This window comes from Urocitellus parryii, chromosome 11, assembly GCF_045843805.1.
Source record: "Urocitellus parryii isolate mUroPar1 chromosome 11, mUroPar1.hap1, whole genome shotgun sequence".
NCBI classification, from domain to species: domain Eukaryota; kingdom Metazoa; phylum Chordata; class Mammalia; order Rodentia; family Sciuridae; genus Urocitellus; species Urocitellus parryii.
The window spans coordinates 32,107,704-32,371,133 of NC_135541.1; the positions used below are offsets into that span (position 1 = coordinate 32,107,704).

The 263,430-nt window shown below is 37.6% G+C and overlaps 2 protein-coding genes across 2 annotated transcripts; one reads left to right on the forward strand and one right to left on the reverse strand.

The window, feature by feature from the left end:
- Positions 1 to 54,137: 54,137 nt before the first annotated feature.
- Slc5a9 (solute carrier family 5 member 9) lies at positions 54,138 to 76,884 on the forward strand. Its single transcript, XM_026410670.2, has 14 exons — positions 54,138 to 54,287; positions 56,052 to 56,123; positions 59,554 to 59,658; positions 59,967 to 60,131; positions 61,254 to 61,359; positions 62,167 to 62,247; positions 62,630 to 62,835; positions 63,036 to 63,171; positions 63,661 to 63,768; positions 65,601 to 65,751; positions 67,860 to 68,028; positions 69,643 to 69,858; positions 73,108 to 73,279; positions 76,676 to 76,884. Exons 1-14 carry the CDS (start codon positions 54,147 to 54,149, stop codon positions 76,882 to 76,884), a joined length of 2,037 nt encoding a protein of 678 aa, XP_026266455.2. The 5' UTR covers positions 54,138 to 54,146.
- Positions 76,885 to 103,287: 26,403 nt separating this feature from the next.
- Positions 103,288 to 224,669, reverse strand: Spata6 (spermatogenesis associated 6). Its single transcript, XM_077791295.1, has 13 exons — positions 224,448 to 224,669; positions 203,994 to 204,131; positions 202,473 to 202,521; positions 177,830 to 177,871; positions 176,289 to 176,413; positions 166,856 to 166,936; positions 162,172 to 162,465; positions 158,856 to 158,943; positions 151,204 to 151,244; positions 138,407 to 138,591; positions 129,469 to 129,520; positions 111,788 to 111,879; positions 103,288 to 103,557 (listed from the first exon to the last, which is right to left on the reverse strand). Exons 1-13 carry the CDS (start codon positions 224,496 to 224,498, stop codon positions 103,377 to 103,379), a joined length of 1,419 nt encoding a protein of 472 aa, XP_077647421.1. The 5' UTR covers positions 224,499 to 224,669; the 3' UTR covers positions 103,288 to 103,376.
- Between the last annotated feature and the right edge of the window lie 38,761 nt (positions 224,670 to 263,430).

A 263,430-nucleotide genomic window follows, 5' to 3' on the forward strand; every position in this document is an offset into this window, starting at 1 on the left:
TGCAAATTGGTGACTTTTCTCAACTCATAAGAGAAGTAATGTTAAGGGCAAATGCTTAATGTGAAATTGGGAAAGACTGCAAGATAAAACACAACTTAAGATTTGCTAACTTTGGAAAGAGTCTGAAGGATGTCACATAAACCCACAATAAGATTTACTTACAACCTTTAAACAAATTGCTAGAGTTTGAATGTATGCTAATGTATGAGTATTAGAAACTTTGGGGGGAGCAAATATAAGTGTTCTTTTGCAGTTCTTTACTTCAGGAATTCAGCTACGAAAATTCTGACCAACTTTTCTCCTGTTGCTGATTGGAGGGGAAAAAATTAAGAATATATTGTTACTAGTTTCATAACTAGATACAAAGTATTATTTAAAATCCACCCTATATACATTCATCTTCCCCAAAACTGAAAGCTTAACATGACAGGAAAGATCAACAAAAATTTAGCCTCTGGGCACTTGTGTAAACCCACTGAAACTGGTAGAGAGGAACAGGGATAAAACCTTCTAGTTTTGAAGGGTTTCTTAAAACATTTAAGTTGCTATAACAAAATGCCTGAGGTTGGGCTATTTATAAAAAGAAAAGGAGATTTGTTTATCTAACAGTTCTGTAGGCCCAAGAATCACCAGCATCTTTTCAGCTCCCTGGAGAAACTTGTGGTCGAGAGCATCACATGGTGGGAGTCTGTGCAAAAGACATATGTTCCCCAAGAGGGAAACTAGTTAAATGAAGGAGGGATACATTCTCAAATTTAAAAAGAAGAGAGGTTTTCTTTTCCTTATCAGTTTATTAATAGGTAAGAAATATTTAATGTTTGAACAGAATAACCTATAGAGATGAGGAAGGTGCAGCTACACTAAAAAAAAAGAATAAAAAGAAGAGCATCTTTAGCAGAATAAATTAAGATAAAATCTGGATTGTTTCTTGTTTTAATTGCTCCAAAAGATAACTAATTGTCTAATGCAAAGATAGTAAAAATATAATGAGATTTATAGCTTCTGTGAAAGCAAACTAATTGAGGATTAAAGGCACAAGGGATAGGGAAAAATTAGGAATATATTGTTACCAGTTTCCTAACTAGATACAAATTATTAAAGTACTTTATTAAGATGGATTCAGATAATTCAAAAATGTATATTCTAAACCCTAGGACAAAAACCACTGAAATACTTTTTTGGGGGGAAGGGACTCAGGAGATTGAATTTAGGGGCATCAACCACTGAGCCACATCCCCAGCCCAATTTGTATTTTTTTTAAATTTAGAGACAGGGTCTTGCTGAGTTGCATAGCACCTCACTTTGCTAAGGCTGGCTTTGAAATCTCAATCCTCCTGTTTTAAAAGGTAAAAAATAAATCAATAAAGGAAATAAAGTGAACTATTAAAATTTCTCAATTAAATCCCATAAAGGGTGAAATGCAAAAATAAAGAAACAAATAAAAAATGTACAAATATAAACAGGGATCAGAGTGGGTTTCAATCCAACTCTGTCAACAAACATTTAAAATGGAAATGATCTAAAAAGACAAGTTAAAAGTACAGATTATCAAATTGAATAAAGCAAGACCAATTTGATGCTGGCTTCAAGAAAACCAATTAAATATACACACACAGAGGGATTAAAAGAAAAGAATCGAGAAAGATATGCCATGAAAACTCCAAAGAAAAAGAAAACTGGAGTCCTTATATTAGTTCCAGATGAAGTCGTTTTGGGAACAGGAAAGATGATTAGAGACAGAGACATCACATAATGATAAAGGGTCCAGTAGTCCAGGAACAATCATAAATGCATATGTTCAAGACAACAGAGCTTCAACAATATGTAAGGTAAGTAATGACAGATCCAAAAGGGGAACTAGTCATATTGACAATCAGTACTGATGACTTTAACACTCTATTTTGGTAACTGATAGAACAAATAGGCAGAATATCAGTAAGAAAGGAGGTAATGTATATCAATTAAATTAACCTAATTGAAAGATGTGGAATACACTCCAACCCATAGGGGAATATACATTCTTCACAAGCATATATAAAATGTAAACCAAGGTGAATTAAATTCTAAACTATAAAACAAAACAATCCTTAAATCATTTCAAATATTTGAAATCATTAAAAGTATGGTCTTAAACCATATGGTGCTCAGCTAGAAATCAGAGCAGAAAGATATCTGGATAATCCCCCAATATTTGGAATTACACAGCATATGTCCTAAAGACAAAACAAAATAATTTTTTTAAAAATGAAGCAGAATTAATAAAGTTGACAATAGGGAAAGCAATAGAAAAAAATGAAATGAAATTCTCTCTTAAAAGAGCAGTTAAAATTGATAAGCCTCAAGCCATGCTAAAGCAAATTAGATGATACAAATCAACTATTTCAGAAATGAAAGCGAGGATATCATTACTAATTCCACATAAACTAGGGGAAATGATAAAACAACTCTATGAATATAAGATAGGCAACTTATGAATTGAACCAATTGTTTTCATGAATAAACTACCAAATCTCCATCAAGAAGAAAAAGACATCCTGAGCAGCCCTACATGTATTGAGGAAATTTGTAGCTGATAATGTGAGGGAAAAAAGTCTCCAGGCCCAGAGTAGTTATACACATGGACTGAAAAAAAAAATTGCAGATGAATTGAAACTAACTCTACAGAATATTTACAGGATAAATGAAATATAGGGAAGATTTCACAGATCACTTTATTCGATCTAAATTACCCTGATATTAACACACAATGATAATTTAAAAGAAAAATAAGGCAACAGAGTGATATCCCCCGTAAAGATAGATGTAAAAACTAAATATTGCCAAATTAACTCTAGCAATATATCGAAATAATACTATATTGTGAAAAAGTGAATTCAGGCTGGTTCAACATGGTTGTCAATGTAGAACATCCCAGTGGACACACAAAAAAAATCTCTTAGAACTAATTAGTGAGCCACCAAGGTTGAAATTTATAGGTCAATATTCAAAGGCCAATTTCCTTCTCTTTATAAACCATGACCATCTGGAGTTTGAAAATTTTTAAATGCTATTTATAATGAATGAAGCAATGAGATAAAAATTTAACAAAACATATGCCAGTTCGATATGTTGGAAACTACAAAACTGTGTTGAAAGAAAATAAAGCCTAAGTTGGAGAGCCAAATCTTGTTCCCAGTTGCTATGATATGAATGTTTGTGGTCGCCCAAATTCTTGAAATTTAATTTCTATTGTAACAATGTTAAGAGGGACCTTAAAATTGTGATTAGACCTTGAGGGCTCTACTGTCATGAATTCATGCCATTATTATTGGAGTGGGTTTATTATCATGGGCGTGAATTTCTTATAAAAGGACAAAATTGGCCTGTTTTGGCATCTGTCACTTGCTTTCTGCCAGGGGATCATACGACACAAGCTCTTGACAGATGTTGATCTTGGACTTTACAGCTTCCAGAAACAAATTTTGGTTGTTTATAAATTACTCAGACTGTTTATTGTGTTACAGTAGCACAGGATGGTCCAAGACCACAGAACAGCTTTTGGTCAATATCAAGTTTTTTGGGCTGGGGATGTGGCTCAAGCTGTAGCGTGCTCGCTTGGCATGCACGGGGCCCTGGGTTCGATCCTCAGCACCACATAAAAATAAAATAAAGATGTGTCCACCGAAAACTAAAAAATAATATTAAAAAATTGAAGGAGAGCACATGGCGGCGGGTGTGGAGGGATCAATCCTGTGACCTCCTCAGCCGCGCCGGCAAAGAGAGACTTCAGTCCGACTGAATGCTGTCTGCTCAGGAACATCTGGCAATGCTGGGCTGAAGTGGATCTGGGGCGGGCAGTTTGAGCTTCACAGCGGCCCCAGCGAGCTCCGTGCGGGTGAATTCAGGCTGCCCCGCGCAGAGTTACTGACTGATTGGCTTCCCACTGCCAAACCGCCACAACTCGGGGCTACAGAGACCCTCGGGCAGAATAGAGAAACCAATCTTCATTTCTCTTGTGGATCTTTTGAGGTGGTGCCAACCAAGCCTCCATGGGCCAGCGGGCCGAGAGCCGAGGTGGGACCTGGGAGAGACAGACGGGATCCACCCTTCCCACCTGACACGGTAGAGAGAAGGGGGTCCACCTGGCAGAGAACTGATGTCACCAGAGTTCTGTGGATGGGATGCTCCACATCGAGACCAGCGACTGCAGGTGTGTGACCCTCGACCCGCCCCTCTCCACACAGCTGGGAAATCTCAAGGGCCCCCTCCCCAGCTCTCCATGGGAGTGATTGTTGGACAGAGGGAGTCAGGAGGGACATCTGATCCCCGGCTATGGCTCCCACCAGCACTGACAACCCAGGCCTCTTTCCCCAGCTCCCGGGCGTGGCTACCGGAGGGAATCAGGCAAAATAAGCTGAGGACCCCAGCCTTGCGCATCACAACCTTGGGGTCTGGGTGAATGGCAAACAGAGAAAGTGCCCAGTCGTTCAAGAAAATAGGGCATCCAGGGGGCTGCAGGCCCGGCGTGTAGCTAGTTCTGTGGAGAACACCACCGGTCAGTGGGGCCTGGCTGGAGGAGAAGCAGGGAGGTGGCTGGAGACCAGGAAAGGCCCTGGGCGATCAGGATTGGAGAGCCACCCAGTGGGGGAGGAGGAGCCACCTCACAGGGATCGGTTCCTGGGTATTGAGAGGAGAAGCTTGGCCCAGTGGGCACAGCTCCACCTACTGGAAGAGAAGTTAATGGAACTTTAAGACTGCATTTATCTCTTTTTTTTTTCATTTCTTTTCAATTTTTCCCCTTTTCTTGTATTCTACCTATTTCCTCATTTCTCTCATTCTTTTTAGTGACTTCTTCCTTCCCCTTCTCCTACCTTTCCCCCCAAGCATTACAACTCTGTTCAGATGTAATTTATTAAATGCATATAGGTAAAAGTTCTGAAGCAATCTATAGTGCTCCCAAGTCCCTAGCTACCCCCAAATACTCCGGTCCATTCTCCTGTTAATATCCCCCTTCAGTAGAGCAATCTTCCAAGGTTACCAAAATATACCAACCCCTAAACCATCACATCACCGGACCTAAACATAAAGTCCCTAGACCAAACCACAGATCGCTATATGCCATCAGAATCCGTTCGCATTTTATAAAACGAGTGAATCTGCTTTAAAGTACAAGAAAACTCAACCTCTCTAGACATAGTCTCCCATCACAAAGGAGAGATCCTGGAGATATACAAAACCAAATAAATTTATAGGAGTAAACAGTAATACAGCAAACAGAGCCAGAATTAACGTGAGTGTCATGAAAAAAACAAAGAAGAAAAGGAGTACAAACAATGCAGAACAGCCTAAATCTACAGGAGAACCCAGAGGCATTAGAAAAATGGTCAGATAAAGAACTCAAGGAATACCTGACTCAGATGGAATGGAATCTTTTTTTTTTTTTCATAGCTCATTGATTATTTATTCACATTTCACATTCACCAGGGTGTCTTCTTCTGTGGTTAATAAAGTTTTATTTTTTATTAAAATTTTTGCCACAATATTCTTATTTGTAGGGCCATTCTCCAGTGTGAGTTCTTCTATGGTGAATAAGGCCTATTTTATTGCTAAAAGCTTTCCCACATTCTTTACATTTGTAGGGCTTCTCTCGAGTGTGAGTTCTGCTGTGGCAAATAAGGTGTTATTTTCGACTGAAAACTTTGCCACAATCTTTACATTTGTAGGGCTTCTCTCCAGTATAAATTCTCTGGTGGTGAACAAGGCCGGATTTTTTTATATGATTTCTGGTGTTCACTCTCACTTGTAGTTTTCCATATTTTGTTTTGTGGTAAATAGTCAAGATCACAACTTCTATAGTTCCCACTTATCTCTTTCTGAAATATATGTTTTATGCCCTTCTCTGGTGAATCTTCTTGGGTATTATGAGAAGTCATGGCCAGGAAGGCAAAGTTTCTATAGTTCTCTAACATCACATCTTTATATAAGTTTTTCTGAGCAGGCTGAAGGCATTCCCTCTCTTCTTCAGTAAAATCAATGGCTATATCCCTGAATGTTAACAGTACCTCGAAAAGCTCTAAGAGAAGATTTTATTATTATTTTTGTATTTTCTCACATCTAATGGCTTCTGGTATTCCTTGTTTGTGACCATAAATGCTTCTCTTCTGTGTTCATGGGGCATTTCCTGGCTTTCAGGGTTCTCAGCGTTCTCCCTGTGATTTTTTTTTTTTACAGATTCTGCATAGCACAGACACCTGGGCTCCGGATCAGGGACAGAGATCAAAAAGATTGAAAAAATGGGAATGGAATCTTAAAGAGGTCATTAGGCAGCAAATACAAACAATGAAAGAACACATTGAAAACGAATTACATAAACAGATTCAAGAAGCAAAAAAATCAACTCTACCAGGAGATAGAGATTATTTTAAAAATCAAACAATAACCCTAGAAATGAAGGACATTATAAAACAAATTAAAAACTCAAACAAGAGTATCACTAGTAGAGTAGATCAAGTAGAATTCAGAACGTCAGACAATGAATACAAAATATATCATCTCGAAAAGAGTCTAGTCAACTCAGAAAGGCTGGTAAGAAACCACGAGCAAAACTTCCAAGAGATATGGGATAATATAAAAAAACAAACTTAAGAGTCATTTGGATAGAGGAAGGTATAGAGGTCCAAACCAAAGGAATGAGCATTCTGTTGAATGAAATAATTTTAGAAAACTTTCCAGACATGAAGAATGAAACAGATGTCCAAATCCTGGAAGCATACAGGACGCCGAGCATACAAAACCACAGTAGACCAACTCCAAGACACACTGTTATGAAGATATCCAATATACAGAACAAAGAGAGAATATTAAAAGCTATAAGAGAAAGGAGGCAGATTACATTCAGGGGTAAACCAATTAGGTTAACAGCTGATTTTTCATCACAGACGCTAAAAGCAAAAAGATCCAGGAACAACATATATCAAACACTGAAAGATAATGGGTGCCAACCAAGATTATTGTATCCAGCAAAATTAAGCTTCAGGTTCAACAACGAAATAAAAATCTTTCATGATAAACAAAAGTTAAAAGAATTCGCAGCCAGAAAACCGGCACTGCAAAGCATGTTGGGCAAAACTCTACATGAAGAGGAAATGAAAAAACAACAACCAAAACCAACAGTGGGAAGTGCCTCAGTAAAGCAAGGGGGAAAAAAACTAATAAAAGAGGAAAAAACAAACCAAATTAAAAATAAATAAATAAATAAACAAACAAACATGACTGGAAGTACAAACCATATATCAATAGTAACCCTAAACGTTAATGGCTTAAACTCACCAATAAAGCGACATAGGCTAGTAACCTGGATTAAAAAAACAGATCTAACAATATGCTGCCTTCAGGAGACTCATCTGATTGGAAAAGACATACATAGGCTGAAGGTGAAAGGTTGGGAAATGTCATACCACGCACACGGTCCTCGTAAGCAAGCGGGGGGGGGGGGCAAACTCATATCGAATAAAATTGACTTCAACCCTAAGTTAATCAAAAGGGATAAGGAAGGACACTATATACTGTTAAAGGGAACCATTCATCAACAAGACATAACCATTATCAATATTTATGCACCAAACAATGGTGCTGCTACATTCATAAAACAAACTCTCTTCAAGTTCAAGAGTCAAATAGACCACAACGCAATAATTATGGGTGACTTCAACACACCTCTCTCACCATTGGACAGATCCTCCAAACAAAAGTTGAATAAAGAAACTATAGAACTCAATACCACAATTAATAACCTAGACTTAACTGACATATATAGAATATATCAACCATCATCAAGTGGATATACTTTTTTCTCAGCAGCACATGGATCCTTCTCAAAAATAGACCATATATTATGCCATAGGGCAACCCTTAGAAATTATAAAGGAGTAGAGAAAATATCATGCATCTTATCTGATCATAATGGAATGAAACTGGAAATCAACAATAAAAGAAGGAAGGAAAAATCCTGCATCACTTGGAAAATGAACAATATGTTACTGAATGATCAGTGGGTTACAGAAGACATCAAGGAGGAAATCAAAAAATTCTTAGAGATAAATGAAAACACAGACAGAACATATCTGAATCTATGGGACACAATGAAAGCAGTTTTAAGAGGGAAATTCATTGCCTGGAGTTCATTCCTCAAAAAAAAAAAGAAAAACCCAACAAATAAATGATCTCACACTTCATCTCAAAACCCTAGAAAAGAAGAGCAAAACAACAGCAAAGGTAGCAGAAGGCAAGAAATAATTAATATCAGAGCTGAAATCAATGAAATCAAAACAAAAGAAACAATTGAAAAAGTTGACAAAACTAGAAGTTGGTTCTTTGAAAAAATAAATAAGATCAACAGACCTTTAGCCATGTTAATGAAGAGAAGAAGAGAGAGAACTCAAATTACTTGCATAAAGGATGAAAAAGGCAACATCACAACAGACACTACATAAATACAGAAGATAATTAGACATTATTTTGAAACCCTATATTCCAATAAAATGGAAGATAGTGAAGACATCGATAAATTTCTTAAGTCATATGATTTGCCCACATTGAGTCAGGAGGATATACACAACTTAAACAGACCAATATCAAGGGAGGAAATAGAAGAAGCCATCAAAAGACTACCAACCAAGAAAAGCCCAGGACCAGATGGGTTTACAGCAGAGTTTTACAAAACCTTTAAAGAAGAACTAATACCAATACTTTTCAAGTTATTTCAGGAAATAGAAAAAGAGGGAGCTCTTCCAAATTCATTCTACGTGGCCAACATCACCCTGATTCCAAAATCAGACAAGGCACTTCAAAGAAAGAAAACTACAGACCAATATCTCTAATGAACTTAGATGCAAAAATCCTCAATAAAATTCTGGCAAATTGGATACAAAAATATATCAAAAAAAATTGTGCACCATGATCAAGTAGGATTCATCCCTGGGATGCAAGGCTGGTTAAATATACAGAAATCAATAAATGTTATTCACCACATCAATGGACTTAAAGATAAGAACCATATGATCATCTCGATAGGTGCAGAAAAAGCATTCAACAAAGTACAGCATCCCTTTATGTTCAAAACACTAGAAAAACTAGGAATAACAGGAACTTACCTCAACATTGTAAAAGCTATCTATGCTAAGCCTCAGGCTAGCATCATTCTAAATGGAGAAAAATTGAAGGCACTCCCTCTAAAATCTGGAACAAGACAGGAATGCCCTCTCTCACCACTTCTATTCAACATAGTTCTTGAAACACTGGCCAGAGCAATTATATGAAAAAAATTAAAGGCATAAAGACAGGAAAATAAGAACTTAAATTGGCACTATTTGCGGATGACATGATCCTATACCTAGAAGACCCAAAAGGTTCTACAAAGAAACTTCTAGAGCTAGTAAATGAATTCAGCAAAGTGGCAGGATATAAAATCAACATGCATAAATCAAAGGCATTCCTGTATATCAGTGACAAATCCTCTGAAATGGAAATGAGGACAACCACCCCATTCACAATATCCTCAAAAAAAAAAAATACTTGGGAATCAACCTAACAAAAGAGGTGAAAGATTTATACAATGAAAACTACAGAACCCTAAAGAGAGAAATAGAAAAAGATCTTAGAAGATGGAAAGATATACCCTGTTCTTGGATAGGCAGAACTAACATCATCAAAATGGCAATATTACAAAAAGTACTCTATAGGTTTAATGAATGTCAATCAAAATCCCAATGGCATTTCTTGTAGAAATAGATAAAGCAATCATGAAATTCATCTGGAAAAATAAAAGACCCAGAATAGCAAAAGCAATTCTAAGCAGGAAGACTGAAACAGGTGGTATAGCGATACCAGACTTTACACTATACTACAGAGCAATAGTAACAAAAAAACCCAGCATGGTACTGGTACCAAAACAGGTGGGTGGACCAATGGTACAGAATAGAGGGCACAGAGACCAATCCACAAAAGGTGCTAAAAGCATGCAATGGAGAAAGGATAGCATCTTCAACAAATGGTGCTGGGAAAACTGGAAATCCATATGCAACAAAATGAAACTGAATCCCTTTCTCTCACCATGCACAAAAGTTAACTCAAAATGGATCAAGGAGCTAGGGATCAAACCAGAAACTCTGCGTCTGATAGAAGAAAAAGTTGGCTCTAATCTCCATCTCCTGGGGTCGGGCTCCAAATTCCTTAATAGGACACCTATAGCACAAGAGTTAAAATCAAGAATCAACAGATGGGACATACTCAAAATAAAAAGTTTTTTTCTCAGCAAGAGAAAAAATAAGAGAGGTAAATAGGGAGCCTACATCCTGGGAACAAATTTTTACTCCTCACACTTCAGATAGAGCCCTAATATCCAGAGTATACAAGAACTCAAAAAAATAAACAATAAGAAAACAAATAACCCAATCAACAAATGGGCCAAGGACCTGAACAGACACTTCTCAGAGAAGGATATAAAATTAATCAACAAATACACGAAAAACTGCTCACCATCAGAGAAATGCAAATTAAAACCACTCTAAGATACCATCTCACTCCAGTAAGAATGGCAGCCATTATGAAGTCAAACAACAACAAGTGCTGGTGAGGATGTGGGGAAAAGGGTACACTTATACATTCCTGGTTGGACTGCAAATTGGTGAAGCCAATCTGGAAAGCAGTATGGAGGTTCCTTGGAAATCTGAGAATGGAATCACCATTCGACCCAGCTATTCCCCTTCTCAGACTATTCCCCAAAGACCTAAAAAGTGCATACTATTGGGATACAGCTACATCAATGTTCATAGCAGCATAATTCACAATAGCTAGAATGTGGAACCAACCTCGATGCCCTTCAATAGATGAATGGATTAAAAAGATGTGGCATTTATACACAATGGAATATTACTCTGCACTAAAAAATAACAAAATCATGGCATTTGCAGGGAAATGGATGGCATTAGAGCAGATTATGCTAAGTGAAGCTAGCCAATCCCTAAAAAACAAATGCTGAATGTCTTCTTTGATATAAGGAGGGCAACTCAAAACAGAGCAGGGAGGAAGAGCATGAGAAGATTACCATTAAACAGGGACAAGAGGTAGGAGGGAAAGGGAGAGAGAAGGGGAATTGCATGGAAATGGAAGGAGACCCTCATTGTTATACAAAATTACATGTAAGAGGATGTGAGGGGAAAGGGAAAAACATAAAGAGAGAAATTAATTACAGTAGATGGGGTAGAGAGAGGTGATGGGAGGGGAGGGGAGGGGAGGGGGAATATGAAGGGGATAGGAAAGGCATCAGAATACAACAGACACTAGTATGGCAGTATGTATAATCGTGGATGTTGTAACCAATTTGATCCTGAAATCTGTACATGTGGTAAAAATGGGAGTTCCTAACCCACTTGAATCAAATGTATGAAATATGATATGTCAAGAGCATTGTAATGTTTTGAGCAACCAATAAAAATTCTCTCTCTCTCAAAAAAAAATCAAGTTTTTTAAAAAAAAATATGTATGTAAAAACAAGACTAGAATAGCCAGAACAATTCTGAAAAAGCAGAATGAAGTCAGAGGAAATCTAAAACCCAATTTCAAGACTTACATTAATCAAGATAATATGAAATTGGCAGAAGAATAGATAAATAACTAAATGGTACAGAATAAGAACAGAGAAATGGATCCACATGGACCAAGATAGCTTATTTTTGTTTATTGCAGAAGGAATTCAATGTGAAGACGACAATCTTTTGAAAATATGATACTGGAAAAATTTAAGCATTCATATGCAATAAGGGAATAATATAAGTTTTGCAACTTATAACAAAAAACATCTTAAAATGAATCATAGATTCTGTAGATATTTTATAGATACCTATAAAATTTCAGGATGAAAACAAGAAAATCATCATAACCTTGTAAGGCAAAAAGTTCTTAGACATTAACACTAAAAGAATAACCCATAACATTTTGAAAAAATGGATCTCATAAATTACTCATTGTTTATTCAAAATCCAAATTTAACTGGGCATCCTATATTTTGCCTAGTAACTATGTTAAAGTCAGAAACACATGATTTGGTTCACAGGGTCTGTAAGTCAAATAAACCCACTAACACACACAACCACCAAAGTGTTTCAAACAATACATATCTTAAAGGGAAATGTCGGGCTTTATGTATTTAAATCATAACTATGTGTGCTAGAAAAAAATGAGTCAAGATCTGAAGAAAGAAATTCCTGTGGTCCTGGACACTAACAAAATCTCTCTACTATTGAATAAAAATGATAGGCCTACTTGGCACTTATACAGTCAAAATGAAAATATTTAAAGAAATGGTCATTTGTATATTATTACTTTACATATCTAACAAATATAAGAAACAAGTAGCAGCAATACTTCCCCACTAGAGGATTCACATGGGTGTAGATAAGTTGGCATACCACCTAGAAAAGCAGGTCAAATTTTCACAAGAGAGATAATCTCTAAATGATTGATAGGTATTCTGGTATCTCCCTCCATTGACACATATATTATTCAGAATCTGTAACCCAAATCTTGAATCTATGAAAGATATTCATTTTTGAAAACAAACTTTAAGAATGATAAAAGTACAAGAAGTCTTACACATATATATTCACAGTAGCCTTATTTGTAAAAGACAAAATAGTTGGAAATAATTCAGAATTTCATCGACAGGTGAATGGATGAACAAGTTGTGATCATCCATACAATCTAATATGTATAGCAATAAAAAGGGCTGCACTATTTTTATACATAGCACACATGAATCTCAACAGAATTATACTAAATTAAAGGAGTCAGACAAATAATAGTATGATGCACATGGTATGGTATCACATATATACAATTCTAGAAAATACAAATAATCTTTCTGAAAGCAAATCAATGGTTGCCTGGGGACAGGAGGAAGGAAAGAAAAGAGAATTTACAAAAGTACATGATGACATTTTTGGGAGTCATGGATGTGTGAATTATACTGACTACAGGGGTAATTTCATGGGTGCATACATACATAAAATCTAACAAATTATTCTTAAATATAATGCAGTTTGCTGTATTTAAATCATGCCTCAATTAGCTTTTTAAGTCTACTTTTAAAAATACCATTTAAAATGTTAGTAATAACTTTTAGTGGATATTTACATTTAATAACTGAACCATCTACATTTCAGGAGAGAATTCTTAGTAATTAGGACTTCTGCCATGCTGACTATCAAGTCTAAAACATTGATTCCACTCTTCTTTTTTTTTTTTTTGAGATCTTAAAAAAAGAGACTGGGTAAGTGGAATAATTTCTGGAATTCAGGGAAGGAGAGAACATTTTCAGCAATCTGAATAATGAAATTTGGAAGCAGATCCTCTCCCTTGAAACAGTTCATTGCCGGTTAGCTTTCTAAGTCCCCAGATATCATTATCCTGTGATAATTGTTGAGATCTTACAGAGTTAGAACTAAAGAAGGTCCTAAGTTAGACTTAAGGATGAAGGAAATATCCTTGTCCTCAACCACCATCTGTAAGCTAATCACTTACTTGAGCTCCAGAGAACAGAGAAAATTTTTTTCCAGGTCTTTAACTCGTTGCCTCAGTGCCTGTAAGTAGTTCAGCAATGCTGCTGTACCAGCAATAGACACCTCCTCTAAAGTACAAGCTTGCACTTTATTTACCAGAGCTTACACCTATTATGTGCCGGCTGAACATTCCTTCCTACCAATCCAAAATCAATAGCTTTTCACAGAGAAAACAACAAACCTTCAGCTTTATGCACTATAAAATCTCATATGCTCAAATATATATGCAGCTTACCTTTGCATCACTTGGAAGATCTCTGTGTTCTGTGTGCAGCAGACCTGCTCCTACATGACATTCCCCGAACTGAGGTGATACCTGAGCCAAGGTATGTTATATATATTTTCCCTTGTAACTTTCCCTGACATCATGCTACAGCTGGGGAAGATTTAGGGGAATTACTTTTCTTATTAATAGTCATGCCCTGCAAATTACCCACATAAATATCATTTAGAATTTTCTTTTTTTCATTCCCAACCCTATTGAATATCATCTTTTTAAATTCCCAATATCAGTACTGTTTTCTTCCTGAAATTTACACTATATTCAACTTTTAAAAAAGTACAGGGAAGGCACTTGGAAACAATTTTTTTTATTATTATTTTTTTATTGGTTGTTCACAACATTACAAAGCTCATGACATATCATATTTCATACATTAGATTGAAGTGGGTTATGAACTCCTAATTTTACCCCAAATGCAGATTGCAGAATCACGTCGGTTACACATCCACAATTTTACATAATGCCCAATTAGTAATTGTTGTATTCTGCTACTTTTCCTATCCCCTACTATCCCCCCTCCCCTCCCCTCCCATCTTCTCTCTCTACCCCATCTATTGTAATTCATTTCTCTCCTTGTTAATTTTCCCATTCCCCTCACAACCTCTTATATGTAATATTGTATAGCAATGAGGGTCTCCCTTCATTTCCATGCAATTTCCCTTTTCTCTCCCTTTCCCTCCCATCTCATGTCTCTGTTTAATGTTAATCTTTTCTTCCTGCTCTTCCTCCCTGCTCTGTTCATAGTTGCTCTCATTATATCAAAGAAGACATTTGGTATTTGTTTTTTAGGGATTGACTAGCTTCACTAAGCATAATCTGCTCTAGTGCCATCCATTTCCCTGCAAATTCTATGATTTTGTCATTTTTTATTGCTGCATAGTACTCCATTGTGTATAGATGCCACATTTTTTTTATCCATTCATCTATTGAAGGGCATCTGGGTTGGTTCCACAGTCTAGCTATTGTGAATTGTGCTGCTATGAACATCGATGTGGCAGCATCCCTGTAGCATGCTCTTTTAAGGTCTTCAGGGAATAGTCCGAGAAGGGCAATAGCAGGGTCAAATGGTGGTTCCATTCCCAGCTTTCCCAGGAATCTCCAAACTGCTTTCCAAATTGGCCGCACCAATTTGCAGTCCCACCAGCAATGTACAAGAGTACCCTTTTCTCCACATCCTCGCCAGCACTTGTTGTTGTGGAAACAATTTAAATAATAAAAATTTTAATAATTTTTAAGACTTACTTTTAACTAGATAATAATTTTTTAATTAGAGGAAACTAGTCAAAGCTTAGGCACCATATTTTGGAAATTGTTTATCTATATGAAATTTTTAAAGAATGTATTCTAAAAGAGGCATGGAGAGAGGCCATAACTACCAGAAAATGCAGATATAAAATGCAGGTCAAAATGTATAAGCTAAGAAGAAGAGGACCACAGACAAATTCTTGAACTCTCCTTATCTCATAGAAAGCTGAGCTTAGTCCAGACACAGCTGGGCTGTTCACTGTGGTCAGTGTTCTGTAGAGAGGGTCCCCTGCTACTCTAATGCCCTGTGTATTTAGGGGATCAAAAGAAACACTTATGTGACTAAAACAAAGATAACTCCGCTATTGATTGTAGCCTGTTCTGTTGAGCTAACTCAGACCTATTGAGCCATCTCTGCTAAACTAAATGAAAGGAGCTAGAAAACAGAGCCACACCTACCTTTTCTTTATGAAAACTGGCACTTGAGGGATTGACACATTTTTCTTTCCATTGCTGGTCACTTCCTGGGGAAAAAATGAAATATTATTTGGGGCAAGTATCCATGTTTGTGACAAGAGAAAGAATTCCTTACTCCATGTCTCAAGGCCCTACCTACATTCAAGGATGGGACCATTTAACGTTGACGGAGTTCCATCACTCCCCCTTGGAATTTAGCAGGACTAAATTATTCTGGGATCAGTATAATTTGCTTCCACAGATAACCAAAGTTGATATCCTTTCATTCACATAAACTTTTGAGCTACTTAATGGTTTCCAGCTAAGTAAACTTGCTAGAATTTTTATTGAACCAAAACTAATATATTGAGACTTCAGCCCACAATCCTAAGTGTTGCTCAACTTATTTAACTTGTCTTTAATTTACGTGATTCCTAGCAAGGATAATAAGTTCTTGTTAGACATTAGGGATTTCCCTTTCTGAATATCACATGGTAAACATTTGTCTTAGTTGAGGCATCTGGGAAACTGACTCCAAGTTGTAGAATTGTGTGTAGGGTTAGTTTGTTGGGGGCATTTCCTCAGGATTAACATCAATGGTCAAGTGAAAGAAGTAGGATTTAGCAGGAAGAATTCTTGAATTGTAATGGAGTCACAACAAAGGTTAATCCTGCAAGAAGCTAGAATTGTCCGCCAGGGTTGTTGGGCCTTAAGGCAAGGGTGCCAGGCCTTTATTCTACCGCAATAACCAGTCATTGGTATAAGCTGCCTTTGTGCATGAAGAGGGTACGAGAATAATGATGAGGGAGCTTGCCTTGGCTGAAGACAATTTCCAGAGAGACACTTGGCTGAGAAATTGGAACTTCCAATTCTCCCAGCAACATAGGGGATGGGTGTCTCAGAACTAAAAGGATAGTTGGGTAGCTCACGAGAGCATCTACTATACCACTCAGTACATTGTTTTTGTTTTTGTTAAAGTTTTTGGTAATGAATTATAATTTTAAATATAGTTTTAAATAATAATGGGCTTCAGGCTGAGGTTGTAGTAGTAGAGCATTTGCCTAGCACGTGTGAGGAACTGGGTTTAATCCTCAGCATCACATAAAAATAAATAATTAAAGTTATTGTGTCTACCTACAACTAAAAAAAATTAAAAATAATAATGGGCTTAATTTTGACATTTTCATATATGAAGGTAATATTTGCTCCATTTCAGTCTCCAATAATTCCACTTTCCCTCCCCTCCTTCCCACCTCTGCTCCCTTTCCTTTATTCTAGTGGTCTTCCTTCAGCTTATTCATTGTTTTGTAATTGGTGCTTTGAAACTTTTCTTAAAAGTTTAATTCATTATGATATATTCAGTCCTTCACATTGATGACCTTCGTCTCCTCCACTGTCCTCCCTTCTATTTTCATGGAATGCCTCCCTTTTGAAAATTATTTCTCTCTAGATTCTGCACATGAGCGAAAACTCTGGACCATTAACTTTCTGAGTCTGGCTTCTTTCATGTACCATGATTTTCTCCAGCTGATCTATTTACCATCAAATGGCATGATTTCATCTTATGACTGAGTAAAACTCCCTTATCATATATGGTACATTGTCTTTATCATTTCATCTCTGTTGATGGACACCTGGTCTGGTTCCATAATTTAATTATTGTGAATTGTGCTGTTATGAACATTAATATGAATGTATCATTATAAGATGCTTATTTTATTTATTTTGGATACCAAGGAGAGGAAAAATTGGTCATATATTTGTTGCATTCCTAGTCTTTTTTTTTTGGGGGGGGGGATGGGCAGTACCAGGGATTGAACTCACGGGTACTTTTTCTTTTATATGAAATATTTCACTAAGCATTCTCTGTAGCACTGGCTTAGTGTTTGTGAATTCATTCAGTTTCTGCTCATCTGTGAAGATTTTTATTTTATTCTCAATTCTCGGGAATAACTTTCCTGAATATGACAATCTTGGTTGGCAACCACTGTGTTTCATGGTTTAGTATATATTCCAAGTCCTCCTGACTTTTAGAGACTGAACTGAGAGATCAATGTGACATGCCATTTTTCTCTTTCAGCTTTTAAAATTCTATACTTACTCTGTATATCTGAAATTTTAAATATAATGTGTCTTGGAGAGGTTCTTTTTTTGCTCTTACCTTTTCTATTTGGGTTTCCATCACATTTCTAGAGTTTGGAATTTTTGTGATATTTTTGCCCAGAAAAGTTTGTGTAGTCTTTTAGTTTCTACCTTGGTGGCTGCTTCTATGCCAATGATTCTTATGTTTGGTCTCAATATTATCCCAGATTTCTTTTATATTTTGATTGTGGTCTCTTACCATCTTTTCTTTATTGCTGACTTTGTTTTCAATATTATAGACTTTGTGTGTTTCTTTGAGGCCTGAATAAAATCTGTATTATATGTGATCTAATCCATTGTTGATACTTTCAACTGAATCTTTAATGTATTGAGTCATTTATTTCCAATATTTCTGATGGATTCTTTTTCAGAATTTCTATCTCTTTATTGAAATGTTCTTCTACTTACTAAATTTTCTCTCTTATTTCATTCCTTAGATCTTTTTTTTTAGTTCATTGAGCATTTTAACTACCAACTATCTGTATCAGTGACTGGGGTCAATAACTCTGAAGATAAACATACAATCTAAGCCAGATGAGGTTACACAATGTTACAAATATTACAAATATGTATGTATGTATATGTATATATGTATGTGTGTGTGTGTGTGTATATATATATATATATATATATATCCCTTCCTCCCTGGCTCTGCTTCCCTGCAACCATGAACTGAGCAGCTTACCTCCACAAGCGCTTTTTCCATATTGTTCCAATTCAGCCCCAGAGCACGGGAGTCCTTTGACAATGAACTGAACCTCTGACACTATAAGCCAAAATGAGCTTTTCCTCCTTTAAGTTGTTCCTGTTGAATATTCTGGTCACAGCAATGAAAAGTTGACTCTTATGATTTAGATTAGGTGTCCCTCAAAAGCTCAATGAGACAATGGGAGACAGTTTAGTGATGAAATGATTGGGTTATAAAAAATTTGACCTAATCAGTGCATTAATCTCCTGAAAGGGATTAACTCAGTAGTAACTATAGGCAGGTGAGGTGCAGATAGAGGAGGTGGGTCATTGGGAACATGGCTTTGGAGTTTATATTTTGTTCTTGTTGAGCAGAGCTCTCTCCTCTCTCTCTCTCTCTCTCTCTCTCTCTCTCTCTCTCTCTCTCTCTCTCTCATTTTCCCAGCTGCTTTCTTCAGCCATATCTTTCTGCCATGAAGTTCTGCCTCACTTCACATCCCAAGGAATGGAACCAACTCTCCATTGACTGAGACCCTTGAAGCTGTGGGCCCACAATCAAATTTTTTTCTCCTCTAAATTTGTTCTGCTTTGGCCACAGCAGTGAAAAATCTAACTAAAGCACTGACAAACACAAATGGTATAGCCACCCTGGAAAATAGTAGAGCAGTCCCTCAAAAATTAAAAATAGAATAACTATCTGATATAGCAATCCCACTTCTGGGAATATATCAAGTAGAATTGAAAGCATGGTCTCAAAAAGAGATTTTATCCATGTTCATAGTTATATTATTTATAGAATCTAATACCATGGAAACAACATATGTAGCCATCAATAGATGAATGGGTAAGCAAAATGTGATATAAACAGAGAATGGAATATCACTCCATCTTAAAAAGGAAGGAAATTCAGACATGCTGCAACATGGTTGAATTGTAAGGACACTGTGCAAAATGAAATGAGTCATTTGCACAAAGATAAATATTGCATAATTCCATTTATATGTGGTTTCTAGAGTACTCAAATTCATGGAGACAGAAAGCATAATGGTAGTTTCCAGGAGCTTGTAGGAAAAAGAAATGGGAAATTATTTTATGGGTGAAACGTTTCATGTTTGGAAGATGAAGCTATTTAGATGGTTGGTGGTGATATTTGCACAATAATGTGAATATAACTGATACTACTAAGATACAGAGTTTAAAATGGTAAAGACAGTACAATTTGTATTATGTGTATTTTACCAAAAGAAGAGGAAGAAGAAGGGGGAGGGAGGAAGAGCAAGAAAAGGAGAAGAAGAAGAGGAGGAGGAGGAGGAGGAGGATTTAGGAAGAGGAGAGGTCAGACTTTAGTGTGGCCTAGGTTAACATATGAAAATTGGCTTTGATTTTCAAAGAAAATTTAAATTCTCATTGAGTAAATAAAACTATGAAGATAACTCTAACAACAGAAAGTGATGCTCACATTAATGTCATCTCCCCATTCCTTTTATCATTTTCATCTGCTCTGACCAACCTCAATAGATAAACTCATTAGTCTCTTGCTTGTCATTCATTCCATAGATTCTGATAGTCAAAATACATACATCATAGTGTACAGGATTCCATGGTAGACCCATTTTATAAGTATTTCATATGGTCTTTGAGAGAATAAACATCACAATACACAACAAATACTTTCTGCTTCCTTAATTCCAAGGTTACACAACAGTGAAATCAGTATTCAAATCCAAGATCTGAGTGACTCTCTATCATATGCTATTTCCACAGTGCTTCACTTCCTTTGATAAGATCGTGCTTAAGATTCTCTTCTAGATTTTCCCATAAATTCTATATTTTTATACTTGAGAAACATGGCCTTTATATCTTTTGTCTTTTGAAAAATCAGTAGATGAATGGTGTGCTTGTGCACACACACGCGCGCGCACACACACACACACACACACACACAGATTATCCAGCACACATTTTCTTATTTTGTATGTGTAATTTTTGTGTAGTAATTTTCTTCAAAATGAAGACATTACACTATTTATATATTGAGGGAAAGAAAGATTTATTCTTAATTTTAACGAGCCAACGCAGCACCTGAAAAAATACAATCTACTAAACAGACTATAAACCTACATTTGCAAAACCAATCAGCACAAAATTGTACAATTATTGTTATCTATGAATGGCATTAGCAAACATGCCTGAAGAAAACCCAAAAATCTATGTAAAATGAGAGAAAGAGTAGGACTTAGAGTCTAAAATTTGTTTTGGAAATTTCACCACATGATCAGAAACAAATTAATCTTTGAGTCTGTTTCCTTACCTCTGTGATGGGGGTGTAGCTACATAATATACAGTCATACCTCTGTATGCATGAATGAAAAAATCCCCAGGTTATTTTCTGGACCTGCTAAACAGGAATCTCAGAAAATGATAATGAACAAAAGTCAAATAATTTCTAAGGAAGCTGGGATGCCCTAGAACAATGGATAAAACAATTCCTAAGAATGGGAAAATATGATACTGTAGGAAGATGATTACACAATGCTTCACCCACACTATCCAATTAAAAACTTAATAGTCAATTACAAGAGTTCTTTCTCCAAAGTTGTTGGCAGAAGTGTTGTTTGTGTCTTGATACCAATGACTTAAATTCATTGGTTTAAATTCAATTGTTTAAATTCACTGGCACATGTTCATGGAATTCACTGGTCTTACTATATTCCCATCATCCTAAAGCAGCTGGCTTGATAGACATGCAGAGGCCTTTCAAAGACTGAGTTATGCCATCTGGTTATGTCATAACTTCCAGGGCTGCACAAGAGACTGCATTTGTTCAGAATTAGCATCCAATGTATGGTACTTCTTTTCAAATAACCACAGTTCATGTCCAGGGATCAAGGAGTGGCATAGCTGAGTGACACTACTCATAGTGACACCACTCATCATTACTCCTAGTTACCCACCTGTACATTTTATGCTTCCTTGTTTCCCTACCTTGATGCTCAGCAGATCTGGAGGTCTTAGTTCAAGAGGAAGGGACTCTACCAGAGGCACAACAATGATTTCACTAACCTGTAATTTAAGACTGCCACCCAACCACTTCACGTTTCTAATGGGCAAAGAAGGGTATTATGATGTTTTCTGGGGTGATTGATCTGAATTACCAAGAGAACACAGAATCACTACTGGAGATAAAGAAAAGATCATATGGTATAGAAGAGATTCCTTAGGCATCTTTTAATAATTCCCCATAATTATTGTCAATGGAAAACTAAACCAACCATGGAGGGTGGGGCAGGAGGGTAGAATGCAATGGAACTCTGTGGGGAGCAGCTCAGTCAGCTGGAGTCTGCAAAGGTGAGAACATGGGGCCCTTGACATAAAAACTGTGGAGTGTTTAAGGTGGCTGCGGCAGTTGTTGCCTTCACCTATAGAAAATATAATTAAGGTCCTCTGCAAAGGAAGCTACTGGGGACCATGTGGCACCTACCTCATAGCAGGTACTGACAGCCCACATTTCTTCTTGGTTCACATTCTTCAGTTCTCAGCTATGCCAATCTCCCCAGTGATGTGGGTGGATGAAACCAAAACAGGTCCTTGAGGCAGTGCCCCAACAAGCTGTGGAAACTGGTTGCTCATCCTGCTCTCCTTCTTCCTGTAAACAGAATTTGCAGGCCAGGGAATTCCCTCTCAGTACTGGGTAGTGCTAGCATAGAGGATGGGTTTCTGCAAGCAAAATGAAACTGTCCCTTCTATCCTCGCTGCACAGTCATTCCTGGGACTTTTTATCCATTGTGCTGCAGCATCTTCTTAACTGAACTCATGAACTCTTTCAGAGCTATTTTCATTCATGGATAGCTGTCTACTAGGTTCTCCTCCTCTGCCATCTTGCTGACGTAACTTGGTGTTAGTTTCAAATACCTGAAACTCTCTGACAATTGTACTGAAACATAGAATGAGTTACTATATAACAGACAGATATTAATCTGATTGTTATATAGTAAGACTTTCTTATTGAGGAACAGGCTTTACCGGGAGCATATGTATGATTTATCACAATTGTAGTGAGCTAGTTTTGTGACTCTTGAGGTAGGTAAACTCTTGGTTAGACGTAAAGGTTCCTTGAAGGCATGCTGTAGCATCTTTTATGACAACAAAGTGACAATCAGAGTTAAGATTGCTGCAATAATTAATGCTCATTCTTGAATGCTTAGATCATGCTGATGGGAGTGTCATGACTTCACATAATAAGCATCTGGTGATGTGAAGACAAAGTCAAATTTTTACAAAACTGGGACTCACACTAGTGATGAGAGGAATAACTAGGCATCAAAAAAGGCCCATAAGAAGAACACATCTGGGAGAAGGGAAGACTGGATTAGAGGAAGGGTGCACTCCCCAGCAGTTCTTCAGCTCAAGATTTGCACACAGGAAGACTGGTCCTCTGAGATCAGTGACTAAGGGAATTCATTGAAATTCAGCATTGGACAACTAAATAATCATAGAGACACAGGAAGTCTGAAAATCTGAACATAAAATGACAAACAATACAGTGGTGAGGCACCGGCTTGGCTGGGAGTGGCCACATGAATGTTGCCAGCCCACTCCAGAGGGGAGGGGGAAGCACAGGCAGAAAGAGGAAAGTGTGGGAAGTAAAATGGGCTTAGGGAAATCTGTGGAATAGAGAGGGAGGCTGATCTTAACTGATACGGAGGTGGTAAGGAAAGTTGCTGAGTACAATGTGATCAAATTTGTTTGGGCAAATATTTTTTCACCTTTGCAGACTCCAGGCTCAAAGTCCGGCAGGAACCAGAGAGTTACAGCTGGGGGAGTCATTTTCAAGTGGCTGCCCAACAGTGAGCAGAAGTAGAAGACTGGAAATTAATAAAGGAAGTTACCAGCTTGACCCAGCAGTCAACTATGTGGCATCCAGAATGTGCCTGGACCAGTGTAATTAAAACATGCAGAGAGGGTTGTGCTTAGAACAATCCAGGCTGGGGACACCAAGGAGAGGAAAGTCCCTTTAATTGCTGGTGTCCTATATAAGCAACTGGTAGCTGGAACATGCTCGGAGATGATCAGCCAGGTGTGCTACACTGCAGATTTGATCCTGGGTAATTCACATCTGTTGTAGTGGAATATGGAAGGAGGGTAGATGTTTAGGACCACACCTTAAAAGTTGGATTTTTCTGGAAGCCCCTGAGACCCAGATGTTCAGCAAAGATCAGCATCTGTCCAGCAACAGGGGGGTGTGGATCAATCTCAACTACGCACATACAGAATCCCCAAAGAGAGGCAAGACTAAACCCTAACTGCTGGAACTTCCAATTTAGAATTCTGCACCAGTCCTGCTAGGGGAGGACATTATTTATCAGCATTACCTGGTCCCTCCCATACTAGACTGTGAAAGGGAAAGCTGAGAGCCACTACAACCAGGTGTGGCTCCTGACCACATAACTGGCACATCAATGAAGAACAAAGAAGTAGGACTTAAGAACCCCTAGACTTTGACTCAGTTTACAGATCTCATAAGTAAATGTTTAAAAAAGCACAATAGCATAAACAATGAACACCCATTCTTGCCAAAAGTTTTGACCACATCAGTGGAAACAAGCCTTTTATTTTTCATTAAGAATTTTTTTCTATTCCCCCTTTTACTTTTTTCTAATATTATTTTATTTATTTATACATGTATTAAAACATCATGATATCCCATAAATAAATGCAATTTTATGTGTCAACTCCCCCCATTTTTTTTAAATTCTAATGATTTATGTGAATACTCTGTACTCAAGAAGGTGGAGATTGACTTCATACTCTTAACTACAGGCTGCTTGTAACAATTTTTCTGCAAAGTATAGTATGAACAGAGGAACGAAGAGTAAATTTGCAATGGAGAAACCTGAAAAACACCATCACAGCCAGCTGATCAAAATTTACATCAACAGTGATATCACAGTGACACTGTAAACCCTTGATAGGATATAATGAGAATGGCACATAACCTTGGTGATTGTCCTAAACACAAACAAACATCAAGACCCTATTACCCTGGCCTAATCATGAGAAAAGAGTAAAATTTCAACTAAGGGACATACTACAAACTGCCTGACTTGTGCCTTCCAAAATCTAGGAGAGTCTGAGAAACTGTTAATTAAGAGGAGTCAAAATGACAGGAACATTAGATGTACTGTGGATTCTTAAATGGGATCTTGGAACAGAAAAAAAAATACATCTTCTGTAAATGTACAGGTATTATAAAAAGTTTATGAAAAAAATAAATGATCAAGTTTCAACCTATAAAAGAGGAATAAACTACCAGAACATACCATACCATGAATGACTACATATTATCTGATTCCACTTATATAAATTTGTAGGAAAGGAAAACCTGTAAGGAGAGAAAGTAAGCTAGTTGGTATCAAGGTTGAACATGGGGATGGACTTCAAATAGGTGCAAGAGAATTTGGGGGGGGTATAAAATGTGTTTAAACTGTATGATTATTTTTATTGCACAAATCTATAGGTATGCTAAAGTAATTGAAATGTGCCTTTTTAATGGGTCCTTTTTGTGGTATGGAACTTATACCTGAACAGAGATGTAACTCACACCACAACAAACCAGTGAGGCATAAACATAACAAAAACAATGTAACCAGCAAGGGGGCAAATGGGAGATTAACTTTCTGAAAAATGTTGTAAAGGCAAAATATTACTTATTTATTACTTTTGTAAAACAAATCAGAACTAAATATAACCATGAAGAGACATGAAACCAACCCATATTGAAAGACATTCTACAACATGAGCAACCTATGCTTCTAAAAACTATGTGAAGAAAGACAAAGGAAAGCTGAGGGACTAACTTTCAGATAGAAACGAGATTTAAAAACACCACCAACAAAATGTAATGTGTATTCTTAAAGAAAATCTCGAATAAGAGAAATAAATTTGAAACATTTAAAAGATATTATTGGGGCAACTGACAAAACTGAAATGTGAAATAGACACCATAGTACTGGATCACGGTTTGAAATTCTAAATTTGATAACTGTCCCATGATCAAATATATGAGAATGCCCTTTTCTTTTTAAGAAGTTGGTACTAAAGTATGTAGGGTAAGGAAATAGTATGTCTGCAATTTGTCATCAAATGTCATTTAAATACTAGCTTTATTGCACATGAAAGCAATTGCATTTTTGCAAATTGAAGATTTGTGGCCACTCTATGGGGAGTATGTCTATCAGGGCCATTTTCCCAATAGCTCAGATAATCATTAGCATGTTTTCAGCGGCAAAGTATTTTTTACATTGAGGCATATACATTATTAGACATAATTCTATTGCACACATAATAAATTTCAATATTGTATAAATGTAGCTTTTATTTGTACTGAGAAACTATACATTTACTATATACCGGAAACAATAGTATATTCATTTTGATGAAAATGACTTTATGACTAGTACTGATTGAGAAAACCTACTTTATCTGATATTAATATAGCTACAACAATTTTCTTATGATTATTGTGGCAAGCAGAATATTACCCATGGACAAAGATGTTTGCATCTTAGTTCTAAAATCTCAGTGTTACATTTTATTGTAAAAGGGACTTTGCAGATGGATACATAGGGAGAGAAAGAGTCAAAGAGCATACAAATGCTGTTTGACTTGCAATGGAAAGATATCCTAATAAATCCGTCAGTTATTGAAAACATCATAAGTTAAAATATATTTAATATGCCTAACCTACCAAACATGATGGTTTGCAACACAGCATACTGTGGAGGATCAGTTGCTTACTCATGATTACATGGCTGACTTGGGAGTTCCTGCTACTGCTTAGCACCACAAGAGAACATTGACCCATGTGTCACTAGCTCACGAAAAGGTTAAAATTCAAAATTCAATGCTATAGTCTCTAGCAGATTAAAAGTAAATACGAAAGACATTTATGATGGATATAACAATTGTTTTAGTTTCTTGTTGATGTTGTAACAAAGTACCACAAACTGGGTTGGAAAAAAATGACATGATTTGTTATTTTAGAATCCTGATGGCAGAAGTCTGAGGAGGGTCTTTCGGGGCTAAAATCAAGGTGCAGGTAGGTCTGTATTTTTTTCCAGAGGCTCTAGGGGAGACTATACATTGGCTTTTCCAAATTCTAGAGGCACTGCTCATGGCTGTATGGATCTTGGCTTCTGTTCTCGCTTTTTCTCTGACTTTGACCCTCTTATCACTCTCTTTTTAAGAATCTTTTTTTCCTTTTTCTTTCTTTTTTTTTCCAGTACTAGGGATTGAACCCAGAGGTGCATAACAACTGAGAAGTACAAAAGACTCCAAATAGCCAAAACAATTTCATGCAAAAAGTTCAAGCTGTAGGTATCACATTATCTAGCTTCAAAATATAATATTTAGAGACAGATTCTTACTAACTTCCTTAGGGCCTGGATAAGACACTGAGCCTAGCTTTGAGCTTGCTATCCTCTTGCCTCAGCCTTCCAAGTCCCTCGAATTAGAGGCATGTGCCACCATTCCCAGCTTTGATAATCTAGCTGTAATCTCATCTAGATAACCCAGGAAAAGATCCTTGTATCAAATTTTGCAATAAAAAGTAACATTAACAGATTTCAGAGATTAGTATGTAGACATCTCTGCCATGAACAACATTCTGCCTATCACAGTACTAAAAAAAAAATGTGTCTACATTAATATCAAAATAGACTTTATCAATATATACCACTGGCATAAAGAAGGATATTTCATGATAATAAAAGGCAATTTCATCAAAAGACATAAAACTTTTGTCTAGCATGGTAGTGCATGCCTCTAATCCCAGCAACTTGGGGGACTGAGGCAGAAGCATCACAAATTTGAGGCTAGCCTCAGGAACTTAGCAAGGCCCTAAGCAACTTAGTGAGACCCTGTTTCAAAACAAAAATAGAAAGGGCTGGGGATATAGATCAGTGGTAAAGTGCCCCTGGGTTTAATCCCAAGTACTGAAAAAAAAAAAAGACATAGCTCTCCTAAGTGCCTAAATGTGTATCAATGAAATAATAGAACATCAAGCCACATAAGAAAAGACTGACAGGGTTCCAAGCAGAAAAAATAAAGATTTTATTTCCTTAGTTATTATTAGAACAAATAGGTAGATCATGTAAAATACAGAAGATATACCTACGCCAAGGGTTAGCAAATTTCTGGAATGTTCTGATAGTAAATATTTCAGGCTTGCAGGCCAGTCACTGTCACAATCACCCAACTCTGATTCTGTCATGTGAAAAAAGGTAGAGATAATACTTAAATTAATGGGCCTGGTGGTCCATGAAAACTTCATTCACATAAAGCAACTGGCCAGCAGGCCCTGGTTTGCTCAGCTCTGAACTTCATTATTAATTAAACTAATATAATTTGAAATTTATAAAACACATTATTTTAGAATTCATGTTCTATATTCAACAAGGTGAACAATATTCTGGGTCATAGAATGAGTCAATAAATTTCACAGAAGTGAAATCATGCAGAACATGTTGTTGGATCCCAGCAGAATTAAATGCAAAATCAATAAGAAAAACTTGCAGACAATCCCAGAATGTGTGAAAGTTATGTAAAATATGTTAAAAGTAGCTCATAGATTAAAATTAAAATCTCCAGGGTAATTAGAAAAGATTCGAACTGAATAATAATACAAATGCATCATAAAATATTTGTGAGATGAAACCAAAATAGAGCTAGTGGAGAAATTTATAACTCTAAAGACTTATATTTTAAAATAAAGTGGCGAAGAATGTCAAATTATCTAAATCCACAACTTGAAAAGTTAGCAAAGAAGAAAAATTAAAATGAAACATGACAGAAGGATGGAAGCTTAATGTGGGAATTAATGAAATGGAACAAAACATACAGTTAAGGAAAAAAAGCCCAAAAATCTGTTCTTTAGAAAAATAAGATATATAAACCTAGAAAGAAAAAAAATCCCACAATTTACCAGGATTCAGAAAGAAGTATTGGGACTTAGGATGTAGCTCAGTGGTAGAACACTTGCCTAGCATGTGTGAGACCCTAGCCTTATCTCCAGCCCAGGCAAAGGAAAAGAGGAGATATCACTATAATTCATAAATATTGACAGGATATAATGAGAAATTTTATGCCAAACAATTGACAAATAAATATGAAACAAATTCTTTAAAACAAAAATTACAAAAGAAGCAATAATATCTGGAGTATCCTATACTTGTTTTTTTTTTTTAATTGAATTCAAAACCAAACTTTTGAACAAATAAAATGCTAGTCTTGATGTTTTTAATTTGTGAATTTTATCAAATATTTAACACAGAAATAGTACCAATCCTTTCAGAAAATGATGATGAAAAGGTAACATTCTCCAATATAGTCCATGATGACATTTTTAACCCTGACACCAACAAGCTGACAATGACACTACGTAAACGTAAAAAACCTGCAGGACTAGAGAAATGTCTGAAGAGAGGTGCATAGCTCTCACCTGCCGCTACAAAAAGAAGATCCAGAACAAGAAATAGCTGCACTTTGAGGTGAGTGGCACTGGAACTCCTCAAGGCAGAGATGGGATCCCTGTAAGAGGTGACAACCTGGGGAAGTGTAGGCCTGATTCCCCAGAGGAGGGGACTCACCCTTGCAGGGGAAAAGATGAACCAGAGAATCCCAGTGGGATCCACTGCTATAAAGGCCAACAAGCCTAGTGACAGGAAAGCTCCACAGTCATCACAGTCTTTAGCCCAGTTAGGGGAGCGACCTGGAGACGTCCCAGTAGTTATGATTCAAAGAGGGAACTTGCCTTCTCTCCTTTCCAATGCCCAGAGCCCAGCTGCTACAGAGGGTGACATGGGGAGCAGAGCTTCGCTGCCAGCCTGTCATAAGTCCTGCGTGACACCGGGCCTGAGAGCAACATGTTAATGCTGCGCGCTCCCCAGAGCCACCATCTGCCACCATTAGTCCACAGCTGGCCCAAGTCACCACTGGGCCTGACGGTGACCATTGCATGTACACACACACACACACACACACACACACACACACACACACCCCGCTCTCACTAATGAGGAAATACTCCATTCTATGACCCTGAGCCACGACTCCCATTATTAGAACGGCCACCCAGTTGATGTGCCATCCCTATGGCTGCGTGCACCACACTGACCTCAGCTTCTAGACAAGCCCTCGCCATCATGGTCTCTGCAAGTCAGAAGGGCTCTCTGACCCTGCCACAGTACATACTGTGCCCAAAATCTTTTAATTAGTTTTGAAGAAGTTATAGGAGCAACTACACTGCAGAACTCAACTGGAATCAAAGATAATGTAACCTAACAAACACACACCATAAGACACATCTTTAGGAGAAATACATGCCCCACAAAAGTGACCTCATAAATTGGTGGAGACAACTGACACCCTAGATGCATAAATCTCAATGTAGGGACACAAGAAGTGTGAAGGAAAGAAAGTACCTTGATGCCTCTCAAGGAGCACATTAACTCTCTAGCAAAGGATACCCATGAAATGCCTGACAAAATATTCAAGAGAATGAGTATAGAGAAACTGGGATTCAAAAGAACACAGAAAGATAATTCAGTAAGATTAGGAAGATCATTTGTGCTATGAACTAGAAATGCAGTGAAAAGATTGAGATATTAAAAAAGAATCCAAGAGAAATTTTCAAAAAGAACAAATAAATCAATAAGTTTTTAAAAATACAGTTGAAAACCTCAACAACATGCAAGATCAAGCAGGGGAAATAATTTGAACTTGAAGACAGGTCTTTTTGTCTTTTGAAATATAATAACCACAGCATATTATAATCAAACTGTAAAACATGCTAAAATAGCAAGAAAAAAAATCACCAACTCACATTTAATGAAAATCCCATTAAACTAACAATATTTTTCTCATCAGAAGTCTTACAGGTCAGGAGTAAATGGAATGATATACTACAAGAAAAACACCACCAACCAAGAACAATTTACCCAGCAAAGCATCCTTCAGAAATGAAGAAGTAATAAATATTTTCCAAAATAAACAAAAACTGAACAAATTCATCACTACCAGACTGGCTTTACAAAAGCTGTTTAGGAAGTCTTATACTCAGAAACAGAGAAAGACTAGTACCATCATGAAACAAGTGAATACAAAACTCACCAGAACAGAAGATCCACAAAAAGAGAAATAGAAATAAATCTAACTTCATGAAAACATTAAAAGACCAAACAATAAATATGAACAAGAGGGAGAGAAAAGACAATCAAAGCAAACAGGAGAAGATTGACACAATAACCAGAGCAAATCATAGCTCACCAATAACGTTTACTGAAAGTGAATTAATTTACCCAACTAAATGATACAGATTGGCTAACTAAAAGAACAACTTGGCACACAGCTGCAATCCCAGCTATTCAGGAACCTGAGGCAGAAGGATCACAAGTTCAAGGCCAGCCTCAGTGATTTAGTGAGACCCAAACTCAAAAAAAAGAAAAAGAAAAAAAAAAAGCTTGAGATGTAGCTCAGTGGTAAGAGACAAAAACAAAGCAAGCAAACAAAAATAAATGAACAAGAAAGACCCAATAGTAAGGGACTCACTTCATGAGTAAGGGCACACACTGAAAGGATGGGAAAATATATTCCTTGTGCCTAATCCCAAGGCATTTGATAAAATTCAGCATCCTTCATGATAAACAACGCTGAAAAAATTAGGTACCACAACGTAACAAAGGTAACATATAACAAATCCAAAGCCAACTTCATACTGAGTGGCAGTGAGCTGAAAACATTTCCTCTAAGATCTGGAACAAGACAGGATGACCATTCTCACTGCCCTTATTCAATAGGGTAATGGAAGTTTTAGCCAGAGCAATTAAGCAAGAGGAAAAATAAAAGTCAGGCAAATAAGATGGGAAGAAATCAAGTTATTCTTGTTTGCAGATGATAGTATTCTGTATAGGAAAAAAAACCAAGAATCCAACAAAATAAATATACAAAAATCCAGTACCATTTTTATATTCCTATAATGAACTTGCTAAGAAAGAAATCATAAAAGTGATCCCATTCACAATACCTACCAAAAAATAAACTAGGAGTAAATTTAATCAAGGAAGCCCTCTATGATGAAAATTACAAACAATTGATGAATAAAATTGAAAAACACACAAAAACAATGGAAATGCCCAGAATTGAAAGAATTAATTTTATTAAGATGTCCATATTTGTGCTTTAGGAGCCTTTTTAAGGAAGAAGAGGCCTAATTCAACATGATGAAGATTTGGACCTACTTTTTCTTCTATTAGGCACAGAGTCTCTGGTTTAATTCCTAGGTCCTTGGTCCACTTTGAGTTGAGTTTTGTGCATAGTGTGAGAGAGAGGTTTAATTTCATTTTGCTACATAATGGATTTTCAGTTTTCCCAGCATCATTTGTTGAAGAGGCTATCTTTTCTCCAATATATGTTCTTGGCACCTTTGTCTAGTATGAGATAACTGTATTTAAGTGGATTTGTCTCTGTGTCCTCTATTCTGTACCTTGGTCTACAAGTCTATTTTGGTGCCAATACCAAGTATATTTTCTTACTATTGCTCTGTAGTATAGTTTAAAGTCTGGTATTGTGATGCCACCTACTTTACTCTTCTTGCTAAGGGTTGCTTTGGCTATTCTGTGTCTCTTATTTTTCCAAATGGTTTCATGGTTGCTTTTTCTATTTCTATGAGGAATGTCTTTGGGATTTTGATTGGAATTGCGTTAAATCTGTATAGTGCTTCGGTAGTATGGTCATTTTGACAATATTAATTCTGCCTATCAAGAACAAGGGAGAGCTTTCCATCTTCTAAGATCTTCTTTAATTTCTTTAGTATTCTGTAGTTTTCATTACATTTCTAGTGGGACTGCAACTTTGTGCAACTAATCTAGAAAGCAGTATGGAGATTCCTTAGAAAACTTGGAATGGAACCACCATTTGACCCAGCCATCTCACTCCTTGGTTTATACCCAAAAGACTAAAAAAAAAAAAAAAAAACAATATACTAACAATGATGCAGCCTTTCAATGTTTATAGCAACACAATTCACAATAGCTAATTTATGGAACCAACCTAGATGTCCTTTAATAGATGAATGGATAAAGAAACTGTGGTATATATAAAAAATGGAATATTACTCAGAATTAAAAGAGAATAAAATCATGGAATTTGCAGGTAAATGGATGGAATTAGAGAATATCATGCTAAGTGAAGTAAGCCAATCCCCAAAATCCAAAGGCCAAATGTTTTCTCTGATAAGTGGATGCTGATTAATAATGGAGGTAGGAGGGGGAGAATTGGAGGAATGGAGAGACTTTGGATAGGGGAAAGGGGAGGAAGAGGAAGGGAGAAAGAACGGGGACAGGAAAGATGGTGGAATGAGATGGACATCATTACCCTAGGTACATATATGAAGTCACAAATGGTGTGACTCTACTTTGTGTACAACCAGGGAAATGAAAAATTGTGCTCCATTTGTGTACTATGAACTGAAATGCATTCTGCTGTTATATATAACAAATTAGAACAAATTAATTAATTAATTTTTTAAAAAGATGTCCATACTATTCAAAATGACAGATTCAAAGTAATTCCCATTAAAATAACCAGGCCAGTCTTCACAGAAGTAGGAAAAAAAATCTTGTGGAAGTGCAAAAGACTCCAAATAGCCAAAACAATTTCATGCAAAAAGTTCAAAGCTGTAGGTATCACATTATCTAGCTTCAAAATAAAATACAAAGCCATAGTTACCAAAAGATCGTGGTGATAGCATTAAAACACATAGATAATGAAACAAAATAAAGATCCAAAAGGAACCTACACATCTTCAGCCAGCTGGTTACTGACAAAAATGCCAAAACACATAAATTAAAGGAAAGGTAGCCTCTTCAACAGATGTTGCAGTGAAATCCACAAATCCATAAACAGAAGAAATTAGGTTCCTATCTCTCATCCTGTTCAAAAATCAATTCAAAATACATCAATGACCTGAAGGGAAGAGCTGAAACCATGAAACTGCTTGAAGAAAACATGGAAAACACCTCAAGACACTGGGAGGCAACGGTATTCTTAGAAATGACCCCAAAAGTACAAGGAACAAAATAAAAACTAGGCAAATGGGATTATGTTATCTAGTTAAGATGCTTCAGAGTAGCAAAGGAACCAATCAAAAGAGTGAAGAGACAACAGGTGAAACAGGAGAAAATATTTACAAACTATTTATCTGACAGGGGATTCATATGCAGAATGTATAAGGAACCCAAAAAGCTGAACAAGAAGGTATAAACAATCCAACTAAAAGATGAGCAAATGATGCGATTAAATATTTCTCAAAAGAAGAAATGAAAGTGGCCAAAAATATATTGTTTACATTATTATTATTATTATTATTATTATTATTATTATTATTTTGGTATCAATGATTGAACTCAGGAGCTAAGTTGCTGAGGCTGGCTTTGAACTCACAATTCTCCTGACCCAGCCTTGAAAGCTGCTGGGATTACAGGCATGCACCAAGAGCATAGGACAAGAAATGTTCTTAAAACTGTTGAATATCATTAGCCATCTGGCAAATTGAAACCACCATGAAATATAATATCACCTTAGAATGGTATCATTAAAAAGACAAAAAAAAACAAATTAAGGATGTGGATAAAAAGGAACTCATACAATTTTGGTGAGAATGTAAATTAGTAAAACCACTATGGACAAAAACATGGAGGTTACTCAAGAATCTTAAAATAGATCTGCCATATGACCCAGGTATCCCACTATTTGACATATTCAAAGGAAATCAAATCAGTATAGCAAAGACATGACTGCACTCCCATGCTTATTGAAGCAGTATCCACATCTTCAGCAGCCAATATATAAAATCAAATTAGATGCCCATCAATGGATGAATGGACAAAAAAAAAAGTGTGAGAGATATATATCACAGTGGAATATTATTCAGGCATAAAAAGAATGAAATCTTGTCATTTTCATTAAAATGGATATAAGTGGATTATGTTACATTGTTAAGGAAAGAAAAAGACAAGCCAGGTGTGGTAGCACATGCCTGTAATCCCAGCAGGTCAGGAGGCTGAGACAGGAAGACTGGGAGTTCAAAGCTAGCCTCAGCAAAAACGAGGCACTAAGCAACTCAGTGAGACCCTGTCTCTAAATAAAATACAAAATAAGGCTGGGGATGTGGCTCAGTGGTCCAGTGCCCCTGAATTCAATCCCCAGTACCCACCTCCAAAAAAGACAAATACCACATGTTTTCTCACTCATAGAAATAGTCAATGTGAATGTGGATTAAGGATTACTGGAAGTCGGGAATGATGGGGAGGGTTATAGAGGAGATAAGAGGCACCAAAACATGGTTAGATAGGAAGAATAAGTTCTGGTGTCAACAGCACAATTGGTGACTACAGTTCACATTTCACGATAACCTATTATATATTACATGAAGAAATATGAGAAAGGAGAGTTAAAAATCAATCACCAAGAAATTTGATAAGGGGCTGGGAGTATAGCTCAGTTGGTAGAGTGCTTGCCTTGCCTCAAATGCACAAGGTCCTGGGTTCAATCCCCAGCACCAAAAAAAAAAAAAAAAAAAAAAGACAAAGAAATTTGATAAGATGGATACATTAATTATCCTTATTCAATCTGTACCTGCTCTGTTTTCGTCGACATATCACACTGCACCCTACAAATATATACAGTTGATACAAGGCATAAAAGGAAATGTAGAACATTATCTCTCATGAGCACAATAACTGTTCACAAACTATTAGCAAATCTTATCCAATAAATTTTTTAAAGGGTGATGAAAACATCAAGAGTTTTTATGGTTTAGTAAAGAAGTGAGAGATTTGTTTAACATTGGAAAAATAATTTATGTTAGAAAAATAAAGGAGAAAAAAATCACAAGATCATTTCAAAAAAACACAGAAAAATATTTGACAAAATTAAAAATGAATTACTAATGGAGCTGGGGTTGTGGTTCAGTGGTAGAGCACTTACCTAGCATGTGTGAGGTACTGGATTTGAGTCTCAGCACTGCATATAAATATAAATAAATAAATAAATAAATAAATAAATAAATAAATATGCATTGGCAATTTAAAAAAATTTAAAAAATGAATTACAGGGCTGGGGATGTGGTTCAAGTGGTAGCGCTCTTGTCTAGCATGCGTAAAAAACAACAACAAAAAAAAAGATGTTGTGTCCACCTTAAAAAAATAAATATTTTTTAAAAATGAATTACTAAGGAAAACTCTCAGTAAACCAGAAATAGGAATGAACCTGTTTAATCTGATAAAGGGCAACTCTGATGAACCTATAGATAATATCCTGCTCAGTGATGAAATATTATGCTCTTCTCCTAAAGCTGAGAACAAGCAAAGATGTCACTTCTCACCATTTCTATTCACCTTTGTATTAAAGGATCTAAGGCAATACTAGAAGATAGGAAAAGCAAATAAAAGGAATACAGATTGGAAAGAAAAAACTCTGTCATTATTCAAGCAGAACATGACTGTATCCACATGAAAAAAAAAAAAGCTTACAGAGTTTATTTTAAAACTACAAGAACTAAAAGAATTTAGCAAAGTCACAGAATAAAAGAGTTAACGCAAGACTTCTTCCATTCCTGGTTCCATTTACATTCCTTTCTATAAAATAGAAAGCAAAGGACAATGATTATCAAGAGCAGCACAGGCAGAACCACCCCTGGAGTCACTGTGAAGACTCAGTTAGACAGGTGCCAAGAACCAAGAACCAGAAGACAAGAAAACCGGAAAGTACTCAGTGTGTTTGGGGCATGGAGAAGGGACAGGTGGAAAGCATTACCAGAAAAACAGGAGGTGCTGACCAACGGACTCCACCGCTGCACGCACTCTGGGGCTAAATCTGGGCATCTGGATCACAGACAGGGAATGGAGCTGGTGCTGATGGAATTACACAAATCTGCATCTGGAGGAGTGTCCAGAAAGGGGTGGCCGTGGTGTTCTTTCCAGAAGTGACTGAGACTGGAATTTTGGGTTCTCTTGGGATTATTTATTTGTCTCTACACTGACTATTGCCAAAGCCAACTCCTGAGCTGTGAGTGAGAAAGATGCAGAGGGAAAAGGGCAAAAATACTGTCTTAGGACAATCTTGGTTTTATTTTTGAATTGTTCCAGGAACAACAGTAAAACACCCCAGGCAGGTGTGTGAACTGGTAAGGCTTAGAGCACTCCAGAAACGCCAGACCTTCCAAGGGACCTGGAAAGATAAGGTGGTTGAAGATTCAGTAATGTGGCCAACAGACAGTCTAAGAGAAGATATCTTCCAGAGCTTAACTCAAATAACCATTCATGAAGCATTCATACAGTGTCATTAGGTGGCCAGGCACATTCACGCACAGTGCTGTTCCACAGAAATGTGAAGTGCCTCACAAAGATAAGAGCAAAGTCAATGAAAAAAAAAAAACTAAAAATGTTTCTTTAGAAAGGTCAATAAAAGTAATAAATCTGTACTTGGACTGATGAAGAAATGGGGTTGGAAAAGCACAAATAAAACCATGAAATGAAAATATCCTTACAGTCCCTCTGTTCTGTCCAATTGCTCCAGTGCTACTGCAGTGTGACTTAATGAGCCTCTTATGTTCTAGGCCTCAATAGAGATATTTCTAAATGAGAAACACTGTCAAAGCTGCTACCTCTGCTTTTATCTTGGCCCTGGAATAGAGCAGTGGGGTGGGAGTTACTTTTCTGAACATCCATATAACACATGGACTTTATTTAGTAAATCATTCTTTTTTGTAGTGGAATAATATTCCATTGTATGCTTCTACCACATTTGATTTATCACCTTTAATTTTGAAGTAGTTTTTCCTCTGGAAATGTAATTCTGGTTGAAAGCTTCTTTTTTTAAATGTTTTAAATAATTTTTTAAAAAATAAATGACAGCGGAATGCATTACAATTCTTATTATATGTATACAGCACAATTTTTCATATCTCTAGTCGTATATAAAGTATGTTGACACCAATTCGTGTCTTTATACGTGGACTTTGGATGATGATGTCTATCACATTCCACCATCCTTGCTAATCCCCAGTCCCCTCCCTTTTTCTCCCTCTCCTCTTTTGCTGTTTAGAAAATGATGTTCTGACTTAGTTTTCAGGGAGAAATCTACATCTATTCTGATCTTTTTCATCTGTATGTAATGTATATTCTTGATCTTTCACTCTGTGGTCCCAGCAAGACTGTAGGATACAAAAGTCAATCACTGAATTCTATCTTTGCTATTTCCTGTGAATATGCCATCATTTAAAAGTTAAAAATTCTTACTTACTTCTTCTCATAAACCACAAATAACTATAGTCTTGCTCGGGCTTGATAAATAAATGCTCATCATTCATTGAATGACATCAAGAATTGCAACTCTATCCTTTGATATGTATCGATGGGACATAAGCCAAGAATCCACAAAAAACACCTGAGATATGGAATAATTTAACATTAATTTATACTGTAACACACACACAAACACACACACACACAAGCATAGCCCCACCTCCCAATGAAAATTATTTTTTTAAGAGAGAGAGAGAGAGAGAGAGAGAAGAGAGAGAGAGAATTTCTTAATATTTATTTTTCAGTTTTCGGTGGACACAACATCTTTATTTTATTATGTGGTGCTGAGGATCGAACCCAGTACCCCGCACATGCCAGGTGAGCACGTTACCGCTTGAGCCACATCCCCAGCCCATGAAAATTAATCTTAGCATTGTGGTATATTTTCATCCAGTATTGTGTGTATGCTAAAAATGGATGATTGTAAACCTATAGCCTGTATGAGATTACCACTAGGCCATGCTAAACACAAGTTATAATTCAGTTTCTTCTCCTTTGGAACTAGGTGGAGATCAAGTATTTGCATTTCTAAAAAGGTCCCAGGTTGTTCCCAGGTAGTTTTGACACTACTGACATGGGAACCATGCTTGAGAATGACTAATAAACACCATAATTTCGTCCTTGTTTGTTAGTACTTCATAATGTATTATAAAGTTTTTCCACTACTAGTGTGGAAAAACTTTATAATATACAATGTAATTTTAATAGGTTTATTTATTTTCAATGTATCTGGGTTCCATATTTATTTATTTTACTTCATCCCTTTGAAAGTGATAGATGAGCCAACAAGTATTCACTGATGAGTTATAATTACACATAATGGGCTCATTGTGCTATATTCATACATGTACAATCCGGTCTGTTTAATTTCCTAGTCCTTCCCCCTCCACCTCCTCTCCCTCCCCATGACTGGCTTCTTCTACTTTACTTGTCTCCCTTCTATTTTTGTGCAATCCCTGTTTTTCCTGTCTTCTCTCTAGCTTTCATATATGACAGAAAACACGGGACCCTGGTCATTCTGAGACTGGCTGATTTCCACTTCACATGAATTTCCATAATTCATTTTTTAAAATTTCCATATTTTGTTTCAGCTCAAAAGGAGCTCTGCCAACTCCCCTTTCTCTTTCAGTCAAAAATTCTTAATTAATTGATAAAATAAAACCAAGTAGTAAGAAGGAGAACAAAATATTACCTTTGTAAAGAAAAAACAAAACTGGAAGGTGCACCTGACATCTATGGACAAGTGAGCTTCTGAAGTGTAAATACAGGAATCCGGCAGGAGGAGCCATCCCCTCACCTCAGATCCTACGTAACCAGACCCCCGCCATGAGAACTGGCCGAGGGCATTGAGGGCACATGCTGTTTGCAGGCTGCCCCACTCCCAAGAAAGGGATCTGTGGCTCTGTCCATCAGGACAGGAAGGAAGCAGACTTTCAGGACAGTTCTGTTCCCACCATCATGACGCTGCTTAGCCCCATAGTGCTGAGCACTTAAGTCACTTCTAGTGCTCCTTTGGTATAAATGAGTTATAACAGATATCCATATACATCATGGTGTGGCTGTACCTCTGATTCTTTGGCTAAAAATACTTCCCACAGGTGGCAATTGTGGGCTAACACCTTAAGGCTGTTCATGCATATTGTCCAGCTGTCCTCAGAAAGGACAGGCATTTAATAAAATCACTGTGTTAAGCCTCACCGTGAGCAAGAAACAAGCCCAATGAAGCTCAGCCGATGGGACAAGGGCAGTGTTCAGGGCTGGACCAGCTTTATTTCACCGTAAGCTCAACTGCAATCCAACGCAGGCGCTCTCACCACTTACAGAGGCAAAAACTGAGGCTTAACCAGGTTAAGGCACTTGCTTGAAGCCACGTGGCTGATGACTAGTTCAGACATTCAAATGGAGGTTTCTCTGGCCTCCTCTGTCATGCTCTGGATTCCAGGTGTTTGAAAAGAGATTTACAGGGATTACATCATGGTTCAAGTCAGATGAAATCAACAGGTAAAGAAGGCAAAGATGTGTCACCCAAAAATGTCATCCTGGCATGGGATGATTTGGAGCTGAGGCGCATGATTATTTTGAGTGGAGAAACAGCAGATGCGCCACCTCCACTTTTACTACCTAGGACTAGGCCAGAAAATTTCCCATGAAAAATGTATCCTCCCTGTACCGTGAGGAGAGCACCCTCATCACGGAGGCTGGGAAGTGATGCCAAAATGAACCCTTGAGAACTCGCTCACTCCAACCCCATAGATTCCTTACTAACTGCCCCACAATTTACTGCCCCTGGTCCAAACCCCTTTGTCTTAGCTCTTTGTGAATGCATGATTTCTTTTCTAAAAAGCAAAAAAAAAAAAAAAAAAAAAAAAAAAAAGTTTTCTCTAGTCACTCCTTTGGGTCTTCGTTCTCTTTCAAAACCCCCCATATGCATGTAAAGACTAATATAAATGCTGTTCTCCTGTTCATCAATGTTATGTCAGTCTAATCATCAGTCCCAGCGGGAGGCCTTAAAAGATTAGAGAGTTTGAAGGAGAATCCTGCTTCTCAAACTGGAGTCTCGGCTCCTTCATGGCTCTCTGCCTGGAAGTGTTGTCTATTTATCATTTATTTACTAAGATTAAATGCTTGGAACCCAGAGTGGGGCTGGCAAGAAGGAACATAGCCATCGACAAACAGGTGGCACTCAGGGACAGACTGGGAAAATCCCTTCCTCCCCGGGTTGTTACCCACCAAAACCTTCCCTCTTCTCCCCACCTGCTTAGTGGAGTTTCCCCAGTCCCAAGGACTTCCCAGTTAAGATTTCATCTCACCCACCACAGAAGCTAAGAGGAAAGGACTGTGAAAATGGATACGATACATTTTCCTAAAAATGAACTCTCATGGACAGTGAGAAAGTCTTGCACTCCTAGAAAGAAAATCCAGTTATTCTTTCAAGGTTGGTGATTTATGACTTGCCTGGCACTGTGCCGGGGATAACCCAGGGAGCAAGATCAGGCCCGTCCCTGCTCTCTGGAGTTATTGGAAGAACACAAATCTCTGAGAGCTAATGGTGGGTGCAGGAGAGAGCTCACTGAACAAAGGCAACAGCATGTGTGAGGGTCCTGGGGTGGGAAAGAGCCTGGTGTAGTGTCAGGGAAATACCACCGTGGGTGGGGCCCAGAGAACAAAGAGGAGGGAGATTTGAGGTGAAATGAGACTGTAGGGGTAGACCCCAAGGGGACTAGAAAACTGCTTTCAGGAGTTTTTAGGTTTTCCTTGTACAAGGAAACCTCTGAAAGGTTTTGATCAGAGTGTAGGATCTGGAAGTGACAGGCACAGATAGACTTTTGAGAAGGCCTTTGTTTTTTGTTTTTTTGGTTTTTTTTGTTTTTTTTTCCAGGAGAAGGGTTGGAGATGGGCAGGGCTTAGGGAAGCTGCACCTGGTGAGCAAAGCTCCCCAGGAGGGCAGGGGCTCACTTGCAGGCAGCTGGCTGCCTTGCCTTGTCCACTATTGTCCCTGCCCAGTGCTGCCTGGGGGAGCCCTCCCTCTGTCTTCTTTTTATTCCACCAGGGCTGAACCTGCTTGAGAAACCCTGGCTTTCTCCTGGGGGTCTGCACATAGAGGGAAAAACACACACCAAGGCCCTCCTTCCCTAGTTTTAAACTTTTTAATTTAAAAAGTCTAAACCAATGTTTCAAAGAAAAGTTCTCTTTTTTCTTTTTTTTTTATTTTTATTTTTTTTTATTGTTGGTTGTTCAAAACATTACATAGTTCTTGATATATCATATTTCACACTTTGATTCAAGTGGGTTATGAACTCCCATTTTTACCCCGTATAAGCCAGATGCTCGGTGGGTTTTTCACAGCCAGGCCTCCACCCTTCACACTGTGACTCAAGTCCCTAGGGTGTTGGCCGTCTCCACTTAAGGGACAAGTGTAAAAGCTATCCCAGGCCCTGTGGTGGGAGGACGGTAAGACCCCTGAGGACAGGACTTGATTCTTTGCAAAACCTCCACAGCCAGAGCTAAAAAAAGAAACATCCGCTGAGGCTGATGCTTCCAATCAGACATTCCTCCCCTCTTAAATATGGTTTTGCTGAGAGTAAATGCCAAAATTTATAGCATTGTAATTACATAGGATTTTTCAAACATTCATTTTTTAGTGGTAGTTGGACACAATACCTTTATTTCATTTATTTATTTTTATGTAGTGCTGCAGATTGATCCCAGAGCCTCACATGTGCTAGGCAAGCGCTCTACCGCTGAGCCACAACCCCAGCCCCAGATAGGATTTTGATAGAGTCAGATCAATTATAGCAGATAACCTCTTGGGTCTTGATTCTCTGAGGTACAGAATAGTTCTCTTTGCCATTAGCCAGAGTTTTTAATCCATCTGTTAAGAACATCTAGCCAAAAATAGAATTAAGTGGTCACATCTCTGGAGACCTGATTCTGGGTTGTCATGGTAACATAAACTAGTACAAGTTCATAAACAAACAACTCCCCAGGCTTCCCCGAGAGATTTTAGATAATGTATTTTTGAAACACTGATTTGAAAAACTTCATCTACAGGATCTGCGACATAATTGGTGCCAAATAACTAATATATTGATTGATGGATAAATTGTCTTAGTCTGTTGATCAGTTTAAACCTGAAATACAGGCAAAGCTGGAGTCTAACAAACATGACTTGATGACTTGATGGTAACCTGCTGTCTCCTGCCTCTCCCCACTTCTCTCTCCAGGCATTCAAAGCTCAGCCTTTACTAAGCTGTGAGTCCCCTTTGACATCTACGGGAACAGATGTGTGTGTGTGTGTGTATGTACACTTCATTTATTTACCTACTTTGAAGGAGCCCCCTCATGCCTGCCCTTTCCCCTGAGCCCTGCAGCCCTCCAGCCCTGGTGGGAGCACAGAAGTCTCCCTCCCAGACCAGGGATGGAGAGGATCCTCCTCCATGGTCCAGGCCCAGTCTATTTTTTGTCCAAGTAGATTTCCTCTCCTCAAGAACCAGTCCCCTCTTCTTGGACCTAGCCAAACATGTTATAAAGGTGAGTGATGTTATTCTTGAAATTCTGATTAATTGCCATCTTCATGGGTTCAACAGGTTCCCAGCACTTCCTGCACATTGGCTTTGTACTATCCCTCTGCCCAAACCCTGTCTTCCCACATTTTTAAACAAAACCTTACTTGTTCTTCTTGTCCAGCTCAAATCTAACCTTCTTTTGCAAACTTTCTATTATGGTTCCACTTGATGTGATGTATTCCTCCTCGAAGTCTTGCATCAGTATGTTTGGAATGAATGGCCCATCTGCACGAGCAACTGAATTTCCCACACAAATGGCAAGCCATTCGATCCTGCCACACCTTGCTTTCTTCATCTGCAAATTTTCATAGAAACGCCATGAGGATTAGATCACATTAGAAAGTGCTTTGCACCTGGTGTGTGTTCACAAATAAAGACAGCTATCAGTATTATTTATATCTCTTACTAAAACTAGCTAGGCTCACCTGTCATGTTGTTTATGGATTTTTCTTTGCTTCTTCCATCACTTCCTACCACTCCTCTATTGTGAGAAACTTGGGAGACAAACTGACAATCCATCAACAGAAGCACAACCTCAAAAGGGGACTAGGATTGAAAGTGCTAATTTAGAAATTGGAAGTTTTCTAGAGTTCTAGAATCCAGAAGTTACTGTATGTGGTTGTCTATATTTAAAATTAAAATTGAACTAAGTTAAAAATTAAGTTTCTCAATCATACTAACCACATTTCAAGTGCTAACTAGCCACATGTGGTTAATGGCTAACATTTTGGACAGCACAGGTTTGCAACATTTTCATCTCTGCAGAAAGTCTTATTGCACTAGAGTGGTCTAAATGTAAGATATGATGACATTCCATCCAGTGGTGGGACAGACTTCCAGCTGCCCCCCAAACAAAGTGTGGTGCAGGAGGAAGCTGCACCAGAAGTCAGAAGACCAGGGTCAGGACTTCCTGTCACTCACTGCCATCTGACCTGGGACAAGGAACTCAACTCTGAGCCTCAGTTTCCTATCCTGAAAAATGGGGAGGAAAAGAGAAACAACTTTTTTCTGATTACAAAGTTTTCGATATTAGTGGTGCCACAATACCACACCAGATTTAAATAGTAGTGTCTTTATTTTAAGGTCTTGAACTCAGCCCAAATTCTCTACCCTCATCTCCTGCCCCAGAGGGAATACAGGAGTTGGAAGGAAGTTAAAACTGTACCATGCTCACCTTGACTGTCCCATGGGATCAGAGAGCTGACTGTGCTTGCAACTGTAGCACCTGCTGTAAGAGTTTATTCAAGGATGGGCCACCTCCTCAGACAGACCATGAGATCCATGAGAGATGTTAAGTCCTGTTTCTGAGTTCCCACCATGCACACAGTGGGCACCCACTGAATGCTTGTTGAGGGGATGGTGAGGAAGGAGCCCAACCTTCCCCCATCCCCATGAAACTCAGGTACGGGATGATGAAGGAAGAGCACTAACCTTGTAGCTGGGAGCCTTGGTGGTTCTCAGTCCTGCCACAATGTCACCCACTGGGAACCTGGAGAAATTTCTGGCAGAATCTCCTGTTTCTTTTGCTGCACAGTGAGGGTCCTGGCCCTTCTCCTAAGAACCGCACAGATCTCATGAGTGATGTCAGTGAAGGAATGATGTGCTGTTTAGACTATAAACAGTGGCATGACTGTGGCTCCTGGGATCCTCTAGTATCTAATCCTCTCCATTCATGAGTGTTTTTTTTTTTTAATTCAGATTATTGACAAGATACCCAAAATCTTGAAATGAGATAGGACCACACAATTGAGTTCTGAGCAGCAGCTATTAGTGGGAGTATTATTTGTAGTTTCTAGGAAGTATACACTGGAGTATGGGTAGAAGTGACAGCTGGAGTTGAGCAGCCGTGTTAAATAGGGAGCTGGGTGAGAGTGTAGCAGCAAGGTAAAATGAGACCAGTACCTTAAATATTTGTGAATCAGGGGCTGTGGCTGTGGCTCAGTGGTAGAGCTCTTGCCTGGCATGTGTGAGGCACTGGGTTTCATTCTCAGCACCACATATAAATAAATTAAATAAAGGTCCATCAACAACTAAAAACATTTTTTAAAAAAATTTATGAATCTCCCTACAAGTTCTGTTCCATCCATCTCCAGACTTTGACCTGAAAATATTCTTGCTTAGTTTACTTTTTAAATTTTATTTATTTATATTGACTCTTTTAATATCATTAGAACACATTTCAACATAATCTCAAAAGCATGGAATATAATTTGCTTTAATTCAGCCCCCAGAACTTCCCCCTCCCGATGCCCTTTCCCTGTTCCCCTCCCTCTACTTTACTGATATTTCTGCAATTTATTTGTAGTTTTTATTAATTATTGTCTTGTGGACATACTTGATGCTGGGATTCACAGTGCTGTATTCTTGTGGGTACATAGGAAAGTTCAGCTAGATTCATTCCACTGGTCTTCCCTTTTCCCAGCTTCCTCCCCGTCTACTACTGATCTTTCCTCTATTTTGATGAAATTCCCATTTTTATTCTTTTCTCTCTCTTTCTCCCCACTCACTTGCCCTTGTTTTGGATCAGCCTCCACATATCACAGAAAACATTTAACCTTTGACTTCTGAATCTGACTTGTTTCACTGAGCATGATAGTCGGCAGTTGCACCCATTTACCACCAAATGTCATAATTTCATTCTCCTTTATGGCTGAGAATCACTCCTTTGTGTATAGATACCATACACTCTTTATCCATTCATCTGTTGAAGGGCACTTAGGCTGGTTCCATAGCTTGGCTGTTCTGAATTGAGCTGCTATTAACATTGATGTGGCTGTGTCACTGTAGTAAGCTGTTGAAGTTACTTATAAAGTAGGCAAGTATTACAGCCAACCTGAATCCCAGCTGATATATGTGGTTTTGCTGATGACAGTTTACTTGGTTTATAGCTTTGTACTTATGAAAAGCTTTCAAGGCAATGGTGGGAATCCATGTGATATTCACTCTTTTATATAATAAGAAATAATGAGCAGCACGTCACTAAATGCCAGGCCTGTGCCAGGTACAAGGGTCAGAAAGGAATCTGATAAAGCCCCTGCCTTCCAGGAGTCCCCCACTAGCAAGGGAAAGAGACAAGCAGTTACAACACAATAGCACAATGGAAAGGGGTTACAATGGGGGAAGCCCAAGCAAGGATGAGTGTCACATAACACAAAATCTGAGAGAGGGCATGGTGTGGGGTGGGATGGGAATGGGGGCAGAGCAGGGAACTCCACATCCCTGTCTCTGCCTCTGGGCGTAATCCCTGCCTCCTCTGAACCTCCTTTGGTAATTTCCTCCTGAGAGGCAGCTGGGAACTTGTCCCCTGTTTATTATTTTTAATGGATTTTATTGGTGCATTGTAATTATACATAATAGTGAGATTCATGGTGACACATCTGTCCATGAATGTAACATAATTTGGTCAGTTTCATTGCACAGTACTCACCATTTCCCTGCCTGATCCTCATTCACTCCACTGTTCTCCCTTCTATTTTCATGGATTCCCCTTTTTAAATTTCTTTTAATTTTTACTTTTTTATTATTATTCCTTTTTTTCTGTCTACCTTCCACATATGAGAGAAAACATTAGACCTTTAACTTTCTGAATCTGACTTATTTCACTTAGCAGAGTTCTCAAGTTTTATCCATTTGCCAACAAATGCCATAATTTCATCCTTCCTTAAAGAAAATGTAGTATATGCACACAAGGGAGCTCTACTTAGCTATGTCTATTTGTCCATTGACAGACACCTATTCAATTTCCATAAATTGACTATTGTGAATCATGCTGCTATCAACATTGGTAAGCATATATTGCTGTAGTATGCTGATTTTAGTTCTTTTAGATAAATACCAGGGAGTGGAACAGCTGGGTCATATGGTGCTTACATTCTTAGGCTTCTGAGGAATCTCCATACTGATTTCCAAAGTGATTGTATTAATTTGCAGCCCCACCAACAATGTTTATATGTCTATTTTCTTCACAGTGAGGGTTGGATAATCCTTGGAGAGCTCTCCAGAGCCTTGTTGGGGAGGCAGCAGTTTCTGCTCTCCAAAGGGCTGGTGACAAAGTTGGGTGGTAGAGACTCAGGCATGAAGCCACCTCCCAACATGAGTTGAGGCCTCTTGGGTCTATGAGATTTGTTGGGGTCAAGTGGCTTCATTGTCAGGGAAAACTGTGGCACAGAGCTATGTGGAGCTGTCTCACCCACCTATAGGAGCAAGGAGAAAAGTAGGAGCTTTTGGGTGGGGTACTCCTGAGCAACCCCCTGGTCTGCACCGCACACTGTTTATACACCTCTAGGTGACCCTGTCAGGTAGGCCATGCTGTCCCCTCTTCGCATACAGAGAAACTGAGGCTGAGGAGTGAAAGTCAGCAGCGCAGCTCACACCCTAATTCATGCAGGGGCTGGGCATGGGTCCAGGGAAACTGCCTTTAAAGCCCATGGACTTGAGCTTTCGTGCCTCTTCCTGCTGTGTCCTAACTCCTGCATGAGCCTCTGCGCCCAAAGAACAAAGGGTCCTTGAGGATAACTTAGTCTGCTGCACTCTAGAGCTCCAGGTCACTAGAAACAGCTGAGAACACCTCATTTCACAGAAGAGGAAATGGATCCACAAAGGCATGGAGACTTGTCCATCATCACTAATGTGCCAGTGGCAGAAATGAGGCTCAATCCCTACCTCTTGGGATCCTGGGTCAGATCAGTTTTTCCCTGCACCTCTACTGCCTTCTTCCCCCTGGGCTCAGCTGTTCCCACCTGGAATGAGCTCTGCTTTCTCACAGAAATGATGTCTGCAGTGAAGACATCTGATGTCCGGCACTCGCCACCCTTCCATCTCTCCCTGCTCTGTGTCCTCAAGGAGCCTCCAGCTCAATGGATCTCAGGTCACAGGGACCCAGCAGAGACACTGCTGCCTGGAAGAGCTCAGTGTAGAGTGGGTACAGACTGGACCAGTGATGTCAGTGCTGAGATGGGAGCCCAGGACCCATGAGCAATCAGGTGGCTCACTCCTGGGCTTCAGGGAGGGCAGCCAACAGCAGCCAGAGGAGGCAGGAGGCAGGAAGGACAGAAACCCTCTGCCAGTCAGAGGACACTGGGGTCCTGGGTAGAGAGGATAAGGGAGTGCCACAGTCTGGCTGGGCACAAATCACGAGCCACTGAAGCAGGAACAAATTTTATTTCTGAACTCCACCAGCACACTCCACACAGGCTCCTGGGAACTCCTCCCGAAAGCCACGCGGCTCCTCCAGGAACCAGCAGCCAGAAATATCCTCCGGAAATCCCTCCTCCTGCACTTCCCCAACCAATGGGAACTCTGAGAACTCCAAAGTAGCGTGAGAACTGCAAAGTAGCTGCCAAGGCGGATAGTAATGCCTCACCTGTCAATCAATACTATTGGCAAAATGCCAGGGGCCATTCCGACTCAGCTGTGGCTCTCAGCATGGGAGAGCAAAGGGGGATGCCGGGGCCTTTCATCCCCTTGGCCCCGTGCTCAGAGCAGGGGTCCATCTTGAGACTTTGCTCCAGACTCTGCCTGGCCTTCCAGCCTCCATCCTGTGGGAGTCAGTCCCCCTTTTCAGAATGACCCCAGGCTAGAGCCTCTTCCCCCTATAAATCACTAGGTCGTGGGACACATAAAAAGCTCTGCCATATCCCCTCAAATCTCTTCTCCCTTGACTTGATATGAGGGTGAAAGAGCCCACCTCCTCCCCAGACAGAGGGGGAAAGGGAAGGTTTGCCACCTGTCCCCAACAGCTCTTCCCAATGTAGCAGCCTCCCTCAGACTCCCAAATGGCTACATTAAAGGTTAGAGGACAGGGATGCCAACAAAACAGCTCCTCTGCGAAGCTGTGGCCGAGGATCTCTTGCAGACCTGGGGGTGGGGGGGAGTGGCTGAAAAATAGCTGGAATGACTGAGGAAATGGAGGGGAGGGGGGAGCATTGGGTAGGAAGTCTCAGATTCCAGCTCTGTTCTAAGGAAGTCTCAGCCAAGCCAGCCAAGAGTCCTGCAGCCAAGCATAGGTCACCTGTCACACAGGTCAGTCACTCTCAGTCACTGGCTGGAGCAGCTGGGGAAGGTGTGGCTTCAGGAAGAATGCAGTGTTCAGTCCTGAGGGAAGGTGGCCAGAACAGCAGATCACCTGGGTTGAGTGCGTCTCCATGGCCACCACAGCACAGGCCCCTGGGCTTCTGTGTTATCTCCAGAATCCCATGAATAGGCACCTCTGATATTATTTTCAACCTTCAGCCCTCAGCCAAAAGCAAGACATTTTAACACCAGTTCCATGCATATGGTCTCATTGAATGTTCCCAGCTGATCAAGGTTCCTGTTATCATGTCATTTTACAGATGAAGAACTTTGGCTCCGTAGATAAACACTCTTCCCAGTCATGTGGGAGTCACGTTCAGTTGCTTCACTGAGCTGCCAGGCCAGGCCAGGCCGTGCCAGGGGTGTCGTGCTCCATCCCCAAACCCTGCCAGGAGCCCAGGAAGCAGCCTTTCCTCCCAGTGTAAGTGGCATGACCTTTTTTCAGCCACCCTTATGTCATCCTCCGTCATCCTATGAGATAGCTTCCATCTGCATTTTACAGGAGAGAGGAAGTGGAGAGAGAAATGTGAAGTGCCTTGTCTCTGCCACCTGCTGGAGAATAAAGGGGCCTCAAGGCACCTGGGCTTGTCTGACTGTAAACTCTGTTCTCACCATTAGGCCACAGCTTCCCCAGACAAGCTCCCAAGACAGACTGCTGCCCTTTCCATGTCTCACACACAGGTACGTGCAAATCCGTGTGTGTGTGCGAGAGAGAGAGAGAGAGAGTGAGCCCATCATGCTTGTGCAGGAGCTGTAACCCAGTTCAGCACCAGGTCCCTGATCTGTCAGTAGCTCAGTTCTTCCACAGCCTCTGAAATTCAGTGTTCACTTCCGGATTCTGTAAGTTGAGGCCACACCCCCTATCAAGGTAGCCTGCTGGACAGAATCTAAAAAGATCCCCCACCATCCTTTTTATTCATGTGATCCAAAATAAGTATCACACATGTGTCAGGTGGATGTGCACATGTGTGTGTGTGTGTATGCATGCGTGTGTGTATGTGAGCCCATCACATCTGTGCATGAACTGTAGCCTAATGCCAAGCTCTCCTTCCCAATCCCCAAACTCCCTAAGCTTCTGTGTGTCTACCACCAGACACCACCTCCTTCTGTCTTTGTGTGTGTTATTTCATTTTACTTTTTCCCAGCTTCATTAGTGCATATTTAATAATGAAAATCAAATACTTTAATATGTGATGATTTGATACACAGATCATGCACTGTCAAGTGATTATATCAATCAACACGCTATCCCTGCCCCGTTACCCTGCTGTGTGTGGTGAGAGCACTCAAGCTCTGCTTTCTTGGCTGATTTCTAGTATACAATATGGCATTATTAAGCACAGTTGCCATTGTACATTAGAGCTCCAGAATTTTTTCATCTTGCAGTTGAACGTCTGTGCCCTCCTTCTGTCTTGAGAAACCTGTTTGCCCAGGTGTATGGGAGTGAGGTTGCCAGTGGCAGCAGGTACAGCACCTCATTCTGAGCCTTGTCTCCTTTCTCATCGGACCCCTGGGGCCTGGGTAACGCTGACCCCAGAGCAAGCCCTCTTTCCTCCAGGACCATACTTTGCAGAGGAATAGATACTGTCCCTCAGAACCCAAGGCCCAGTGGACTGGAGTGAGATTTCAGGGCTTTCCCCTCTCCTCTCACCTGGGGGAGGAGCCAGGGCTCATCTGGGCCTTACCTGAGCTGTCAGGGCAGCTGTGGGAGGTCAGGCCAAAGCTGCATAATCCTTGGAGCTGAGACTGAGAAGTTTGGTACAGTTCTGGTTATGCTGACAGGGGTCAGTAAGGTCTGGCAGGGGTAAGTGTTCTGAGAGCAGAGACTAGAAAGCTCCCTTATTTTCTTCTCTTTTTTCCACCCCTGGATCTGAGTTGCCTTCTTTCTCTGTTTTACCCCTCCTTCCCTCCCAGAATCAAGCACCCAGCCTGACCACACAGGGGCCTCTTTGGTCTTGCTTCTCAGCCAAACCCGAGAGGGAGAGAGAGAGAGAGAGAGAGAGAGAGAGAGAGAGAGAGAGAGAGAGAGAGAGAGAGGAGAGAGAGAGCGCGCACAGGCACTGCCTTATCAATGCCAGGGTGTCACTGGAATTGTGTTCTTGGAACATGATGCCCTTGGAGTTGTGGAGTGGTGTGGACTGACACATTAGAATTTCATGGAGCGGTGTTTGGATTTGAACTGAGCTGAACACAGGTTTGTGAAAAGAACAGCTTCCCAGGTCAGGGAAGGAGGGGTGAGTGAGGCTAGGGTGGTAGGACAGGGGCTAGCAAGGTCTCTAGAACTGGGGCCCAGAAACAGAGGGACTCTTGTCCCCAGCCCAGCCACCTCTGCAACCTGCTCAGAGCTCCCATCTGAAGAGGGAACACAGAGCTGATTCCTACACCACCAGGTGAGACGCCCCTTCCAGACTCTCGCTCCCTAGAGGAAGGCCGGGAGGGAACGGACAGTGGTGTGGAGAAGCTTTTAGAGTCAGGCAAATTTGAATTCAAAACCCAAACCAACCATGGACACCTGCCAGGGCGGAGGCCAGTCAGAGGTACAGTCAGAAGGACTGCACAAGATTCTTCTTGGGGAGAAGAGCATTGGCAGGAAACCAGGAGCATGCAGGCAGCATCAAGAAAGAGGCCCTTCAGGTCTCTCTGACTCGGGAAAAGGAGATATTGCTGGCCTGCTGTTTTCCATTTACCTCCTCTGCTCTTGTGAAGCCCAACTTCTGACCTCTAGGAGCTGCAGTGTGAGGAAGAGGGAGAGGTTTTAGGGAGCAAGAAAGTTTTGACTGGAGTAGGACTCTTCTGAAAAGACTCTGGCTCATGGACTGGAGGAGGGAGAAGGTTGACTCTTTCCTGAGAACACTCCTGGGAGTACCCAGGATCCCTCAGCCTGGAGAACTCTCCAGCGTACCCCAGGCAAAGCACCAAGTTCAGTTCTTCCACAGCCTCTGGAATTCAGTGTTCACTTTCAGATTGTGTAGGCTGAGGCCCTACCCCATCACGGTGGCCTATGGACAGGTTCTAAGAAGATCCCTCAGTCTTTTTCATCCATCTAGTCATCACGCACACATACACACACACACACACACGCACTCACAATTCTTACACAATCTTTGTCCACCCCTGTTTGCAGGACAATCCCAAACCAGCACCTCCCAGCCACACCACAGCTGAAGCTCCTGCCATTTCCATGTCTCAGGTTGGAGTCAGACCCTGGTCCTCATAACTGAGGGCGATGCTCTCAAACTCTCCAAGTTTCCCTGCCACAGCTCCTGTGTGCCCAAATCTGCTGGTTTAGAATTAGGCAAAATGTGCGGGGACGGAGGCTCAGCCTCAAGAACCCATGAGGTGGTGGGGGACAGAGGCATGTAGGCAGCAGTGCAGTCCTTGGGGTCAAGGTGAGCCCTTCCTGGTGAGGAAGGCAGGAGGAAGTGCAGACTCAGCAGGATTCTGCTGTTCTCCTCTTCCCTTCTCTTCCCTTCTTTCTTTCTGGGAGCCTTCACTGTGGCACCTTCAGTGACCTGAGCTCAGTCCTGTCTTTCTCCCCTCCCGGATTAACACCCAAGCTTCTTCCAGCCTCATCTCCCTCTGCTCCTCCACTCAGCTCACCGCCAGGGGCTGTCTGACCAACCCTCTATGACATCTGGCCCTTCACATTTTCCTGATGTTGCTAACTCTTCTGTTCCCCTTGCTCCTCTCATTTATCTGATAAACTCTTATTCATCATCAGATGTGAAAGACATTTACTCTGCAAACACTTTGAGTTACCCTTCTGGCATCTAATGCTAATGGTTCTGAATTCTTCTGACCCTGTCCCAGCTATGAACTAACCTAACCTTCTTCCTAGATCAATGCCCCGCTTCTTAAAGTACGGTGTGGCCTATGCCTAAAGTTCTGGTCGGGGGGGGGGGGGGGGGCGGGGCTGGGAAGAGAATGTTTAGAACCCTACCTCTCACTTTCCTTATCTCAGAAAAGGAAAGGGCTCCTACACCCAGCCCTGGGATTCTCATGGGATGCTGGGGGTGCCATAGGTTCAGGGCCAGCAGGGATCCTTTACCTGCTCCAACCTGAGCCCCTGGCCTGTGTATGTAGCAGGTGCATATAAGAGGATACTAGACTGAAGTGTCCCAAATGCAGCTGTTTTGGAAGGACCAGGTAAAGGAGCATGCCTCGTGCCAGGGCTCTGGCCTCCTTAGTTTCTTCATATTAACCCAAAGAGCAGGCAGTAGCTCATGTTTACAGAGGGTCTCAGAAGCGCATCCTAACCTCATTGGCATTGCAAGGCAGGCAAGGCACAGTCCCATTATGAGGACACTCAGGCTGGAGACGGTCAGCAATTTGCCCAACGTGATTTGCATTTGGTGAGAGGTGCAGCTGGGACTAGAAGGCGGGCTCCCTGAGTACTCAAAGCTGGTCTTCGCTGGGCCCGGGGAATTCTATGTCCTCTTCAGGGAAGACCCACCCATTCCATCTGTCACAGCACAGGAGAAGGGTGTGGACCTGGCATCAGAAGATGTGAACTCTGGTCCTGCCTTGCCCAGAAGGTCCTGCTCTGTTCCATAGAATAACTCTTGTCTCTTCCTGGGGCTCAGTGTCCTATAGAGTAGGAAAGGGAACATGACATCCCCACCTGAGCCCCTGGCCTGTGTATGTAGCAGGTGGGAGTTCATGAGTGGTGGCTGCCTTGCAAGGGTCCTGGTGGTGGCTTCCTTTCTCTTCCCTCATCTCTTTCCCACTGGGTGAAGGCAACTCGCATCAGATGATTTAGAAAGCTGGATTCCAGTCCCAGCTCTGGCTTTACCTCCCTAGGCCTCAGTTTCCCCTCCACAGAGCGGGAGCTTGAACACCTTGATTTCTGAAGTCCCTTCAAGCTCTTGGGATCTGTGACTCTGCTCCTTTCCCCTCCTGCTCCTGCTCCTGCCCCTCTGAGGGTAATGAGGGTGCATGTGCATGTGTGTGTGTACCTGTGTGTGCATCTGCAGGGGCAACAGGGAAAGGGAAGGAGGGCAGGAGTCCTACAGGGATGCGGGGCAGTTGGGAGTAATTTATGTGCCAGCTTCAGAGCTTTCTCCAAGGCTAATGGAGCCTGGGGCTGATTAATTATTAAAGGAAAGGAATTAATCCAGGAGCGCCTCAAAGTCCAGCCAGCTGGGGACTGACTGTGGCAGACGAGCAAGAGCTGGCAGCAATGGGGCCCCGAGCTTCAGGGAACCTGCTCAGGATGGAGAGAGCTCCGCGCTCAGCACTGGGCCCTGAAGTTAGCCTGCATGCCTACGACATTGGGGTGGTGGTCACCTACTTTGTCTTTGTCACTGCTGTGGGGATCTGGGTAAGTGGGGCCTGAGGCCAGGGCCTGGGAAGGGAGGTGGGAGCTGGAGGCAGAGGTGGGCAGAAGGAAGCGGATCACAGAGCCAGAGGAAACTGAGATGGAACTGACTTCAGAAATCGCCCTCCCCCACCTAACCTTCCATAGGAGGGAACTGAGGCCCAGAGAGCACTGTGGCCTGCCAGAAGTCACTCAGTGAGCCAGAGGCTGGCCAGGCCTGGAGCCCCTGTGACCATCTCCCTATCTGTATGCATCTGACACTTTTGGTCCTAACATCCCTGACCACTCTGAGCCTCACTCCTGCCTTCCCCAACCCAAAGACGTTCAATGTGGAGAAAATCTGACTGCCAGCCCTCTCTCAGTCCTGTTAATATCTGGGTCAAAGAGCTGGAGCTCATGTATTCTAAAGGGCTCCAAACATATTCCAAGTCCCTCTGTTCTCCATTGATCCCAGGAGTTGTGGCCCTGGACAGGACCTGGCTTTGATGTCAGGGATCCCTGAGCTCAAGTCCCAACTCCAGCAATCAGAGTCACATGACCCTGGGAATCTAGAAGCCGCTGTGATCTTCGGTTGTCTAATGTGAACATGGAAAGTAAGATCAATGCTGTAGAAAGTTGTGATCATTCAGTGACAGGACACATCTAAGCACTTGGCATGGTGCCTGGCTGCTAACGTCACCATAACATCTTAAGACAGCTGCCAGGCAGACTCTGATCCAAGTCCCATTTAATCACTGCTTGGCCTGTATCGAGGTCAGGAACACTTTCTGAGCTTCAGTCCCCTTCCCTGTAAGGGGAGGTGACAGTCCCTGCCTCCCAGAGCTGGTGCAAGAAGAAGTAAGCAGGCAGGTGCTCAGTGGCTTGTGGGAGGTGGCCAGAGGGAGAAGTGCCAATCCTACTATGGGCTGGACAAGCTGTTTCCTGCCCGGCGCTGCTTTTTCTCATCTGTGAAATGAATTTGTGTCCCTCCTATGGCCTCCAGGAAGATCAGAAGTGAATGTCCAAGCAAAAGCTTAACAAGTACAAGGCCCTCTAGTCACTAATTTCTTTTCCCTTTTCCTCCTTACCTTCAAGGATTTCTCGAATCTCAGACCTAGTCAGAGAACTGCTGCCCTCTGCATTGGAGTACATGCTTTGAGTTCACCCTTCTCTGCCTGCTGCATTGGCCTGGGGTCCCCAGAGAACAGGCTTGCACTCCTCACTCCCCTTCATTCTTCAGAGCATGGCTCCAAACAGGCTAGCCACCTACTGGTTCCCACCATGGTCCCGATGGACTTCAGGCCAGGCCAAGGGAATCCCCCAAACAGAGCCCATCATCCTGACGAAAGCCCAGAATCCCAGTCAGACTGGGTGGAATGGCTGCCCCCTCTCTGGTGTGGGAGACCAGTGGGAGGAGAGGAGAGGCAGTCACTATGCACCAGAGGCTGAGATTCCAAACCATGTCCTAAAGGAAGACACTGGGGGGAGGGAAGGAAGGGGACACTGATTACCAATGGGCACACCTGCACAGCATTGACCATTCATGAAGACCTTGGACACCCTTTACCTCCTCTGCTCTTCACACCAGATCTGGGGGAAGGTACCAAGGTTCACAGAGAGGAAGCAGCTCTCCTCAAAATGCACAACTTAAAATGGCAAAATCTGCCAGCACTCAGGCAGCTCTGCCCTGCCTCACGTCTCACCCTCCACATCCCCTCAGTGCCTGGGTGGATGACAGAGGCTGGGAGAAGTGCAGGAAGTCTTTGTCTCTTGCTGTTTCCTTTCCAGTCGTCCATCCGTGCAAGCCGAGGGACCATTGGGGGCTATTTCCTGGCGGGAAGATCCATGAGCTGGTGGCCGGTGAGTGGACCTTTCTCCCTTCCCTCTCCATGTGGAGGCTCAACTTCCCTCCTCCTCCCACCAACCACAAACTCTTCTCTGCCTCTCTCCCTGGACCAAGGGAACAGCTTCCCACTCCAATCCATCCAGCAAACAAGTGACCTTGCTACCCAGGACAAGTGTCCCGTGGATACCTCCTAGATTTGGCACCAGGGCTTTCAAGAGCTCAGAGGAAGCCCTGAGCTGCAGGCAGTGGCATGGACTAGAGGGAGAAGTAGGAAAAAAACTGGGGGAGGGGGAGGTGACACATCAGCTTATAGCAAAGAACAGGCAAATGAGGAGAATCAGCAGAAATCCCAGCCACCTCAAGAAATCAATCTCGAAACCATCACAAAATCCCCAATCTCTCCCATCAACCCACCAGCATTTCCACCTGTCCTCAGAACTAACTTCCTCCTCCAAGAATGGGAAGGAGGGAGGTCAGTCCTGCCCCAGAAATCTAACAGGAGAGTCATCAGCTGGGTGGACACAGAAGCCGTCTACACACCCAGGCATGTCCCACTCACACCCTCACACTCATACCCTCACACTCACATACTGACAATCACACACTCAGTCACACTCTCACACATGCACTTCTATCCCTGCTCACACATTCACACTCTCCCAACACCACACTCAGACTCACACACACAGCCCCAGCCACCTTCCCACCTGTCTGGGTTCTCACCACTTTCCCTGCCCACCACTAGGCACTGAGAGTGGAGGAAACCCATCAGGGTGCAGGGCTCTCTGGTAGGCTTGGGTATCTGAGGCAGGAAGAACCAGAGGCAGGGACTTCTCAAGCTGTCTAGACTCCCCAGGCGGTGGGGGTGTTGAGGGCCTGGAAGCTCACAGGGACAGGAACAGGTCTCTGGAGCTGCCAGCCACACCCACATTAGAAGAAAGAAAAGCCCTTGGAGTGGTTCTGCTCAGTCAGTGTCCCCTAATCACAGCCCTGGAAAGAATTCAGGCCAAGACGAAAGCAGGACAGCAGGCTCCTCTGACAGGGTCAGGAGAGGGCCTAGGAACCCAGGCTGACTGCCCATTTGCTTGCAGAGTACAGAGCTCTGGGTCCTTCTGTGGACATGAGGAAACCCCAGGCTCCGAGTAGCAGGGTCCCTGTATGCCCCCCACACTGTGTGGGACCCATGGGGAAAAGAGGATGTGCTGCCCAGGGCTATGAACTATGCCTCATGCACCAGAGACCTGGGTTCAGCTTGAGGATGGGCTCACAGGCACCCCTCAGACTAGGAAGGCCTGTCTACTACTGCTGGAGCTATGTGTCTGGCTGTCCACCGGGTCCTGAGACTGTGCTCCAGGAGTGGCAGATGGCTAGAAAGCTAGGAGCTGAAGGAGCAGCAGCCATCCTTCCTCTAGAGACTCAAATGCCCTCCTTCCTTTGCCTTCCCCATGACCTTGCCCAGGTCTCCAGAGTGGGGTGAGGTGGACAAGCCTCACCACTCAAGGGAGACACTCTTCCTCTAAAGCAGGGGGCCCAGTGCTCTCTGCTCTGGTTAGTGGTCCAGCCCCGCCCTGTCAGCACCCCTGGGCCACCTGAGAGTGAGAATGAGTATGTCTGAGTGCATGTCTATGCATGTGTGCGGGCATGTTTGTATGTGTGTGTGAGTGCATGAGTTATGCACATGTGTGTGCATGAGGGTGAGTGACTGTGTGAAAATACATGTGAGTACATCATGTGTGTGGAAGTGAAGTGTATATGTAAGTGTGCATGTAAGAATGAGGACATATGTCTATAAGGTGTGTGCATGTGTGAGCCTGAATATATTCATGTGTGTGTGCACATGTTTGTAGTATATATGTGTGTGCACATATGTAGTGGGTTTGAGTGTGCGTTTGTGAGCGTATGAATACAAGTGTGTGCACATGTGTGTTTGTGCATCTCTGTGTGTGTGTGACTGCATGCACACATATTGGGGTGGAGGCAGCTCAGGGGCCTCAGCAACATAGGGCCACACGTCTGTCTCCATGCCTTTACCCTGCTCTGCCACCTCATCTCTGAATTTCTCAATCCTTTTCCTTTCCTAGCACCTCTGGGAACGAGTGTTGGAAAGAGGTGAGTGTCCAGATTTTATAGCTGAAGAAGACAAGGTTTTATGAAAGAAAGTAATTTTGTTAAGGTGACATGGGGTATAAAACTGGAGCCTAGCTCTTCCCTCCAGCTCCCAGTCCTGTCCCCAGTGTCTCCTCAGTCCTCCTCTCAGGCCTCAGAGGCCCTCCCTCTGCCCCCAACCCCTCCCAGTCCTGGATCCCATCCAGTAATAAGACATAACATTGAGCAAATGTTTATTAGGTGTCAAGCACCATTTGTCTAATGGTTACAGGAGCCAGAAAGCCAGGATTTGAATTTTCATTTGGTCATGTACTATTAGTTCTGGGACTTGAGCAACTTACCTATCTGTGCTTCAGTTCCCTCATAGTAAAATGGGGGTAATAACTGTGTTAATTAGTTGTGGGTTATTGTAACAAATACTAGAAGTAAATAACTTATCAAAAAAATGTTTATTATTTCCCACCTTATGACCAGGGAGCAAAAGAGAAAGAAGAGGAGACTAGGGTCCCATAATTCCCTTCAAGGGCATGTTCCCAGTGACCAAAGACCCCTTACTGAGCCAGCCTTCTTAAAGATTCCACCACTGTCAAATAGTGCCCCATGCTAGGGACACATGAACCTCTGGGGGATATTTATTTGAACCCCAGTAACAATAGTAACCATGTTACTGTGTTGTCATGAGGATTAAATGAGTGACAGTATACATAGAAGCACCAACAAGCACCAACTGCTCTGACGATTGGCATCATCAGTATCATTATTATTATGGCTTCTGTTGCCTTAGAGGAACTGGCTGTCCTCCTGGAGAAAGAGGAACTCAGCCCAGAGGCTGGCCTGGCCTGTGCTCAGTATCTCGCCCCTCTGTCTGCCTGGCCTGGCCTGTGCTCAGTATCTCGCCCCTCTGTCTGCCTGGCCTGGCCCTGGAGTTGGCAGGAGCTAAGGGTGTGGCAGGGCCTCCCAACCTCCTGGGGGGGATTCCGTGGCCTTTGCAGCCTCCTTCTCCCTGGACATCCTTAGGCTGGTGGCCCCAGGGCAGAGCATTGCCCTTCCTGTATGGGCCTACTTCCCTGGCTTCCCTTCTTCCTACTTTGCCACATATTCACTGGGCAACCTGGAGCCAGTGACTTCATTTTTCCTGACTTAGTTCTTTCTTCTGTGAATTGGGAAGATTAAAACCCTCCCTCCAGGTAACTGTGGAGATAACTGTATAGGGACATGAGAGGTGTCCAGTGTGGTGCCCAACAAATATAGCTTTGCACCTCCTCCTCTCTGCTCATGGTCCTGATGCCAGATTGTTTTGAATTGACCCTGACCCTTGAATGCATCTGTGCCTTGCAGATCGGAGCATCTCTGATGTCCAGCAATGTGGGAAGCGGCTTGTTCATCGGTCTGGCCGGGACAGGGGCTGCTGGAGGCCTTGCTGTGGGAGGCTTTGAGTGGAATGTAAGAAGCTGACCTGGATGGTCCAGGATAATGAGGGTCTGAAACCTCCTCCATCCCTGGCCTTAGGGCTGAGAGAAACCTTAGAGGTGCTTAGAAGTTTGCATGGTAAATTGAGAACCCGTTTTATAGATGAGGAAATCAAGGCCTGGAAGAGGCAGAGGGACTCAACTGAGGTCTGGGAGGGCTGGGTTTGGGCCCCAGGTCCTCTCCCTCCCTGCTCAGGGCTCTCCCACTGCACACGCTGTCTCTGGGTAGGAGGCTGCCCTCCACCTTCCTTCACCATCTGGACCTTCTCCCCACTCTCCCAGGCAACCTGCCTGCTCCTGGCCCTCGGCTGGGTCTTTGTCCCCGTGTACATCGCAGCCGGTGTGGTCACGATGCCTCAGTACCTGAAGAAAAGGTTCGGGGGCCAGAGGATCCAGATTTACATGTCCGTCTTGTCTCTCATCCTCTACATCTTCACCAAGATATCGGTGGGTACCACTCAGGAGCCCAGCCTGACCTTGAAACTGCTGGTTGAGGGACTTCTGAATGCAGTGCGGTGGACTTGATGCAGAGAGGGAACCGACCATCACAGACTGGATGGAAGGAAGGGAGGGATGGGAGGAAGAAAGGAAAGAATGACAATGGAGAGACAGAAGGAAGGAAGGACCCCTGTAACCTATGTGCTCCCCCAGATAAAGAGAGGAGTGATAAAGGTTTGCAGTGAATGGCAGCCCCAACCATCAAAGAACTCACAGTCTAGGGTTTATCCATTCATTTATCCTTTCATTAACTGATTCTTCATTCAGAAATTAACTCTTCATTAATTGCCTAGAATGCGAACTCAGGAAACAAACCAGACAGGTCAAATGATGAACCCAAGTTCACACAGAAGGCCAGTCATCCTGGAAGTGGAACTAAAGTTTGAGTCCCATGACCCAGTCCAGGTCCTTCTACTCTGCCATGGTGTAGACCTATGGTGCACTCATAAGGCATGGGATGTAGTCACCTGGACTAATAGCAATCAATCATTTAGTCCAGGTCCAGGGCTGAAAACTCCTTAAGGCCCCTCTTCCACCAATCCTGCCAGCTTAGGCACAGCTGCCCCCCTCAAGTCCCCCAGTAAACCCAAGCATGGAGGTTTTCCAGAACTCAGGACCACCAGCACTAGGGCTCCTGCCACACTGAGTCACCTGCGGGTTCATCCAGCAGCCACGAGCACCTCTGTTCTATCAGGGAGCATCAGCAACCTGCTAAGTTCCTACTCTCTCCTCCTAAATATCCTCTTCTTCTCCTTCCCTAGCTCCCACCCTCACTTCCTCAATTTCCACTTCATTCCTTACCATTCCCTTCATGGCCAACAGATCCGTCTATCAGCCAATTAAATTTTTCTTAGTTGCAAAGCTTTACGCAGAACTCCTTTGCTTTAAAGTCTCCACAGTTCCCAGTATCCACAAGATCAAGCCATACTCCTTGATGTGAGCTTCAGACTCACCTTCATTGTGCAGAGAAGGTTGAGGGTGCCCCATGTGCTGAACTGGTAGGTGACATACACACAGCAGCCATAACAAGGGCCTCAGGTGGCTTTGACTTGTGGTCCTGGTTCTCTACAGACTGACATCTTCTCCGGAGCCCTCTTCATCCAGATAGCCATGGGTTGGAACCTCTATCTCTCCACGGTGATTCTGCTGGTGGTGACAGCTGTCTACACCATTGCAGGTAAGGCAGAGAGGTCCTATGAGTGTGCAGAGACTGAGAGACACAGAGAGAAAGAGAGAGGCTCAGAGGACACAGAAAATCGATCCTGAGAGAATGAAAAAGAGGAAGAGACAGAGACAAAAAGGGGCTGAGACAGAGATGTGGGATAAGAGGAAAACCCAGAGGAACAGACTGAGTCACACAGTGGGATACAGGGAGAGGGGCTAAAAGGGAAAGAAATAGGGAAACAGAGCCAGGCAGATGGCGCAGGAGAGATGATAGGACTGAAAAGACCGCCTATGTCAGGAAGCAGGGTACAGACGAAGGAACTCTTGCTGGACCAGAGTCACCATGAACCGCCCCACCCCCTCTCCTGTTTCCCCCAAAGCATCTCACACGTGGCTGTGCACCCTGGGACACTGCATAGGACAAACTGACTTACGGCTAAGTTTGCCTTGAAAGACAGGAGGCATTGGGATGGGAGTTGGGAGGGAAAGGAGAACGCATTCCTGGAAGAGCTAACAGCACCAGGAGGAATGGAAGGAATAGTAACAGCAATAGTAAAGGAAGCTATGGCATCCTGGCCACAGTCAGACACCGCCAGGTGCAGCAAAACTCCACATAAACACATGGGCCTGTGACCAGCCTCCATCATCCCAGGGTGGGATGGAGGGGAGCTTTAGGTGCAGGGAAAGGCAGGTGGCCAGAGTCCACTGTCCACAGGGTCTGTGTCTTCTTGGGTCTCCCTGCATGGCCAAGCACAGGCAAGGCACCTAGAGAAGATCCCCCTGTTGGTGCTGACTAATGAGGCTTCTCCTTGGTCCCCAGGGGGCCTCACAGCAGTGATCTACACGGATGCTCTGCAGACAGTGATCATGGTTGGGGGAGCCCTGGCCCTTATGTTTCTGGGTAAGGAAGAGGTCCCAATACATCCTATCTTCACCCTTATATTTTTCTCTGATCTGTCTTTGTCATTAGCACACCTTGCTTAGAACTTTCCAGAGCATGGACCCATGTCCTCTTGCTAATCCAGAGCTCTCAAAAAAGCAGGATTCCTCTCTACTCCAAACCAGGGATCTTGAGCCTGAAATCCCATCTCCCTTCCTGCTTCCAATCCTCATGTTAGTTCCAACCCAGGCTCATCTTCATTGTGCAATGAAGGTTGAGGGTGTGCTGAACTGGTAGGTGGCATACCCACAGCAGCCTTAAGGTATGTTATAGATCTGGGAGCTGCGAGCACAAGCTTAGTGGGGGCTCAGGACTATTTCTCCCACTGTGTCTCTCCCCACAGGTTTTCAGGAGGTGGGCTGGTACCCAGGCCTACAGCAGCGGTACATGGAGGCCATCCCCAATGTCACAGTTCCCAATACCACCTGTCACCTCCCACGGCCTGATGCTTTCCACATGCTTCGGGACCCTGTGAGTGGAGACATCCCATGGCCAGGTCTCATTTTTGGGCTCACAGTGCTGGCCACCTGGTGTTGGTGCACAGACCAGGTAAGGGTCCCCACAGGGCTTGGCCTGGCCCATCAGGGATTGGGATGGATTCCTGCAGAAAAACCAGGTGCCTGGATGCATAGAGATCTGGACCTCATTCTGGGGCTGAGTCAGGGCAGTGATCAGTGTCAGGGCTCAACTGTGGCTAAGCTGAGCCCCTCCCCATTGTGAGCAACCCACCCCCATTGCTGCCATTTCAGGTCATTGTGCAGAGGTCTCTATCTGCCAAGAATCTGTCCCATGCCAAGGGAGGCTCGGTGCTGGGGGGCTACCTGAAGATCCTCCCCATGTTCTTCATTGTCATGCCTGGCATGATCAGCCGGGCCCTGTACCCAGGTAAGAGCTAGTGCTGCTTTTGGGGCTTTGGGATACAATTTGCAAGGGGTTTTCAGAGAAGGTGCTCCTAGGTAAGGTGGGGCCAGTGCAAGAATTAGAAAGCATTTTCTACTCAGATTGCAGAGCAAGCATTTTAGATTTTGTGGGCCAAACATGTAATAAGTACTTCAGCAGATGAAATTTGTATCTGAATGCCATTTTTATATCCTGTTTTCCCTTTTTATGGGAATTAAAACCAATTAAGGTATTCTTAGCCCCTTCCAAGGATATTTGCCTTCATCAATATGTAAGACCTAAAATACAAAGGATTGCAATGTTGTACCTGGGCAAAAAATTTTCAAGAAACCAGACATCACTTGCCCCTTACCTTCTAGACAAGGTCTAGAAGTTTCCAGTGAATACTTTCTTATAGTGTCATGAAGCAAACAGTGGGCTGACCTTGTGAGGCACAAGACCCCACAACTCCAACTGCCATCCCTTCTTCTTCAGATGAGGTGGGCTGCGTGGACCCTGACATCTGCCAAAGAGTCTGTGGGGCCCGAGTGGGATGTTCCAATATCGCCTACCCCAAGCTGGTTATGGGTCTCATGCCCATTGGTGAGTCCTGTCTCCCTGCTCTCCATCCCAACCTGTGAGCCTACTCCAATCTCTACTGCCTAGGAGGAATTGCCCTTCAAATGGATGGGAAGAGGGAAAAGAAGATCCACCTCTGCACCCCATTCTCTAATACACACACACACACACACACACACACACACACACACACTTCCACAAATATCTGTAACACACCTGCCCTGTGCCCTGGTGTTGGAATGCAGAGATAAAAGAAAGGCAGGCCTCTGCTCTCAGGCTTTATGCAGTCTCCAGGTTACTTGGACTCACCAGGGTACAGTACAAGGTCACCAGTGTGGCAACCCAGTGGGACAAAGGGAACCCTAAGGGGCCATAGACCCAGCCTTGGGGGAGTGTCAGGAAGGACTACCCAGGGAAGAAAATGGAGCTGAACTCCAAGGACTACCTCAGGCAAAGGTGGGGAGATGTGACAAATGTTGTAGGGAGAAGAGATTGCTCATGCAAATGCCCAGCGGGAGGATACAGAGCGTGGTCTGAAACAAAAGTAGCCCAGCGTGGATTCGCCAGGGAGAAATGTCATGGCCAGGTGAGCTCTGCAGCCTGTCCTTTTCTCTGAAGGCAACGGAGGGGACTGTAGACCAGAGTATGGATGGCTGGATTTGTGCTTTAGAAGGTCCACTCTCTGTGGAGGATTCAGTATGGAGACAGGCTCTGGGGAGGCAGGGAGATGTCAGTGAGGTGTCTTCGGTGATCCAGGTAAGTAATCACCAATTACTTAACCAAAGCAGAGGTTTTGGAGGTAGAGAGAAGCCATTTAAAGACATTGGTGAGATAGAATCGGCAGGACTTGATGTATTTCAGGAACAAGAAAGACAGAGGAAATCAAAGATGACTCCCAGGTCTTGTCTTTAGAAAGTGGATTAATAATGACAGCGCGACCTGGAAGGCAATGATGTGTAGTTATTCCCTCCCTCCGGTAAAATGAGAAGCAAAGAAGTAGCAGAGGTGGTGGGAGGCCCAGCTAGGTCATCAGCCAAGGAGGGACTGATGGATGGAGAGGGGCAAACGGAGCAGAGGTGTCTCGTGGGAGAACTCTTATTGCCCAAGAGGAGAGCAGAAGCCCAGAGTTTGGAACCTTGAGTCAAAGGCACCTGTGAATCTTACAGAACGTGATTAAATACATGGACTTTGGGGTAAAGAGTCCTGAGGTGGGACCAGGGCTGGGAATTCATTTCCTCAAGAGATAAGCAGTCCAGAAGCTTATCAGAGGGTCAGTAGGTGACCCTCTCTTTGTTCAAGTGGGAAAAAAAAAGTAAAGGGCCCCCAAAAAGTGAGGGAGTAGTCCAAAGAGCATCCATTTAGTTGGTTACTTGTGGAGTTAGGAAACAAACCCAGGCTTCTACTTCGCAGGCTGTGAGTTAGCCCACCACCACAATATGGTCACAGAAAACACTTTTTTAAAAAAGTAAAAACACTATAAACAAACAAATAATTATAAACATCCACCTTCCCCGCCCCCACTCACAGGAACCCGATAGCTGTTTACAGCTGTGAAACCCAGACTGAGACATCGAAGCTACAGAGAACCTTAAAGATCACCAAGTCTTACACACACCTCATAAGGAGACCAAGGCTCAGGGAGGGCAGATGAGTCACCTGCAGAAGCAGAGCCTGGCCAGAACCAGGACTCTGGCATCATGGGCCTCCTGATTCCATATCTGTGCTAGATGGGAACATCACCAATGGCTTTCCTATCACATCCCCACCCCAGACTCCTGGCTCTGACACTGCTGCAGCCTCCATGATCGACAGAGCCCTTACCGGCCAGCTATCCACTCCCGCTCATCTCTTCGCAGGTATGCGGGGCCTGATGATTGCCGTGATCATGGCGGCCCTCATGAGCTCGCTCACCTCCATCTTCAACAGCAGCAGCACCCTGTTCACCATCGACGTGTGGCAGCGCTTCCGTAGGAAGGCAACTGAGCAGGAGCTGATGGTGGTGGGCAGGTGCGCGGGTCCTTCCTTCCATCCTCCCAGAGCACCCCCTTTCTGTAGGAGATTGTCTGGGTCTGGGCCCTGGACAGGCGGCCAGAGCACTAGGTTCTAGGGCTGACTTTCTATGGGACCTCAGGTAAGTCCCCCTCCATCTCTGGACCACTCCTCCCCTTCCAGAATAATGAAGACTTTTGCATTTAGACTTTCTCTTGGAATGGATCAACAGGGTAATTGAGAGAGGATGACAGAGCACTTTCGAAAGGAAAAACAAACTGTGTAAGTGGGAGGAAGTTCAGCAAGCAGCTCACCCTCTGGGGTCTTTCAGACCAACTCTGGCTCTCATCTCCAGGTAACTGGAATGCTGTGAATCTAATCATCAGTCTCACCCCGAACACCGCCAGGTGTCATACTCACACTAGGATGAGTCATGTGGCCCTGGCTTCAGGGTGCCCACAGTTTAATGAGAAGGACAGAAACACAGATAACAGAGTGAGATACCTGCATCCAGGGAAAGTTGTTCATAGGAAAGTTGTCTTCATGTGATGCAGAGCCTTGAATAGCATGCCAGAGAATTTGAACTTATCTTGTTGGAATCAGTTTGTGCTTTTAAAGGCATAACTTGATGGATGATTTTGTCTAGTTCTTAATAGGATGGGGATTTATAGTTTGTATAAAGTTAAGGGTCCTTTTTTGAAATCTCTGCTTCAAAATTTAAGGTTCCCCAACCAGGACTTCTGGAGTAAAGGGTGTTCCCCTCTTTGGTGGGTAGGCACATAGGTACTTGAGCTTCAACATCTTGCTCCTGCCTTTGACTCCCTGTTCTTTCCACCTGGATGCCTTCTGTCCAATGGAGTTCTGGCCCTAGCACAGGAAGTAATCATTGCCCCATCTGAGGGTAGGGCAGAGGAAGGGCATAAGCAACAGGGAGGCCACTCTGGTAGCCATTGCTCTAGTACGGCCTGAGAGAGGGAAAATGGGAGGAAGCTCAGAGACCTTCCACAAGTGTCCCTTTATCTTTTGCCCACCAACTGCCTAGTTTTGCTGAAATTTATTTAATTCATCAGTGGAATGTGGGCACCATCTCCTGGTCATGTGTATTATTGCATCCAGGACATCCAAAAAAATGTTTTTTCAACTTGTTTGCACATCTACAAAATTATTCATCAAGAATGCTTTGGGGCCAAGCACAGTGGCACACGCCTGTAATCCCAGCTTATCAGGAGGGTGAGGCAGGAGGGTCAAGAGTTCAAAGCCAGCCTCAGCAAAATCGAGGTGCTAAGCAACTCAGTGAGACCCTGTCTCTAAATAAAATACAAAATAGGGCTGGGGATGTGGCTCAGTGGTTGACTGTCCCTGAGTTCAATCCTGGTACTGCCCTCCACAAAAAAGAATGCTTTGGGGACTTAGGACTGAGTGAGAATTAATCAAGGGGGAGTCAGGAGAAAAAGAAAAAGGTGGAGTTCTTGCCTTAATCTTAGTGCCAATGTAAAGGAGAGAGTGAGGTTAGAGTTGAAGAAGTTCTTGGAGGCTGAAGTCATCCTGGAGAAAGGAGCTATTCTGCACAGGGGCTGGAATGCAAAGAGCAGGAAAGGTGTGCTAAACAGAGCCAAGAGGCCTTTGACTGGGGTAGGTGGTGGGTAGAAGGCACGAAGTATTCCTTAAACAGTGGGTGAATGACATGACCTAAAAGGCATCAAGCCAGGCACCAATGGCACATGCCTGTAGTCCTCATGACTCAGGAGGCTGAGGGAGGAGGATTGCAAGTTCAAGCTCAGCCTCAGCAACTTATCGAGACCATGTCTCAAAACAAAAAATGGTTGGGGATACACCTTAGTGGAAAAGTGCCCCAGGGTTCAATCCCAAGTGTCAAAAATAAATTTAAAAACAAAAGACATCCAATATGCAAGCGCTGAGATTTTACAAATCTGAGTCTCTTGGTTTCTGAAACTCTGATTTAAGGAATTTTCAGTCTAAATTCCTGCGACTTAGTATTTGAGACCCTGACCTAACCTCCTCTGATCCCCTCTCTTCGCCCGTCCTGGTGTCTGTGCATCACCTTCACCTGCTGCAGGTCACACCCACCCGAGTGTGCCTCACAGCACCCTGTGCTCTCCCTGCAGGCTGTTTGTGGTGTTCCTGGTTGTCATCAGCATCCTCTGGATCCCCATCATCCAGAGCTCCAACAGTGGGCAGCTCTTTGACTACATCCAGGCTGTCACCAGCTACCTGGCTCCACCCATCACTGCTCTCTTCCTGCTGGCCATCTTCTGCAAGAGGGTCACAGAGCCTGTGAGTGCAGTCCTCCTCTCTCTCCCTGTACAGCAGAGGGTCTAGAGTCCTGTCTGTCAATCTGCTGGTTTCTGGGACCTTGGACAAACACATGGGCCTTCTAGGTTTCCATGTCTCTGAACATATCTCCAGGTCTAGATTCATTTGTCCACTCCACAGTTATCAAGCTGGTTATGACAGTTCCAGAGATGTCGTGGTTTACAAGGTTCATAGAGGTCTGTCCTCACGGGGCCAATTCACAGAGGTTATAGAGATTAATGTCCACAAGAGGAAAAGATGCCACCACAAACTGCTACTATATAAAGACAAAGCACAGAAGGACCAGAATCCATGGGAGGATCCACACACAGAAGGGGAGGCAGCCTCCACCAGGATCAGGGCAGGGTGCACTGACACCGTCACTATGAGTTGGACTGAAAGGAGTAGAGATTTTTTGAATGGTCAACAAACAAGTACATGAGAACAGAGAGAACTTTCCAATTCAGAACTCAACTCAAGGTGGCAGGAGGCCAGCTGTAGGATGTACATAAGCAAACATAATAAAGCACAATGACTGTTGGGAGACAGAAGTGCATAAGCTCTTAACCAATGGGACTCCTGGGAGGAGGGTAGGGAAGACTTCCTGGAGGAGGTGACAGAGTTGAGACCTGAAGGATGAATGGGAGGGGATGAGCATTCTGGACATGCCTGCACATCACATGTGTGACTGCACTAAAATCTGATAGTGGCTGAGGGAAGCTAGAGGTATTGGAATTAGAACCTTGAGTACTCCCTGGGGTAGCCTAGAAGAGTCAGGCCCAACTCTGCTGGCTGTGCCACGGGACATCATGGACATGACTCCACAAGACCAACGTGAGAGCTGAAGTTCACCGCGAAGGAGACCATAGAGACCCCTCCCCAGGTGGCCTGTGTAAACAAGGCGTCTGCTGTCTGCAAAGGTCTCACCTTGCTGACAACCGTGGTGCACAGCAGGACCAGTTGAAATTCTGGGTGTGTCTGTTCATTCCAGAGTTTTCAAGTCAGGATTAATGTCTCATTTTAAAAACATACATCATCTGACTCTTTCATACTTGGAACAGGTACAGGTTAAGGAGAAATGGAATTATAATAAATGAGTGGTACCAGAGTTTTTCTTGGAAAAAAAAAAGAGAGAAAAAGAGGGAGGAAATCTCTCTTCTGATTTCTGATTTGTCATATTGTCAGTTGGGAAGGGGTTACTAGTGTTCCTGGCCTATTACAAAAGCGCAGCCTAATCTATTTGATGACTGGCCATCTATTACTTAGAACCTACCAATTTCTCTTTTCATAGAGCACAGAGGAACACTCCAAGCCAGCAAGGTGGAGGCATTGGTTCAGAGCCATTCAACATGGAGCCCCAGTTGACATCGTAGTCCAGCTTTGAAGGCCCTAGCCTGTTCCGTACACTGCTCTGCCTGCCTTTTAAGTCAGGACAAAGTCTCAGCATTAATTGGGAGCTCGCTAAGACAGACTTGCCCGACACTCTAATAAGCCAGTGGGAGACAGATTTAGAAACACAGCAGCTTTTAGGTTCCGAGGTCCCCCTCTCTTGTTTCTCCAATGTCACCCCTGCCCCTGTCTGCCCCCTCTCCACAGGGAGCCTTCTGGGGCCTCATGTTTGGCCTGGGAGTGGGGCTTCTGCGCATGATCCTGGAGTTCTCATATCCAGCCCCAGGCTGCGGTGAGGTGGACAGGAGGCCAGCCGTGCTGAAGGACTTCCACTACCTGTACTTTGCCCTCCTTCTCTGTGGACTCACTGCCATCGTTATTGTCACCATCAGCCTCTGTACAACCCCCATCCCTGAGGAAAAGGCAAGTGTTGTGCTTATACTGAGCCCGCCCCCCCCCCCCCGCCCCAGAAATGCTTCCCTGTTTCCTATCACCTGAAATGTGCTGGTTTTCACCTTGATAGGTTATGGTCTCCCCGGCTGCCATATAGATGTCCTTGGGAGCCGGGAACTCATAGGGTTGTGAATTTCCAAGAGAAAAGTAACTCATCTGATTCAAAAATTACTCAGTGAATACACTCTATGTGCCAGGCACTGTGCTGGGGTTATAGAGATTAATGTTCCCTGTTAGCAATTGTCCACAAGAGGAAGAGATGCCACCACAAACTGCTACTGTATAAAGACAAAGCACAGAAGGACCAGACTCCATGGGAGGATCCATTCACAGAAGGGGAGGCAGCCTCCACCAGGATCAGGGCAGGGTGCCCTGACACCGTCACTGTGAGTTAGACTGAAAAGAGTAGAGATTTTTTGAATGGTCAACAAACAAGTACATGAGAACAGAGAGAACTTTCCAATTCAGAACTCAACTCAAAATCCTCAACTCTTCCAAGCTGACTGATATGCCAGTCCTGGAACATGGATGACCAGTCTTTGGGGCCTTTTCCCCCTAGAGTCTGTGCTAGTTTGCTAAGGCTATTGACCCCAATACCTCAGACTGGGTGGCTTACACAACAGAATTTTTCCTAGTGTTCTGTAGGTTGGAAATCTGAGACCAAGATGACAGCAGAGTTGCAACTCCTCTTCATGGCTTGTCGATGGCGTCTTTTCCCTTCTTCACATGGTCATCCCTGAGTCTGTCTGTGACTTTACCTCCGCTTTAAGAACACCAGTCACATATTACCTCATTTTACTTTAATTGCCTCTTTAAAGCCCCTACCTCCAAGTGCAGTTTTTATGGTTGGGATCTGAAGTGTTTCCAAAGACATAATGTGTTGAAGGTCCCCGATGCAGCAGTATTCAGAGGTGGGGCTTGTGGGAAGTGATTGGACCATGAGGGCTCTGACCTCACCAGGGAGGTCATCAGTCCAGTGACCGCTGACTGGAGGTGGTGGAAACAGTAGGCAGGTGAGGCACGGTTGGAGGAAGTAGGTCCGTGAGACCATGCCCTTGGGGCCAATATCTTATCCCTGGCTCCTCCCCCCACCTGCTGTCCCTCTCTCCTTTCTGGCTGCCGTGAGCTGAGCAGCTTTCCTCCATGACACACTTCTGCCATGATGTTGTATCATGGATCCAACCAAGTAAAGATTGAAACCTCTGAAACCATGAGCCTGGATAAATCTTTCCTCCTCCAAACTGTCTTTTTTTTTTTTTTTTTAGGTACTGGCCATAGCAATGAAAAACTAATAAATTATGTTAGCAGTGGTCAGATTATGAAATACTGGGGTTCAGACTTTAACATATGAATTTTCAACCAATGACAGAGCCCATGCCAGAATTTGGTACCTGAGACATTGGGTGGAAATCACAACTGACACAATCACCTGTAAGGTGATTCATTGATTTGGGTGTGTGTGGTACGGGGAATTGAATCCAGGAGTGGTCTACCCCTGCACTACCTCATAGGTCAGTTTTAAATCTTATTTCAAGGGTCTTGCTAAGTTGCTCAGGACCTAAGTTACTGAAGCTGGCCTCAAACTTGAGCTTCTCCTGCCTCAGTCCCTGAGTCACTAAGATTACAGACATATGCCACCATACGCCAGGCCTGTATGGCACTTTAGAGTTTGCATGGCAACTTCACACTGTTGGTTTCTATGAGCCGTACAAACAAGCAGGACTCTCACAGATGAGCCTTAGAGATGGACTCCTCCTGAGCTCCCTCCAGAAGCCACCTGTCACTGAGTCTTCTCCTTTGTTTGCCTTTGTGCTCTTCATGCTCAAGTCCTTCCCCATTGAGAATCTCTCCCTGGATCCTACAGGTACTTCTCCCTCCCTCTCTTTCCTCCTGGTTTTTCTTTTCCTTTTTTTTTTTTTTTTATCCCCGCCCTTCTGATCTCTTTTCTACTTCTTCATGGGCTTTTCTTTCTGCCCATAACCATGATTTTTCCTTAGGAACCCATTTGTGGCCTACAATAGAATTTTCACTCTGTGATATCCCTGTGTTATGAATTCAACCACTTTCTACATTTCAGTTCTCTATCTCCAAGCCAAAACCCTTCTCCCAAGGTTCAAACCCCCACACTCAACTGGTTCCTGGTGACATAAAGTGTCTTCATTTACATGCTCCTAGTGACACACAGTGTAAGGAAGATTTATTATGCGATGTGGACAAAGAAGCTGCCCATAGAGAGGCACCTGGAAGCCTGGTGCTGCAGGGGAAGGAGGAAGCTGGGAGCACAGCAGGAATAAATGGCTGAACAAGCAAACCGAGCTCCCCGCAGGGGAAGAGCCTGGTTGGAAAGGAGGTGGTTCTGAACGTAGGGGTCCAACACCACTGGTGTCAGCCAGATAACCTGCTGTGCATGTCTGCTGGGCCACTGCAGAGGGAGAAAAAGGAACACCACCCGGGCCATCCGGGGGACATAAGGGTTTTTTCTCCTCACTGAACTTCTCCTCCTGGAAGTTCTACATATTCTTCAAGCTCAGCTTCATATTAATGTGTGCACTCCCCCCCCTCTCTCCCCCCCCCACCACATCTCTCACCAGCATGAAAATTTGATCCTGTCCTGTGTCCTTTATCCCTGAGGAGGAATAAGATCCATTTGATCATCCAAGGCAGGAACCCACAGGCCCAAGGCAGCTCCCTCCTCTCTCCCTCATCTGACTCCTCCAATAGGTCACCACATCCTAAAGAATTTACCTCCCTCACATCCCTTAGGACTGCTCCCTCATATCCAATACCACAGGAAAACAAGATTTCTTGTTTCACTTTTGGAACAGCTTCTAGGTTGGACCCCTTCAATTTACTCCAAGAGATCTTTAAAAATCTCAGAACTTTCACATGGCCTACAAGGAGCTGAGGCTGTTGTTTATTAAACATCAACTCCTCAGCCTGACCTTTGAAGCCCTTTATGATCAGGCTCCTGCCTCCCTGACCTACCTGAGTCCCATGAGGCCAGGTCCATGTTGGATTCTGGTCTATCTGCCTGCACCCAGCACAGACCTGCTGGAGGGTGTGCTCAGATCTAAAGGGGCAGCCAGGGCTAAACCAGGCTCCTGACCCTCAGTCCTGGCCTTGTTCCTCTGAGGGCCTCCCATGAATGGGGCCTCTTTCTCTGCAGCTGGACTTCCCTCCAAAGGCACTGACTCCTGATGGCATATCCTTTCCCTCCAGCTTGTTCGTCTGACCTGGTGGACAAGGAATTGCAACCCCCCTGAGCTGGAGAAGGAGGCCTGTGAGAATGAGGAGGACAGCACACCAGGGCTGGCAGAGGAGGCAGCTGGGGAGTGCCCTGCAGGAGGCGGAGCAGCAGGGGACCTGATGGAGGAATTGGAGCAGGTTGGAGGTAGGCTGAGGGCATGCTTCACAGAGGAACAATGGGGACAGATGCCATGTCATGGGCCTCCAAGGCCCCTCTTGGGGGGTCACTGGGGATGGGGTCTCTGAGGGAGCCCAATAAATATCATCTTCTTCTCCTCCTTTGTGACCATTAAACTATTTGAGAAAGAAGTCAGATTAGTTAGATAGATGGGACCAAACCATTGCCCTCATTCATGACATAGTGTACATGGCAAGATTTGGTTTATATCCACGGGGAGGTGTGCTCCCTGATATTGAACTCTAGCATTAGACCCGAGGTGCTCTCTGGTCACCAAGAAGACCTAATCAAATAGCCCAGCCCACCCTGTGAAGGAGAGTTGTACAACCAAGTGTGCCCTCTTGTCCTTCCCAAATCTGCAAACAGGAAGGTCCTTTCTCCTCCCTAGGTTGAAGAAATATATGGCAGAAAATCAAAAAGAGTTCTACACCTACTGATGAGTTCTTTTTTTTTTTTTTTTGAGTGGAAGGGAATGTCAGCCATGGCAAAGAAACCTTGCCCTGTCCCCACCACCCTTATTTATTTCCCACTGGGTTTAGCACTTCAGTCACATGAAGGCATGACTGTCCCTGGTAGGAGGAGAGCAGCCACGTGCCCATATAGTTGTGTCTGTCTGCATGAGTTGCCCCAGAACAATCCCCTCCTGGGGGGGGGGGGTGTCTCCTTAAAATGGGCTTATAAACTGTGCCGCCCAGAGGTCCTGAAGTGTTCTAGAATAGTACATTAATTTCAATTGTTGTAAGACAAAATGCAACTGTCTTAGACAAATTGCAGCTTTCTCCTTCCTGTGGTGAGATTAAATAATATTAAGACATTCTTATGATAGAAGGACATTATTGAGATTTCTCAACGATAATATTCCCAAGGAAGATTTCAAAATCAAAAAAGTTCTATCAGTCTGCAAGGTAACATCCAAAAAGCAATCTGTCTTGTTCTTATGAATTAAAAATTCAATGAAATTTAAGTCCTAAGTTTATCTCCTGCCTTACTCAGAGGACATCCCAGTGCCTGGATGGAGTTGGGGTTCCTTGACAGCTGCTTTCCATTGGATTTTCATGGTTCTGTCAGGCCTCAGACAATGTCTTAGTTCTATACCAGCCTAATTTCCCATAATTCTGGCAAGTTTAAAAGCATAGACAAGATTACCAAAGCATCATTTGGTTGGCAATGCTCTGCCATTGGTTCTTGGGCTTTTGTCAGGTTCAGAGGGCCTTGTGCTGTCCCTGAGGCCCAAGCAAGCTCCTATGTTTCTTGAGGCCTTCAATCTGGAGAAATACCCACTTTCCCAGAATTAATCAAAAGCTCTAGATCCCCACCAAAGCTAAGGTTCAAAGCTTCTTGCCCAAGCCGCAGCAGTTAAACGTCAACGGCCCACTATAAAAAGCTGTCTATAAAGCCAGAAAATCCTTTACAAACCCCCACCGTGAAAACACACATGGACTCACTTCATAAAGAACCACCAAAAATCAAAGCCAAACCTCTTGGTCTTAGTGGTTGACCCAAATACTTCAGGTGTATTTTGCTTGGCAAAATGCAATTCCTTGTCTCTTTTTCAAGTTTGTGGCCAATGCACCAGATGTTGGGGTCTCAAAATCACCTCCCCACATCACTGAAAGGACTAGGTCCTCTCCCCTAAAAAGCTTCTGTTATGGGAAGACCCTCTTGCAAGGAGGAGCCCTGCATAAGTGCGGCAGCTCCCAGGAGGAGGAGGAGAAGGGAAGGCGAAGAAGCCGTAAAACATCTCCCAGAGAGAGCGAGGAGGAGGCAGCCTGTACTGCCTGCAGCTAAAACCCAGACCAGGCAGACCAGACCCTCGCACTCCCTGGATGGCCTCCAGGCCCAGGGCAGAGCATCTCTGGAGAGCAGACAGGAATGAATGCCTACGCCCTGTGGATGGCCACTCCAACAGGAGGAAGAGAAGGCTCTGAGTCAGCCACAACATCCAAGGAGAGAAACCCATGCACCTCCACACAGGCCACTGGGGAGGAGAGAAAGGGCAGGGAAGGTCCTGCCGCTGTGCAATGTGTGCAGTCTCCTCCCTGGGAGAGAAACGAACATCAGTAATCAGGAGGAAGCAGCCCCCGCAGAAAGGCCCACGGGCAGGTGTAGGCCAGGCAGCTTCATTTTGAGTCAAAAATAGAAATTTAAAGGGCAGTGAGTAGATCTAAAAGAAGTATATACATCCCAGGTTGGTTTTTGCACACTGTTTAGTAACTACTTAGATGAAGTGGACTTTTTGGGTCTGTGAATTCACACACGAAACCCTGTGTTTCATCTACCTCAGGGACCACAGAGAAAATCAAAGGAGAGAGAATATGGGCCAGCTGGTAAAAAGCCCAGCACCAACAAAATGTTGAATTCATCTTGTTCTTAGTGTAGCTCTGCAGCTGTGTGACCTTAAACAGGTCTCTTCCCTTTCCTGAGCACCTTTTCACCTTTATACAATGAAGGAGACAGGCCAGATGGCATCCAGGCCCCTGGTGTCTCTGACACTCTGTGGTTACAATAAACTCTCCAAGTACCCCATCCCAAAGCCATTGGATAATGAAGTGCTCATTCCCAGTGTTCTTTGCCATCTCCATGAAAGCCTTTTTATATTACTTTTATATGGTATACGTTCAAAAGATTTACTTTCTTTGTTTCTTTTAAACTTAGGTGTTTTTTTTTTTTTTAATAAACTGTGCTAGTTTTAGTCTCTGAGTGGGCCCTCTGCACACTGGAGGGGGGCCTTGTGCATTTCCAACATTTTATTCCCCAGAGCCTCTTCTCCCTAACCAGCTCTGGTACCTTTTTAAAGTGCTGCCAAATCTCCATTTTCATTCCATGCCCAAAAATACTCTTACAAGAACGGGGCATATGTCACTGATGCATTTGGGGGAGAAAGTACCAGCAGCTTAGAGGAGTGCAGTGGATTACATAGGCCTCACAATCTGCTGAGGCTGAGCTGGCCCTGGAGCCAAGAGTTCCTGGCCTCCCATGCAGTGCCTGTGCCTGTCTGTCCTCACAGCAGGGGCGGCAGTCTGTCTGGCTCAAATGCTTCCTCCTTCCTTTAGAAGATTATGTTCTCTGACCTCATTCTGGACTCACACTCTGATTCGGGGTGAACTGTGTTGTTCCCCCACCTTAACACACCACCCCCCTCCAAAAAAGATGCTTCAGCATCATGAATGGACGTTGTGGCCAAGGCCAGAGCTCAGCTGAGATCCCAACTCAGCGTAGCCTGTGGTCTGCACAAAGGGCCCCTCCCCACTTTCAGGGCACCCACCCACTCCTTCAGCTTCTCACCATCTCCCACCCCCACTCTCATCATTTGCTTGCCTCCCTCCACCCTGCTTCCCTTCCCCTCTGGCCTTCTCCTCCCAGCCCCACACAGGTCCTGGGGAAAGCTGCTCTGGGGCTGGTTCTGTGGGCTCTCCAGGGTCCCTGAGCAAGCTCTGAGCCCAGCAGAGAAGGCTGCACTAGAGCAGAAACTGACCAGCATCGAGGAGGAGCCATTGTGGAGAAGCGTCTGCAACATCAACGCCATCCTCCTACTGTCCATCAACATCTTCCTCTGGGGTTATTTTGCATAACTTCACAGACCTGGCTTTGGCCAAGACAGATTCAACACAGAGACAGGCTCTCCTCTCACCTGCTGTCAAACTGGAGGCCATAGAGCTGAAGCTACAGGAACCCCTGAAGAGCATCTAATCCAACTTCGCTTGGCAAGTGGGGAAACGGAGGCCCAGAGAGAACACTGGGTTTGCCCAGGGCCAGATAGCAGGATTCAGTGTGTTTCTGGACTCTTGCTCTCTTTCCATTATACTGTCTCATTCCTACCTCAAAATCAACATTTCCACCCTCTTGTTGAGTCTACTCAGGAATCTTCTGTATGTGAGTCTTGAGGTTAGAAAAGTGGAAAATACAAGTGGAGTACTAGCAACGAATTTTCAAAAAGTCAAGTGTCCCTTCACCATACCTTTTTCTTTTTCCCGTCTAGAGCCCCTATGTCTCTGTCAATTCTCAACCCCTGGTAATCTATTTGAAACCTGAGTCTACTGAGAAGGGCTTTATATTTCCATTGGTGGCTCCACAGTTGTGGCCGTCAGATCCAAAGGAGTGAGGGGTGAGGGTGGAATTTAAACATGATGACAGATGGCTCTGGAGCAGGGAGCTCTTGGAGAAGGGACTCGTCTTGGCATTATCACAATTCATCTCACTCCTACACTCAAACCTAACCCTGCACAGTTTCCATGGCTGCTTCAAGGAACTTAAAGTCCAGTTGGAGGGAGGTGATGTATTGAAAGATGGAGAATCAAGAGACGCTGCTGTGTACCTCGAGGTAGCCCTCAGGGGCAGCACACAGCCCAGAAGCCACCATCCGTGAGCCTCTGAACCTCTCCCTTTGCCTAACTAGCCTGGAAAATACCTGGCTTGCTTAAGTGCCCCTTCTCCAGGAAACTGCCCCAACATCCCAGTCAAGATTGTCCTCATACTGTCACAACCCCTGGACCTGCTTCTATCTGGGCACTGGTCACACTGATTGGTGATGTCTCCCTCCTTGATGGTGCACTCCAAGGATAGGGGCCAATGGCTATGCCCAAAGTGACTTTGTACCCAGAATAACAGGTGCCAATAAATGCTTATGGACCTAATACATCCTCCAAGGTCTGGTGGGTTTTGTGCTGTCACTGGCTGGGCAGAGACTTGGGGAGTCCACAGGTTGGGAGGCATCTACTTAAAGTAGAACCCAAACAACCGAGTGTCAGGTGGCGAGAATGAGATTGCTGCCCCTGCCACTGACAGGATCCAGGTGAAAGAACCCACCTTCCCCACCACGCAGGGGCTGCGCCACTCTCCTCTGATCCTCTTCAGTGCTGCATTTGATCATCACTGCACTCCAATCTCTGATCATGCCAGATACAAATTACAATCCCGTGTCTCCGAGGTGCAGATATATCCAAGTCTGTGACTACCTTTTGTTATTACTGCCTCCAAATTTTGGCTCCCAACCTTTGGACCTCTCATGAGACATGAGGTTTCTTCTCAGATATCTGATCACTGTTCCTCACTAACCCTGAGAACTTAAGCTTTTCCCTGATTTCCCCCAAAACCATTCAAGCAAGTCATTTGTGGACAACATTTATACTGAAGGTTTGGGTGGGGAAGGTCCATAGACCACAGAAGCACAATCTAAAATTGAACATGGACCATCTTATTTTAAACATTCCTCAGCAGCCCCCTAGGATTCCTCAGAGATCTCCTCCACCTCTTCTCCAACCTCCTGCTGCAGGAGGGTTCTCAGTCCTCTCCATCCCTGTCCCTGCAATTCTCTCATGTCTCCCCCTCCTTCTGTTTTTGGCTCTCCTCCTTTATTATGCAGAGCCTCTGCTAGACTCCAGACCCACCTCATCTGACCCACGGATCCATAGGCACACTGTTGAATGCACAGAACTGAAGGAAGGACAGCTGTCCCTGTGCCTGGTTCATTCCTATTAGTGCCTCACATTTCAGCTCAAAAGTTACATCCTAAGAGAAGCCACATGTTATGGTATGGATATGAAGCATCCCTCAAAGATGCATGTGTGGAAGGCATCCCCAGTGTGGTGTGTTTAGAGCTTTGGAAATTGAATGATCGATCAATGAGTGGGGAATGGCTGGTGCCGGGACTGGAAGGTAAGCTGGCGCTAACTAAACCTCATCATCTCTTCCCTGCTCATTTCAGCAGCCCCTGGACTTTCACATTTGTTCCTAATTTTCCTTTTCCAATCCATCCTATCCAGCTAATAAAACCCCCACATTTCATGGAAAAGGAAAACTGAAGGAATGGGACTTCTTAAGGTCAAACAGAGAGTCAGCAACAATTGCCCGGCCTTTCAAGATGAAAGGTGTTTCACAGGTGGCATGCGAGCCAGGTGTGACATAGGAGAGGCTGGAGAGAGCAGACATTTGAAGCACTTACTCATCACCAGGCCTGGATTTGGCCTACCATGGCACACAACTCTCACAACAATTTTTATCTTCATAAATGTGTCTATTATGTTCTCACTATTTATAGGGGCTTCCCAGTTCTTGTCCAACCTTCCTTCACCTATCCAACATCGATGTTCATGTAGCTCCTTTTCCCTGAAACATTCACGCCTGACCTCCTACCGCACACCATCTATCTCCTACGATAGGAATCATCTCTTCCAACAGACTTTTCCTGAGGCCTCCCCCAGCTATCCAGTTTGCTTTGTGTTCTTCCTCTGAGTCTACAGGCTCCCCTCTATTTCTTTCCACCATAGTAAATCTCTTGTTCGTGTTATATTTTTCTCCGTGCCATGGACTGGTGCTCTTCATAGGGAGTCAGCATGTTCACCCAGGGACTGCATGATGTGAGGGCATTTAGGAAGTGCTCAGTAAATGTCCAGTGAATGAGTGGATTCATAAATGTTAAATTTACTCCATAATATTTTGACTCTTTTAATTCCTAACTATAACCAAGAAAAAATGATGAACAGTATCTCTATAGGCTTTAGAGTTACAAGGCCCTCCCAGGTCTGAGGTCCTGTTAAATTCCTGTCACTCCTAGAAGAGGTAGGCAAGTGTCTCACCTTTTGTAGAGAGGCCAGTCACACCCACACCTGACCTGAAAGACAGCACAAGGAAAAGGAAAAACAAGGCAGCCGCTTCTGCCTTGGAGTTCCAAGCCCTGGGTCTCCACATTAGAATGCCTTTAGAGGGATTTGAGGAGCATCTGGAGGCAATGTCCCCCATTTGTGCCTCAGTTGCCCCAATCTCCAATGCAGCACATCAGCCTCATTGACTCTGGTGCTCCCGTGGCCCTTTTCCAACACTGCCACCTTTAACCTGCTCTCTCTCCTTCCATCGGGGGTGCTGTTCTCAGGCTGATGTCTCAGTATCTACCTGCTCAGGGATAAGAGGTCACCTGGCTTGTTCAATGTACACTTCAGCAGTCCTTGGCCCTCTGTGGTGGTGAGGGCAGTGACTTGATTGCAGGATGATGCCAGTTACCTTACCAAGCCCCTTGAAAGGAAGTGCCTTTCCATTGGACCAGTTGGCAGTCACCACAGAGTTATATCACCTCTTTTCAACCTTTCAGGGTCCCCACTCCAGTTCACGTCCCTGCATGAGGCAGGGACCAAAGGCTTGTATTCTAATTTGAATTCTTAATTTTGATACTACATGCTTTGTAACCCCTTCCCATACCTCAGTTTCTTCAACCTTAATAAAGGGGTGGGATGCAGAGTTTTGACCCTTCTAACATTGACATCATATGCTTTGAATTCAACTCCACATTTGTCTTCTTGGGGGCAGCGAGTGGGTGGGTAGGTTGACATGCCAGCTTGAGTGGCAACAGCACAAATAGAAAACACTGAAAAGTCATTTTCTGAGAATTGAAATGGGTTTTCCATGAGCAATAATAACATTAAGAAGCAGCTTTGGACTGTGAAAGGACAGTGTTTAAAAACAAATAGTGTTTTTAAAATACCACGAAGAAATGTATTTTAAAGTGATTTGCAATTGCGTTTGGATCACAAAAGTACTCAATTTAACACATGAGACTTACAACTATGTCCCTGGGTGTGAGAGCTCACATCAGTCAGAGGCGGGTGGAAACTGCTGGAAGCTCAGGCAAAAGCAATGTCAGTTTTCCATTAACCTAAAACGAGTGTCTCTCTAGAATTCTAGCTGTAAGTAAGATGACTATAATTTCTCTTTTTTCCCCTCCAGGGTGAAAAGTTGGAAGAATTTTAAAGGTTATATATAAATATAAATCCTAGAGACTTAAATTGAGGCAGTTACAGTTTACTTTCATATTTCAAAATCAAATCTCAGCTTTAGCACTGATTCACAAAGTAGAAATGTCAGGCTTTTTACTGTGATTTCATATTGAATCTACAGCTTTCATTTAAAAAAGTTTAAGAAGAAACCAACCTTTATACCTTATCTCCTGAAGAGAATAAAAAAGCTCTGGTCCATCTCTCAGTATGTTTGTATGTAAATTTTAGAAATACAAATGTTCAATATGAGAACAACCCCAGAAGCAGGCTGGTGCAGCCCTCATTTCCTCCTTGGTCCCAGTCAAAACTTTCTCATCAGCCTCTGGCAGGCAGGTTAGTGGGCCCTATGCTTGCACACTGCCTATGATGGGGAACTGACGACCTCCCAAGACAGAGTGCCCATCAATGAACCACGGGAACAACTGAAAAGTTCTTCTTTCCCCATCTAGACACTGCAACCCTGCAGTTTCCAACCACTTATACAAACTGAACAATATGAAGATAACTCAAATAAATCATTTGCTTCAATATTACATTCTCATTATTTGTGATTTCTTCTTAAAGGAATAATTCACAAAGGTGAAAACTCCCTATAGAAGACTAATAAAAACTGGTATTTAAAAACAGCCTCACAATTACTGTATAAAGATGTCTCCACATCAATCATCTCATTTAGTCTCCAACACCACTCTAGGATGGCAAGTCATTTACAAATGGAGAAACAAACTCACAGAGGTGAAGAGCTGTGCCCTAGTCCTGCCACTTAATGGCCAAATTGGTCCTTGAATTCAGACTTCTGATGCCACATTCAGCCTTGCCCCTATTTATGTAGAGTTCTTGTGGAATGCTGCTCTTGACTAGGCTTATTGAATAAATATTAAAAATAAATCTACAGTTCAAACATAGGTCACATAAAAAGGTAGGCAAGTAAGCAAGATTATTGCAGATAATTGTAATAAAGAGTGAAATTAAAGGAAGGAACAAAAACATTTTGGGAAAATAAAGAAAAGAGCAAAGAATTAACTGGGGGGATTGGGGAAGAATTCATGGGAAAAGACATTTATCATGAATTTCAAAATTTAACTCCACCCCCACAAAAGCACTACAAAACAAAAATGTATGAAGCAAAACAAGTAAGCAAAAGAGCATGGCATTGGGAGGGCAGTGAGGTAGTTGGTAAGGCAGGTGCACAGGGGACAGGGCAGTATAAAGCAGGCAAGCCTGGGGATGAGGAAGAAGTGATACTGAAGACATTAAATGCCACCATAAACTGGGTGCCATGGTTTAGCAAGAATGGGACAGTGTCAGGGAAGGTACAGAGAAGGAATATATATAAATAGCATCTTATTCGATTTAGTAACATTATTATGGCAATATAGAGAAAATAAATTATAGAATCAGAAACTGCCAAGGGATGAAAATTTATGAGATTTTTGCAGGATCACTGGAAATAAAGAGAAGAGTATATCAATGCATGAATGGTCAAACAAAATATAGTATATACACACAGTAGTCCTCATATAAATGAGTGAAATTTTGATACATATTGCAACATAGATGGATCTTAAACACATGCTTACTGAAATAATCCAGACACAAAGGGATAAATATCACATGATTCCAATTATATGAGGTACCTAGAATAGGTAGATTCAGAGAGACAGAAAGTAGAAGTTACCAGAAGGGGAAGGAAGGTAGGGACAGGGAGAGTTATGGGTATAGAATTATGTTCAGGATGATTAACCCATTAATATATACAACTTTAATGTGTTTTTTTTTTTGGTACTGAAGAATGAGGGGCATTCTTAACCAATAAGCCACATTCCCAGCCCCAAGATTTAAATATATTTTAGTTAGAGACAGGGTCCTGCAGAGTTGCTTAGAATTTTTATGCTTTTTATTTTCAAATCATTTTTATTAAAAATAAAAATGAAAATAGTACATTACAAAAAGATAAATAGGATATATATTAGGACAACAGTGGTGAAGGATGAGGGAGAACTGAATATAAAAGGCATTTCTGAAGTAAAATCTGCAGATTTAGGGACTCCAGGAAAAATGAGAGAATCAAGAACAATTCCCAGGCTTCAGAACTAGAGTATGGATGCCTTAATACATTCAGAGCAGAAAACAGACTTGGTCTTGAGAGGAAAGAAAAAATGATATTTCATTTTTTAGCATATTTATTTTGAGGTACCTTTTGGATATCCCACTGGCATTGCCAAATAGTTATTAGTACCTCTATAGCCTGGTGGAGTGATCAGGGCTGTAAGCCTTCTTTATAACTCCTGCTTGGGAGAAACACTACCCACCTTGTAGACTTAGTATTAGATCTATGGTTTTGTATTGGTTTGGTGAAGTAGATAATTGGGGGCTAGTGAGTTACTTTAGACTTTATTTGGGAGAATTGGAGAGTGGGTGTCTGGGTATGCTTCTACAAGTGAGGTTGGATCCCATATGTTATGATAAAATTGGAGGAGAAGCACAGACAGGGTGATGTATCTTCAAGGAAAGATATGTCACCCCAGCTGCTGGCAGTTCAGTGGAGAGGCAGCCTCCAATTATAGCCTCATCAGGGCCTGCCTCACTTTGCCAGGAGTCCCATTATCTAGAGAGTGGTCTAATGACTTAATAAGTATGAAGGCACTGACTACTACAGCCTCACATAAGACAACTCTGATGGGCCATTTTAGTGCCAGACCTTACCACAGGTTTGACCAAGGCCACTGTCAGGCCTGCATCTCAGCTCAACTTCTCCCTCTGCCCAATTTCTAGTCCTTCTCTTTCCTCCCACTGGTATGGATCCAAAGGAACTCCCCAGTCAACATCCTGCACAACAAATTCCAGTCCAGACTGTGTGACGGGGTCTAAATGTCTCACCAAGCTCCTTCAACTTTGCCTATTTGTAATACTTGCTATAATCCCAAGCTAAGCTGATGAGGTCTCTGCATTCAGACTCTAACTGAACCACAAACACCTATATTTTCTCCATGTACTGGGGAGTAGCTATTAGCTCTTTTCTATTTTATCAGATAGAGTAAGTAACAGGCTTCGATTAATCTAGGTGGACAAGTAACAAAAAGACTATCATGGGCTCAACAAATAACTCCATCCAACCTGCCCCAAAGACCCACATAGCAAAAGCTATTAAGCCTTATGTGTTTTATTTTCTTTCTCCTACAACCCTGAAGTGTTTGCTGACATCTGAAGTCTGGTAATAATGATTGTCCCCTAGCCATGTTTCTGAATCTTCCGCCAAATTCATAGCTGTCCCATTTTCCGAGTCAGATGTTCTAATCAACTAACCCATTCTAAATAGCCTTGCTCCTGGATATAAAAGAGGAAGAAAAAATAAACCTCTATAAGCTTCAGGGTCACAAAACTGATGGAAAATATTTCTAATGGAAATGCTGGATGGTCACAGAACAGAGGCCTTAATAAGAGTAAATTTATTTGGGACTCCTATGCAATAGCATTAATCAAAAAAACTAAGTTTCTTGGGGAGGAGGGGTAGTTCATTTAAAAATTTTTAGGGGAATTTAGTTTTTTGTTTTGTTTTTCTTTGATTTGTTTTTGTATATTTCCTGCATATTTCAAAAATAAATTTTGAAGCCCAGTAAATTAAGAAAAATATGTCTTGCTTTCTACTCATATTAATTTCAGGGACACATAGTTTATCTTTTTTTTAAAACAAAATAGAGATGCATAAACTTATAAATAAGAAGAAATGTACACGAATTCATTTTTTAAAATTATAGCTGCCTAATGAATAATAGTTAATTTTCACTGGACATTAATATGTGCCAGTCACTGTGCTAAATATTGTGCACATATTATCTTGTTTAATTTTTCTAGCCTAACTGAAATAGGCAGGACCTAAGTGCACAGGTGGCTCCCACAGTGCATTGCAGCCCTGGGGCTAGGTATTATTTCAGATAAGGAAACAGGTATAGCATAATTCATTTTGCCACCAACTCATACAATTGCTTCATAATACTGATAGGACTCAAATCAGACTGATTTGAGCAAGTCCATGACTTTAACTATACGACACTGTACCTCTTACTCTGCCACAAGTTAAAGATCTATGGTAAGATAGATAGCATCAAATTGGTAACCTGGTCCCAAAGTCTACTCTACAACATGAGCAGCAAATTTGAGGGGAAAATAAATTCTGAAATTTATTTAATGCTAAAAACAAAATCAGATTGACACAGATTAGTAATAGAGGAGGCAATCATTGCAGACACAAATGACTCTACCCTACCTCAATAGCCCTGCGTTGGTTCTAGCAAGATACACTACTGGCATTTGTATTGGTAAGCCAGAATCATCCAATGTATACATTCATGAATCAAAGCATCACACTGTGTAGCTTAAATAGACATACTTTTTGTTATTAATTATATATCAATAAAGCTTATAAAACAAATAAAACATATTCAGCATGTTTAAAAAGAACAGAAAATATGTGATACATTTAGAAGATACTCGACTTATTATACTTAAAAGAATAAATTAAAATACAACTCAAGAGACAATTTGAAAAACTCAGATATCCAGGACTCACTCTTTAAAGATCACATAAGAAAGGTTTTTACCACTTTACGTGGTAAAAAAACTATTTTTAAAAGGAAGGCAAACTTTCTGATGATATTAGGTATTATTGCCTTTTCCAATTCAGATTCAATATAAACACTATTACTTTTTAACTAGCTCACCTCTGACTATAAACTAACATGAGGTAGAACATAAATGATCTTAAAACCATTTGAATGGTATGGACAATCCTGATCAGAGACTTCCTGGTGAGAATATGGTGGTGTGTTGCTAAAAATAAAGCGACAATCTGATTTATGTTTCTTCCCCCATACCTCTCACTCAGTCTTAGCATTTGGTTTAATATTCAGTGCTAAAGAATTACGATTTCTATAATGTGTGCTGTCACCAAATAATATCACCACTATTTTAATTATAATTGTTCACCTCTAATAAGACTTTGGATGTCATTAGACACATCTTCTCTTCAGTCCTCAAAAACATTATAACTTAAAGGTTAATTGCTCCATAACCATGTATAAGATAACATGCCAGAGTATTATTCAGTGTTTCCAGTTTGCTGTTCTACCTTCTGACAAATTTCATAAAAGAGAAGGGAATGAAACTAACTTGCATTACATACAAGATGTTGCCTCCGTAAATGCCAGAAAGAGAAGCAAAATGAACAGTTGGAACATATGGCAGTGAGCTGACAGCATAAAGAAACTAGTTCTGCCTGAACAACAAGGAACATCTTGAAATGTTCAAGACATATGTGTTTTAGGAAGGAGACTGAAGTGTTTCATAATAGAAGCAGGACAAAGTGAACCATGAGTGCTGAATAAAGTTTTAATTAAAAATGGGTTTTTAGCCTTCAATGTGAATATACAATATGCTTCACAGATGGATTTTTATATTTAAGCTTTATCCAAACCAAAATAGTAAGTGAGACAAATAAAGCTTCTGAAAATGGCACTGAGGCTAAAATGTATGTAAACAATGGAAGGTTCTGGTACAAACAAATAAGGATGGAAGAACATCCCTTCTGTCATCCATTTCTGCACACTGCATCAGTAGATCAGATGACCTACCTCTGGTGTAAGCACATTTCTCCCCAACTTAAACACACACACAATATGGAAATTTTAAAAAACTAAGAATAGTGGAGTGGTTAAATTGCTTTGTGGTATATTAGATAGCCAGTAAGAAATGTTATTTATGTTTCATTTTAGAAAACCATGTAGAAAATAGTATGTACATCAACATCTTGTAGGCTACAAAATCTTTCAAAAATGTGTAGAATATTGCAGTAAAATGTATAAAAATATTATCAAGTTGTCTCAATGCTCTTACTTTCATATAACTATTTCTCTGAACCTTTTAATGGTTATGCAGTGCCACTTTTTAAAATCAGAAAATAATATGAAAAGTCCAATTAAACTTAAAATACTTATTTGGAAAAACTTATTCAAAACAATAATGATTCTAAGTTTATCATAAACTATTTTTATATTAATCTTTGATGATTAAGAAATGGGGGCTCTTTTATCTATATAGTTTCATTCTTGACCCAAGGAAAAGAATTATCCTTGCAATTGGCATTTGCAGACAATGAATGATGAATATCCACTAAAAACACAGGCATCTAGCAGATGAAGATGTGACAATAGTGCTACTTTTGTGCACACAGGGCCAAAGGCCATATTTCCCATTTTTGGGGAAAATGAAGTTTAAATCAAACATAAAAATATATCTAAAGCTCTTTCCAATGCATTTAAACAACATGGGTTAAAGCTGGAAAATCTCTGCCAATTAATGAAAGTTTGAAAGTATCTTACTGCCAGGAAATACTTTCATATTAGCTAATTTTTATTTTTAAAAGTTCAGCTGAGCTTTGAGTTTTTGGGAGATCTTTAGGATGGATTAAGTCAATTCAGAAATTCACACTATCTGTGAAAGTTTCATTTCTTTAGAGGCCACGTGTCCTTACTGTCCGCACTCCCTCACGGGCCCTGAAACTCTAGCTCCAGCCAGCCATCAACTTGTTGCCCCAACCTTTTTCTAACCCTTGCCTATTTAGGCTGCTGCTCCATCCACCTCTTAAAGTACTTTTCTCTTTTCCTACCTGAACCTGAATCCCACGCATCCTTCAGACTGAACTCTGCCACTCTTCTGTACCCTCAAAGACTTTTCAGACAAATGACTTTAGTCTCTATCCTTTGATCTCATACTACTCATAACTCCTCAGCAAATAAAGATTCCTTTGATATCTCTTGCTGTATTTTCAAATACTTATCTGATAAAGTAGAATGGAAATCCTGTGAGAATATTTAAGAAGTCCTCACTTTTTGGTGTGTTATTTACATTATTCAATGCACAAGTGCTCACTAAATATGCTGACAAAGGAAAAATGGCCCGATAAGCACAGGCCACAAAACTCTTACCCTTGACCTTAAAATGGTATTTTGAATGTCAGATAAATCTGCTTAATGATACTACAAGAATGAAATGGCATTACTTGAATATTCAAGGACTGTTCTAGAAGAGGGAAAAATTTGAATTCTATAATAAGGCATCCAAAGAAGGGCCTTGATGTGACTTGAGCATACATTTCAATGTTATCTTGGACCCAATTTCACTACGTATTTTAATACCTTAACCATACAGCACTTCTTTCAGTTCTCTGAATAAACTGGGATTCCTTGTGCCTCTATGCAAGCTCTAATGCCCTGCCCCTCCTCTTCTAAAAAACATTCCTTAAGATCAAGATGAAGGGCTGGTTCCTCTATGGTATGTTCCTTCATTCTTAAGGAAGAGGTTGCTTCCACATTCACACTGCCAAGTGTCCATCTAACATCTCTACCATGCACATTTGTAGTGTGCATATCCATAATACACCTAACATTTTACAAATACCACGTCATGTGTTTGTGAGAAGGCAGGATATAGCTTCTTATTTATTTTACATTTGCCCAGTGGTACTCATAATTTCTAGTTCATAGAAGGTACTCATCTTTTGCTTAATGAATGCATAAACGAATGACCTTGTTAATTGCTTAGATGAAGGGGAAGAAATGACAACCCAGGATTTAAAAGTTAGCGATGGATAATGAAAAATAAATATAATTCCCATGGAAATCAAGGACCAACCATTGTTCTTATTGGATCCCAAGTTATTTTGTTCCTATTTTTCTAAAACACAAAAGACCACTCACATGATGAAGAGGCTACAACAATGAAAATGTTTTAAAAGAAGGAGAAACTAAAAACAGGAAAAAAAGTCCCGGACAAGCTGGGCAAAAATTACAACCATCTAGAGAAATTTCTTAAAATATATGTTTAGATTTTCTGCATCAATATCTCTAGAGGTTGAGATTTTTAACATGAGTGAGTCTGATCAGTTAGGAGTTGGAACCACTAACGTTGAAAACAAATAACCAAAAGCCACACAGCTTTAGTCCTGGCTGTTATGTAGTCATGTACATTTAACTACGATGAATATCATGTATGTCTCAGATAGTCTAGTTCTGAGGCTATTCCTAGGGAAAATCTTTCCAAATTATTATAATTTCCTTTTACTTGTGGTAACAAGATCACTGGATTTTTTTTAAGTCCTACAGGCTCTTTTATACTAAACCTTTCTAATACAATTAACTGCTGACAAGTTACAAATTGACTAGTTTAATGTTCCTCCCTGTTCAATGTAGCAGAGATGGGTTAATAAATAGTAGAACTGACCAAAAGGGAGAGTTAGAAGTACAAAAACAAATGTTCGAAGTTATTCACAAACATAAGATGTTCTAAAATAATGGGAAATGAGCCTCCTCCATCATAAAAATGGGTAAATCACTGTGAATCAAATATAAATGCTTAAAATCCCACATTAAATTCAATGCCTAAAGAAAATCAAATAATGTAGGGGAAAGCTAATGTATTTATGATAAAATACTAATATTTGGGTGTAAGCTCTAGTTCGGTTCCTTATAATCCCCACCATGTGACCTATATATAATACATGCTTAACCCAAACTTGAGTTTTGCCCCTTGATACAATGTAAGTTATAATTCCTGCCCTACCTAATTCACAGGATCTAAATCTAGCAGTATGACTGTGAAGGTCATGTACATACATATTATGGAAGGATACAATAAAATAGGTAAAAGTATGTCAAGATGATAACTGACTAATACAACACATGCTATTATTTATTAAACGGTCTAGCAGAAATAGCCTTTCCAAAGCTTTAAATGTTTGGTAGGTAAAAATTCAATAAAGTCAGATTTTTTTCTTTTATGTTCCCAACATAAAATACTTCCTAACTCAAATGCTGGCATCTTTTCCCTCATTTGGCAAAAAAACAATTCCCCACTGGGTTTCCAGTGGAACTGAAATGATTTTGACTGTTTTTGTTTAAGATTATCAACACAAACCTTTCCAAATCATGCAGCGTCTATGCCAAAATGCATTCTTTATGCAGCACAGTTGTAGGAATATATCATATGTGAACCACTGCTGGGCCACAGAGAATGGGATAGCATAATTTTTCCTATATTTTAGGAAAATTCAAAATATTTTTAACATATCCTTGTTGGAAAGAGTGGTAATTTCTTTTCAATGTAACTTTTTATTTAGCTACAAGTTTATTTAAAATAGGGAAGGAAAGGAATACTAAGTAATTGTTTCAGAAAATAAATATTTAGGTGGGTTTAACACATTGTAAATTATATAACAACCACTACCACAAATGTCATTTCTAGAGCTCTTCTGTGCTAAGCCTTGTTTTAAGCACTTGTTTAATTGTGAACTAATTTAATCTTCAAAATAATCCAATGGTATTTAAAATATCTTAGTTTTATAATGATCAAACTGAAACACAAAGACATCAGATAATTTGTCTAAGGTCATATAGTTAAGTGACTGAAGCAGGATCTGAATCTAGCTGTATGACTATGGATGTCATATATATAATCACTAGGCTACTTTTCTGAGAAGTGAGTAATTCATAACTAATAAGATATAATAGCTAAAATAAAATGCTCACATGTGTACATATATAGCCTTATTACTTAAAAATTCATTAAAAAATTCCTAAAAGTTATAGAAATCTTCATCTAGTTGAGAAGATCCAGGATCAGTTCTGTTAAACTAGGATGATTAATTTCTAACTCTAACATCCTCTAAGAAGAATATGTTTTTTTATAAAACATCTAAATCCAAAACAGATAAAACAAACCTCCTAGAATTAAAATTAATTTCAGAGGACATAGTCTCAAAACAAATTACTTTTATTTCAAAAATAATATCTTAACTAATGAAAAGTCACACATAAAGTTCAAAGGGACAATATTTTCAGAAACTGAATTAATGTTTAGTTTCAATTGTACAAGGTACATGTTTCTTTTTTAAAAAATAAATAATGATGGTGGAGGAATTATCTATGCCTGTGTGGATTTGAGTGCAAAACAATGAAACTATTGAGAGGAAAAAGGAACTATTTTAGACATCTACTGTTTGGTTAGATACAATACTAGTCACTTTGCATTTACTACCTCATATAGTCTTTAAAGTACCCAGCCTTGGTGGATATTATCTCTATTTATAAGTAATAAAATTAAGGTTCAAGATTTCTGATTTCACCACAGTACAAAATTCAAACCCAGATGTAAACTGTCCTTTATGCTAAATCATACAGCCTACATAAATTAACTAGAAAACTTATAGATCATACAAAACACTGAATAATTTGGTCTTATATCTTTAAAAATTTGTAAATATTTCTCCATATTTATTCACATAGCTCATCTCCACTATTTTCCTCTACTCAGATTCTTAAGATCTTCCAAAATGCTCTCTCCACTGACCTAGACTCTCAGTAGTTGCAGTCACCCTTTACTGAGCCTCATGCATCGCACCACATGCTCCACACATACTGGCTCTTCAAAGGATCTGACAGCTATATGAAATGGCTTTCATTCTTACAAATGAGAAACATCTTCACAAAAGTTCACTTTAACATAGAGGTGACAGAAAAGGTAACAGTGATTCTGTTCAGCTCTAGAGCCAATAGTTGTGCTTCTAGGCAGTATGGAACACTCTAAGCTGCAGACTTCAGTTTCCCACATCATTCATAAAAGCAAGGTATTATGATTATATGACTGGGAATGGTCAAAGATACTTGCCCATTTAATCCTATTACTTCTCTGAAGAATGAAAGGCAATAGTTATTAATATCCTATTTCATAAACAGACAAAAATGAAGTCCAGAAAAGTTGGAAGTACTTTTTCCTACTATGCAATGTTGTTTTCAATCCCAGGTAATGGAAATATGAATATATTAGTTGAAAAACCGTTCATGTATAAATTTCCTCCACTCTTTGTTTGCAAAACTCACTAATTACACTTAAAAAAACAACAAAAAACTCAAGTAAATTAGTGAAGAATTAATTACCTTCATTGATACGCAGAAATCACTACCGGGATACACTTGTTTTCAATTCAATTTTATATGTTCCAAGACATTGTTTTTCACTAAGGTTTTTTCTAATATCTTCTTTCTGAACTATATCATAAACACAGAAATTTCTTTAAACTTTTACTTTAACAGAAATGTAATGAGGCTTGACTATGTCATTGCTCAACTAAAGAACATGGCTGGGGAAACATACTCAAAGGAAGGATATCTAAAGGAAGCATATCCAAAGTCCTGTATGTGGAGCTCTCCTATACATTAATTATGGTCTCTATGAGATCTTGGATCAGTTAAAATATGTCTTCAGGCAATGTCCTTACATTTTAATGCATTAAGTTTTCATTTGAATCCACTTAGCTTCTTTATGAAGAGGTATCAGCTCCACCATTTTGAAACAAGAACTATAACAAGTGGATTTTTTTAAAACTGCTTACCTATTACAGAGGCAGAGTTGTATTTAGATTCAAGTCCATCATTACCATTTACTAGCTGTTATTTACCACTGACCAATTACAGTAGTTTGAAACTGAGGAGTTTCCTCATCTGTAAAACTGAAGTTTCACCTAACTCCCCCAGGTCATAGACATGTTGTGAAAATCAAGTCAGATAAGGTATACAAATCACCAAGTACAGATTACAGCCTTGAATGAATATTAGTCTAATTCCCTTGGTTTAAGAACTTTAAAATATATACTAAAGAGACATGGGTATTAAAACAAAAACAAGCACTTTCTCACTCCCCCACAAACCTGAAAACATTCAAACACTATACAAATCCAAGCAGAACACATTCTCTTCCATCAGGCTCATGTACATTATTTAACCCAGCTTGAATGCAATATACTAAAATTTAAGATACATAAAAGATTGCATTGCATTGAGACTATTTTACTTCAATATTCTCATTATACCTTTTATGAATTAAGAGAGATAAGCACAGGTTCTAGATTGAGTAGGATGGTTATGTATGAGCACTAGAAGATACAATCCTTCAGTCAAAAATGAACTGCTTTGTGAATTACAAAAGATAAAGACATTGGGAAAGAAAATGATTTTTAAGGGTCATCTTGGGAACTAAAAAATTTGCATTTCATAGAAGGGATTTAAATTCCATTGCAATATAAGGTGCCCAGAACAATTGTATGCAATTTCTTCCTTGATCAATTGCCTAACACTATACTTATCATCCCTTGCAGTAGCAGTTTAGGAGGTGGTTCTACTCATATAATAAGCTCTGTGAATCTTGGTTACACAGACAAAAAATCAAGCCATTATACTTTTTAAAAAATAATTCAAGAATATCCTTTTGAAAAACTATGTTACAGAATCATTAACTAATTGAATTGAGGAACTATGGCTTTCTTCTTGAGCATCATGGAACAAACCATGTTTTTTCTACTATCTTTTCCATTTCTTCTGGCTCATGGCTGCAAGCACTTGCTGATAGTAAAGGGTTATCAGTCAGGACATCTCAATTCTTATATCTGGACAGAGTTAGACTTTGCATTGCTTTTAATGGCCCATCATGAATTTTTTATGCAGTCATTCAACAAATATTGAATATCTCCCATGAGCTATAGGATGCAGAGATAAATGACATTTGACATCACTAACCAGCAGAAAGAGTTAAGGGAGTCACTGATAATTTGGTTTGTTAAGTGCTAATATAATGATATGCCTAACTTATGGTGCTGGTGATACAAAGATGAAGAAATGCACCTGTAACACAAGAGCTTACACAGAATATGCAAAACTGAGTCAATTCATAGATATTAACAGTTTTTTTTTAACTTGTCTGTCCTACCATCAATACTCAGGGTAAGCTTCTTGAATCTTGAGTTCAGAAACCTATTAGGTCCAGTACACAGTGGAAACTTTATACCCCTTGACCAACATCACCTCATTTCCTTCTGTACTCTAATGGCTCTCAACCACCATCATCCTCTCCCCTCCTCCTATGAGTTTGTTTTGGATTCCCATATAAGTCAGATCATGTAGGATTTTTCTTTGTTTTGCTTAATTTGCTTCACACAGTGTCTTCCAGCTTCATCCACATAACAAATGGCAAGACTTCCTTCTATTTAAATGGTGAATAGTGTTAGAGTCTGTAAACAAGTCTGGATGGCTGCCTGACAAAATGCCAGAGGGGCCAGCGAGCCATTAAGTGTGGAGATTTCTTATTGGTTGACTGATGTATCTAGTTTATGCTAATTAAGATAAGCTGTGTGGAATGTATAAATACTGCTCCTGTCCTACAATAAACGGCTCCTACTCCTGCTGTATCAATCTACACAAGTTGTTCATCACACCCCCCACCCCCCCCCCCGTTATTTTGCTGCAGCCGGACTGCAGCAGAATAGTATTCCATTGTACATACACAATTTTCTTTATTCATTCATCTGTTGATAGATATAAAAGTTGATTCCATATTATGGCTATTTTTAATAATGCTGTAAGAAAAATAGGAGTGCAGATATCTTTTTGTGACCCTGATTTCAATTCTTTGGCTATAACTCTTGAAGAGGAATTCTTAGGTCATATGGTAATTTCATCCTTCATTTCCTAAGAAAAATTTCAAACTGATTTCCATAGTGATTATGATGTATATTCTCACAAACAGTGTACAGAGGTTCCATTTTCTCTACATCAACAACACTTTGTATCTTTTGTCGTTTTGGTAATGGCCAGTTAGCACATCATGTTTTAAAGAGATTATTCCACATTTTGCATTATTGACACCCTTGCCAAAGATAATCTCTTTAAAAAATGATGTGCTAACTGGCCATATGCAAGGTTTTACTTTTGGCCTCCTTCCTCTATTTGTTTATATCTGTGGGTTTTTTTTCGTCAATACCACAGTGATTTACTACAGATTTTTAGTATAATTTGAAGTCAGAAAGACTAATATCTTGTTCAAAATGACTTTGTCTATTTAAGGACTTTTATGTTCCAAAAGAATAGATTGTTTTCTCTAGCTTTGTAAAAATAAAAAAACCAGTGGGATTTTGATAAAAACTGCTAATGGAGATGTCTTTGGGTAGTATAGACATTTAACAGTACTGTATTCCAATCCATGAACACGGCCAGGCTCAGTGGTACATGCCTGTAATCCCAGTGGTTTGGCTGGTACAGGAGGATCCTAAGTTCAAAGCCAGCCTCAGCAACTTAGCAAGTCCCTAAGCAACTCAATGAGACCCTGTCTCAAAATAAAATATAAAAAAGGGCTGGGGATGTGGTTCAGTGGTTAAGTGCCTCTGAGTTCGATCCTTGGTACCAAAAAAAAAAAAGTTCCCAGTCCATAAACATGGTATATCCTTCCAACATTAGTCTTTTAAAATTTCATCTGTCAAAATTTCCATGTACAATTTTTCACTTCTTTGGTTAATCCCAGAGTCTTTTTTTAAAAACTAACTTACATGGTATTGTTTCATTTTTTCTTTCAGATAGTTCAATGTTAATGACTATAAATGATACTGAGTTTTATGTGATGATTTTGTATTCCTGAAGCTTAATTGAATTAATTCTATCAGATTTTGTGTAGATCTTTAGGGTTTTTAATATATATAATCATGTCATCTGCAGAGATAATTTTGCATCTCCTTTAAAATTTTGCCTAATTACTCAGACTAAAACTTCCAGTAATATGTTGAACCACAGTGAAGAAAGGGGGCCTCTTGCTATGTCCCAGACCACAGAAGAAACATTTTCAAAATTTTTCCCATAAATAATGATTTTGTCATAGTTTGGACCTTAAGTCTCTCAAAGGCCCATGTGTTTAAAGGTTTGTTCCCCAGAATGGTGCTTTTTGGGTGGTGGTGGAAACTTTAATAGGTGGGTTCTAGTGAAAGAGTTTAGGTTATTGGGATCATACTCTTGAAAAAGACTGTGATATTCTGGTCTCTTCTCTTTTTCACACCTGAGCCACAAAGTAAACATCTTTGCCCCATTGCACACTCCCCACCATAATGTATGTCCAAACCCCAAAGCAGTGAGCCAATCATGAGCTGGAATCTCCAAAATTGTTAGCTAAAATAAACTTGTGTTCTTTTAAAGTTGATTATGTCATGTATTTTGTTACAATAACAGAAGTTGGAGTAATATAAATGCTAGCTATGGGTCTTTCATTAAGTTCCTTATATATATATTTTTTGTTTTATCATGAAAGGATATTGAATTTTGACAAAGCCTTTCAGCATCTATTAGGATGAACATTTGTATTTCATTCTTTATATATCACATTGATTTATTTTTGTATATTGAACTATCTCTGTATCCCAAGGATAAATATCATTTGATTCTGACATATGATCTTTTCAATGTGCTACTGAACTAATTTTCTAGTATTTTACCAAATGTTTCTGTATTTTTGCTCATCAGAGATTTGTTTCTTGTAGTGTTTTTGGTGATGCTGGTATCACAAAATGAGTTTTAAGTGTTTAGCTTTCATATGTTTTAAAATAGTGTTAATTTTCCTTGCATATGTGAATTCAACCATGAAGCCATTGGATGGTGGGCTTGGTTGAAATTCAAGGAGAACTGAATTTCTTGTAATTGGTCTAGTCAAGTTATTTCTTCCTGATTCAGTCTTGAAACTCTTTTTATGTTTCTGAGTGGTTGACTTTATCCTTTTTACATAGGTTATTAAATTTTTTGGTATATAATGTATAATAGACTATTATATCTTTTATTTCTCTGTCATCCATTGTAATGTTTCCTCTCTAATTTTATTTGAAAGTTATTTTTTCTTGTTATTTTAAAGGTTTGCCAATTTTTAGTTTCAGAAAAGCAACTTCAGTTTTGTTAAATTTCTATCTGCTACTTTGTCTACTCTAAACTCTATTATCTCCTTCCTTCTGCTAAATTTGGGTTGTCAAGTTACTTTGAGATCTTTTCCTCTTTTATAATCCACTTGACACTCTAAACTTTCCCTTTTTTACTGCTTTTGCTTCACCCCATAAATTCTAGTAAGTTGTCTTCACTTTCATTTGTCTCAAGGTATTTTTAAAGTTCTTTTTAATTTCCCCTTTAGATCACAGCCCAATGATTAATCAAAATGTGTTTAGTTTCCATGTGTTTGTAATTTTTCCTGATATCTCTCATCAATTTCTAGTTCTATTCCACTGTGGTCTCAGAAGTTTCTTGATTTCAATTGTCTTAAATTTGTTGACTTTTCTGTGATTTAAGATGCCAAATACTCTGAAGAATGTCCCTTGTGAATTTACAAGCATAGCTTTGTTTATTTCTGTCAGCCCCTTAGATCTATAGTGGTATTCAAGTCAGTTGTTTTCTGATTGTGTAGGAGGATATTCTATGCACATTAAACTAGGTGTTTTAGGCCTCCTAGTATTATCATTTTGTTGTCAATTTTCTTATTCCAATATATTTGCTTTATACTTTAGGGTGCTCTAATGTTGGATGCTGATAGATTTATAATTGTTATATTTTTCCATTGACTTGAATCTTTCATTATACAATAATATTGTGTCTATAATTTTTGACTTAAAAAGTCCATTCTGTCTGATAAAGGTATAGCTGCTCCTGTTGTCTTTGGTAAGCACTTGGATGGAAATCTTTCTTCATCCTTCACTTTCAGCTTTCATACCTAAAATGTCTCTTGCAGACAGAATACAGCTAGGTTTTGGCTTTTTATCTATTTATTATATGTCTTTTATTGGGAAGTTTCATCCATTTACATTTACTGGTGAGTAAAAACTTGCTACTGCCATTTTATTAACCTGTTCTGATTTGCAACAATTTTATTCCCATCTTCCTGCTTTCCTTATTTTTCATAGTGATTTGGTTTGATTACCTTCTTCTCTATCTTTTGTATTATCTATACTTTTTTCCTTTGTGGTTTATTGTATGAGATTTCTGGTATGTAGCCATCTATTTTAATTTGCTAACAACTTATGTTCAATTACAAACAAAACAATTTTAGCTTCTTCTATATATACTTCATGTTTTTGAAATCAGAGTTTGCTTTTTTTGTATAGTGAATTGTTTACTGAATTTTTGTAATTACAGTTAGTCTACACACACACACACACACACACAATTTCTTTTTTTGTGGGGGGGTAAGGGTACTGGGGATTGAATCCAGTGCCTTGTGAATGTGAGGCAAGCACTCTAGCAACTGAGCTATATCCCCAGCCCCTCAATACTTGTTTAACCTTTATATTAGGATTATAGATTAGCACACCACCATTACAGTGTTAAATTAGCTCCTATTTCACTCTATATTTGATTTTATCTGTGGGATTTATATTTTCTTATTCTATCAAGTTTCTATTTAGCACTCTTTATATTTTCCTTGAAGAACTCCCTTAAGCAGGTAGGACAAACACCCTCTGTTTTTGTCTGGGAAAGATTTTATCACCCATTCATTTTTAAAGGATAGCTTTTCAAGATACACTACTTTTCAGTTATTTCACTGCTTTAATCATATGAATCCTGGCTTCCGAGGAGGTTTCTGTTAAGAAATCCACTAATAGTTTTTACAAAGGTCCATTGTATTTTGGAAGTTTAATTGTAATGCATTTCATTGTAGACACCTTTTTATTCAACCATTTTGGACTCTTCTGGGTGTCTTGTCTTCTATTTCTCTTGAGTCTGAATGTCTACTTTCAAGGTTTGGAAAGTTTCAGTTATTTCTTTAAAAGCCTGCTGCCCTTTTATATCTCCTTCTTTACCTTTTATAATGCATGTATTGGTTATTTGTACTGTCCCATTAATACTATATACTTTTCATTTTTCCCTCGAACTAAATAACCTATTTTTGAATTCAATAGTTTTTTCTTCTGTTGAAGTCTGATCTTGAAGCTCTCTATTGCATTTTTTAGTTCATTGTATTCTTCAGCTTGAGAATTTGTTGTACTTTATTCTCTTTGTTGGGTGTCTCAACATTTTGTTCATGGTTTGTTTTCCTGGTTTTGTTAAATAGTCTGTTATCTTACTGAGCTTCGCTAGAATAATTATTTTGAATTTTTACCAGGTAATTCATGTTTCACTTTCTTCCATTTGTTTAAGGTAAGTTAAAATGTATTGTATACTTTTGATGGTATCGTGTTTCCCTGTACTTGTGCATTGGAGTCATCAATTTGGAGAAATCAAATTTAACAGAATATCTTTGGAGGAGCATGAACATGCCATGGCACTGGGACTAGTGGTACATGTAGAACCAAATGAAGGGGCATGCCACAACTTCAGATCTGCAGGAGGGTAGGAGAAGTGGCACAATAGCTCAGGCAGCTGAGGTCTAAAACACTGACCATAGTGTGGTCCTCAGCAGTGAATACTGTGGGATTCTGTGGTATCCACAGGGGTTGTAGGGGTCCTTGGGGCTTTTGAGGCCAATGATGAGTACACCCACACAGGGAAATGACAGAGCTGATGATGTGAGTACATATGTTTGCAAAAGCTAGAGCCAGTAGTGGAGCAGTATAGTGGTACAAACCAGCAGTGTATCAACAGCAAGTACATATGCTATTGAGGGCTGGAAGAAGGCAAGCATACAGTGATACAAACCAGCAGTGCTTGTATATACTATGGCAAAAGCCAAGGCCAACTGAGTGCATACCTTCAGTAACAAGAACTGGTCACAGGCATATAAGGTAGTTAAAATTGGTATGGGTAATGGGGTCAGGGCCAGTTGTATGTAGTAACTGTACTGGAAACCAGTGTCAGTATGTCCACAGTGACACTGGCTGAAGTATCTCCTATTGGGGTAGGTAGTAGCTGAGGCACCTGGATCCATGAAGGCAAAAACCACAGTCTATCATAAACAAAAGTCATGGATGATCCAAGGCAATTGAGAAGGCTTTTGAGGTCCTCTGAGTCAAAGGCTACTGGGGTCCTCTCAAAGGTAGGCCACCTTGGAATGTCATATGTCCATATGACACAGAAATTCAACTTCTAGGTATGTACTCACAAGAAATGAAACAGTATGTCCACACAAAAATTGAATATTCATAGCAACATTTCAAAATGAGCCCAAAGTGAAAATTACCCAAATGTCTTATCAACTGAATAGATAAACAAAACATGATATATTCATACAATGAATTATTTACTAATAAAAAGGGATTAAATAATGAAACATGTTATATTTTGTATGAACCCTGAAAACATCTTAAGTGAAAGAATGTACACACAATAGGTCACATATTATATGCTTCCATTTATAGGAAATGTCCATAATAGGTAGAGAGACAGAAAGCAGATTAGTGTTTTCCAAGAGTTGAGGGGAGAGGGTAATGGAAAGTAATTGCTAATTGTTAAAGGATTTTTTTGGGGGGGGATGATATTTTGTAATTAGCTAGTAGTTATGTTTGCATAATTCTGGGAAATAGCAAAAACTACTTAATTATATACTTTGAGAGCTAATTATATCTTAATAAAGCTATTATTAGCAAGTAAACACAATGATCCTCCTCTACTTGCTCCTGGTTTTTAATCAGGAGCTTAATCTTTGAAATCAAATCACAACTACGCTGCCTAGGACCTTCCTGATCATACACATTAATCAATTGTACAATTATATAAATGTTAGACTGCTAAAAATATTATTTTAAATTAATTACTTCAATGCTTTATATGTGACAAAACTGAGTTTCTAGAAGGATAAATGATTTTAGGGTACCATAACTATTAGTAAAACCAGGAAAGATTCTCCCAATGGTATGTCATTATTTCTTGGCTAAATTAAATATTTTCTTTCCTAAAATTCCTTTTCTATTTAAAGAAGAAGATATATCAAAGGAAGAAAAAAATCTTACTTATATTTCATAGTAAGCCCAATGATTATTATCACATTTATGGGAAATAAAGGATAGGAATAAACAATTGCACCTTCCTGCTTCTATGAATAAGAAAATACAACTATATTAGTACTTAAAGGTTTTACTATTTTAAAACACTACAATACAATAAGTGAGAGTAATAGAACAACAAAGACCAATCCTTCCATTAGGAAATGGAAAATAATCAGATGCAGCAAAGATGCTGTATAACTAAGAATATGCTCTCATTCTTTATAGATATGCCAAATTTAATCCATAGGAAAATGGTCATCAGTTTCTAAATTTTCTTTTTTGAGTTCTACTTTTTGTGGCCCTTCTCTTAGCTAATAGCAGACATAGGCACAATAAGTAATTTTCATGTTACTTATTCAGAAGATTTTCTGTGATAGTATATAATATTGTCTTTGATATATAAATTTGTTATTTTCATTAAACAGCAACTTTTAAAACTGAAGAATTTTTCATCTTCTCCCAGAAAAAAACACTAATTTCCACTGAGGATATGCTTTTCTAAAAAGAGCATTCATTATTCAATGCTAAAATTCAAAAGCTTGTTGTGCAAAACATTATTTAACCTACAGCCAGAGGGTAACTCAGTATTTGTGTAGTGTTAGCATTTCATCAGTTGGTGTCCACATGTACCAGATAATATAGCACTTGGGGTGGAGCAATGGGGAGCTGGGGAAACAGGGAGTAGTGGCTGTAACAACATTGTTATATGCTCAATTTAGGTTAGGAAATTCTGGGTTAATTCAATAAATATTTAAGAAGCATCAATTATGAGGAAGACTTTCTACTAGATACTGTAAAAGGTTTATCCAGAATTTCTTAAAGTCTCCCACATGGTAGTTTTCAGTATGATTATGGAGACCCTAGGACCTAACTTGGCTGACAGCCCCAGTTTATAAGTGCTGCGCCCACACATTAATAACATCCCTTTTCATTCCTGCCATTCTACGTAGGACTCTATATGACACATACACATGCACCCACATGTGTGTGTTAAACCAACTTTCATAAAACTTACATGACCAATAAAAAAATTATATCTACATTCCTATAAACATCTCTTAGAACCATCGTCCTGGTCCACAGAACATGGTTTAACAGCCATACCATTCCCTTTATTTGACAGCTGAGGAAACTAAGGACTAGAGAATTAAAGAGATTCAACTAGAAAATGGCAGAGATGGGAGAAAGTCTAGGACTCCAGCTCATATTGCCATGTCCTTTTCGATATATCACAGATTGCTATACTAAAACATTCTTAACCTGAAGTTAAAAGTTCTATTGTTAGATAACACATGTATATTGTTTCCTAACACAAAGTTATCCAATTTCCCATTTTAATTTCAGTAGACTGCAAGTCATTTCTTTTTCTCTTTAAATCACAACTGTAGACTTAACCAATGATACAGTCAATGAGAAAATATCTTGTAGTCAACTCTTCAAGCTTGTAAATAAATTTTACTTATTTCAAACACTTTGTTTTCCCCTCATTCACTCTCTGGTGAATTTGGCATCTGACTTTTGTTTCATATCTTCAAAGTGTCACTGTATTCATAGATTATGTGTTGGATGGGAAATGAGGAGCTCATTTTATTATTCAACCAATAAGATTTTGAGTGTCTACTAAAAAGCACTCTGCCATATTATTTTATTCCCTATGGTTTCAAGTGTCCATTAAAGTGAGGCTACTTCAAAATACCAAAGAGTTTAACTTAAAAGTCCCTTATTTTTACTGAGTTTCTACATACTTGATGATATAGGCTATTTTCTGATTCTACTTGCATCAAAAGGCATGGCCCTAGAAGAAAACTGTGCAAAGCATTCTAAAAAATTAGTTATTCACGGTTTATACATGGCCGCTGCTATGTCTAACTCTTACTTACACATTTTAGGTATCTTATAAAGTAGTTTTTCTAAAGACGAACTAAAGAAAAGAGGAAGTAAATGATTATATAAGCTTTCTACCATCATGTATAACTAAAAAGAACAAATAAAAAACGAATTTTAAAAAAGCTATTTCTTATGAGCTAAGAAATATAGCTAGAAGAAAAGCAGAAACTATCAGTTAAAACAGGGTTTAAATTCTTGGGAAATTCATTTTATATAGTATATCTTTCTACTAATTTTTAAGTTAATATTAATTAAAAATAAAAAATACAAGGTGATTAGGGCAGAAGAACATTTCTAGAGAGAAACTGTTCAATTTGTAGATGTTGATATGAGATATATGTGAGAAGCATGCTCTCAGAGATTGAAGTGATTGTGTGGCATAGCTCTGACATCTGAAACAGCACAATCTCCTGAAATAAAAAAGGCTTGTTTATGAAAATGCACCATTTGAAGTAATAAACTTGATTCAGTGTTAACTATTTTACTCAATGAACCACCTGTTTTTAAAAAAAATGAATACAGATATTGATCACATCAAACGATTTCATTGAGAGGTTGACACGGACATTCACACAGTTTATCATGGATGGTCTCAGAAGCTTTCCTGTGTATGAGAAACAGAACTACAGGCCTTTTTGTATAAGTTCCTGTACATCTTGTCCATGCTGTTCTCAAAGACGGGTCGGTGGGATTTTCCCTTATTGTAAGAGGCTGCCCTGGACCAGTATTCACCATCATCCAAATGGAGAGAGCCATGTGGCCGCTGATATGAGCTATAAAAAAAGGATATAAACAATGGTGAAACCAAAAGGTTTAAAACAATGATAAAAGTAAATTAGAGGTAGTACTATTTAAACCTAACACTTTTTTTTTATGGGAGTGTGATACTTGGCAGAGGTGGGGAGGGGGACTGTGAACAATAAAATACGCTGAAGGTTCTGCATCAAATACTGACTCTCTAAAAGGGGAAACAGAACTATTTGTGTGAAACAGTTACAAAACAATGAAAATTTCATGTTAAGAGTTAAAAAGGAATTTAGAAAAACAGGTACGGCTTGGTAAAAGTAGCATACAGATGGTCTGGTATGACCAGTATGAGAATAGCCTTTTAAAGTCAGTCTGGAACTGTGGTACCTTGGGAAATTTATTTAACTACCTAGAGTCTCAGTTTTCTCAGCTATATTTTTACAATTGTTTAAAAATTAAAAATTATATATATATATACACATATATATTATTCTTTATAATATATATAAAGTTCATTGTATAGCACTTACCTCGAGCACAAAAGTTATTGAATAATATGAGGCATTGAATTAGATACTTTCTATAAATTTATCAATAAATATCATGACACAAGTGGATAGAGGTAGAAATTAAAACTAAGTGAGGTTAAATGATTTGCCTAAGAGCACTCAGCTAGAAAGTGACAGATGAGAAAGGAGACAGTCTGTGGCTCCAGAGCTTTTCTACTACACCACACTGCTATTGCCCTCAGGAAGATGGAAAAATGCAGACTGAAGATGAAACACTCATGAAAAATAAAAATAACACAGAAGAGTCTGACTTTGAAGTAACAAGGATCTACTATAGTTTTAAGCATCTGGAAAAAAACTAAAAAAACAGATATGTAACTAATGAAATAGATCAGGACTAGGTTAGGTGTAATATTCTTTGATGGGTTGGTAATATTTTTTGATAATATTTGTTGAAGATACTGAAGTTAAAATTCTACTGTCATGAACATTAATTTCTGGGTTTAACATAATTTGCTATAGATAAAACATCAATTTCTTCAGAAAATCTGAATTTTTTAAATAAATAAAATCAACCTACTTCAATAAGTGAAATACTTATTATAGATTAGAACACTCAAGTCTGTTAGAGATTATGACATTTGTGTCATATGAAACTGTATTTCTTGACCATTAAATGTGACACTTTCTTCATATACTTAGATCTTACTTCATGCAACCAATTTCTTACCCTGACTTATCAGTTCTATAATATTATTGCCATTGTCTGTGGCAAAATAGGAATTCTTGGAGCTCTTTATCTGTAAAGAGAATTTATTTGGCTTGATGTCAGTCTTCATTGTACATAAAAAAAATGATGACACAAAAAGGTATGGAACACATCCACATGATCACCCTTAAACCCTGACACTGTCAGTTGAGGATGTACAATAATGGAAATACTTACACATTAACTTTGTGTAAAGTTTGGCATGACCAAGTTAGAGGGATTATGCAACTTTAACCCATTAATTCTATTCCTAGATACCCAGAAAAATCTTTACACATGCATAACAATAAGTATGTATAAACTATTCATAATAACAATGTTGGGAACAACCTAAATATCTACATTAGAACAGATAAATAAAAATGTGATTTGTGTCCTATGCAATGGCACATACACACAGCACAGATATTGTCCTAAATAATAGCAGGGGATACGGCAGGAAACGTTAATACCTACAGCTGCATGAATAATTGTGTGTGAAAATGAAAAACAAGTAGGAAAAAAGCAAGCTGTGAATACTACACATAGTTATAATCACACTTATGTAAAGTTGGAAACAAGCACAATTAAATACATTATCACTTTTGGATGGGATACATGTGTGATATAACTCTAAAGAAGAATATGGCACAGCCACATCAATGTTTATAATAGCAGCACAATTCACAATAGCTAAACTGTGGAGCCAACCTAGATGCCCTTCAGTGGATGAATGGATTAAAAATGTGGCTTATATATACACAATGGAATTTTACTCAGCAATAAAAGAGAATAAAATCATGGCATTTGCAGGTAAATGGATGGTGTTGAAGAAGATAATGCTAAGTGAATTTAGCCAATCCTCCCCCCCAAAACAAATGCTGAATATTTTCTCTGATATAAGGAGGCAGACTCATAGTGGGATAGGGAGGGGGAGCATGGGAGGAATAGATGAATCCTAGATAGGGCCAAGGGGTGAGAGGGAAAGGGAGGGGGCATGGGGTTAGAAATGTTGGTGAAATGTGATGGACATCATTATCCAAAGTACATGTATGAAGACACAAATTGATGTCAACATAGTTTATATACAACCAGAGATATGAAAAGTTTTACTGTATATGTGTAATAAGAATTATAATGCATTCCACTGTAATTTATTTTTTAAAAAAATCAATAAAAAAGAATAAGAGCAAGATTAACAGAAAATTCATAGTAGCATTTATATCTGCGGAAAGAGATGAAACTTTTGAGGGTCATATGGCTTCAAAATTATGAGTTATTTTCCACTTCTTAAGCTAGATTGTTGAGTATCCATTTTATTGTTGTTAAGAATACATGAAACTTAATATTACTCAGCTATTGTTTATATTTCACAATAAAAAGTCTGAAAAACTTTACTTTCATATACCATGACAATAGGTCTCTTTACTTCTCCATACTTTGCTAGAATGGAATTCCTCCATACATTTTCTAGTATTTACTAGATCCTAGTGACTTTTCTTTACATTTGGTACCACTTTTTCACACTGGATAATTTTGAAAATGAGAGCATCTCTAGATTATTAAAAAGTATTTTAAAACATGATTATAATAATATATATTCATTCAGTTTCTAATAATATCAATAATCGTTACAATTTCCAAAAGACCTTAGCCATGTCTCAATGCTAATGCTTTGAGATAAGCAGCATATGTTTTTCATTAGCTGTGCACAAAAAACAATCTAGACAATTGAACATAATAATTTCTTTCATACAATTTCTCTCCAGGTCTAATTGCTGTTGTCACTTAAAAGACTTTAATAATTTGATTTATGGTATAAGAGAATCACACACACATTATGAGATATATCTGCATGTACCTCATACCTCTGCAAATATATTGACCAGCCTAATTTCTAGAAAGCCTCTGTCCCTCATCCTTAGGAAGTCTCATTTGTTTTTTTTTATTTATTTGTTTTCTGTTTTGTATTTGTCTTCTGTAAGTCGTTAATTACTATTTCACAAAAGGCAGATTCATTCCTCTCTTGCTGTCTGTTGTTCACAATTACCAACTAACAATGTACTTCTCCAAACTATGGTTGGTTTATTTGTTTGTTGTTGTTGTTGTTGTTGTTTTTAGTTTCCAGGCTAATTATAACCTAATAAACCTAATCAACTGAATTTTGAATTTTTCGTATATACCACTGCCCTGGTATTATCTGAAAGATAATATAAAGACTACCAACTTTTAAAATCATGGTATGGGTTCTTCCCAGTTTGTAAATTGAGCTCTTAACACACTTAATAAAGTACTATATTGCGATTAGACACAGATTTACTACTGCTTTGGTTGCATTAGACAATAAATGTCTCAAAGTTGCTTTAAAATATTATCTTAGTGGCTTGTAATAAAGAAATAAAATTCAGAAAGTCCTTTAGGACCAACTGTGATTCTGAAAAAGTTCTGTAAAGAAGAGCTAAAGTGGACAGAATAGATAATTCTAATGTTCTTTGGTCTGGAAAAATTTGGCAGGAAGTTTATTTTTACTTAAAATTTCAAAATTTTGCAATTTTGTAAACAGTAATGATAGCTTTCTGGATATTTATTTATGACATCTTGGTAGAGTCATAAAATTGATCATATAGTGACCAATGTAGAAGTAATGAAATTTATAATCAATCCTGTGTTGTTTAAAAGCATAAAGCCCAAATTTAAATTATTTAGCTTGAATTTCTGTTATAATTTTATAACCAAAATATTATATTGAGCATATTCCTACTATCAGTATCCTGGAAAATATGCACATCTAAATAGAAAGCAGTGGTTATCAATAGCAAATTTTATGAACAACACTGCTAAACAGTCATATTCTATTCTATTATTATTATTTTTCTCTCCTTTGTGGCCAACTCCTATCTATATAAAACATTACCCTCAACCTTTGTCTTTAAAATTAGGGCTAATGCTCAAAGAATGCATAACAATGTAGAGAACTTTAAATATTCTGAAAACTGAGGAAATATGAAGTATATGTAGAATGTACTAAAAAGAAAAGAAAAAAGAGCATCCTAGGGAACTGGGACTTGGCAGGCTATCATAGCAAATGACTAAAAATTTTCTAGAAAATAAAACTCAAAATTGAGAAGCAAGCCCATAAAGTTAGTAGATTCCTTCTGCAAGCCACCTAGAAACCACAGAATTAAAAGTAAGGAGTCATTTATTGATTCTTTGAGAAAACTGTCTTTCTAATGAGTTTCATGCACAAAGGTGATGGCAGACATGGGGCAATTATCATGAATATCAAATGCTTGGAAGATGAAATAACAAATGCTCTATTTTCCCATTCTTCTTTTCCTGCAGAAAACATTGAGTATCTGCTATACTCTGTGGATGATGACCATAATGTACATCTAGAGTATAAGATAATCTTAAATCATGAGCAAAATATTTTTTACTAAGAAAAAATCAAAAGAAATAATTTATTTTAATTAATATGATCAATGTGATAAATTTTCATTATACTTTTAATTCTTTAAACATGGTTTCCTCTAGCTCTTTGAACTCAGTTGCCTTGATCTGCTGAATTCAACATTGATGACTCCTCAGATACAGATTCTAACAATTCATTTTTCATATAATATGGGTCATACTTTCATGTTTCTTAAAATGTCTCAAAATTTTTGTTGAAAATGACATTTTTGGTGGGGGGTGGTATTGGGGATGGAACTCAGGGGCACACAACCACTGAGCCACATCCCCATTTTGTATATTATTTAGAGACAGGGTCTCACTGAGTTGCTTAGCACTTCACTGCTGCTAAGGCTGACTTTGAACTCGGAACCCTCCTGTCTCAGCCTTCTGAGCTACTGGGATTAGAGGCATGTGCCACCATATTTGTAGCAACTCTGGATTCTGACTTCTCTGCCAAGATTATTACATTTTATTTTACTTGTTTAAAGATTTGCTTGGACTGATACTCTGTATTCTTATTTCTCTCTCCCTGTATAGTTGCTGGTGTCCTTTGCTACTTTAAAAAAATTTGTTCCTATTTGGGTTTTTTTTTTTTGGGGGGGGGGGCGGATACCAGGGATTGAACTCTGGGTCACTCAACCACTGAGCCACATCCCCAGCCCTATTTTGTATTTTTATTTAGAGACAAGATCTCACTGAGTTGCTTAGCACCTCACCACTGCTGAGGCTGACTTTGAACTCATGATCCTCCTGCCTCAGCTTCCCAAACTGCTTAGATTATAGGCGGCGAGCCTGGCTTCTTAGGGACTACACCTGGGTTAGCATGGCTTAGCGACCAAGAAACAATTGGTCAGAGCCTGTAAACCTATAAGGCTTCCATTTTTTGTCAGTGGATCTGTAAGTGGCTTGGAGAATATATTCAGTTTATCCAGTTTATAAGCTTGTTCTGGATTTTATTTACTGCCTTTCTCAGGCTTCACACTCAGTTGTGAATTATTGGCTTGCCAGGCCCCTTCCTAGTCCCTTACAATCATAACAGGTTTATGCATACATATAACCTTCCAAACAACCATAAATAAGCAGAACTTTATCAAGGCCCACTTTGGTTATCTGGTTCCTGAATCTTTATTGTTTGTCCTAAGCATTAAGACTCTAGGCCCTTCCCTGACTGCCAGTAGGATCATTATTGCTTCTGCTCATGCCCCAACACCTGGCTCCATGTAAACTTCCTGGTCTTTTAACTTGACTGCTTTAGTAGTGCTTTTGTGCCACAGAGCTAGGGAGCCAGTGGCTGTGGGGGGAGGATGAAATCTCTAAGTTAAAATGTCACACTCCCATGGTTTAGTAGATTTTCTAGACAAATGTTTCTCAATCTGTTACATGTCTTTGGTCAATTCCCAAGTTTTAAAATTGTTCTTGATAATTCTGGTCAGTTTTATTGTTTCTTTTGTAGGAAGGAATATGCTGAGCTCTTCACTTCATTCCAGAGGTCCATATAGACTTCCTCTTAACAACTGTCAATGGGCACAGGAAGAAGGCTAATTAAAAAGCTGAGACCCAAATTACCTCTTTACTTTTGCTGTTGGAAGCCTCAACAATGGGGTAATTAATGTAGGTTCTCTCATCTTTAATATGAGAAAAGTCAAATGAGAGTAGATTCTTGGCTTAGTATATAATATGACTTGGGAATAAAACTCAAATAATATTTTGGTCAATAATATGAAAGAAAAGCACTCAGGAAAGATTTTAAAGGACTGACTACTCCCTCCTACTGCGTATGAGAGGGGTGGCAAGGATTATAAAGTGATCTCAAAAATGTACAAGCAGAACTTTTCTGATATTCTCCTTTACTCTCTCATATGAGGCGCCTGGGAAATTTAAAAATCTTAGTCATTAACATTGATTGATAAACTAGAAAAAGAATCAATATTGAATTTTATGGCAAATTTTAAATCAAGAGCATTGCTTTTTAAAATATGATATTAGAATCATCTATGGTATTTCTTAAAATGTATACTTTTAGATCTCATCTATATGCAGGAACTAGAATCTACAGGGTAGGAGGTAGAAATCAATATTTTTAAGAAACAACTCAAGCAATTAGTATGTACCCAAAAGTTTGAAAATCAGACCCTTTCCGGTATCATTCCTAGTCTCACCCCTCACCCAAATTATAATTAATTATATGGATTAAGCACCCCACATTGGGAAGGTAATTCATATAACAGTCTAGGGAATAAAGCTAAAAGAACAAAGAATTTAAGATAACCTCTTTTAAGATATGTGCTCTCTTAACCTTAGTTTTCCTCTTTGGATAACTCCTCCTTCAATTCATTCATAACATAAAACATACATTGATGGGAGGCCCAGGTTACCTCTTGCTTGGGAGGCAGTAAAACTATTGGCAATGTTGTCACACTCATGCTGGTGTAAGGAACAAAAGGAGATGTTCATAGATGTTCTAGCCTCATTTACTGATGGTAAAGATCAGCAATTTGGTTATTCAAAATCCCAAATCCACTATTTGCAGCTCTTAAATTTGTTCTTGAGGAATCTTATGATGGTAAAAGCTCTATAGTAATCAGTGGTATGATGCTTTGACAGCATACACCCACAATTTACAGTTTTTGTTTGGTTTTGCTTTAATTTTGGTACTGGGGATTGAATGCAGGGATGCTTAACCACTGAGCTACATCTCCAGACCTTTCTACTTTTTATTTTGAGACAGGGTATCACTAAGTTGCTGAGGCTGGCCTCAAACTTGTGATCCTCCTGCCTCAGTCTCCTGAGTTACTGAGATTACAAGCATATACTACCACACCTAATTTACAGATTTTAATATAGTATTTTATGCCAATTGACAACTTTTTTGAAAGTTCTCATGGGATATGTTAGTACAACTTTGCAAAAATATTATTGCTAACATTCTTGAAATTTTAATCTAAGAAAACAGATTTTTTTCTTATTTATTTAAAAAGATTTAGTAATGTTCTAAAATTACAAAGCCTTTTTTAGGTCAGAATAAATTATGAAATATGTGAACTTGCAGTGCAGTCAAATAAAATATTAAGTGTAGGATAAAAATTATCACCATAAATTAGCTATATATATTTTACTTAAAAAACTTCAAATAAAATAAAAAACTTCAGCCAGGTGCCATGGTGAACACCTGTAATCCCAGAGGCTCAGGAGGCTGAGGCAGGAGGATTCATGAGTTCAAAGCCAGTTTCAACAATGGCAAGGCACTAAGAACTCAGTGACACCCTGTCTCTAAATAAAATACAAAATAGGGCTGGAGATGTGGCTCAGAGGTTGAGTGACCCTGAGTTCAATCTCCAGTACCAACAAAACAAAACAAACAACAACAAAAAACCCTTCAGTAATTTATACATATTAAAATATTGTGATAGGAATTTACATAGTAAAAAATAAAAAATTACACTTTTGAATCAAAAATTTTTAAAAATTCAGCAGATGAGAAAAACAGGCTATTTTTACATCCGTTATAAGAAAGATCTTTATATACAGCATTAACTAAGCCCATACCTATATTCAGGGTCACTGTCATAGGCAGAGTCTCTGTATAACAGCCCTCTTTTCAGCTCCAGCTCTTCATCTTTCTCTGGGTCTCTCTCATCCTGAAAAATTAAAAAAATTTTCATTAATTCATTTCTCATTGCTTTTAATATAATGCTTATGTTTCTTTGGGAAAGGCTCTTCTTCTCCATTATGGAAAATAAAAGTATGATTTTATCTGTTGTTATGTGAACTCCAAAATGATTGTTCTTGCTTTCTGAGGCATAAGTGTTTGAGAAAACATAGATGTAAGCATGTACCTGTGACTTTCAAAGAAAATGACTTATAATTGTTAATCATAAGCCAAAATGCAATTAGAAATCAGTAATGGCAAAAATGAAAGGCAAGTTAATTGGAATGAATATATATGTCTTCCCCCTCCTTGTACAGGCAGCCTATTCTAAATTAAGGGCATAAGAAACAGAATCCTGAGAGACTGCTTTGAAAGTATCTATGATAATTTTATATAATCTAATATCAAGTTATCTGTATCAACTACTTAGCTAATACCCTTGGCTCCTTAGTCAATCAAGAACAGAAAGAGAACTGATAACAAGAGCAACTAGTAAGCACAAATAAATATTTGTATTAAGAAGGAGTCCATTCACATATGTAAGAAAAGAGCTGAACACAGATTATGATGAAAAATTTTGTTGATGTCAACAAACTACTGTAAAAATGTGAGCAATAAGTAACAGGGGAAGCTTAAAAATCCCAGAAAACATACATAAAAATTTAGATTGTTATAGCTTCTAATTTTTATCATTATGAAGTAATTTCATTTATTTCTATTGCTGTTTTCCACACCCATTAACATTTTTTGGTCTATTCTTAATATAGTTAAAATATCTTTTAGTTAGTGCTCAAATGGTATATATTTATCCTTTTATTTTCAAATGTTCCTTTAGATCTTGGAGCATAGGAGGAATAGACAAATTCTAGATAGAGCAGAGAAATTGGAGGGGAAGGGAGGGGGTAAAGGGTAATGAATGATGGTGGAATGCAATGATTTTCAAAGACAATGTATGAAGTACATTTTCAAAGTACATGTATGAAGATATGAATTGATGTGAATATACTATGTATACAACCAGAGATATGAAAAATTGTACTCTATACACGTAATAAGAATTACAAGGCATTCTACTGTCATATAGAAATAAAAAAGTTTACATTAAAAAATATTGAAAAAAAAGCAGATGTTGTGTATTTTTATCCAGTCTGGTAAACCAAAGGACTTGAGCATTTTTCTTTAACAGCTAGAAAACATAAAGGACTCTAATAAGCATAAGAGACATGACAAAGGAAACAAAAAAAAAGGAATGGCTATCTTAAGAATAAGAACACAATCACTAAAAACTCATGGAGAGCAGTGGTGTCCCTTTAGATCTAGATCAAGGTTATCATGTAGTGGAATTCTGCCTCAGGAAACAAAAGACATTACTCTCATGGCTTTTCTATTCAACTTTTAACATCTTATAAAAGATGTGTGTATGTGCCTGTGTAGATGTAATACTCACATATACATGCACACATATAATTTCTAAAATGTCTGTATCATGTAAAATACACACATGTAGGTTTGTTGTGAGTACTTGACAGACTTTTTTTTTTCCGTTGTGGCAATCACATATCACATCTTACAAGCTATTAACTGTGTATTGGTCTCAATTTCTCCCTTTACATATATTAGAATATTTGTTGAAATCTGGAAATTTTAACTAGTATGATGTGGCATATCTGGGAAATCAAATATTTCCTTGTTGATCTGCTGATTGTTTTATCCATTGTTGGACACAGGTACTGAAGTCTCCAAATATTATGTGGCATTTATTTCTCCCTTCCGTTTTTCTTCTTCTATTTTGGGGCCCCCTTTTTTTTTGTAATGGTCATATGTTCCTGATGCTTTGACCTTTTTATCATTTTACATTTTTTCTTCATTGTAACAAAAATTACTTTTAAAATCTATTTTGTCTGATAGTAGTATAGTCATTTTAGCTCTTTTATGCTGTTTGAATAGTGTTATCTTTTTACATTCAGCTTGTTTGTGACAGTGTATCTAAAGTGTGTTTTATAGTCAGAATAGTTTGATCAAGTTTTTTTTTTTTTTTTTTTTTTTTTTACTTAGCATCCCAATCTCTGCCTCTGGAGTGGTTAGTTCATTTAAATTTCATATAGTTACTTATGAGGCAAGAGTTACATATGCCATTTGTTGCTTTCTGTCTTTTTTTGTTTCTCAATTTTTTAATTACTACCTTCTTTTGTGTTATATTTTCCAGGGTACATGTTTAATTCCCTAATAATTATATTTTCATGCATTTTCTTAGTAGGTTCCATGGTAGTTTACATTAATATTAATTAAATTTCCAAAGGATTTGAAGACTTTTCTCACAACCCCTCCTTGTTTTTGTATTATTTTTTTACAAATCAAATATTTATCTAAAACTTGCTCACTGACAGATTTTTAATTACTGTTTCATGAGGTCATATTTTAAATCAAGAAGGCAAAATAAGCATCATCTACTGGCAAAAAAATTTACATTATGCTTTCTTTTATATTTACCTATTTAGTTATCTAATCTATTGCTCTTTATTTCTTCATGTAAATTTGAATTACTCTCTAGAGCCCACAGCCTCTAGGACTCCTTTTGGTATTTCCTTATAATGCAGATCTGTAAGTGATGGCATTTCTGCTTTGTCTGCCTGAGAATGTCAGTATCGCTTACATTTCTGAAAGATAGTTTGGCTGGATATTTATGGTTGATGGTTATTTTCTTTGAGCACTTTGTGTCACCCCAGTGCCTTCTGGACTCCATAGTTCCTGAAGAGTTTTAAAACTTATTGAGGAAGAGGGATAGGTGATGAGTCCTTTCTCTCTTGCTGTTTTTAATATTTAAGAAAGGGGTGGGGAGAGTCCCATGAAAATAGAAGAGAGATAAATGGAGTAGAGGAAGGGGGTTAAGGGAGCAGGAAGGAGGGAGAGACCATAAATTATTTGTCGTTTAAAGTGTACAGTTCAGTTATGTCTGGTCTTTCCTGAGCACACACAAACCCTGGGATATATGCATTGTCCTACAAATTTGTATGGTCGTCTAAAATCCCATGTATATGAGGGAACTTTTCAAAGCCCCTATGGACATATCCAGCTTTTCCTTTTAATCTTTTGCTTAAACTACTGTTCATCCCAACCTTTATCTCTACCTCTTCAAACTACTGTGAAGTTAAGCAATTTCTTGTAATTATTTTCAACAAATGTCTCCAATGCAAATATTTTGCACTGGGAAAGCTCTCTTTGACTCAAAGACAAAACTGTAAGTGGGATCTTTTAGGTAATTTCCAGAGAAGTCAAATAATGATTGTCTGGGAATGGTCTTTGAAGAAACCCCAACTTTATTCTTCCACCACAATGGGATGAAGTAACATAAGACAACAATATGGACAAGGCTTCAATACATTATGCTATATATAAAAGGCTAGTCATAAAGACACATAACATATGATGCCATTTAATAAGCCGAATCCTAATGGTCATCTAGGAACTCAAGCTGGTAGTTGCCTATGAATGGAGGAGAAATGGGGGAGAGGACAGTTTTTTATTTGACTCCTAATGGGTATAGGATATCTTTTGCAGTGATGAAAAATGCTTTGAAACTAGATGTAGTGATGATTGTACAATTTTTTATTATGTGAATTACTTTTTAAAATAAGATGTCTTTTTAATGGAACATTAGGTGACCTTAATAGATTTTATTATCTCAAGCAGATAGATACACATTTCCCCTGCTCTGTATGGTAATCTAGATTTTTTTTTTTTTTGAAAGCAGGGGCACTTGACCACTGACTGAGCCACATCTCAGCCCTTTTTTAATTTTTGATTTTGAGACAGGATCTTCCTAAATTGTTGTGGGCCTCACTAAGTTAATGTGGCTGGTTTTAAACTTGTGATACTTCTGCCTCAGGCTCCTGAGCCACTGGAATTATAGGCATGTGCCATTGCACCCCACTAATCTAGAACATTTTACAGATGAAAGAAAGAGGGTAAAGAATACATTAACATTTTTGCAGTGCTTATTATAAATGTTTAAAAATGTGATATACTAGGACTTAAACAGAGTGCTATACCCTATAATAAAGACATATATACTTTCTACAAGTACACACAGAATAACTAAAAGTGACTGTTATGCTTGTTCTTAAGAAATTTTAATAAATTTCAAATAATTCTAAGTCTGTTCTCTAGCTGAGAAGAAATTAAGTAAGCTGTCAATAATAAAGATAAGAGAGTATTCAATTAGGTGGAAATTAAGAAATACATTTCTAAATTACCATGGAGTCAATGAAGAAATAACAATGGAAATTAGAAAATAAAGTTTCTTATTATATTCAACATAAAAATTATGGGATGCACCTGAAGCAATGTTTAGAGGGAAAATTATATTCTAAAATGTAAAGATTAGAATATCAAAGCTCAAAATTAATAACCTCAGCCTCTATTTTAAAAGCCTAGGAGAAAAAACTAGGACATAAAACTATTAACATAAGTTAATTTAACAGAAAAAGATCTGTCCTAGATGAATAAAAAATTTCACACTATTCTCTGAAAAAAAAAAAAGAATAAAATGAACAATCTCTAAGTCAAAATGTGGGGGTGGGGATTAAAGTTGAATTACCATTGTCAGGTTTGAAAAGGGAGATGCTTATATACTTACAGATTATACAGATGCTTTTAAAAAGAATATAAAACTCTTTCAAAAATCTTCATATCATTCTATTTAATAATATTAATGAAAAATTCTTTGCAAAACTAAACTCATAGAAGTGAGAAAAGAAAAACTTAAAAAATCTGAATAACTGATGTCGAGAAATATTGAAAACAAATCTACTGGTAGATTTGTTAAAATATTTCTGAAATAATACAGACTCTATTGAGACTGGCTGAGAATCTTTCCCAGCTCATTTTTATGAGGCCAGCCAAAACCTAAGGAAAGCATTACAAAAAGAACCCTGCAGACCAATCAATATAAAACTTGGTTAAAAAAAATCTAGCTAAAATATTAGTGAATTTAAACCAGTGATATATATTTTCAAGAAAATCATGACCACAAGATTTTTTTCCAAGAATACAAGCATGGTTTAACACTATTATAAAATAAAAGATGAAAAAAGCACTTATTCACACCTCAATAGATAGAATGCAATAAAACTTTGCATTTATGATAAAAAATTTAAAAACTTAGAAAATAATAGAAGAAACATATAATTTGACAAACAAATACAAACATAAACAAAAAATAAAAAAAGAAGAACAACTCTAGTAAGCACCATGCTTAATGTTGAAGTATAAAAAGCTTTTTCTTGGATGAATAAAAAAGATAGTATTTTGTCCTCTATCACCACTTCTATTCAATATTGCTTTTGTAACCCTACATAATTTACTAAAGTAATAAAGGACATTTCCATGTAAATATACTCAAGAATGAGTATTTGAAGAATATACTTGGTCATAACTATAAACAAGGGTAAATTAACTTTGATCCAAATCTCAGATTATGCGTAAAATCAAATCCAGATGCACTGTGGATCAAATGTAAATGGAACAATGATAAAAGATTTTAAAAGTAGTTTATTATCTTCATAACTGTGAGTAGCCCAAGTTTCATTAATATAGAATTAAGAAAGCCCTAACTAAAGCACTAATCAAATGGAGTGGAGATAGAGCTATATTTAATTAAAGAGCTATATTTAATTCATCATGAAAAAGACTTTGTTAAAAAAATGAATAGGCAATAGATTGGAATATTTTCATAATATAAAGCATACCCACCAGAAAATATCCAGGAATGAAAATAAAAGAATTTAAAAGATTGCTACAGTTTTGATCTGGAATGTGCCTCAAAGACTCATGTGATACAGACTTGGGATTCAAAGTTTGGTGCTGTTGGAAGGTGGTGTAAACCTTTAAGAAGTGAGACCCAACAGGAGGATTTAGGTACTTGGGAACATGTCCTTGGCCAACCTTTTACTGTCTTTGTTTCCTAGCTTCAATAATTGGAACAGCTTGCTCCACCATGTGCTCCCACCACGATTGTACTACCTCACCACGGGCCCCAAAGCAATGAACCAACCAACCACAGATTGAAATTCCCAAAACACCAAGCCAAATAAACCTTTTCTCTTTTTAAGTTGATTATCTCAGGTGTTTTACAAAAGTGATATGAAGCTGACTAACACTGAGATATAAGGGATACAGGGAACCAGTTTGACACAGATAAACTCAAATCCCAGAAGAAGAAAGAGACAAACAATTTGCGGAAACCAAGATAAAACAAGCTATATATTTAAGAAGCATGATAAATGCTAGATAGAAACATAGAAAATCACATTGAAGTGTGTAATATAAATAAGCTCAATATAAAAGACAAAAGTTCTTGAAAATAGCTAGAATAAGAAGACAGTGTGGTTGGCACTTTTAGTTTGATAGCAAACTAGAATACACATAAATGTTCATTCAAAGGATATACATAAGAATGTTTATACTAGCACTATTAGTATTAGGCCCAAATTAAAACTTCAGACTATAATAATTAAGTTACACTTTTGAAATAATATAAATCAGGAATAAGTAAACTCTTTTGGCAACGAATCAGAGAGTAAATACATTTTGATTTTTCAGGTTATAAGATCTCTGTCACAATTCTCATCTCTGCTATTATAGTAAGAGAGAACACATGAACAAATGAGCATATACATGTTCCAATAAAAACTCTGTGTGTGTGTGTGTGTGTGTGTGTGTGTGTGTGTGTATAAGAATTTGCCTATAGGGCATGGTTTGCTAATTTCACCTACACAGCAATAAAAATGAAACACATGCATGTTACAAGTACAATGATGAGCCAAAGAAACCAGAGACAAAATCATGAATTTTTTGAACATTCAAAACCACTCAAAACTGATCTATATGTTATATATTAGAATGGCAGGGAAGTCTAGAAATTTAAAAAAGGCCCCAGAAACATTTTGGGAGTGCTGGTAATGTCAATCTCTGACCTTGATGTTGTTCACATGGGTTCATTTTTGAAAATCAATTTTGCTACACACTTGAAGATTAAAGTACACAATGTAAAATTTTTTAAAATATAAAATCACCTAGGATAGCAGTGCCAAAGACTTATGAAAAATGTCTACAACAAAAAGAAATGACAAGATAGTTAGTCCCTGAACTACCAAATCAGAGGCGATGGGGGTCAAGCCACCAGTAGTAACCAAAGATGATTGGCTTCTGTATCTGTGAAGAACTCAGAGGAAAACAATATGGAATCTCCTGAACCTGATCACTTAAAAAATAACAAAACAGAGTCTCACTCAAAAGCTCTGTGGGTCAAATTAAGTATAGCCAGTGAAATTGGGAGAGATTTTTGCACTTCTATAGTAATGAGTACAAAATTCTGAAGGAGCTATAGTTACCCAACACCCATTAACTCTCAAAACATGTCAATGTTGCCTTTCAAATTACAACTTTATACTGAATAAAAACCACCCAGCAACGAAATCCAAATTAAACAGGAAAATAAAAGAAAAATGTTATAGAAAGCAGGAGAGAGAGATAAAGTCATGAGATCTCAGACTCTAAGCTGCATACCTTAGGACAATTGATAAAAACACCAAAAACACTCTCAACCTACAAATTCAGAAAAGTTAATTAAAACATATCTTCTTTCTAAAATTTTAGGAAAACAAAACTTCACAAAGAAAGATCATCATAGAGGGGTTAAATTCTATGAAAAATTATAAGAGGAAAGAAAAAAAAAAACAAAGAGCAAAATAGTCTTCAATGAAAGTACGCCAGACTTGAAGTTTTTACAAAATAGAATGAAAAATGTACTATGGTATGCCCTCCATGACATGGCAGTAGACTCCTCCCAAGACTGAAGTCACATATTCTGTCATTTCTGAAATAGCCTAATGGTTATGAAATAAGCCCTATTCATGCATAGTGGTGAGAATGCCAATAGGTCACAATCAATGGAGGGCTTGCAAGAAGCATATTATGTTGTAATAGTAAAATGAAAAAGCTGAAAATCCTTAAAAATTATAATATATATATATATATGTATGAAAAATTTAAAAATAAACTGCTAAATTTCAGAAAAAATAGAAATTAAAGAAAAAGAATATCAGTTACCAACACACAGAAATGATTAACATTGGGTGAGATGGAAATGCTTACTAATCTGATTTATCAGTATACATCATGTACATGTATCAAATTATAACACTAAATTAAATTATCATATTGTATACCATAATGCATATAAATATTATGTCTTAATACAAATACAAAAAAACCTTAAATTTAACCATTTAAAGATGATAAATCACTATTTAAGGAAAAATAATTTAAGAATGGAAAATTAAACTAGAAGAAATGTAAAATGTGAATGCAAAAAAATCACAGTAGATGAGAAAAAATAATGACAAGGAGGAAAAAGTTAATATTAGGATAAATGAGGATATGAAAAAAATTAGAGAGAAGGAAAATATATATCATACAAATAGAATATATATATATATAGTAATTGGACTTCCTGTAAAAGGAATCAAAGGCCAGGGAAGAAGAAGAAACCCTAAAAACTGTAATTCCAGAAAATATTCACAAAATATTAAAACTATGTAATGAGGGAAAAACAATCAGTAAAGAATAATCAACACCTTGATATATTCCAGTATAACTACTGAACTTTTTAAAGATAAAGAAAAATATACAAAAACACATTTGAATTTCTAGTGTAAAAGACCAAGTAACTTGTATAAGAAGAAAAAAATGGGTTTTCCGCAAATTGGATAGAAACTCTGTACAGAGACAATCAAGTAACATTTAAAATAAACAAAATGCAAGCTAAGCAGTTTTACATTCAGCCAAAGTAAAGGTGTGAAGGCTAAGATGTCACTATCAAGGACACAGGTCCCATGAACCTTTCCCCTTAGGAACTTTAATTAGAGAAAGGGCTTCAGACAACTGAAATGACTGAAGAAGACACTGACATAAAAATAAATAAAAATATGAAATGTTTTTATGCAGAACTCTAAGTGAGGATTATAAAGGAAAGAATATGGGATGTGGCATAAATGGCATATGCTCTGATTGTAGATATGAAGAGAAAATGTGGAATGCTTATGTCCAAACAATTAAGTGTTTTCAAAAATTTATCTTTGGTAATACTATTTTGTTCTGAAAAAAATTTATTGATAAAGCAAATGAGATTATATTGTAATATTAATAATCTCTGATGTCATTGAAAATCAGATGAGGAAATGTACAAGATCTAGAATTGTTAAACCCCAGTAGGACTACATCCAAAGACTTTGGAGTCAACATGAAGAGTTTCACTGACCAAAGTTTAGCTTATTTAAATGCACAAATAAGGACAATAGCTGAAATACATCAAAACACAACAAATATGCTGGAATCTATAAATTCACAATAACCTAAAAATAAGAAAACAAATTGGTCACCTTTGGAAGATTGTTAGAGAACAAAATATTGTTCTTTTTGTTGTTGTTGTTCTTTCATGGAAAAATAAAGAAATAAATTTTTGTTGTTTTTCAAATATGAACAGTGCAAAATAGAAGGGAATAAGGAATATAAAACAGGTAGTATATTAAATAGAAAATAGTAGATTTCTACCCATATATCAGCAAGTACATTAATATGAATAGACTAAATACTTCAACTGAAACTTAACTATCATATTGTATAAGAGAGTCAATATATGTTATTGAAATTTCCTTTATTAACAGAAAGGTTAAAAGTACAAAGATGAAAGAAGATATTCCTTGCAAAATACTAACCAACTAGAGGAGTTGTAGCTATAATAATATGCAATAAAGTAGAACTTTAAAAATACTAGAAATAAAGATATTAATGATAACAATTTACAGTTATGTTTCCCTTTAGTTCCACAATATAAAAAGGCAAAATTTTAGAACAGGGGTATTAAAATAGGCTTTTTTTTTTTTTTTTTTTTTTTTGGTACCAAGGATTGAACCTAGAGGCATTTAACAATTGAGCCAAATCCCCAACTCTTTTTAAATTTTTTTTTATTTTGAGACAGGATCTTGCTAAATAGATTATGGATTCACTAAATTGCTGAGGCTGGCTTTGAACTTGCAATCCTCCTGCCCTAGCCTCCCAATCTGCTGGGATTATAGGCATGTAACACTGCACCTGGCAATCAGGCAGATCTTAATATTTTTTTTTTTTAGAATGATCCCTTTCTTGGGGGGGCAAGCAGACAAAAACAAACCAGTAAAGATATAGAAAAACTGAACTACATTAACATAACTGACTTAAATGCCACATACCTACACTGTAACAACATAACAGAAATTATAATGTTGTGAAGGCAAAAATAAACTCACACGAGGTCATAAATGAAGTGTCAACAAATTTCAGAAGACAGAAAAGTTAAAGTATATTTAAAACTACAGTATAATGAAGCCAAAAACCAGTAAAAGAAAAAAAAATCATCCTTCCCCTAAAGAAGGTTTGAAAAATCTTGCAGAATATTTTTAAGTAACTCAAAGGTAAAATTAAAATTTAAGGAATGAGAATGTTTTAAACCAAAAGGTACCAAAAATGAGATTAAAACTTATGTTATAGAGCTATGGGGTGGGGTTGTGACTAAGTGGTAGAGCACTTGCCTAGCATGTGTAAGGCACTGGGTTTGATTCTCATCACTGCAGATAAATAAATAAAATAAAGGTCCATTGACAATTTAAAAATATTTTAAAAAAACTTATAAGATAGAGCTAATACACTCCTTAAAAGGAAATCTATATTTGTAAATGCATGTATATATTAGGAAAATGCCTAAAAATTAATGCTATAAATAGCTACCAAAAGTTTGCAAAAGGAAAAACAACAAATTAATTCCAAAGAAGATTATAAAGAGCAGAAATTAGTAACATAAAAATATATACAACACAGCTAATAAAACCTATAGAGTTTTCTGAGAAACAATGGTAAAATTTCATAAATCCCAGGTGAGACTGACAGTTACAAAAGTACTTCCATTTTACTATTACTATTAGATTAAGTGATTTTTAAAGAATAAGTAATATTTATTAAACACTTTCTATTTTGCTATCATTCTCCACTTTATATATAATTTAAATCTATAAACAGTTATAAGAAACTTAACAAGGAAACTAGCAAATAACAAAAGACTGGCTTCAGAGCCTACATAAGAAGAGCACTCAGTCCACGGCCAGGGATATGATATCAATTCGTACACTTCAGCTAAAACTTTTTAGTCAACATTAAGATAGTAAAACCTAACTGTATTATTCCCTGGCAAATCACATAACCTTTCTGATTTATTCTTTCATCATATTGTTTGGATAATCTTATAACAAATTCTTACTCTTCCCACAGGCCAACTGACCACTTAATGTTACCAAATTAATTTCCTTAATGAAAAATCTAATGATGTACTTTAAACATCTCAGTAGCTCTCTATTTTCTAAAGAAGCTGCCATTTAGCAGCTAGTCTATGAGCTTTGTTGGGTCCACAGAATGTTTTATGTTTTTAATTTGAATTAGTTGACAATAAATTTATACTTGTAAAAATAATTGGAAGATCTGGCAATGCTGTAGCTGATATTCTACAAAGCAACAATTAACTAGAGCTGGGAGGTTATATCCCTTACTGGCCTAACCCCTTGGGTGCATCTGACATCACACAACTCCTGGCTTCTACAATAAAGTCTAAACTTTTCACCTTGATCTCACATGATCTTGCCCAACAAGAACCTTTTGCTTTAACTGGATGTTCCTCAGCTTCCAAATGTGTTTTATTTGAAGAAAGATGCATTTCTAGACAGGGTAGATTGATTGTACTAAGCCATATGTATTCTCCTAATACTGCTATAAGGTACGAGATCCTGGGAATTAGAAGTAATAGTGAAATGAACTTCGTTGAAGTGATCCTGTTTTACGTGACTTAAATTTTATTTGAAGAATGTGTAAAAAAAATATTGAATGTTTACTCTTTTCCTTTAGTCATTGGGTTATATTTTAAGCAGAATCTTCCATTATTTTGCTCAAGATAGAATCTCTTAATTTTTTAATAATTATCAAACATCTGATATATTGCTTTATTCATCTATTAAATATTTAATGATTCATAAATTTATTCATAAATAAATCACTTAGAGGCTGATATTTAAATAAATTCTTCATGAAGTAACAAAAGAATCACATCTGAGGTGTACATAGAGAGGGTATACTTTTGTCTATGGGTATTCAAGTAGGACCAACATGGATTTCAGTCTGACCTGTCTCCAAGGAAAATGTGTAATTAGGGATTACTTTTATGTCTGTTTCTGAACAAATATGGTTCTGTGAATGTTATGTTAATATATTTTATATGTTTATGGTTGGATATATGTTTTATGTTTATGTTTAAGAAAATGGCTAAAAATTAATGCTATAAAGAGCTACCAAAAGTTTGCAAAAGAAAAAAAAAACAAGGTTTTATATGCATCTGGGTGTTCTCTGTGTTTATCTCTGTGGAAGTTAGTGAAAGTCAAAGGGTGTAACCTAGATTCAAATGCTGGCTACAATTATTTAATTTATATAATTATTTCATGTGTATAATTATTGAATTTATACAAGTCACTTAACTTTTCTTGGCCTTAGTTTCTTCATCTTAAAATACTACTTTATTCTTAATAGCACTCTTATAGTTTAGATTTGAGATACCCCTCAAAAGCTTATGTGTGAGACAATGCAAGAAAGTTTAGAGATGAAATCACTGAGCTATAAGAGCCTTAACATAACCAAGTTCATTAATCCACTGATGTGGATTATTAACAGGGAGGTAACTGTAGGCAGGTAGGGAGTGGCTGGAAGAAGTCAGTCTCTAAGGGATTGCTTTGGGGATTTATATTTTGTCCCTGGTGAAAAGAGTTCGTAGGCTTCCTTATTGCCATGATCTGCACTGTTTTCTACTGCCATGCCCTTCCCCCATGATGACTGCCTTACCTTAGGTTAAAAGCTATGGAGTTACCATCTATGGATTGAGACTCCTGAAACTGAGGGCCAAAATAAACTTTTCTGCCTCAATATCATTTTTGTCAGGTCTTTTGGTCACAGAGACAAAAAAGCTGACTAAAACAAGCACACACTTAAGTATATTGAAAGGAAAAAGTGCGACAATACATGCACAGAACCTGGCTTATAGCAAACATTATTAATAGTTATTACCTGTTAATAAATTTTAGTTTTTCTCTAGAAGAAGAAGAATGACAATTCCTGTTTATGCCTCTTATTATACTAAATTATACTATAGCACACTGTTTTCTCTCTTTTTTTACTGTTTCATATTAACTTATCCATTTATTAAATAATCATCGGATTATATAAATTCCTATGAATAGAAAATTTGATATCTTAAAAATATCCCCAGTCTGTGAACAGTGAAAAGTACAGATGTATAAATTTGGTATAAAAATTCTCAAAAAAATTCTATATGAGAGCTAGGGATATGGCTCAGTTGATAGAGTGCTTGCCTTGCATGAACATGGCCCCGTGTTCAATCCCTAGCACCACAAACAAACAAACAAATACTATGAGTGAACACAGGAAGAAAGTAAATCTTAGATCTAACTTTAAGAGTTTGTGCTCAGATTGCTCCTAGAAGATATCCAGATTAGTGCCTAGTGTAAGCTAGCATGAGCAAACCTATGTTGTCCATTCAAGAAAGTCAAGCCAGAGGTAAAAATAAAGTTAATTTTAAAAAGTGGTGTGACAATCTTCCACCTCTGAGTAAGAAGAAGTAATTTGCTCAAATGTGTAATTTTTCTCTTATTTAAAGGAGTTAGAAAGCTACTTCTATTGATAGTGCCCAGATTCCTGAGAAGAGATAACCTCAGAGGTGAACTAACTGAAGCTGGCTTTTTCCCTGGGGCATTTTAGACTTTGAGCACAGAACAAATATCAAGAATGTATGCTTTATTCAATCACTGTCCACTGCTGGAGAACAAAGGAACCAGTAGGGTCTTACTAGTCTACAATGCTAGCCAAACAAAATTAAGTATTTGAGAACTCAAACTCCAGTGAGATGTGATGGCTGAAAAATTGAGCTAACTGTTCCCTCAAGACAATTGTAGGATGTCTGAAACTGCAAAGGAAGAGGACAGAGGCTAAGTGGAAGGCAGAAGGGAGTTTCATGCTGTCTTGCCTGAGAAGGTAAGAATTATACACAACCCCTGCAAAAGGAAATGGGCCTGAAATCATGCAAAGGCTTACTTAAAGGCCGAAAGCATTGAAATTAAGAACAATTTATTTTATTTTGGGACACACATTTAGATTCACAGAAAAGTTGCAAAAGTAACCACATAGACTACATAGAAACTTCACCTTTCATTGAGGTTCTCTAAATGTTAACATCTGATATATAGGACATCCCATGAAACCAAGAAACTAAGATTGGCACAATACGGGCTGGGGATGTGGCTCAAGCGGTAGCGAGCTCGCCTGGCATGCGTGCGGCCCAGGCTCGATCCTCAGCACCACATACAAACAAAGATGTTGTGTCCGCCGAGAACTGAAAAATAAATATTAAAAAATTCTCTCTCTCTCTCTCTCTCTCAAAAAAAAAAAAAAAAGATTGGCACAATACTATTATATTAGCTGCCATTATTCGGATTTTATCAATCTTTCCAATAATGCACTTTTTCTCTGTTACAAGATCCAACATAGAATATCATGCTGCATTTAGTTACCATTCCTCCTTAATCTCATCATATCTGTGTAATTTCTTAGTCCTTCTTATTATTTATAATCTTGACACAGCTGTATATAGCAGTATTTGAAGAGCACTGCTCAGATATTTTATGGAAAGTCCTTCCTTGGTCTTGTCTGATGTTTTCTAGCATTTAGATCAAGGTTGTGGCTTTGAGGGAACAATATTATGGAGAATAGTCTATCACATGACATGACATTCAAGATATACATAATTATCAAAATGAGTTATTAGTGGTGATGTTAACCTTCATTAAAAGAAATATTCTGTCATGTAAGAATGTTGAGACCAACAGGGAAAACAACAGAATAGCAAAAAAATGAACAAGTTAATAAAAAGGAAAATGAATTATTTAAGTTTGATTAATTTAAATAAAACTACAATAACTTACAAAAAACATTAGATTTGTATTCTTAGACAAAGGGACAAAAATACAAACTTGGAATTCCAAGTTTCCAAACACTAGACAGTTATTTTTTTCTTATCTCTATGTGATCCAATATATAAGATTTAAAAATATATGATTAAAATTACATAATGTGCTACTTGCAAGATACACATTTATATATAATTATAAAAAAGTAGACGGAAAAATATATATAATTCAACACTAGCTGAAAGACAGCCACTATAGCTATCCTAATACCAGACAAATACTGTGAAACAAGGCATATTATTAAAGATAAAGAGGGACTTCATGGTTAAAAAGTTCATAGTACAGTCTGAAATCTGTATCCAACCAATGAAATAGCTTCAAAATATATACAATTAATAGAACTAGAAAGAAAAATAAACCTCTATTATGATAATTAAACCTTTCTTGAAATCGAACACCTAGCAATCACTGTATAGAAAAAAAATTCAAATAAATGTAAAAGAAAACAAAAAGGCTCTTATAAGGAAAAAAAAGAGAAAAAAGTCTGGAAATTACAAAAATGCTAACCAAAAGGGAAAAATAATGAATTATATTCAATAGCATTAAGAACTGCTTTTCATTAAAGGGTATCATTGAGAGAAAAATTGTAAAACACAAGCACTTATGTCAAGAATCTATATTGAAATCTTGACTAAAAATTAAAGGTTGATAATCCATTAGAAAAATGGGCAGACAACATTAAAGGCATTCACAATAAAGGACATTCAAATCTCTAATAAAAATATTCACTTGATATCAGGAAACAGCAAATTAAATCACTATGTGATAAAGTACTTTTCACTTATCTAAAGACCAAAATACACACACACACACACACACACACACACACACACGCAAGCATGCACACACTCGCACACACCCACGATCAATCAAGTTGCAATGAAGACACTGAACAAGTTAGAACAGTTCCACTCTGGTGGTGGTAATGTCAACAGTTACAATCATGTGCAAATTTCTTCAGCAGTATCTACTAAAACTGAATATACACATATCCCTAACTTAGTATTCTCACAGATAGGTATAAAATATACCTATCACTCAAGGAAATGTGCAATCTTCTCATTGCAACTCCATAACAGCCCAAACCAGAAACAATCCAATATCCATCAACAGAGAAATTAATAAATAAAAAGCAGGATTTTCATACAATGAAGAACTCCTACTACAAACAAAACAAAACAAAAAACAAAGATATCTGAAATGTCTGAATGGCAAAAACAAAGTGAGCCAAGTCAGGAAAAAGGGGACTAAACACTGTAGAGTGTCACTTACATAAAGTTCAAAACAAGGAATGCTAATCTTGGTGTTAGAAAATAATGTTTTGTTAGAAGTCAGACAATGTTTACTCTTAGAGCAGCAGAGGCTGGCAGGAAACAGGGGCTTTTCCAGAACTGATAATGTTTTGTTTCTTGATATGGTAAATAGTTTGCATGAGTTTCTTGATTTTATTACAGTTCATCAAGATATTACTAATGCTTTATGCATTTTCTATATGTATATTATGCTTTGAAAACAAATTGAATCTTAAAAATAATTACATATAGATACTTAACATTGTAATAATTATAATTCACTAATAAAAATGGGAAAAATTTTTAAATGTATTAAACAATTGATCCCAGGGTTAAATCATAAGCTTCCGCCAAACATGAAACTGATGATTGTTTTTTAAATTGACAAATGAAATAAGAAATAAAATACACAAAGAACATGCTGTCATTATTTCCTGTCATGCATGTAAATGTGTTTATCTTATCACAGAAAATATTCTCATATTTATATTCTCTTAATAATAAAATGATAGACCTAACCATCTCTTTTTATTCCTTAAATATTTAATATACAAATCAGTTGTGAAGTTTCTTCAAAATATAAACTTTCAAAACTCCTCTCTCATACTCTACCACTTAGAAACAAACCTATTTGTAACAAATGGAATTTCTTTATACCGTACCAAAGAACAAGAACTTTCATGTTTTGAAGACTGTGAAATAATTATCATGAAGTTACTACTTTCTTTTTTTTTTTTTTAGTGTAAAAGATTTAATCAAGTGAGAAGAAAAGAGACAGAGCTCCTACAGGGCAAGAGGGTACCTAATAGGGATTGCCTACTATTTACTCTTTATACGATAATCATAACTAACACTGTTTATATTTCTGATGATCTATGTCAAAAATTTTGCATGACCTAGGTCAAGCAGAAAGCTAGATAAGTTGCTTATAGCAAGCTCATTAACTTCCCTCAAATGGAGTATGCTTTTCTTTATTTCCAGTGAATAAACACTGCAAGCATTAAGCATCTTAGGTAGTTTTCTTGTCCTGTTATAAAAAGCCTTGAAGAGAAAATTTTAGAAACTAACATATAAATGTCCTGGATGAGCCTGATGTGATTTCAAGACATTTTTTACCCGGTCATGGATCTCATCGCAGTTTGAAGGTGAACACCAATCAGAGTGGAATCTGTAAGCAAAAAAAAAAAAAAAAAAAAAAGTAAATTGTAGACAAAGGGACAAAAATACAAACTTGGAATTCCAAGTTTCCAAACATAGACACAGTTATTTTTTTTCTTATCTCTATGTGATCCAATATATAAGATTTAAAAATATATGATTAAAATTACATATTTTCTTCCTTTGATAAAGGATGATGGAAAGACATAAAATCAGGTGCTAGTTCTCAGCTATGCTATTAAGTCTTTACATTACAATCAATAAATAAATAGTCCTAGTAATTAAGTTTGATGTGCATTTGGGAGAAAATTCCTATATAACTGATATCTTAATGATTTCCAGATATAATTCTTTAGAATTTTATCTCTAAATAAAGTTTTTTGTATTAGAATAACAATTCCATGTATAATGTCTTTAAAATTAGTTCTTATGCTCTAGTAATTTAATCATATTCTCTTAAACTATGCAGAACAAATTCTTTTGTTAAAAAACCTTAATTTATGAAATGAAATAAAATGTGTATAATAGATGAAAATTTTATTTAGAGGCCAATCATGTTCCTATTCTTTCAGAACACAGGAAACAAATAAAATGGTCCCTTCTCAACACAGGTGAGGTCACCTCTCTAGTCTTTGCTAATAGACAACTATTTTTTAAAAAGAAATAAATATTTAAATATAAGAAAAATCTGACTTTTATTAGAGTTTATGAGTTGAAATTAAAGATGCCACTTAAGATGTAAAGCCTCCATTCCTCTTTATTTTGTTCTCAAATTCAAAACTAGAATCAGTATAATTAAGCTATTTTGTTTTACCCAAATAACAACTAAAATTTCTGGATCCTTCTAATTATAAAGCACTTATATGAAGTGTTTTTGGCAATTCCTTGATAAATAAGTAAATAAAATGCTAATAAGTTGCTTAACTCTGCCTTTTTTCCTCTCATTATGTTCTTAAAAATTATAACGCTATACTGTCACACAAAGTACAACTATTAAGCAAGACAATCTGTTTACATTACCTACTTTAAAGAACACAATCTAAAGATAATTAATTGTATCTAAAACTTGATCTATGACATATGTAAGAGCAAGTTTTACAGCACCTATGCAAATACATGGACAGAATAGTTATTTGCAGTGTGTGTAGTACATCTTGGAAATCTAAGATGCAACTATGTAACTCCAAGTGAAGCTCTCCAATGATACCATTAGAGGATCCACTAGTCTGTACTATGGTATAAGGAATACTTGCCTACTGATCTTTAACTTAATTTACAAAAATCATAACTTTAAGCTGATTCAAGCTAGTAGAATATGCTAATGTTTAAATTTAATTTTAGTAATAGTTGTGAATTCAAATATAAAATTTAAAGTCATAATATTAATATTTACACTTTGATAAGAAGTGCTTCTGAAATACAATCAAAATTGAAACCATTTTATGGTTGGCTAACTTTATTTCTTGAGGTATTTCTTAAGTGGGTTCAAAGCAAAATCGACCTTCACTATAATAAAAGTTTCCATTTACTTAAAGCCATGGATAAAGTTTTCTAGAAATCTGTTTATTCATATACATGATTAAGGAGTTAGCATTTTCCTGCAATCTTAAAGGAAGTTTATTTACTGCAGTGAATGTTTATGCACATAAACTCCTACAGCTGTATGTTCTGTCATACAGCTTCCAGGAAAACTTCCAATTTTGCTGAGACATAAATCTACATTTACATCAGTTTAAATTGTTTACTGATTTCAATGGATTATATAAACATCCTGCAAATATATTGTTTAGTGACCTAGAAAAAAAAAACAGACTTTCAAAGAATGTCTTATATTTGAAGATGTGGTCCTTTGGTCTGAAAAGAATAAAATGTTTCTGTTCCTAGTAATATGTCTTCATGATATATCATGGATATATCATGAAGAAATCCTATAAATCTAGGATTTTTGTTTTGTTCTGTTTTGTTTCGAAAATGTACTTGGAATAGGTGTTCTAACTTGGTGAAGCTAAAAAAAAATGTTTACCAAAAGCATGCCTTGGAGAGTACAACAAAATATTAATTTAGGTAAAATGAAAGCTAACTATTTTAGAATTCTTTTTCTTTCTTTTTTTCTTTTGTGCCAGGTATTGAACCTGGGGAGCTCAGCCACTAATCCACACCCCCAGTCCTTTTATTTTATATTTTTTTTAAAGAGAGAGAGAGAGAGAGAGAGAGAGAGAGAGAGAGAGAGAGAGAGAGAGAGAGAAATTTTTAATATTTATTTTTTAGTTTTCGGCGGACACAACATCTTTGTTGGTATGTGGTGCTGAGGATCGAACCCGGGCCGCACGCATGCCAGGCGAGCGCGCTACCGCTTGAGCCACATCCCCAGCCCTTATTTTATATTTAATTTAGAGATAGGGTTCTCATTAAATTGCGGAGGCTGGCTTTGAACTCAACTACTAAGTTATCCCCTGCACTGAAATATAAATAAAGGAACAGCTGATTTCAGCTACCCTCAATGGAAAAATATCTAAGTTATGGTATTTGCCAGTAAATTTATGGAACTGAAGAACAGCATTCCAAGTGAAATGAATCAAAGTCAAAAGTTAAATTTTTTCTCTTATGTGAAAGCAATGAAGCAAATATATTCCATGCATGTATGATTACATCAAAATGCATCCCACTGCTGTTTATAACATAAAAAAGTTAAAAAATTAACATAGTCTCAGAGGAATTTAAAAGATGGAATAAAATTATATACATGGATGATATAACAGAACTAAAATTAGTACCATACTACAGAGATTTATAATTGGAAAATTCAATAAATTATGCTCAGGGGTAGAAAAACAATATTGATAAAAACATATCCAAGGAGATACATTTAAAAAATTATTGAAAACTTACAGATATGATACGGATATAATCAATAAAATCACAATAGCATACAATTAATAAATTAGGTAAAAAGAAAGCTGTACCCGCTGTTTGCATGTGCACCTGGGTAGATATGAAAATCAAAAAATGTCCCCTGATATTGATATGCAAGTTCCCAGACTTCAGCAGAAAAACTTGTTTAAAAATTTCTCTTGAACTCTGCAGTATAGCTCTGCAGTATAATTTAAGGTCTGGTATTATGATGCTTCCTGCATCACTTTTCTCACCAAGGATTGTTGTGGCTATTCTGGGCCTCTCATTTTTCCAAATGAACTCATCACTGTTTTTTCTATTTCTATGAAGAATATCATTGCAATTTTAACAGGAATGCATTAAGTCTATATAGTGATTTTGGTAGTATTGTCACTTTGACAATATTAATTCTGCTTCTGACTTTAATTAGTTCCTGTCTTCTAGTGCTTTTGGTGTTGATTTATTCTTCTTTTTCTAGGGCTTTGAGATGTTTACTTGTTGACTTTATGTTCTTTTAAGGAATGAGCTCAATGCAATGAACTTTCCTCTTAGAGCTGCCTTCATAGTGTCCCAAAGATTTTGATATGTTTTATTGCTATTCTCATTTAACCCAAGTGTTTTTTTTTTTATTGCATCGCTGATTTCCTCTGCTACCCATTGGTCATTCAATAGCATACTATTTAGTCTCCCGGTTGTTAGAGTAGCTTCTATTTTTTGTCATTTATTTCTTATTAATTATTTTTTAGTTCTATAGCTTCTTTAGTTTTTGTTTTGAAGATCAATTAAGTGGTGAGAGAAGCACATTAAAGTCATCCATTATTACGATGCTGAGATGTATTTTATTCTTGAGATTGTAAAAAGTTTGTCTGATGTATGTAGATACTCCATTTTTTGAGGAATAAATATTTATGACTGTTATGTCTTGTTGATGTATATTTCCCTTAAGAAGTATGAAATGGACTTCTGACCCTTCTGATTAACTTTGACTTGAAGTCCACTTTATCAGATTTTGAGGATGGAAACCCATCCTTGCTTATGAGATCCATGTGAATGATAAGTTTTTCTACTCCATACTTTTACCTTAAATCTGTGGATGTCTTTGCCTATGACTTGAGTCTCTTGGATCTTGGTTTTGAATCTAATCTGTCAGTCTATTTCTTTGATTGATGAGTTTCAGTCATTTACATTCAATGTTATTATTGTGAAATGATTTTTAATCCCTGTCATTTTGATTTCTGGTTTTTAATTTGAAAAGTTTCTCCTTTAATTGTCTATTCTTCTAGTGTAGTTTCTCCCTTTACTGGTCTTCAGTTTTATTTTTCATTTATTCTTCATGAAATATTTTATTGAGTTTGTTTTGGAGGGCAGACTTTCTAGTTCTGAATTAATGTTTATCATGGAAGATTTTATTTCATTGTCGATTCTGAAGCTTAATTTTGCTGGGTTTAGTATTCTTGGTTAACTTCTATTTTCTTTCCCAGCTTGGTATATATTATTCCAAGGCCTCCTTAGCTTTGAGCCTCTGGATTGGTTTCCCCATAAATTTGACCTGGCATTTTCCTCTGGTAGCCTTTAAAATTCTATCCTTCTGTAGGTTAGGCATTTTTACAATAATGTGCCTTGGTTTGGGTCTGTTCTAAACCATTGTATATTTGGAGACCTGTGTGCCTCTTGTATTTGATTTTCCATTTTATTCTTAAGGTTTTGGAAATTTTCAGACATTAATTAATTGAAAAGAATGTTCATTTCCTTAGTTTTTATCTCTGAGCCTACGTCTAAGTTTGTTCTTTTCATGTTATCCCATATTACCTGGAAGTTCTGGTTCATGGTCTCTTAACATCTTTTCTCCATGGTCAAATATATTTTCAAGATTATATATTTTTGTCTTCATGCCTGAAATTCTATCTTCCAAATTCTAGTCTACTGGTGATGCTTTCCAATGAATTTTTAATCAATTTATTGATTCCTTCATTTTGAGGATTTCTGCTTGTTTTTTTTTTATTCCCCCCAGGATCTTTATCTCTTTATAGAGTGATCTTTTGCTTCTTGTATTTTTTCCCTTACATCATCTTTTTAACTCTCAGATAAATTTAACTATGAACATTCTAACTCCTTCTCTGACAATTCTTCCACTGTGATGTCAATTAATTATGTTATTGGAGTATTTTAGTTTGTTTGGGGCAATTTAGTCCCTTGGTTTTTCATGTTGTTTGTGTATCTATTCATCTAACAGTTGGTTTTGAGGCAGTACAGTTTCTACACTGTAGATTTATAGTGTCCCTGAACATTTCCAGTACCTCACAGTTTAGAGGTAGACAGATGGCAGCAACAACCAATGCAAACAATTTACAGCATTAAATCAAATAGATCTTGCTATGAAATCTACAATGTTGATTGTTACAATAATCAGAAATGATATATCAGTTATTTCCCACCATAAAAACAATAGAGATTGGCTGAAAAAGAGTCAAGGAAAACCTATAAGTGAGAAAAAATGTCCAAAAATTTTCAAAAAGCAAAGATTATAAGAATAAAATCAATATATCAAACATCTTAGCCCTCAAAATATTTATGAAAACTAACACCCTTCAAAAAATGCTAGAAATAAGAAAAAATAAACAGATACAAAATTGAATAAAGAGAGAGTTCATTAAGAGGAAAGAAGAAGAAGATATGGTGGTAGGAAAGGGTTTATAGATTTCAAGAGGTGAGTAGGGCAAATGCAAAGGCGACATAAGATGTTTCTGAAGGGGAAGAAAAATAGAAGTAAAAGAATTGGAGTGTAAGAGAGAAAAATAGAGTTTAGCTGTTAGCAACAAAAAGAGAGAGAAAGGGAAACAGAGTTGTGAAACAGACAACAGAAAATTAATCCAAATATACTAATCAAAAACCTTGATCCTCAAAAAACAGAGCATAAAAAATAGACACCTACAAGAAATGCTAAAAATGAAAAAGCAGAAACAAATATGCATGAGTACAAATGTATAAATATCCATCATGTACCAATCAGTACACACTGAAAAACAAAATAACAGAATAGTCAATGAGAGTACATGCAAATGGTGCCAAACTGCCTTTCCTTGTCAGCTTCCCTTCTTCAGTAGGATGGTGTGAGGAGCTGTGGAAAATGATTTTGGTTTCACTTCTTGGGTACAGTGACTGCTAGGTTCTCTGAGATAAGCTTCTGCAAGTGAAGCTGGGCGGGGGCAGGAATTTGGTCTGGTATTGCCCCACGTGTTTTATTGTGTTGGGAGTTTTCAAGCCTTAATCAATTGACTTCTAGGACTGTCTGGCACTATTCTCCCAGGGCTCCACTGTGGAAAAGGGGCAGTCCGTCTTTCACTATTTATATTGCCTAGGGATACTGGCCTTTTTTGGCTCTCAAGGACAATTTCCAAGCCCTGAACTCAGTCACTCCACCTCTTCAGATTCTCCCTGCCACTGGTCCTGCAGTTGCTGGGTTCAAAGGAGTAGGGGAGGGCAGGCTTTCTCTGGCCTCCACCTGTATTTCTCCAAGGCAAAATGGTTTCCGTTCCAGAAATGCTCTGTGCCAGATATTCTCCTGATTTGCTAGACTGTGTTTAGATCTCATGGCTGGCATCAGCCAGATTCATTTATTGGTCTCAGCCCTGAACTCACAGATATAAGTTCGAAAGTCTCGATTGGCGATGCTGCCGCAGGAGGTACCAAAATGTCTCCAGCTTGGGCTCCATGCACAGGCTCCATGCCTTTTATGCACCAGTTTAATAAGCCCAATAGCCACTGGGTTGACCCAGAGCAGGTTGCCCCTCCCACCATGGGACTCCCTACTCCAAGACTTTGCAGCAGTTTTTAGTCTTTTCTGACATTATGTATTAATTTTTCCTGCTCCTACCAGGATCTCAGCTCTAATTCTCTTCCTTACTCTTGTCTAATGTACCAAAAAATTCCCAGCGTTTGAGGCTTTCTGTCCAGTATTGAATATCAGTGGAGTGCTTTATTCATTTACCTCCCGGAGGAGTAGTTCTTTGCTGTCTGAGGGATAGTTGTTTGCTGCTTGAGTTCTGAGTCACGGAGCTGTGAGAAAAGCCATTTCCTGTTAACTTGCCATCTTGTCTTCTCTCTCTTTTTTTTTTAATATAAATTTTTATATTTATATATGACAGCAAAATGCATTACAATTCTTATTACATACATAGAGCACAATATAACGATCTCAAAAGCCTTGGCATCAAAAAAGCAAATAATCCAATCATTTTGCCCACAGATGGGCAAATGAATCGAACAGACACTTTTCAAAAGAAGAAATACAAATGTCCAATAACTATGTGGAAAAATGCTCTGCATCTTTACTTAACAGGTAAATATGAATCAAAACTGTATTGAGATTTCATCTCAGTCCAGTTGGAATGGCAATCATCAAGAATACAAATAATGGGCTGGGGTTGTGGCTCAGCGGTAGAGCACTCGCCTCGCATGTGAGAGACCCTGGGTTTGATCCTCAGCACCACATAAAAATAAATAAGTGAAACAAAGGTATTGTGTGTTTTTTTTTTTTTTTTTTTTTTTTTTAAAGAGAGAGTGAGAGAGGAGAGAGAAAGAGAGAGAGAGAGAGAGAATTTTATTTATTTTTTAGTTCTCGGCGGACACAACATCTTCGTTGGTATGTGGTGCTGAGGATCGAACCCGGGTCGCACGCATGCCAGGCGAGCAAGCTGCCGCTTGAGCCACATCCCCAGCCCAAAGGTATTGTGTTTAACTACAACTAAAAAAATAAATAATTAAAAAAATACAAATAATATATACTGATGAGGACGTGGGTTTGAAAGAATCCCTTATGCACTGTTGGTAGAAATGTAATTTAGTATTGCCACTGACAAAATCAGTGAAGAGGTTTCTCAAAAACCTAAAAAATAGAACTATCATGTAACTGAGGTATATACCTCCTTGGTATTGATCTAAAATAGTTATAATCAGCATATTTTAGAGATACATGCATGCACATATTTATCACAGCAAAATTCACAACAGCGAGTCAGGCTCGCTGTCTGTCAGTGGATGAACTGATAAAGAAAATGTGTTATATACACACAACAGAGTTTTGTTCAGCCATAAGGAAGAACAAAATTATGCCATTTGTAGGAAAATGGATAGAACTAGAGGCCATAATTTTCAGCAAAATAAGTTAGACTCAGAAAGTGAAATATGCTTTCTCTTATAAGTAGAAGCTAGAGAGATTTTTAAAAAAGGATGCCATGAAAGTAGAAGAAGAAGATCAGAGGGAGCAAGAACAGAAGGGGAGGGGAGGTACTAGGGAGTAAAACTGATCAAATTATGTATCCCCCTATATATATAATATTATGTATATATATTAGTGGCATATATATACTCCCCATATATATAATACATATATATGTGGCATATATATGTGCATGTATATATATGTGTGTGTATGTGTGTGTGTGTGTGTGTGTGTGTGTATATATATATATATATATATATATATATATATATATATATGACACAATGAAGCCTGCCATTCATTCTATATAGTGAATATGTATACCAGCAAAAAAGAAAAAAAAAAAGATTCTCTTGGGGAGTTGGGGGAGGTAAACTTATTTGAGAAAATTAGATACCATCTGCCACCAATGCATAAATCACCATTATAATTAATTGGAAGATATAACCTAGGCTATTTTTTTACTCAAAACATGCCTATAATATTAAATCTCTATTAATCTACTAAAATGATCATATGCTCTAATTTTTACTTTAAAGTAGTACATTAATTACTTAGGTTTAAAGACACCCATATCTGGTTAATAATCTCACTTCTAGTGAACTTGGCTAGAGAGAAATATCTCTTGGTATACAATATACTCTAAACAAAAATTAACTTAAATAAACCTCAAAATCAAAAGAAACTTTTACACATAATCACTTCACATGCATAAGTTCTGACTTTCATTTCTAATGCTGATCATTAAGAAAGATTAGTAAGGAAATAGATAATACACATTACCTTTCCCTAAGAGAAGCTCTATTTAACACAGGGCTCGGAGAATGCTTCGGCACTGTTGAGGGTGCTGAATGAACTAGTAAGGTCCTCGCTGAATGCTGGGGCTTTCCACACGACCTTGCACCCAAATACTCTTCACACTTTTCTAAAGAGTCATCAAAGTCTCTCCCATGGGGTGTCCTGATAACCTATTTAAAAATATTATACATGTTTATTTATACATACATATATTAAACACAATATATGGTAACATTATATATATAGTAACATTACACATAAAACACACACATATACATACTACTTTTATAAAATTCATAAAGTGAGTCTCAGCCATATTTAAAGACAAATTTCAGAATGTAGTAATCATAATCATCACTGTATGTTTCCTTATTAAATAAATCTGAACTGTTCACTTCACATTGATAAAATTTATAAGACTACATTGATTCAAAAGTTTTTGAGTACAGGGAGGTGTATTTAAAATAAAAAATACACATACATAAACCCAATAATAGCTATAAGTTCAAACAGAACTTACTACACATTCTAGTTCTGAGACTCACTCCTTGTTCATTTGGGGATTAACAAATAAACAAGTCAGGATGGACAAATGAATAAATTTCTACCTCATAGAATTTATTTTCAAGTAAAATTTATATCTAATAAGGAGACAGATTTAACTCACACACAAACACACTCTGATAGAAATAAAAATAAAGTATGGGGGGGGGGGAGCTGGGTTTGTGGCTCTGTGGCAGAGTGCTTGCCTAGCACATGTGAGGCACTGGGTTCAATGCTCAGTACCACATAAAAATAAATAAAAAGTCCATTGACAACTAAAAAATATTTTAAAAATAAAGTATGTCAAAAGATGTTACATAATATAAGAAGTAAAATAAGGGGAAAAGAAGTGCTGATGAGTGGGCTAGGAAAAGGCATGCAGGGAATGAGCTATAATTTTAAATGAGATAGTCCATGGAGGCTTCATGGAGAAGACAGCACCTCAGTAAAGACTGGAAGAACTTAGGAAAAGAGAATATCTAAGTCATGGAGACATCTGTGGAAAGAATGAAGACAGATTTAGATAGGCAGTCACTATAGATAGGTAAATCAAGTCGGGTCGGATCAAGGAGGTCAATTTGAGTAAGTCTGAAAAGTTGGAGACTGCCCTTGCTCCAACCTGTTGGTAAGGTAACCTGTCCCAGGAATTGCCCCTCCCCACAGTGAGTTCTAAAGTTGTTAATTTATGTGTGCTGGGCTGCTCTATCAGCACCACGCCTCCCCTCAATCCATCTGCTTCTCACCTTTCGGCCATCCCACTGAACATCTCCTGGGCCTAGTCACATAAGCAGGAAGGAGAGAGATAGGAGGAAGAAAGCCAGAGAACAAAGGAAGCCTAAAACACATAAAAAGGCCAAACACTCTCACTTCTTGGGATACCAGGATACCAGCTATGGCCCCCTTCTCCCTCCCAGAGAAGTCTATGTTATTCCTTTTTAAATAAGCCCTGCTTTATATGTTTGCCTTGGTGAGATTCTCTATAATGTTATACTTCAACTTGTGAGGAAGCAGAATTCCTCACGGCTAACCAGGGGTGGTATCAAGAGAAGCACAGAAAGAGGCAAAAATAAATGCAAAGCTCCTGGAGGGTGGGGAGGCGGACATGCTTCATATATTAGCTAGGAAGCCAGTGGAGCCAGACTGAGTAAGAAGTGAGGTCAAAAGGTGGGCATGAATAATTTTGGTTTCTATTCTGAGAAGGAAAAAAATACATTCTTTTTTCTTTCCTTCTTTTTTCTCCCTGGCTACTATGTTGAGAGCAGTCTGTGGAAGGAGCCAAGGGCGAGTAGCAGGGGCGGGGCAGGAAAATCGGACAGAAAACAATTATAACAAAATCTGTAAAAGGATGCTGGTTTGGACCAAAATTACAACAATAAAGATGAAAAGTGATCAGATTCAGAATGCATTTGGAAGACAGAGCCAACAGTTTGCTAATAGACTGGATGATAATAAAGTTTCTTTGGCTTAAACAACTAGAAGTGTTAAGTATGTGTGAATTAGTTACACTCCTTTTTTTTTTCTTTTATTGGAGTACTAGGGACTGAACTCAACTACTGGGCCACATCCACAGCCCTATTTTGTTATTTAGAGACAGGGTCTCACTGAGTTGCTTAGCACCTTGCCATTGCTGAGGCTGGCTTTGAATTAAGATCCTCCTGCCTCAGCCTCCAGAGCTGCTGGGATTACAGACATGCACCACTGCACCCCAGCAGTTATACCCTTTGGATAGGAAGAATAAAATATCAGGAGATTAGTTTGGGATATATTAAGCTTTATATACCTATTAATCTATTAACTAATTATCCAATATGTTAGAGGGAAATTCAGGGGAAAAGTCCAGGATCAAGAAATAAGTACTTGAGTCTAAATGGTATTTTAAAAACATGGCACTATCACCAAATAAGTGAATATAAATAAGAAGGAGGAAAACATTTGAAGAATGAGCCCTTGGAATAGAAGCTAGGAACAACAAAAGATTAGACTGATGAGCAGTCAGGGATGAAGGGGAAGAAATGGGAGAACGGGAAGCTTTGGAAGCCAGTAAAGAAAATATTTTAAGGAAGGAGAATAAATAATTGGGCCAAATAATGCTGCCATGATTTCAATATGGTTTGTCCCTTTCCAAAATTCATGTTGAAACTTGATTCCCAATATGAACAGTGGTGCAAGGTAAGGGCTTTGAAAAGGTGATTAGATCCTTAAAAGAGATTAATGTCTTTCAAATGGAGAGAATTTTCACTTTTTAGCACTGGGTTAGTTTCTGTAAAAGCAGGTAGCTATAAAACAATGTCATCGATTATGCTTGTCCTACATTTCCATCAAGTGATGCCGCAGTCCAAGGCTCTTCCCAATTGTAGCCACCTGGTCGTAAACGTGTAGCCTCCAGAACTATAGGCAAAATAAACCTCTATTCATCATAAGTCACCCAGGCAGCATGTTTTACAGCAACAGAAAATGAACTAAGATAACTGCTGATAGTTTAAGAAAGAAAAGCATGAAAATGGGTCTTTGGAAGTTAGTAGTTTTAACAGAGTGGCTATGATGCAGTAATGAAAGTGAAAAATCCAATGTTGAATTCAAGAGAGAATGAGGGAGAAAAACTGGATTCATTCAACAAAACAGTTCCAGCCACTGTTCTAAATGTTGGGACTATAAGAGTAAATAAAACAAAATCTCTACCTTTAACACCAGATTGTCTATCAGTGTTATTTATAAAATATTTGGTCTAAGAATGCTCCCTAATCCTTCTCAGACTCATTACCCTCATAGGTAAAGTAAATAATAGCTACATTATAGATCTTCATAAACTATTTAAAGAATCATGCAGAATGTCTAGGTGTATAAAATATACAATGAACTTAAGCTATTTATAATCAAAACATCAGTATATCAGTTTTTTGCTTCACCACATAATTTTCATCACTTTTCATAATTATAACATATGGTGAGCCAGTGGCAGCTGAGAGAATCATGCTTTCATCCCAGAACCAACAGAAAAAAATTCAAATGACTCACAGTCCCAAATAAATGACCAATAAGAAATACACAAATTATACTGAAAAAAAGGAAACAAGAAAAATTTCTCCATTGTTCATTGTTCAAAGAGACAAAGAAAAAAACACTGTGAATATCAAAAAACATTGTCAAGGAAGTTCATGGTCAATTCTATAAGTGAAAATATTAAGAGATTTACAGAAAAGGGGGAAAGGGTGCTATCTATCATGCTGTCTCTACAATTATAATAAAATATGATCCGCTTGGCCTACAAAAGGAGATTATTTTCTTTTCATTAATTCCAGTGCCAATATAGTCATGTTGGCTAGCACACCACTTCATTTTCTGTCATTAAGTTTTCTTCCCAAACTATTCAGCAATGTTTTTAAAACAGTCTCTTTAATTTCTAACAAATCTCTTGAACATGTTAGCTAATACTCAGAGCTAGAGAGATACAGAACTTTGAACTTTCAATCCAGATGAAACAGGGTGTAAATAAAAGATAATTGATAATATGTCCAAATGTCCAAAATGTCCCAATGGTGTAACTACAAAAAGAATTCAAAGTGGTATGAAGGACAGAGGTCTCATGGAAGAGATGAATTAGAATCAAATTTACAGATAGAGGAAAAGAAGAAAGGGCATTCTGCATAGAGAAAAATGAACCAGGTAAGATGAACCAGACTAGGATCACTTCCCTATCTCCATAGGAAAGTAACAGAGAATATCATGGAGGTAGAATAGTGCTATCGGTTAGAAGTTAGGTGTCCCCAATGTGTAAGACAATGCAAGAATGTTCAGAGGTAAAAGAGCTATAAGCTAATAGTGCATTAATCCACTGACATGTATTAACTAGGTGGTAACTGTAAAGAAGTAGGATGTGGCTGAGCAAAGAAGCCACTGAGGGAGTGCCTTTGAGGTTTATTTTATTTATTTATTTATTTATTTATTTATTTATTTATTTATTTATTTATTTATTTTTATTGGTTGTTTAAAACCTTACAAAGCTCTTGACATCATATTTCAAACATTAGTTTCAAGTGAGTTATGAACTCCCATTTTTACCCCAAATACAGATTGCAGAATCACATCTGTTACACATTCACATTTTTACATAATGCCATACTAGTGACTGTTGTATTCTGCTACCTTTCCTATCCTCTACTATCCCCCTCCCCCCATCTTCTCTTTCTATCCCATCTACTGTAATTCATTTCTCTCCTTATTTTTCTTCTAATTCCCCTCACAACCTCTTTTATGTAGTTTTTTATAACAATGAGGGTCTCTTTCCATTTCCATGCAATTCCCCTTTTCTCTCTCTTTCCCTCCCATCTCGTGCCTCTGTTTTTATATTTTGCCCATCATAAACAAAGCTCTATCTCCCTGCTTCCTGGTTATCATATCCTTAGTTGCTTTCCTCTGCTCTGCCCTTCCATATGACATTCTGCCTCACTTTGTGCTGAGAGCTATGTAGTCAGCCAGTCATGAACTGAACCTCTGAAATAATGAGCCAAAATAAACTTTTACTCCTCTCAGTTCTTATCAGATCTTTTGGTTACAGTGACACAAAAGCTGAGTAAAACAGAGGGCACAATGTAAGAGAACTTTAAATTTAATAATATCCAACACTTATTAAGCATCTTCTATGTGTAAACTATAAACAAGATAGGGGATTACAATCAAAGATAAACAAAACAGAAGATTTCAAATGAGTTACAAACCAGAGTAGGAGAGATGAAAAACAAGTAATGACAAAATAATGAGAAAGAAAATTAGAACTAAATAAATATACAAATAACTGTGTAATGGGACACAGATACAAGGTATTATTTTCCTAGAATATGTTCTTTCTTTGCAAAATATTAAGCCAAAATGTAGAGTTGGACAGTGAAATGAGGGGAGTAGATCTTTGTGCTTTTTGTTGTTGTTGTTGTTGGTATCAGGAATTAGACCCAAGAGTGCTTTACCACTGAGTCATATCCTCAACCCTTTAAAAAAAAAAATGTTGTTTTTTTTTCAGGCAGAGGCTTCCTAAGTTGCTTAGAAACTTGCTAAGTTTCTGAGGCTGGCCTCAAACTTGCAATCCTCATGTATCAGCTTCCCAAGTTACTAGAATTACAGATGTATGCAACCTTGCCCAGCTGAGGGGGTAGATCTTTGAAAAAAATCTACTTCAAACTTTGGACCTTAAGCTTTAGCTTTGAGTTTCTGTTAGGTTATTATTTCTTTTCAAATTACCAAATTGGATTTTTTTTTCTCTTTGGTAACTTCTTAAAATCATTGGCTTAAAAGTTCAAAAAACTAGGTTTAAAACTCTGCCAGTTATGAGATCTTGAGCATCATTTACCCTATCTAAACTTTAGTTTCCTTATCTATAAAGTAGAATTATAATGCTATAGGTGTGTCATAAAAATGAGATACAACTAGTGAAAACATAAAGGGGGGGCTTTGCCTCAAGAGAATAATATTTATTTCCTTTGTTTATAGCATTTATATTTTACATAAAGAGGTCTTTTTTTGCACTTATGCAAACGTCTTTAAATATCTTTCCTATATCTTACAAATGCAATAGTTTCAATATTTTTAGTGCTAAAATGTATCAAGAATACAAAGTTAAATATTTTAAACCAGTCTGAAACAGTTACAGATTTTAAAAAAATATTTCATATACTAAATTCATTGTAATTTATGACATACTTTTCAAATCTGTTATACCATTTAGTTGTACCATACTTAAGATTCCTGAAAAGTTACTTACACAGTAAGTTAATAAATGAAATAATATTATAGCCATCAATTTTTTTATATTTAGGAACATCATCAAGGTAAAATTAATGGAAGCAACACTTAACTACTAAGTAAAATGGGAACCAGGAAATTCACTTAGCCAACAAATAGTTGTTAAAACCTACTTAATGCCTGGTATAGCATGATCTAATATTTCTCCTTTGTGAAGGGCAGAAAAATTAAAACACTAAAGTAAAATTTAGAATAAATTCTAAAGTAATGCAATAAAAATAAGACAATGATTCTCAATAAATTAGTTCTTGGTGGGGGTAGGCCCTCCCTTCTGAAGTTGCTGTTCCATGTACATCTATATGTAATCCTCACTATGAGATAAGTGCTCTTTACACTAAAGGAAAAGGAAGCAAAATCTAACAGCTATTAAACAGTGGGGGTGGGGCGGGTCTCAGGGCTGTGACACATGAGGGATCTTTGGAAGAAACAAATGCAAAATTCTCTTAGACCAAGCCTCATAGGATTTATGTCAAGAAATGTCCACAGAAGATGGGCTCACATCCAATGTACCAACAGTTCAATACATAGAAGTAAGATACAAACTGACAAACCGTTCCTAAGAAATAAAGAAAACATATCTTGACTAATCCTCTTAGCATACAACTGTTATAGTCTGGATCTTAAATGTCTCCCAAGGGCTCAGGTATTAAAGAATTGTTTGCAGTGGGGTGCTATTGGGAGTTGGTGGAACTTGAAGAGTTAGGGCCTAGTGGGAGATATTTACGTCACTAGAAATGTGCCCTCAAAAGAAATTGTTGGAACCTGGCCTCCTCCTCTTCCTCCCTTTTGCTCCATGGCACATGATGTAAGAAGGTTTGCTCTAAAACTTGCTTCCACCATCATGTACACACTCCTTGCCACAGGCCCTAAACAGTAGGGCCAATCATAGACTCAAATCTCCAAACCTGGGAGCCAAAATAAACCTTTCCCTTTATAAGTTGATTATCTCGGGCTTTTGTTATAGTAATGAAAAGCTAACACAAAAATGTCAAAGTACTATGTATATACTCTATGATATTTACAATTCCAAGTATATATGGATTTTATTAATATCTCCCTGCCTTACACACACACACACACACACACACACACACACACACACACACACCAGTACAATGAAGTATCCATAAGGGCAGAGATGATTGCTAGTTTTGCTAAATTTTTATTTCCAGCATAACAATTTTAATCATAAAATCTTTTTTTTTTGAGGACTGGGGAAGGACAGAGCATTCTAGGTACAATAGAAATTCCTAGTTGTCTACCATAATTCATCTTTCCCTCCCCCAGAGTAGAATGGCTGCTAAGAAGCAATCTCTGGATCAGGTAAGGGAATGTGATTCAAACTTGGCATCAAAATGTAGGCAAGAATGTCAATTCTAGGGGCTGGGGTTGTGGCTCAGAGCACTCACCTAGCGTGTGTGAGGCCCTGGGTTCAATCCTCAGCACCACATAAAAATGAATAAATAAAATAAAGGTCTTGTGTCCAACTTCAAATAAAAAATAAATATTAAAAAAAGAATGTCAATTCTAGGCCCAGGCTTTTAAGAAACAGATATGCCTTCTCTGTGTTTTCCCTCATCTTCTACCATATGAAAAATACAGCATAGCCATAGAGTTAAGCAAAGCAATATAATGTATCACTGCATAGAGAACAGCGTGCAACCCAAACACACCATAAATTTAATTGTTATGGGAGTAAAAATAAATTCCTGTTTAAATATTTAGCATCTAAAGTTTGGAAGTTCATTTGGACTATAAATAACTTTCTCCTGAGCAATTCAGAAACTGTTATCTTAAGGTACTGGCCTAAACAGAGATCTAAATATGCATTGGTATATTTGTCAAGAGCAGGCAGCAAGAGAATACATGTTTTGGGATGGAAAATTTAAGGTACATGAAAACAATGGCAAAACATTTAATAAAACTGTGGTCTGAAAAAGCTTGGAAAACAAACCATATAATTTTCAAGCTTGCATCTCTAGGGAAATAGCGTACGAGGAAAAAAAAAAAGTAATACTGTGTGTTGGGTTTTATTTGTACTTAGAGGTCTCAAGAAAGTAATGAACTCACATGGAATCTACCTAAGTATCCATCTGTCAATGGATGGAATATATAATGGACTATATTTGGCCTTAAAAATCAAGGAAATCCTATCATTTGCAACAACATGCATGAACTTGGAAGTCATTATGCTAAGTCAAATAAACCAAGAACAAAAAGATAACTGCTGCATGATTTTACTTTTTTTGTGGAGTCTAAAAAAGTCAAGCTCATAGAAGCAGAGAGAAGAATGGTGGTTGCTAAGAGAAAGGGTAGGCAGCAACAGGTAGGCTGGACTAAGGATACAAAATTTCAGTTAGAATGAATAAAATTTGGTGATCTATTATAAAACATGGTAACAATTAATAGTGATACACTGTACACTTGAAAATTGCTGAGAGTAGATCTTCAATGTTCTCACCACATATACAAAAATAATAGATTAGTTGAATTAAATCATTTAACAACATATATAATATATAGAGAGATAGATAGATAGATAGATAGATAGATAAAAACATCAAATTGTACCACAAGATAGATAAAAATTTTTACTTGTCAATTATATGGAGAAATGAGAAGCTCAGGAAAAGAATTAGTATGAGTAGAGAAATGAAAGGAAAGGTTATAGCTAATTGAGGTACTCAGGATCAGGAAAAGTGAAAGCCAACTGCTTCTGAACTCCAAAAGACTTTGAACAAAAATGTGATAAAAGACTTTTGAGTTAAACAAAAGGACTAAATCCTAAAACAAAGGTCAGATTAAGGGAGGTAACTTCTAGTCTCTGCTTCAGATGGCCTCAAGTGCCATTCCCCCGTGGAATATGTAATACCAGGTGTGTGAGAAAACTAAGAGGTTTAAGGGGACCAGAAATCAACCATTAATATTCCATATATCTTTTAAATTTTTACTGAAAGTCAGTATGCTTCTCAATTCCACTAAAATGATTTCCTTTCTCTTTTAAAGAGATAAAGGAGGGCTGGGGTTGTATCTCAATGGTACAGTACTTGCCTGGCATATGTGAGGCCCTGGGTTCGATCCTTAGCACCACATATAAATAAATAAAAAATCTGTTGACAAGTAAAAATATATATACTTAAAAAAAGAGAGATATAAAAGGGAGCTGGATGCAGTGGCACATGCCTGTAATCTCAGCAGCTCAGGAGGCTGAGGCAGGAGCACTGCCAGTTCATAGCCAACTTCAGCAACTTAGTGAAGTCCTAAGCACTCAGCAAGACCCTATCTCTAAACAAAATATAAAAGATGGCTAGAGATGTAGCTATATGGTTAAGCTATCCTGGCTTCAATCCCCAGTACCAAACTAAAATAAAATAAGACCCCTTCTTCATTCCTGAAAAATTCTCATTTCCTCCAAATATTTCAGGACTAATGAATAGAAGTAACTTATTTATTTGAATGTTTAGCACTGAAAGGAAGGAGAAAGAGGGGATAATAGAGATCAGAAAACATGGATTAAGTAGCATGTTTTTGTTTTTGTTTTGTTTTTTTAAGAGAGCTTTCCAAACTCTGTTTTCTACCATTTAGATGGGGTTTAAAATTTTCAATTCAATTTATAAAGTTGACCTAACCCAGGGATATAATCAATATATAAAAGCAATTGGAATCCATTATGTAAATACAAATTTATAATGTTTATGCCCAAAAGAAATAGAGCCAATAGTTAATAAAATTAGAAAATCAAAGAAGGTATTAACCTTATTAATTAAGTTTAAATGAGATCAGAAAGGTGGGACATAATCTTATAAGATTAGTGTCTTCATAAGAATACAACAGAGAGCTCAATGTCTCTGTCATCTGAAGACACAGAGAAAAGAAGGTTGTTTGGATGCTAAGAAGAGGCCCTCATCAGGAACCAGATTAGCTATAGCACCCTGATCTTGGGATTCCAGTCCTCCAGAACTATCATAAAATAAATTTCAATTGTTTTTGCCACCCACACAGTGTAGGTAACAATTTCAAAAGCATGTCCCTAAATAATTGTAATAACACCTTCATAAAAGTCTAATATGCCCCTAAGAGAATGACACAGTCCTCACTGAAAACTAATGTATGAAGTAGATACCTACAATACCCAAAAAAATATGGAACACACACAGGAGAAGCCAATGATTCAGGATGCAGTAAATGGTAGGATAGAAATGAGACTAAAAAACTAAGTATTTATGAGAGAAGCTGATTAGTACGCCTCCAGAGTAAAGAGAGTTAAATTTAAGCTTAAAGAATAGATAAATACTCGGAAACTAGAAAACTTAAAAACAGCAGCAGCAAATACAACAAATATGGAGAAGTAGGAAACATAAAAAGAAGGATGCTCAGGTGACATTATCCTTAACATATACCCTGTATTCCAACTAAACTAATAATTTTCTCTTTTCCCCCAGGACATTGTACTAATTCAAAAATTTCAAGATTTCTTCATATTCCTTTCCTTCTGGAGACACTCCTGTCTTTATTTTACTTTTTCCATGCTCAATGCTGTAGATTTACTTATATGAAAATTTACTATAATATAAAAACCTATCTTTCACACATTCACTGCCCTCTTCAAGTGAAGCCCTAAAAGTAAAGAATCCATAGGAGAAAGTAGAAGGTAAATAAAGATGGATTGAAGGGTAGTTCTTGAAGCACTACACTTGGAAGTGTTCCTATAACCTTATTTCTTTCTTTCTATATTTGGTTTACTTGCTTTCTCCTAATCTACTCACATGATTCACATATATTAGGAATATATACTATAGGTCAGTATGCTAGATACTAGCAATTATCAATAAAAAGATCAATAAGGTCCAAGCTATCCTGGCACTTACTTTTTAAAAAGATGCTAATAAGGAAATAAATAAATGTTAAACTATAAATTACAGAAGATTATTTGAATGAAATAAACAAAGATCTTCTCTTAAAACAACTAAGGAAGCCTCCCCATGGATCAATGCAGGACACTGAACACCATACATATCAGTGTGCAGTGTGCCCATGGGCATGAGTATACACATTCATATTACACATATCAATGCATTTGTGTATATGTGTATTTATCTATATATGAGTGAATAATCCTACATAACAAAGATGGGTCTGGACTAGGTTAATTATGCCAGGTCCACACTCCCCTAAGGACAACCTTAAACAAGGAACAACCCTAGGCAAACACTATGTATGGACAGCCCTTTCTATATTTGCTATATGTATAGTCTATACCAATCAATGGCTCTCAAGTGAAAATCTTTAGATATAGGTGGAAAGAGTACTCCATAAGAATCACACAGAAGCTTGTTAAAAATGGGAAATTCCAGTCTCCAGGCTCAGCAATCTCAATTTAGTAGGCCTTGAATAAATTATTATGAAGTTCTACCTGGATGATTCTGACACTAGTAGATTTTGGCCCCTTGTCAGGCACGGCCTTGCCTCATGAACTGTTCAATATTTATTTTGTCACAGCCAAAGCATGGCAAAGTAATATGCTATTCAGTATCAGTAAGCACAAAATAGTTTTCAGGTAAAATAAATACAGCTATTAAAATGAAATCTGTAATTTTTGTTTTGTTTTCTCCAAGTATAATAACACTTATTATTAAAAAGCTTTTACTTAGGGACAGAAAAGGAACTGTAACAAGGTACTTCTCAAAATGTAGGACATGGACTTAAGTGTTATGGCAGATGATTTAAAATGGTACCCCAAATGGTTTTAGATGGAACATAGGATTATTCTAAGTGGTACATGGATATACCTTAAATAACACTGACTCACAGGAAAAACTGCATTATCTTTTAAATTTTCTTTCAATCAGAAATCCTCAGCTATTGATATGTCTTTTACACCTCTCTATCCATTGCTTGTCTCCTTTTAAGAAATAGAGAGCATGCCTTCGAATATTTGGCAAACACTAATATCTAGCCAGAATTTTGTAGTGTTTTTCTGTTCTACTGCATTTTTAAGGCTATAGTCCATTGCTGATAAAGCATTAGACACTGATTTTTCATTTGTAATAGTATGGTAAATAAAAAGAAAGTAAATTTAAACCAAATAGAGTAAACTGAATATAGATGTTACAAAAACTATAGGGGTATTTGTTACTGAGGTTGAAATTTCTTCTGTTTGAAGTATTACTAAAAGTAACAACCAATTTCTCTTTCTCTGTCATGCATAATAGTTAATTCAAATGAATAATCAAAAAGCACAAAATATTGGTAGGAAGACATTCAGTGAATGGCCTATTGCACCACTTGACAGAGCTGACAAAATAATGACTTTCCATTATATGGCAATGATTGAGTTTGCATTTTTACTAAATTGATATGATAATCCATGTCTGGCTGTATAGATCAAAAATATGCTGTTGTCTGAAAGACAGGACAATTGCTATTCTGTAATTTATTCTACACACCTTATAATCCTTGGATCTGCAGCAGCCAAGATGGGAATGCTCTGAAAAAAGGATGTACAAAAGAATTAAAATTCGACAACAATAAAAAGAAAATTTGGTTTCATCTTTGATTTTTGCTATTATCATTGTTTGTATAATTATAATACACAGAGAAGATTTAGAAACACTTTAAAACACTTCAACAAAAATTCTTTCAACAAAGTTATATAAACAAAGATGATGAGGAAACAAAAGAATTTGTACCAAGTGATTTCACAAATGCTATTTCTTAAATATGTGAATACAAACAGGAATAATTTTTAATCTGATAAGCCAATTTATCTAAACAAAATGAATAATATTTATTTGATAAACCAGTTTCTGATTAAATACCATTTGTATTTATAGATTTGACAGATATTATTGAACTACATACATGAGTTCCTACTCTTGGAATCCATGCCAGATTGGAATCCATGCCAGAAATCAGTAGGCGAATCCCACTCCTTGGTATATACCCAAGACTTAAAATCAGCATACTGCAATTATAACAGCCACATCATTGTTTATAGCAGCTCAATCACAATAGCTAAGCTATGGAATCAACCTAGGTGCCCTTCAACAGATGAATACAGAAAATGTGTGCCTACTTCAAACTTTTAAGAGATCTGTCCCCATAATCCTTTTGCAGCACGCATCCACCATTATTTATCCAGTGCCCATGAAATATTTTAAGGTTGGCCTCTGCTCTCATGTGAATCTCCATCAATCAAAGGGCAATGAGTTTATCATAAGTCAATTTCTATGAACACAAGCAATGCTAGGATATCCAGCTTTATGAAATAAAGCCAGGGTTTAATTTCTCTCAGGGGATACAAACTTCTAAAAAGGAAAGACATATAACAAAGTGTTTCCTGTCTCTTGCTCACTTGTGCTTCATTACCCAAAACTGCTTATTCCACACTCTAATCTACTCATCTCTGAGTATTCAATGGGGATTGATTCCAGGACCCCCTGTTGATAACAAAATTTGTGAATGGTCAAATGTCTTATAAAAAAGGCAGAGTATTTAAATATAACCTATGCCTATCCTCCTAAATACATCTTCTCAAGATGACTTACACTATCTAAAACTATGCAAATGCGATACAGATAGTTCTTACATTATTAGAGAATAGTTATTAGAGAATAATGACAAAGAAAATCAGAACAGATTCTGTTACAGACACAATGTTTTTCTGCCAACTATTTTGGATCTATGGTTTATTGAACCCAGGGATGCAGAATCCATGGATACAGAGAGCTGACTGTATTTTTATCATTCTCATTCCTGTGGCTATCAAAATCTCAGTAACAAAAATGTCACTTTCCCCATTTTTTCTTATCTGAAGTGAAGCACAAAGTAGGTTTCCTGCTAACCACTAACTGGAAGAGTAATACTCACCAAAGAATATTCAGAAATGTCTTATAATTTTTTTAAAAACTCAGTTCTATTAGTCATTAGGAAAACACAAATTAAAATCATGAGATAGGACTACTCACTCATTAGAATGGTTTAAAAAATGACAACACAAATTTTTTCAAGGATACCGTAAAAATGAAATTTCATACATTGCTAGTGAGAATGTAAAATATGTGGCCATTCTGAAAAACAGCTGGCAATTTCTTAAAAAGTTAAACATAAACTTACCATATGAATCAGTAATTTCATTCTTGGTTTTATTCAAAAGAATGGACATATATCTACACAAAGACTTCGAAGAAAATGTTCAGAGTAGCTTTATTAGTAACAGCCAAAGGTAGAAATAATCCAGGAGCACAAGGAAGGAATGCAAATGAGTATAAGGAAGTTCTTGGGATGACAGAAATATTCTAAAAATGGATTGTTGTGGTGGTTTCCAACTGTGAAAATTTATTAAAAGTCATTTAATTGCACACTTAAAACAGGTGAATTTTATGGTTTTCAAATTATACCTAAATGAAGCTATTAAAAATGTTGAATAAAAAAATAAAGAAATTAAACCAAAGAAGGATTCCTTAATAAATGATACTGTTTAGTTGCTTGTGCTTTATAAGAAACCCAAACTGGAACACTTTTAAATGAAAGCTGTGACAAATGAGATTTTTTTTTAATAAGTATCTGCATTAAGACTACATGCTCTTGATTCTAAAACATTAACATATTACCATTTATTGCTTTCTAATCAAGATGTAACAGATTAGCATTTGGAATGCTATTTCTAATTTTATTTTATTTTATAATAGTAACCATCAAACAAAGGGATTAGTTCCAGTTTACAAAGGATTACAATCGTATTTAGAAATAAAACTCATTAAAGAATCTTGAAGAGACTAAGAGAACTCCTCAAGGAGTCATTGTCTCAAATTCCTAAGCAAAAAAAAAAAAAAAAATGTGGGCAGGATGATGGCCCTTGATCTTCAAATACAAAAATGAAAGGATAAAACTTCTAAACCAAACCAAACATTCTTGCATTACAAGAAACACTCTGTTTCTTCAAAAGGACTATAAAAATTACAATTAGAATATGCACCATAACAATCCAAATAGAAACAGTGTACTTAAAAAGTAGGGAAAGTAGGAGAAGACTGTTGTAAAAAGAAGGAGCTTAGGCTAGAAGACCTAGTCTAGACAGCATGCTCATTTTGTAACACTCCAACAAGTCACTTAACCTCTCTAAGCCCTTGTCATTTTTCTGGTTATATTTTTAATTAAATACATCTTCACATGATTTTTATGAGGATTCAATGGATCTATGTCCAGGAAAATAATATCCTATGAAAACTTAAGAATTACCGAACAAGACAATTTGGCAAGAAAATGTTCAGAATTTTTTTTTTTTTTTTTTAATACCAGGGATTGAACCCAGGAGCACTCAAACACTGAGCCAGATGCCGGCCCTAGCCCTTTTTTTGTTTTTATTTTGAGACAGGGTCTTGTTAAGTAGCTTAGGGCTTCTTTAAGTTACTGAGGCTGGCTTTGAACTTGAAATCCTCCTGTCTTGGCCTCCCAAACTATGGGATTATAGGCATGCACTATGGCACCTGGTAAAAAGATTTTCTTTTAAAGTAAAATCATAAGTGAAAATTCACTATGTTTACGAGATCAGACCTTAAGAAATCCCCACCATGTACATAGTTGATATGTAAATAGGTTGAGAAACATGTAAATAGTTGAGAAAAACCCAAGACAGAAATAGCTCAGCTACCATACCCAGGACAAAAAAAAAAGAAAAGAAAAGAAAAAAAGCGGGGGCGGGGAGAGTCAAAATATAGAAGAACTAAAATAAGAGAAACAAGAAAGGAAAACTCGCCAGGCTCAGTGGTGTGTGCCTACAATCCCAGAAGCTCAGGAGGCTGAGGCAGGAGGATCATGAGTTCAAAGCCAGCCTCAGAAAAAGCAAGGCACTAAAGAAGCAACTTAGTGAGATGCTGTCTCTATATAAAATATAAAATAGGGCTGGAGATATGGCTCAGTGTTCAAGTACCCTGAGTTCAATCCCCAGTACCCCCCATCCCCCCCAAAAAAGGAAGGGGAAACTCTTCACAGTACAAAGCAAACAAATAGCAAAGAGCAATGGGAATTTTTAAAAAAAATTATAAACTGTTTTCAAGAAACAATCATCGACTTATATGAAAAAGGTCAGTGTAGAAGTTTCAAAATCTCAAAGTATCTTCTCCACAATTATAAAGGAAAAAATAGCACACCTTTATGCTGGAGAAACAGAGCAGAACCATTGGAATCAAGTGAGCAAAATAAACATTGCCAGTAACAAAGCAACACCACATACCTCCCTGATTCAATGCAATTCGAATGACATCACTTCTGTTGTATTCTGGGGAAAATAATCTAAATCTAATCATGAAGGAAAAAAATCAAACAAACCAAATTGAGGTACATCCTACAAAGTAATTGGCCCATGTTCTTCAAAATAATCACTGTCGTTAAACACAAAGGAAGACTAAGAACTGATCCATAGTAAAGAAAATTAAAGAGACAAGACAGCAGAATGCTGCCAAGGGATTTCTTTTGCTATGAAAATACTTAAGACAACTGATAAAATCTGGTTTTAGGTGGATGGATAAGTTAATATTATTATATCATTGTTATTTTCTTACTTCTGGTAATTGCATCACACAAGATAATGTCTATATCAGTCTGTTCAGCCATTCTGCTCTAACAAAATACCATAGATTAGGTGACTCAAACAATAGAAATTTATCTCTCACAGTTCAGGAGGCTAGAAGTTGGAGATCTATGTGCCAGCATGGGCAGGTTTTATTGAGATTACTCTTCTTGGCTTGCAGATGGCTGCCTTCTTCCTGAGTCCCCTTCATGGCATTCAGAGAGAAAAAACAAGTTCCCTGGTCTTTTTTTTTTTTTGAAAGATAAATGAATGTTTATAATTTCTTAGCATTTCCAGAAAGGGATTGAGCACACAGAACTTGGGTCTTATTTTAACAATATCAGATTTTTATTCTCTGATCTTTAGATTTAAAATCTATGAACAGGTAATTCAACCATGTACAACAATGTGTTTTCTTCCCTAATCCCTCACATTCATTTCCCTCTGTATACTGCAGCCACCTTGACTGATAACCACATGATAGACCCAGAGTGATCCTGGTTGTTGTTTTTTTTTTTTTTACTGTATAGTTTCCCAGCATACTATAAATAGACAAAACTGCTAGAATGGCGTATGGAACTTTTTTTTTTAAATATATATTTTTTTTATTGTTGGTCGTTCAAAACATTACATAGTTCTTAATACATCATATTTCACATTTTGATTCAAGTGGGTTATGAACTCCCAATTTTACCCCGTATACAGATTGCTGTATCACATCAGTTACCCTTCCATTGATTGACATATTGCCTTTCTAGTGTCTGATATATTCTGCTGTCTGACCTATTCTCTACTATCCCCCCTCCCCTCCCCTCCCCTCCCCTTTTCTCTCTCTACCCCTTCTACTGTAAATCATTTCTTCCACTTGTATTACCTTGTCTTACCCCTCCTTTCCTCTTATATGTAATTTTGTATAATCCTGAGGATCGCCTTCCATTTCCATGCGATTTCCCTTCTCACTCCCTTTCCCTCCCACCTCTCATCCCTGTTTAATGTAAATCTTCTTCTCAAGCTCTTCGTCCCTACCCTGTCCTTGTTTACTCGCCTTATATCAAAGGAGTCATTTGGCATTTGTTTTTTAAAGATTGACTAGCTTCACTTAAGTGCTGGAGAGGATGCGGGGAAAAGGGCACTCTTGTTCATTGCTGGTGGGACTGCAAATTGGTGCAGCCAATTTGGAAAGTAGTATGGAGATTTCTTGGAAAGCTGGGAATGGAACCACCATTTGACCCAGCTATTCCCCTTCTCGGTCTATTCCCTAAAGACGTAATAAGAGCATGCTACAGGGACACTGCTACATCGATGTTCATAGCAGCACAATTCACGATAGCAAGATTGTGGAATCAGCCTAGATGCCCTTCAATAGATGAATGGATAACAAAATGTGGCATTTATACACAATGGAGTATTACTCTGCATTAAAAAAGGACAAAAATCATAGAATTTGGAGGGAAATGGATGGCATTAGAGCAGATTATGCTAAGTGAACCTGGTCTTTTCTTAAAAGAACAATAATCCTACCATGAGGGCCCCACTCTCATCAGCTCATCTAGGCTGTTTCTGAATACCATTACCTCAGGTGTTAGGGCTTCAATATACAAATTATCAGGGAATGCAAATGAGTCCATCTTCATGTCCCTATCCAAAACATATGCAAACACATATATGATGGGAGAGTTACTTTCCATTGGTTGTTCATAAAGCTTTTTCCAAGTCCATACGTTTCTTCCAAGAAGGGAAACAGTGTAACATCTGTTTCTTATTTCACATAATGTGCTATTCTGGATATAAAAGATTTATTGATTACCACATATCTATGTCCTGTTAATGCTAAAAAACAATAAAAAAATAAGCATAAACTGCATGTTCTCAGAAAAGAATGTCTCATTTCCTCATTTGAAAAAAAAAGATTCTACACTTTAATTTAGAAACAAGTTAGCTCTCTACATGTTATGATTCTATTTTTCTTTCACTGTATTTCATTTTTCTTCTATTACTTTTTCAGTGAGTAGTAAATTATTTATCTATCTATTTATTTTTGGTATTAGGGATTAAAACCCAGGGCACTTACCACTTACCTACTCCCTAGTCCTTTTTTACTTTTTAATTTTGAGACAGGGTCTCACTAAGTTGCTTGGGGTCTCACTAAGTTGCCCAGGCTGGCCTCTAAACTTTTAATTCTCCTGCCTCAGCTTCCTGAGATACTGGGTTTATAGACATGAGCCACTTTTCCTGTAAGTAGTAAATTAACCTTAAAGGCTGCTAGTGAATACTTGAATTAATGCACTAGCCACTGTCTCCAGATATTAACAGTCAAACATCCTTTGTTATACAGTGTTATTTATATTTCTTCATAAAAATCATCTTTATATTGAACTTAAGGAGAAAGCTATCTAACTTTAATGCCTGGGGCAAAAGATTAAGAAAAAAAACTTATAACTTAAAGAACATTACAGAAAATATAAGGTTAACACCAACATATGGTGAAGGAACCAACTTCCTTAACAAGCCCCCTAACACTCAAGAAGTAAAACCAAGGTTCAATAAGTGGGACGGCATCAAATTAAAAAGCTTCTCCACAGCAAAGGAAACAAGAATGTGAAGAGAGAGGCTACAGAGGCTACAAGAATGTGAAGAGAGAGGCCACAAAATCTTTGCCAGCTAATTTTCCATGAAGAGGAAATGAGTTCTTTCTATATTCTGAATATAGAAAGAATTCAAAAAAACATAACACACACACACAAAACAAAAAAGAAAAGAAAAGAAAAAACAACCAAATAATCAAGAAATAGGTAAAAGACCTGAATAGATATTTCAATACAAATTACAAAAAAAAGTGAAAAAAATGTTTGAAAATGTAAATCAAAACTACACAGATTTTTATCTTTTTAGAAAAATATATAATAATTCTTATAATTATATTGAAAGCTGATCCCTATACTTACATGCTAAGGCATATAGTATGGTAACATTTCCCATATTATACTCCTTCTTTATATAATATGTTGATTAACAAAAGAGTTAAATTATTTTTTAAGAATGTCAAGTTTATCATAAGTGGTAGAACAAGCATTCAAATATCTATCTAAATATAGGGTCAAAACCCATAACCCTGATCTTTCTACTACGGTGTATCCCAAAAACTGTTCTACAACTTGATTAATTCTATTTAACTCAGGTTAGGAAGAGAAAAGTGTCCCATAATGAAATGAAATGTTGAAAAGAACAAAAAGAAAATGTTGAATAGAACAAAATTAACCAAGTTACATTTTACTATAAGATATCATAATCTTTAAAATACTAAAAATATTTTTAATCTCAAAGAAGGACATGGTTTGTAGCAACACAGAAATTTTCTTATTTTTAGGGAGTACCAATATGGATGCTCAACATGTCATAAAAAGCTATACTTTACCACATCAAACAATAAAACAGCAAAGTATCTGCTTTCCATAACCGATGCCAAGTTAAAGTCCCAATTGTACCTCAGATAACTAAATTAATGAAGAAATTTAACTCCTAGCTTACCATTGTGCATCCTGGACCATCCATCTCTTTCACAGTCTCTACCAGAGGATCCAAATAAAGTATCAGTCCTGGGACTTGGAGGATCAACCTAAAGTAAGCAAGATTTTCAAGATAAAAAAAAAAAAAAAAGAGCTTCAACATTCCCAGTCTTCACACACTACAAGTTTAGTCAAGTATTCTGATATACATTTTTAAACAAATTGAAATTAAATTCCCCCGAATTTTATATATATACATATATATTTTATATATACACATAAATATTTATGTTGACTTTATATGAACAGATTTGCACTTGAAATATCTACTACATCACTGCCTTGTTTGTTTTGCATTACAATGTTTAAAAAAGAGCAATCAAACTTATTTATAAAACAAACTTATCCATTGGCTGATTATCTCCTTAACATATATGTTTTGAATTCAAACTGTTTCTACTTGGCTGTGTTCAAAGCCCAGCATGCTAAGTGCTTTATAATTTACAGGTAATAACAGTCAAACGCATTTTTAAACTAAAAACAGAATGATATAAATGTGTAAAAAATAATTAAAATTATTAAAATAATTTTAATAAAAAATTAAAACTTTTGTGCACCAAAAAAGGAGTAGAAAACCAACCCATGGAGTCAGAGAAAGCATCTATAAATCCTACAACTCAACAACAAACTATAGCAGAAAATGGACAAAAGGCTTGAGGAGACAAATCTCCAAAGAACACAGACAAACCCAGGAAAAGATGCTCAACCTCATTAGTCATAATGGAAATGCAAACCAAAATCACAGTGAGACACCATACATACTAAGATGGCTATAAGAAAAACAAAACAGGGCTGGATGTGTAGTTTAGGGTAGAGTGTTTGCCTATCATGCAAACAGCCCTGGGTTAGATCTCCAGCACCAGAAACACAAATAAACAAAAAACCCAAACAATAACAAGGGGAAAAAAAAAAAAACTATACACACACACACACACACACACACACACACACAAAGCACTGTGATAAGATAAAAATGCCAGATATAAAAAGCTAATATTGTAAGAGTACATTCACATGAAATGATTGAACAGGCAAATTCATAGAGAGAAAGCAGATTGGTGGTGTCCAAGGTCAAGGTTAGGGATTAATGGGGAGTGAATACTTCATGAGTACAAGTTTTCTATTTATGGTGCTCAAAATGTTCTGAAACCAGATGGTTGCACAACATTGTGAATATCCTTACTACCACTGATTTGTACATTTTAAAAGTTAAATTATCTATTTTATAATAGGTATATTTTAACACAATAGAAAAATTACATGCATAAATGAAAACTAAAAAGGCATTGTATAACTCTTCTAGGATGGTTGTGACAGTTTGGAAGCATATTAATTTATTCCTTAAATCAGCTTATTTAAAGATAGATTATTTTTTCATACCATGAACTATTTGTCTTTCCTAAAAGTGTTAACATTTTAAATATGCATGTATCAAGTTAAAGTTCGGTTACCAATTTGCTGGTGTTTTTTTAAACAATAAATGGTCCTAGAGGAAAAATAACTCTTTTTAATACATACATTTGGAAAAAATCCAGTTTTCTATTCAATAATGTCTAAGTGTAGACTTAGAAGAATGTACTTCTATTCAAAGAAAATGTGAGGGAAAAACCACTTAAATAAAAATTGCAAAGTTTATGCCAAGCAATATTAGAATACTCATTTTTAACACTGCCATGAAAAGTAATAATAAAACAAACATTTAAGAGTAGTCATTTCTCCAATATTTTTTATGTGTAACCCAATAAACTTGTTACTTTGTACAGATACTTTTATTAAGATGGTATTATTTACTCATATTAGAATATAACACATTCATTCAAATTAATTTGTAATTGTGGGTAGACATAAAATGAAAGTCATTCTAAAATTGCCATCAATTATACAACAAAACACTACCACTGTATAGTAATAAAAAAAGAAAAAAGAAAAAAAATTTGAATGTTTATCAAATGAAAACAAAAAATGTGACCAGAACATATAATCAAAATCTATAAAATTCAGACAAATGTAATCATAAAAACCTTAATAAAATATTATCTTTTAAATGTATCTATTATAATATAAATTTTATTTTTTACAGTTAAAAATCCATTACTTTGGTTTAAAAGAATAAAGAATTGATAATTGAAATATAAAGGTGGAATAAAATGTTGCTTAAGGAACATTTAAATTGTCATTAAAAGAAAAATCTGAGCTTTCAGATGGTGCATGTTCAAAAAGCATAATATTAGGTAACCAAAGAAGTATATTTATATGTTGGATCAACTAATTTTAGAATTTAGAGACTTGAAAATATTTTAGACCTATCCAAAATGTGTTCTTGCTGTTACAGAAAAATCTTGAGGTTTGAAACTATATATAGTAATGTATTACTTAGTATTCTTTATTAATTTGAAAGCTTTTGGTAAAGAATTGCTTTTAAGGTTAAAACACTTTATAAAAATTCAGAAATCTATGAAGATTCTGATAGTCTTTTATTGAATATTCCAATTATACACCCTTAAACTTAGCCAGAATCATTTGACTACTACAAGGGAACAAGGTTCTAAATTTCAACCATATGAAAAGCATGCTTCTATAGAAAGATCAGTATACCCTGCCCTTAAGTCAACATAGGCCTTCCTATGCATCCCTATCAAACACTGATTTGCATCAAAGATTCATTATACAAAGCCTTCTCAAAGGACATAATTTCAAAGGACACCAACTTTCCATTACAAAACTTTTAAAAAGCTGGAGTAGGTGGGGGTCTTCTTTTTCATAAAGAATATTTGGGGCTGGGGATGTGGCTCAAGCAGTAGCGCGCTTGCCTGGCATGCGTGTGGCCCGGGTTCTATCCTCAGCACCACATACAAAGATGTTGTGTCCGCCGAAAACTAAAAAATGAATACTAAAATTCTCTCTCTCTCTCTCTTAAAAAAAAAAAAAAAAAAAAAGAATATTTGGTCCTCCTTTAAAATCCTAGTCTCATTTTGGTGTTAATGTCAATGATAACCAAGTTCAATTTGTAGAGTTATTAAACTGCTGTATAAGAAGAAAGGAAATGGATACTCAGAGGAGTTAACATGGCATTCAAAATGGAGCTTGATCTCTGTCAGGTTTAAAGACTGAAAAAGTATGTTCTTTTATGTTAATTTTTCATTTTAGATTACTGGCTAACCCAGTTCAGGAAAGAATTATTAATACAAACTAGAAATTGAAAGACATTTTAGAAAAACATTCTAGTGGCACAACAGATATGGTCGGTTTCAAATGGAAATGCTTAGGAGAGTACATACATGTCTAATCACAAATGGAGGTTTATCTGTTTCTTTTTTGAATTCATAGGGCCCCAGATTTAAATGGGCCAGCCGCCGCCTGGTGTCTTCTGATAGCTCACACATGCGTCTTTTTGTGTAGGGAGATGGAGAGTGTGATTTTGAAGAAATTGTAGGCTGTTCGTAGCTTTTTGCATTTACACAATATTTATTTCTCTCAGGTGACTTGGACTTTTTCTTTTGTGATCTAGATGTTCTACTTTGCAGTCTGCCGTGTGATTTTTCAACTGGAGCCGAATGGTAAATAAATTTATCCTAAACACAAAAAATAAAAATTAACTTGGACAGAAGATATTTTTTAAAATCCTACAGTAGAAAAAAACTTTTAAAGTAATTTAACTAAGACACCAAAAAATCTATCAAAACCAACTGGATCATCAGTCTTTCCTGTGTTAATCCTGGGGAGATGTCAAATCAGTATTCTACAAGATAACTCTTTGTGTAGTGGTTGATAAAGTATATTGTATCAAAATTCCTTCTAAGAAGTACTTTATGAAAATTAAAGCCCAATATTTAGTCATTTTAAAAATCCAAGAAACAATGTCAGAAAAAAATTGTTTTTCAGTATACTAAAATATTAATGCAAACATTGGGTATCATTTATATTTAAAATATTCAAATATATAGGCTATACAATTTATAAGAACTATGTTTAATATTGTTAAAAGTACACATATCAAATTAGTTTATTATGAAATTGTTATGAAAACTGGAAAAATAAGTTTCATTCATCCTATTATAATCATGTAAGTATGTACAGCATGAATCTGAAGAAGTACTTTATACCTATTTTAATGAAATGTATTGTTTTGGTTACATAAGGTAGAAAGGATTTTAAGAGCCCTTCCAAGCTATAATTTTACAGATAAATGACAGATAACCATACCATTTTAATTATGATTCCATATTTTTATAAAAGTAAAAAATGTATAAAAAGCATATAAACTTTAATAACTAGCAGTTTGTGTTGTTGTAAACTGGGAAGCAGTCAGTTTTTTGAAGTTATAAAGCAAACTTTAGCCAGGCATGGTGGCAAGTGTCTGTAGCCCCAGCTACTTGGGAGTGGAGTCAGGAGGATGGCAAGCACTCAGGAATTTGAGACTAGTCTGGACAACACAATGAAACCCCCCCCTCTAATTTTGTTGTGTTATTAGAATTAACATTTTATTTTAAAAGATTCTGTCTTTATGACTTAATAGTTGGATTACAAGTAATGTCAGATTTCTTCATTATCTAATGTTATAAGAAGCTTTTCAATTAAGAGAAAATGAACAGTTGAGAATCTTCAAATGTTTTCCTAACTTTAATCATTTGTAAAAACCAATAATACTATCTCCTTCTGTACTTCTTCAATTGCACTTCCTATTTGCTAAGAGTGTCTAAGCAAATAAAATACTAATCTGAATAGAAGGGAGAAGAATAAATAAACTTTTTAAAATAGATAGGCCGGGCGTGTGCCACTCACCTATAATCCCAGTGACTCAGGAGGCTGAGACAGGATAATTGCAAGTTCAAAGCCAGGCCCTAAGCAACTGAGCAAGACCCTATCTCAAAAAAAAAAAAAAAAAAAAAAAAAGAGGGGGGACTGGGGTTGTGGCTAAAGTGGCTGAGCACCCCTAGGTTCAATCCCCAGCACCAAAAAAAAAAAAAAATTAAAATTTTTTTAATTTAAAAAATAAGATAGTATATAGGAAGGAAAATATTTTTTCTAAATAGAAAAATAAGTGTTATGAATTTCATACAGACCATCTGCATCAAATTGTTTCATGTTTCTTTCTTCTGTAGTTCTTGTTAAACTCTTGGACCTCTCCCACTTTGTTCAATGCCTTCAAAAGTTCAGAATTTTTCTCTTTACCCTCATCCACCTTTATGATATCATCCTGACTCATAGAAGAAAGGATTCTAGCACTAGAATGAATCTGAGATTTACTAAGACATTCACTCAATCTTTGAAAGATCTTGGCATTAGGGTTCCTGTTTCTCAGCTTTATTTCTTCTACAGCATCTTGGATTTCATCAATATACACACATCCAAAGCATCCCCCAACTGTTCAAATCTCTTGCTCACCTAAAGCTCTTTTCCTCAACCTACTTCTTTCACTGAGTCTTTACTTGCCTTCATAACCTCCTCAGTACCTAGTCCTATTTGCTGTGGTCCTTTATACCTTTTTAGTATCCAGACCCAGCTGACCTCATAATTATCCCTGTTAGCAATACTTAGAGTTCCTTCTTACATACCCAACTCTGATTATACCAAACCTTAAATAACTAACCATATCTTCTCTCTTCATTAAAGTTTTTGAATGCTGCATACCATTAGAGGAAATAATAAACTACATAGTATCTACTAAAAACGAATGCTGTCTAAATCCTACTCATTCCTTAATGCACTCTGTTCATGCCTAATAAGATTTAAATTAGGGCTGTGCTATACTGTTTACAAAATGACTGCCTGACTAATTTCCTTTCTTGTATCTACACCTAAGATAGCTCTTTCTCTTATGATATCCCTGTTTGGCCACGTAGCTTCCTTTAGCCAAAAGGGTCAATAGCACATTTGGTTTAAGGAGAGACATGAAATGCGGTTGTCCACTCTTAACTCCTGAAAACCTTCTTGCCTTTACATCAATGAACTAGACATCTCAATTATTTTTTTTAAAAAAATGGCCTTATCAACAGTCACAAAATTCATTAATGATATGTTATATGCCAGGCACATTGAATATATTCCCTAACTTAATCTTTAGAGATGGTTTAAAAAGAACCCAAACTCAGAAGATCTATTTCTAAAGCATACTTTCTTAATGTTTTTTTGTTTTTGTTTTGGGTCCTGGGAATTGAAATTAGGACCTCACACATACTAGGCCAGTGCCCTACCCTTGAGCTACATCTATAACCTAAAGCTAAATTTTCTTAAACAAGTCTTACATTGAAGCCTATTATCTCACATCCTGACCAAAAAATACCCCAAAACAATGAAATTCCAAGTAAAAAGAGAGAGAGAGAGAGAGAGAGAGAGAGAGAGAGAGAGAGAGAGAGAGAGAGAACATTGCCAATAATTTTCAATGAAAAATGTTAGTTTTTAAGTGCAAAGAAACTACTGATGGGTGAGGGCTTTGCATTTAGAAAGGGCTCTTCCACTAAGCGAGCTGTACAGTTAGAAAGTCTACACTTTTCTGCGTGGATATTATACTTCAAACAAAAAGTTAAAAAGAAAAAAAAAGGCTTTCCTACCCATCCATTAGATGGAGAACAGCAGCAATTTAGAAAGACCTTGTCTCAAAATTAAAAAATAAAAAGGACTGGGGATGTTATTCAATGGTAAAGTGCCCTTGGGTTTAGTATCAGGTACCATTGGTATACACAAATAAATTCTTTCTTTCTCTCTCTCTCTCTCTCTCTCTCTCTCTCTCTCTCTCTCTCTCTCTCTCTTTCTCTCTCTCTCTCTCTCTTTTACACACACACACACACACACACACACACCTCAAAAAAAGTAAAACATCTCTGTAATTGGCAAACAGATTTTTAGGTACCTAATAGATGTGTTCAATTTGTATGTAAGAAATAAATAACTATAGTATGACTCTGAAATACTAAATATCTTGCTAAACAAAATAAATCTATATCTAAAGCCCAGTGTGGTAGCTCACACTTGTAGTCCAAACTGCTTTAGAGAGTAAGGTGGGAGTATTGCTTGAGTCCAGGAATTTGAGATAAGCCTGAGCATGATGATGAGGACCCCCCCTCTCAAAAAATAAGAACAACAATAATAATTCTATGGCTATACTTTACCTCTCTGGGCTTAGATGGTAGTTATCATCCTTAGCAAAATTTACTTAAAAACTGGTGGTACAGAAAACGAACATCCTACTCCTCCATGATAGGCCCAGGACTGGCCTGTTGAATCCTCGGGGCTTCATATATTACTGGTCTTTCATCACAGATATGTCATAGTTAACCTAGTCATAATGCAACTGTACAAGTGGGTACCTAGATACTATTAGATACCCTGTAGAGAGGTGGTATGTCCATCATCAGACCACCCTTTTAGTTAGAAATTAGACGAGAATGGATATCTTAGCTTATCAAAGGCAGTTTTCACAAACAGAAGGTATTTAGGCTAGAATGTCTAAGCATTCATTCTTTGAAGCACCAGTATGGCCGCTAAACTGAGTAACAGTCCCTCAGGGAACAAGACATTCAAGAAACTACCTGCACTAAACACCCATATAACAGTCTAAGAACTTCTGTCACATTTGCTAAAAGTTATCCTTGAAATTTCATACAGGAATCTGTAACTTATATAAGAGATTTAGAAGTCTCCAGTCTAATATTCTACAAGACATCTTTTCCCAACACCTTTCTGGCAGCCTAATTTCCTTGCATTAAAAAAAATAATAATAAGCCATTAAGTAAAAATAGAGAAGGCAAAAATATCCTGGCACCTCTATCATGTGTACCAAGCTTTTCATTCTCACATTTAATAAGATGTAACCAAACTTAAATACTTTAGTTAATTGTTTTAAACTAAAGATTAAAAAAAGAAATTGAAAAGAACTGTAGCCAAAAAGCAAGATAAAGTTTGCAAAACAGCCATAAATATGAACAAATAAATTATTCAATACTTTAAATAAATAATTTTAACCTGAGTGCGGCACTTCCTTGAACTTATCAAACATTCAGTAATCACTGAAGTTGTAGAAAATTCCAGCTTTGGAGCAATTCCCTGGGAGGGAAAAAAGAGAGTTGTTAGACTTTCCATTTAAAATAGATAATTGTTAGTGATGGCTTAAAGTAACAACTACTTGTCAAGTCCAGGACTTTGTTAGTTTGAACTTTAATTAAAGATCAAAACAATACAGCAGTGCCAAATTTTAGCTAGAAAGTATTTTATCCATGATGATTTAATTATAAGTGATTATATTTTTATGGAATAATTAAGATTCTTTTTACCAGTATCATAGTATTTCCCTGTTGAAATGTTTTAAGATTTGTAAATTATGATATAATATTAAGGTAAAAATGTGATTTTATACATAACGGACTTCAGTTCTTTTAACTTTAACAACTTAGGACAAGTTTAACTATATAATCAAGAAATTGAACTAGTATAACACACTAATAAAATTAAAATAAACTGAAGAAAAAAACTACTCTAAAAATTAAAAAAGAAAATCAATATGTGTATTAGATTTAGTTTTTCCAAACATACACATATATCAACATCATACTGTATATCATAAATACATACAATATTGTCAATTAAAACTTTAAAAAAACAAATACTTTAGACTCAGGAGGCTGAGACAGGAGGATGGTAAGTTCAAGGTAACTCAGTGAGACCTTGTCTCAAAATAAAAAATAAAAAGGGCTAGGGATAAAGCTCAGTGGAAGAGTGCTCCCAGGTTCAATAGCCCATTTCACAGAATGAATAAATCAATGAATTAATCAAAGAAAGACTCTGAATAGTATTTAAAAACTTAAAGAAAATCACAGCTTCTAGATATGCAGGGTTTTTTAAATAAAAGATAAGTCTCTACCAATTCTTTCAACCTTTTTTTCCTGTAATATAGCAGATATTAAGGTCTATAGAGTTTGGCTTCTATTACTAATTCATCAGCTTGAACACAGTTCTGAGGTAAGTGGAGACAAAGGGGTAGTCACAATTACCTGAGAAAATATTTGGTATGTACACAACCAAACATTAAAGAGTAACACCCACGCCCAGAGCAGTTTCATTCTAATATAATGGGAGAGAAGCAGACATTTACCATGGCCTCTACGTATGGACTATACAAACCCCACCTGTGACAAACCGAGTTTAAAGTTTCGAATATCACACCTATAACAGGAAGGGTAAATATAAATTGCATACAAATTAAGAGTTTGTTTTCTGCAAACACCTTTTATTAATAACATCTACTCTACCAGCTTGTAAGTTATCTATTACTATGTATCACTCCAAAACTTGCAGTATAAAACATTAGTAATTACTTATTATCTCACATATTTTCTAATGATCAGGAATCTGGTAAAGATTGATTTGGATGTCTATGACTAAGAATATCTTCTGAAATTGTAGTTACAATATCACTAGAGCTGCAGTTATATGGAGGTTTGACTGGTGCTAGAGAATCTACTTCCCAAGGAGGTTTATTCACATGGCTGTTAGATGGAAGCTTCAGTCTCCTTGCAGTTTGGGGGCAAGATTCGCCTTTTCATCATTTATATCTCTATACTGTTGCTGAGTATCCTCATGACAATGATTGGTTTCCCCAAAGTGAATGATCCATGGCAAAGCAAGAAGAAAGCTATAATGAACAGACTCAGAAGACAAATACTGTTACTTCCACTTTCCTTTTTAGATTCATTAAGTACAGACCATACTCAAGGACAGAGGAGTTGGTTACCTTTTCAGTGGAGGACTTATCAAAAAAATTGTGAATAGGATTGCAAGGCAGGGTGGTGTACACCTGTAATCCCGGTGTCTCTGGAGGCTGAAACAGTAGGATGTCAAGTTTGAGACTAGCCTCAGCAATTTAGCAAGGTACTAGAAACTTAGTGAGACCTTGTTTCAAAATTAAAAATAAATTTTAAAAAAGGACTGGGAATGTAGTTAAGTTGTAAAGTGTCCCAATATTAAAAAAAAAATGTCCATAGGTCTAAAACCACCAGTCTGTCCTCTGACCAAAAAATACATTTATTTCATAGACTAAAAAAAAAAGGAGGAAGAAATGTATTCTTATCATTTTACAATGCGAACTTGAAATCCACACTGTTGGCACATAAATAATATCCTGGTATAGGTAAGGTTCTTCAGGTGCCTTTCAGAACAGCTCCTAAAATATAGTTCTTCACCATCAGATGACCTACAAACTACAATTATCTACAACACAAATATTCAACGTACATAAGTATAGCAAGCACAAGGCAATTACTATAGATATTCTTGTTCAAAAAGTAAAAAAAAAAAAAAAACCAAGAGGTAAACAGGGATCACTGGTCCATAACAATTCTGAAATCCAGCCAGAAAAATTTTTAAAGTTCCTCGATTAGGACTTAATCCTACTACTACTCAGAAATATCCATGGTACTTGGTATGACATTCTTGCCTCTTCCATTATCTGACTCATATTAATTTGAAACAGGATATAGATAAAGCTATGAAGTGTTCTGAGCTTGGGTTCTATCAAAAGAACACTGAAGTTACAAAAGCATTTTCATTTTGTATGTCTCTCTTCATTTCAGATCAAATTAGTGGCATTTTTGCCAACACAATGCTGTTTTATGTTTTACATTTTCTTTCTTTCTTTCTTTTTTAAGACAAGTGCCACACCCTTCTGTTGTTATCCTTCTGAGGTTACTGAGAGACAATGCTCTTAAGCATCTTAGAAAATCTATGTTTTGTTTTTTGATTCTTTTAATTATATATAATAATTCTTTTTGACATGATTATAAAATCACGGAATATAATTTGTTGTAATTCAGTCCCAATACCTCCCCTTTCTCTCCCCTTCTTCCTTCCCCTATTCCCTTCCCTTTACTGATTTGTCTACTATATACTTAGTTTTTTTTTTAAAATTAGTATCTTGTGAATATACATGATGGTGAGATTCACTGTGGCACATTCACATATGTATAAGGGAAAATCAATGAAATTCATTCATTGTTCTTTCCTTATCCCATGCTGCCTCACTCTCCTTCATTCCCTTTCATTCTACTCCACTGGTCTTCTTCTGTTTTATTTTGTTCGTTTTGTTTTTTTCCTCAGAAGATAGGATATCAATATCCAGAATATACAAAGAACTCTGTAGGGATTCTGACCATGGAAATCTACAGAGAAGAGTTCCCTGGTAAGCAAACTCCTGGGAGGTAACAGGCACCCTGTTTCCCACCTTAGATTGCTGTGCAATCTCTCTTAGGATCTAGTAATAGCTAATATATGTGCAATGACTAGCTGGTATGGCAATGCCCTAAGAAGCCTGTGAGTTAGAGCCTCATCAAGCCTTCACCTTGATTGCAGGCACATAGCTCCTGGGAATGAAGGAACTTGTTTGCTAGACAACTACAATGTTTCATCAAGCTCTGGTGCTCCTAGATATGTCTGCCTAACAGTAACATCAGACAATGGACTTTCTTGAGAACTGCACAAAGGTCATAACATTGCATACTGTAACTGTGAAATGTAACTGCAGAATAAGCAACCTTACTGATACTCTAAACAATATGTAGTTATGGAACTAATGACCTAATGTAACCTATTAATATAAATAAAGTTTGGCAGCTTAGTCTCTCAGCCACTCTGCCACCATCCCTGCCTCTGTGCCTTGTCTCTGTATCCTCTTTATTATTATTCCTTACATAACTCAAAAAACTTAATGTCAAAAAATCAATGAACAGGCAAAAGAACTGAATAGACACTTCTCAAAAGAAGAAATACAAATAGTCAACAAATATATTTTCTAAAATGTTCAACATTCTAGGAATTAGGGAAATGCTAATTAAAACTGCATTGAGAGGGCTGGGGTTGTGGCTCAGTGGTAGAGCACTCGCCTCACACATGTGAGACCCTAGGTTCGATCCTCAGCACCACAAAATAAACAAAATAAAGATACTGTGTCCATGTATAATTTAAAAATTTTTTTTAAAAAACTGCATTGAGATTTCATCTCATTCCAGTCAGAGAAGCAATTATTAAGAATACAAATAACAATAAATGTTGGCAAGGATGTGGGGGAAAGGTACACTCATACATTGTTGGTGGGACTGAAAATTAGTGCAAATACTCTGGAAAACAGTATGGAGATTCCTCAAAACACTGAATGGAACCACCATATGACCCATATGATCCACCATATGACCAGTTATCCCAACCTTTGGTATGTATCCAAAGGATTTAAAATCAGTATACTACACTGAGGCAGCCACATCAGTGTTTATAACAGCACAATTCACTATATCCAAGCTATACAACAAGTCTAGGTTTTCCTTCAATGGATGAATGTATAAATGAAATGTGGTATATTTGACATAAAGAAAAATGACATTATGCCATTAGGTGGTAAATCAATGGAACTGGGGACTACCATGATAAATGAAAAAGCTAGTCTTTGAAAGTCAAAGGTCGAATATTCTAATATGCTGTGGCTAATTCAAAATAAAAGGGGATTAAAAAAATAGAAGAAAATCTATGTTTGATTAAGTGATTTTCTAAGGCAGTGTGCTGGATCTTTCTGGAGGTTTAATTGAGGATTTTGTAGTTTTTATCTTCAGTTTTACTATTAGAACATATTTTTCTGAAAGTGGCCTGAAATAATTTTTATTCAGAAGTCATTTCTTAATTTTAGTATTATCTTCTAATGAGAAAGTTGGTAAAATTGGAAACATTAAATTACATCTTTTTAAAAACAGCCTTTCCTTTTGCTTCTCTCCCTCTCCTCTCATATTATGCTTTAAATACCAAAAAGAAACCAGAAAACCCTTCTAACAGTCTGTCTACAAGCCTCTTTGGAAAGACACCTATTTCATAAAATATCCTTTACACATTCCACATTATTGCAGGTGACAAATGTGTTGTTAAACATTCTGTCATTACAAAACAAGAATTCCCTGTTTTGCTAGTTTCCAATAATCATCCTCACTTCCTGCAAATGCTTATCTGACAATTTCTTCAAGGACCCTCAAGTTTTCACAAACACTATAAAAAAATCCCTCCAGCTTCTGTCTTTTCCATAGAGCTGCTTGAGTGTCCTTGCATACCACAATAGGCTTCCACCAGAGTGGGTGATCCCAGAGAGCAAGGAAGAAGTCCCAGTGCTTTAATGAGCTAGTCTTATACCTCTTAGTCACAAGATACAATGACTTAATAGGAATGGGACTATTTCTGTCTTTGGAAGAGAAGAGTAACAAAGAATTTCTGGATATACAGTCATGTGCTACTATGATGGTGCTTCATCCTTAGTAATGTGCATTAGGCAATTTTATAGAGTGAAAAATCAGTATACTTACACAAACTGGAAGGTATGGCCTACTGCATACCTAGTCATATGGTATGGCCACCATTGTATAAGCAGTCTATCATTGACTGAAACATTGCTATGCAGTACATGACTGTATTTTATATTATCACTGCCTGAACTGTGATTTATCACTTTAACTCTACCCATATATTGCTGGTCACATAGAAAGTACTCAATTAATATTTTAGCATTATTTTATTTACTGACCTTTTAAAGCCCAGCTCTACCTGTAGCTCCAGAAAAATAGAACTAAAAGAACCTGATGGTTTGGATCTGGACTGTCCCCTCAAAGTCTCATGTGCTTAAAGGCAGGGCTTTGGGGAAGAGATTAGATCATGGGGACTCTCTTATCGTGGATTTAATTCATTGATGCCAAGGGAGTAGGATCTAGTTGGAGGAATTAGGTCAAAGGGGGTATGCTCTGGAAGAGTTTATCCTCTCTCTGGCCCTCTGCTTTCTGGCTGCCATAAACTGAGCAGCTTTCTTAAGTCATACCCTTCCACCACAAAGTTCTGCCTCATCTCAGGCCAGAGCAATGGAGTCTGCTGACCATGAACTAAGACCTCGGAAATCATGAATCAAAATAAACTTTAAACTTTCCTCTTCTAAGTTGGTCTTGTCAGATATTTTGAACCCAGTGATTATAAGCTAACACACACAAGGACTGTATATATATATATATATATATATATATATATATATATATATATTTGTTTTATATATAGAGAAAAAATGGTTTATCTTAAAGAATTACTTTATATGAGAGCTATGTTGGAGATAACAAATCCAAAATTCATGGGGAAGGTTGACAAGATGAATACTCAGGAAAAAGTCAATGTGCAATCTTTAGTGTGCAATTTGTAGAGCAGGCTGGCAGAGTAGAAATTCAGGTAGTAGTTCTGATACAATCTTGAGGCAGAATCCCTCCTTCAGAAAAATGATAGTTTTTGCTCTACATGTCTTCAACTGATTGAATAAAACCCCCCACATTAACAAAAGTAATACCTTTTATTTAAAGTCAATTGATTGTAAATACAAGTCATGTCTACCAAATGCCTTTACGATAATACCTTGAATAGGATTTGTTCAAACAACTGGTCACCATAACTTACCAAAATAATAAATAAAATAAAACATTATATCATCTCAAATGTCAGTTTCTCTATAAAGTTTACAACAAAATGCAATTCATTCAGTCAGTTCAATATAGAGGCATTTATTAAGTACCTACTCCATACAAGTGACAGTGGTAAAAGTTAAAATTTAAAAATGAGAATGTCACAGATTCTTTTTTATGGAGTGCAGTTTAGGGAGAAAATACCATTATTATCATTGCCAGTGCATCATCACTATCCCTTGATATCCACAGCTACCATGTTGATAACCAACATTCACTAAGAGTTCTGCTGTAATCATTTATAAGGTTACCTTAGTCCACCCAAGAATCCAGTAACACCTACATGCTACTGTGCTTTGCCCAAGGTTTCTGAGATAGTCCATTACAATGCCAGGATTTAATCCCAGATGTGGTCTGAATACTTGCCCCATGGATGAGTTCAGAAGAAAAACCTGGGTCTCACAGGAAATGATGCAGAATCACAAGAATTCTGAAAAAGGGTGCATGGTGCCTGCAAGGGCAACAAACTATGGATTGGACCATTTTTTCATTAATATTTAAATATAATTATTGATATGGCTGGATTTATAATTGTCTTCAGTTTATAAATGTGCCTTTTTATATTTTTATATTCTTTCTAGGAATCTTAACTGCATATGCATAATTAAGTAGTAGTAATCCAATGAACCCATAGTCTTTGACCCTCTGTTGACTTTCTGTGTATAGGTTATGAAATGCATTCAAAGGAACAGCCAGTTTATCTTGGCTTACACTTGTTCCTGGACTCTTACTGTCTCTCCTGTACAATCAGAGCTTTACAGCCAGCCTTTTATTGGTTCCTTGTTTCTAGGATCTCCTCCTTAACTTCCTAAAGGTGTGCTGCTGCTCACTCCAATAAGAATTGCAATTGGCCCAGTAAAATGTGGGGTTTCTTCATCTGCTTTCAACTGAATTCACAATGTTTAGCTGACAACACCATTCTCATAATCTCACTTCCCAAAATTAATTCTGATCCCTCTGGCAGCAAAACTGCTGGGTATTGTGTTCATCCCTAGGCCAGGGAATTTACAATACGTACTGACAAGCAATGTATATGAGTATCCCAAGCAAGAACACCAGAAACTATTGCTATTTTTACCTAATACTTTAATAGTTTTTCAAGCATGAAATTTCAGTTGTCTTGTCATTGAAGTTTTTAGTGACAATTTTGTCCAGTTTTATAGACACTTACTCGTAGACCAGAAACCCTCCTTTATGTGGAGGGAAAAATTGTCAAACTTTACATTGCCATTATTAGAAGCCCTAATTTTTGTATACTTTTTGTCTTAGTAATATAACAGCTTCCAAATATATGCAAAAGTAACTTGAAGGGCTGGAGTTGTGGCTCAGTGGTAGAGCACTTGCCTGGCATGTGTGCAACCCTGGGTTCAATCCTCAGCACCGCATATAAATAAATAAATAAAATTAAATATCCATTAAAAAATAATTTGAATTAAGTGATGAAAGATAAATCCATGTTAATAATCTACATGCTTAAGTTTATATTACCATATTGGTATAATAATTACTTTGAAAAGACCATAAATTTTCAATATACTGATTTTTTCATTGTGGATTTCAACATGATTCTAGGAACACTCTTTAAGACTTCTACAGTAGAGAAGCTTGCAAACACACACTGAAATTATCCCAAAGGAGGCATATGTTCATAGTCTTGCTAATAGGTCAGCTTTTATGCTTTCAGTAAGGTGATACTGATACTTGTTTGAATAAAGCATATCATAAACCTAGACTTACAAGAAAAATTACTTTATTCATTATATTGGCTCATATTTCACCCAGGTTTCCTTATTCAGACCAGTCTGAAATTTTCTAAAATTAGTATAAAAAATATCAGTCCAAATAATTTCAAGCTAAACAACATTTTTCTTTATCTCATTTGAATAAAATGCTCTTCTCTCAGTTTCTCTGTGCCTACTTTCAGGGATAGAAATATTTTTAAATCATCCAAAAAAACTTAAAGCAAGTTATAGGAAACAATAGGAGAGTAACCTGTGATTTAATCCAGCTTGTAATTTTACATGAATGAATATATATTTCCACTTCATGAACATATTGCAATTAATCCATACAAATACCTACTAACAGACATTTCATTATTTCCATTTTTCACTACCATGAACAATATTCAAGTGAAAATTCTTAAGTCTCTTGTATTTGTAAGGTATAAACCTAGAAGTTTATATGTATGAGAATCTTTGTCTTCACTAGATAATTTTGAATTCTGATTTGTTCAATATTCAGGGCATATCTGTACACAAAAGTTTTCAATTCTTTATACTTTTGATATCAGAGTTATTACATTTTGCCAACCTTACAGCTATAAAAGTAAACTCATATGGTTGTTTTAATTTATATTGCCCTAAATGCTAATGAGATGAATATCCTTTCACATATTTGTTGATCATTTATTAGAGAGAAAAAAGAAAGACAGAGAGACAGATGGGATGGGGATAGTGGGAGGGGAACAGAGATCAGAAGAATATAAGACTATATGAATACTTGGAAATATAGAGTTATACAAGCCTAAGTTTTGTTAAATTATTTTCACTACATTTTGTGATGTTTAAAATAACAATTTTATTTTAAAAATTAAGTTTTAAACAAAATTAGACTTTGAGTTAGTTCTGCACATTGAAGGTGGTATATGCTATATGTTGGCTCTTTTTTATGTTAATATAGTTAATAGCTATAGTTAATATTGGGGCTAATTTTGACATAATTGTACAAATTTATTGGATACTTCTTCAGTCCTCTGTACTTCCCCTTTACCTCCCCCGTTCCCTTTCCTCTATTCTACTAGTCTTCTATTTTCTTATTTTTTTAATTAATGCATTATAAATACATAACAAAAACTGATTCAGAAAATAGTTAGCACTTACTCGTAGACCAGAAATCCTCCTCATGGTAACCTGGCGGTTTGAATCATGGTGTCCAGAAATTTGGTTTGGACCCGGGAACATGAAGTCTCTTGTATTTTCATCATATGTAGACAGTGTTTCACCCACTACAAGAAAGATATCCTATGATTCAAATTATAACAAAATATTCTATTTAGAAACCAAATCATCAAGTATAACATATATATATATTGCCTGATGTCTTATTAGATACCTGCTCCAGGGCCATGTTTATCTTCTATGAAAGAAAAATTAGACACATATTAAATATTTTAACATGTTTTCAATTTCAGAAATATACTACATATTTTAGCAATTCTTTTCAACTCCATGCTTGAAGAAAATGGGGCTATTCATGTAAACTTGGTGCATACCTACGAGTTCCTAGAAAAAAATCCATTTAAAAATAAAAAGTTGGGGGCTGGGGTTGTGGCTCAGTGGTAGAATGCTCTCCTAGCATGCACAAGGCACCAGGTTCAATCCTCAGCACCACATAAATGTAAAATAAAGATATTGTGTCCACCTAAAGCTTAAGAATAAATATTTTTAAAATAAATAAAGAAATAAAAATTAAAAGTTGGGCCTGGCATGATTGCACACACCTGTAATCCCAGAGGCTAGGGATGCTGAGGCAGGAAGATGGCAAGTTCAATGCAAGCCTCAGCAATGGTGAGGTGCTAAGCAGCTCAGTGAGGCCCTGTCTCTAAATAAAATAAAAATAGGACTGAGGATGTGGCTCAGTGGTTGAGTGCCCCTGAGTTCAATTACTGGTACCAAAATGAATAAATAAATAAATAAATAAATAGTTGGTGTGACATTTATACATCTAAAATGTAATTACCACTCTACAATTTTTCTATCTCCCATTTTTTCCCTTTCTGCCTATCTGTTAAAAAAAATTGCATAATTTGTACAATTTGTGGCTACCTGAATTAGGTATATATGTAATATTTAAACTTTTCAGGTTACTAGCATTTAATAATATACATCTGATTTTCACATAAAATAATGATTTGATTATACAGATTTCTCCTCAAAATCAGAAATAAAACTAGCATCTATTTTAATGATGTATCTTATCCAGGGATCTAGGCTTACTATATAACTAAGGATATATTCCCCTCCATTCTCAATAATAATCAACACACAAAAGCTGGATTAATTGACTATCAAAAATATATATATTTTAGAAAAATCTCAAAAACAATTTTTAATGACTGACTAAAATATCCTAGAATGTTAACAGGTTACATTCCGTTTTCAATTATTGTTATTTATCCAATTTCAGAACAATGGGCTTAAGTACCAATTTTTATGTCAGTCTCTCTATATTATTAAGTACCAATCTTATGTCAATCTTTCTATATTATTTTGGCCCATTGGCATTTTACACATAGTGAACCAATGGTAAAATATCAACTTTGTTTTTAATTTGAGAAGGAGAAAAGATGAGATTTTTTAAAAAATACTTCATTGAAATGATTTCCCATATCAATTACTTTACCAAATAAGTCATACAGTACCTGGTGGAACTAGCTGTATCAACTCGAACACTGCTGTATCATCTGAGAGTTTAAAGAAAAAATTCCTTAAGTAAACAATTTAATAATAAACAAAAACAAGTTATTTTAATCTAAAAGCCAAAGTAATCACTGACAACAGGTATGTTTGTATCTAGTGGACTATATTTTTTTATAAATGTAAATTGTCTATTACTTAATTGGAGTGGTAAGTATAGTTAAAGTGAATTATAAAATTCCTTGTACTTTTAATATGTCAAAATATCTCATAATAACCTTATAAAATATAAACAAATAAATTACACCCTTTCTATCTTCTGAGGACCCAAAAATGATATAATCTCCTCCTTTCTTTGTCATTTTCAAACATCTCATTCAATGTCCTATCTATATATTTAACCTATAAGGAAATATATAACAAAGGAATAAATATTCCCTTTAACTCATAACTTGTGGCTATACTGAGAAAAAATATATATAATCCTCCTTCTTAAGAACCTTGAGTTCCACTGAGAAAACAAACATTAAATAAAATGGAAACACAAATAAATATACAATTATAAACTACAAGGACAACACAGGCATTGTAGATAGTGCTATCAGATGTTATAACAACAGGTCCTATTCCAGTCAGGAAGGCAGTGAAAGCATCTCTGAGAAACTACTCCTAATCTAAAGCATGAGTAAATTATAAACTGGGATTTAGGGATACTAGGGAAGTAGTTTTGTTTTGTTTTTGTTTTTTTTCCCCAAGCAGAAGAAACAGCATAGGCAAAGGCTCTAAATATAACATTGCAAGGCAATCTGGGAGATTAGGTAGCTCAAAAACAAACCTCCTTCTAAAATCCACTGGAAAATGTAGAAAACTTAAAAAAAAATGCTTAAAGGCACAGGAGACCAGGTCTGAAACTCATGTAAGAAGGAAAGACAGATGAGCCTATCATTTGAGGCTATTTTCTCTGTTGGTATCAGACAATTCGGATAGAGGCAGTTAAGAGGATGAGAAGCTGAAAACAACTTCTGATAAACTCATGAAGAAGATGAATAAACCTTGGAGTTTCCTGGCCTTGGGAAGAGCAAGGAAAAAAGACCTGGAAATAAAGACCAATGACCTGATACACTGGCTGAATTATATGTTTGGATCACTGAAAAGATAAACCCTAAAATAAAGAATAAAATAAAAATAAATAGCCAAGGAAGGGAGGAAGATGGCGGCTGGGAATGAGTGAGCCGCTCTGTGCTCCGCGCCACCTCCGCCGCAGCGTATGTTGCTGCTTCTTAAAAGAAGAAGTAAAGATCATCAAAGGACATCTGTCGACAAGGATTCAGCACCGTGTCAAGAAAAGGGCCTAGATGGAGTGAATCCGCCACGACTTCAGCTCGAGCAGTAAGGCTGCAGCCCCCGAGCTGCCGGGCTCCCTGGGCCCCTTCTCACTCCCCTCTCCGCCTCTCCGCTTCGCTTCTCCCCCGCCATCTCTCCTCCCACGCTCACTCCCTAAATCTAGATCTCAATCTCTTTCCCCCACCCCACCCGCTCTCTCGCGTGCCCAGTACCCGGCCCGCGCGGGCCCCGAGGCGCTGCCTCCCCTCCCCCAGCCCGCACCCCCTCCACGGGGGTCCCGAAGGCCACAGCTTTGCCGCCACCACCGCCGCCGCTGCAGCCACCGCCGCTGCCGCCACCGCTTTCCTCGGAGCACCTTAGAACAGACTCTTAACCGAGTAAAATGGAACAGCTGATAAGATGAGTGACAATTTAAAATCTAAATGATCCAACATGGCGGCGGACGCGGAGAGATCAAGTCTCTAACCCCTTCAGTTGCACGGGCATAGGGAGAAGTAAACTGTCAAAATACTGTTCGCTCAGGACCACTAGGCACGGTTGAGCTGAAGTGGACCCCGGGCGAACGGTCTAGCCTTCTCAGAACACACCGAGCCCGAATTGGCTGCATTCTAGCTCAGGTTCGCCTGCTTCATGGACTCAACACTAATGATCCCGCTGAAATAACTAGTCGGCCCGCCTGAACTCAAAGAGGTAAAAGCCAACTGAGCACCACAGCCAGACCCAGGGAATCAGGAGTGACGCAGAACTAGCGGCGCAGGACTCCCAGCTATTGCTATCACCAGTGCTGACAACAGGTCCCTTGCACCAGCTATCAGGGGAGTTGCTGCTACCTGAGGGCAAACAAATTCGCTGGGGGCCCTCAGCCCCAAGCCCTACAAACTTAGGGTCTGAGGGAGGCAAACAGAAAGGGTGTGCCCAGGCACCCATGAAAACAGGGCTCCCAGGAGCAGCAGACCTGGCGTGTAGTCAGTATTGTGGTGAGTGTCACAGGTGAGCGGGGCCTGGCTTGAGGAACCACAAGAGAAGGCCCTAGGCACTCAGGATTAGAGACCCACACAGTCTGGGAAGAAGAGCTGAGGCACAGTGATTGGTTCCCACCTATCAAGAAGAAAAGCCTGGCCCAGTGGGCATAGCTCCACCAACTGGATGAGAAGTTAATCGAGCTATAAGACTGCATTTATTATTATTATTATTATTTTTTAATGATTATTATTAGTATTTTTTTTTATTTTATTTTCACTTTTTGTTGTTGATGTAGTTGTTGTTATTTAACGTTCCTATTAATGGTTTCAATTTTTTTAAATTCTTTTTATTTTATTAGTATTACTATTATTTTTTAAACTTTAATTTCCATTTTTTTACTATCATTATAAAATTTTTTCTTTTTTTCTTTTTTTTTTTGTTGGTTTTAAATTTTTATTTTTTTTCGTTTCTTCTTTCTTTCTTTTCACTTTTTTTTTTCTTTTGTCTTCTCACTTCTTTCAATTTTCCTATTCCACCTTCCTTGAATTCTACCTGCCTACACTCATTCTCTTTAGTGACTTCTTCCCTCCCCTTCTAATATCTCTCCTCCCCAGTATCACACTAATTGGAGGAGGATCACAGCCACTACCTGCCCTGAAAGGGTGATTTTTCAACTATACAAGAGCAATATAATTAAATAGAGGGGGAAAATATCAAAGACACAACAATTTCACCAAGCAGAAAGAAACGCCAGCAATATGAAACGACAAGGAAAGAAAGGACCACAGGCAATGCAGGTCAACTCAACTTTAGAAGAGGTAATAGCTGCAACAGATGGAATGTCAGATAGAGAGCACAGGACATACATGCTTCAGATGATCTGGAGTCTCAAGGAAGACATGAGACAGCAAAATCAGACAATGAAAGATCATATTGACAAGCAAATCCAGGAAATAAAAGATCAATTTCACAGGGAGATAGAGGTAATAAAAAACAAACAAATAGAAATACTAGAGATGCAGGAATCAATAAACCAACTTAAAAACTCAATTGAGAATACTACCAGCAGAGTTGATCACTTAGAAGATAGAACATCAGACAATGAAGACAGAATATTTCAACTTGAAAAGAACATAGATAGCTCAGCAAGTCTACTAAGAAACCATGAGCAGAACATTCAAGAGCTATGGGATAATATCAAAAGACCAAACTTAAGAGTCATTGGGATACAGGAAGGCACAGAGCTCCAAACCAAAGGATTAAGCAATCTATTCAGTGAAATAATACAAGAAAACTTCCCAGACTTGAAGAATGAGACAGAATCCCAAATCCTAGAAGCCTACAGGACGCCGAATGTGCAAAATCATAAGAGATCCACACCTAGACACATTATAATGAAGATGTCCAACATACAGAATAAGGAGAGAATTTTAAAAGCTACAAGGGAAAGGAAGCAGATTACATTTAGGGGTAAACCAATCAGGATAACAGCTGATCTCTCAACACAGACTCTAAAAGCTAGAAGATCCTGGAATAACATATTTCAAACGCTTAAAGAAAATGGATTCCAACCAAGAATCGTGTATCCGGCGAAATTAAGCTTCAGATTAGAAGATGAAATGAAAACCTTCCACGATAAACAAAAGTTAAAAGAATTCGCAGCTAGAAAACCATCTCTTCAAAAAATCCTTGGCAAAACATTACAGGAAGAGGTAATGGAAAATAACATTGATAACCAACAATGGGAGGTAGGACAGTAAAGGGGGGAAAGTAGTCAAAGAGGATAACAAATCAGGTATAGTAACATCAATAAACAAATATGGATAGAAGAACAAACCATATCTCAATAATAACCCTAAATGTTAATGGCTTAAACTCACCAATTAAGAGACACAGGCTAGTAGAATGGATCACAAAACAAGACCCAACAATATGCTGTCTACAGGAGACACATTTGATAGGAAAAGATGTACATAGACTGAAGGTGAAAGGTTGGGAAAAATCATATCACTCATATGGACCACGGAAACAAGCAGGAGTGTCCATACTCATATCTAATAAAATAGATTTCAAGCCAAAGCTAATCAAAAGGGATAAAGAAGGACACTTCATACTGCTCAAGGGAACCATACACCAACAAGACATAACAATCATAAATATATATGCCCCAAATAATGGTGCAGCCGTGTTTATCAAGCAAACTCTTCTCAAGTTCAAGAGTCTAATAGACCACCATACAATAATCATGGGAGACTTCAACACACCTCTCTCACCACTGGACAGATCTTCCAAACAAAAGTTAAATAAGGAAACTATAGAACTCAATAACACAATTAACAACCTAGACTTAATTGACATATATAGACTATACCACCCAACATCAAGTTGCTACACTTTTTTCTCAGCAGCACATGGAACCTTCTCAAAAATAGACCATATACTATGTCACAGGGCAACTCTTAGACAATACAAAGAGGTAGAGATAATACCATGCATCTTGTCTGATCATAATGGAATGAAACTGAAAATCAATGATAAAAGAAGAAAGGAAAAATCAAGCATCACCTGGAGAATGAACAATAGGTTGCTGAGTGATCAATGGGTTTTAGAAGACATCAAGGAGGAAATTAAAAAATTCCTAGAGTTAAATGAAAACACAGACACAACATATCGGAATCTATGGGACACATTGAAAGCAGTTCTAAGAGGAAAATTCATTGCTTGGAGTTCATTCCTCAAAAAAAGAAAAAACCAACAAATAAATGATCTCATACTTCATCTCAAAATCCTAGAAAAAGAAGAGCAAAACAACAGCAAAAGAAGTAGAAGGCAAGAAATAATTAAAATCAGAGCTGAAATTAATGAAATTGAAACAAAAGAAACAATTGAAAAAAATCGACAAAACTAAAAGCTGGTTCTTTGAAAAAATAAATAAAATTGACAGACCCTTAGCCATGCTAACGAAGAGAAGAAGAGAGAGAACCCAAATTACTAGCATACGGGATGAAAAAGGCAATATCACAACAGACACTTCAGAAATACAGATGATAATAAGAAAGTACTTTGAATCCTTATACTCCAATAAAATAGAAGATAGTGAAGGCATAGATAAATTCCTTGAGTCTTATGATCTGCCCAGATTGAGCCAGGAGGATATAGACAACCTAAACAGACCAATAACAATAGAGGAAATAGAAGAAACCATCAAAAGACTACCAACTAAGAAAAGCCCAGGACCGGATGGGTATACAGCAGAGTTTTACAAAACCTTTAAAGAGGAACTAACACCAATACTTTTCAAGCTATTTCAGGAAATAGAAAAAGAGGGAGAACTTCCAAATTCATTCTACGAGGCCAACATCACCCTGATTCCGAAACCAGACAAAGACACTTCAAAGAAAGAAAACTACAGACCAATATCTCTAATGAACCTTGATGCAAAAATCCTCAATAAAATTCTGGCGAATCGGATTCAAATACATATCAAAAAAATTATACACCATGATCAAGTAGGATTCATCCCTGGTATGCAAGGTTGGTTCAATATACGGAAATCAATAAATGTTATCCACCACATCAATAGACTTAAAAACAAGAACCATATGATCATCTCGATAGATGCAGAAAAAGCTTTCGACAAAGTACAGCATCCCTTTATGTTCAAAACTCTAGAAAAATTAGGGATAACTGGATCATACCTCAACATTGTAAAAGCAATCTATGATAAGCCACAGGCCAGCATCATTCTGAATGGAGAAAAATTGAAGGCATTCCCTCTAAGATCTGGTACAAGACAGGGATGCCCTCTCTCGCCACTTCTGTTCAACATAGTCCTCGAAACACTGGCCAGAGCAATTAGGCAGACGAAAGAAATTAAAGGCATAAAAATAGGAAAAGAAGAACTTAAATTATCACTATTTGCAGATGATATGATTCTATACCTAGCAGACCCAAAAGGGTCCACAAAGAAGCTATTAGAGCTAATAAATGAATTCAGCAAAGTGGCAGGATATAAGATCAACACGCATAAATCAAAGGCATTCCTGTATATGAGCGACAAATCCTCTGAAACGGAAATGAGGACAACTACTCCATTCACAATATCCCCCCAAAAAATAAAATACTTGGGAATCAACCTAACAAAAGAGGTGAAAGATTTATACAATGAAAATTACAGAACCCTAAAGAAAGACATAGAAGAAGACCTTAGAAGATGGAAAAATATACCCTGCTCATGGATAGGCAGAACTAACATCATCAAAATGGCGATATTACCAAAAGTCCTATATAAGTTCAATGCAATGCCAATCAAAATCCCAACAGCATATCTTATAGAAATCGATAAAAGAATCATGAAATTCATATGGAATAATAAAAGACCCAGAATAGCAAAAACAATACTAAGCAGGAAGTGTGAATCAGGCGGTATAGTGATACCAGACTTCAAACTATACTACAGAGCAATAGTAACAAAAACAGCATGGTACTGGTACCAAAACAGGCGGGTGGACCAATGGTACAGAATAGAGGACACAGTAACCAATCCACAAAACTACAACTATCTTATTTTTGATAAAGGGGCTAAAAACATGCAATGGAGGAAGGATAGCATCTTCAACAAATGGTGCTGGGAAAACTGGAAATCCATTTGCACCAAAATGAATCTGAATCCCTATCTCTCGCCGTGCACAAAAGTTAACTCAAAATGGATCAAGGAGCTTGATATTAAATCAGAGACATGGCATCTGATAGAAGAAAAAGTTGGTTATGATCTACACGCTGTGGGATCGGGCTCCAAATTCCTCAATAGGACACCCATAGCGCTAGAGTTAACAACTAGAATCAACAAATGGGACTTACTCAAACTAAAAAGTTTTTTCTCAGCAAAAGAAACAATAAGAGAGATAAACAGGGAGCCTACATCCTGGGAACAAATCTTTACTCCACACACTTCAGATAGAGCCCTAATAACCAGAATATACAAAGAACTCAAAAAATTAGACAATAAGATAACAAATAACCCAATCAATAAATGGGCCAAGGACCTGAACAGACACTTCTCAGAGGAGGACATACAATCAATCAACACGTACATGAAAAAATGCTCACCATCGCTAGCAGTCAGAGAAATGCAAATCAAAACTACCCTAAGATACCATCTCACTCCAGTAAGACTGGCAGCCATTAGGAAGTCAAACAACAATAAGTGCTGGAGAGGATGCGGGGAAAAGGGCACTCTTGTTCATTGCTGGTGGGACTGCAAATTGGTGCAGCCAATTTGGAAAGTAGTATGGAGATTTCTCGGAAAGCTGGGAATGGAACCACCATTCGACCCAGCTATTCCCCTTCTCGGTCTATTCCCTAAAGCCCTAACAAGAGCATGCTACAGGGACACTGCTACATCGATGTTCATAGCAGCTCAATTCACGATAGCAAGACTGTGGAACCAGCCTAGATGCCCTTCAATAGATGAATGGATAAAAAAAATGTGGCATTTATATACTATGGAGTATTATTCTGCATTAAAAAATGACAAAATCATAGAATTTGGAGGGAAATGGATGGCATTAGAGCAGATTATGCTAAGTGAAGCTAGTCAATCTTTAAAAAACAAATACCAAATGACTCCTTTGATATAAGGGGAGTAAACAAGGACAGGGTAGGGACGAAGAGCTTGAGAAGAAGATTTACATTAAACAGGGATGAGAGGTGGGAGGGAAAGGGAGTGAGAAGGGAAATTGCATGGAAATGGAAGGCGATCCTCAGGGATATACAAAATGTCATACAAGAGGAAAGGAGGGGTAAGACAAGATAATACAAATGGAAGAAATGATTTACAGTAGAAGGGGTAGAGAGAGAAAAGGGGAGGGGAGGGGAGGGGAGGGGAGGGGAGGGGGGATAGTAGAGAATAGGACAGACATCAGAATACATCAGACATTAGAAAGGCAATATGTCAATCAATGGAAGGGAAACTGATGTGATACAGCAATTTGTATACGGGGTAAAAGGGGGAGTTCATAATCCACGTGAATCAAACCGTGTAATATGATGTATTAAGAACTATGTAATGTTATGAACGACCAATTAAAAAATAAATAAATAAATAAATAAATAAATAAATAGCCAAATAGAAATTAAGACCCCAATTTGAAATATAAATCCTGTCTGAATTAACATAATACAGAATTGCATGCCTCCTACCAATTTGCTAAAATAATCATAAATCCTATCTGAAGGAAAACATTTTCACAGAAAACTATAATTATTTTTAAAATTTTTATAAGGTCTAGCATTTAAGGAGAACTGACTGGATACATATATAGGAAAATATATAACTGGGATCAAAAGTCAAGAGAAATAAGAGGAAATAAAAAGAGATCAACAGAAGATTCAGAAAATCAAGTTATTAGACAGGGATTTAAATTTTCCTAATAGGACTTCCCATTAGTAATCTGGTACGTATTGAGCTTAGAAGTCTTCACCGTAACAAGTAAAATGCTGAAATTCACCATTCTTCTTAGATCCATGAAAAAAGTGAGGTCACAGGAAAAATCACTTTCCCCAAAATCAGAAAGACAAGTTGATATAGAGACTCACAACTTAACACAGCAGAATCCACAGGCAAGAATCATCTGTGGGAATCAGTGCTAGAGGAGAAAAACCTGAATTACAACTGACAATTTCTGTAGGCTTTATATGGACAACTCTGAGATCTAAGTTTAGAAAGACCCTGTCATGGGGTAAGAGGTTATATTTTGTGAGTTTTACCTCCGGACTGTACCAGTTCCTCACTGTGAATATTGGAGAAAAATCCTCTTATACCTCCAGAGCAAAAGGAAGCATATGGTGTATTCCAGAGCATTCTCTTCTTAACATTACCTTCCCTCAGGAAAAAATAATTGAACTACAGTTCAAATCTACCCAGAGGAAAGGAAATGTCCAAATTCAGCCAGCTCTAGACTTGTCCATGGGGGAAGGAAACTATATCTATATATCTATATATCTATATATCTATATATCTATATATCTATATATCTCCCATCTAGCCTTCTTAGCCTTTTACATGGATAGCAATTATTATTGTTACTCAGGATAGCAATCTGAGTAACAATAATAACCATGCTGTATTAAATGTCTACTATGCACCAAGCATATTGTGCAGGCTGTGTTATTTCATTCAAACAAGACCCTATGCTTAGAGAAGGAAAGCCATTTGTGCAGCTAGCATTGAACTGGCTATAGAGTCTGCAGATGATAGTGCCCCTTTGAGCGATAATATTATGTTTTGACGGTCCTATAATTTTATCATGCATTTTTAAAAGATATATATTGAATTTTAAAAACTATCCACATGGTATTCATAAGACATATATGTAAAATATTAGGGCACAGGAAAACAGAAAATAAGAATAGAAAAAGATATAACATGTAACAATTAAAAGACAACCAGTTTAACAATACTATAAAAGAAGTAGTAGTCTTAAACTAATGTCATCAATATTATAAGATCCATTTCATCACTTCATAAATCCCTGGGAAGACTAGCCAAAAGAAGAAAAGAAAACACACAAAATTACAAAATATCAGGAATAAACAGAGACACAAAAAGATGTTTAAAAATACTAGGAGGATATTATGAATAATTCCATGCTACTGAATTATTGGATATACCTTATTTGCATCTCAAATATCCAATAAAAAAACATAAACAACCATAGCACAATTAGGAAAATGTGACCTAAGGAGATATTTGATATTAAAAAATTGCTCACATTTTAGGTGTGACCAAGTCCTATATTTTAGATATTCATATATCTATAGATGAAAGGATATGACAGCTAAAATTTACTTCAAAGTAAGAATATATGAATAAAATCAAATTCCTACAAAAAGAAAACTTTAATCCAGACAAATTCACTGGCAAATTATTTCAATTTTTTTAAAATGCCAATTATATGCATACTCTTTCAAGAAACAACAAAAGAAGGAACCCTTCCCAAACTGTTTTATGATATCCCATCAAAACCTTGATACTAAAACCTGATAAGAACCTCACAAGAAAAGAAAATGACATTCTATATGTAAAAATCCTAACCCAAATATTATCAAATCAATTCCACCAACATATAAAGGTGGCTTAATATTAAAAAAATAAAGCAATATGAGGTGCCACATTAAAAGAATAAAGTAGAAAACAATGGTTCATAAAATTGAGCCATCATTACTTACAAGGAAAAAAAAGCAGCAACAAAAACAGAAGAAAAATGTCTTAATCTGATAAAGGCTTTTAACCAAAACCTAAAGTAAGCAAATATCAAGTGGTGAAAGTTGAAACTTTCCCTCTGAGGTCAAGAGTAAGACATTTACTTCATACATTGCTATTACTGCTATCATTGACATCAACATTTTACTGGAGTTCTAAGCAATATAGTAAAGCAATAAAAAGTAATAAAAGATATTATAATAAGAGAAATATATTTCTTATTACTTAAGGAGATGTGTGTTTAAAATATCTTAAAGAATCCTAAGTCATATTTTTTAAAATTAATGCACATAGCAAGTTTGCTAGAAACAAGATCAATTATGCTGAAGTCAATTGTATATATTTTCTGTACCAGCAACAGTTAGAAATAGCATTGTAATCTGATTTAAATGAGATTACAATCTGGTTTAAAAGTATAAGGTATCTAGAAAAGTACTGGAAAATACTTCTCAAGATTGTTACACAGAAAATCACAAACATTAAGTGTAATTAAAGAAGAGTTAAATATTAATAAAGGATTATATATGCTTGTAAGACATCAACCAATCACAAGGTATGGTGGATATTTATATTTTATATATATATATATATATATATATATACACACATATATATGTGTGTGTGTGTGTGTGTATAGATACACAATTCAAGTAAAAGACTACTTGAAAAATTATAAAATAGGAAAATGAAAAATTAGTGGATATTTGTTAAAATTAAGAAAATGTTCATTTTAGGTGTGATACAGTACTACTGTTTCTTTAGGTTAGCTATCCTTATAAATAAAGGAATAAATGTCTTGATATTTGCTTCAAAATAATCTGAAAAGGGGAGCTGAAATAAGGAGATATAATTAGATAGAAAAATATTAGCCATAAATTGATAATTACTGAACTAAGTAAATATAGGTACATGTTTTCATTATTTTCTTTTGTATACATGTAAAACGTTTTCCAATAAAAGACTTTTCATGCTTTTGATTAGAGAAAAGCTGTGTGTGTGTGTGTGTGTGTGTGTGTGTGCAGTCATGCTTTGTAAATATTACCATTGTGCAAGAACTAAAATGAGATATTGCCTCAACCCGATAAGATGGCTACTATTTAAAAAAAAAACATAACAAAAAAAAAAACACAGAAAACAGCAAGAAATTGAAACCCTTATGCAGTTAGTGGGAATGCAAAATTGGTATAGCTATTACAGAAAACAATATTGGTGGTTCGAAAAAAATTAATTCCCATATGATCCAGCAATTGTACAATTGAATATATATGTATAAAACAACTAAAAGTAGGAACTCAAATAATATTTGCATTCTATTATAGTCTGGATTTGCAATATGCTCCAAAGGCTCATGTGTTAAGTCAGTGCTAGATGATGGTGTTAATGGAAAATTGTGTAAGCTGTAGAAGGTGGGGCCCTGGTTGAAGAAAGGAGGTCACTAGGGATGTGACTTTGAAGTATCTATTTTGTCCCCATCCCCTGCTTACAGCCACCATGAGGTGAACAGCTTTGATCCATCATACCCTTCTGCCATGATGTACTGCCTCACCACAGGCCCAGAAACAATGGAGCCAGTTGACCATGGACTGAAATCTCTGAAACCAAGAGCCAAAAAAAAATAAGTCTTTCCTCCTTGTTTCTAAGGTATTTTGTCATGACAATGAAAAGCTGCCTAACACACGCACATGTGTTCACAGCAGCATTATTTACAATAGATAAAAGGTAGAAGCAACCCACATACTCACTGACAGATAGGCAAAATGTGGTGTGAACATACAATATTATTCATCCTCAAAAAGAATGAAACTCTGACATATGCTATAACATTAACCTTGAGAACATTTTGCTATGAGAAATAAACTAGTCAAAAAGGGACAAATACTAGGTATGATTCCACTGACAGTAATAGTTAAAATCATAGAGCATGAAAGTAGAATGGTGGTTAAAAGGAAATTGGGGTAAGGAAAATTAAGGGGTTACTATTTAATGAGTATAGAGTTATAATTTTACAAGATGAAGAGAATTATGGGAATGCATGATGATGATGTTTGTACAACATTATAAATGTATTTAATACCACTGAACTATACACTTAAAATGATTAATATAGCAAATTTTATGTTGTTTATACTTTACTGCAGTAAAAAAAATTACTTCAGGGGAAAGACCTTAAATTATTAAAGAAAAAAATCTTTATAGAAAACTAATGCTGCTATAAACCAAATAGTAACTTACTATAAATTATATCTACTGGAGCATATAGTATAACTAATCTCATTTTACAGCTGTTCTTTATCTTAGAGGACAATTTTCTCCTTCCTCTGTGAAAATTCTCATATTAACATATATTTTTAGTGTGAATTACAAATTAAATGTACTATAATACCCCAGAAATCCTACTCACAAATAGTAAATCAAAAAGATACAGAAACTACCTTAAGAGAAATTGCCAGAGTACTATTAGCAGTATCAACAAAAACAATTGCTGTTATAATTTCCTCTAAATGCCTGTTTACCTGCTTTCACTATAAAGATAAGTTGGATGGAATATGTTTGTTATTGTGGATTTAAAATATAAATCCAGAGTCCTACAAGCTTTCCTGAGTCTGGGATACTCTCATTCATAGACTTTGAAGGATTTATTCTCAGCCTTCAAATCCTCACCTGAAAGCATTTCAAATATCTCAGATACTAGGTAACTACTAATTCCTAGAAGCTCAGAAGCAGGTGCTCAAACAAAAATGCTGGTTTTCCCTATTTGCAAGGTAACTCAACAGGGACACTTAGAAATCTACTGCTATACAAAGAAAGATGATATTTTCTCTTTATCAAAATGTTGAAGGGAATTAGGCCCAAATAGCTACTCTACTATAAATTCTCAAATACAAAATATGTTTCTAATGAAAGGCTTTTAACGTTATAAATAGGCATCTCAGTAGGACACTTTCAATAGTCATAAAAATAGTAATTAGAGGCAGTTATATGATGCATTTATGTTTTATTTAATGCCTTAGATATCAAATACCCAGCATATTCTAGGTTCTGCTAAATGCTCTAGGGATACAACAGTGAACAAGAGAAAAAATGTTGGGGGCTGGAGTTGTGGCCAAGAGGTAGAGTGCTCGCTTAGCATGTGAAAGGCACTGGGTTCAATTCTCAGCATCAAATAAAAATAAATAAAAAGTTATTTACAAAAAGAGAGAGAGAAAGAGAGAAAGTCTCTGTCCTTATAAAGCTGACACTCTAGGACATGAAATAAAAAATAAATAATATATCAGTTCTAGGAAGAAAAACAGTAAGTCTATTCTTTTTTTTTTTTTTTTGGCCCCGAGCTACTGCTGAACTATTTACATCTCCTATTTTAGCAGAAATTTTAACAGCATATCTGTGATAGTCAATCACTATAACAAAATACCTGAAGTATTTAACTTATACAGAGAAAAGAGTATTTTGGCTCACAGGTATGAAGTTCCAATTCAAGATTTAACCCTAATACTTCAGGCCTATTGTGAGGGCAGCACATCAAGGCAGGAGTGAGTAATGAAGAGAGGGAGGTCCCACAATCCCTTAAGAGGGCACATCCCTAATAACCTAAAGACTTCCCACAATGTCCTACAGCCTACAGCCTAAAGTTACTAACACCTCCCAACAGTACCACCCTGGGGACCAAGACTTTAACACACAGACCTTGGGAGACATTCAATATCCACACTATGGCAATACCCTTAAACACTATAAGTATCCTGGTATAAAAATTATGATGCTAAAAATAAGGGGACAAAGACTGAGACACTGACCAAAGGGGATACTATTTTATATGTTTTAAGAGAAAGTTTTTCTAATTATAACTTTGAGCAGTGACTGGAAGTAAGTGAGGCAACATGCCATGAAGGGAGAACTTTTTAATATATGTGGTAGTACTGTGTGTGTGTGTGTGTGTGTGTGTGTGTGTGTGTGTGTGTGTGTAAAAATGTGTAAACTTTCAGTAAAAAAGGATAGGTAGATGTCTATGAAGTAGAAAACATTTTCATTCTTCCTTGAGTAAAAATGGTTCCCAGTATATGGTTTAGGGATAAGTAATATAATTCTAGCAAATTACAGGCCCGGAAAATATTTTTCAAGAGAATACCTTGCATATGAATGTAAAATTGCCTTATTATGCTTTAATTATCACTTGCATTTAATATATATTAATTTTATATGTGTACACTTGTGTGTGTGTGTGCGTGTGTGTGTGTATGAGAATCATTAATATATTTTTCTCAAAAGCCTAAAGTGATTTTGGTTCTCTGGAGTTTTCTTGATGTGCAGATACGATGTGAAATGGAATTGGTAAGTTCTACAATATACCTACAGAAATAATAAAAATTACCAATAATAATAAACAAAGGACATTTTAAATGATACTGTCAAGGACTACTGTAATCATTTTATCTGAGGTCACTCACAGATCTGACCATTTGTGAGACTGTCCATCATGTAAGAAGGTTCTAAGATCCTTTGAGTATTTCAATCATCTTCAATTTAGTTTTAGAAAAGATATTCTTTAATTACTAAACTTTTGAATTTTAGACTAACACATTAATTTTGTATTTTAAACAATGGGAAATGATACAAGCAATTCACAATTCTAAGAATTGGTAAGTGGAAATTCTGGAAGAGTCAGAATCAGTAACTTCCTTTGTTTGAAATGCTTCCATTTGCTTCCATTGGCACAAAGCCAAACTGCTTTACTTCTTTGGGTTCAATTTTACATTTTATTTCAGTAGGTTGTCTCTATCATTTCTGTTATAACTGTTCACATTTAAAGGTTCAATAGCATGGAGACTCACTGTAGGTTCATCCATGAGCTGCCTCATCAGCACCCATTCCTTCCCTTTCCCCTTTCATTAGAGATCTATACAGTTCTTGGAACTGTAGAACAAGTGCAGGCCAAACCATCAGTGTACTATACATCCCTCCGTACTCTGATTAGAATAGATCTTAAGATCTGATGAAAAGTATAGAAGCCTTTTATTGAGATTGATAGAAAATGTTTGAAATCTGAAATGACTGTAATTTTGCTACCGTGAATTCTGTCAACATAAATGTAGTTAAGATCCAGGAAGATACAACAATTATAAATGTATATGAGATCAGAATTAATTCAACATAAATATATGAGTTGGCTCCAATTAACAGAGACAAGTCACACAGGCAAAGCTTAATATAAAAGCTATTACCTACAACAGGGTATACAAGTATTGAGGGATAGTATAGAAAGATGTAGCAGGTAGAGAAAAATCCATTATCCCTATAGTTCAAACAAAATACCCAAGGAAAAGCTTCCCAAACTCTTCTCTGTGTGGACGTCCAGATCTTGGGGAAGGAAGGACCACCTTGGTCCACTAAAAGAAATGTCACTCTAGTGCCAATCAGTGGCATTAATGGAGATCTACCTTCTGTAAGTTATCAAAAATCCTCCCTCTATGGTATCAGGGCAGCTATTTGCAGGGAAGTATTTCACCAGAAGCACTTTGCTAGAAAACCACCCAAAAAGTGGACAGCTAAGAGAAGCTGTGGTTGGCTAGAAGATACAAGGGCTTCAGAAGCCTGATGCTGGGAAAAGTCAAGTGAACACACCAGTACCTGGAAGCAAAATCCTTTCCTCCTGCAATATTTCTCGATGGCCCTCTAATGAACAAAGTTTTAGTGCTAACTGAAGAGAAAAGAAATATTTAAAGGACCCAAATCAATTTCTATAGAAGAAACAAGACTGAATTTGGTACTGAGAGACAATAAGTTAATAACCATAACATTATATGATACAGAATGTCATATAAATGAAAAGAGAAACAAATAATTATCATTAGATATTTAAATACCCTTCTCTTAGTAATTAATAAAGTAACCAAACACTTCTTCCAAAATTAAGATCAGAATACAGAAGACCTATTACCAATCACTTGACCTAAATGTTAGAAATAGCACTGCATAGCATAATGATGTTGTGTTTAACAACAAACCACAAATAAGACTGTGGTCCTCTTAATAATGGAGTTGAAAAATCTCTATCCCCTAGTACTCTGTTATTGTAGATTTTCTATATTTATATTTTCTATATTATGATATGTTCAGATACACAATATTTACCATTGTATTACAATTGCCTAGCGTTCAGAAAAACAGCATACTATCTAAGTTTGTAGCCTAAAAGAATATGCCACACACTATCCTTATAGCCCAAGTGTGTAGTAGGTATAATACCAAAGTTTGTGTAAGTGCACTCTATGATGTTCACATGACTAACAACACTTTTCTCAGAATGGATACCTGTCATTAAGTGATGCATGACTTTAGATGTATATAGAATAGTTCAATAAAGGTCAGAAAATATATTTTGTTTTAAGCACACTTGGATAACATTTCAAAGAGAGACCTTAAGATAGACCATAAACAAATGTCCAATTAGGTAGTAGGGAGAGAAGAAGATGGGGACAGAGATCATTTCCCTAGATGTTCCCTGTTGTGAAACCAAGAAAAGCAGATAGACAGCTTCACTGCAAGGTGAGTGAAAGGACAAAGATTAAGGGGGACTTCACTGGAATTTAATACTGGACACTCAAAATGGACCGGGGAATCAGGAGATTGGATAAAATAGGGAAGGAATTTCAAGCGCCACAGCCATTGCAGCTGCCGCAGCAGCCAGATACAAAAGTCAGAAGGGTCCCCCTGGGAACACAGTATACTGAGTGATAGGGAATAAAAACACTGACATTTTAGGAACAACTGAGGCGTGTCTGGGTATGAAGAGTTTAGAGATCAAAGACTCTGCCTGGTCCACTACACAATATCCTTGTACAGGAAGGAAACTGCATCTCCTGGTGGCACGCAGAGGACAAAGGGAAAAACCATTTTGCATCTTCAGCCTGGCCCCCAGTGACAGCTGAGGAACCCGATTCTGGTAGACCCAAGTCTGGCCCAAAAAACAAGCCTGTCTAACCCACGCATGAGACAGACTGGGTCTAAGAGATCAGGAGAAAAACAAGCATGGAGAGAGGTTTACACAGGGGACATCTGCTAGTGCAAATACACCCAGCTTCCCTCCCCTTTCAACCCAGCTGCTTGATGGACCAGCTGGGAGATAAGCACCTGGCAGGTAATTAGAAAGGACAGGGGCAAGAGAGTTGAGTTTAGAGACTGAATCTGAAGTCAGGAATTGTGGGTTCTGCAGGCAACATCATGAAATAAGAACTGGCTCCTACACCACACGAGTGGAACCCAAAGGAGATGCCTAGGTTACAGCCTTCCAGTGTGCACTGGCAATTACTGGGCCCCGGAAGTATTCGGATTTAAAATCTCCAAACCAACTGGCATTCAGTGAAGAGACTAGAGCCTACCTAAGCCTAAACCCTGCCTCTGCCTCCAGAATTCATCCTCTCACTAGCAACCCTACCCTGAGGATGGAGCAAACATCACACTCCACACTAGGGAAGAAAATGGAAGCTAAAAAAACCTTTAGATCGCCAGTGGAAAGAATTCCCCAACTTTTCATAGAGTTTTTTTTTTTTCTTTTTTCTTTCTCTTTTTTCCCCCTTCTCATTTCTACCATTATTGAAACCAATTTTTTTCATGGATCAGTTCATTGAGAACTAGGAGGTCTGATCAGCATATTTCAGTTCTGTTTTTTATTCTTTTACTTTTTTCTATTTTTAATTTTTTTAAAATTCTTACTTTACATATATTTTCTCTCATTTATACATTTCCCTTGATTCTCTCTCTTTTCTCTTGCTGACAGCCAACCTCTATAGCTCCCTCTTCCACTCTTCCTTTAATTTTTTACTTCTATCTTCTATCCTCCTTACTCATAATCATCACAATCTACTCTAGTTCTGTTATCCCCTTGTCCATGACTTGAAACTGTAAACCCTTTAACAAACTTGCTGTTTTTATTATATAAAATAATTGTACATATCATTTCTGTTTATTGTGACAAAACTGTAGATGTCTTAGAAGGAGATATTTGGTTTAAGACTGTATATTGTTTACATTGGTTGCTGACATCATTTGTCTCCCCCCTTTACAGCAAGGTACTGGAAACCTTCAGGGACATTGAAAGTCTATAGGGTAGAAAGTGTGCTGACTCAGAAGCACACTGCTAGATGGGTAGACACACATAACATGAAAACATAAGGGAAAAAAATAACCTCAAACAAAGCAAGTTGTTCTAATAACAGAATCCACTGACACCATAGTAGAAGAAATGTTGGAGAAGGAGTTTAGAATGTAAATTGTTAAACGGATCCTCGAGGGAAAGGATGACTTAAGGAGTGACTTCAGAGAGAAAATACAATTAGTGAAAGATCACTTCAATAAAGATAAATAGATTCTGAAAAGAAATCAAGCAGAAATCCTTGAAATAAAGGAATCAATAAGCCAAATTAAAAATTCAATGGAAAGCATGACCAATAGACTACATCACCTGGAAGACAGAGTTAGAGGCAATTAAGACAAAATATATAATCTTGAAAATAAAGTTGATCATGGAGAAAAGATGTTAAAAGACCATAAACAGAACTTCCAAGAAACATGGGATAACATGAAATGACCAAATTAAAGATTTATAGGGATAGATGAAGGTACAGGGATGCGAACCAAAGGAAAACATAATCTTTTCAATGAAATAATAATAGAAAATTTCCCAAACCTAAAGAATGAAATGAAAAATCAAATACAGTAGGCATACAGGACCCCAAACATACAAAATTATAATAGACCCATAGCAAGGCACATTAATATGAAAATGCCTAACATACAGAATAAGGATAGAATTTTAAAGGATGCCAGAGAAAAGGGCTCCCATTATGTTTGGTAGGAAACAAACACAAATCTTAGCTGATTTCCCAATTCAGATGCTCAGAGCTAGGAGGTCTTGAAATGATATATACCAAGCTTGGAAAGAAAATGGATGCCAACCAAGAATGTTATACCCAGCAAAATTAAGCTTCAGATTTGACAATGAAATAAAAACTTAAAGATTCTTGTTTAGCATCTGGACGGCCATCTTAAGTGATAGCTGCCATTTTAAGAAAAATTTCACTTTTCCACCCAAGGGTGTTTCTGAGAAAGGCTCACCACTCACTCATATCAACGCCGCCCTTAACCACAGCCTTAGGACCCACCCAGCTCTAATCCCTGAGCCTGCCCCATAAAAGTCTCAAACCCCAAGCCTTCTTTTGACTCTTTCCGTATATGGAAAGATGTGCCTTTATTTGTCAGCTCTGACAAATCAACTCTTATGTGTATCTCTGCCTGGTCTCCGTCTTTTGTTTCTCACTCACCCATCTCCCGGTTCCTCACTTTCCTTTCAAAAACCTTCCATGATAAACAAAAACAACAACAAAATCACAAGTAGAAACCTTTCACTATAGAACATTCTCAGCAAAATATTTCATGAATAAGAATAAAAAATAAAAATAAAAACCAGAAAAGGGAATAACTGCACTAAAAGAATAATCAATCAAAGGAGAAACGAATTCAAATGAAACATCATAAATAAACCAAATAACTAGGAAAACAAATTATATCTCAGTAATAACTTTGAATGTAAGTGGCCTAAATTTATCAATCAAAAAACATAGACTGGCAGATTCGATTTAAAAACAAGACCCAACAATATGCTGTCTCCAAGAGACATCATAGGCAAAGACATCCACAGACTGAAGGCGAAAGGGCAGTGAAAATCATATTATTCACGTTTCATGATCTGTCCTTTGGCTCTATGTGGACTGTTGTTCATAGTAGCCTCCTGAAGGGATAAGTCTGGCATTGGGAACTCCCCATGGCACCTCCCACAGGGACTGACCACATGATGCAGGTGAACTTCTCCCTCAAGCTCTGCCAAAGATCACACACAGCACCTGAAATAGGAGTGACCTGCCAAGACATCAATCAACCTGCAGACTGCAATATATCAGGAAGTAAGACTACACCCTTGAAACCTTATCACTGCCTTTGATGTACTCCCTAAATAAACCACCAAGCCATTTTCCTTTGTCTAATTCCAGCATCCATGTGGACTAGATCTATCAGGGGCTTCACTTTTTAAAATATATTTCTGAGTATTTAGCTTGGTTATTTGCTAATTATTTGAGATTATAAGTTTTAGGGTGACTGGGATTCCCCTGGGCAGGAAGAACCCCCCAAAGAGACACTGGCTGTTGTCCTCAGATAGCATGGATCTCATAAACAAGCAGGGGTTTCTATCTTTACATCAAATAAAGTGGACTTCAAGCAAAGTTAGTCAGAAGGGACAAAGAAGGACATTTCATACTGCTTAAAGGAATTATAAATCAACAAGACATAACAATCATAAATATTTATGACCCAAACAATACAGCATCTATGTACAAACAAATCCTTCTCAATTTCAAGAATCAAACAGATTGTAACACAATAATACTGGATGACTTTAACACCCCACTCTCACCACTAGATATATCCTCCAAACAAAAACTAAATCAAGAAACTAGAGAACTAAATCATCCAAAATAAATAATTTAGATTTAACAGACATATATAAAGTATTTCATCCATCAATGACAGAGCACATTTTCTCCTCAGTAACACACAGATCCTTCCCTAAATAGACCATATGTTAGGCTACAAAGCAACTCTTAGCAAATAAAAAAAAAAATAGAAGTAATGCCTTGCATTACTGTCAGATCTGTCAGATCATAATGAAATGAAATTAGAAACCAACAATAAAATAAAAAATAGAAGCTACTCTAACACCTGGAGACTAAATAATACACTACTGAATGAACAATAGATAGCAAAAGAAATCAACAATGAAATTAAAAAATACTTAGAGGTAAATGAGAATAGCAAACGATGTATCAAAATCTCTGGAACACTATGAAGGCAGTTCTAAGAGGAAAGTTCATGCACTGAAATCATGCATTAAAACAATAGAAAATCACCAAATAAATAACCTAGCATTACATCTCCAGGGCCTAGAAAAAGAATTAATCAACACCAAAAGTAGTATAAGAGAGGAAATAATTAAAATCAGAGCTGAAATCAATGTAATTGAAACAAAAGAAACAAGTCAAAGAATCGACAAAAAGTTGGTTTTTTGAAAAAATAAATAAAATTGATAAACTCTAAGCCACACCAACAAAGAGAAAGAGAAAAAACTCAAATTACTAAAATTCAGGATAAAAAAAGAAATATTAAAACAGACCTACTGAAATACAGATAAAAATCAGTAACTATTTTGAAAATTCACTCTAATAAAATAGAAAATCTGAGGACACTGAAAAATTTCTACATATGGCCTATCAAAACTGAAACAGGAGGACCACAATTTAAACAGATCAATTTCACACAGTGAAATAGAAGACACCAATAAAAGCCAACAAAGAAAAGCCCAGGACCAGATGGATTCTCAATCAAGTTCTACAAGACCTTTAAAGAAGAAATAAAACCAACCCTTCCTCAAATTATTCCATTAAATACAAAAGAAGGGAACCCTTCCAAACTTATTTTAGAATGAGGAATGTATCATAGAAGAAATCATAGGAAAAATCAAGAAATTCTTAGAAACAAATGAGAACAGACATAACATCAGAATCTCTGGGAGAGAACAAAGTCAGATCTAGAAAATTTATAGCATTGAGTACTTACATAAAAAGAATAGATTCCAAATAAATCTAATGCTAGACCTCAAGGCCTTACAAAAGAAAGAAAAAAACTAATCCCCAAATCAGTGAAAGGAAATATCAGAGCCAAAGTTAATGAAATTGAGAATAAAAATTAAAAAATATCAATAAAACAAATAACTGTTTCTTCAAAAAGATTAATAAACCCTTAGCAAAACTAACCAAAATAAAGAGAGGACCCAAACTGACAAAATTAGAAATGAAAATGGAGATATCACCATACAGCATTTCAAGAAGACCACTAGAAATTACTTTGAAAATTTATACTCCAATAAACTGGAAAATATAGAAGACATTGATTAATCTCTAGACTCATATGACCTGCCCAAATTGAACCAGGAAGATACAGAAAAACAAATCACTATTAAGTAATGAAGTTGAAACATAAATTAAAAGCCTTCCAACAAAGAAAAGTCCATCAACCAGATAGATTCTCAGCTAAATTTTACCAGACCTGTAAGAACTAATACCAGTTTCTCAAATTATTCCATGAAACTAAAAGTGAGTGAACACACCTAAATACATTCTATGAAGTCAGTACCCTGATAGGAAAACCAGATGAAGACACATCAAGGAAAACTACAGACCAATATCCTTGATGAACATAAATGAAAAAATCCTTAATAAAATATTATCAACCATATCAAGAATAGAATATACCATGGTCAAATAGGTTTTGTCTCAAGAATGAAACACACACAAATCAATAAATGTAATACAGGACATCAACAGAATTAAATACAAGAATCACATGATCATCTCAATAGTTGTAGAAATGGCCTTTGATATATCCAGCATCCAATCATGTTAAAAACCATGGGGAAACTAGGAAGAGAAGGAATTCACCTCAACATCATAAAGGCTATATATAACAAACACAAAGCCAATGTCATACTGAATGAAGAAAACCTAAAAGCATTTCTTCTAAAATAAGGAAAAAGACAAGGATGTCCACTCTCACCAGTCCTATTCAATATAGTTATTGAAGCTCTAGACAGAGCACTCAAGCAAGAGAAGGAAATTAAAGGATATAAATAGAAAAAGAGAAGTGATATGATCCAATATCTAGAAGATCCAAAAAGCTCTATCAGAAGACTTCTAGACCTAATAAATAATTCAGCAAAGCAGAAGGATACAAGATCAGCATTCACAAATCAATAGCTATCCTGTATTCCAACAGTATTCTGCTGAGGAAAAAAAAATTGAAAAATTATTATATTCACAATAACCTCAAAAAAACCCTTGGGAATTAATCAAACCAAGGAGGTAGACGATATCAAAATGAAAATTATGGAACACTGAAGAAAGAAATTGAAAAATACCTTAGAAGATGGAAAGACCTCCCATTTTCTCAAGACATATAATGTCCCAGCTAATGAGTATGGAAAAATTAAAATTTTACTCATGGCCCCAAACTGTTACTTAGCAGTGGAAAATACAAAAACCAAGTGCTACAAACAGCTATAAAATAACAAATAAACACAGGCATATGCCAAAAATAGTTCTCTAGAGAAGATTTGCTGAACAATACATTGCATGAAGACAGATTGGCCTGTTTTCTCCATAGATACTCAGATTCTAGCATGGTGCCAGATTCCATGTTTCTACACTGCTAGAGTTCAGTGGAGCAGGAAGGGAAGAAAGTGTGACAAGGACAGATGATTATGGGGATGCCCAATATTATTGTCCTTTTGAGCCACAGTTATATGTTCAACTAATTTGGTGATTCCAGGGTCCTTTCTAAATATAAGGATAAATAATAGTATTCCCTTTCATATCCATAACTTCAATAAACTGTTCTCCAAGTGTATACTTTTTTACAGTGCTACTCTCACAAATAGTTATATAGTTTTGTAGTTGATTCATAATACTATGATAGATTTACTATTATCCTCAGCCTTGAAAAAATATCTCCTGCAAATAATTTATTTAAATAGTGAATGTAAGACAAAATTAAAAGGCATATGTCTTTTTACTTACTTTTATCCTGTTATTACTCCCTTAATTTGTAATTCACTAAGGTTAAAGACAGTTTTATTTGCAGGGCCAAAACCCACCTAACATGAGTCTCTATCCTTATATCACAAACACTCCATACCATCTTGTCCAATAGAAAATTTAAATAATTCCTTCTTTGTTTTTCATTGACAAAAACAGGAAGAAGAATATTTCTTAGATTTACTACACCAAACAACTTCTTTTTTATTATCTTTTTTATTATCATGAAATTCTAAAAAGTGTGGAAAAAAATCTCAGCTCAAGATTTTTGAAATTCTATTATACTCCTTCAAATTTTTATGTAACCCAGGATTAAAAAAACATAAGGATGATACTTTCTAAAATGTCTAAGACTCAGGAATTTAAAAGTTAAAAACTTACACTCAAGCTGCGCAACCACATCTCCAGGGTCTACTGCTTCAGGGAACACCTAGAGTGGGAAGGATGTAGGGGGAAGCAGGATGGGGGAGAGGAAGTTACATATGAAAATATCTTTGATTTTTCCCTCCCATTCTCAAAACATTTATTTTCCAAGAAACATGTGACATTCATAACTATCCATTCTTCTCTGTTTTCCATGTCTATTATGAAAGACTTTATAAATAAATTTTATAGATGGCTCTGACTCTCTCCTACATCATCTGTTAGCTCTTCCCCTTATGTTACCATTATCAAATCCACCTCCTTGGTGCTTCTCCACCTCAGCAAGCTAATTCTCAATAGGAAGGCTTTAAATTTACTATTCCATTACTTAACATGCTTTCCCCCTAGACCGTCAAATAACTGACTCGGTGTCATAATTCAGGCTCAATTTAAATGTTACTGTTTTCTTTGACCACCCTTTAAAATATACAATCCCCTCTCATCCCCTTGCCCTGTATTTATTCTCTTTTTGCACTTAATAAGCTCCAAAAGGGGAGGATTTTTCTTTGTTTACCAAGTGTTTCCAGTGGCTAAACCATTTTATGGAAAGGAGCAGGTATTAGGTAAAATTATTTGTGAAACAGAAGGAGGGAGGGAAGTAAGGAAGATGGAAGGAAGACAGACAACTGACAACTGGGAGCCAGTCATGGTGGGATATGCCTATCATCCCAGATATTCAAAAGGTTGAGGGAGCAGGATTCCAAGGTCAAGGCCTACCTGGTTAATCTGGCAAGATCCTGTCTCAAAAAAATATATATAAAAAGGGCAAGGAATGTAACTCAATAATAGAGTACTTCTGGATTCAATCCTTTGTATTACAAAAATTAAAAAAATAAAAGAACCAACCTAGATGCCCTTTGGTAGATGAATAGATAAAGAAAATGTGTCATATAGACACAATGGAATATTACTCAGCAATAAAAGAGAATAAAATCATGGCATTTGCAGGTAAATGGATGGAATTAGAGAAGATAATGCTAAGTGAAGTTAGCCAATTGTAAAAAACCAAATGCCAAATGTTTTCTCTGATAATAAAAAGGCTGGCTGATTCATAGTGGGGTAGGGAGGGGGAGCATGGGAGGAATAGACAAACTCTAGATAGGGTAGAGGGGTGGGAGGGAAAGGGAGGGGGCATGGGGTTAGAAATGATGGTGGAATGTGATGGACATTACTATCCAAAGTACATGTATTAAGACACAAATTGGTGTGAATATACTTTGTATACAACCAGAGATATGAAAATATGTGCTCTATATGTGTAATAAGAATTGTAATGCATTCTGTGGTCATATGTAAATAAAAAATTAAGAAAAAAACAAAGAAATGCAATTGGTAATAATGAATCAAAAGCAATATTTAATTTATAACCTTCATTTTGAATTAAACCAAAGCACATAGTAAGCAATAATAATTTATTGTGGGCTTTTATTAAAAAATTGGAACTCTTTTTTTAATACTTGTTCTCATATTTGAACTAACCTTTTCAAACACCATTCTGGCATTGAAGACCAATGGAAAAGTGGCTGGGACACATTGTGTCTTTTTGTATTGGCCAAACACACAGATGCTAAGATAGATGTCCTCCTTGTCTTTCAGCACCACTCCTGGACAAGTTACCTGAAAGAAATTAGATAAGTGGATATATAAATTCTGTGAGATATTCTACTAAAATGCATTATCAGGTATTACATAAAAATAGTAGTCTGGTAACCTAATAAAACTATTCACAAGTAAAAAGAGAAAAAAACCCTAATATTTACAGACCAAATGAAATGAAATGTTTTTCTGTTTTCCATCACTGAGAAATCTATGATTTTCCATTTGGTTATTTTTGCCACATTTGAAGCTCTGTGTATTGGCTCTTCAGACAGACACTAATAGTTTTAAACACTAAGCCTTAGGCTCCCATTTTATGTTGAATGCTGACATAAAGTTATTGAGTATCATTTAATCACAAAGAATTAACATTCAGCAAAAAAGAAACATTATACTAAAGCATAAAAAAATGCTGACAAAAAAGCACAAACTGATCTCCATCAAACTAAATAGCTGTCCACAGATACCCCCATCAAAAGCAACATTATACTTTTAAAGCTAGAGAATGTTTTAGCCCAATGAATAATTTTTAAATATTAAATTGCATTTAATTATCCTAGTTATAATTTACAGAAAGTATTAGGCAGAAAATGTTGAGTTTCTAAATAATACACAGCACAGTCTATCCAGTCTCTGCCATATTCCAATGCTAGTTGATCAACCATACTCTTTCTTATTAGGATATCAAGATTCCTGAAGATTTGAGTCCAACAGAGCAATACTATCCAATCTTCCAACCCCTAACAGTACATTCAAAGTCTATTTTTATTGTTCTCTGAACACACACATTACTTTCTTGCCCCCACATTCTTTATTACTTACATAACAAATATTAATATAACCTAAGGAGTAGAAACTCCTTACTACTCCATTCCATCTCCTCCTCATTTACTCCTACTAGGCACACATCAACTGCCGTCTCCTACACAATTTATTTTACACAAAAAAATGTTTTAAATTCTAATTAGCATTTGAAATTCTCTTAAGGTAAGATTATTATCTATGTGCTTTTTAATGAAGGGAGATGCCTCACTTCTTTTACTTGATTATAAATTCCATGAGGACAAAAATTTTATTTTCTTTATCATTTGTAGCAAAAGAAATGGACCATCAGTATTAAGAAGTTCAGAGATTATCTAGTCCACTTCAGACATTTTACACATGAAATCCAAGAAAGTTTAAGTGACCTACTCACTAAAAATAAATGAGTCATAAGATTAATACACTCAAAGCGCTTGGAACAGGTCCTGACAACATTCATCAATACTAACTACTGTTATTGTTAGCTTAAAACCCATATCACCTGTCATACCAACACACTCTATTGCACTGAATGATTAAGACTTTGTGTCCCTTTGTACACAGCAGTCAAGATTATTTTTTGGCCAGCTATTTTGCCTCCATTTCTCCCTTACTCTGTTTTCCACTTTTGCCCTAGTTTACTCACAATTGATCACTAAAATAAAGGTTCTCAACAAATATTCTATAGTATCATTTCCTACTCTATTCTCATTACAATCAAAATAAAGTCCCTCCAAATCTCTGCTATTTAACAAAGAAGTGGCTATCCACTTAGACCTTTAGATGTGGCTAGCCACATTTGAGATAGATGATAGACACAAAATATATACTGGGTTTTGAAGACTTAATATAAAACATATGTAAAATATCAATAAATTTTATATTAATTACATGTTGAAAGACTAATAATTTAATGTATTGATATAAATAAAATATACTATTAAAATTAATTTTATCTGCTACTTTAAATTTTTTCATGTAGCCACTAAAAATTTAAAAAAACATATATCCTTGGCTTGAATTTGAGGTCCATGTTGTATTTCTATTGCACAACACTGCTGTAATTGTGCTTACTGGAACTGCCAAGTCTCTTTCCAATTTGTAACATATGCAAGAAGGCATGAATGCTTTTCTCAAGTACAATGCTACAAATTCCGACATTTTAAAAAACAATATTTAATAACTATCCAAAAAGAAAGCAGGAAAAGGGAGGTTAATGAAAATCAGATGGGACAAATAGAAAATTATAAGCAAGGCAGTTTCCTTAAACCATATTCTTAAAGATTTAAAAGATCATAAACATGTTCATGGCTGTACTTACACTCAGAAATGAGCTGAAAAAGCTGTAATCTCTCATCTTTGGCTGACCTTGAAGTTCTGGTAAAGTTAGAAATGAAAACTAATGCCAACCTGCAAACTGCTTGCCAAGGCATAGAAAGCATACCCCAATATGCACACAAAGATCCTTAGCAAAAGCTAAGAGATTCATTGGTTCAAAGCATTTAAGGAAATATAAGTCACATCATTAACAGACCATAAGCTAACTAAGCAAAGACTTCAGTGGTCACACATGACACACAATTCATTCAGGAAAATAAATAAATAAATGAGCAGCAACAACAATAGTCAATAAACCTGAGGGATGAGACAGCCTGATTTACAGAATTCTACACTACATTATTTAAAATGTCGAGTTTTTTTTAAAAAAATTACCATATGCAAAGAAATACAAAGCTTGACCCACAAACTGAAAAAGCAGCCAATACTAATGTCCCTGAGGAGGCCCAGAATTTGGGCTTATTAAACAACAACTTAAAATCTATCATAAATATGTAGAAAGGATTAAAGGAAATCTTGACTAAAAAGCAAAAGGAAAGTTATCTATCTGATGATGCTATCTCATCAGATAGAGAATAACAATAGATACTAATTAAATATTTTAGAAGAACCAAACTGTTGAAAATTACCAAACTTTCATGAAAAATTCACTAAAGAAATTAAGAACAGACATGAGCTATCAGAAGAAAAAACTTAACTGAAAGTGTGTCAATTATTGTTATGGTTTAGATATGAGGTGTGGCCCCCAAAGCTCATGTGTAAGATAATGCAAGAATTTTCAGAAATGTAATGACAAGATTATGACCGGTGTGACCTAATCCGTGAACTAATCCTCTGCTGAGGATCGACTGGGTGAAAACTATAGGCAGGTAGGATATGGCTAGAGGAAGTAGATTGTGGGTGTTATATTTCATCCTTTGTTGAATGGAACTTTCTCTCTACTTCCCGGCTTTCATGTCCTGGGTTGCTTTCTCTATCAAGCCTTCCACTCAGAGGTTCTGCCTCACTTTGGGCCCAGAGCTGTGGCGTTGGAGACCATTCACTGAATCTCTGATACCATGAACCAAAATAAACTTTCCCTATACATTGTTTTTGTCAGGTCTTTCGGTCACAGTGACAAAAAAAAAAAAAAAAAAAAAAAAAGCTGACTTTTTTGATTACCCAAACTGAGGAACAAAAAAGTAGAATGAAAACAAAAATGAACATTCTGAGAGACCTAAAGGGACACCATCAAGCACAACACAATAAATATAGTGGGAACCCCAAATGGAGAGGAGAAAGGGCCAAGAAATAATGGATGAGCACTCCTAAGGTTTAAAGAAAAACAATCAACACATTCAATAAGATCAAAGAACTCCATGTTACACACATAATCAAATTTTCAGTAGAACATAGTCAAAAGAATTCTCAACAGAGAATTTTGAAAGCAAAAAGAGAAAACTGATTCATCAGGTTCCAGAAATCCTTAATAAGAATGAACATAACACCAGAATAAAGTGTGATGACTTATTTAAAGGAAGAAAACTTTCAATAATATCCAAAAAAAAGTATTCAAAAAGGAAGGACAATTAAGAGAGTCTCCAATAAACAACTGAAATAATTCATCACTAGAAGAACTTCCCTGAAAAGAAATATTAAACAGTCCCTCAGATTCAAATGAAAGGATACTAGATAGCACCTCAAAACCACATGAAAAAATAAGGAGCACCAGAAAGGGTGAATATAAAAAGTATATAAATATATTTTCCTCTTATTTCTCTAAAATAAAGGACAATTAAATAAAGCACCAATTATTATACTATGCTGATGGGCTTATATGTACAAAGACGCAGTTTATATGTGAATGATATTATGAAGAAGATGAGGGAGAACAGAACAAAACAACAGCATTTCAAAAGTGTACAACTGAAATTAAGTTGGTGTTAATCAGCACTATATTATTAAAAATGAATATGTTAACTGTAAATATCAGGACAACCACTTAAAATACTAAAAAAAGACACAAGGAAATTAAAATGGTACACTAGAAAAATAAGTCAGTTATGGAGGAATGGAGAAAGAAAAAAAGACATATAGAAATAAATAGTAAAATGATAGAATTAAATCTATCTTATGGTAATATTAAATGTAAATTAATTAAACATTCTAATTAAAAAAAAAAAAAAGAGCCAGGCACAGTGGTGCACACCTATAATCCTAGCAGCTTGGGAGGCTCAGGCAGGAGGATCATGAGTTCAAAGCCAGCTTCAGCAAAAGTGAAGCACTAAGCAACTCAGTGAGACCCAGTCTCTAGATAAAATACGAAATAGGGCTGGGTAGGTGGTTCCATGGTTGAGTGCTGAGTTCAATCCCTGGTACCAAAAAAGAGAGAGAGAGAGAGAAGCAGACTTGATTAAAAACTATCATCCAGCTGGGTGAGGTGATACATACCTGTAATCCCAACGACTCAGGGGACTAAGGCAAGAGAATTGCAATTTAGGGAGGCCCTAAGCAATTTACTAAAACCCTGTCTCAAAACAAAACAGAAGAGGGACTAGGAATATAGCTCAGTGGGCATGCCCCTGAGTTATATCCCCAATACCAAACAAACAAACTATCATACAGCTTCTTAACCCTGGATCTTAACAAAGGAACATGTACATCTGGATTAAAAGATGTCAGGCTCCGAGATCCTTCCTAAAGGCAAGCAACAGAAGCACTAACAAAGGAAAGGAACTATGTTCACTGAGAAACAACTGGAAGATTTAAATATCTTATCCAATAACCCAGACCCAGAACCCAGCATTAAAAAAAAAAAAATGACCTCAAAAGTGAACTTCAGAATAAAGCTCAAAAAAACAACATGTAATCATATTCAGCAAAAATAAGCAGCTCAACATTAGCAGTTATCTAGGGATGGAGGAAAGACCAATCCCTCTAAAAGAAATGTGTACATATGGCTCAAATCCCCCAGCAGCATCTACCCTGTGGCCCTAATTTATATAAACCATGTGGCACCCTCATTCCAACTCAGCATATATATACCCCCCTTTTAAGGTCTCCACAGATGATCCTAAAGCCTACAAAGTAGTCCATTTGGCTGCTAAGGAGACCTGAGCATACACCACCTCTACCTCATTTTGTAATCTCCAGTTTACTCTCTAAGTTTCAGTTCTTCTTCCTTTGACTTTTTGTCTACACAAAGAGAAGAAAAGAAGCTAGACACCAAAGGTTACATATATTGTAATGATTTTCATAATAGGGAGCACTTTCTAACAATAAGGAAAAACTAGAGATAAACACAACGTGGCTAAATTTCAAAACATTAGGCTGAGTGAAACAACAAAAAAATGACACAAAAGACTACTGTTGAGACCCAGAGAATAAGACAACAAGAGTATGGCATTTTGGGCATGGTGAGCAATTTTATCTAATGGAAATTAAAAGGCATTAGAACCTGCCTCAGACTCAGGGTCAAACTGACCTTCCTTTGTTTCTGCCCCACTGAGTATAGGGAAAAGCTTTCCACAAATTTCTCTTATCATCCCAACATCCAAATCCACCAAAGAAGAAACAGTCACCTTTACCTCCTTCTCTATTTTCACTGACTAAACTCACATCACAGGAAGACTGATCTGTAGACACACCTAGACTGTGTTTGTTACATAGCACTGTGCTATCAATTATAGTCTGTTCTAAGTGCAAAACAGAATTTGTCCCAGGCCATTGAATAGTCTTCATAAACCCAATTATTTCTCCTAAAAGTTACTGTTTCCCTAGAATTCCATATACTATGCCATCTCTATAGAAAAAATGAGTATAAGTTTTTGAATTATTTGGGCTAATGAGAAATCACGTTACTTTGATGTTTCTCTTTTGCACATTGTTAATATGTGTGTGTTTTCAAAAAAAAAACAAAAAAACTATTGTCTGACTCCATACTGTTACATGAGACACACTTGAGATTCAAAGATGCAAATGGGTTTGTAATAAGAGTATAGAGGAAATGTAGTATATAAGCTTTAACCAAATCAAGCTCCAGTGACTACAAATATCAGACAAAATACATTAAAACAGAGATTGTTACTAGAGACAAAGACAGCTTATAATTATGTAACAATTAAAAACACATGTAAGATAAATATCAAGATGACATAAGGTTATAAACATACATGCATTTACAGAAGCTCCCAAAGCACGAGAAAAAAATAGAGAAGCGTATCTACAAACACATGGCCAATAAGCAATGAAAACATGTTCAATCAGTCAACATTATTTGTCATTAGAAAAACACAAATCAAAACCACAATGAGATATTGCTTCCCATCTAGTAGGATGGCTAAAATAAAAATATAAACGAAAAAACAAAAAAATGGAATTCTCATATATCACTGATAGAAACATAAAATGGTGCAGCCATTATGGAAAAATGTTTGACAGTTCCTCAAAAAAATTAAAAAGAGTTACCATAAAATCCAGCAATTCCACTCTTGGGTATACACCCAATAGCATTGAAAGCAAAGGTCTACACAAAAAGGTACTCGCAGGTATGGCAGCATTATTCACAATATCAAAAAAGTAAACATAACCCAACTATTTGTCAACTAATAAATGGATAAGCAAAATGTGGTATATCCATAAATGGAATATTATTTAACCATAAAAATGAAAAAAAGAACTGATATATGCCACAACATGTATAAATGCTGTGCTTAGTAAAAGAAGTCAGACATAATGTTGCATATTATTTGTTTCTATTTATAGAAATGTACAGAATAGTCAAATCTGAACAATATCAGTTGTATTCAGGGGAAAGTGGAAAAGTTACTGATTCAAGATTTCTTTATTTGGAGATGAAAAGTTGTGGAATTAGTAGCAATTATTGAACAACTTTGAAAATACAATAAAATTTACTAAAATGTATACCTTATTATATGCCATTTGCATTATATCTCAAATAAAAAAGTAAAATGATAAAAAAGGTATACTGTAAAATCAGTAATCAGAAGAAAGCAGGAGAGGCAATCAGATAGATATCAGAAAGAAAAAGATTACCAAGCAGAAAGTGGAACATTTCTGATTGGATTAAAAATTTGATTGATAACACATAACAAAATTAATTCTATAAGCACCTAATCACAAAGTATTAAAGTAAATGAAGCAAAAAATTACACAATTAAATTTAAGTACTTCTTGCTCAGTAATTGATAAAATAAGCAATCAAACAATCATTAAAGACACAGAAGATATAAACAACAACATTCAGTAATTTGCCCTAATTGTCATTTACAATACGTCATCCAACATCAGAATGATCCACATTTTTTTCCAAGTTCACAGAAAAGCACATTAGATGATATTGTGGCTATAAAAAAAAAACTTCAATAAACATGAAAGGATTAAAATCATGCAATGTATATTTTTTAACCACAATGGAATTAAATTAGATATCAATAATATAAAAATATCTGGAAAAAAACCCTGAATATTTATAAATTAAACAATGCAATACTAAATCACTCATGGTTCAAAGAAGAAATTATAAGACAAATTAGAAAATACTTCCAACCACATAAAAATGAAAAAACAAAATATCAATATGGTATGATGTAATTAATTCAGTTCTAAAAGTTATATTGTAGTGTACAATTTTAGAAATTCACTTCAATTTTTTTTTTCTGCAGGAAGGACTTGACAAAATATAAGCCACATTCATGATAAAAGTTTACAGGAAACCAGGAACTAAAGGCAATTTCTTCAACTGATAAAACATTATCAGTGACAAACCCTAAGTCTGCCATCAAGCATATTTAATGTTGAAAGACTGAATGTTTGTTTCCTAATATCAGCATAAGACTAAGTTGGTCACTCTCAATACCTCTATTCCACAATGTAAGTTCTAGCCAGGGAAAAAGGGGAAAAAAAAGTATTTAAGTGATAAAAGACATACTGATTAAACATGAAGAAGCAAAATAATATATTTTCAGACAACACACTTGTGGCCTATATAAATATGCTACCTGAAAAAATAAAGAAGGAAGGTGAAGTCATAGGATCATATACAAAAATCAATTTTATATCTGGCAAAAACAATTTAAAATTTTTTTAAAATACCAGTAGTAAAAGGATCAAAACCATGAACAACTTAGGTATAAATTTAACAAAGTATGTGTAAAACATGCACACTGAAACTAGAAACATTACTGAAAGAAGATGAAAATCTAAATAAATGGAAATATATATAACAGGTTTATGGATTAAAAAACTAAATATTGTTAAGATATCAATTCTCCCAAAATTGACCTATAATTGCAGTGTCATCACAAGTACTAAGCAAACCAACAAAATTGACAGTAGATAAATATACTTCAAATGAAAACTAATGTTTTCATTTCACAATCTGAAATTTTTCAAAGACAAAAAAATTGAAATTAGAACAGGTGAAATGAAAAGAATTAGTACATTTTTTAAAAGACAAAATGAGAATCTTGGAAAATTAGATTAATAAAGTTAAAAATCCAATGAAGGATTTAAATTTTTGAATTAATAAATAAGAATTTAATACTGAAGAATCCTCTAAAAAACTAGAAGATACAAACATAAACATCTCTCTCTCTCTCTCTCTCTCTCTCTCTCTCTCTCTCTCTCTCTCTCTCTCTCACACACACACACACACACACACACACACAGAATGCACTTAAGAACCCAGGGAACAAATAAAGGTTCCAACACATACCTAGTGACACTATTAGAAGAAAAGCTAAGAGAGAACAGCAGAAACACTATTTAAAGGTATAATAACCAAGAATTTTCAGAGCTAAAGAAACCCATAAATTCTCAGATGGAAAGTATACACTCAGTGGAAAAAGAATGGAACTAAATCTATATATCTATATATCACAGTATACTGGAATACATCAAAGATAAAGTGCAAATATATTACCATAGTACAGGTTTTAAGATATCTCCATTAAAAACTGGTAGATATACAAGCAAAAGTATTTAATATGAAATTAAAGGTATTTCAGAGTAAATAAGCTTGATGTGATGATGACAGAACAAATGACACTACATATTATTTTCAAGTAAATAGTATTTTTAACAATTAGAAAGTATTCAGATGGAATGGAAATAAAAATAGTATCATGCAGACCATTTTTCACTACTGTCATGGATTTTTACATGTGCTTGTCTGAGATAAAAAGACTCAGCTGGTAAAATATTATTTTGGAGTGTGCCTGTGAGGTGTTTCCTGAATACCTTAGTATTTGAATCAACAGCCTGAGTAAAGAGAAGCTGCCCTTATCAATGGGGGCAGGCATCAATCTGTTGTGGATCAGGACAGAACAAAAAGAGCAAAAACAGAAGCTTTGTTCTCCTTGAACTGGGACAGTCATATTATACCTTTTGATCTCTGAGACTTATACTACTGGCTCTTCAGGTTCTCAGGCCTTTGCACTCGAACTGAATTATACCACCGAGTTGTAAGAATGTGTATTATAGGACTACTCTGCCTCCATATCAAGTGAGGAAATTTCTGTAATAAACTATATATATCCTATTGGTTCTGTTTCTCAGGACACTAATAACCTACCCAAATGCAATTATTAAAATACCACAATAAAAGATGACATGTATGTGTCTATGTAGGTGTGCAGGTATATAATTAGTATTGGGGAGGTAGAATAGGAGCAAATTTGTACATGTGTATATACGTAAGGATTGACATAAATGCTTAAATAGCTTATATAGTACTGTACAAATTGCAATAAAAATTATAAACTATGCAGTGCCAAATAATTTAAAAGAATACTATCACTACTTTTGTGGTGCTAACTAAGCAGCACTTGGAAGTAAATCAAGAGCCTTAAAGCAGATATTACCATGAGGCAAATATTAAGAAATGCAGAGGAAGGACAAATACAAAACTTAGAATAGTGATTACTCAAAAGGACGAAGGACGATTTTATTAGGAAGAGACATACAGGAGGCTTCACCTTCATATGTAATGTTTTGCTTCTTAAGCTGGTAAGAAGGTATATGGGTATTCATGTTACTCTTTATAACTTTATGTCTGAAATATTTAAATAAAACTTTATAAATAAGTACAAAAAATGAAAATCTCATCTATAAACATAAACAAAAGAGCCTAAATTTTTTTAATATTTTATTTTTTAGTTGTAGATGAACACAATATCTTTATTTTTTTATGTGGTGCTGAGGATGGAACCCAGGGCCTCCCACGTGCTAGGCGAGCGCTCTACTGCTGAGCCACAACCCCAGCCCAAGCCTAAAATTTTTAAAAAGCCAATTAAATCCAGTGTTTTAAACAGTGAAAAGCTAAAAAAAGAATTTATGAAAGAAAATGGAAAGTGTTTGACATCAAAAAGTGTTTTTTTACAAAAAATGAAAGCAATATTTCATTAGATCGAAATATATTCAAAATAATTCAGCACTGAAGATATTTTTATAATTAGAAAATAAGAGGTATTATATTAACTCAATTCATGAAAACCCGGCACTCAATATTATATTATGTTGAACTACATATGAAATATCAGAGATTTAAAAAAAAACAACAATGTGGTTCATTATCAGTAACCCCTTAAGTTTCTGGTTAAAAACTTCAGAAGCATAATTTAAAGTCAGAAAAAAAAAGAAAAAGAAAAGAAAAAACCACAGGGCAGGGGCTGTAACTCAGTGGTAGAGCACTTGCCTTGCACATGTGAGGCACTGGGTTCGATCCTCAGCACCACATAAAAATAAAAAAAGATATTGTGTTCATCTACAACTAAAAAAAAAAATTTAAAAACCACAAAGATGCCAACTGTTTTCCCTATTATTTAAAATAATATTGAAGATAATAGGCAATGGCATAAGTAAGGACAAAGAAAAAGAAAAGGATTATATAAGAGAAGCCAAAACTATATATTTGCAGAGAACATGATTTTTCACATAAAAATCGAGGTAACTATTAGAATGAATTTGAAATATTAGCAATGTTGCTGAATCCAAAATTAAAATAAAAAACATGCAACAAAGATGCCCAAAGATGTAATAAAAACTTTCATGGGAGCACAATTTATAATATCCCCAACTGCAACCAATGAAAATGTCCATCAACAATAGAATGGATAAATAAAGGATGGTATATTCATATAAGGGGATTAAAATTACTATTGCACTTCACAAAAATCACATGGATGGGTTTTTACAAAGAAATTAGACATAAAAGAGTTTATATAAGACAGGTAAATATAGAGTGGGCAAGCCAGTATACTTCAAAAGTTCTGAGTATACTGTGATGGAAGGAGGACAGGAAGGAATATAGGCAGAGTAGCTGAGAAGGTGAAATCCCAATGGGGTAATCTGAGTTGCTGATAATATTCTAATTCTTAGTGATTATGCACTAAGGATTTGTGTACTTTCCGAATATATGCTACAGTTTAAATGTTAATTTAAAAAAATTAAGCCTGGTACGGTGGTGCACGCCTGTAATCCCAGCAGCAGGGGAGGCTGTGGCAGGAAGATCGCGAGTTCAAAGCCAGCCTCAGCAAAAGCAAGGTGCTAAACAACTGAGTGAGACCCTGTCTCTAAATAAAATACACAGTAGGGTTGGGGATGTGGTTCTGGGGTTGAGTGCCCCTGAGTTTAATTCGCATTACCAAAAAGAAAAAACTAGATCAACAGCACACAATAGAATAAATGTAATTTTTATTTGTTAATTAAAATAAATTTGCTAATTTTTTTAAAAAACCTATACTCTTTATTTACCAGCAACAAAAAAATGACAAAATGAAACAAGAGTATTACTAAAATAAAACAAACACAAAGGAGAAATATAAGCTTCAGCTGTAAGATTTTTTAAATACTTTTAGTTATAGATGGCACAATACCTTTTTAAAATTTATTTATATTTATGTGGTGCTGAGGATCATACCTAGTGCCTCACATATGCTAGGCACCACTGAGCCACAACCCTAGCCCTTAGCTGTAAGATTTTTTGAAAATTATATTGCATATAACCAATAGAGGTTTAATGTCCAAACATATTCAGCAAGAAGAAAAAAAAAACTCCCACATTTCTCAAGAGCCGAAGATGTGACTTCTGGTTAGTCACAGAAAAATAAATTACTAGGACCAGAGACTGGAGGTATATAGCCACAATCCAAGGAATATGTAAGAAGCAAGCTAGAAAAGGCAAGAGAATCCTTCTCTGCTACTCTCTTCAGAGGGAGCTGTGCCCTGCTGACATGTTTACTCTGCACTTCTGGCTTCCAGCAATTTTAGAGAATAAATTTCTGTTGTTTGAAGACACCAATTTTTCACAAGTCCTAGAACTAATATGATACCCCAAGATTTCATTTCTACATCTACTCCTTATGAGCACTGGGTCTGCATTCAAAAAGAACCAAAACATTCCTTTTATAACAACTATTTTGTAACCCTATCTACACACATTAACAAAAAAATAAATCAATGACTTAACTGAAATTTTAAAAGAAAAATAAAGAACTAATTTATAATAAAATACATATTTTTACATGTAAATGCTAGGGAAGGACCAAGTTGAAATGTATATTTGTATCTACATAAAATCCATGTGAAATTGAGAGTTTCAAATATGGAATATAAGTGACACATACTAGCAACTCAAACAAGCAGGACAAACATTGGTGGTGTATTTTACAAAAAAAAGGAAAAAAAAGTTTTAACACAGTTTCAAATAAAGCAAAGTACGAAACTTCCTGAATTTACATGGCAATTTCTGAAAAATTTACTATACTTTAAAACTCTTCTTTAAAAAATTTAAATGACTAGTTATACCTAAAAAATTGGATTATTATCCATCTCTAATAATTAAAAACATTTTCTCATCTACATACAGTATCCCCTCCATCTGTGTTTTCACTTTCTGTGGTTACAGTTATTCCTGTTTAATCCAGTCCAAAAAGATTAAATGGAAAATTCCAGAAATAAACAATGCACAGTTTTTAAATTGTTGCCATTCTGAGTAGCATAATGAAATATCATGCTGTCATGACCCATCCAGCCTGGGATATGATTCATTCCTTTGTCTACAGTATCCACGCTGTATACACTATCAACCAATTAGTCACTTAGTAGCCATCTTGGTTATCAAATTGAAACAAACAGTACTTGTGTTCCAGCAACTTTTATTTTACTTAATAATGACTCCAGCAATTCAAATATGCCAAAGAAAAGCCATAATGTAATTTCTTTAAATGAAAAGGTAAAAGTTCCTGACTCAATAAGAACAAAATTGTTTGCTAAGGTTGCTAATATCCATGGTAAGAATAAATCTTTTATCAGTGAAATTGTGAAGAAGGAAAAAGAAATTTGTTCTAGTTTTGTAGTTGCAGTTCAAACTGCAAAAGCTCCAAACACAGTCCATGATAAGGGTTTAGTTAAGATTGAAAAGACATTCGACTATAGGTTTTGGTACTATCTGCAATTTCAGGCATCCAATGGGGGTCTTAGAACATATCTTCTGCCAATAAGGGGAGACTACTGTATTAAGAGGGAAACCAAGTCATGCATAATACAATACAATTAATACTAATAGGACTTCCCAAGCACTATGACAAACAATGGGTGTCAATAAATGTCTAAAATTCTCCCAACAGCACATACACACCCTTGAGAACAACCAATATGGACATTAGGAGATACTTACAAATACACTCACTGGAACATTATAAAATAAAAAAGGGGAAACTACTGGTATTTAAAGCCAATCAATAGAAACAGGTGCAGAGATGCATGCCTATAATCCCAGCAATTTGGGAGACTGCAAGTTAGAGACCACCCTTGGCACTTAGCAAGATCCTGTCTCAAACTTAAAAAAAGTTGAAAAGGTCTGGGGATGTATCTTAGTGGCACAACACCCCTGGATTCAATCCCCAGTACTACATATATACATACATACATACATACACACACACACACACACACACACACACACACTATCATAGGAGAACAAAAATGAACTAGATCTGCAAAAATCAATACTGACAAATCTCAAAAATAACAAAGTAGAAAAAGCAAGCTGCCTACAGTAAGAAACTCTTGGTGGAAAATTTTTAAACAAACAAAACAATAGGAAAGGTAGTATATAGACACACAAATATGTAGTAAAAGTACAAAAGCCTGAATGAAGAATAAAATGCTCCAACTATTGATTATACCCTAACTCTAGGAAGGGAGAAAGGAAAATGGAGTCAGAAAGAGGTATAAATGAGGCCTCAATTATATCTGTAAATTTTATTTCTTAAAAACAAAAACATGCACTGAACATAAAATGCATCATTGTTAAATGTGGGTAGGCCATAGTGTTCAGTATTTATATTTTTTTATGTAAATCCTAAGTATTTTATAATTTAAAAAGTTTCTAAATCTACATTCCAGGAAAATTTGCCACCAACTATATAGCATGACTGTGACTGAGACACTACTGCACAGTATCCTGAGTAAGGATCATAAAGATGAACAAGTGTTCAGAAGAGTAGTGACGGAAGAGGACCCCTGTCTATTTGCCTCAATGTTATCATTAATTTGAGTTAGATAATGTGGTAAAGTAGGCATGCAGAAAGGAAGGAAGGAAGGAAGGAAGGAAGGAAGGAAGGAAGGAAGGAAGGAAGGAAGGAAGGAAGGAAGGAAGGAAGGAATTATTTAACTCCAAACTGACATTCATATATAGCATAGAAAATGGACTGGTTTCACTGCCTCAGCATTGGCATTGAGCTTTACTTCCATTTATCCCTTCTATTTTCCCAAATAATCTCAGAGAAACTGATACCCTAAATAAAAGGAGCAACAAGGTAAAGAGAGAAGGCAGCAAAAAAGTACTTCTTCCAATGAAAGATAATATATTTCAAATATTAAAAATATTTATTGAAAAAAATGTTAAGTATTGGGAAATATAATTCTTTTGATGCTCTTAAAAAACAAATTACTTGGCCTATCTTATTATTCTCTAAAGATTCATTGAGAAAAGTCACACTTTTCTCCCAGCAATATATTTTCCCTCAAGTCAGGTGGTTCTGTTCAGCAACACAAAATGCTGCATAATACATCCAAACCTTTCATATTTACTGCTCTCATATTAGATATTATAACACATATTACAATATGAGATTACTACTAATGTAAGATAACATCAACAGCAACAAAACACGTAAGGGAGGAGAAAGGTTATACTTGCAACAGACAAGAAGAAACAGAACATTTAACTTCCAATTTATAGGAATTGGGAAAAAGTTATATTTAACCACAAAAGAAAAAAAATCAGGTACTAACACAACATGAGATATTCTATATCTTAGTCTGGTCTCTTCAAAAGATAATGTCCATAAAAAGATTTTTATAAGAATGAATGCTCAGAGTAGTTTTATCCATGACAATTGCAACCTGGAAACAACTCAAATACAATGGATAGCATCAAACTAAAAAGCTTCTTCACAACAAAGGAAGCAATCAACTGAGTAAAGAGACAACCTCTGGAATAGAAAAAGAATTTCCAAATCCTTTATCTGATGAAGAGTTCATTCCAAAGCACACATGGATCAAAAGAACTCAATAGCAAGAACACAAAAACCTGATTTAAAAATGGGTAAAGGGCCTGAATAGACATTTCTCAAAAGAAAGACACACAAATGGCCAACAGGAATTTTATTAAAAGGTGCTCCCATCTCTAATCAAAGAAATGCAAATCAAAACCACACTAAGATATCACCTCACAGTTAGAATGGCTGTTATCAAAAAGACAAAAGATAGAAATGAAGAACAAAATGCTTATTGGCAAAGAGTGTGGAGAAAAGGAAACCCTTGCATTAGGTTGGTGGAAATATAAATTAGTATAGCCATTACAAAAAAACATATGGGGTTTCTTCAAATAATTAAAAATAGAACTACCATATGATCTTGCAATTATACTTCTCTCTATATATCCAAAGGAAATCAAATCATTTCCTTTGAAAGGAAGAGTGTAGAAAAGGTATCTGCAGGCCCAAATTCATTGCTGCATTATTTCCAATAGTTAAGATGCAGAATCAGCTTAATTTTCCACCAGTGGATGAATGGATTTTTTAAAATGTGGCATATATTTTTTGCCCAAACCACTGTTGAACCTTAAAAAAACAAAAAAGGAGATCCTGTCATTTGCAACAACATGCATAAATCTAAAGGACTAAATAAAATAATTGTATGCTAAATAAAATAAGCCAGGTACAGAAAAACAAACAGTGCATTATTTCATTTATACCAGAATTTAAATCTAAAACATTCAAACTCATGAGAGCAGAGTGTAGAATGGTGGTTATCAGGGTCTGGTAAATGGTATAGGAAATGAGGAGATGTTGGGATGCAAAGTTTCTCTTAAGGTAAATAAGCTCTGAAGATATATTGTATAACATAGGATTATAGTTAATAATAATGGATTATATACTTTAAAAATCCAAAGAAAATAGATCTTAAGATCTACTTAAGATGACATACAAAAAAAGCTTGTGAGACAATGGGTATTCTAATTATCTTTAATCATTTCATAATGCATACATATGTGAAAACATCATTTTATACATTGAATATGTCCATTTTTATTTGTCCATTAAAAAAGAATGGGTTAATGTACACATGCAAGAGAATACAATTCAGAGGAATAAATCAGAGATGTACATAACAGTTGAACCTCAAAACCATGCTGGGCAGATACAAAATACTGAAAACTACACACTTCAACTACTAAGTTCAAGAACTGGCAAACTAATCTAGAGTAAAAGAAATCAGAATAGTGGTTCTTTTTGCATGTGGCTTGAAAGGAGCATGAGGGAAGTTTGTGGTGTGATGGAAGGGTTCTAAATCTCAAATGCATGAATATATCTAAATTCACTGTAAATAAAAAGAGTAACATCATGGAAATGGAAAAAATAGAATTGCTCTATATTAAAATGATTAATAAAGAACTAACACATTGTCAAATTCACATGTAAACTTTGGATCTTAGTTTGAAAAAATTCACTATAAAGTTATTCTTTTGAGAATACAGAAAACCTGAACATGGATTAGATATTAGGAAATTATCATTAATTGCTATTTGTGTGATAATACTGCAGTATCTAAGAGTGGAGCATCATGATGAAAACAATTTGCTTTGAAATTTTCAGCAAGAAATATTTTATTTTTATGCATATATACAGTGAAATCAAATAAATGTACATAGGTCATGGGATACAAGTTATTCATTGAATGATTCTTCAAACTCCAGGTCTGAAATTTTTCACTTAAAAACTTGGGAGAAAGATCAATTTTCATAGATACAGGGTGATCTCCAAGATATATTAAGTGAAGACAAAAAAAATCAACATAAAGAAGAGTTTATGTAATATACTGCCTATTATTTAAGAATAGAAGGAAAGTTAAGAAAAGAGGGAGTATGTGTATATCAGTTTATACTACAAACAATAAAAATGGTTACCTTTTATCAGATAGGAGACAGAGAGACGGGAAGTAAAACTTCCCTCAGTATATCATTTTATAGTTCTGAATTTTATAGTTCTGTCATTTAAAAAATAAATTGAAATAAAATAAATTTAAAAAATAAATTATTTAAAAAATAAATTGAAAAAGAAAAACTATAATCATAAAGATGTTTAAAATATCTCTAGTCATATGACTCCTCTATACAATAAAAGTCAAATTAATCAAACTTGTTTAACTTATATGATTGCTAATAGTATTTTGCTCCTTCTGAGAATCAGCCATATTTAAAAGGTTTCTACTGGAAAGAAAACTTGGCATCTTGTTGCAGATCTGCCCCTAAAATAGCTGTGCAACACTGCACAAGCAATTTAGTCCCTGTAAAAGGGACTACATGCAAAGACTTCTTAGAACTATAAAATTCTGTAGCTCAAATGTTTATTTTTTAAAATAAGAATATTTTCACTTACATAGTTTTCTTTAGCTTTGATGAATAACAAAGCCCCAATATACATTATTTATTTTCTGTGGTACAACTAATACAGAGAAGTCAAAATAGTGAGATAAAATGTATTTTTTCTGACTCCTTCGGGTAATAGTCAGTTGCAGCAGAGTACTTCCTCTTTAGCAAGTTTGTATTGGCAATTGAGTGAAGTGGCAGCTAGCCTGTCAGACAGCTGTATGCCCAGGCTGCTAAATCCATTGGTTACAAAGTGGGGAAGAAGCAGCCAATAACAAAGTCATATTGAGTTTTACTAACTGCCCAGAACAAGAGGTTTAAGAAGCTTCATGTAATCTTCTGCAAAACTACTTACTTTACAAAAAAAATAAATAAATCAAATAATCAGCTTGAGATGCAAACATATAATGCTAATGATAGTTTCAGAGTAAACCTGCTGCAGGCTTGAACAGAAAACAAAAGCCCCAGAAATTTCCTTCCTATTTTGTGCCCCTCACAAGCTTCTTTTTTAAAGACTAACAAAAGATCTAAAACAGTTCTGTGACTTTTCTGCAGGTTTAAGATCCCTGCAGCAGCAACCTCATTCAAAGTGAAGAAGGATATGGAAGAAAGAGAGGCATCTTGAAGCTCAGGTTAAGTGAAGAAAAAACTGCCTGTAGGGCATGCAGGAAGGAACTGCAGATGGGCCCCTGGGGCAGCACCCAGGGAAGTGGTGGTGAATATTTAAGTAAGAAGAAGAAATGGAATTTGTTCCAAACTGTTTAAAGGTCTGTATCTACAGAACTAGAGGGGGGAGTGAAGGGCTCTTGGGAGGATTTCCTCTAGAAAAAATAGGTTTGAGCTTTGTCTAAAGAGGAAAATTAGAAGGTTCTCTAGCAAATGCAAGGGAAGGAATTTTAAAACCCTTGGAAGGATCTGCAGCTATCAAATTGGATGAAGTTTTCTCATACATGGAGGCTCTCTGCCTCAGCTGGATTGCCACAGGAGGCTGGGGAAAAGGTACTTTTCAGTAAGTCTGGAGATGACTGGGTGGTGGCATTGCAAGTTTGGAGAATGAGGAGTTCCCTTCTAAAAGCTAAAGAGACTTTTGTGAAACAACTGGGAGGATGAGAAGGGATTCCTCGCAAAGTCGGAAGTCTGGAGACTCCAGAGGCCTGAACTAATTTCTTTTTTTTTTTTTTTTGAGTCCTTTAATCACAGCCAAAAATGGAAGAAAGAAAGAAAGAAAGAAAGAAAGAAAGAAAGAAAGAAAGAAAGAAAGAAAGAACTGACTAAAACACTATTCTTTATTATTCATAACTTTCTTTCCTGATTCCCTAATCATTCCTTTTCATAGATATAAAAAACAGAGGTGTGCTTTTTATCTTGGGTCCCTCACCTGGAACTGTCCATTTTATAGGTGGTAAAACTATCACGAAAAGCTTAAAAATGTAAAAACATGCAGATGAAAAAGCCAGGCACATGCCTATAATCCCAGTGGCATGGGAGGCCGAGGCAGGAGGATCGAGATTTTAAAAATAAAATCCAAAAAAAAAAAAAAAAAGAAAGAAAGAAAATCAAGTCAACTGTCTAGAGACAGCTTAATGGAGAAAGTTTAAGTTTCATGGAGAAAGGGAGACATGGGTGGTCACCTTCTCTTCATGTCTATCTGAACTAATTTCTGAGGAGTTGGGTTTCTCGGGTGTGGCCTCGGGAGGAGACAACAGGGCACTTTGTGTAACAATGCCACATTTCACTTGTTGGACGTGGGGAATCCGCCCTATGACTGAGAATAAAGGCCCCCGTCGTCACTAACGGGAAGCCTGGAACCGTGTCTAAAAGGGTGTGCCTGCAGCAATTGGGGAGGAAATGCCACACGCACCCCAGGCCCGGGACAAGGGACGGTAATACTTTCTCACTAAGCCAACAGGAGAAGCAGAGAAGCGTTTGAAAAGAGCACCACCGCTCCCAACTCACTGGAAAGTTGGAGGAAAGTGAGGAACTCTGGAGAGTTCGGAAATGATTTGAAAGCAACCCAACTGGAAGCTGGGATAAAACCAGAAAAACTGAGGTGGGCGTCAAGGCCTCGGCGTGGTCGGGAGTGGGAGGGTGTTCAGGACTTCGAGGTGGCGGAGGACCGAAGTGACGTGGGGGTACTGTTCCCCGGCGATGAACCGGAGGGTGAAGGAGACTTTGAGGGATTCCGGGCTCTCGGAGGTGATGGGAGGGAGGCAAATCTGAGGCAGCTGCTGCGGGGGTAGAGGGGGTTCCACCGTACTCACTGAGCGGATCTCCAGCGCCAGGGCGCATTGCAGCGCCTTTACCTTCGGCATCTGCCCGGGATCGGGCGGCGGGGAGGGACCCCGGCCACGGGCCCGAATGAGGCGGGGAGACGCGGGGCGGGACGGGGACGGGGAGGAGACGAGGTGGCGGCGGCGGTGGCAGCTGTGGCCCCCAGGCCGGGGCCCGCGGTCCAGCCTGGGTCCCGCCCGAGTAGCAGCAGAGCGCGGGGCGCGGACTCGTTGTCATGGCAGCCGGGGGGTGGGGCCGGAAGAGAAGCCGGACGGGGACGCGCGAGGACGAGCGGCCGGGGCGGGGCTTAGCGAAAGCCGGACGGGGCGTGGCCAGGAGGAGGCGGGGCTTCCTACGGGGCGGGGGGCGGGGCCGGGCGTTCTTCTGTGACGTCAAGCGGTGGGCTCACAGGCAGCGCAAGGAGAGAACAGCTAGACCATGGGGCAGTGCAGAGGTCAGGGAGTTGGCCTCAGAAGCCCCGAGTTCCAACCTGGTGATGGCCACTTGAGCTAGTGGCGACCCTTGTGGCCTCAGTTTCCCCAACTGTAAAATAATAATCATTAGTCCTCCTACTTGAATCTCAGGGTACAGTTTTCAAAGCCGCATGAAGAACTGAGGACCAGAGATCTGCCCAACCCAAAGCAGAACTGAGATTGAAACCTGGGGACCGTCAAGTAAAACCCCAGTTGCCTTTCTGAGAAGAGGGGCTTGAATCATCACGATCTTCTTACTGGTCTCCCATTTTCTGATTCTTTGTTACTTCAATTCACTTTTTTTTTTTTTTCCTCAGAGTTTTCTAACTCACCAGTATATATCTCAGTGCAGACCGCTTAAATTGAGGAGATAACAATACATCCACTTGGGAAGGGTTTTGCCACAGTGTATCAAAGATTTAAAAAAACAACTAGAGATTGTCTAATCCAATCATGTTAAAAATAATTTTCATTGCGAATTAAGTTATACATACAGACTTGTATTAAAAATGTTAATGAAAGCAGCAATACCTGTGCGACTAGCACCCAGTTAAGAAATATAACATTAATTGTGCTTAACAATGCTCTGAAAGGAAGCTCTTCCTCTAATTTGATTAAAATAATTCAACCCTTTAAAAATGCCCTAACAGTGTATTGTCTTCCTTGCCCTGGAAATAACCACTACATTGACTTTTTGTTACAATATTTCCCGTGCTTTCAAGTATGAACTTCCAAATAAGACACATTCAATGTGTTCTGCTATTGACCTTATTTAAATGGAATTAATACTGTCTCTTTTCTATTCATCCAATGTTGATGTTGTATGGCTAATGTTTGTTCCATTTGTGGGCAATACTCTAATTTAGAAATATGTAATAATTTATCTTTTTCTGCTTTTGATGGTCATTTGTACTGTTTCCACTTTTAGCAATTAACAATGTCATTATGAACATTCCAGTACATGTCTATTGCACTGTGTGCTGGAGTGGGAGTAGATTGACTGGATATTAGGTTCTGCACATGTGGGCTTTATAGGTAATGCTACATCATTTTCCATGCTAGTATCAATTTATGTTTCTGCCAGAAATATATGATTTCTTACTTTTCTACTCCCTTGCCAATGTTTATGTTGTTTGGGTTTTTAATTTTTGTATGTTTGAATATGTGTAATGTAGCTTTCTCATTGTGATTTTATTTGGTATCTCTGATTACTATTGAGGTTGAGCTCTTTGCTTGGTTTCATTAGCATTTTAATTTCTCTTTATGAACTGCTTAGTAGTTTTCTAAACCATTTTTTCAATTTCTATTTTTTGACAGCACTTCTTTATGTTTAGATAATAATTCTTCATCTATCTTATATGGTACAAGTATCCTTCCTTTTTGTGTTTGATCTTTTAGTTTTACCTATAGTAGTGTATGAGTTTTCTCAGTTTGACCAAATAATTCTAAATTTCTATCCATAGTACTATAGCGGTGTACCCTCCTCCCATCAATGTTTTGAGGGCTAGTATGGCCCCCACGTTCTTCCCAACCTCAGCATGATTAAGCTTTTTTATTGCCCAGATATGAACTACATTCTCACTATTGATTTTCTCAGATTACTGATGAGTCTGACCACATCTTTATATGCTTATAAGATTTTCTGCTTTCTTTACTGTAAATTGTCTGCTCATGTCCTTTGCCCATCTTTCCACTGGGATTTTTGTCTTTCTAACAGGAGTTCTGTATATTCTAAATATTAATTACTAAACTAATTCAGTTTTCTATATTGCATATATTTTCTTCCTTTTTCATGTATTTATAAACATTGTTCAATGTGTACATAATTAATAGAAATACATGACTTCAATATAAATTAATCAATCTTTTTTTCTTATATTTTTTCTGACATTTTAAAAAGTTTTCTCCATTCCTAGGTAACAAATATATTTCCCATATTTTTTCTATTAGCATTATTGTTTTACCTTTCAAATTTTGATAGTTTATCAATATTGTAAGTGATATTAAATAATAATTCACCAGTTTCTCCCCCAACCCAGTTAAATTTTCCAGCAGTATCTATTAAACATTTCAGGCCTCCCCCTCATTGGTGTGTAATTCCACCTTTATCATACATTAGTTACCCAAAGTTTCATCTTGAGGCTTTCTATTCTCTTCCAGTGTTCTATTTGTCTATTTTTGCAACAGTATCACACTGCTTTTTTACTGTGTCTTCCTGATGCCATATTTGGCAAGTTTACTTGTTTATGACATAGACTTAGCCGGGATCCTTCATTGCTTCTTTTTATTTTAGAATAATTGTATCATGTTCCTTACACAGTCCTATTGGAATTGATAGTGAAACATACAGATTACTTCAAGTAGTTAACATCTTTGTAATACTCATCATCCCATCCAAGAGCATGGAATGTGTCTTCATTTATCAGATCATGTAGTATGTTCTTTACTATGTTTTTCAAGTTTTCTCCATTGCAATCTTATTTAATTTCTAGATATTTTCCAGATATTTAACTATAATTTTTCTTTATACTATCAAGGATAGCATCTCAAGTTTTCCTTATGTTTACTAGTCTATTATTGAAACTGTGCAGAAATTTTATCTTTATGGGTTGACCTGGAAAATATGTTATACTCTTACTGAATGGAATAGTTTCTCTATTTGTTCCTTTGTTATTGTCTGTTTTCTCACAGAAATGATAGCACTATACTGACTTCCTGTTGCTGCCATAACAAATTATCACAAACATGCTGGTTTGAAGACAACATAAATTTATGATGTTACAGTTCTATAGGTCACAAGACTGACACAGGGGTTGCTGGACCAAAATCAAAGGATCAGTAGGTTCCTTCCTGGAGGCTGGATAATACATTCCCTTGCCTTTTTCAGCTTTAGAAGATACCAGCATTCCTCAGATCACTGTCCCTTTTCCTTGTTTTCTAAGTCACAATTGCAAATCAAGTCTTTCTCACATTGCATCACTCTGACCTACTTCCTACCTCCCTCTTCTACTTTTAAGGACCCTGTGGTTACTTCAGCACACCTAGATAACCAGAATAATCTTCCCATTTAAGTCAGCTGATTACCAACATCAATTCTGTCTGTAACCTTAATTCTCCCTTTGGTATATAAATAAACATTCAGAGATGGAAATTCCAGAGATAAACATTCATAAATTCCATGTCCATGTAGGACATGAACATTTTTGGGGGAATCATTGAACATTCCTAAGTTGGTGATTTTACTCAAAGGGGAGAAAAGATATTGGTCAGCTTTGAATGACTTTAAGAACCAAATAATTCTGGATCTTATTCAAAGACAAGAAGAATTAAGCATCTTACTTGAGAATCTTGTTTGAACTGTACCCAAGGGAGAGCAGAGAGTTGTCCAATGAAATTTCTTTATAGACAATTCCCAGCCACTGAGCAAGAGCGATTCAGAAGGCAGCCCAACACCAAATATTAAATCATACTATAGTACTATAGTAACAAAATAGCATGGTATTGCCATTAAAATAGACACAAATACCAATTGAATAGAGTAGCAGACACAGAAACAAACACCCCTACTTACAGCCATCTGATAATTGACAAAGGTGCAAAAAAATGTATAAAAAATGTTGAAGAAAAGATAGCCATTTTAATAAATGGTGCTGGGAAAACTAGATATATGTAGAAGAATATATAAATTAGATGCTTCTCACCCTGTACAAATGTTGAATCAAAATGGATCAAAGACTTAGGAATTAGACCAGAACCTTTATAAACACTGTCTCAACACTCCATCATGCAGGTGCAGAAACGGATTTCCTCACAAGAATCCTAAAAGCTGAAGAAATGAAACCAACAATCAATAAGTGGGATGTCATCAAATTGAAAATTTTCTTTCTGCACAGCAAAGGAAATGATTTAGAGTGTAAAAAGAGAGCCTACAGAACAGAAGAAAATCTACTCTTTTGACAGGGGATTAATATCCAGAATATATAAAGAATAAAAAAACTTAATGCCTCCCCCAAAAAATTTTAAATGGGCCAAAGAACTAAGCATATATTTCTCAAAAGAAGAAATAGAGATAGCCAAATAATAATAATAAAAATAATAATAATGCATGAGCAAATGTTCAACATCTCTAGCAATCAAGGAAATGCAAATCAAGTCTACGCTACAATTTCATATCACTCCAGTCAGAATGGTAATTACCAAGAATATAAATAATAATACATGTTGGGAAGGAGGTAGCAGAAAAGGTAGGGACTGCAGATTAGTATAATAACTCTGGAAAGAAGTATGGAGTTTCTACAAAAAACTAAGAATGGAACCACCATATGACCAAACTATCCTATTCCTTGGTACTTATCAAAAAGAACTTAAATAGCATACTACAGTGATAAAGCAATTTCAATGTTTGTAGCAGAATAGTTCAGAATAACACAATTATGAAATCATCCCAGTTGCCTTTCAATCCATTCATCTGATGGATCAAGAAAACGTGCTGTATACACACAATGGCATTTTACTCAGCCATTAAGAAGAAGGAAATAATGGGATTTGCCAATAAATGGGTGGAACTGGAGAACATCTAAGTTAAATAATCTAAGTGAAATAAGCTAAACTCACAAAATCAAGGGTTGAATGTTTTCTCAAATATGTGGAAACTACGACAAAATGAAAAGAAGGCAGGGGCAGTGGGCAGCAATCAGATAAAATAAAATTATAGGGAATATTTGGTGAAGTAAATAGGAGTTGAAGAGTGAGGGAGGGAGGACAAGAAAAGGGAGGAAATATGTAAGGAATTTAACAAAATCACCTTATTTGTATATACAAATATATCACAGGGAATTTCACCTTTGTATATAAAGTACTAATCAAAAATACATAAAGAAGATCGGTAAAGTAGAGGGAAGAGAATAGGGGAAGGTAGGAAAGAAAAAGGGAAGAACTGGGATTGAAACCAAATTGCATGCATGTGTGATTTTGTCAAAATAAACTCAACTGCTATGTTTAACTGTGCTCTAATAAAAAGGAAAAGAAAATCCCAGGTGTAAGTAAATAGGAATGAAGAATAGAGCATCCATGTCTGCTAAAACCATTGTTGAAAAACTGATGAGGAATGGTGCAATGATTAGATCAGTGTGTCCACACTCAAACATACCACTGGACGTTAATCTCACCCAAAAAAAAAAAGAGCCAATTAGTAGAATGTTCCTTCTGAGGTGATGCAGTTAGGAGTACACAAAACTATCATTAATTTATGCCCCCAAATCAAGCTAGAATCTGACCAAGCATCCAAATCAATCACCAATGTACACAGAATACAAGATTCACACTAACTTCTTAGACAAAACTGTAGGGATGGAAGCCACAAAACAAACACAATATGTTTTTTCCCCAACATATAAATTATAAAAAAATACATAACCTAAATAAAATATTCCTGATGTTTTAGAAAGTAATATACATTGAATTATTTATGGATGAAATGGGATTTGCTTCAAAATACTCCAGTGGAGGTGGCAAGTGCCCTTTCTATACCAATGAAGATAATCACAGGAGCTTTCAGTTTTAGCCTATCAGTGAATTGCATTGAGAGATTTTCCTAATGATTTACCTTTCTTCTAATTTTATACTATTTTATTTTGTAAACATGATTTTACATTATGTTGGCTAATATTTTATATAGTTTTTGCATCTATATTCACAAGAAAACCCTACCTGTAATTCTCTTTTAGTGCTTTTTCCTAATTCTTGGAATCTATATTTTACCAGGGATGTGCCTAATCAAATAAGGGCATCTATTAGATCATCTGTTTTTACCAGTGTTCCCTTCATTTTTCTTCAATATGTTTTCCTTAGAATCTTCAAATGATATAATTCTACTAATCTGTCCTCAACATGACTCTTTATTCTGATATCTCCAAACTATTATTAAATCCCTCCACTGAATTTCCATTTCATTTAACATATTACTTAATTCTAAAATTTCCATTTGGTTCTTTTTTTTAAAGTTTCTATGTGTTTATTGAGATGCCCTGGTTTTTCATTCACTAGGACCTCCCCTCCCTTTTCCTCTCCTCTGAACATATTTTCCTTTAATTCCTGAAACACATTTATAGTAGCTGTTTCTAAATAATTTTATGTTATGTCCAACATCTGTACCATGTTAAGTTCTGTTTCTACTAACTACATGCTTTTGTGACTGTGGGTGGGCTCTCCTACTTCTTTGTATATCTATTGATTCTTTTAATTGAGTTATGAACATTTATAACAACTCATTGAATAATATGATTCTATTATCTGTCTTTTAAAAGTGTTGTTTCTCATTTTATCAGGCAGTTTAATTACTTGTTGATTACCTTAAATCTGAATATTGAAGGGATAGTGATACCTTAAATTTGTACCTTAAGGGATAATAAAGTTAAACCTTTTTTGTCAAATCTGTGTTATACTTTGTTACTGCAGATAATGTGGAATGCCCGAGATGTTTCTAGAACCCCTCTAACTTCTTGGGACTCACCCTACAAAACCTATCTTCCATATGGATTTTACCAAACTTTGTTAGAGACTTTGTCAAGGTGAGTCCAGTATAGACCTTACTTTAGGGCATGGTCTGTACTGCTAAAGTACAGCCTTTTTGGTGAATCAGCTGGATTCCAAAAGTACTGACTGCAGGAGGTCAGATCTGTTTTTAGGCATAACATACAAAGAATGCTACAATACTCATGGAGCCAAGTAACGTCTATATAAACTCAATAGAATGATTCTGGGGCCAACTGAAGTGCGAAGTATGGCATGCGTAGTTAACTCTGGAACAGCTATTCTGAGCTTTGGAGGACATGGATCACCATGGATCCCAGGCTTCTGCTTGATCTTGATGCTTATCCACTGATAAGTTTGTGTTACCTGGTATTATATGAGCATGCTGTCTCACAGGACTGGTACTATAACAGTTGAGTTCCTGCAAAACCTCCTGCCAAACCTAGGAACTTTTGCATATATATATATTTTTTAAGTCTCTACTCTTGAAGATTCGAACTCCAATGACACTTTGCACTGCTTGATATTCAGTGTCTGTTTTGCTCCCAATCCCATAGCAGAAGCTGACAGGTAAGTCTCAGTTGGTCTTACTCTGCAAGTTAAATTCATCCCTCAACCTAGAACTTTTGAAGTAACTCCTCTTAGTTTTCTGGGGCTTCGAGCTCCCTTTTCTCATATTCCCTGAACTGTAGATTTCAGCTGCTTGGACTACCAAACTGATCTTGCCTCCTTAGTTCAGTGGAACCTCATGCTCTGCTTAGGTGCCAACTTTCTGCATTGTAGTTTGTAAATTGTCCCCTAATGTGAGCGATTACTTTAAGAGGTTCCTTTATCTCAGAGATTACAAACTTGTGCTGCCAATTTTTCACTGACCGAAAATAGTTGTTTCCTACTTTTTTTTTTTTTTAGTTTTACATTTATTTAAACCAGAAGGGATATTCTGATCTGGTAATTCCATCATGAGTGAATGTGAAAGAACTAACTCTATTTCTTTTAATACTAAATATCCTTAGTCTTAATAGCTATTAATTGGTGGCTTGTTGTGCAAAGTAAATGAATATGCATGTTTCATAGGTGGTGCTTAAAGTTAGTGTCTGAATTAATCTTTCTTTGGTAATACTTTATGCTATCAAAAACATTCAGAACTCCTAGAGTTGAATATCTTCTCCAAATGGAGCGCTCTAGCTTCATAACCTTTCCTAACTGTTTTTTTTTTTAACTGAACATCCAATTTAGGAAATTCTAAATTAGCGCAATTATAAAAAGCCTCATGTAAGCTGGGCCATGTAAAAAAACATATCAAACTATAAAAATCATTAAGAACTTCCTTACTGACTAAAGTGTGGGCTACATGCCTCTTCTCTGTGCTCCCTTATTTTACAGTTTTTCTACACATTGGGATTTTTCCAAATACCCATGGGGAAAATTATGCTGAAAAACTATTTTTTAAATACTCTATTTTACTTTACAGATGAGAAAAAAAAATACTTTAGGTAAGTTGACCTAGCTCTTTCCACAAGATTGTAAATGCCTGCTGGGCAGTAACTGTGTCTTAGTTTTCTTTGTCCAGCATGCTAAAGGTGCTCAATGACAAATGTGTTGGATTGGAGTGAAGACCCCTCCCTCTGGGGGATTCCGTACCTCAAGACCTATTTCCTCTGGAAAAACTAAAACTGTCCAGTTAAAGTTCACCTCTTGAAATCAAGACAACTTGAGACCAATACCACCTTTACCACTTGCCAGCCGTGTGACCTGGGATATTTTGTTTCAGATCTCCAAATTTCACTTTCCTTTTATAAATATGATCCATCTCACACATTCAAGAAAAAAAAAGGTGAAGTACTTAGTATATGATAGCTCAATGTAACAAGTCTAATGGTAGCAGTTTCTTGGGTTCCCCCCCTCCCTTTATGTTCTCAGATAAACACTACCCAAGTCAGAGATCTTTCAGGATTCCACCTAATTTGGAAATTTTAGATACTACCTATTTTTAGAATTCTTTGAGCTGTTCTGAAGCTGTGTGCCAAGGACCAAAACATCACTAGTTCAATTCAAAGTCCCTGGTTATGTATCATTCTCATTCCATGTCATGACTGGTTTGAAGGTATTTCTTCTGAGATAGCCTTCAGTTTCGCCTAAATACTAAAATTCAACTGCCAGTTTTGAAATCCCAGGCACAGACTTTTGTGTGAAAATTCGCCTGTCTAAGCAGCATTTTGACTGGCACCACTATAATTAATGATACCTCAGGAAGATTTAGTGCAGGTAGCAGATAAAACAGAAAGAATACTGCTTCTGCTTTCCTCGCCTTTTATCCTCTATGAAATTTTATGGGAAGTTAAGTCCAATGAAAAATGTAAGCTCTTAATCTTTTCCAGAAATCCTACCTCATTTGATGAATACTTTGAGGGAATGAACTAGAGCATATTTTTTTCCTTTTATACAGTCTACTTTGCATTTATGAAGTGAAGACCGTAACTCAGACTGTCTGACCAAATGATCAGAAGGTCAGAAGCACTTTAAAAGACCTCTATCGCCTTTCATTTGGGTTCAGTCTCCATAAGGACACTGATTTCCAACAAAGCCAGTGTCTTCGTTAGGAATAAGACTATTAACAATTTATCTTTGTTAGCCGTGGAAACTACTCAGTGACATTATATATCAGGCATTGTACAAGGGACTTCAGGTACATAATTGTATACCTCACTCAACTCTAGTATGCAAGTAACTGTATTCCCATTTAACAAGCAAGGAAACCAGGTGATAGTAAATTAACTTGCTCTAGGACAATAGTAGTACCTGGAAGAAAGAAAATCTAAGTTTAAAACTATCCTACTTCAAAGGTAGCCCTCTTTTTGCTAACTTTCATTCTTTTGCATCATTTTAGTGTTATTAGTAGCAAACATACAAATTAGTTTAAGAAAAAATACCACCAAACAATCATGAGGACAATAGTAATTGTCATATTACAGCAGAATGAATGTCAAATATAAAATGTTCTGATGATCTTGCATTTGAATAGAAATTTGTATTTCTGAAAGCATGTTCCTGTCATTTAAATTGATGATTCTGTGTATTTTGAAGTAAAACAATTTCTAAACCTCTAACCCTACACTTATTTATCACTAAAAATAGTGTGGAAGGTTTCAGAGAAACAAGACGCTTCAAGTTTCTGATATAGTTTGAAAGAAAAGATAAAGCCAGATCACCCTATGGTAAGAATTTTCTTGTATAAAACAATATGAATTTCACCCCTTGGAAAAATGTGTTTGGGCTTTAAAATCTATGTAACAAACATCCCCAGAAGAATGCTTTGTTTTATTAATCTTGTCTTCCTAAGTGAGATATGCTTGCTCCGTCAATAATAATTCGATTGTCATTCCTCTGGCTGAGTTTTAGAGAGTAATAAACCAATGAGGAATCACTACCAAGTTCTCACATAACAGCCCTAGGGAAAATGGGTGTGTAATAGGCCAGCTCACTTTTGGAAAATAAATGGTGGGAATGAAAGAACATATTATGATATTCTGATCCCTAGTTATAAACTATCTGCTGGAATGGGGCCTTACTTCCAACATGGAGTAGGGCCTCCAGAGACTCAACCCTAGTTTTTCCATTACAGGAAAGATAAAGATCCAGGTAACTGTACAATGGCTCCTAAAAGGGCTATTAACATTGCATCGACTGTAAGTTGTAGCCATTCTAGGGTAGAATTTCTAGATGAGAAAGGGTATTCTGGTTTGGGAGCTAAGTAATTGTTGGGGGACAGAAGTTTCTGATATAAAAATAATTTATTTTTGTCCACAACTAGCAAGCTTTAAATATCTGGGACTTGTAGTAAACAAAATAATGACTTCCCAAAGATTGCTGCATCCTAATCCCATTTATTCCCTGTCCCTTTATATTGGAAAAGTGAAGCTTTTCCAGAAGCCTCCTGGCAGGTCTCCATTGGTAGCCTCCTGCATATGCAAAGGACACTAAAAGTGAACTATCTCATAAATGGGAGAGAGATGTTCATGGTTGGCCTAAACAAATGGCCCAATCCTGTCAAGAATTACCTGGGAAATTTTAGAAATATAGATTCATACCCAAAAGTTCTGATTTTACCAATATTTTTAAAATTGTGACTGAGATACTACTGTGTAGCCAGGTTAAGAACGACTGGCATAGACCAATTTGGACCACCTGGAACAAAACTGGGACTCAAATATCAAACAAGACAGGAAAGTAATAGGATAAGGTATAGGAATTAGGATGCTGTGGCAGACACAGCTAGGTATCATTTGCTTGAAAAACATGGTCATTCACCTGCACTGGGGCATATTTGAATATAAGATTAAAAATAATCAATCAGGACTGGGGATGTGGATCAAGTGGTAGCGTGCTCGCCTGGCATGTGTGCAGCCCAGGTTCTATCCTCAGCACCACATACAGACAAAGATGTTGTGTCCGCCGAAAACTAAAAAATAAATATTAAAAAATTTTCTCTCTCTCTCTCTCTTTAAAAAAAATAATAATCAACCAATCAATCTCTCCCTTCCCTTTCTCTCTCTCTCTCCCCCACATCTATCTTCCTCTCTAATTTTCTCCTGCTCACTCCATTTTTCTTCTCTGTTGGACTCTCTTTCCCTCTCTTTCTAGCACAGTTTTAAAGCTATAATGAGATTATCACAAACAGAATTGTAAGAAATGCTCTGTACAGAACCAAAACATAAAACCACCTAGTCAATAGTTGAATGTTTCTAGTGACCGAAATCCCATTGCCTTCTACAGAGTTGCTCTGGAAGACAGTACAGGTTGTGCCCTGCCCAAGGGAGCAAGTGGGTGAGACCTAGGTGCTATGGGGCCAGGGTTTGGCTGATTCAATGAAAATGTCCTTTAGGCTATTGGGTCCTAGCATTATGAGGCTCCATTCTCCTGCGTTATGTGGCTGTGCTCATTATGGAGTTCTTTTCCACAACCAGACAAAACTTACCTCCTCAAACATCCCACTCAGTGGTCCATTTAACGGTTTGGTGCTGCTTAGCACCTGTTGGCTCCCTCTTCTCCAGTCTCCATGATGTCTTTTCTCCTCGGGGCTCCTCAGACACCCGGTTCCTTCAGACACCCTGCTTCAACATCGCTCAGATTCTCCCCCTTCATTCTTTGGATACATCATTTAGTAATCAGGGGGTCCAATAATTGTAATAGAGAGAGAGACTGTCAGAAGTGGAGTAATTTTTATTTCCCTTGAAATGTGTGTAAAACAAACACCCCTGCTCACCAAAATCACCTTGCTGAGATCAGTGAGCTCAATACTGAAAGTGTCTAACAGATTTGGAAATTGGTCACCGACCTTCTGCCGCAGTCTGGCTGGGCACAATTCAGGAGCCACTTGTCAAAAGAAACTAACTTTATGTTTAGAACTACAAAACAAGCAAAACAGCTCCTCAGGAAAAGAAACCCTCAGAGCCCAACTGCCACCACCGGCTTCCACAAGCCTCTCTCCCACACCAACCTCTCCACCTCCCCCAATCCTCCTGCTCTTGAGGCCAATTGGCTGGGTCACGTGAGCGGAGCCAAAGAAGTCCCCCAATGAGCAGTTCCGTAGTCTGAAGGGCAGGGAAACAGCCCAATGAACATCACCGCAGAGGAGCCAATCAGCTAGATGTTGCTGGGGCCACTGTGAGCCAATCATCAGCAGGCAGCTGGAAGTTTGCTGGGGCCCCTTTGGCTGTGGCTCTCAACACCTTCAATCAGATGAGTGTCAGTTAATGTCTGAATATGAATCAATGCCAAATAAGCAGCAGAGAGAACAAATGCAGAAGAAAGGTGAGTTCGCACATGGCTGCTACAAGGGACATGGGCCAGAGGTGGTGGTCAGGGAGGGTGTGTTGTGGGGGAGGGGTGCATGTCTAAGAACCAAAGACCCTTGAGTGTGGTTATTGGCTGAGAAGAAAAGAGGCGATAGAGAGCTAAGAGAGAGGCTGCAACTAGAGATCAGGAAGATGATTATTGAAGCTGAATTCTGAAAGACTCAGGAGAATCTGGGATTGAGGGCAAAGGTGAAAGGGTTGATCTTGAACAAACACATCTTCCTTAGAGCCTGAGGAAAGAAGTAGCGTATAGGAGAATCCTCTGACATGAAGACACGGAAAGGTTTGGGGGGAATTTCTTTTGCGAAATGAAGTAATTTAAGAACAAATAAATGCCTCCTTTCATATTTCTCTCTCTCTCTCCCTCCCTCCCTCCCTAATGTGTATTATTGAATCTATGCCATCAACGTGGTTAATACTGAAAAAGATAAGACAAAACCTTTGACCTGGAAGAGCTCCCAATCTGATAAGGCTTGGCTTCAATCCTGGTCTCTCCATCTCTCCAACAGGACCCAGACCAGCGGCACACATAGGCAGGATCAGAGAGAGCTGCTTTTTTCTCATAGTCCTTGAAATCATATTTCTTTTACATTTTACATTCCTAATCATTTTATCAAAGCTACGCAGGCAAACATCGCTCACAGGGTGAATGAGGGAAAGGAAGAAGGAGACTGGGCTAAATGAAGTGAGGAAGAAATAAACTGTGATTTGAAGCAGATGTCCTAATTCCTCTTTTGGAAAGAACTCTGTTTGGAAAAATAATTTTATGACTTCTCTATAAGTATGAACAGGAAAACCCAGAGGACAAAACCAGAATTCCCTAGTGCAGTCAAAAACAGGTCAGAAGTGTTTTACATGATGAAGTAGAATAAGTTCTGAGACTTGGGTGTGGGCAGGAGGGGAATCCAAGAATGCCTCCAACGTGAGAGGGAGAAGTGGGGCTGGAGGCCCTGGGAGGGAACCAGGCTGTACTGAGCTTCCCAAAATGTCATGTCCAAACAGGAAAAAAAAAAAAATGAGTTGGAAATAGGGAGAGAGGTGAAGGCCCTGCGCTTCCTAGTGACCCTCTGGTTTGTATCAGTCTGGTCCAGTGCCTGTGAAATCCTTGGAGTTGAGGGCCGGTCTTGACTATTCTATCCCCAGTATCAACCAATGCCCCTGAGGGGTGCCTGGTTTTGTGAGGCCTGAAGTTTATTTAAGTTGGGCAGTCACCTTTAAAAACTACAGAATTTATTAATGGATAATTAAGAAAGTGAATACATCTTTATAAGAAGGAACTGAATCATAAATTAAAGATTTTAAAAAACCCAGAAAAATTATATGGTGCTTATTAATTAACTGCCTGATAATTATATTGTGCATATTAAGTTTCTTCTTGCGTTTCGTGTGTTTATTCACCTACCACCTCTTTGACAATAATTGTTGTAAAATCATTTTCTTTTGAGAGAACAGAATGATGGTTCAATCTTTCTTTTAGCATGATGGGTTAAAATTGGGTTTTTACTTTATAACATTCAGAAAAGTTTATTTTAGCTTCACAACTCCATATTGGTCATGTCTTATAAAATTTTTAGACCGTTGTTTTTGAAACCTCTATCAAGCTCCTCTTATTATGTGCTCTAAGTTTCTTGGCATTTTGCAGTCGCATGGGCAGTACCAATCTTATGTACCCTGAATTTCCAGCACTCCTTAAGCAGTCTGCTGCCCAGGGTCTTCATTTAGAGGTCCTACACCTATGGGTCACGATGTTGGGCAATTTGGTACAGTGGGTGTGTTAGTCAACTTTTTGTTGCTGTGAATGAGGGACCTGACAAGAACAGCTGAGAAGAGGAAAAGTTTTTTGGGGGGGTTGTGGTTTCAAAGGTTCACCAACTCTATTACTCGGGCCTGAGTAATGATGGAACATCGTGGTGGAATGATGTGGTAGAGGAAAGCCATCATCTCAAGACATCCAAGAAGCAGAGAAAGAACACCAGGAACTAAGAACAAGATGTATATTTCCCAAGAGATGCCCACCGTGACACACTTCCACTAACCATACCCTACCGGCCTATAGTTACCACGCAGTAATCTATTCAAATCATTAATCCATCAAGAGAATTAATCCACTGGTTAAGAGAAAGCTCTCAAAATCTGATCATTTCACTTTTGGACATTTGTACACTGTCTAATGAGCTTTTTTCTTTTTTGGCGGGGGTGGGGAGTATACCCCATATCCAAATCATTAGAGTGAGCAGTAGCTTTATTTGTGTGGTAGTCACAGCTACACTGAAGATGGCTAGCAGTGATGGAATTTCACATGGCAAGTGACTGTGAATCATGTGAACATAGCACACAAAACCCTAACTTCAGTTCTACTTCCAACATATGTAAAGGCAAAAAAGGAAGAAGGAGAGTTGGACTGAAAAACAACAGGTCTTAGAAACCTGCCATTATAATACTTTCCTTTTGCAATTTACAGAAGCATATTATCAGGTGAACACCTTTAGAAAAAGGGGCCAGTGCAAGCCAGGGTCCCTAAGACCTCTTGAACCTACACTAAATCCATGGTCTGTCATATAGGGGTACTGTCACATAGCAGGTGCTTAATGAATGTTGACTGAACAAATAAATGTGTGAGTGAGGTAAACATGGAAGAAGAAATGAGCAGAAACAATAGCACTGATGTCTCTAAGGAAGAGGCTGCCCAATGTTTTTGGTAGCTGGTGAGGTATCCTCTGTATCTCCCCTGATCTCAGGAAATTTGCTCTGCTTGTCACTGGAACTTTGGACCTCCCAGAGAAGCTGCCTGTATTCCTCCTCCTCACCCCTTGCTGTTCTAGCCACACAAAGGGCTATATTCTCATCACTATGGTGGGAAGTTTGCCAATCGCCAAGCCTCCCTGTATGCCTCTTTGATTTGCAACATTTAAAGGGCATGAAGAGATGCATTCAGAGGCAGGCTTTTAAACCTGGAGTCACCCTAGTGTGAGTCCCAACTGAAACATCCTCGCTGGCAGTAACTGCTGAGCACAGCTGGGCGGATGGCAGCATTTGCCCTATAAAACAGTTGATACTTTGCCAATAAACTGTAAAAAGGAAAAGAAAGCCCCAGTCTACTTTGCAGTCACAGGGCAGCTTTGGAATGCACTAACTGAAGAAAAATGTGACCCCTGCTCCATCGGATCATAGTACTCCAGCCCTGCTGCTGACTGACAGTATAGTTACCAGAAACACAAGCCTCTCGCCCAGGTCCCCACTGGCAAAGGTGGCTTTTCAGAGCCTGCCTCCAGATCCCTCCCTTCCCTGTGTGTTGGAGATTAAGGGTGTTCTGAGGAACCACTGAATCCATCTGGCTGTGGGTGCCATGGTTCCTCTCCACTCTGCCTCTTTGTAGTCTTGTTTGTCAACTGGTCTCACTACCATGTCCAAAGAATAGAGACCTTCATCTATACTGCCATTACTGTCACCCTTTAGAGCTGTTTCTTCACCTGTACTTATGCTTCTCGGTTCTCCCCAGAGCAAGGATCCTTAAACAGGGGGTTACTCCAGTCAGTGAAAACAGCATCCCCCAGTCAGTCTTCAGAGGGTCTGGAAACCTACTTAAACCAGCTATTTAAACCAGTTACCAAATCAGAGAGAATCCATTCCAGATGAGTGTGGGTCATGTCCCCCGGGACTGAGTTAGTTGGAAAAAAACTGAATGGTAGCTTCCAGTATCGAGGGCAAAACGTGATTCCTCCCTGCCAATCCACAAACCCATGAGAATTCCAAGACAAGACTTATGGGCCTCCTTCCTGGAAAACCTGTGGACCCTTCTTGAGGACATTCTGTGAGAGCCCATTTGAAGACTGAAGTGACAATAACCTGCAGTTTAACCATTAGGCACCCAAGTCCCCTCCCTCTTTACCCCCAGAAGTTCTGCCGGTCCTTATGGAGAAAGGATTATGAGAATATTTGCTCTCCTAGAATTACGTCTTGGTTTGGAATCCCCCAGATCACCCTATAGTTATTTGAGGCAACTAATTTACTGAAAATATGATCCCAGGAAACACCAATTAGAGAAGGAAGGAGGTCAAACAAGGGCACATAAGCAAGCAAGCTTTCCTATGGGCAACTGGAGCTTAATCCCCCTCAGGAACTCTGAGAGCCAGTGAAGAACATATACTTCAGGATTACCCTGCCCAAGAGATGAGGAATCTGGGATCTGTAGCTACCCATCTCCATCAGTCATTGGTTAAGTGTTAATTCTGGCCTTTGTGACTTGCCATGTGGGCAGAGTGGGCCCCAGAAGGTCAAGGTCAAGAAAGCAGAGAATCCCATGTGCTGGGATTCTCAGGATAGTGAGTATAGACATGGTGAGTGCCAAGTTATAGGGGTAGGACACTGTCACAGGGGGCTACAGTTCCAAGTGTACAGGCAAGACTTTCTGTGATCCATAAAGAAGGCCAGTACTGTGGAAGAGTTTTCATGATCCTCAGAGTGGTGATACTCTGAATGGGAGCCCATTGCAATCATCCGGTAAGGAACAACTGAGAACATAGAACAGGACCAGTTCTCCTTCCCTACGCCACTGGGTACTGACACGAGTAAAGAAGGAAGTTGGTGGTAGGACAGAAATCCTAGGTAAAAAGGAACAGGGCTTCTAAGGAAGGGAAACAGAGACATAACTCATTGCTCTAGGTAAGTGATTCTCTGTGAGAGTGATTTCATTTACCCTCTGTTTCAGAAATTTGTGGGCCATGTGAAAATGGTGGTCACAAGAATTAAGTGATACTCCTGGTACTTGGTGTATGTATGTATATGGGTGTATATATAATGTGTGTGTGTCGTTGTTGTTGTTATTATTATTATTATTATTATTTTGCAGTGCTGGCAATTGGACCCAGGGCCATGTGCAAGCTAGGCAAGTGCTTTACCACTGAGCTACATCCCTTTCTGTTCCTGGCACTCATGAGTAAGATTCACAAATGTCAGATAGTCCCACACAATGAAGGATCATCCAGCATCCCCAAATTCTATCACTTCACCTATTCTTATGGGTGAAAATCTTTTTTAAAAAATATCTGAATTTATAGCTCAACTTTATTTCACATATAAACTCAAAAAAATTTTTTTTTGGGGGGGCAGGATTTAATATGCAGAAAGTTTCCCAGGAATGCACCTTCTTTTTAAACCAAGAGACGACTATATTTTGTTTTGTTTAGAACTCTATCAAGAGTTGCACAAGAGTTTAGAAAAGTATTTCACTTGCAGCTAGTGGTAGTATTTGAATCACTAATTCAACATTCTTGATTGAGTCAGCATTTGCAGTTCTCATATTCAGGGAATTATAGGAAGAGATGAAAGCATGTTCTACTTCATTAAATCTTTTTATGCAGTTATACCAGAGCATTTAGATGTGGAAATACATATTATCCTTTTGCATATTACTTCCCTTTGATTTCTCCTTTTTTATGGTTAGAATAATTTATATAATATATATATATATATATATATATATATATATATATGCTTTTAAAAGTTGAATGTGCATGCAAGTTATATTTTCTGGGAATTTCATATAGAAAATGAAGTTTTACAAAATATTATTAACAAGGATGGAAGGAGGGTTGGGTCTGGTAGGGCTGAGATCCACAGCTCTAATATTATAAGACACATACAGGAAAAACAGGAGTGAAAGTTCCAGACTTCTCCTGATGAGGAGGACCTGTTCCTGTCATCCTGACAGCCTCCTTTACCCTGAATTGTGTTAACCAATTCTGCAGTTCCCCTTTAGATTTTAGTAACTATTTTTAAAAGGCTATCAATAAATCTGATAACTTTCAGACTAGAATGGCTTAGGTGTCAATGAATTTGACAATGGATCAGAAAACCTTACCCTAAGGAAAAACAAACAAAAAACAAGAAAAACAACAAACCAGAGATTGCAAGGGACTGGAGGTGTTAACCTTGTAAATGTGATTTAGGAATAAGCAAAAGTGGAATGCGGAACTAAACACTCTACTTTAGATTCTTTCTGATGGGCTCATGGGGAGCTGGCTGGTTGTGAGTGAGAGAGGAAAGCTGGGGTCTCTGGTCAGGTACTTGGAAAGTCACTTCCAAAATACCAGGGTGCAAATAAGATACCTTTTTTTTTTTCCAATTGAATAATCAAGTTCCCCTTTGCTTCACCTTCATAGGAGACATTTTCTGGAATTTCAGCATGTCTTTTTTGAGTTCTCCCTTCATTATTTGTTTTTCTAATAATCAAATGCAAAAGGGTCCCTTGAGCGTTTTCAGCCACCTTGAGAAAGAACACATTCCCGAGTTCCACTCCTGCTGTTGCGTCTTGCTCCCACACGGTGGCACTGTTGGAGACACTCAGAGAGTAAAGCGGAGCTGCCAAACCACTGCCAAGGTTCTTTGAGCAAGGATAACCCTGGCGCAAAGAGCAGACCCTTTCCGCCCTCAAGTTTTCAGTTTTTAGTACTTGCTCTTTCACAACTTTTCCAGGAAGTAGCTTTCTGGAAGATTTTAGTCGCTTCTCAAGGCATAAGCCAGCCCGTTTGCCCTGTGACCCTGGGTCTGACTCTTCACACAGCCAAACCTCTGTCCCTTCCCTTTCCCTAGTGGTCCCCTGGTGTGTGGCAGTTTTTCCTCTTGAACTCTCAAAATACAGAATCTCATTCTCCCCACTTCCCAGACTGTTTTCCCTTCCTTCCACAGTTCTATGGCTGCTTGTTTTGAGACCCAGCTTTCAGTATCTCCTGCTGTTCCATTATGATTACATAAAAATCCTACCTCTGGCAAAACATCTTCTGTAGTGGGTATTTCTGTAGTAGGTACTAATATTTTAGGGAGAGACACAGAAAGAATTTTAAAACCTAGAGCTCTCTCTATAATGTCTACCTCAAGAGGTAGTAGGCTCTTCATCTCTAGAAATACCTAAAAGAGACTGTTTGAGTACCCCTCAGACCCACCAGTATCCCAACAGGTGTGCAGGACAATATACCTTATGCCATCCTGCTGGTGTGGCTCAGAAAGGACAAAGTTTGTACTAACAGTCAAACTCCCTGGCCCCCCAAATATGTCCACTATCACAGTTTCCCCCTCTTTTGTTGAAACTAATGAGTCACGATTGGAGTAATGTTTTTCTGTGACTCCAAAACCATTTTGCTTAATGAGGTACTAAGTCTTTATAATTAGGCCCAGAAGGAAACGAGGACGTGGCCCTTAAGAGCAATAATTATTTCAGTTATTTATGGTAATAAAAAATTGAAAATAGGAATTCTTCCTCAGAATGCGACTATTTATTCTTTTACATATTGCCTAACAGGCAATTACCCTATTAAGGCGGCGTTTTGTTGCTAAAGACATTAATTGAAATGTAAATTAAATGTAAATCAGCTAATTAAATTGATATGTAATGAACTTGTCAGGCGGGCCTCTCTGATCAGATGCATTTCACTAATAAACAAGCATTGCAGCCAGCCCAGCACACAACTGGGGCGAAGGGTGCCTGAACTGTTCCTGCAAGACCCGCGGAGGAAGAAGGGAGGGTCCACGCTGCCCGGAACTTCAGGAAGAAAGGGGAACAGTTTGGTCAGGCCCTTGGAAACATGCTTTCCTTATGACACCTCACCGGGCCTCATTTTCATTTTGTCAGATATGATGTTCCAGATGCAAGCGTGAGAAAATTCAGCTCTAACTGGGTCATGTAAATGGAACATCCAGAAGTAGGATGAGCCTTGGGAGGTGACTCCAGGGAGGCAGCCCCATTGCTCTCTGAGTCAGTCTGCTGTGTGCTCCTCCCTCCCTGGATGTCTTCATCTTTAGGTTGGTATCTTATGGACCACCCACTGATCACACAGGGGGGCAGAGGCACTGTTTCCATAATCACTGATGTGAAATGTTGAGGCTCATGCCAACTGAACCAGGGTGGCTCTGCTGCTGGTATACACTGATAGAGCTAAACCAGTTGCTCACACCGTGAAACACTTGGATATGGGAGGCAAATAGCTGCTACTTTACTTTTTCCTCAGATGTCTATTCCCTACCCTGGCCTCTCAGGCTTCTCCCCCAGAACCCTGCAGACAACTTCATGTTTCAGCAAGGAAAGGATCAATGCCTAGTGTAAAAGAGGACTTTAGAACCCTGCTCTTGTGTCTTGGCTGGCTCCCATTCTGATTGGTTGGTGCCCTTGGGAAGCTGGTTGCCAAGTAGTTTGAAATTTTCCCCTGTATTAGATCATTCCTAAACCGATTCCTGTGACCAGCGAAATCCAATTTGTAGATTAGCTACTCTTAAATTTACCTTGGGCAAGTGGGAAGAAATATTCTTAATTACTCTAGACTCCAGATTCAGTCTAAAGCTGTGATCCTCAAACTTGAATGTGCATCAGAATCACCTGGAGGTCTTGTTAAAACACAGATCGCTGAGTGCCACTCCCAGAGCTTCTGATTCAGGGGAGTGCCACTCCCAGAGCTTCTGATTCAGGGGCGAGTCCTGAACCTCTTTAGTTCTTTCAATTGCCAGGTGAGACTGAGGCTGCAGGACTCCAGAGAACACGTAGAACTATATTGCTTTGGGGTCTTGGCCACTCTTAAGAAAATTGAAAAGGCAATTATCCAAACCATTTTCTGTGTTGGGTAGTTCAGACAAGGAAACTGGTTAAGAAAGGCTACTTTGAGCCAGGGATCAGCAAACCGTGGGCCATGGGTCAAATCCAATCTACTCTACGTTTTTATAAAGTTGTTTCAGAACTCACCCTTGTCCATTTGTGTATGGATTATTTATAGCTGCTTTCATGCTATGGCTGGCAGAGCTGAGTAATTGGGAAAGAGATCTTATGGCCTGCAAAGCCTAAAATATTTACTAACTGACTCAATAAAATAATAAAATATTTACTGACTGACTCAATAGAATAAAAAAACTTTTTTCCCAACTTCTGTTCTCTATCAAGTCCACCTTTGGAGTTTAAAGTGAGGGTAAATCTCATCCATCAGCCTGGCTTCTTTGTAAATAAGATGAGTAGAATGAATAGAAAGAGAACAATGTATCACATGGATATAATAATCCCTGTCATAATGAAAGCTTATTATTTTCTGACCAAAGCATTAGTTAACACAAGTATTTGGAAGAAGCAAATCAAAAGGTTTCTTTAGCATCATGGATATGGGGAGACTGCATAACTATTCTTTCTTTCTTTTTTTAATTTTACATGTAATGTTTTCTTTTTAAAAAAATATTTATTCTTAAGTTTTAGGGTGGACACAATATCTTTATTTTACATGCCCCATGCATGCTAAACAAGAGCTCTACCACTGAGCCACAACCCCAGCCCCATGCATAACAATTCTTAGTACAGTTTGCTTGGGCTGCCTCAGAGACCTGTTGACCAGAACACTGAACTCTCAGTCGAGTCTACAAATCTAAGGAATCACCAAGATGTCCGAGGGGTATCCAAGGCTTCTACCAGCCTTTCTGTGTATAATACTTCTTAGCCAGTTTGGTACTGGATCTTATCAATATAAGACATATCTGAAAGCAATCTATTTAAACAACATTCACTGAACACCTTCTACAAATAAGAACTATTCAACACACTAGGGACTTAGTATTGAACAAAATCGATCACGTTATAGTAAAGTTCAACAATAGTTAAGCCTTGTCTATGCTTATAGAGCTTTTAATAAGTCTTTTAGTGGTTACCCTTTTAAAAAGTCTTTTCTATATTTATAAAACATGACACATCCTTATAAAGAAATAGAACATTTCCAGCATCCTGGACCACCCTCCCCCAATCCCCCAGAACCTCCTACACCTGTGATCCTCTTGCCAAACTCTCTCCTCCGCTTACAGGAAACTATTACCCTGACTCTCTTGCTTTGGTTTATACTTTTACCACATAAATAAGCATACCTAAATAATTTAATTTAGATTCTCCTGAATTGTGATTTTATGCCATTTTAATCACACATTATGTATTGGTTTTATCTTGCTATTTTCAATCAGCAATGTATTAAGATTTATTCATATTATTGTGAGTAGCCACATCAATATTGAGCTGCAGTTTGTCATGTGGATGTACCACACTTTATTTATCCATCCCATAGTTGGTAGATAGTCAATTTGTTTCACTTAGAGGCTATTTCAAACAATATTACTCTAAGCATGCTTATACATGTCTCCCAGTGCACTGAGGCATGACTTTCTCTGGGATATGTGCCCAGGAGTTGAATTGCAGGGTCATAAGCATAAAAGCGTTCTCAACTGTATTACAGAATGTCAAATTGCTTTCAAAAATCACACAAGTGCACCAATGAGCATATAGCAGGAGAATTCTAGTTGCTCCATATCCTTGCCAACACTTGTTACTATTAGGCTATTAAATTCTTGCCAATCTAATTTTTAAGATTATTTAATTGCAGCAAGAACACATAACACTTAATCTACTCTCTCAGCAGTTTTTAAGGGTATAACACATTATTTTCAACTAGACATACAATGTTGTACACAAATCCCTAGAGCATTCATTTGCTTAACTGAAACTTTTCTGCCTATTGATTAGTAACTTCCACGCACCCTCCTCTGCTGAGAGCCACAGCTGAAGGGGCCCCAGCAAACTTCCAGCTGCCAGCTGATGATTGGCTCACAGCGCCCCAGCAAACTTCTAGCTGCCAACTGATTGGCTCCTCTGTGGTGATGCTCATTGGGCTGTTTCCCTGCCCTTTCAGACCATGGAGTTGCTCATTGGGGGACTTTTTTTTGGCTCCGCCCACGCGACCCAGCCAATCAGCCTCAAGAGCAGGAGGAGTGGGGGAGGTTGAGAGGCTTGTGGGAAGCTGGTGGTGGCAGCTGGGCTCTGAAGGTTTTCCTGAAGAGCTGTGTGGTTTGGCATGTGTGTTCTGAAAATAAAGTTCATTTCTTATGACAAGTGGCTCCTGAATTGTGCCCAGCCAGACTGCGGCATTCCTCACAAACCCCAGTGACCACCGCTCTACTCTTTCATTCTATGACTCTATTGTAGATGCTGCATATAAGTGGGATCATGCAGTATTTGTTTTTCTGTGACTGGCTTATTCCACTTAGCATAATGCCATCAAGGTTTTTCCATGTTGTTACTCAGGCATTTTTTCCTTCTGTTTTAAGACTGAAGAGTACTCCATTGTATGTCTATGCCACATTTCTTTATTCATCTGTCAATGGCTGTTTGGGTTTTTCCAGCCCACAGCTATTAGAATAGCACCACAATGAACACAGGAGCACCAACATGGCTTTTTTTTTTTTTTAATAGAGGCTAAGGAAGCCAGAATACATTGAGTTCCAATCCACATCCATATCACAGTAGACCGCATCTGGTTATTTCTTTGAGATCCAAGTACATAACTGAGATGAATATACATTCGTTCCTTGAAATGACATGAATCCTATGTTTGTTTCATGTGGAAATAGTCATTATGGTAGGAAAAGGAATGTGCATACTTACTAAATTGTACTCCATCTCAGCAAGATAATAAAATCAATATTGACTATAGAATTAGAAGACGTAAGGGTGATAATCCCCATTATATTCCCATTTAATCCAGAATTCTGAAATGTGAATATGAACAGATGATTATGGTGGAAGAGGGTGTACTGCCATGAATGTATCCAAATGATCACTTAATTACAATTATACATGATGCCATCTATTTACTAGAATACATCAGAACAACTTCTGACATTTGGGCTATTGTCCTGCTAAATGTATTCTTTTAATCCCCACCATAGGAAAAAAACAGAAACAGGTACACTCGGGACAGCAGTACCTATTCAGTCTTGCCCAAGAGTTACATTTACTTTGAACTCTCTACAATATGGCCTGGAGGGGATTTGATTGCTCATAGGTCTATAGAACATCCTATTGGTCCACCATATTTCTAGCATTTTGGTAATTGGATTAGAAGAGCGATAAATGTCAAGGAGTCTGAATGACTCCATAAGACACATGTATGCTGGAGTAGACCAGGGAATCACAGTGCTGGCAGAGTAGACGGTACCGCCACCATCAGTTGGTATTGGGTGTTCAGGGAAAAGGCATTGAAGACAATACACACAAACAGCATCCAAGGAAGGAAAAGCTAGTACAATAAATCCACAGTAAATAAGGTGTGCTTGAGAAACAGGTAGAGGGCCAATGTGACTGGGATGGAAGGTAAAGGGAGAGTGTGGAATGAGTAAAGGTTTGAGAGGTGGTGAAGGACCAATCTATGTAGGGTTATAAATGCCAAGTTGAAATATGCAAACTTGATCTAAGCACAAAGGCCTACTCTAAAGTGTTAATACTAGAGAGAAGCAGATGGATTTAGGGTGTATTTTTTAGGTCTATTATTGCATTAGAAAGGATCAAAAAGGAGGCATCAAGAATAACAACAAAATAGTTGGCCTAAGAAACTGCAGAGATTGTAGTGCCATTTGTAGGTAGGAAAGATGGAGGAAGGGATAAAATAAAATGTGGAAATCAAAGATTCTGTTCAAATCTGAGATACCTGATAACCAATCAACTATATGAATCTGAATTTGTGGGATGGTGTTAGACTGGAGATAAGGATCTGGAGTCCTTAGCACATTGTGGCTTTTAAATTAAATCTTTATTTTGAGACTGGGGAACATCTTGATGGTTAGAGGCAATGTCAGGGTCTTTAAGAGCTTGGGCCTTGAAGCCAGACTGAAGTGAGTTTGAATCCCTATTCTTATTAGCAATGTGGGAGTCATAGATTGTTGCTCTTGTGTTTCCTGCTGCTGCTGCTGCTGCTTCTTCTTCTTCTTCTTCTTCTTCTTCTTCTTCTTTTTAGTTGTAGATGGATACAATACCTTTATTTTATATTTATTTTTTATGTGGTGCTGAGGATCAAACCCAGGGCCTACATGTGCTAGGCAAGCGTTCTACCACTGAGCCACAACCCCAGCCCCCAGCTTCTTATCTCTAATAAGGGAACTGTAGTCTCCTCCTCTTAGGGTTATTGGGAAACTAAAGAATATGTAAATATATGTCATTAGTAGTAGAAATTTGAGATGTTGGCAAGACCATTCACTCAGTGAAAGCCATTTGAATTATAGCTACAGTGCCTAGGAGAAAGCATTCTAGTTTCATAAAAATATATATATATATATATATATATATTTGCAGTGTTAACTCATGTTCCACACTACTAACAAATAAAATCTAGATAAATGTTTATACAGGTGTGGACCAGGGTGGAGCAGGGTAGGGATAGTTCTGTGCAACCAGTTCACATTAGCTTTTCAGTGGTTGGTGAAACTAAAAACATCTTCAATGGGAGACAACAAAGATGTGGTGTTAGGGAATAAACATGGATATTTGTAGTCGAATCTGTTGGTCTTGACCATACCTTACAGGTGAAATTAAGTTGAGTGGGAGGGCTGCAGCAGGGCCTGGAACCTTGTTGGCATGAGCAGCCCACACTGACTCCTTCAGTATCTGAATATTTAATAAATATGTCAATTGATATCTTTGTCATTTTTACTTTAATGCAGTTCATCAGGAACTTAGCATTGAGGAGCCCTTGAATTTGAAGCTTATGGAGCAATTAACCCCCCTCCTTAGGGAATCCAGACCTGGAGACCATCAGTGCATAGAGATGAGCAATTGTATATTTGTCTCCCTCTTGCCAGAAAAAATGGAATGCTCCCAAGTTCATCAAGGACTTAGACTGTATTTCAATGAGCCATGTGTATATTGCATATTATGTAATTAATCGAGAAAACTATTCATCTCACTAACTCAGGGAACTGGCCCATCTTCTTTTAATGTCTTTTAATTACCTATGACCAGGAAAGCACTGAATGTCTGCCTGATATAATTTCTACCCATCTGTTGGGAACAGTCAGTAAAGCTGAGCAGACAATGGCCTTGCTGAGAATCAAAGTGTGGGTCCCCCATTCTGTGGACACCCCATTCTGTCCTCTCTAGACAGGGTTTTGAGTCAGATATGGCTGATAGCATTATCCCCATCAGATCCTGGGTGAGCTCACGAAGGGCACAAGCCCTGGAGTTAGGCACATCTGTGTTCAAATCTTAGCTCTGGTGACTGTTCTGTGGCCATAGTGTCCCCTCTTCATGCTTCCCTTGCCCACGTGGCTGCAGGAAATGCTGCCCAACTTCTGGCTGACAGCACCTGTCTTTATGTGGCTACCAGAGCCTGCTTTGCATCCCACACACACTCCCTACCTGCTTCTAACACACAGCAGTCAGAAGTGACACAAATCAACACCCCTTGACAGCGACCTCAACCAGATTGACAGGGGTTGGTGAAAAACACCCAGCTCCCTCACCCCTCCTGTGGGATAATTCTGAGACATGAGCTCTATATTGGCTCCCAGAGTTCCCTATCAGGGAACTCTGCTTGTCTACAATGGGAACTTGCTTGGTAATGAACATTTCAAGGTTGTCCACCTTCCTCATCTAACCTTTCCATTTTATTCCAGTTTTTCTTGAGATTTCTTCTTAAATAAGTCCCTGGTACTTGGGTCCCTATTCAAGATCTGTTTCTGGGGAACTCAAACTAAGATAATGACCTTTGACAAATCCCCTCTGTTCCTCAGGTTCTTTATCTATAGAAAGAGAATGTGTTCAGGAAATCACCTCACAGGTTTGTAGGACAATTTAAAGGAAATATTGCATGTAAGGGTTTGGTAGAGTTGGGTTCATACCAACATAATTCTTTTTTAAATGTTTTTTAAAGTGTATTTTCAGTTGTGGATGGACATCATACCTTTATTTTATTTATTTTTTTAAGTGTGGTGCTGAGAATTGAACCTAGTGCCTCACACATGCTAGGCAAGCTCTCTACCACTGAGCTATAACCCCAGCCCATATCAGCATAATTCTTAATGGCAAAAAAAATTGGAAGTGATCTAAATGTCCAACAAGAGAGAATGAATAAATAAGTCAGGTTTTATCTGTATTAAAAAATTATTACATGATTAGTAAAAATTAATATACCCAAATATATTCAGGGGCAATAAAGAAATGTCCATGCCAACTGTTGCATAATCCAATTAAGGATCTCTGTGAAGAAAATGATCTGAAAATATAAAGTTGTTTTGTTAAAAACATAAAAATACAGAAAAGTTACCTATTTCCTGATAATGGTAAGTTATTTATGCTTGTCTCATTTTTCAAATTTTCCCCCAAAACAGCATTATGTTCTTAATCAGGAAAAAATAAATGCCTGCGTGTCTCATAGAAATTGGTCCCAAGAGTTAAAGTTCAATAAAAAATTAAAATGACTGAACACAAAACATGTACTGTCTCAAACACTGCATTTTTATCTTCCTTTTCTGCTGGTCCAATGCACTCATAATTAAAAGGACACTCGGCTTTCATGCAGTATCAGAGTGGACAGTGAGCAGGGCAAGGCTTCACGGAGGCCTAAAGAGAATCTAAATCCAAGGTCCTTTGAGTCCCAACTTCTGGCTCCTGGCTCTCCTGGGCTTTTCTGATCCCACTCTGAAACTACTTTTCTTCACAATCTGTGTTCAGCTGCTCTTCTGGCCCATTTGCGGTGTCAATTCCAAGCCTGAGTGCCTTCTCAATCTAGCTCTATCTATAGGCCCAGCACTGATGGCCCCTTTGACTCAATTCTAGATTAATTTCTTCTGAGGACTTCTTGACTTACCTTCCCCTATCCCAAGTTGATTACCCTATACATGAAACCTCAACAAATAATCTCAGATAACCTCAGCAAATAATCACAGGGTACTTAACACTACGCATGCCCTGTGCTAGATTCTTTTTTTTTTTTTTTTTTTTTGTGCTAGATTCTTGAGGTGCAGAATTGGTTCAGATATTGTCCCTTCCAAACTTTCCAGACACGGGTGGGCAAAGACATTCATGCTCACTGGCCCTCCTGCACCTGTAGAAAGCAGTCACTTGTGCTCCATGCCCCACATCATGTCGGCCCACCTGATGTCAATGCAGCATGGTGGACAGTTCCTTATGCACTTGACCAGCGTCCCTTATCATGTGAATCTCAGCTGTCTCAGAGATCAGCCTTGTAGAAAAGCAACCCGGAAGTAAGGGGTAATTTATGGCCACACTCAACTCTGAGGAATGCTTTTTACACAATTGCTAAGAAAGTCCTTAGAGGGGTGGAGGCCCTTTCTCCCTCAGTGGTAATTGGCTCATTAACCCACACTTTACTGATTTTTCTCCCTGCTCTCACTTCTGCCCCCTCCCTTACCTGTGTTTCCTGGTATCACCTGGGGAATTACTTGCCCTCATTCCACTCTCTACTTGTATAAGAATCTAAGATACCATGGTAGGCATTACTAATGGATTTGTGAATGCAACAGTGATATTCTGAGAAGGGAGAGCACGCTGCTGCAGGTAGAGAAATGACCTGCTGTTGATGAAGAAAGACACTGTCAACTCATTATCCATTTAAAATGAGAGACAGCTTCCAAGTGTATGCCAGGGTGTTGGTATGGCTAAGCATCGGAGTAATGTGGCTGTGCTAGGAATAATAACTACCCTCTGTGAGACACTTCACTTGCTAGGGACTTTATTCATGTCATCTTATTTATTCTTCACAACCCTCCTATGATCAGGCATTGATTAATGCCATCTTACAAATGAGGAAACTGAGATCCAGAGAGATGGCTCAAGGTCACATGTTGGCAGAGCAGCACTCGCAGCTGGGCCCATCAGACACAGAGTCCACGATCCTGTGCTCATATCTCTAAGTGAATCTATTACAACATCCATCAAGCATCCCAATTCTCCCCCAAATTATACTGCACATCCTTGAAACCCATGAGAAGGGGTGCAGGGCAGCCATAGCTGTCTGTGCAGAGAGGGTCTAGTAAATAATGCACAAGACTTTTATTATTAACCAACACTTAGATAAAACACAGTTTTATTTATTCTGTCTGGCAGATCAAATGTGCTCCAAAGGTACCTATTACACTGTGATGTTAATTAGGTCCGAAGTGCTGCACCTCTTGTATGCAAATTTCGCCATGTCACCTGCAGGTCTCATCTCTCCTGAGGTCTCTGGTTCAGCATCAGGTCTGGGGACAGAGAGAATCTTTGGAAGGCAGGAATCAGCACCCATGTTGCTGAGCTCAGTATGACGCTCTATCTCTAAGAAAACTGAGAATTAGGGAGACTTTCCTAAAGTTATGTTGATGCCAGGAACAGGGTGGGATTAGATTCCAGATATTTTTCCTTCTACTTTGGGCTTTTTGTTTTCTTACTGTTGCTGGGAATAAACCCAGGACCTTGCACACAGGCATGTGCTCTACTGCTTAGCTATATCCCCAGGCTTCCGTTGGGGGCTTTTCTTAATGGATTATTTCTAGGCTTCCAAATTCCTGTCCCTTTCCCCACTGTGTGACTGTACAATGGACACATGCAAAGTGCTTGCTTCTAGGAGAAACCCAGAGAACTTTAGTTCTTTCTCCCCACTACATCCATTTTTTCTGAAGTTCCTTTAAGTAATCCTCTGATTAAGGAAGAGCAATCATTCTTAATTCCATTCTACAGGTGAGGAAATTGAGGTTCAAAGAGAGGAGATGACAGCAGCTAATCAGGCTTAAAATCCGGCTTCTGAATTAGTACTTTTTTGAACAAACTGCATGGCCTCCCTAAGGATGAATGAATAAAAAAATAAATAAAAGAAGGAATGAATGAATATTAAGTTGACTAAAGAATAAATTAAATCATGCACTATTAATAAGGCTAAATGTCTGAAAGTTCCCACTCCATGCAACTGTTTTTCAAGAAAGTCAGAATCTCAAGCTCCTTGGAGTTACTCTGTGGGCCAGGGCAATGAAGTATTCATTTCACGATCATGCACACTACACTTTCAACCACCAACCAGCTCTCAGCCTAGTTTAGAGCAGGGCCTCAAAGAGTGCTTCTGAAATCGAGCAGCAATGAATACCCTGGAACCACTGGATTCCAGCACTTGGGGAGCAGTTTGGGGGAGGATTGGGAACATCATGAGCAGCATCTTTCCTCTTCGTAACACTGTACCAGGCATCATTTCCCAGCATTGAGTCAAAGCAAGTGGGAAGGAGAGAGAGAAAAACAGACAGGAACACAAGGCTGAAATGGAGGAAAGAGACCTCAGCAGGAGAACACCTGGGGATCGAAAAGGGGGTTTGTGTGGTGAGCTCCCCATCTCAGAGGGCCTGACCCAGCAAGGATCAGCCTTCACTGACATTGGGAAGGAGGAGAGATGGCCCTGACATCCTGCCCGGCACAGTCCCAGGGAGACTGGGGCAGAGGGGGTGATCCATTAATATGGATGATATGTCAAGAAAGTAGACAGAATTTCAAATAGAAACTTAACCCAGGACCTCTGACTATGAGTTGATGTAAAAATGTGCTTAGAATCAATAATGATCTGTCATCTAAGACTCAGTAATGCACATACACAAACATCACAGCCATGCAAACTCATATATTTTCACATACAAATATAAAGAAGTTACTCATAAAAGATGCATACATGCTGCAAAATTACTAGTATACACACACACACATATTCACACACACACACGCTCACATCCATCATAGTCATCTTTTTCACCTCTTCTAGTGCTCCTCTCCTTCTTTCCTTTTACTTTTCCTCTTTGTTTTTTCCTCCCACATATGCTCTTTGCCTTTAAAATGTCATGATTTCTTACACGGGCCTGTATGCTACGTTTTACTTCACTTTTCCCAGAAGTTTGAGGAGTTGCTTTTATTTGTGAATTTCTGAAGGAAAAGAAAGGGCTGTCAGCATCATAGCAATGTTTTGCTCCCAGCAGTCATCCCCCGTCTCCTCCATCCCCCTCATCCTCAGCAGAAGCAGAAATCAGTGCATGGCTACTTTCTCCCTGGTCTTGTGCTAGATCCTAGGGCCCTGGAAATGAACAAGACTCCCCTTTTCCCTTCTCTACTCATCTGAGCCTCAGAACGCTGCAAAACTGAGTTGGGAAAGCAGAGCTGATACACAGGAAAAGTGAAATAGTACATCCGTAGCTAAGTATCAAATGACATGTCTGGACGATGGTTTTCTAGAAGCTCAGAGGAAGTGCTAACCCTGAGGACCAGAGTAGCTAGGGAAGACTTCATGGAGGGGTCTTGAAGGGTAGGAATCAGAGCAGCAGATGGACAGATGCCTGGCAAACACAAATGTTTAGTAAATTTTGTTCAATTAATGAATGACAAAATATGCTAGGTTAAAAGCAGGACATGAATAAAATGGGAGCCTTTATGGGATCTCAGAAGAAGGAGAGAAAACACTGAGAAATATTTTTCAAAATACTATGACTTTCTCATGCATCCTTTCATTTGATCTTACAATATTCTTGGTTGAGGATTATGTCTCACATCAAAAAGTAAGAAGCTCTAGGGGGGTTGTGGTGAGCTCCCCATCTCAGAGGGCCTGGCCCAGCAAGGATCAGCCTTCACTGACATTGGGAAGCTCTAGGGTAACTCCATTCAGGGCAAGACATTCACTTTATGTCACTTGGCCATGAATTTTCACCCACAAATATAAAGAAATTACTCATAAAAGATGCACTCATAATGCAAAAAATACTAGTATGTATGCATGTGTGCATGCACATGCACGCGCACACACACACACACACACACACACACGCTCCAATTCATCATAGACAATTTATCTCTTTCATTCTTCCTAGTATCTCTCCACCCTGCTTTCTATTTTTCTCTCCCATGGCTTGGCTTTAAATTTTGAGAATTTCCTACATGGGCCTGTAAGTGAAGATCACTTCATTTTCCCAGAAGTTCGAGGGGTTGTTTTCATTGTGTATTAGGGCTGGCAGCAGAACCCAAGTTCCTAAAGTCTCATCTTTAAATTTGTTTGTTTGACTTTACCATCTGGATCTTGGGTGTCAGGGGTAGGAGTGGCTTGGAGAAGAGAAGGAGAAGTCTTTGGGATATTTAGTGCGGGGGAGGGGGGGTGGGGGTGGGGGTGGGGGGGGGTGGGGGGCTCTGCAGCTGGTCTGCTTTATAATGCAGGAACAGAAGGAGGCAGGCCATTGTTTATTCAGATAATCACCTGAGTAAATAATGGATAAACAGATTAACAAGCACAGCACAGGAGCACACAGGGAAAGGAAGCTGGGCCTCCTCAGCACCCCTCATCCTTACCCCTTGGAATGACATCTCTCTAGTTGCCACAACTGAGGGGAGCCCCCAACCCTGCCTGTTAAGACAGTCCTTTCAGGCACTTGTTTCAAAGGAAGAGACTCAGGCATGGAGGACGTGCGGGGACATCCAGCTGCTAAGGAGAACGCCTAAAGCCAGACTCAGGAGAATAAGGCAAAATGAGGTCGTGTACAGGAACAAAAATGAACCAGTGAGCTTCCTGAGGCAGGGCTTTTTATAACCAGCATTAAATATTTATTGTCCTGTCAATCTTAGGACTGTACACAAAAAGGTGGAAGGGGAAATGGAAAGAACGTGAGCACTGGAGTCTGATGACATCCCAGCTCCTCTACTCACAGGCTGATTTTGGTCAGATTCCTTAGTTTCTCTATGCTTCTATTTTCTGATCAAGAAAATAAAGAGAATAATGCCCGTTTCATGGGGTTGTGATGGAGATTGTAGGGAATCATATAAAACCAAGCAACCAGTTTAGGGCCTGGAGCCACGTAGGCACTCAGTCAGGGCTGAGCTGCAGCAGCAACAGCAGCAGTGCAGAGGCAGATCAGCGGCAGCAGCAGTGGTCACAGTGGCATAAACTGTACTAGTGGTAGCATCAGATTAGCAGTAATAGCAGAAGCAACAGCAGAGGTTGTAGTAGGGGACTGGGTAGGGGAGCAATGGTAGCATTAGTACATCAGCCATAGTAACAATACCACAGGTAGTAGCAACAGTACTCCTAGTAGTAGCAATACGCTAGCAGTAGTAACAGTAGCAGCAGCAGTGTTAATGTTAGTAGTAGGAGCAGCAGAGGAAAAAGTGATAACCATGCCAGGAACAGTAGTTGTCTTTACTGTTACAGGTAAAATAGGCCAATCGCCTTGGGCTCTGAGAAAGAATTTGCTCTTCATAAAGGATTAAGTAAATCCATCTCCTCCATCTCTTTATGGAGACTGCAGCCTTGAAGACCATCCAGAACTTCTGACTTGAAGTCTAAAGCACATTGCCATCACTTGCTGCTTTCACACTGTGTTGAAACTTAATTCTGTAGGTAAGGGTAGCCTGGAAGAACTCTAAGAGTAGAATGTCCCAGAGAGGTCAGTGCTTGGAAAGATGGATCTGTAATTAGGATTCAGTTATCAACGTGAGGTCAGGATGAAATTTGGAGTTGGAGATTTATTTATTTTTCTTCTGCTGTATTTACTGAGTGCCTTTGACCTGTCTGGAACTGTTAGGTGCTATATGAGATCAGTAAAACTCAGTCTCTATTCTCATCTAAATTAAATGTTAGTAGAGGAGGTATAGTCATCTGAGTAAATAATGGGTAACTAGATTATTGAGCAAAGAGCTGGGATACAAAAGAGAAGGAAGCAATTAATGACAACTGCTGATAGGGGGAGGATGTCATGGAGCTGGGATGTGGGATCTGAATCTTGGATGATGAGAAGACTTTATTTAAGGGGAGAAGGAATGGTGGATGGAGATGAGAGAGACTGAGCAGGCGGAAACAGTGAGATTTGGTAGAGGTCTGAAAGATACAAAAGTGGGATGATACCCAGGCTCCTGGCTTGAGCATTTGTTTTGAAAGAGGTACCAAAACATAGAGTCCTGTGTTACGGATGTTCTTGTAGATACAAAGGAAATAATGGGTTACTGGGAGAATATCAGGAGGCAGGAAGGTCAATTAGGGGCCATTCCAGCAATCCATGTAGCAGATGACGGTGGGAGTAGATAGGAGTTAGAACATAGGAAAGTGGAGGAAGGAAAATGAATAGCAATCCTCTAGGCATTACTGACCCATTTCAGAGATGGGGAAAGTAAACTTTGCTCTGAACAATTCATAAGACAATTAGCAAGTAGCGAGGCTGAAATTAAAACTCTGGTCTGAATGACTTCAGATTCTCTCCATAATACTGCTTGAGGATAGACGCATCTCAGAGGTAGAAGCAATGGGCCTTGGTGACCGGCCAGTTGTGTGAGAAGCCGGTGAGAATGAGTTAGGACAGTGACAAGATTTGAAGCCTGGCCAGCTAGTGGGAGAAAAGAGGACATTAACCAAGACAGGTGATGCTGAGGAAGAAAGCAGGTTTGGACTTAAGATTGGCACGGGGTCAGCCCAAAATAGGTCCCAGGTCTTGAGGAGACAAGAAAATTTTAAGCATTAAAGAGCTGTAACAGGGATGAGATTCTGAATTGATCGGCCTTCAGGCTGAGGTTTGAGATTAAACCAAGAGAGGCAAGAGAGCCAGTGGGCTGTGGCGGAGTAGAGCTGTGCCCAGGCCCCGTCCTAGTTACTTACTGGCTGTGAACCACGGGCAAGGAACTTAATCTCGCTGATCTAAGCTTCTTCTGCGGAGTGAGGAAATCAACCCTGAGCTCCACACACCTTGATTTCGGGGAGAATGGGAATTGCTGATAGTGGTGAGGATGCTTTGGGGAGGTCCTGAGTTTTAGCTGGTGGAGCACTTTGGTATGTGTACTCTATAGAGACTGTGGCTGAGATGTTGCAAGCCCCTGGAAAACAGCACTGAAAGACCCTGTTGTATATACTGGTCAGATTTGTTTGCTGCTGTTTCAATAAAATATAATATCTTGTGGGGACATATCCCCCTTTGTCTTTCTAGTCTTGTCAATTCTGCTTCACTTCAGGCTGGGTGAATACTGGATCCAATACTGTCTTCCTGTCTTTTCCAAGTCCCAACTTACAATGCCTCTTTTGTCTCCCTCAAGGGTAGAGGACCTCTGGGCAACCCTGTCCCCATCATTTGCTCATTCTACACTCAGTGATCTTGAACTCTGCTACAGGACCTGAGCTAAGTACTGAGGCCACAAGAATGAACAAAACCAAGATCCCTGGCCTGACACTGATCCCTAGGGCAACCAACAGTTTTATAGACACCCTTTTTTCACTCCTGTTCTCTACTGAAGATGTGTTCATACTTCTAAGACAAGAGATTAACCAAGCAAGTGAGACATAGGGGCAGGGGTAGGGATGGTTTTGGGGGTAAAAGTGCTGCTCTGTTCCAGGTATTTTATTGATGTTATCAGATTTAATCTTTTCCATAACTGTAGGAAATTACATTGATCATTCCCATCTTGCAGATGAGGATCCTGACTGACCCCCGGTGCATCATTGGTTGAGCTGAGCCACAGGGGAAAGGGCTTCTAACCTTGATGCCCTCAAAAAGTGCTCAAGAAACAGGGATTAAGAAGAATTCTGAGCAATTGAGGGCACAGCAGGCCCAAGTCATATAATCCAGAAGGAGGGAGTGATGATGAGTCTGAGCTAGATTACCTGTCTGGGGTCAGTCACCCAGGGCAGGCCAGAATGGGCCCTGCAATGACTTTACCTTGCAGAACTTCCAGGGGTCTTGGAAGATCTAGAAGCTCTGAGTGACACATGACAAATGGGCCTCTTGACCAAACCCTACATCTGGAGGGCTGAGGTGTTCCCAGAAGGAACCCAGCTGTGTGGAAATGAGAGATGGAAAAAAGCAGCAGGTTCCAACAGATTCTGAAATCCTTCCATGGTTTCCTGAGCCTGGACGCTCACATAGTCCCTTCCCCTCTTCCTATCCACTATTACCTCTAACTGGTGCCACTGTTTTATTGTTATTTGCTTTGTTTTTTTTTTTTTTTTTACTCTTTTGACCTGACTAGACTTGGAGTCAATGGAGAAGGCCTAGTGTGGGGTAGTGGAAAAGTAGTGTTTCCACTGGGTTCTCACTGGGCATAGGAATGCAAACAATGGATTTTACCTTTAGGATTCTCAGCGTTTTTGCCTGGGAAATGTAGAAAGTGATACTCACCTCTTCAGCCTGTTGGGGATATGAAATAAGACAGTGGATACAAGGACCTCTAGCACAGTACCTGGAATATACTATATGTTCAATAAATATTTTGTAGGTGTATGGATTGCTGCTTTACACCCTACCCTGCCACAGTTGGTTCCACTGTTTCTATTTAGGAAAGTAAGTTGGGATTCTCTATGGCAGACCTCAGCTGTATCAGCTGAATTACAGTGAAGGGTACAAGCTCATCATGTGCCCTCTCCTGCTGTCCCCATTCAAAAGGAAATAGGGAAAGCTCCTTGCTAAAGCCCCCCTCCTTCTGCTGAACAATAAGCATCAGCAGCAGCACTGGGTGGCCCTGCCTCTTCTGTGATGGACTTTGGCAGCACAGATACATAGTGGCCTCCAGCTTGTCCATCAAGGTAAATAGAACTTTAGTCCTGTCTCTGATCCTCTGAACTAATACAGAGCAAAACCAGCACTGTCTGGGTATGAAGAATTGTGTGAGAACCATGCAGAGACCTGGCATCTTCCTCCTGTCCCCTTCCCACTCTTCCTTTTTGCATAATTGGGTAGACTAGAAGGTAAGCTGCAGCGCCCCCTGCTGGGGCTTGGAGGACCAGCGGTCTCCTGCTGCTCACCAGACAGCTCAGTGCTGTCTTCCACTTCAGGGCTGAAAATCTTTTCTCTCTAGCTTGATGTCACAGGTAATAGCCTTGTCCAAGAAAGTTAAGGAGGAAGTAGAAGGTCAAGGCCATTGAAAGGGCCACGAACAACCTCTAGTCTCTTGAGTACTCTTTCCTTTCTGCTCTGCTAACGTGGAGAGGCAGACAGATACTATTGCAAACAACACAAAATCTGCCTCATTGCTGTGCATTAGTAGAGTCCATATGCTGTAATCCAGAGACACTTAATGTTGCTGTATCTAAAGATACTTTAAAATATACTTTTTATACTGGACACACCATCCTCTGACATCTAAAAATGTAACCTCCTGCCTCAAGTCATTTCTCTCCAGAGTCATAAAGAAGGAGTGAGCTACAGAGCAGCCCAGCTCCCAATCCAGTATCCCCTAGAGAAGGAGCACAACCCTCACCATTTTCTCCATCACAGATGGCTATTCAGACTCTGGTTACATACCTCTGGTGATGGGGAGCCCACGGGTCTTCCAAGGGAGCCCATCCAGTAGTTGGCAACACTAATTGCTAGAAAGCTTTCCTGAAACATCCTGAATAGAAATTTGTCTTATTGAGACTCACTCCCTGGATTTGGTTATTATTACCTCTTGGCACCAGAACAAATTTTCTTCTTTTGTCCCATGGTGTCCCTCTAACTTTGTAGAGATGGTGGTCTTACTTTCCCACTCCTATTCTTTCTTCTTCTTCTTCTTATTTTTTAATCTCAAGGATAAATAATTCCCATCTCCTTGTCTATTTCTAGTGGGAAATGACTTTCAGACACCCATTCTGGTCACATTTCAAGGGATCCTGTGTGTCACTCAGTGAGCACATACTTTTTTTGACTAATATTCCCAATACCTAAGTTCATGAAATCTTCTTCTACTATAGGAGGTAGACATTACTGTGACTATCTCACAGGTGAGGAAACTGAGATCCATAGCTGTTAAATAACTTGCCTAAGATCACACAGATATGAAGAGATAAAACCAGGGTCTGGGTTTAGAATTAGGACTTAGAGGTGCCTGTCCCCAAGTTTTTGCTCTTATGCCACTAGCATCTGTGCTATCTGTGGCCCATGGTCTAATTATCAAAGCAGTTTTTAAAATAGGGGGACCATATGTGGTCATGACATATGGATGAGGCCTGGACAGGGAAAAATAGATCTATACTATCATCTCTCTCATTTTATGCAGCCGGCTTCTGTTTGTGCTATCTAAACGGATGCTATCATTTCCTAGAGAAAGTCAATTATAAGCCCCAGGACTCTGACACAGGAACTGCTGGACATTCAAATCTGACTGTTCTTCTGATCTTAATGACAGAGTCCCTGACTGCAAAGTGAGGGTCACTCTAGTGGGTGGGTTGACTGGTTTTTGAGGGGGTTTTTACCTAAAGGGAAAGGTGCCGAGAACACTCAGAGGATCAGAAGCTGCACAAACCCCACTTTATTCATGTTCCTCTGAGCCATAGGAAAAAAAAAAAAAAAAAAAAAAAACAAACCCAGGGGAGAAG

Coding starts and splice junctions, on each gene's coding strand:
- Spata6 (XM_077791295.1), bottom strand. CDS start 224,498: ATGCCGAAGGTAAAGGCGCTGCAATGCGCCCTGGCGCTGGAGATCCGC. Junction 151,245..158,855: donor ATGGTCCAGGATGCACAATG/GTAAGCTAGGAG, acceptor TCCTTTTTTCAG/AGCATTCCCATCTTGGCTGC. Junction 129,521..138,406: donor AGAGCTTCTCTTAGGGAAAG/GTAATGTGTATT, acceptor TTTTGCTTACAG/ATTCCACTCTGATTGGTGTT.
- Slc5a9 (XM_026410670.2), top strand. CDS start 54,147: ATGGGGCCCCGAGCTTCAGGGAACCTGCTCAGGATGGAGAGAGCTCCG. Junction 62,248..62,629: donor CCTGGCCCTTATGTTTCTGG/GTAAGGAAGAGG, acceptor CTCTCCCCACAG/GTTTTCAGGAGGTGGGCTGG. Junction 65,752..67,859: donor GAGCTGATGGTGGTGGGCAG/GTGCGCGGGTCC, acceptor CTCTCCCTGCAG/GCTGTTTGTGGTGTTCCTGG.